This window comes from Oryx dammah, unplaced genomic scaffold (assembly GCF_014754425.2).
Source record: "Oryx dammah isolate SB20612 unplaced genomic scaffold, SCBI_Odam_1.1 HiC_scaffold_2, whole genome shotgun sequence".
NCBI classification, from domain to species: Eukaryota; Metazoa; Chordata; class Mammalia; order Artiodactyla; family Bovidae; genus Oryx; species Oryx dammah.
This window is the reverse complement of record NW_024070186.1, coordinates 79,860,142-80,148,499: the sequence shown is the minus strand read 5'-3', so window position 1 is coordinate 80,148,499 and position 288,358 is coordinate 79,860,142. Positions and strand designations below refer to the sequence as shown.

General features: G+C 38.2%; 1 protein-coding gene and 1 long non-coding RNA gene across 3 annotated transcripts in view; one reads left to right on the top strand and one right to left on the bottom strand.

Annotated features, from left to right (window-relative positions):
• Window positions 1-4,819, top strand: part of LOC120872707 — an 82,676-nt gene extending 77,857 nt beyond the window's left edge. Inside the window, exons 3-5 of the long non-coding RNA XR_005723314.1 lie at window positions 2,652-2,815; window positions 4,151-4,220; window positions 4,787-4,819. This is a non-coding gene — a long non-coding RNA (uncharacterized LOC120872707). The remainder of the gene's footprint in view (window positions 1-2,651; window positions 2,816-4,150; window positions 4,221-4,786) is intronic.
• Window positions 4,820-75,657: 70,838 nt separating this feature from the next.
• LOC120872697 (interleukin 1 receptor accessory protein) lies at window positions 75,658-226,658 on the bottom strand. Of its 2 annotated transcripts, none has more exons than XM_040253252.1 (11): window positions 226,495-226,658; window positions 172,551-172,615; window positions 126,922-127,207; window positions 122,352-122,538; window positions 109,550-109,715; window positions 109,000-109,071; window positions 106,892-107,018; window positions 104,232-104,380; window positions 89,290-89,433; window positions 87,826-87,969; window positions 75,658-76,964 (listed from the first exon to the last, which is right to left on the bottom strand). In XM_040253252.1, the coding sequence occupies exons 2-11, from the start codon at window positions 172,612-172,614 to the stop codon at window positions 76,246-76,248; spliced, it is 2,058 nt and encodes a 685-aa protein (XP_040109186.1). In that variant the 5' UTR covers window position 172,615; window positions 226,495-226,658; the 3' UTR covers window positions 75,658-76,245. The 2 variants fall into 2 exon arrangements, with proteins under 2 accessions (XP_040109186.1, XP_040109194.1); XM_040253260.1 differs by lacking the exon at window positions 75,658-76,964 and adding an exon at window positions 83,216-85,102.
• Between the last annotated feature and the right edge of the window lie 61,700 nt (window positions 226,659-288,358).

The window sequence follows — 288,358 nt, the reverse complement described above, 5'->3', positions numbered from 1 at the left end:
AAGATCCTCTAGAACAGGAAATGGCAACCCACTCCAGTATTCTTGCCTGGAAAATTCTATGGATAGAGGAATCTGTAGAACTATAGTCCAAGGGGTTTCAAAGAAACAGATACAACTAAGTGACTGAGTGAGTGAACTGAACTGAACTGAAGCTCACTAACTAGTAGTAACTAAATAATCCTTTAGATCTTTATTTATGATATATTACGGTTAAAAGAGTCTTCATATCTTCTTCATTTCATTTTACCGAAGAAGATTCATTTCATCTGAAATATGCATTTTCATGTTATTGTTTTACTCCTCTTTTGTGACACTCTTGTCTCATAGTTCTGGAAAGAACATCTTTGCTCTCCTTTCTGAAGGTATTCAATATGATGGTTTCTCCTCAGCCCTACACAGATGAATACTGCTTGATATTAGGTTTGGTGGTCTTTATCACTCAGGCATTGTTGATCCCTGAGATTCCTTAAATGGAGAAAATAAGGAGGAAAGAGAACACTAAAGAATCTCAGCATGCTACTAACTTGTGAATTACAAGGGTAATTTCTTTGATCTCTGGTGTGTTTATCACCCTGTCATGAGATACAGCTCTGACTATGTTTGCATACATCTTGGCTGTTGGAAGAATGTTGTTTGGGAAAGCTACTGCATTTCTTTTACTAATGTTTGGTCATCCGAGTCCCTTTGTTATAAGACACAGTAGACATTCCTGAGCTATTTACACCACATTTCCATCACAGATGTTAAGAAGTTATAGGTTAGGAGGCAGGGAGAAAACACTGATATCTCCAGGGTCAATTTGCAAGATTATGTTGAAATAATCATTTGAACCATTTAGTACCAGCCATATTACCAAGAGATGCCAAGAAAGGACACACAGTTCCTCTTTTAATGTGTCATCTTGGGATACATGGGGATCCCTGACTGTGGTTCATAGTGGCTGTTTGAGATTAATATTTTGGTGCCTTAATTTCCCACAGTCACCTTAGGGAAGGAATGTAAGTTTCCATTCTGCTTGTGATATTTATTACAATTCTGGGATTGAATCTATTCAATTCTTCCACCTGAACATTTGATGTTGGAATGTGACCAGCTAACTAAGAAAAACCCTGTTTGTATTCCTGGAGAAGTACCACCATTTGATTCCTTCATTTAAGAAGCTTGTCTCACTTTGGCTTCTACCATGAAATGAAAGGGGAATTAGATGCTTTAGTCAGTAATTGAATTCATGTGCATATATGCTCAGTCACTTAGTTGTATCTGTTTCTTTGAAACCCCTTGGACTATAGTTCTACAGATTCCTCTATCCATAGAATTTTCCAGGCAAGAATACTGGAGTGGGTTGCCATTTCCTGTTCTAGAGGATCTTCTTGATCTAGGGATTGAACCCAAGTTTCTTATGTCTCCTGTATTGGTGTGCAGATTCTTTACCACTGCACGACCTGGGAAACCCTAATTGAATTCATAGTCTCATTTAAATTAATCATGGTTCACATATTGTTGAAGCTTGGCTTGGAGAATTTTGAGCATCACTTTACTAGCATATGAAATGAGTGCAATTGTGCAGTAGTTTTAGCATTCTTTAGCATTGCCTTTCTTTGGGATTGGAATGAAAACTGACCTTTTCCAGTCCTGTGGCCACTACTGAGTTTTCCAAATTTGCTGGCATATTGAGTGCAGCACTTTCACAGCATCATCTTTCAGAATTTGAAAGAGCTCAACTGGAATTCCATCACCTCCACTAGCTTTGTTCATTGTGATGCTTTCTAAGGCCCACTTGACTTCACATTCCAGAATGTCTGGCTCTAGGTGAATAATTACACCATCATGATTATCTTGGTCATGAAGATCTTTTTTGTACAGTTCTTCCGTGTATTCTTGCCACCTCTTCTTAATGTCTTGTGCTTCTGTTAGGTCCATACCATTTCTGTCCTTTATCGAGCCCATCTTTGCATGAGATGTTCCCTTGGTATCTCTAATTTTCTTGAAGAGATCTCTAGTCTTTCCCATTCTGTTGTTTTCCTCTATTTCTTTGCAGTGATCTCTGAGGAAGGCTTTCTTATCTCTCCTTGCTATTCTTTTGAATTCTGCATTCAAATGGGTATATCTTTCACCTGAGGTCAGGGGCAGCAGCCTATAGGAGCTACCCGAGGTCCAAGGTACGGAGCAGCGGCTGTGCTTTGCTGGAGCAGCTGTGAAGAGATACCCCACATCCAAGGTTAGTGAGCTTAGTTATTGCTATTTAGAAGGATCCTTATGGAATTTTTCTATACCGAATATTTTGAGAGAAGGAATTATTTTCATAGTCATGTATGAATTCTCACAACAGACCTGGTACATGGTTAATGTTCAGCAAATATTTTGGATTAAATAATGTTGCTCATCTTGGTGTTCTATCCTTTAATACAATATCTGACCATAATAAGTACTCAGTTACTTAGTTTTTTGTGAATAAGTTATGACAACATAAACAACTATTGCCTTTCAATTCCATGTGCACCTATTGTACATTCTCTCTCGTATATTATTATCGGCCTTGGGTACAAGTGAGACAAAATGAATTTCAGAGGTAGAATAGAGCCTCCTTGATTGTGAAAATCTGTGCATGCTTTGTTCCTGAGACATAACTGTTTCAGTCTTACCCTTTCCAGTCATTGAAATACGACAGAACTCTATCAGAAGAAAGCCTCAACCATTTAAGGTGGGAAAAAAGCAGCAAATAATGGAGACTAGACCTAGCATTCCATCTTATACAGCTTGGGTTAGAGAAATGCAAGACAATAAATGAAGACCAAGTGTCTACGGATACTCTAAGGTAAGTAAAATAGCATGCTTGACTCACTCTGAGAGGAGAGCAAACACCAGAGCTTATGCTTGACTTCTCAAGCATGACTGGGTGTTCTTTCATGGGTATGTTGTCTTTCTAGCTGACAGTGCAGAAGAGCAGAAGTTCCAGGGGACAACATGACCTCCTTACTATAGGCCCCTTTAGTGAAGGGGCTTCTCTGCTGAGGGAGGCCAAGAAGACAGTCAAGGAAAGACCTTGTTGGGCAGTATTTTTACCTTAGTCCAACAGGATGCCTCAGCTATGGAAAAATGTTTCTTTAAGAAAAGACCAAACTACTTCACTGAGACATATTCATGAAAATTATGTATCTTAATTGGCCTAATATGCAGCAGCAGCTATTATATACTGGACATGATGCTTCTAATTGTGTATACCATATCCCTCTTAATCCAAGCAGCAATCCTATATGACACAGATGAAGAAAAGGAGGCTTAGAAAGGAGAGTAATTTGTCCTATATCATATACCTAGTCAGTGGTAGATATGCTTTCCATTTTAACAGAACTATTGAAATAGTCTCTCTGAGCTGGTGAAAATTCTCCCCACTTTGTACTCTAGTTCTCTCTTCCAACACACACACAGGATTTTTCTTTCACTATTATCAAAATTTTCATGCTAAGGCAAAGATTTAGCTATGCCTTCCTGATTGTTGAAAAACAAAACTAAACCTTTTTCGTGACCCATGCTGTCACCTCCCTGCTGAATAATCTTCAGTGGCTTCCTATTGCTCATGGAAAAAGCACTCTTAGCCTCAAGTGCTATGTAATTGAGCCCAGACCCAGAAACTTCCCATTCCATGTCTTTTATGTGCTAACCAAATCCATTCCTCCAATATATCTTCAGCAGTCTCTTGCCTAAGGACTTTGCTCACATGGTTTCTTCCATTTGAAACACTTTTCATCCAATTCTGCAACTAGCATACATACCCATTTATCTTTTAAGACAAGTCTAATTTCTCTTCATTTAAGATGTAAAAGGACTGAGGGAAGATGCAAATACCTCTTTATTAAGCACTAAAAGACAAAGATAAAACCACAAGTTGAACACAGTAGTTAGTGGAGGTGGTCACTGTAGACAAAAAAACAATTAAAAAGCTAGATTATATATAGTGTACAGACTGTAATAGCTAAGAAATTAACAGTAAATCCTGATTTGAGGCTGTTCTCTATCCATGTGAAACATATATGTCATCTATCCATTCTTATGACATATCATAAGAGTGTTCAATTAAGGTATGAGTTCTTTGCAAAGTTCCATCTCTACGGATTTTTATTGACTATTTCTCTTCCTTTCTCCTCCTCAGCAGTTCATCTATAGTTCACTAAAGGCCAAAAAACGGAAAATTTAGGTCTTGTTTTCTTTACATCAAATAGGTAAGGTACATTCACTGGAGCTGTTTTTAGATATTTTAAATTGTATTACAGTTCTTGCCTACATGTCATATATTTTTGTGTGAATCAAATTAATTTTTTCAAAACATCTTTATAGCATATTTATATATCTCAAGCATCATGCTATGAAAAAATATAATTGAGATATTTTTTACATTGTTTAATGTCTTATATTTAACAGTATATGTGAAAGCCTTTTGAAAACACTAAAATGCTTGTAAGGAATTATTATCAATAAAAGTATTTAAGGAATACTTACGATATACACGTTAACCTTTGAAGTTAATGGCATAACAACTCCTTATGTTTTCTAGCAGCTTGTCCTTTAAACAAGCTTTTGTAAATAAAAACTTCTGCAGAACAAGACCAATTGCTTATTGTTATTCATGTGGTATGACTTTCTTAAGTCCTTATAAATTTGCTTAGTCCTAGTTTCAATAATGAGGTTTCAACAAATGCTATAATTAGTAACTATCACTAGTAGTCAACATCTAGATATTTTTGGTTTTATGAAATGCTAAAATCAGTATCAATAACCTCTTATGCAGATGACACCACCTTTATGGCAGAAAATGAAGAAGAACTAAAGAGCCTTGATGAAAGTGCAAGAGAAGAGTGAAAAAGTTGGCTTAAAGCTCAACATTCAGAAAACTAAGGTCATGGCATCTGGTCCCATCACTTCATGGCAAATAGATGGGGAAACAGTGGAAACAGCGTCAGACTTTATTTTTCTGGGCTCCAAAATCACTGCAAATGGTGATTGCAGCCATGAAATTAAAAGACGCTGACTCCTTGGAAGGAATGTTATGACCAACCTAGACAGCATATTAAAAAGCAGAGACATTACTTTGTCCACAAAGGTCCTTCTAGTCAAGGCTATGGCTTTTCCAGTGGTCACGTATGGATGTGAGAGTTGGACTATAAAGAAAGCTAAGCACAGAAGAATTGATGCTTTTGAACTGTGATGTTGGAAAAGACTTGTGACAGTCCTTTGGACTGCAAGGAGATCCAACCAGTCCATCCTAAAGGAGATCAGTCCTGAGTGTTCATTGGAAGGACTGATGTTGAAGCTGACACTTCAACACTTTCTACCTGATGCGAAGAGCTGAGTCATTGGAAAAGACCCTGATGCTGGGAAAGATTGAAGGCAGGAGGAGAAGTGGACGACAGAGGATGATATGGTTGGATGGCATCACCAACTCAATGGACAAGGATTTGGGTGGACCCTGGGAGTTGGTGAAGGACAGGGAGGCCTGGTGTGCTGCAGTTCACGGGGTCGCAAAGAATTGGAGATGACTGAGCGTTGAACTGAACTGAACTGAAAATCAGTATTATTGTTTTTATAGTTTTTCAAAGAACTTTCTGGAGTCATAGTTCAAATGTGATGCATCTGGATCCATTAGTGACTTCATTTGAGCACAGCTTCCTATGGTGGTTTTATAAGAAGTAAGAAGTCTTTAATAGATTATAATTATTATTATTATAATAGATTATTATTATAATCTTTAATAGATTGTAATAGATTATAATCTGACTGCCCATAAAACTGTCAATCACTGTAAAGTAAAACCTAAACATTCTTCACCAGTGTCTTCATTCACATTGAAGTGTCTATATCATAGATAAGATAATAGGGTAATCAATAGTTTTCCTTCCAGTCATTAATTTAATATTAGTTTGGAGTCTGTCTCTACACACAGTTACTGGCAATTGCATGCTTAGAAAGTACATATTATTCTCAGTTTGGAGGATGTTGCATTTTCAAGTCCTTCACAGTAACTATTACTTGATCATACAATGGACATTTAATGACCATATTTTCTTTTTCTGTTCTTTGCTTCTTATGATAATTTTAGACCACTGCTTCTCTCACGGTAAGTGGTATTTACTCAGAAACAGTTTTTAATTTCATTGTTGTATTGAAAGCAAAACAAAAAATATGAAAGAAAATCTGAGCCCACTGAAGGAATTTCATCTTATCAAAAATAAAAATTAAAAAAATACATGTTTTAGTTTTACTTTAAAATTCTGAATAAATTTATGATGATTTCTGTCAATGTTTAAAAATCAACATAAACCTCAATTTTAGAATGGTGGGTCATAGAAAATTAAGCAAGAAAGACCTATACAAATTGTTCCAGTTCAATCCGTGTACCTCAGAAATAGCTAACATTCATTCTTTTTCTATCTGACATAACCAAGGTAACTCATCAGCTTGGTGCAGAGCCCAGGAATCCTGATACTGTCGAAATTCACTTCATTGTCTCATATCAACTGGGTTTTTAAAACCTCATTTTGTGAATTCGTAAGAACACATTCTCATCTGATAGTGAAAGTGAAAGTCACTCAGTCATGTCTGATTCTTCGTGACCCATAGTCCATGGACTTCTCCAGGCCAGAATACTGGAGTGGGTAGCTTTTCCTTCTCCAGGGGATCTTCCCAAACCAGGAATTGAACCAAGGTCTCCCTCATTGCAGGCAGACTCTTTACCAACTGAGCTATCAGGAAGCCCTCTCATCTGATAATATGCTCCTAAATGTTGTGGCAGGCATTAAATGCAAATACACACAATGAAAGGAATGAATTTTCATTCTCCAGGTTATTTTTCTATTTACCTGAAATATTACGTGTTTAATCTAAAACATTGTAAGTGTAAAAGGATTACCTGACATGTGGGGTATAGACTTTACCAGACCTCTCGAGGAAACAATTCAAGCTGAGTACTGAGGGATGATTCTGAGGGAGCCACAGTTGATGTTAATCGGAAGAATATTCTAGGATATTCTAGGATATAAAAGAAGAGGATAAATAAAATACCTAAAGTAGAAACTATGTTGAAACTTTCAATGATTTGAAATAAAACCATTATGGCTGAAGCCTAATGAGTAAAATGAAAGCAAAGGTTGGAAAAACAGGTGGAAATCATCCTATGCCTGCCTAGCAGACCATGTTAAGGGTTCGTATTCTACTTTTTGTTGTTACGGAAAATCTTTACAACATTTAAGCAGGAAAGAGCATAATACATTAAAAAAAATATTCTTGTAGGTTCTATATGTATGATATTCAAAAAGTAGACAAGAAGGATGCGAAGTCATCAGGTAGAAAGCTTAAGCTGTGTCAACTTAAGAGTACATGAGTGTTTGCAGGGTATGAAGATAGCAAGGAGTTGGAAAGAAATGCACAAACTTGAATTTTAGTTTAGAGAAAGAATAGACTTAGAATGCACTTCTTTTGTTAAACGATTGGAAATGTCTCATTAAAGTTATGTATTTAAGTAATAATATTTCTAACACCAAAGTGCCTTATATTTTGATACTTTATTCATCCATGTATATAGGAAATTGAGAGATTTTCATAAAGTATCAAAGAAACTATTTTCTGAGCTACAAATCTCTAGCCAGTATGAATGAAATAAGCTTCCTTTATGTTCAAATCTTGACTTATTCACTCAATATTTATGAGAATATGGATAACTCATATAACCACATAAACCTCACTTCCACGAGAATAAGATTAACACTCTACACTCACATAAGCCTATCTTAGTTTTCTGCAAGGTAATGAAGGCACTCCACTTAGAAAAAAAAATTTTGATCACATCCCTCAGTTCAGTTCAGTTCAGTTCAGTTCAGTTCAGTCGCTCAGTCGTGTCCGACTCTTTGTGACCCCATGAATCGCAGCCCGCCCAGCCTCCCTGTTCATCACCATCTCCCGGAGTTCACTCAGACTCACATCCATCAAGTCAGTGATGCCATCCAGCCATCTCATCCTCGGTCGTCCCCTTCTCCTCCTGCCCCCAAATCCCTCCCAGCATCAGAGTCTTTTCCAATGAGTCAACTCTTCACATGAGGTGGCCAAAGTACTGGAGTTTCAGCTTCAGCATCATTCCTTCCAAAGAAATCCCAGGGCTGATCTCCTTCAGAAAGGACTGGTTGGATCTCCTTGCAGTGCAAGGGATTCTCAAGAGTCTTCTCCAACACCACAGTTCAAAAGCATCAATTCTTCGGCGCTCAGCATTCTTCACAGTCCAACTCTCACATCCATACATGACCACAGGAAAAACCATAGCCTTGACTAGACGGACCTTAGTCAGCAAAGTAATGTCTCTGCTTTTGAATATACTATCTAGGTTGGTCATAACTTTTCTTCCAAGGAGTAAGCGTCTTCTAATTTCATGGCTGCAGTCACCATCTTTAAAATGCACCAAAATATGTTTTAATGCTCTAAAATTAAACAGAGAATGACAATATTAAAGTGTCTTTTTTTCCCCCCAATTTAACCAGCACAAGGAAAAAAACTGATAACATGCCAAAAGTCCTGGCAGACTCGCAGATAATAAGATCCGTACAAGCTCTCAGAGAGTCCAGTCCACTTTAGGGTCCCTTATTTTTAATATGAACAGGTAACAGCCAAGGGTGAAAGAAAGTAAATCCAAATTGAAAAATATAAGAACTCAGGATAGAAAAATAAAAATCTTACAAGCTTCTAGAGAGGAGAAAAATATAACTATATATTGTGCCTATGATTGGTATTCAGAATGACAGGACTTCTCAACAAACAATACTGGCAGCAAGAAAAAATTATCGATGCCTTCAAAAGTCCTAGTTCAATAATACAAAATCTGAAATTTTAACCTGAATTGAAAATTAAATCTGAAGATGAGATAAAAATATTTTAGTTCACACAAATTTTGACTAAACTGAAAATTAAATCTGAAGATGAGATAAAAATATTTTAGTTCACAAAATTTTGTTAGCTAAATGGAAAATTAATTGAATTGAAAATTTAATCTGGAGATATATTAATTTGCAAAAAATTTTCATGAATCATTCTCAGAAAGCTTCTGATTTTTGTCTTCTACTTCAATACAGGATTCAAGTGATCCAGTACAGGAGACAGGTAAGGACAAACCAGGATGACAACTGTACAGGAGACATAAAGAGTAACCAGTCCAAATCTAAGCCATGAAACTGGCTGTCATCACAAAGCTTCCTTCTGCTCTGGTGACCGTGGTTCAGGCTCATGTGCTTATGAAGTTCCCACTTTCATTTCCTGTCTCTGTTGTCAACTGTCAGTTCAGCCCACTGTACTGAAACTTTCTGAGAACTGGAGTTGGCTATGGTGAGCTTAGAATTCTAGGGGAAAAAAAAATAATCAAGTTGTCTTACAACCACCACCCCCAACCACATCCAGTATCTGTCTCATTTTACAGACTTAACAAGTGCCAAATTGTGTACCTGTTTATATTTCCCAAGGTTCATTCACTGCTTTTACCACCAAATCCCCCTAAAGAAAATTTTTTCATCTCAAAAGGACTCTGAAAACCATGGTATGATCCAAATTCCAACTAAATTATGTTCAGCTATGATTCTTTTTCTTACGACAATATGGCTTTTCTTACAGAGTTACCTGTGTTTCCTAATAAATTTTATATGTATAAGACTTCATAGTTATTTAAAAAAAAATTTTAATTAGGAAATTTCATTTACAAAAAGATATGAGGTGTGAAGTGTTTAGCACAGTGACATATGTAGTAAACTCTCAATAAATCACAAATATACTTGTTATGATTTTATGTAGTTCTTTCATTCCTTGGTAATAGTTATTATTTTAAAACACAGTTTGGATGAAAAATCTTTTGAATAGTCATATAATGACTTGATTATGTAGTACATATGCCTAAAATGCCCTCTCCCTACCACCAAGAAACACTAGCAAATTCAAAATCTTTGAAATATTAATAATTAAAACCCAGAATTCTATTATTGTCCACAAATAAGTTATATATTCATTTTAATAAAAATATATGATGAATGACCTTTATAAACATTTTAGTCCATATTCAAATAATTATGTTCATGTAGCACATAAGCAACTATAAAGTAGACAGAAAACATAGTGGGGGGAAAAATAACTGCTCCAAAAATCAAGAGAACTTGAATCAAGTTCTGATTCTGTCACCACCTAATTCATCAGGCTTGGTAGGGTCAATTCCCCCAAGGCAGCAAATTTCTTTCCTGCAACATGGGAGGACTGGACATTGTGCTGCTTTGTGCTTTGTCAACTTGACTAAGATCACAACAAACTGTGGAAAATTCTTAAAGAGATGGGAATAGCAGACCACCTCACCTGCCTCCTGAGAAATCTGTATGCAGGTCAAGAAGCAACAGTTAGAACTGGACATGGAACAACAGACTGGTTCCAAATAGGGAAAGGAGTATGTCAAGATCGTATATTCTCACCCTGCTTATTTAACTTATATGCAGAGTACATCACACAAAATGCCAAGCTGGATGAAGCACAAGCTGGGATCAAGATTGCTGGGAGAAATATCAATAACCTCAGATATGCAGATGATACCAACCTTATGGCAGAAAGCAAAGAAGAAATAAAGAGCCTCTTGATGAAACTGAAAGGAGAGTGAAAATGTTGACTTGGAACTCAACATTCAGAAAACTAAGATCATAGCATCACTTCATGGCAAATAAATGGGGAAACAATGGAAACAGTGAGAGACTTTATTTGGAGGGGCTCCAAACTCACTGCATATGGTGACTGCAGCCATGAAATTAAAAGATGCTTGCTCCTTGGAAGAAAAGCTATGACCAATTTAGATAGCATATTAAAAAGCAGAGACATTACTTTGCCAGCAAAGGTCCGTCTAGTCAAAGCTATGGTTTTTCCAGTAGTCATGTATGGATGTGAGAGTTGGACTATAAAGAAAGCTGAGTACTGAGGAATTGATGCTTTTGAACTGTGGTGTTTGAGAAGACTCTTGAGAGTCCCTTGGACTGCAAGAAGAGCCAACCAGTTAATCCTAAAGGAAATCAGTCCTGAATATTCATTGGAAGGACAGATATTGAAGCTGAAACTCTAATACTTTGGGTACCCAATGCGAAGAACTGACTCATTAGAAAAGCCCCTGATGCTGGGAAAGATTGAAGACAGGAGGAGAAGGGGACAACAGAGGATGTCATCACTGACTTGATGCACATGAGTTTGAGCAAGCTTCAGGTGATGGACAGGGAAGCCTTGCGTGCTGCAGTCCATGGGGTTGCAAAGAGTCAGCCACGACTGAGCAACTGAACTGACTGAACTTGACTAAGGCTGGGGAATAAATTTCCCAGAATTCCTTTCTTTGTTATGATTTTAGACTAGAATTACTAGAAGAGCAACTTGCTTGAGATTTGGAAGGTCAGAGGAAATTAGGCCATTACTTTTGGGAGACTATCCTAGTCTGGCCTGGTGTTGAGCAGACATGTGTTTTCTGGTAGACCTCAGCTTATGTGCATTTCCCTCTACTTTGTTTACAGTTCACCTTCCCCACTGCCAGGCCCGCAGGCAGGGACTTGGCTGCAGAATCACAAAGGTGATAGCTACACAGAAACAGAACTTCCTGAGAGGCAGCTAATGCCATTCAACTCCCCTCCTGCTTTGCCCTATGTGGTCCCCATTCACAGCCTGAACAGGCTATTATCCTGGATTCCCTTGAAAGCTTCTATTTGTTCACTCACATCAGTGATTAAGGTGGACTGGTTAATGACCTTTTCTCAGATCTTCCAACTCCACTGTAGACTGTCACTTCTTCAAGTTCCTCCCATATTCTAATTCCTGTAATAAATTCTTTATTCACATTATACCTATAGTGGCTCTCTTTCCCTGATTTATGAAATGTGATGATGCACTCTAAAGCCTCTTCCAAATCTGATAGTCCAGATTTCTCAGAGTCCATTCAATACAATATCATGTGATGTATGCATAGCTCAATAAACAGCAGGAACAGGTTCAAGTCCATTCATCTATTTCTAGCAAGCAACAGGGAAGTTAAGCCATATTGTGAGTTTTCACGTGACTTCCCAGAACACCACGAGTACTGAGTTCTCCAATTTCAAATATATAACCAATAAAAGGATTTACAGTGACTGCATATGGATTAAGTAGACACTCAAGCTCACCTGCATAATGGTATATATTTAGAGCACAAGTGCTTAAATAGGAAATTAAATAAGAAATAACAAATACTTCTCTTCTTGCTTCTTAAGTATACAAAGATAAAGTGGAGACTAAAGATTTGTTCAGGGGCCAAGGCCATGGCTGAGCCCTCACCCCAACTCCCTCCCATTAGCCCTTTTGCAAAAGCATTTCACTTGTACCTAAAGGCGAACAATATCTTAGAAACTTTTCCAAGACAATAAATCAAGAAAGCTGGTTTGTTCACATTTTTTTCTTTTCTTTCCTTTCTTGAGGTGAACCTCCCACAGAGAGTTATACCATGCAAAGGATTCAACAAAATGAATGAAAATATATTTATATCACTCATGGATTACTTTTCTGTGGCACAGTTTCAGTCAACAGTCCTGAAGGAAAAAAACAATGTGTGTGTGTCTGCGTATTGTATAGTTCCTTAACTTTATAATTGCAGCTGTTCAAACATTTATTATTTCATACTACAAAATAAGAAATTCACTGAAGCACAGAGAAGCAGAGAATTCTTCCATCAGTTTAGCATTTGTTCCAGGATTTAAACAAAGTAAGAATGAATGTGGTTTTCACATGAAGTAGTTTGGCTTCTTCAAATCAATTCCAAACTTACCCCTTTTTTGCTATCTTCTTCGGCTGAAAGCATTACCAATTCATTTTTGCATGCCATGTTAATAATAAAAGTTAAGATTTGCATATTACTTTTATAGATTAGAAAAACATTTTTATGTACATAAGATAAACCAACAAGGTATAGTAGAAAAAGACACTGGCTTTGCAGTTCAAAGATCTTTGTCACCCGTGCAACAGAGTAAGTGGGACTGACATGGGGGATCACAGCTATCCTGAGCCTCAAATTTCTAACAGATTTTCTGTAAAACTCAGATAGATCATGTATGTAAAGATGATTTGTGAAAGGTCTGGAATGAGATAAATAAAGGTATTAAATCAATTTTTGTTTTACAGATGAGGAACAGCCATTAAATTATTCACCTAAAGTTAAATAGACTCATATTAGGACCAGAAATCCAATGTCTTGACTCTGAGGGTAATATTCTTTCCACTCCATACCACTGCCTCTCATTCATTACTTTTGTTTAAAAAGGAAAACTTTTTTTTTTTTTAGTGTGAGACATATTATTTTATGTAGAAATTCCAAAAGAAACAAGATATCTTAAAGATGAAAGGCTAAGAGAAAGAGATTAGATTCCAAACATTTTGAGTTTAAATCAGAGCTCTTGTCCTCACTAGCTTTTTGACTGAGTACATTAATTAACATTTCTGTGGTTCAGTTTCACTATCCTTAAAATCAAGATAGAATTAACATCAACATCATGGGGCAATTTGAAGATTACATAAGTAGACACATGTAAAGCACTGAGAATAGTCTTGATAGAGAAGAAGCATTAAATAATGTAAGCAATTATTATATAAGAATTATATAGGGCCATTATGTTAATGAGATTATTATAGTGGATATTATTATACTGAGCTTGCTGTCAATCATAAAATGATTGTTATCCTTAAGAACATTAGGGATGAAGTGAGGAAGACAAGTGCAGGATGATGCTGACTTCATTACCAAAACCTGAGCAGAGCTCCTTAGAAGGCAGCTCCGGATTCAAAATGAGCTATACCATTCATTGCTGAAAAGTCCAGAGCTCATGGCAAAAACATATTTAAATAAAGGTTTGCATTACTTATTTCCTTTTCAATAAAACTGTAGGATCTTTGAAAGGCTTAGAAATGACTAGAAAGTATGCCAGATGCGATGTTTTCTATACTTAGAGTTATTTAGAAGTTCAAGTAATAGAAGGATCATTTGATATGTCTAAATACTGTACACGAGAAATACAAATATTAGAATGTTAAATGTGGGAAAGGAATTTATAGCACATCTGGTCACACCAATCCCCATCCCCTCTAAAAACTAACTTTCCTCTTCAGCATCCCCTATAAGAAATCTTCTAATAATGAATGCTTTGAAGGACAGGAAAATTTTCACCTCCCAATGAAGTTCTCCTAACACTTGGCAACAACAGACTTTCAGAAAGGTTATTTTTTAATTTTGAATGTTACTTAGTTGCACATCAACTTCTATTATTAGGAGCTAATTCCAAGTCCAAAGAGAATAACAACATTTTATAAACAATAAAAGTTGTGTAAAGGTACTATGAAATTTAAGTTGTTGGACTAATAATCTTTACAAAGTAAGCTGTACTTGAGTATCTTGAGATGGTCTTGACCTTATGGGCCTAAAAAATAAACATCTGAAGCTTGATAGTCATTATCTTTTAATTTTCATAAAAGATATGTGCCATGCTTGCTTGATGTGTCCAACATACACTTTTCATAAATGAATTTTCAGTTTAGTTTATATAGATATTTATTTCCTCCCACTCAAAATCATTTGTTGATGATGTACCTCTATTTTACCTTACTCTGACCTACATTTTCATTACTTTTGGAGGAGGTCATCCAGAGGACATGACCACAGGTTGACCTGCAAACTGAGCCTGGACAATCCAAGGCTTCTCACCCATTCTCTTGCCTTTGCAGTGTACTCTCTGCCCACCATTCCCATAGCCAAAGCTATTTGAAGGATACAACCTGAGAGTTATGTGTCTTGAGACTATTTGGATGGTATATGTGACTCAACCCTGTTAAGACTTTTAAGATTCTGGTAGCCGAGTGTGAAGATTTACTTGTCCTGTGACTGCTCAAGACAAACCTCAAATGTAAGTTTCTACCAGTCTGAAGAGGTCTGCTTCTCCTTTCAGTCTCTCTTTGCCCTTTATGTGGGGGGCCGGGGAGGCCACTTTAAATTTCACCCAGGGAGCTTCTAAGGATCAAATCAGACAACTGGAGAGCCCCCCGGGAGACTGAAGAAACGGGTCTTGGGAAAGAGACACCTGTGGGGGAAAGCCTGGATTGGCCATTGGCTTCTATGTGGGGAGGGCTCTAGCTGTGTGGTTACCAGGATGCCCCCCCAAAGCTCCAGCTGGTATGATGCTTTTTTTTTTTTTCTGAGAAACTGTTCATAGCACACTGTGGCAAAGAATGGAAATGGATTATTGCCCTGATGGGCTGGCATCTAGAATGGGCGGTTCAGTTGACCACCAATGCCCAGCTAGAGGCTGAAGCTGCAGTTAGAAAGTTGGCAGATGTGCTCAGGTTAGAGAAGGATGTTTCGTTGTCCACTACTCTGCCAGCTTCTTGGTGAGCGGACAGGGTGGGAGCTCAGGATGATGACTTGGAGCACATAGTGCGCCATTTTGCAAAAGTTGTTATTCAGCTGCTCAGTCACATCCAACTCTTTGTGACCCCATGGACTGCAGCACACCTGTCCTTCACCAACTCCCAGGGCCTGCTCAAACTCATGTCCATTGAGTCCGTGATGACATCCAACCCTCTCATCCTCTGTGGTCCCCTTCTCCTCCTGTCTTCAATCTCTCCCAGCATCGGGGTCTTTTTCAATAAGTTCTTCGCATCGGATGGCCAAAATAATGGAGTTTTAGCTTCAGTATCAGTCCTTCCAATAAATATTCAGGACTGATTTTCTTTAGGATTGACTGGATTGATCTCCTTGTAGTTTAAGGGACTCACAAGAGTCTTCTTCAACACCGCCGTTCAAAAGCATCAATTTTTTGGCGCTCAGCCTTCTTTATGCTCCAATTCTCAGATCCATATAAGACTACTGGAAAAACCATAGCTTTGACTAGGTGGACCTTTGTTGGCAAAGTAGTGTCTCTGCTTTTTAATATGCTGTCTAGGTTGGTCATAGCTTTTCTTCCAAGGAGCAAGTATATTTTAATTTCATGGCTGTAGTCACTGTCTGCAGTGATTTTGGAGCCCATGAAAATAAAGTCCATCACTGTTTCCATTGTTTCCCCATCTACCTGCCACGTAGTGATGGGACTGGATGCCATGATTTTAGTTTTTTGAATGTTGAGCTTTAAGCCAGCTTTTTAGCCCTCCTCTCCCACCTTCATGAAGAAGCTCTTTAGTTCCTCTTCACTTTCTGCCTGAAGAGTGGTATCATCTGCATATCTGAGTTTATTGATATTTCTCCTGGAAATCTTGATTCCAACTCGTGCTTCTTTCAGCCTGGCATTTTTTGCATGTTATACTCTGCATATAAGTTAAATAAGCAGGATGACAATATATAGCCTTGATGTACACCTTTCCCAAATTTAAACCAGTCTGTTGTTCCATGTCTGGTTCTAACAGTTTCTTCTTGACCTGCACACAGGTTTCTCAGGAGGCAAGTCAGGTGGTCTGGTATTCCCATCTCTTGAAGAATTTTCCACAGTTTGTTGTGATCCACACAGTCAAAGGTTTGAGCATAGTCAATGTAGCAGAAATAGATGTTTTTCCTGGAATTCTCTTGCTTTTTCTATGATCTACTAGGTATTGGCAATTTGATCTCTGGTTCCTCTGCCTTTTGTAAATCCAGCTTAAACATCTGGACATTTTGTTGCAGATTAATAAAAGTCTAAGTGCTTGTGATAAAGCATGATTGAGACACCAAAAAATGAAACTCTGGAAAGGTAATGAAAGCAATGAGGAAGATGTTGTTGTGGTTGACAGTGAAGAGGGCAAAGAGGCCTTGCTAGCTGAAACCTAATTCAGAGGAAAAATTTTAAGTAACAATTACCCTATATTTGATAATAAAGAAATATACTAAATATACTCTAAAACTCCTAAAGGAAAAACTTAGCTTTCTTTCTATTTCTTGAAGTTTTAAATCTTATCATGTCATGGATAAAACAGGGGACAGGTTTTCAAATATATAGAATGCTACAGAAGCTCTCTTGCCCCAAAATCTAGCTTACACTCTTCATATCTTTATTCATCAAGGACTAATATAAATCTTAAAAGTCTTAAAAGTCTGTAAAGAAAATAGTGAAAAACTTTAGCTATGTGAGCAGTTAAACTTGACACAATTTGGATTCCATTATTGTTTATAAACTGGTGAACATTTTTCATTTTTGTACATGATACATGGGTAAAATTTTGGAATAAAAAATGTATCTCTGTGTTTGTTTTATATGTTTATATATGTCTAGGGTGTTTGCTATGTATACATGATATGCTTATACTTTTAAATGGTATTGCCAAAATCAATTTGTAAAAGAGTTCATTTAATTGACTTAGACTTATGTGAATTAAGTATTCCTAAAACTCTCCAAAATATAGAAATTAATGCAAATACTTTTGAAGTTCATTTGATCTGGATTAATCTTCAGTAAATAAAAGCTATTTTAAGCTGGTTGGCTTAATTAAAATAGATATGTCTTCAGTGTTATCAGCATTAAATTTAGCGCAAGCATATATTTTTTTATTCTGCCTGGGTTTACTAGTCAAATAAATCATATTGTCCCTAATACAAAATTTGTTGGCAAGAAAAATAATTTAAGATGATGGCTAGCTATTTAAAGTCTCATGAAATTTTCATGAGTGATCTAAACAAAATTGTTAAGAACAATCAAATTAAATACATGCAAATATATAGAGAGAGTTGGGAAGAGAGTGAAAATCTTACCTTGTATAATCTTACCTTGTGTAATTTTATTTTATTTTTTGTTTGTTTGTTTTTTCCTTTTTTTTAAATTTTGTAATTCTTTGAATTGGTTTTGCCATACATCAACATGTATCCACCACAGGTATACACGTGTTCCCCATCCTGAACACCCTTCCCTCCTCCCTCCCCATACCATCCCTCTGGGTCATCTCAGTGCACCAGCCCCAAGCATCCGGTATTATGCATTGAACCTGGGCTGGCGACTCATTTCATATATGATATTATACATGTTTCAATGCCATTTTCCCAAATCATCCCACCCTCTTCCTCTCCCACAGAGTCCAAAAGACTGTTCTATACATCTGTGTCTCTTTTGCTGTCTCGCATACAGGGTTATCGTTACCATCTTTCTAAATCCCATATATATGCGTTAGTATACTGTATTGGTGTTTTTCTTTCTGGCTTACTTCACTCTGTATAATAGGCACCAGTTTCATCCACCTCATTAGAACTGATTCAGATGTATTCTTCTCAATGGCTGAGTAATACTCCATTGTGTATATGTACCACCAGCTTTCTTATCCATTCATCTGCTGATGGACATCTAGGTTGCTTCCATGTCCTGGCTATTATAAACAGTGCTGCGATGAACATTGGGGTACACGTGTCTCTTTCAGTTCTGGTTTCCTCCATGTGTATGCCCAGCAGTGGGATTGCTGGGTCATAAGGCAGTTCTATTTCCAGTTTTTTAAGGAATCTCCACACTGTTCTCCATAGTGGCTGTACTAGTTTGCATTCCCACCAACAGTGTAAGAGGGTTCCCTTTTCTCCACACCCTCTCCAGCATTTATTGCTTGTAGACTTTTGGATTGCAGCCATTCTGACTGGCATGAAATGGTACCTCACTGTGGTTTTGATTTGCATTTCTCTAATAATGAGTGATACCTTGTATAATTTTAATTGGCTAAAATTGGATGTATTTGTTACAGGTTTTTGTTTTTTGTTTCTAAACTTTAATATCAATTGTGTACTTTGGTAATACTAAAACTTAATATTCTTTCATCTGCTGAAAGGCAAGTTTTCTGGAACTGTTGGTCAGCACCTGAAAAGAGATTACAAAAGGATTTTCTTCACCTTTTAATTAATCTTCCTAGAGGCAAAGATTTTGTATTTTATCAAAATAATTCCCTGTGCTTTATGTTGTCCTTGATTAGGAAACTGAATCATCTCAACATTAAAAAAGCTTTTTTGTTCACAGCTATGTGATCTCTGTACTTGCCTTTAAAATCTTTTATTGTCACTTTAGTTAGATTGATAATTAAGTATTGTTACATAAGAATCCATGTTCCTACTTAGTTAACTTTTGCCATTTCCTCAAAATCAAGTTCAAAATGAAGGCATTGACTCTCTTTAAGTGTGTCTTTTTCCTCTCTCTTCTCAAGTTGAAAGCATAGTTGATTTTTAAAATCATTTTTACTTCTGAATTAATCTATTTATAGCAAAATAATTTCCTCTAAATACTGTTTTGACTGCTTTCTACATATTTTCCTATGTGGTTCTATTGTATATTCAGTAAATAGGCAATAAGTTTCAGAGAGATGACCAGTATAGCTGTTATACAATGTTACTTGTAATTTTAGTTTTCAATTCTTGTTTAACCAAACTTTTGTTCTTTGGTTCCTTTTTTATATTTAATTTTTACTATTATAAAACTGTGGTCAACAAATCTGGTCTACATTATTTTTTACTGTTCTGAATTATTGAAATGCTATAAATACTCCAAGGAGTGGAAGAAATATGCACACATTTTGTTGGCTCTATCTTCTTGCTTAGATATTCAGTTTTCAATTCTATTTTAGCCTATCTATTTTTTGTTTCTGCAATCCTGTTTTATTTTTGAAATTGATTTTTTTTTTCAAAACAGCCTGTTCATTTTCATGAATGAGTATCCTCAAAAATTTCTTTAAGTATATTAATTATACTTAGCTCTCTTCTGACTCCTAAATTAATACCTTGGAGTTTAGTTACTTGATTTTTTTGATGTGCACATTTGAAATCCTGGTTAACAGATATTGGGAGCAGATGAAGGTTTTTTCACTCCACCACATATCTTTATTGCCATGAATGTAAAGCAGATCTGAAAGAAGGTTTACTGGGAGGCTTTTTTCTCTGAACATTGACACATCTTTACTTAAAGTCTGGAACCACTACAACTAATAATACCTTGTAACTATGACAGGAGAAGCTGTGGAAATAAAGCTAATGCATCAATGATGTCTGAGTGAAAAATTAAAAAGGCTCTAGTTCTTGATGTCATTGCTTTAGGTGAATAAACAATCCTGGAAAAGTCCTATGTGTGGATTTTTCATTTTGAATTAATATATTAAAAATTTTTTATATCCACTATGAATTAGGTTTTCTATATTTACAGCCACAATCATCCATCCAATTCAATACATCACTTTCTACAACCCATTTTCCAAAAATTAATCAGAGCATTCTTAAAAGCATACAGTACATTATGCTACTCATCTGTCTACAATTCTCCAATTGACTTTTTGTCCTATTTAGAATAAAATTCAAACTCCTCCCTGGCTTACAAAACCTTATATCATCTGACAAAACCTTATAACATCAGCTTCTTAAAGAGCCCTTCATAAGTATCCAAATTAGAGCAACTACTTAGTAATTCTTTCTATCACATTACTTATCTTATTTATATTACATTTATCACAACCTATTATATATGTATTTATATATATATATATATATTTAAATGCCTGATATCCCTTTTAATAGCATAAGTTCTTTAAAACAGATGTTTGACATCTTGTTCCTTGAGGCATTCCTATCACATAGAAGAGTGCCTAACATTTAAGTCCTCAACAAATAGTTGTTGAAAAAGTGAATGAATCTATTCTTCATCTTCCAGAAATAATCCATTTCTCTGGTCAGCTGGTGTTACTTTTCTCCAATGACTCATACTACTATGGATCTATTTTTATATCTGTTACATCAGTTCAGTAGGATTTGGGAGGGAAACATAAACAAATTCATACATTCAATAGCATTTTTATAGGAATTAGAGATAACATTTCTGGGTAAAACCATCATTGACTTTGAATTTTCTACTGATGTGTACAACAAGTTGGTTTTAACTAAGTAATATGAATTTTCTTACACTTCCCAAATCACTATAATTTCATTGTCTGTGTATAAACAATGAGCCAGAAAAGAACATCCTACATGAAACACATACAGAAGGTGTCCTTTTAGTTCTTCCCACCTTAGACTTTCTCATTTGCTTTAAATAAATATAAAAATAAGCAGTCTCGAAAGTCCAAGTATAGGCTAGAAGAATGCGTTAATGAACACCCAGGCTCAAGTTTTCTTATCTGAGATACAAGAGTGTAGATCAGTGATTCCAGGTTTTCCATATTGTAGATCATAATACTTTTCAAATAGCAATTAACTTTTTATTTTACCTGCTTAAGACATTTATGAATATTATGACCATTGTTATGAAATAAAGGACATCATGAATCAAATATTGTAAAGAATATATTTAAGGTTAAAGAACTCTTCTTTGAATGAAAAACTTAGGTCTGTAAAAATTTAATTCATTGTTATTATTCATCTCAATTTCCAGTGAGCTAGTGGAAAACTTACCAGTTTTCAGTAGGTTGAGAACCAAAAGAAATAATCATCCTTGAAGATATTTTGTAAGTTATAAATCTCTTTATAAATATAAATTACAGATTTGATGTAAGATATGAGTGAGAGGGCCAGAGTGACTGTTGTCTTTTTCACCTGAGGCAGCGTAAGTTGCTTTAAACTGAGATAGGAAAACTACATTTTGGACGAAAGATCAACAAATTCGTTTTGGATGTGTTAAGTCTGAGGTATCTATTAGACACTCCAGGGGATGTGTCTGGCAGGCATTTGGATGTAGGAATTTGGGGTAAATGGGAGAGACTCAGCCAGGAGACATAAATTTAGCAATTAATAGCTAGCCTACAGGTGGCTTTTAAAAGCCATGAATCTAGAGATCACCAAAGAAATGAGGCAGACACAGAAGAAAATCCATGTCTGTCCCCTGGGGCATACTGTGTTCTGACATCAGAGGGGAGAGGAAAGCAAAAGGCACTGAAGAGGTCTGATGTCAGAGACAACCCCAGGAGAGCAGAGTGCTGACAGTCAGGTGAAAATATTTTCCAGAAACATGAGGTTAGAGTATCTCCTTGATGCCCTTCAATGCATATAATGAGCAGGTAGAATGGAAAACAAGCAGGGTGCAGACTTTTACAGAGGCACAGCTTCAAGGTGCTCAGAGGAAGCACCAGGGGCCCCGAGAGCAGAATCTGTAGATGTGCTAAATCATAGCTTGGAGATCAGGAACTCTAATTTATGTTTTGCCAGTGGTCTAATTGGGCAGTATGTCATTCTACAGAATCAAGTTTCAGATAATGTAACTAAGTGTCAGTTTTTAAATCAACATTGTAAGGAATTCACAGGTGTGTTCAAATATTACAAATACGATTTTGCTTTCCTAAAGAAACCGTTCCCATTTTGGAAAGACTTGCTTATGCCATCTTCTACTGGTGAAATCACCTATCATTATTAAACTAAGTTTTAATTTTCAGAAATTAAATCTATATCAACCTTTTAGGTAACATACTAATGATATGACGATACATCACATGCAGCCCTAATACTATAGTCAATTACAGTATCAGTATTAACAGTGAGCCCACCAAGAAGAAAATCTAGGGTGAACACCCACTGAATTTTAACTGCTCTTTTTTAAACTTCAGTCTCAATTCCAGCAAAATCTTGCCTTGAGGCACTTAGTCCTAGCTTAGTTTGCCCTGGTGCTATCTGAACTTATTGCCACATCTCACCTTTGTTCCTTAAGTTTCCCCAAGGTAAGGGGTGCTGTTTACTGCCCTCAATGCTGACTGGCAATGCCCTCCAGTGGTCACTGTGGAAAAAGAGCCTTGAAAATAATATCCCAACTTGCCAATGAACCATAAGAATAAGAAGAGCTAACTGGTACCAAGAAACCATTGCCGGGGCATTAGCTTGTACAAATCTTTTATTTTTTTCTTTCACACTTTTAAATTTGGTTCTTCTGGCAACTTATTTTTCATGATATTCTTTCTAAACATTCTTTCTTTCTTGACATTATTTCTAAACACATAAATCTGTATCTTATTTAATATTTCAATGTGATTTTGATACAGATATATATATGCTTAGAATTTATGGCATATCAGGCAAGTGAAGGCAGAGAGTGCAAATGCTATTTTAAGCTTGGATGGATCCTAGAACAAAGAGAAAGATTATGAGAAGAAATTTTTATTCCTGGAAAATAAATGCAAACGCAGTATTCACATTCTTTTCCTAAAATATGTTGCCTAGAGACCAAATGGAATCAATTGTCAATTGATCTGGTGGGAATCTCAATAGATGGTCTGTTTGACTACTCTTTATGAGGAAAGATGAGGATGAGCCTGTGAAGCTCTGTGGCAAGAAGGAATTAGAGAGGGAGGAGTGGAACTAAAAGCAACAAGAATAGAAAGAGAGCAACAAAAAGTTCAGCTGAATTTAAAAGACAAGAAGGAATAAGAAAAAATACATAACAATACTCAAAGAATGTATGTATATTGTCAGACTTTATATATGCATATTGTCAAACTAAATATATATATGCAAAATGCATGTATATTTACATGTTTAATCTCTACAACAATCTTATGAAGAAACAAGTATTAATATCAATCTCCTTTTATATTTGAGAAAATGGGAAGAAAGTTAAGGAACTTGATCAAAGTAAAAGATAGAATCCATGTTGTTTATAAAGAACATTATGAAAAAAGATTTTTTTTTAAATGGAAAGATAATATAGAAGTTTGGAAATAAGTTGTCAGTTCAGTTCAATCTCTCAGTCGTGTCCGACCATTTGTGACCCCATGGACTGCAGCACACCAGGCCTCCCTGTCTATCACCAACTCCCGAAGTTTACTCAAACTCATGTCCACTGACTTGGAGATGCCATCCAACCATCCCCTTCTCCTCCCACCTTCAATCTTTTCCAGCATCTGAGTCTTTTCAAATGAGTCAGTTCTTCACATCAGGTGGCCAAAGTATTGGAGTTTCAGCTTCAGCATCAGTCCTTCCAATGAATATTCAGGATTGATTTTCTTTAGGATGGACTGGTTGATCTCCTTGCAGTCCAAGGGACTATCAGGAGTCTTCTCCAACACCACAGTTCAAACGCATCAATTTTTAGCGCTCAGTTTTCTTTACAGTCCAACTCTCACATCCATACATGACCACTGGAAAAACCATAGCCTTGACTAGATGGATCTTTGTTGGCAAAGTAATGTCTTTGTTTTTTAATATGCTGTCTAGGTTGGTCATAACTTTTCTTCCAAGGAGTAAGTGTCTTTTAGTTCATGGTTGCAATCACCATCTGCAGTGATTTTGGAGCCCCCCAAAATAAAGTCTGACACTGTTTCCTCATTTATTTGCCATGAAGTGATGGGACTGGATGCCATGATCTTAGTTTACTGAATGTGAGCTTTAAGCCAACTTTTTCACTCTCCTCTTTCACTTTCATCAAGAGGCTCTTCATTTCCTCTTCACTTTCTGCCATAAGGGTGGTGTCATTTGCATATCTGAGGTTATTGATATTTCACCCAGCAATCTTGATTCCAGCTTGTGCTTCATCCATCCTGGCATTTCACATGATGTATTCTGCATATAAGTTAAATAAGCAGGGTGACGATATACAGCCTTGATGTATTCCTTTTCCTATTTGGAACCAGTCTGTTGATCCATGTCCAGTTCTAACTGTTGCTTCCTGACTGCATACAGATTTCTCAAAAGGCAGGTCAGGTGGTCTGGTATTCCTGTCTCTTTCAGAATTTTCCACAGTTTGTGGTGGTCCATACAGTCAAAGGATTTGGCATAGTCAATAAAGCAGAAAAGTTGTAAGGACATTTAAAAACATTAATGTACCTATAAAATCACTGCAGATGGTGACTGCAGCCATGAAATTAAAAGACGCTTACTCCTTGGAAAGAAAGTTATGACCAACCTAGATAGCATATTCAAAAGCAGAGACATTACTTTGCCAACTAAGGTCCATCTAGTTAAAGCTATGGTTTTTCCAGTAGTCATGTATGAATGTGAGAGTTGGACTGTGAAGAAGGCTGAGCACCAAAGATTGATGCTTTTGAACTGTGGTGTTGGAGAAGACTCTTGAGAGTCCCTTGGACTACAAAGAGATCCAACCAGTCCATTCTGAAGGAGATCAGTCCTGGGTGTTCTTTGGAAGGAATGATGCTAAAGCTGAAACTCCAGTACTTTGGCCACCTCATGCGAAGAGCTGACTCATTTAAAAGACTCTGATACTGGGAGGGATTGGGGGCAGAAGAAGAGGGGAATGACCAGGGATGAGATGGCTGGATGGCATCACCAACTCGATGGATGGAGTTTGAGTGATCTCCGGGAGTTGGTGATGGACAGGGAGGCCTGGCATGCTCCAATTCATGGGGTCGCAAAAAGTCGACACAACTGAGCGACTGAACTGAACCTATATATATTAGTCAGCTCAGGCTGCCATAACAAAATACCATAGAGTGGGTGGCTTAGATAACAGAAATTTATTTTCTCACAGTTTTGAGGTTAGAAGTAGCAGATTAAGATGCTGATGGTTTCAGTTTCCTGTGAGAGCTCTCTTCCTAGCTCATAAATTCCATTTTCTCACTCTATGCTCACATGGCCTTTCTTCTCTGAGCATATGGAGAGAAAGACAGAAATATCTAGTGAAGCTCTTCCTCTTCTTATAAGAACACTGGTCCTCTGAGATGAGGCCCTACCATATGACCTCATTTAGCCATAATTACCTGCCTAAAGAGCTTTACTCCAAATACAGCCACATTGGAGGCTAAGTCTTTAATATGTGAATTATGGGATACACAATTCAGTAAATTGCAACATATTTTATCCTACGTAAATAAAATAAAAAACTAAAAGTGATATCAAAAATATTGGGGGTATCTACAATAATACTTATTGTAGCATAAGTCACAGCGTTTAAACAAAACAAGACAAAAGTGAAAAGCAAAATGAATGTTCCTTAATAAGGCAAGAGGTAAATCAATCATGATTGCATCTATGTTGTGGAATATTACACAGCCATTAGAAAGGGTGAATTAGAGCTACTTGATTTAAAGAATTAAGTAAAATATTCAAGAAAAAGAGAGGTATATATAACAAGTCCATGTTTTTATATAAAAACAATAATGAAATAATCCTATATATGTTTCCATTTTTTTTTGAGACTTAATTGACACATTATATTATTTTCAGGTGTAAAACATAATAATTCAACATATCTATACACTGCAAAATAATCATTACAATGCATCTAGTTTAACTTCCATTCACTAAAGAAAATATTCTTCAATTCAGTATGTACAATACAATTAAATGTCATCCAGAAAGGATGGCATAATTCAGAGCCAGGTGGTTTAGCATTAAATGAGAGAACACATTACTTTTCTAAAAGGAGCAATTCATGAAGAGAAGATGACCAGGCCTTAAACCAAAGCCTCAGAAATACATGCAGGCTTATGTTATAACCCCAACTGAGCTATCAGAGAAGTCCAGTATAACCCCAGGAAGGCCCTAAGAGCTAGATTAAACTGAAACATAATTGGAGTAGAATATCTTAGACTCACCTTTTCCAAAATTTGTACTCTTCATTCCCATCCCAACATAGATCACTTTCCAGGAAAGCTGCCCTTTGTTTCCCTCAAAACAGTGAGGCAAATATTCAAATGATCCTAGGCAACACAGAGACTTGGGGAAATAAAAAAATGGAATGGAAGGCTGCCAAAGAAAAGTGCATTATAAAGCCACTTACCATTAGTCAACTGAAGCTAAATCTCTCCCAGAAACTCTAAAACTCTAGTAGAACAGAATTTATAGGTCTATTTCTGAGGGAGAGGAAGCTGGAGTATTCCTATGTCAGCTCCTCATATATCATGGGCTGGGGGCAGTTGTTGTTGCTTCTGGGGCAGAACTGTGATACGTCCAGTTTCCTTTTGAGTGTAGAACCAGTATGTTTCCATAGTCAAGGAAAAAAAGTCCTCAGGCAAGCAGTAATATGTGTTCCCAATGGGTTTTGAGGTAAGGAAATCTTCCCTAAACTGTGGTCCATCACCATAGATATCTCTGATCTACTTCCAAGTTTATTCTTGCTTCTCCATCCATAACATCTCTTGAGTCCAGTCACACCTCAACATACACAGTCCCACCAGGCTAGCTCAGTCACCAGCTCCTGTCTCAGTGATTACGCACATTTCTAACAGAACTTCTTCCCTTTGATATGCTTTTCCAGATTGTGTTCATGCTATTTTTCCACTTAAACCAGTGTGATGTTTCCTCAATGCAATCTGAAAATAGTCTGAACATGTTAGCTTACTTTGGACTTAGCATGGTCAAGAATCTGTATTTCAAGTACCTACTTCCCCTAAATACATACTTACAGATTCACACCACTTGACATCAGTTCAGTTCAGTTCAGCTCAGTTATTCAGTCATGTCCGACTCCTCGTGACCCCATGAATCGCAGCAGGCCAAGCCTCCCTGTCCATCACTAACTCCTGGAGCCTACTCAGACTCATGTCCATCAAGTCAGTGAGGCCATCCAGTCATCTCATCCACTTTTCCTCCTGCCTTCAATCTTTCCCAGCATCAGAGTCTTTTCCAATGAATTAGTGCCAAATTCAGCATCATCCCTTCCAGTGAATAATCAGGACTGATTTCCTTTAGGATGGACTGGCTGTAGTCCATCTCCTTGAAGTCCAAGGGACTCTAAGGAGTCTTCTTCAACACTACAGTTCAAAAGAATCAATCCTTCAGCGCTCAGCTTTATTCACAGTCCAACTCTCACATCCATACATGACTACTGGAAAAACCATAGCTTTGACTAGACAGATGTTTGTCAGCCAAGTAATGTCTCGGTTTTTCAATATTCTGTCTAGGCTGGTCATAATTTTTCTTCCAAGGAGCAAGTGTCTTTTAATTTCATGGCTGCAATCACCATCTGCAGTGATTTTGGAGCCCCCCCAAATAAAGTCTGACACTGTTTCCATTGTTTCCCCATCTATTTGCCATAAAGTGTTGGGACCACATGCCATGATCTTAGTTTTCTGAATGTTGTTTTAAGCCAACTTTTTCACTCTCATCCTTCACTTTCATCAAGAGGCTCTTTAGTTCTTCTTCACTTTCTGCCATAAGGGTGGTGTCATCTGCATATCTGAGTTATTGATATTTCTTCCAGCAATCCTGATTCCAGCTTGTGCTTCATCCAGCCCGGCATTTCACATGATGTGCTCTGCATATGAGTTAAAGAAGGAGGGTGACGATATAGAGCCTTTGATGTACTCCTTTCCCAATTTGGAACCAGTCTGTTGTTCCAACATGGCTCCCCCTAAATTTGCATCACGGCTAGCAAATCTTTTCTTGGCTGAGGAAGTGGATTTCTGCGAACTTTTTCATGTATCTCGTCCCTCAGGGAAAATATATCAAGAAGGATAGGAGATATAGACACATTATTCCCCTAGACTACCTTTCCCTAAAGAGATATAAATAATCTCATCTTTCCAATCCCTTTGTATAGTCTCATTCAGTCAGTTCAGTCATTCAGTTGTGTCTGACTCATTAGTATCATTATTTCTTGTGAATGCTGGTGACCTAGTCCAAGCTTTCTCTGTTGCTTGCACTCCAGCCTATATATGATATTGTAATCCATCTCTTCTTTTATGTCTGATAGAAGAGTTTGCAGAAACTTCCCATTTTGAAAATCAGTCCCTGGTTTGGAAAAATATTCAAAACTAATTTACAGAAAAAAAAAATTCTAGTTGGAATTGAGAAAATTGTGGATTAGTCACATCTCAAAAAGAAAATATTGTGCTCTGATACTCTTTTCTGGCTGAACCTGCAATGCATAATGGGGCCTTATATATGGCTGAAGCATAGGATAATCCTGTTGTAGCAAAATGTTCTCTTTTATAAGGGACAAGTTGTTGAAGCTTTTGGTTTGAGGAAACACCAAAAGGTGAAAATTGACCCACATAAGCCAGTGACAACATAAGGTTATTATTTAAATGCTGAGACCCATGTCTTCAGTTCAGTTCAGTCGCTCAGTCGTGTCCGACTCTTTGCGACCCCATGAATCACAGCACGCCAGGCCTCCCTGTTCCTCACCAACTCCCGGAGTTCACCAAAACTCATGTGCATTGAGTCAGTGATGCCATCCTGCCATCTCATCCTCTGTCGTCCCCTTCTCCTCCTGCCCCCAATCCCTCCCAGCATCAGAGTCTTTTCCAATGAGTCAACTGTTTTCATGAGGTGGCCAAAGTACTGGAGTTTCAGCTTTAGCCTCATTCCTTCCAAAGAAATCCCAGGGCTGATCTCCTTCAGAATGGACTGGTTGGATCTCCTTGCAGTCCAAGGGACTCTCAAGAGTCTTCTCCAACACCACAGTTCAAACACATCAATTCTTCAGCACTCAGCCTTCTTCGCAGTCCACATCCATACATGACCACAGGAAAAACCATAGCCTTGACTAGACGGACCTTAGTCGGCAAAGTAATATCTCTGATTTTGAATATGCTATCTTGGTTGGTCATAAGTTTTCTTCCAAGGAGTAAGTGTCTTTTAATTTCATGGCTGCAGTCACCATCTGCAGTGATTTTGGAGCCCCCCAAAACAAAATCTGACACTGTTTCCACTGTTTCCCCCTCTATTTCCCATGAAGTGAGGGGACCAGATGTCATGATCTTCATTTTCTGAATGTTGAGCTTTAAGCCAACTTTTTCACTCTCCACTTTCACTTTCATCAAGAGGCTTTTTAGTTCCTCTTCACTTTCTGCCATAAGGGTGGTGTCATCTGCATATCTGAGGTTATTGATATTTCTCCCGGCAATCTTGAGTCCAGCTTGTGTTTCTTCCAGTCCAGCGTTTCTCATGATGTACTCTGCATATAAGTTAAATAAGCAGGGTGAAAATATACAGCCTTGACGTACTCCTTTTCCTATTTGGAATCAGTCTGTTGTTCCATGTCCAGTTCTAACTGTTGCTTCCTGACCTGCATACAGATTTACAATAAGATAAGAATTAGAGTAGAAGAATAAATTTCCTCCTTTATGAACTTTGAATAAATGCATATTAGGCATGATCTAGCCTCTGGTTATTTCTGAAAATTTCTCTCTTACCATGATCCTTTCTTCAAATTGACTTTTTCTTCTTTCTTTCTTTTTTTTTTAATGTTGTAGGCATACTAAACTACTTATAACACTCTAGGCCTTTTCACTGGTTCCTTCCTCTTTTGCCTAGAAGAATCCTCATTTATTATTTCATCAGAGTTGCTTACTTTTCTCAAAATTTTACTCTAGATATAACCATGTGAGGAGGCTTCCTGAACTTTCCAAGTTTATGTTTGCCTCTTTCTTTGTCCTCTCATGACACCATGCATAATTTCTTTCTTCCATTTTGTAAAAATTACACTTATCATGCTGTCTTAGAATCACCTTCTTAGTTGCTTGTTTCAACACCAGATACTATCAATAAAATTACTGATAGCAAAGATTTCCTCTTATTTTTTATTTAACTCTGAAGTGTCTTGCATAATGTCTAGTACAGAAGATGCTATAGAAACTATTATGCTATGAATGATATCATTAGTGAGTGAAGTAGATATATTAAGTGAATGAAGTAGAGTAGATTTGGCTGCTCATCTTTTTTCATACCAGGTACCAGCCTTGGTTTTATAGCTTGTCCTAAAATTTCGTTTTAGTCACTCTAAATGTCCTGGTTTCTCAGGGTAAATCATCAGGCAGACTCATCTATAAAGCTTACCTTCTTTCCTTCTGATCCATGTAAGATATGAATTCCAAGATGATTTCAAGAAAGAAATGTACAACTTCAGGAAGGTAGTGGCTAGTTTGAAATTTAATGGAAAATTCCTTGAATCCAAGGACCTGAAAGCTAGCAAACTCAACTATTTCCACTCTTTGTCAGTTACAGTTAACTCAATGATCAAACCTCGTCCATTCTAATTTAGAAATGTCACTAGAAACTGAGCTCTCACCATCTTTACTGCTTCAGCTCTAGTTCAAGTTGTTTTCTTATAATCTTTTACCTATAATACATTGGTCACAGATCCCTCCTGCCATCTAATCTCCTACACTTCCTTACTTCCATCTCTCATTGTCCACATTTTCCACACTGCAGCCTGATTTGTCAACTATAAACAAATATTATCAAGTTATTCCCTTGAAAATTTTGTATGTCATCATCCTTACTTATAGAAAAAAATTCATAAAAGGTATTTCAAAATTTGTCTCATGAAAATTCACTAGTGAATAACATTTATGGTTTTTAGTTATTTCTGTAGTGATAATTGCTGTTAATGCATCAATTTTCCTTTTTTGTTTTTACAGCAAGAATGACCTGAAAATTATTCTTGAAAAGTTTTGTTGTAATACATTTTACTCTGACACTGAGCACCTACATTATCTGCTATTTTGATAGGAGTATCCAATTGGAAAAGAACTGCAGTTCAATCTCAGAACTGTTTTTTGTTTAGTACATGCAAGGAGGTCCATGTGCGTGTGTGTGTGCGCATGTGTGTGTGCTCAGTCATGTCTGACTCTTTGCAACCCCATGGACTGTAGCCTGCCAGGCTCCTTTGTCCATGGAATTTCCCAGGTAAGAATACTGGAGTGGTTTGCCACTTCCTCCTCCAGGGGATCTTCCCAACCCAGAGATGGAACCACGTCTCATGTCTCCTGCCTTGGCAGGCAAGTTGCCTGGAAAATCCCATGGATGGGGGAGCCTGATGGGCTGCAGTCCATGGGGTCGCGAAGGGTTGGACGCGACTGAGCGACGTCCCTTTCACTTTTCACTTTCATGCATTGGAGAAGTAAATGGCAACCCACTCCAGTGTTCTTGCCTGGAGAATCCCAGGGACGGAGGAGCCTGGTGGACTGCCGTCCATGGGGTCACACGACTGAAGTGACTTAGCAGCAGCAGCAGCAGCGTCATGCATTGGCAGGCAAATTTTTTACTACTAAGCCACCTAGGAAGTCATAAGGAGGTCCACTGAACTGAACATAGTCTCACAGTCGGGTCCGACTCTTCACGATCTCATGGACTGTAGCCCGCCAGGTTCTTCTGTCCATAGAATTCGCCAGGCAAGAAGAGTACTAGAGTGGGTTGCCATTTCCTTCTCCAAGGAAGTCCACAGTTCTGTGAAAAAAAAGTAAATAAAAGTTAGGTAACAACTACTGGATGGTCATGTGTTTCAGTATCCACCACCAGGTGGAGCTAGATAAAACTTTTTAGAGATGTTTTCTACACAACCTTTATCAAAAAAGAAATAGATGATGTGTATGATGTGATTTTCCTGTTCTGAATTCTTCATTTTGGCTGTTTTCTTTGATAATTTTAGTAAATTCATCTCAGTAGAGATGGCAACCTGCCATATTTGAAGGATTCCTCAATTTTCCCCAAATCATCTTGCAACCAAGAAGGACTTCATGGAGCCTTCCCCCATCCTCTGCTTTACCTCCTCTCTGAAGTACTTAGATAATGCTATTTGATGCAAGTTTCCTAAATTGTTTTTCATATGTGAAAACCCCTCACCAAATGGAAGATACTAACTACTTTATGAGAACTTAGCCCTAGGTCTCCTGGAGCTAAAGGATTGATAAAGTTAACCCTTGTGACATCACCCTGCTCGTTCATCATCAGCTCCTCAGAGAATTGTGCACGAGAATCGTGCCTGATCTGATCCTGAGAGCACTTCTCTCACCTGGCTTTTATTTCTTTATTTGGAGGCTAATTACTTTACAATATTGTAGTGCTTTTGCCATACACTGACATGAATCAGCTGTGGATATACATGTGTCCCCCATCTTGAACCCTCTTCCCAACTCCCTCCACATCCCATCCCTCTGGGTTGTCCCAGTGCACCAGCTTTGAGTGCCCTGTTTCATGCATCAAACTTGGGACTGGTCATCTATTTCACATATGGTAATATACATGTTTCAATGCTATTCTCTCAAATCATCCCACCTTCGCTTTTTCCCACTGAGTCCCAAAGTCTGTTCTTTGTATCTGTGTCTCTTTTGCTGTCTTGCATATAGGGTCATCATTACCATCTTTCTAAATTCTATATATATGCGTTAATATACTGTATTGGTGTTTTTCTTTCTGACTTACTTCACTCTGTACAATAGGCTCCAGTTTCATCCACCTCATTAGAACTGATTCAAAGGCATTCTTTTTAATAGCTGAGTAATATTTCATTGTGTATATGTACCACAGCGTTCTTATCCATTCGCCTGCCGATGGACATCTAAGTTGCTTCCATGTCCTGGCTATTGTAAACAGTGCTGTGATGGACATTGGGGTACATGTGTCTCTTTCAATTCTGGTTTCCTCGATGTGTCTGCCCAGCAGTGGGATTGCTGGGTCGTATGGCAGTTCTATTTCCAGGTTTTTAGGGAATCTCCACGCTGTTCTCCATAGTGGCTGTAGTAGTTTGTATTCTCACCAACATTGTAAGAGGGTTCCCTTTTCTCCACATCCTCTCCAGCATTTATTGTTTATAGACTTTTTGATAGCAGCCATTCTGACTGGTGTGAGATGGTACCTCATTGTGGTTTTAATTTGCATTTCTCTGATAATGAGTGATGTTGAGCATCTTTTCATGTGTTTGTTAGCCATCCGTAAGTCTTCTTTGGAGGAATGTCTGTTTAGCTCTTTGGCCCATTTTTTGATTGGGTCATTTATTTTTCTGGTATTGAGCTGCCTGTATATTTTGGAGATCACCTGGCTTTTAAAAGTGCTTTGCCAAAACCCTTTGGGAATCTCCAGGAGCTTTTTAGAGCATGAGCCACCTCCTCTCTTTGCATGGCCTTGCAATCAACCTCTCTCTGCTCCAAACTCTGATGTTTCAGTTTGCTTGGCATCACTGTAGCACTCTTACAACTGAGAATGCCATAATTTGACATACATGTACGTACTACATGTGTCAAAAATTAAGTTAAGGCTTTCTTTCTTGTTAAGACAAAGAAAACAAAAAAACATGACTAAGAGAGGTAATTTCTTTGTCAAAGATTTTAGTCTAAAGTTTCCCTGCCTGAGAGCTAGGATAAGTCCAGCCATTCAAGTGACCATTCTAGTTAATGACTGAGACTGGTTCCCCAGGGGAAGAACTGGAAGGGCTTTTTAGCCCAGCCTAGTATCCAGGACCAGAGGAAAAGACTAGGCCTAAGTCCTGGGAACAATCTGAGGCTTATTTCCTCCTATAATTTCTACTTAAGAAAATTGAAGCAGGCCATATGCAGGATTTCAGTAGAGAAAACTGGATAATAGAGAGCATAGGTATACCATTACACAAAAAGGATCCCAGGAGACTGGGAAATTTGGCACTCGATGGGTTATGATATATACTATAAGCCTAGCCAGATAGACGCAAATCAGACTCACAAATACCAAAAACTGAAGTGATTTAGAAATCATATTGCAGTGATTTCAAAACAGAATACGAGATTATGGCTTCAAAGAGCTTACTCAGATAAGAAATATCATATTGCCTGCCATATCAGTAAACAAAGGATGTTCCCGTCTTCAGCAGTTGCAGCCACTTCCCAGGTGAGCCCTGAGGGAACTCAGGAAGATAAGAATACATGCCATCTAGCAGCCATCAGACTGCAGACACTCCCAATGGTGAACCCTGAGGAAACTCCGGATATGAAAATATAGGATCCTGACCCTGGATAGCTAAAGTGCATATCAAAGGAATGACTTCAATGAGCCTAGACTCTTGCATCTCTTCATACATAGAGCAGAGCTAAATTCCTTAACTCAAGATATGTAGTTTTCTTTAATTAATCATAATCTTTTGATGTTCAGACTATGCACCCTTTGTTGCAAAACTCCTATATAGCCTGGCTGCCCTCCTTACCTCCTTGGAGGAGTTCTTTCAGCATTATTTGAGATGTTGCCTCCTGGACTCAAAGTCTTAAAATTTTTTGCCAGATAAAACTCTCAACTTTTATGTTATGAATATTTTTTTAGTTGACACAGAGAAGTTAGGATAGTGGAGAGAGGGTTGACTGACTGGTAAGTTTCTCTAACTCAACTAAGGTAAATTTCCTTTTGGTTTTTTAATTGACTGTATTTAAGTTATTATATTTTCATAAAGGATTTCCTTGTACTTTGAATGTAATATCCAAAAAAATCACTGCCAAGATCAATATCAAGCTTATTCCTTATGTTTTATACCAGTAGTCTTATGGTTTCAGGTCTTACATTTAATAAGTATTTAATCCATTTTGTACAGTCCATTTTGCAATCAATTTGCATATAGTCTAAGAATGAAGGCTTCTGAGGTCTTCCTGATCTTTTTTATTCCACACAGAGTAGTCATGGCCAAAGGGACTCCTCTTGGTGCCAGGATGGCTTGTGAGGATTCTCACATTTGCATTGGCATCAGTGTATGATGTGTCGGAATCTATGAAGTGGCCGTGGAATTGAAGCCTGGAGTATAGGCATGAATGAGAAGACTGTGCCTCTAGGGTCTAGTGCATCGGGGGCACTAGAGCCCACCCAAGGTGCCTCCATCTTAGCATTGGTAGTGGTGTGAGAGGTGCAAACAGTTATGGAGTGGTCACATGAAGCTGAGGTGTAGAATATGAGTGTGAACAGATCCATAGCAGCTCTAGGGTCTGGGAGACAGACACTCCTTCTGCAGCCACGGCTCCAGTCACTGGGTGCAAGGCATGAAGAGTGGGCATGTGTGGAGCTACCACAGCTCCAGGTGCTGAAACATGGGAACTTCTGCTATAGTGGTGGCCCCAGTGTCTGAGGTTGAAGTCAGGGTCTGGCGCCCAGGTGTGTGAGAGCAACTGTGGTTCTGGAGCCAGGACCTGGAATGTGAGTGTACATAGAGTCCAGGATGTGTTGGGTTTGGGGTTGAAGGCGACTCAACACCATGGTGGGCTATGGTGGCTTCTTCTTGGGGGTTGTAGCATTATCCCTTCTCAGGGTGTTGTAGGCAGTGATGTTGTTGTTCTGTCACTAAGTATTATCTGACTCTTTGCAACCTCATGGACTGCAGCATGCCAGGCTCCTCTGTCCTCCCAGAGTTTGTTCAAACTCACATCCACTGAGTCTGTGATGCTATCTAACCATCTCATCCTCTGCCACCCCATTCTCCTTTTGCCTGCAATCTTTCCCAACTTCAGGGTCTTTTCCAGTGAGTCTCCTCTTTGTATCATGTGGCCAAAATATTGAAGCTTCAGCTTCAGGATCAGTCAGTCCTTCCAATGACTATCAGGGTTGATTTCCTTTGGGATTGACTGATTTGGTCTCCTTGCTGTCCAAGGAACTCTTGAAAGTCTTCTCCAGCAACACAGTTTGAAAACATCAATTCTTCAGCCTTCAGCCTTCTTTATAGTCCAGCTCTCATATCCATACATGACTACTGGTAAAACCATAGCTTTGACTAGACAGACCTTTGTTAACCAAGTGATGTCTCTGCTTTTTAATATGCTGCGTTGGTTTGTCATGTGTCTCCTTCCAAGGAGAAAGCATATTTTAATTTCATGGCTGTAGTCACTGTCTACAGTGATTTTGGAGCCCAAGAAAATAAAATCTGTCACTGCTTCCATTTTGGTCCAGTGGTGAAAGCTGCCACTTTTCTCCATGGAGAAAGTCACTAAAGTCTGTGCCAACAAACTCTACTGAGTCCTCCATGGAGAAGGCTGTAGGGAGTCCTTAGCTGTCAGAGCAGTTGTTGAGGTCCCCTATGGAAGAGACTGCTGGGGTTTTCTATAGAGCAGCGGGCCACAGTGGCACCACTGTAGAGCTGATACTGACAGCTTCCACTCCACTACGGCCCCTCTACAGCTGCTCTATAGTTGTCTTCACATGGCTTCACTATGCTGATCTCCCCAGTGATCCCTTCTGTGTGGGTATTTTATTTTCTGCCCTACTGAGTTGTTGTATGTTCTTATTGAGACTCTTGTGTCTTCCCAAGACTATTTTCATATGTTTAGCTATCTAATTGATTTTTGTGTGTGTGAACGGATGAAAGTTGGTAATCACCCCCTCTGCCATTTTGTTAAAATCACCACTCCTTACTCTATTTTTAGTTATCATGATTATTTGACTTGGTTTATCATCCTTACTATTTTATTTGTTCACTTTTATTTGTATATTTTCGGCTTATTCTTAACATGGCTCTTGGTTCATGGTAAATCTCATGAATATGTGTAGAATATGAAAAATCCAGTGCCTGACATATAGTAGACACTCAACAAATGTTTGTATATAATTTGTTTGAATGAAACATTATAATGTATGGCAATGGATGTCCTTCTGCCTTCAGCTTTAAGAGTCATTTCTTTTAATCTCCTAAAGCTGGCTCAGCTAATATACCTGTTCTAAATGTTCACTTGCATATAGAAATAGAGAGTCTATTCCTGGAGTAACTTCATAGGTTCATGAGGGCAATAGCTTTGCCTAGAGCACATCACTGACATTTATTCACAGAAGGAAACCACCCTAGCATTAGAATGAGCTGAGCAAGTCGTAGGTGTTGCAAATTAGGACTCCAGTTGGGAAACCCACACAACACACACCAACAAAAAACCCTGCAGCCAGTCTTAAGCTAAATGAACAGATGTGTGTGGGGAATTCCTTAAATAGCAAGGGTGGGTTGTAAGTTTAGACTGTGACATCTCGTCTGCGTGCTATGGAGGTGTGGATATGGAAAGAAAACTAAAGCATAAGTACAGGACATTTTACGTTGGCATATGATGGTAGGAAGAACCGGATATCCAACATTTAGAGAATATTATACTTCCCTTGGCAAAACACTTAGATAAACAGAAAAATAGGTGAATGAACATCACATACCCATACACACACAAACTAGACTTATATCATGCTTCTTTCCCTATTGTAAAACAAACAAACAAGCTGGACTTATTTGGATTACCAGTGCAAAATAAAAGGTAAGAAACTACAAAAGTACATACAATTGGAAGTTAAAAGAATGTAGTCTTTTTTTTTTTTTTTCCTTTCAGAGGAGAATTTGATGTATTGTGTTCTGAGAATCAAGATATGTGTATATCTTGGAATCAAGGAAAGAAAATAAGATCCTCAACTCTCTCCATTTCTCTCTATGTCCCAGATATATAATTGGTCCTGCTCATCACTGTACTGTTAAGCATCACCCAGTTAGAGTTCCCAGTTGCCCCAAAAGAAAACACTTTTACCTAGAGTCACAGTAAGGTTTCTCAAGAACTTGAACCTGAACCTACTACCTGATTTCTTTCATCTGCTTATGTCAATAGATCAAAAGGCAAAGTAAATAATTGATGTAATAAGGGTGCAATCAGCTCAGATTTGAAGAAGGCAATGGTAACCCACTCCAGTACTCTTGCCTGGAAAATCTCATGGATGGAGGAGCCTGGTGGGCTGCAGTCCATGGGGTCACGAAGAGTCAGACACGACTGAGTGACTTCAGTTTCACTTTTCACTTTCATGCATTGGAGAAGGAAATGGCAACCCACTCCAGTGTTCTTGCCTGGAGAATCCCAGGAACGGCAGAGCCTGGTGGGCTGCCATCTATGGGGTCACACAGATTCGGACACAACTGAAGCGACTTAGCAGCAGCAGCTCAGATTATCTGAAGTGATGGTTTCTGCTAGCTAATGCTTTCAATCCTAAAGGAAATCATTCCTGAATATTCACTGGAAGGACTGATGCTGAAGCTGAAGCTCCAATACTTTGGCCACTTGACACAAAGAGCTGACTCTTTGGAAAGGACCTTGATGCTGGGAAAGATTGAAGGCAGGAGGAGAAGGGGATGACAGAGAACAGGATGGGTGGATGGCATTACCAACTCAATGGACATGAGTTTGAGTGAGCTCCAAGAGATGGTGAAGGACAGTGAAGCCAGGCGTGCTACAGTCCATGGGGTTGCAAAGAGTCAGACGTGACTGAGCAACTGAACAACAACAGTGTAGGCAGGGAGGAGTATGTTTGGAACTGCTTTATTGCTTTCCTATCCAGTAATGGTAGTTATCAGACAACAGCAGCAACCACAGCCTGGAAAGACAACTAAGAAATTAGACCTTCAGGATTAGCAACTCACAATAGCCAAAATGCTGGCTGAAGATGAAGAAACACTATAATGAATAGATGGAGGGAAAGAAGATGATGACAAACACAGCCTCACTACTGCAGCAGGGACTGGAGTATATTTCAATAACTAACTTGCCGTAAATCTTAACATCTAAGTGTCACTATGCGGCCAACATCTAGAACGAGACTTGGTGCCAGATTGGAAAAAAAGAAAAGGCAAGCTGTTCTCACAAAAGTGAAAACTCCAGATTGTGGTATGGAGACCTGAGAGATGCACAGGGTGATTTCCATCAGATTTTATTTATTGTCCATTTCGTATCCTATCAACCTCATCTCTCTCCTGCTATGGTCATAACTGCATAGGTTTACAGCTTCACACAGGGGAAATTTAACAGTATCTTGTCTCATAACCACACTGTACTTTTCTTGCCTCTCATCTTGGAGTCTTTTTATCATGTTGGAAAAGAGAAGTTGTGGTACTCCCCTTAAGCCCACCAGAGGTGGGGGGAGTTTGACAATTTTGGAAAATACTTGTTCAATAGGAAAAGAGTTACTTAATGAGAAAAAAGCTTTTCTTTCTTTTTCTCCATGAAGCAGCTATTCTGATATGTAAAACTACATATCAAAACTAAAAATGCCTTCTCAGAGGATAGTCCCTAGGGGTTGACCAATCAGCCACATTTAGTGGTGAACCGCTTAATAATATACCCTTGCATCACCTCTCCCTCTTTTCTTTCTACCTTCCCTCCTTCTTGTCCATTGTCCCTTATTCTTATTACATAGGGTCCTTCCCCTAGTAAAGGAATAGCTAAAATCCTTTTAATATGTCTCACTTTCCTGAGGAACCCAAGCAATGACACATGGGCAGTGTTGTTAGCCACTTTCCACAAAGAGTAGCTGAAAAATGTTTTCATCTCACCTGGAGACAGAGAGATTTGGAGTCCTATCAAAGTCGACCCTTATTTTAAACTTTTCTTTTTTTTTTTTTTTTACTTTTGGTAAACTGAAGTCCATTATGGCATTACCAATAAAATGTTTTTTTTTCTCTTGAACTAATTTTAGGAAAATCTGCATTGAAATTACATCTGATACAATTCCCCCCAAATAAGTTCCTAACCTGGCTCTGCCATTTATTTTAGTTTAAGGTTGCTCCCACCCTTATATTAATGTGAAAAAGTAGATAGATTTACAAATGAGGCTTCAGAAGAAGGAGAAAGGTGAGAAGGAGGTAATTGTTAACTGAATAGTCCAAAGGATGTATAAAGCAGTGTAATCCCTTACTGTCAGAGCTATCTGGCTCTGCAAGTAACTGAACTAAATTAGGGAAGTCTCAGATGAGACAGTCATCATCACCACAATGATAAAGTCTATTAGGTGAGTGTAGCTAACAAATGAGATCTTCTAAGAGGAAGGGCTCTATGAAATTTAAATCTCTGTATAGTTTAAATCTGTTGCTACTATAACTATTCTCAGCCTAGAGATTCTTAGCTTCTCTCTGTGGGATCTACAGAGAGGCAATGTGTGATTACAGGGGAGGTGTAAATTTTGAGATTTGTGTCTTAATCTTCCTCTTTTACTTCCTGCTTGGTCTAAACCATATCTTTTCATTGCTCAGAGCCTCAGATTCTTCATGGGTAGAATGAGACTAATAGTAAAGTTACTCCCTACAGAGATGTTGTGAAAATCACTAAGAGAGTGTTTGTGAAAGCACTTTAATAACCAAGAGCAAGATAAATATTAGTTGCTATTAATATTCTCCCTTATCATCCTATTAAGGCATCTTCCTGGTTGAAGAGGTGATTATTCCACATTATACTTGACTAAAGCAAATTACAAATATGTAATTGTCCCCTTGAACTATCAGTGATAAGAGGAAGTGGAACGTTTATCTTCTTCAGATTGTAACACTGAAAAATCTCTCTCTTATCCCCATGGAAAATTAAGATCACTAAATCTCATGGGACATTTAGCCCATTGAGAACAGATGCACATAGACAATTATGAGCTATTTCTTCAAATACTAAATAATTTAATAATAATTTAAAAGTCCTTTAATTCAAACATAGAACACAGCTGATTTTGAGCTGAGAAAAATTTAAAATTAACTTATGAGCAAATAATTTTAGCTTCTCTGGGTTTAAGTCTTGATTAGCTTAAAAATCAAGACATCTTCATAAAGGGAGATATCTGTAGAAGCTGGGAGGAGAGAAGATAGAATGAAGACTGATTGAAAAAAGTGGATGGAAACAGTGAACTTTTCAGTGGCATTTTCCCCAAACACGAAAGTTTTTACAAGAAAGTAAATATCTTGTAAGTGCAAAGTACCTACCCTTCCAAAGGAATTTAAAACAAAATATAAATTTATCTAAAATGTATATTTAAATATCTTCACAAAAACTTAGCATACAACTTCTACATAAAAAGAGGTTACAAGTCACTATTCCATTCTAACACTAGGTGAGAAGCTGAACAGATTGAAAAAACCAAAAACTCTCTTTTGATCCATAATAAGAAAGAAGACAGGACAAACCACTGTCCCCAAAGACTGGAGAGAGTGATGGGTGTACACAGAGAGTCATAGCTTACAAAAAAAATCTTGTCAATGGAAGCCATTCTAAGAGCCAACTTCAGAGTGGGAAAACATGACTGTAACTGACAAATTGCTGGAGCTCTGACAACTTTTGAGTTGTCTCAGTGCAGAGAACAGTGGGAGCCAAAAACTCCAGGAGGATATAGTCCTGGTAGTGGGGGTGTAAGGGATTGTGAGATTTATCTGCAGGATCTCAACGATGTTATCATAGAAAATACAGGAGAAAAATCCCCTGGGGCCCTTGCCAAGGTAGGGGAAAGAAACCATTTTGAAATATAACAGAGCAATCTGTTCTTATCAACAAAACCTGCTCTCAGAGGGAATTAGTAAACCAGAGTAATCTGCTAGGGTAATTTTAGAGTCTAACTGACCTGGGCAAGGAAAATACCTAACTAGAGCCCATTCGAGCCATCCTGTCCCACCTAAGGGAGAGAAGAAAACTGATAAACACGTGTGAAGTTCAAAGTCTAGAAGTGTAGACTAACTAAAATCTGAAAGTTAACATTAGAGAACACTCCTACAGACCCCCACAACCCCAACACACCCCAATACCATATTAGCAATGACTAAAAAGCCTATTTATAGTAGTTCTGCTTACATGGCGCATCATGTCAAGCTACTAAGAAAAATGATAAGAAATACCCCAAAGCAAAAGACACAATTTGAAGACAAAAAGCCAGTATCAGAATCAGACATGATAGAGGTGTTGGAATTATCAGACTGGAAATTTAAAGTGAAAGTGAAAGTTGCTCAGTCGTGTCCAACTATTTGGGATCCCACGGACTCCACAGTCCATGGAATTCTCCAGGCCAGAATACTGGCGTGTGTAGCCTTTCCCTTCTCCAGGGGATCTTCCCAACCCAGGGATTGAACTCAGGTCTCCCGCATTGCAGGTAGATTCTTTAGCTGCTGGGCCACAAGGCAAGCCCAAGAATACTGGAGTGGATAGCCTATCCCTTCTCCAGCGGACGTTCCCAAACAAGGAATCGAACCAGGATCTCCTGCATTTCAGGAGGATTTTTTACCAACCAAGTTATGAGGGAAATTTAAAACAACTATAATTAAAATGCTAAAAGCTCTAAGAACAAATTACACAGTATATAAGAATACATCTAAAATGTATGCAGAGATGGAAATTCAAAGAAATAACCAAGAAGAAATGCTATAGTCTAAAAAAATAAAAATAAACCCAAAACAGTGTAGCTAAAACGAAGATGGGCCTATTAGTAGATTAGACATGGATGAGGAAGACTCTGAGATTGAAGAAACCAAAGCAGAGCATTCAATGACTGTGGGGCAAATCTGAAAGGCATAAGACATGCATAACAAGAATATAAAGAGTAGAAAGAGGAAAAATATTTGAAAAACTAATGACTGAGAACTTCCACATCAATGTCAACTATGAAACCAAGAAGACTGCAGACTATGCTTGATAAATCACGTATTAACATGTTACTTTCAAATTACTGAAAGTTGAAAATAAAAACTTGAAAAAAACTGGAGAGCCTATAGAGAAACAAAAATAAAAAATTACTTCTGACTTCTCAGAAATCATGTTACTAAGAAGTAAAGGGAAATATTTAAAGTGTTAAGAGGACAAAACCAGCAGTCTAGAAAAAAAAAAACTAGCAATAAGGCAAGAAAAGGAAATAACAAGTATACACATTGAGAAGAGAGACATAAAACTTTGTTTACAGATGACATTACTTTCTATGTGGAAAATCTGAAGGAACTGACCAAAAACTCCTGAAATTAACATTTATAACAAGCTTGCAGAGTATAAGGTTAGTGCAGAAAATTTCAAAATAGCTAAATAAATATAAACTACAAACATGGATGGGAAGACAGGATTTTGTTTGGATGTCAATTTTCACTAAATTGGCTTATATATTCATATAGTCTCACTCATCATAATAACAGACTTTATAAATTGATATTGACAAGGTAATTCTAAAATTTTTATGAAAATACAGAGGACTTAGAATAGCAAACCTAACTCTTAAAAAAAGACCAAAATTAAAGAACTTATACAACCTGATGTCAAGATTTACTACAAACCTACAATAATCAAGACAGTGTGGCATTAACATAAAAATAGACAAACTGGTCATTGGAACAAAAGGGTAAGCAAAGAAATAGATTCACAGTTACATGATTAAAATTCAATTAAAGCATTAAAATAATTCAATGGAGAAGCAATAATCTTTACAATAAATGATGTTGGAACTAGATACTCAAAAAAAGAGGAATGAATCTCAACCCCTGCCTAGAATGATATACAAACATTGGTTCAAATGAATAATAAAACTAAACCTAACAACAAGCTAAAAATACACACTTCTATAAGACAGGATAATAATTTTCTGATCTGGGGATAGGTAAATTTTCATAGGGAAGACACAGAAATGGATAGACATAAAAGAAAAAATATAAATTAGACTTAATTTAAACTTTCTGCTTATAAGAAGATTACATTAAAATTAATGGGCAATACACACACTTGCGAAAGTCTAAATGCATATATATGTATGCTGCTGCTGCTTTGCTAAGTCATTTCAGTCGTGTCTGACTCTGTGTGACCCCATAGATGGTAGCCCACCAGGCTCCTCTGTCCCTGGGATTCTCCAAGCAAGAATACCGGAGTGGTTTGCCATTTCCTTCTCCAATGCATGCATGCATGCTAAGTCGCTTTGGTCGTGTCCAACCCTCTGCAACCTATGGACAGCAGCCCACCAGGCTCCTCCATCAACAGGATTCTCTAGGCGAGAATACTGGAGTGGATTGCCATTTCCTTCTCCAGTATACGTCTGCATATATATATGTAAATGTATATATGCATATATATGACACGTATGTATCTAATTTATATCTAGACTATATCAAGAACTCCTATAACTCAATACTAAAAAGTTTTAGCAATACAATGGAGTGAGGGATGCAAAAATCTTGAAGATATATGCAAATTTCAATTCCAACAAGCATACGAAAAAAATTTTGATATCATTACATGTTAAGAGAACACAAATTAAATTCATAGTGTAATATCACTGCTCACCTGCTAGAATGGCTAAAATTAGCAAGCCTGACAAGACAAAATATTGTATGTGAAACAGTAAGAACTCTCATACATACATTTCTTGTGGGAATATAAAATACCACAATTACTTTTGGAAAAGGTTTAGCAGTTTCTTATATAATTTCAGGCATATACCTATCCTGTAACCATGTATTTATTTATGCAAGAAATGAGGGCATATTTTGTCCAAGAGGCTTGTACAGAATATTCACAGAAGATTTATTCTTAAAAATTTCAAACTGGAAACAACTTAAAAGTTCATGAAGTATACAATGATTTTTTAAAATTGTGGTTTATTATTACAACAAAGTATTATTTAATAACTGAAAAAGAACAAGCCACAGATGTATGCCACAGTGTAGGTTAGCCTCACTAAAAGATATTATACTAATCTAATGAAGACAGACACAAAAATCTATCTGTATGATTATTTATATTTTAGAGAAGGGAAATTTTATAATAATAAAAAAAGGTTGCCTCTGGCAGAGGAGGCAGGGAAGGAAATGAGAATTGATTGAAAAGGGGCACAAAGAAACTTTCTGGAATGACGGAAATATTTTATATCTTGACTAGAGTGGTGTTTATATATGTACATATGAAAGCGTGCTGCCTCTTCACTCACGTCCAACTCTGCAATCCCATGGACGAGAGCCTGCCAGGCTCCTCTGTCCATGGGATTCTCCAGGCAAGAATACTGGAGTGGGTGGCCATGCCCTTCTCCAGGAATCTTAAACCAGGGATTGAACCCACATCTCTTACATATCCTGCACTGGTAAGCTGGTTCTTTACCACTAGTACCACCTGGGCTATATATATATATATATATATATATATATGTGTGTGTGTGTGTGTGTGTGTGTGTGTGTGTGTGTATTCACATATGTAAGATGTTAATACATACACATAATGTGTAAATTTTAAATTTATGGAAATTATGTCAAATAAATTTGTTTTTAACACATACAATATTTTTAAAATTACTTTTTATACATACAATGCATATTTCATGTAGAATAACAGCAGTACAAATGACTGCTGACTTCTCACTAGAAGACTTTATGGTATTAAAGATGAACAAAACAAAACTGGCTATCTTGAATTCCATATTCAGTAAAAATATCCCTCAAGACTCATTTTCAGAGACAAAAAATCAGAGAATTTGTTTCCAGCTGACCTACACTATTAAAAACTTTCTAAAATGCTAACTGAAATTATTCAGGCTGAAAAGAAGTTACCAGATGGAACTCTGGATGAACAGGAAGAAATAAAGAACACAGAATAGATACATATCTGGGTAAATACAAAAATACTTTTTAAAAAGTGTCTTATTTTCACATGCAGTTTTAAATTTAAAATACTGTTTGTCTCTTGTTACCAGTGGGGGATTGATACTAGGACTGACCTCAGGTTCCCAAATCCACAGACGAAGTCCCACAGATCTCCCTCCTTCCTGTATATGATATTCCACATCTGTGGATTCAGCAAGATGTGGATCGTGTGGTACTGTAGTATTTACCTAAGAAAATCTGCCAGTAAGCAGACCCGTGCAAGTCAACCTGTGTTGTTCAAAGGTCAACTGTACTATTAACCATGTGAAATAATTGTATATTATAATGTATACTGTGTTTGTGTGCTCAGTCTTGTCCAACTCTTTGCAACACTATGGACTATGGCCCACCGGGCTCCTCTGTCCATGGGATTTTCCAAGCAAGAATACTGGAGTGAGTTGCCATTTCCTTCTTCAGGTCATCTTCCAGGCCCAGGGATTGAACCCATGTCTCCTGCATTGGCAGGCAGATTCTTTACCCTTGAGCCACCTGAGAAGCCTGATGAATACTGTATGTGGAAGCTAAGTATAAGACAATTTAGAGCATAAATGCTAGGAAAAGGTAAGATGAAATTATATTCAGATTACATAAAGTAATATTATGTAATATTATTTGAAGATAAACTGCAAATACTTAAAGAAATTTATTGCAACCTCTGGAGCAACAGCTTTAAAAAATACAAAATTATATAGCTAAAAAAACAATTCAGAGGATGAAAAAGAATGCTCATGCCCATCCCCACAAAAAGGTAGAAAAGAAAGACTAAAGGAACAAAGAATAAATAAGATAAATGGAAAGTTCAAATCATGTCTATAATTACATTAAATGATAATGAACTAAACACGTCAATTAAAAGGCAAAGATTAAAAAACTGAATTTAAAAAAGACCCAACCATATGCTGTTCACAAGAAACACACTTTAAATATAGAGCACAGATTGTTGACAATAATAAGATAAAAAAGATATATCATGCAACATTAAATGTGAGAAAGCTGGCATGGCTATAGTAATATCAAAGTAGGCTTTAAAATATAAAATATTTTTGGAGATAGAGGGATATTTTATAATGAAAAAAATCAGTCAGGAACACAGTAATCCCAAATATGTATTCGCTTATTAAGAAAAAAAGAGACAGAATCCTTGGATGTTCATGTGACTTGAGGCAATGTTGGAAATTTCTGTAGCTCTATATCAATAATGTAGTACTTCAGTCTCAGATTGAAAAGCAAAGACTTAGGACAGCAAAGTGAAGAGATAGTAGAAATCTATGCATCTACCCACTTGCTTATTCTATTCAACTATTTGTCCTATCTCACTGGGTCTTACTCTAAACTTCCAATTTTAAGGAAATCACTATTTTTAGTCTGAAGCATCCTACTTAAAACAGTGAAAAACAAATATACAATTTATAAGTTAAATTAATAAAATAAACATAGTCTTGCAAATAAATCAGAAAATTAGTCCTTATTAGCAGATTCTAAGGAATTTGGAAATGTCTGAGTCATCTGCTGCAGCAAACCTAATACTGAGGAAATATTAAACTTTTTCTAGGACCCTCATTGGAAGAATATAAAACTTATGGTCGTCAAAGATGATATTTTAGATTTTTCCTTTGGAATGTTTTTATTGTAGATAAACCAGTCTCAGAGATATCTTGAGTAAAACAGAGATACTTTATAAAAACTGAGTTTATTCTTTTTTTCACTATAAAAGATTTATTATGATTTTCTAAATAAAATCAGTGCATGGTATCACTTAAAAGTAATATCTTATTACATCTAAAATTAACAATTATTGAAACACTGAAGTAATGATTTATTAAAATAAACTACCATATTAATACATCTTGTATTCAAATTCCCAAATTGCCACATTATTGTTTCTTTACCCTTGTTGCCTTAGTTCAGGCTGCTACAACAAAGTACAATATACTGAATGACTTCTTAAAAAATCAGAAATTTATTTTTAATGGTTCTGGAGGCTGGAAAGTCCAAGTTCAAGACACTTGCAGATTTGGTGTCTGGTGAGGGTCAGAACCCACTTCATGGTTCATAAATGGCCGGCTGTCTTCTTGCTGTATCCTCACATGCCAGGAGGAGCGAGAGGGATGTCTGGAAAAACCTCAGTTTATTCTTTAAATGACTACTCTGATACCCTCGCCTCTAAGTACACCTCTCTTATCACATCCAGTTGCGAAAAACTCTTTCTTCATGCACCTTCTTTCTCTTTTATTCTTCCTTGTATCTGTTACTCTGTGTTGTAATTTTTTTTCTTTCTTCATTTATTAACTCAACCAATGATATGCTTCTTGACAATAAGTTTCATGCTTTACACATATTCATCATGTCTTGTTTAGTTCCTGCTTGAGTGAATGTTGAAATACATTGCTGTGCTTAATCACTCAGTCATGTCTGATCCTTTGCAACACCATAGACTGTAACCCACTACTCTCCTCTGTCCATGGAATTCTCCAGGAAGAATACTGGAGTGGGTTGCCATGCCCTCTTCCAGGGGATCTTCCCAACCCAGGGATTGAACCCAGGTCTCCCACATTGCAGGCTTGAATCAAATCAGATGAAATCTAATCAAATTTGTGACAATATTGATCTTTTTTCAAAGCAACTATTAGGGTGTATGCATATAGTTAAGTTTTTCAAATTCAAAGCAATAGAGACTGTCTTTAGCTCCTTTAAATACAGTGAGTTTATTTTATTTATTTTTTATTTGTTTAGTTTATTTTAGACTTATGAATTAGTATATGACAAAAGTTCTCAGATGAACCTGGAATAGTTGTTGCTCAGAAACTCTAGGTATGGAGTTACCTACTGACATCAGTAGGAGCAGGGGTTCATAACCTTTACCTTATGGATCTACTGTTAATATGTACATATAATATGGATCATATGTTAATATGAATTTAAGTTGGAGACATTAAAAAAATTAAAGCACTAACATGATTGAAAATACTCAAGCATTCACCACTCAGACTTCACAACTAATAGCATTGTCATATTTGTTTCAACCTCATTTTTTTGCTAGCAAAACATTACGGACAAAATAACACATTTTCAAGCATTCTCAATCCCATTTTTCTTCCTCTTTTCCATTAGCTAATCATTAATGTGGATTTAAAGTGTACCATTCTATATGTTTTTACTTATCTACATATAAATGCATATATTCATAATCTATATATATTTTTTACATTTTAGCTTTTTGGGGAGATTATGTTATGTTAATTACTAATGTATTTGAACTTGTTTTTTTACCACCTTAGTTGTTTTATCTCTGTGTGTGTTAGTCACTCAGTCCTGTCCTGCTCCTTGTGACCCTATGGACTGTAGCCCACCAGGCTTCTCTGTCCATGGAGTTCTCCAGGAAAGAATACTGAAGTAGGTTGCCATTTCCTTCTCCAGAGGATCTTCCTGAGCCAGGAGTCAAACCCAGGTCTCCTGCATCGCAGACAGATTCTTTATGGTCTGAGCCACAAGGGAAGACTTCCCTTGTGTAGGGGCCTCCCTGCTGACTCAGACAGTAAGCAATCTGCTTGCAATGTGGGAGGTCTGGGTTCAAGCCCTGGGCTTGGAAGATCACCTGAAGAAGGGAATGGCTGTCAACTCCAGTATTTTTGTCTGGAGAATTCCATGAGCAGAGGAGCCGAGCAGGCTAAAATCTGACTATGTGTTTTCTCTAGATCATGCTTTCTTCTCCCTCCTTCCTGCCTTCTATTGAACTGATAGAATTGTCTTTTCATCTGGACTATCAATATTTATCAATATACTATTTTAAAGTTAAATACTTATATCATTTTAGTGACATATACTACATTTTAATATACCTAAAATATTGTTTAATGTGTCTTTTTTCTAAATAAGGAAAAGATGTGTCCACTTTAACAAACTTTATTATTCTTCTCCAATCTTTTACATTGTTTACTATTTAATTCCACCTCATTTTTTACACGTGCAAAAATTGTTATTTAAAAATTTACATTTAATACTGTGCTTCTATATTAATATATTTATTTAATTCTTTGTTCATATTTGCTGCTTGCATATTACTGCTTATTTCTGGGTTTACTTTTTTCCCGATTAAGTATACTTCTATTTACAAATTCCATGGACAATGTTTTCACTTAGCTTTTTTTTGGTAGTGTCTTTATTTCATCCAGAAATTTGAATTATGGTTTAGCTGGATGACAGTTCACTTTTTCCTTCAGTGCTTTGATAATATTATTCCAAAAGTCACCTAGCTTCAATTTTTGGTGATAAGAAGTTCACTGGCAGTCATATTGTTCAGTTCTAAGTCATATCCAATTGCAACCCGTGGACTGCAGCATGCCAGTCTTCCCTGTCCACTACCTCCGGGAGTTTGCTCAGAGTCATGTCCATTGAGTTGGTGATGCTATCTATTATCTCATCTTCTGTCACTTTCTTCTTCTTTTGCCCTCAATCTTTCCCAACTTCAGGGTCTTTTCCCATGAGAGGCTGTTTGCATTAAGTGGCTGAAGTATTGGAGTTCCAACTTCAGTATTAGTCCTTCCAATGAATATTCAGGATTGATTTCCTTTAAGATTGATTGGTCATAAGTACTCATTTTTATATCATTATCTTGTTCTTTTTTTCTTTTTATAGGTTTTCTGAGCACTTAAAACCCATAAATATGCTTATTTTAAATTTTCTTTCCACTTTTTTTTTTCTTTTCTGTGATTCCAGATACATATTTTTTCCTATGTGTGAGTCTTGTCTGCTTTCTACTTTCATGTATGTAACCACATTTTCAGTGGTAAACTTCCTAGGGAGTCTTGTGCAAATTCCAACTATTGGACATTCCCCTATGGGACAGTTTTGTAGTCGCCTCTCTTAGGCCTCATGGGAAGGCTGGTCAACTTTTATATCAGTTCTAGCTGGAGTTCTTCCAAATACCTCAAGTGGTATATAATTGGGTTGCACACAAGTATAGGACTAAGATCTCAATCTCTTATGGGCCATAGGTCTTTTTGCCTATAAACTCAAGAGCCATTGCTCAATGAGAAGAGATTTCAGAGATTTTAAGATGCTACACAAATACAAAGAAACAATTATTTTGCTTCTAGTTTATACTAAGAGCTCAGATACAGTCTTCACTGTATGTGAGGACTGAAGTCTTGATCATTTTATTTTTTACTTGTTTTTATTGTAACATAATTGCTTTACCCATATTGTGCTGGTTTCTGCCATACATCAACATGAATCAGTCACAGGCATACACATGTCCCCTCCCTCTTGAACCTCCCTCCCATCTCTCACCCCATCCCACCCCTCCAGGCTGTCACAGAGCACAAGGTTGAGCTCCCCTTGTCATACTGCAAATTCCCACTGGCTATCTGTTTTACATAGGGTAATGTATGAGTTTCCATGCTATTCTCTCAATTCATCCCAAATTCTCCCTCCCATACTGTGTCCACAAGTCTATTCACTATGTCTGTGTATCCATTTTTGCCCTTCAAATAGGTTAATCAGTACCATCTTTTTAGATTCCATACACATGCATTAACATACAATATTTGTCTTTCTCTTTCTTACTCCACTCTGTACAATAAGCTCTAGGTTCATCCACCTCATTCAGTTCAGTTCAGTTGCTCAGTCGTGTCCGACTCTTTGCAACCCCATGAATCGCAGCACACCAGGCCTACCTGTCCATCGCCAACTCCCGGAGTTCACTCAGACTCACGTCCATCGAGTCAGTGATGCCATCCAGCCATCTCATCCTCGGTCATCCCCTTCTCCTCCTGCCCCCAATCCCTCCCAGCATCAGAGTCTTTTCCAATGAGTCAACTCTTCACATGAGATGGCCAAAGTACTGGAGTTTCAGCTTTAGCATCATTCCTTCCAAAGAACACCCAGGACGGATCTCCTTTAGAATGGACTGGTTGGATCTCCTTGAAGTCCAAGGGATTCTCAAGAGTCTTCTCCAACACCACAGTTCAAAAGCATCAATTCATTGGCACTCAGCTTTCTTCACAATCCAACTCTCACATCCATACATGACCACTGGAAAAACCATAGCCTTGACTAGACGGACCTTAGTCGGCAAAGTAATATCTCTGCTTTTGAATATGCTATCTAGGTTGGTCATAACTTTTCTTCCAAGGAGTAAGAGTCTTTTAATTTTATGGCTGCAGTCACCATCTGCAGTGATTAATGTGTTCTTTCTTAAAGCTAACATTCCATTGTATATTTGTACCATAGTTTCCATATCCATTCATCTGTCGATGGACATCTAGCCTGCTTCTGTGTCTTAGCTATAGTAAAAAATGTTGCAATGAACACTGGAGTACATGTGTCTCTTTCAGTTATAGTATTCTCTGGGTATATGCCCATTAGTGGGATTGCCAGGTCATATGGTAGTTCTACTCCTAGTTTTTTAAGGAATCTCCATACTGTTCTCTATAGTGATTGCATCAGTTTACATTCCCACCAACAGTGCAAAAGTGTTCCCTCTCCTCCACATTCTCTCCAGCATTTATTGTTTGTAGATTTTTTTAATGACAGACATTCTGACTGGTGTGAGGTGATACCTCATTGTAGTTTTGATTTGCATTTCTCTAATAATGAGTGATGTTGAGCATATTTTCATTTTGGCATGTTGCATTAAAAATTCAAGTCACTAAGGCACATAAGCTTATTCTCCCAGAAGCAACATGGTTCAACTCTTGCTAATAGCTATGGCTTTGGGATTATTATTAATGCCATTATTAGTTTTTATTTCTAGCATCTAGATATGTTCCTTTCTTGCTTTACAGCCTGCTTTTAATTATTTAAAATGCATTAGCCAGCATTACTATGTATTCAAAGTAAGAGCAAGAGCTTCTGCTCTATTAAATCTGTCCTTTAACCCAGCAGTCTGGCTCCTCTATTCCCTTAGCCTGCTTCTTTTCATTTATGCTGGACCACATCATATGCTAGCAAAGAGCTTATGGATTCGATGCTTTGGGGCCAGTCTGTGTTACTGAGCTGACTCAAAGAACAACCCAAATCGGCTTCTTTTAGTAGAGGTGCTAGGTTGGGAGGCCTGGTAGGTACTATTATTAACATATTTTGTATAGTCTGTGATGTAAAACTCTACTACGATCTACTACTTATTGTGAAATGAATAGTAGATTGGATATCACTTAAGAAATGAGTCTCACAGAATAGATGGGCTTAGTCACTCAGTCGTATCTGACTCTTTGAAACCCCATGGGCTGTAGCCCACCAGGCTCCTCTGTCCATGGGGATTCTCCAGACAAGAATACTGGAGTGGCTTGCCATGCCCTCCTCCAGGGGATCTTCCCTACCCAGAGATCAAACCCAGGTCTCCCACATTGCTGGTGGATTCTTTACCATCTGAGCCACCAGGGAAGCACCACATAATAGATATGCAATAGATATGATAGATATGAGTGAGTATGCAATAGACATGATAGAGTAAGTACATCAATGAATGAATGGTCTATGTTTTCATATAGGCTCTGTGGTATTTTGATTTAAGCAAGAACTTCTCTGTTCCTCAACTTTAAAATAGTGAAAATAAAATTGACTCTGCCAAATTCATGGGTTGTACAAGAGCAGAATCATAAGGAGGCAGAGTATGTTGAAATATATTGAAACTGTGAAATGCTATATAAATGTGATTTATTGCTACTGCTATTGTCATAATATAACAGAAAGTTGCATTTGGATTCATAAGGCCATTTATGTAGTCTTATTATAGTCTGTGATTTGTAATGACAAAATAATAAAGCTTATTAATCATCAAGCCATTCTTGATTGTATTTCATTAAAATAGTATGTCATTGGTGTCAAAAATAAAGAAACAACCATAAGAATCACATTGATTGAAATGTGAGGAGAGCGCCTGACATTTGTGAAGAAAACTTAGTCTTTGGAACCGGATTTCTTTGGTTTTCAAGTACTAGTTCTGCCATTCGATGGTTGCTGGATCTTGAGTAAGTTAGTTTTTCTAAATCTTGGTTATATAACTTTTGGAATGGGGATAATTATACAAGATTCTTATTGTCGTAGAAATGGCACAATGTAGGTCAGTGAGGGTAGATAGACCCCACTGCCCTTCATCTCCTCTCTCCAGCAAGTACCCTACTGTTCACCAATACAATCCTTAGGGCAAATTTTAAAGTTAGAGAGAATGAAAATGTCTACATTGTTGGAAGAAGATACTTTATTTTTTTAAGGGAAAACACCGTTCATAAGCATGACTAAAAGTACATAGATGTGACTTTTTTGGGTATAGTTTTATCAGTGTAAGCCATCATAACTGTGTTTCAAGAGAAATTATCCGCTGGTAATTATGATTTATGGCCAATCACTATGGTCTGTTTCATGCAATTAACGTAATTCTCTGAATAACTTTGGAGGCACGTATGTAGCCTAGGATTTTCCAGATGGGGGAATGTGCAACACAACACTGTAGTGTGTTATGGACATGACATTGACTATGATTCTGTTATGCTCCCAAGGAAAAACGCTATTTTTTTTAGATTTTCTCTCCTTTACTTCTTCAAAAGATAATATTTTTCACAAAAATAGTTAACGTGATATGTCTTTGATCTGCTCTTTAAAATTGGAAAGTAACTATACAATGTATTTGGAGAAGTTCTCTCTGTGCCTTTTATGTGTAATATTTCTCTGCTTTGTTTTGGGTTGTTGCTGAATTAGCAATAATTGATTAGTTAATTGTTTTATAGCTCTGAATAAAAAAATTGAAACTCCTGAATAAAGTATGTTAAAAACTGTTCTAAGCATAAGCAGGTTGATAAAATGCAATAGGAAGCAGACTTTTTTTAAAAACTTTGATTTTAAACTTTTCTTTGCTTCCCTCAAGGGCAGGTTTTGTCTCAGACTATGCGACTCATATTGAATACTGCCATAACTGAATGAACCTTTAATTGTAGACTTTAGGTGGCTTTCACAAGGAAGAAGAATTTCTCCTTAATTAAATATCTTTGGCTAATTATCTCTGCATTAATGGCCTGACTGCTATTATTCATCGAGTGGGAATCATAAGTAAAGGGTTAGAGCTGCAGAGAAGTCCTAGGCAAGGTCTTTTTCCCCCACTAAGACAGTCATTGTTTCTGTTGTGGGTCCTAGAAGGCCTTATAATTATTGGGAGCTTGAGCTTTGATGTCATGAACCTCATTCCATGATGAAAGTGAAAGAGGAGAGTGAAAAAGTTGGCTTAAAGCTAAACATTCAGAAAACGAAGGTCATGGCATCCGGTCCCATCACTTCATGGGAAATAGATGGGGAAACAGTGGAAACAGTGGCAGACTTTGTTTTTTTTGGGCTCCAAAATCACTGCAGATGGTGACTGCAGCCATGAAATTAAAAGACGTTTACTCCTTGGAAGAAAACGTATGACCAACCTAGATAGCATGTTCAAAAGCAGAGACATCACTTTGCCAACTAAGGTCCGTCTAGTCAAGGCTATGGTTTTTCCTGTGGTCATGTATGGATGTGAGAGTTGGACTGTGAAGAAAGCTGAGTGCCGAAGAATTTATGCTTTTGAACTGTGGTGTTGGAGAAGACTCTTGAGAGTCCCTTGGACTGCAAGGAGATCCAACCAGTCCATTCTGAAGGAGATCAGCCCTGGGATTTCTTTGGAAGGAATGATGCTAAAGCTGAAACTCCAGTACTTTGGCCACCTCATGCGAAGAGTTGACTCATTGGAAAAGACTTTATTGCTGGGAGGGATTGGGGGCAGGAGGAGAAGGGGACGACCGAGGATGAGATGGCTGGATGGCATCACGGACTCGATGGACGTGAGTCTGAGTGAACTCTGTGAATTGGTGATGGACAGGGAGGCCTGGTGTGCAAAGAGTCGGATACGACTGAGCGACTGAACTGAACTGAACTGAACTGAACTGAGCTTTGATTATTGGACATTGGACTTCTGACAAAACCGTGTTAAATCATGGCATTAGTCATGGTTCTTTTATTTACCTTAAGGAAAAAAAAAAAGAAAATTTATTGGTTCCCATGATTGAAAAATCCAGGGATTAAAAAAATACTTTAGATATTCCTGAATCCAGGGACTCAAAATAGCACTTCAGGAGTCATTCCCTCTCAATCTCTTGGCTCCTCTGTTGCTTTTATCCAAGTAATTTCTTCTTGCAAAGCAAGGAAGGTTGATCATAGCAGCTACTTTTCTCTCAGGAACCCCACCAGAAGATTATATTTCTTTCTGAAAATTCTAATGGTAAGCCCATTTTAATTTTTTTGGATTGATTTGGACCATGTGGCTTTTGTAAACTAATTATGGAGGTCAAGGATATATGACTGATTGAGTGGGTTTAAGTCATACCCTCTTCTGAATCTAATCCTAGCTATAAAACAAGGATTGAGAAAAGGAAATATTGAATACCCTAAAAAAATCAGAATTTTATTACTGTGAATTGGGAGAATGGATTTTGAGATGTAAAATTTTTTTTCTTCATTGTGCATTTGCCAAAAATGTGATATTTGTGTTGAGCCTGAAACAATGAATGAAGAAAATTCTGTAAGGTGAACAAATAGTTGTCAGGAGATAGAGTACTGGGCACTGGAGACAAAGGGGTCAGAAAGACATAGGGATAATTAAAGAATGTGGTAGTTTAGAGAAAAAAGAATAGGTTGCTGTTATGGCTAAATGTCATACTAATACTAACCATCTCCATGCAGTGTCAATTCTGAGAGGGACAGGGCATGTGAGACACTAGGCATCCTTAGGACAAAAAATTTAAAAATTATACTATACAAAGTTAGGTTGATGTATACAATATAATATTACTCAGCCATAAAAAGAATAAAATATTGCCATTTACAGCAACATGAATGAACCCAGAGATTGTCATACTGAATGAAGTCAAACAGAGGACAAGTATCATGAAATTGCTTATATGTGGAATCTTAAAAAATAATACAAATAAAAAAAAACAAATAAAAAAATAATACAAATAAATTTATTTATAAAACAGAAACAGATTCACAGATGTAGAAAACAATCTATGGTTACCAAGGGTAGATAGGAAGGAGGGATAAATTGAGACACTGGGATTGACATATTTATACTACTATACATAAAAAAAATAACTAATAAAGACCTACTGTATAGCATAGGGAACTCTACTCAGTACTCTGTAATGACCTAAATGGGAAAATAATTTTTAAAAAAGTGGATTTATGTATATGTGTAACTGATGCACTTTGTTGTACACATGAAACTAACACAACATTGCAAATCAACTATACTCCAATAAAAATTTCAAAAGAAAAATGTTCAGTTGAAATTGAAAAGTTAATGTTCAATAGTAACTGAGGGTGGCTTGATTATTACTTGACAATGGCTTATAAAGTGCCTATCATGTGGGACAGCTTGGAGATTATGGAGAAACTAGGCAAATGACAGTAATCATGCTTTCAAGTGAACTGTTACTAAGAAATGTTAGGAAATAATCCGAGGGCACTGTTGAATATGTAACAAATCATTACATACAAGACAGGAAGTAAAGGGCCTAGTTCTTATCTCTCACAGGAACATTAACACAGGTCAAGAGAGAGCCTCACTGGGACAACCTTGAGGGATGGGATGGGGAGGGAGGTGGGAGGGTCGTTCAGGATGGGGGACACATGTACACCCATGGCTGATTCATGTGAATGTATGGAAAAACCACTACAATATTGTAAAGTAACTAGCTCCAGTTAAAATAAATAAATAAATTTACAAAAAAAAAAAAAAAAAGAGAGAGAGAGAGAGAGCCTCAGAATTGTTCAGGTTCCTGACAAGAACTTTGAATCCTTCTCATCACCTTTTTGCCCTGAAAGTATTGGGACAAACCTCTTTATGTTCTGGTTCTGTTTGTATCACTTATGTCCACAAAAGACTCTCTGGTTATCTCAAGATTGCTAAACTTCCCTCTTCATAGGTTATTTTTATACTCTCTTCCCCACTCCCACCCCACAAACAACCTGGTCCCACCTCCATTCCATTAATCTGCTGGAATCCATCAGACCAAGCTAATCATAGGTGACACATGACTCTAAGGCTCCAAGATGACTTTCGTCTTCTGCATTATAATCCATACATGGTTCTGGTCTTCCCCATCTCTGACCTAGTTCTTTTCTTTTCTTCAAGCACTACATCACTGTCACCAAGGCCTCTGGAAGTGATGGTCAGTCATTGGCAGAATTTCTGGTAGCCTTTATCTCTTTTCTATAAATGACCTTCTCTTCGTACTCTAACAGAAGCTGGTTTCCTCAAAGACGCTGTTTCTTCTCTAGCCTTCTCAGGTAATGGTTATTGTCTTCCCATACCCCTTATACAACTAGACATGCAGTAAATCGTATCCTCCTTGCTCTTTGTGCTGCTTCTAGACCACTGTCCTCACTCCTCCATAAAATCATCCAGCTTTGAATTTCATGTTTACCACCCAGATTGCCTCATAAATATTTGCAATCATATATCAAACCCTGATCTCTCCCTCTTACATTGTAATTTTAACAGCTGAATCACTGTCGCTCTTTCAATAGTACTGCCTTAATTGTTGTGATTCAAATACTCACATAGAGTATATTTTCAACATTTTAGCCTCTCAATCCTTGATCTCCTCCCAACTAGTGGTCCTATATTCAACCTACTTCACTCCCTCACTGACACTAAATTACCTTTAATGTCATGAGGCTACATAATTTAAAATTCTCATACTTTCAGTTTTAAGCACCCACTCTCTGTAATTACTTATCTTTTTATGTCTCTTGCCCTAGTACTCTTATTTTAACAATTGTTTGAGCTTACCAAGATCTCCAATCTATTTATCTTATCACTTTTTCCTATCCCTAAACTCTCTCATGTCCTCACTGTAATTATTATATGGCTTAAATTCCCCAGTCAATTGACATAATTATGTCTTTGCTGGCTTTATCCACCCCCATTCTAGTCAAATCCATCTCTCCACCTACTTACCACCTGCATATTTATAGACAGATGTGGTAGAAATAAATGTACATTCATGCTGACTGATGCCATACCAATTTCATGACCATCATCCTCTAGTAGACTCTTATTGCTCCCCAGAAATAATAGTATATTGCCTAGGACTATTCACTTTTTATTTTCCATAATAACTATTTCATTTCTGGCCCACCTGTCCTAAATTTTTCTTCTCTTATTCTTACTCTAGACTGATTATCTTTATAATTTTTTCATTTAGAAAACAATAGAAGAGAGCCAGAAAAGACAATTCTCAAATTCCTGGCACTATATCTACCTACCTACCTACCAGCAACCTCCTATTACTCTGAATTTTATGCTATTTTTGGCACCCCACTCCAGTACTCTTGCCTGGAAAATCCATGGACGGAGGAGCCTGGTAGGCTGCAGTCCATGGGGTCACTAGGAGTCAGACATGACTGAGTGACTTCACTTTCACTTTTCACTTTCATGCATTGGAGAAGGAAATGGCAACCCATTCCAGTGTTCTTGCCTGGGGAATCCCAGGGACGGGGTAGCCTGGTGCGCTGCTGTCTATGGGGTCGCACAGAGTCGGACACGACTGAAGCAACTTAGCAGCAGCAGCCATTTGTGCACTGTTACCAATTTACACAGGTTTATTCATCCAACAATTTTCTCCTCTCTGTCTTTCATCTTTAATTATCCCCTTTCTGCTTATTTACCTGTCCATGTACAACTAAATATAGATGACGAAAAACACACAAGTATGCTTAATGGTCTCAGGTAAAAACCAGGACTACCATTATAAAGTGAGGCTTTATTATTTTAATCAGCATGGAGGAAACAGCAACAAAGCACTTCTTGATGCCACTTATACCTCAAAAAATTCCACTTCTCTGTCCTTAAAGTAAAATCCATTAAGAATTATTTCACTTTCTGTACCTAGTGCTGTTTCCTCTCTGTCTTGAACCCATTCAGAGCAGTTTTTTTCTCCCACTACTCCACAAAATGCTTCTTATCAAGCTCAACAACATTCTCTAGTTGCTAAATTTGATGGTCAATTCTCATCCTCATCTCACTTGATCCACCCTCAGCATTTGACTTACTAATTATTTCCTTCACTGTGAAGTACTTTCTTCATTCGATTTCCAGGGCTACATTTTATGTGTTTTTTTTTTTTTCTTTGCTTTTTCTTTACAAACTTCCTGCTGCTTACTTCTCATCATGATGAACTTCCATCACTGGGATTCCTTAGAAATCTTTTGGTTGGACCTTTTCTTTTTCTGGTACATCCACCTCCTTCTAATATATTCAAATTGAAATAATATTTGCATTTCAATATGAATATACCAATATGCATAGCAGAAAAGCAAAAGGAACTAAAAAGTCTCTTGATGAATGTGGAACAGGAGGGTGAAAAAACTGGCTTAAAAATCAACATTCAAAAAGCAAAGATCATGGCAAATAGATAGGGAAAAAAAATGGAAACAATGGCAGATTTTATTTTCTTGGGTTCCAAAATCACTGCAGATGGTGACTGCAGCCATGAAATTAAAAGACACTTGCTCCTTGGAAGGGAAGCTATGACAAACCTAGATAGCATATTAAAAAGTAGAGACATCACTTTACTGACAAAGGTCCATATAGTCAAAGCGACAGTTTTTCCATTAGTGATATACAGATATGAAAGCTGGACCATAAAGAAGGCTGAGCGCTAAGTAATTGATACTTTTGAACTGTGGTGTTGGAGAAGACTTTTGAGAGTCCCTTGGACAGCGAGATCAAACAAGTCAATCCTAAAGGAAATCAACATTGAATATTTATTGGAAGGACTGATGCTGAAGTTGAAGTTCCAATACTTTGGCCACTTGATTGGAGAAGACCATTCATTGGAAAAGACCCTGATGCTGGAAACGATTGAGGGCAGAAGGAGAAGGGGACTGCAGAGAATATGATGGTTGGATGTCGTCATCAACTCAGTGGACATGAGTTTGAGCACCCCTGGGAGATAGTGAGGGCAGGGAAGCCTGGTGTGTTGCAGTTCATGGGGTCACAAAGAATTAGACATGACTTAGAGACTGAACAACAACAACGAATACATCCTGTTTAGTCCTTTGTCTTGAATGGCAAGTTCCCAGCACTAAGCTGACTCCTAAGCATCATCACCTTGAAGTCTGAAGCATTTTGAATTTAAAACAAGCAAACAAACTGAATTTCCTATCTTCTCCCTCTGTCAAAGCTGCCACTCTATTTTTCAGTTGCTTCGGGCCAGAACTATGAATTTAAATTTAGTTCCATTCATAGTTTAATATCCCTCTTCTAATAGGTCAGAAAATTCTGTCAACTTAACTTTCAAATTGCAAACCTTGCAACCACTTCTCATTGCCTCCTTGCTAAAATACTGACCCAATTCTCATTATCTCTCACTTAGTGTATTGCCATTCTTGTTCCCCTTTGATTTATCCTTCACAAAATGTCCTGATAAGATGTAAAATAAATCATGTCACTCCTCTATTCTGATCCCTCCAAATGATTCCAGATCTGAATATCTTTGTGGGTTCCCTAGATCCTGTTTATGTTCAAAGTGGGATGAACTTATTAGATTTCATCTACAAGATTCTTTGATCTCTAGATTCTGGTTGGATCCAGCAATGAGAGGAACTAACTAGAAATTTGTGGGAAGAGGAGAGTGAGGTCTAGGTATTCCTCCGGTTTCTGTATGGTCCACAAATGTTGGCTGTTTCCCTCTACTGAAAAACACAGTTTCAGAGTAGCAGCCCACTCCTCACAGACACTCCTGGTGCCTTATGATTACTCTTTCTCTTTGTCATCTTAGCCTAGGGAAGTAATGCTGCTCATTGTTGCTAGTACTGTGGTAGTACTCTTATTAAGCTTAGTTAACCTTTTGCCTACATTTGTAAATTTAAAATTTATTAAAGTATATTTATTTTTCTCAATTTACATATGTCATCTCTTTCCTGTTGAGACTACAGAGAAAGCTTTTGCTGTTCTGCTTGGAATAAACTGATAGGAACTTACCATGATCTACAAAGACACACATTATTGTTAAATTACTCCAGTGCCCCTGACTTCATTCCCTGTTCTCCCAGGTAGTCCTCATACTCCATGTGCAAACCATAATACTTGTTCTTTTTTTTTTTTTTTGACATTTTATACCAGGAAAAATGTCAATAGTCTCAGATATGCAGATGATACTACTCTAATGGCACAAAGTGAAGACAAACTAAAAAACCTCTTGATGAGGGTGCAAGAGGAGAGTGAAAAAGCTGGTTTAAAACTCAAAATTAAAAAAACTAAGGTAATGGTATCCAGTCCTATTACTTCATGGCAAATAGGAGGGGAAAGAGTGGAAACAGAGACAGATTTCTATTTTCTTGGGCTCCAAAATCACTGCAGATGGTGACTATAGTCATGTAGTTAAAAGATACTTGCTCCTTTAAGGGAAAGTTGTGACAAACCTAGACAGTGTATTAAAAAACAGGGACATCACTTTACTAACAAAGGCCTGTATAGTCAAAGCTATGGTTTTTCCAGTAGTCATGTATAGATATGAGAGTTTGACCATAAAGAAAGCTGAGTGCTTTCAAATTTCAAATTGATTCTTACAAATTGTGGTGCTGGGGAACACTTTTGAGAGTTCAAAGGACTGAAAGGCAATCAAATCATTCAATCCTAAAGGAAATCAAGACTGAATACTCATTGGAAAGACTGATGCTGAAACTGAAGCTCCAATACTTTGGTCAGCTGATGCGAAGAGCCGACTTTTTAAAATTAATTAATTTTAATTGGAGGCTAATTACTTTACAATATTGTAGTGGTTTTTGCCATGCATTGACATGAATCAGCCATGGGTGTACATGTGTCCCCCATCTTGAACCCTCTTCCCAGCTCCCTTCACATCCCATCCCTCTGGGTTGTCCCAGTGCACCAGCTTTGGTTGCCCTGTTTCATGCATCGAACTTGGACTGGTCATCCATTTCACGTATGCTAATATACATGTTTCAAAGCTATTCTCTCAAATCATCCCACCTTCACCTTTTCCCACAGAGTCCCAAAGTCTGTTCTTTACATCTGTGTCTCTTTTGCCATCTCACATACAAGGTCATCATTACCATCTTTCTAAATTCCATATATATGCATTAATATTACTGTATTGGTGTTTTTCTTTCTAACTTACTTCACTCTGTATAACAGGCTCCAGTTTCATCCACCTCATTAAAACTGATTCATATGTGTTCTTAATAGCTGAGTAATATTCCATTGTGTGTAAGTAGCACAGCTGTCTTTTTTAAAAAAGAATACCCTGATGCTGGGAAAGATTGAGTGCAGGAGGAAAAGAGGGTAACAGAGGATGAGATGGTTGGATGGCATCACTGACTTAATGCACATGACTGAGCAAACTTCAGGTGACAGTGAAGGACAGGGAAGCCTGGCATGCTGAAGTCCATGGGGTTGCAAAGAGTTGGACTTGTCTTAGTGACTGAACAACAACAAAACATGGCTTTATACTTGCTAGTGGGTCCGTTCAATCCTCCACCTCTTTTATGTCTCCACTCGAAAGCCACCTTCTCCATGGGGCCTTTCTATGAGCACTATTTAAAATGAAAATCTCCCTCCCAGTACGTCTTGTCCCATGTGTTTGATTTATCTAAATCCATAGAACTTACTCTGTATCTTAATTATTATTAACACTTTACTTTTTTCCTGTCTCCTACCACTAGGATGTAAGCCTAAAAGAGAGAAATAATTTTGATCTGTTTTTTTCACTGATGTGTTTTGAGTTTTTACAAAAGTACTGGGCACAGAGTCAGTTCAGTTCAGTCGCTCAGTAGTGTCCAACTCTCTGCTACCCCATGAACTGCAGCATACCAGGCCTCCCTGTCCATCACCAACTCCTGAAGTTCACTCACATCCATGTCCATTGAGTCAGTGATGCCATCCAACCATTTCATCCTTTGTCATCCCCTTCTCCTCTTGCCCTCAATCTTTCCCAGCATCAGGGTCTTCTCAAATGAGTCAGCTCTTTGCATCAGGTGGCCAAAGTACTGGAGTTTCAGCTTCAACATCAATCCTTCCAATGAATACCAAGGACTGATCTCTTTTAGGGTGGACTGGTTGGATCTCCTTGCAGTCCAAGGGCTCTCAAGAGTATTCTCCAACTAGTTCAAGTAGATCCTCAATATTATTGAATGAGTAAATTAATGAAAACAAATGGGAGAAAATACAATGAGAGATTGAGATTTGATAGTAGAGAAAATATTTTCTGCTAATGGTATCAGAAAAATGATATTTGAACTGCAACCTTGAGAGTAGACATGGGAGATGAGTAGAAGGGTCTTTGGGAATTAACAATCTGAACAAAGTCACACTGATAGAAAACTATTCAAGAAACATTGTCTCTCAGTTGAACTGGAGTGTTGACTACATACACAAAAGCAGAAAAATGTAAGTTGCTGAAGATAAGCTCAGGATAGGGAATGGAGTATCCCAAGTGCAGAGCAAAGCAAACCAAAAGAAGTTTTATTTTGTGTAAAATGAGATGCAGATTCTTTGGGACTTGACATGTCATGGTCTAAGTTAGATCCTAGAAAGGCTGATTTGGTGGTGGTATCCACAAGAATTGAAATAGGGGGAACTAGAGTCATTGAAAGAAACTAGAAAAGTGATTATAAGAAGTGATGAGTCCTGAACCACAGTAGAGGTGATAAACACGGAAAGGAGTGTTGTAAGATGTATTAAGATTTTATTGACCCCTAGAGTAAACAAATACATTATACAGGGTGTTTGGAAGAAGTGATCTCTTAGTTACCAATTAACCCTGAATCAAATAATACTTTATTAATTTTTTTACAGTATCACCTGAATTTTGAAACAATAAGCAGGTTTAATTTTTTTGTTCTTGAATTCATTAGCAAAAATACTCTATAGTATGTAGGTAGTGATTATTTATCACAGCTTAATGTCCTGTCATTTTGGACTTATTTAATAGCAAGATCACAAATAGAACAGCTGCTGATGAGCACGATGCTGATTCCAGCATCAGCTGTGATTGCAGATAGTGTGAAACAGGGACAGGAGTCCTTAATGTAGGGGTGGCAACCAGGACAGGCATGGTGCAGCTGGGCCTCTTCCCACCCATACTAGGTCGTGGGTCATCTGTTGTCAAGCAATGACAAGGGCAAAATTTAATGAAGTTGGATGTGGTTTTGGGACCCCCAGGATTCCAATATTGAAATTCATCTTATACAGTGATGAACAAAATCCTAAAATGCTATATCTTTTATAGAACACTGCATCTGTAATGGAGTGGAGATGGAAGTAAGAAAGAGGCATGGCTCTATTACTTTGTACTCAATGATACTGGTCATAATTAATTAATTTATTTAACGAAACATCAATGGAAAAACGTTATGTTCTCATTTTCTTGTTAAATTAAATTAGAGATTCAATAGATAGTTTCTGTCCACAGACACTTAGAGGATAGTAGGTGAAAGAGAGATACAGTAAAGTATCATTCAGTAACAGAAGTCTTATGAAGAATACAGTCACAGAGCAGGAATATCCAACTCTATCTGGGAAATTTCATGTTTAAAAACATTTGAGCTGAAGTTGGAGCATTGCCAGAACTCTCTTACATGGGGGAGGAAAAGAGCAGACATTCCAACAGAAGTAACATTAGCAAAGGTATATAGAGCATGAAAATCCATGGCATGTTCAGAAAAGAGTGCTTGGTGTGTATGTACCTAAAATTCTTAGAATTCCTGGGGAAAACAGAAAATTTTTGAAAGATTTTTGGGAAATAGATGAAAAAGAGTTGATGAACAATAGATTCAGGTTGAGAGGGGAGGAGAGATCTCAGATCTGATTTCACCTTGTGCAACTCAACTAGCATTTAATGTACTTATGATGAATCAACTCCTTAGACATCTGACTTTGGATTACAGCTCAGAAGGAATCATGGATTATACCTTGATACAAAGAGAAAAGTCTTGCTTCATTATTATACCAGCTCCTAGAATATCTGAGTTAGAAAGGCACATCGTGATGCTTGAATTGTATTGATGGGGAAACTATGACACAGTTGGTGCTTTGCTTAGGGTCTCATAGCAAAAGAATTATAGCATGAATTAGAACTCAGATCTTCTAACTCCATAGATGTTACTATTTATACACTGTGTAGTTTCAGAAGTAGTCTCCATTTATTTTTTGGCATGGTGAAATAAATGAACATATATCACAATGAAAAGGTCATTTGGAGTTTGTTTCGGTAAAAGACAAGAACATAAAGCTGTTAGGAAGCAAGAAGGTAACTTTTTTGTTCAATCTAATTTACAAAGTGGTGACCTTGAAATTTGACATTAAAATTGGTTTAGAGAAATTGAAGGCATCAGAGTTGAACTATGAGGAAGCTCCATACAAACTTAATGTATCTTCTCAAAGCTACTGGCAACAGGCAGTGACAGAAAACAGATAAGGGAGGACAGAAAGAAGTAAGCTGTTTAGCTTTACAAGTGAAGAATGCATGTTACAGGAACTAGGTCTAAATAAAGCACTGTTCACGATTCCTTGAGAAGAAAACTTGTACCTTTTAAATATTCTTCCAGTTATAACTAGACTTGGATGCTGGTGTATATGTCTGTGAGAGAGGAGGGGGTTATTTAAGCATTACTAAATAAACCAAGGGCTTCTCAGTGACTCCGTGGTAAAGAATCCACCTGCAATGCAGGAGATGTGGGTTTGACCCCCTAGGTAGGGAAGATCCTCAGGAGAAGGAAATGGTAACCCACTCTAGTATTCTTGCCTGGGAAATTCCATTGACAGAGGAGTCTGGTGGGCTACACTCTATGGGGTTGCAAATAGTCAGGCACGATTTAGTGACTAAACAACAACAAAGTAAACCAAAGAAGTATAAAATTATAGCAACCTATAGAATGTCTCTGATGCTGGGAGGGATTGGGGGCAGGAGGAGAAGGGGACGACAGAGGATAAGATGGCTGGATGGCATCACTGACTCGATGGATGTGAGTCTGAGTGAACTCCAGGAGTTGGTGATGGACAGGGAGGCCTGGCGTGCTGCGATTCATGGGGTCGCAAAGAGTTGGACACGACTGAGTGACTGAACTGAACTGAACTGAACTGATAGAATGTCTAGTCCAACTCCATCCATTTATGGGGTTGGGGGGCTTAGAAGTCTGAGATACAGGGGATCAATGACTTGATTATTAATATACAATCATTTCAGTTCAGAGCTAAGACTAGAACCTGGGTTACTTCAAAGAGAGCAATTACCTACTCATCTTTCCTCTTGCAGCAGCCGCTTTTTGAAATAAACCATCACTTCCAATCTCCTTAGAAGCAAGCCCAGAATAAAAGTTCTATATTTGGTCTCAACTTCAGACCAAGAATATGGCTAACCAGTTCCACTTACCTCATCCATCTGCAGTTTTCAGAGCCTGCTTGCTTCTTTGTGGAGCAGAACAGAAAGAGGGCAGGGGAAGGAAAAGAGAGAAAGAAGAGAGAGACCGCAAGAAAGACAGAAATACCAGGACTACAGATGATATCATTCTTCTCCAGTCTATAATCTTTCACTAGACAGAAGAAATGTCCTAGCCAGAACAAGTTAGTTAGCTCTCATTTGAGTTGTGGTTAGCTTATTGGGTTAGGGATGAAGTTAGGAAGGCTAATGACCAATCACTTTCTTTTTCTGAACTTCAATTTATTCAACTGAAATTTTTTTTTTTCTGTTAGCTTATTGGGTTAGGGATGAAGTTAGGAAGGCTAATGACCAATCACTCTCTTTTTCTGAACTTCAATTTATTCAACTGAAAAATTTTTTTTTTTCTGTTAGCTTATTGGGTTAGGGATGAAGTTAGGAAGGCTAATGACCAATCACTTTCTTTTTCTGAACTTCAATTTATTCAACTGAAAATTTTTTTTTTCTGTGTTACAGTACTGGTTCTAAAATATGTTGACAGATTCTTTGATCCCGCCTTTAAGAGCTAAATTCCCCTCTTCTTGAGTCTGGGCTGGACGTTGGGACTCATTTCTAACCAATAGACTATTGCAGAGGTGGTGATGCATCACTTTCGAGACTGGGTCATAGATGCTAGAGACTCTCTTCCTCTGCCTCTCTCTTTGGAATCCCTTCCTTTGGTGTAAGCCAGCTGATGTGTCATATGGATACTAAGTAACCCTATGACCCTACAGGGTGGTCCATATGGCAAAGGACTGAGGCTTCCTACAAACACCCATGTGCCTGCACTTGGAAGTGGGTCCTTTATCCTCAGTGAAGCCTACAGATGACCACAGCCCTGGACACACTCTGACAGTAACCTTAGGAGTAACTCTGAGCAGGAACCACCCACCTAAGCCTCTCCCAAATCCCTAACCCACAGAGAATGTGATGTAATCAATAGGTGTTTCAAGCTGCTATGGGGAATTCATTATATGGCGATGCAAAACAAATAGAGTTATTTTTCTACTTCTTATTTTTTCAGAAACTGATTTTTTTTTGTAATCTTCAGTGTTTAGAGTCATATGAAATTGTATTGTCTATTCTCTAACTTTTAGGTATGAAAGATTACAATTACTCTATGTACTATGGGAAGTACCCCAGGATTTAGTAGACTAAGGAGCTTCATTTGGACCTCTTCATTTCCTCATCTTTCTTCTATAATATCATTATCATCTTCATCCCACTGTCAAATGCATGTGCTGTGCTTAGTCACTTCAGCCATGTCTGACTCTACGCAACCCTATGGACTGTGGCCCACCAAGGCTCCTCTGTTCATGGAATTTTCCGGGCAAGAATACTGGAATACGTTGCCATGCCCTCCTCCACGGAATCTTCCCAACCCAGGGCTTGAACCCACATCTCTTACTTCTCCTTCATTGGAGGAGGGGTTCTTTACCACTAACACCATCTGGGAAGCCCAAGTAAATAGTTTCCACATTTTACAGCTTCACATTTATTATATAAGTTTACCTTTACAACAATCCAATGAGGTAGATATTATATTACTCTTATTTTATATATGAGAAAATTCAAAACATGAGAGCAAAAGTGTTTGCTTGAAAATCACACAGTTTTTAGAAGAATTGTTACTCCAGTTCAGGTCTTCTGACTCCTATCTAGTATTTTTTCCACTATATCAAGAGCCCATATGATGGAAGTAACCATTCAACTTTATTCCTTAATACCTGACATCCACTCCACATTTTAGCTTTGAAGTATGATATTTGGGGAGTTTTATATATCATCCTTCCCTTTTTTATTACTGGGGTTTGTGAAAAAAATGAATGGGTTCATTTATTTATTTTTTTCTCCTGACACTTCTTAAAAGCCATCAAATTGTTTTGCTTATAGCCAAGTTACTACACCTTCAACACTTTCCTGTTCTAGGTGACAGATCACATGTTCTGGCCTTCTTTGACTATACACTTAAGTAATTACATTGGTGATTTTTATAATGCTATCATCTGCATTGGTTTTCCTCATAGATTATGTAATTTCATATTAAGATATAAAAATAAGACTCAAATCCTAGTATGTGGGAAAGAGTTTTAAGTTTTGCATTTTAAGGGGAAAAATTGTCTAGTGTATTAGGATTTTTTAAGCTCTTTATGACAAATTTGTAATATGTCATTATTGATTTTTCATTGAAATATTTGCAAATATTGTATGGACAACTTGAGGCAGTCATCCTTTATAAGATTATATATATATGTGTGTGTGTGTATAAATCATTTTGGTAGATGTATCAGTGTGGAGTAAGCTCAGTTTTTAAAAAGATGTTCAATTCTGGTTAAGAACCATTGTCCAAGGTATGTTTCAAAATATGACACCCTTACAAATTGTGCTTGGTGCCCAGTTGCTTCAGTTATATCCCGACTCTTGTGATCCCATGGACTGTAACACACTAGGCTCCTTTGTCCATGGGATTTCCCATGCAAGAATACTGGAGTGTGTTGCCATTTCCTTCTCCCGGGGATCTTCCTGACATGGGGATTCAAACCTATGTCTCCTGCATTGCAGGCAGATTCTTTACTGACTGAGTTACCAGGGAAGCCCAAATTACAAATTATTTGCAAGCATATGACACAGTTTTAGACAATAGAAAAGCAGTAAGTTGTTATGTATACCTTTGTGTCTTAAATGAAAAATACATCAAAGACTGTATCTTGAGGTTTTTGTTTTTTGTTTTTTTTTTCAATATGGCAATAGAGTGTTTATGGTCTCATTACCTGAAGTAGGATAAAAATAGCTCATGATCTGAGTTCAGTTTATTTTGAATCTTTTTGCTTCCTTTCCATGCACCCATTTCAAAGAGCATTCTTTCCATTTAAATATTTTTAAGTGTTTTTAAAATTGTCCCAAATAAAAAACTTGTAAATTATTCTCTGAAGATTTGGAATGTGTCAATAGTGTCCTCACCTCACTAGGGCATAAAACTTCTTCTTTGTTCAATATTATAATATATAACCAAATTATATATATGTATCTCCAGGAGTTGGTGATGGACAAGGAGGCCTGGTGTGCTGCGATTCATGGGGTCGCAAAGAGTTGGACACGACTGAGCGATTTAACTAAACTGAACTGATATATATACATATATATACATATATATGCACACACCCATACGTGTATAACAATCACTTCAGTGTACAGCAGAAATTAACACAACATTGTAAACCAAGTTTGGTGGTAGTGGTTTAGTCACTGATTCATGTCTGAGTCTTGTGATCCCATGGACTGTAGCCCACCAGACTACTCTGTCCATGGGATTTCCCAGGCCAGAATACTGGAGTGGGTTGTGATTTCCTTCTCCAAGGGATCTTCCTGACCCAGGAATTGAACCCACGGCTCCTGATTGCAGATGCTTCACCAGGGAGCCACCCAGGAAGCCTAAAACCAACTATGTTTAAATGTAGGAAAAAAGTTCTTAAGCATCGACCTTTACCACCCCCAAAATAGCATTTTTTTCTCATGATAAAATGCTATTTCACGATATTAGAAGAGTCATATAAACATTCAGATTTTAGTACAGAGAATCCAAATCATAGAGCAGATGCCTAGATAATAGTAGACTTCCTAAAGTACACATTAGCATTAGTCTCTTCCTTAATCTGAGCTTTAACATGTTCAGCTTGAATTCCCTATTTAGCTTTTCAGACTAATGAATAAGTGATGCTTTCTAATGACTGTGTTACATGCTCTGCTGTGTTCTAAATGTCTTTAATTCTTCTGAGGGTTCCTGAATATTCAAAAATGAAATGGCTCATTGGCAGATAGTTTGAGGGCCACATTCTTAGAGAACTAACTGAATAGAAATTAACCAAATACAGAAACTTAAAATTTTTCAATTTTTAGGAATGCTTCCCCTTACTTAGAAGCTATATTTATTGTGCATTTCTTCAGTGATTTTTCTTCAGGAAACATTTAAATACAAGGTCTACACTTTTCTGTACATTGTTTGTTTGTTTTTTTTCTCCCACAGCAATCTGACTTGACAGGTTGACAACCTGAGGTAGGGTGTTGGCAGCAAAGTCCTTCTGTTCCTTCATTACCAAAGTATGTGACATATCCCAGTTTGTAGGTCTCTTGGCTCTTCAGGCAATCTTAGTATCCCATTCTTAGACACAGATAATGTTATGTGTTTTCCAAGCTCTATTTCATTCTTCTTTCCAGGAACACAGGAAGACTGCATTTTCCAGCTTTCTCTATGACTAGATTAGTATGTGTAGCTAGTTCTGGCCAATGAAATAAGAAAGTACCAAGTATGATAATTAGTCTGAAATATAGAATAACACGATGCCACACATTTCAGGTTGCAAAAGAAAGTAAGCCTTTATGCCTGGACAAGTAGCATATATAAGAAATGTCTTGTTATATGAAGCTACTAAAATGTTGAGGTTATTTGTTACCACAGCATTGCTTATGTGATCCTGATAATTATATATTATAAGCTACAGCAATCCTATCAGATTCCAAATGTCAGTGTTTGATGTTTCATATATTAGAAATATATTCCATTAGCTCCAAGAGTTAAACTTGCCCTATATTTTCATCTATAGCCTGTAAACACCTATGGCTTGTTAAAAGGATGATTCGTAGTCCTCCTTGGCTGGAGAAAATCAGAGCCTACAAGGGTAAAAGAGGAGTTAAAGAGAGATAAAAATGACTGTTTTTTTAGCTTTTTTGTAAATCAGAATCACCTGGGCAGTTTATTCTGAGTGCAAATCTGCTCCACTCAAGAGATCCTCATATTGCCTAGGATCAAGAAATATGCATTTTAATATGAAACCAAAATTGGCTCTCATGTGGATGTATCTAGGAATACACTTTAAGGAGCTTTAGAGTAGACTCTAATAAAGGCTGTCTCCTCTTATAGCCTGAATAGTATAAAAATATGATGGGGTTTGAAACAATTATCATAGGTAGTTGTTTGTTTGATGCATGGAATAGTTTATTTGAATTATCAAGGGCCTGGACAATATCCAGTACTTAATAAATCAGTCTTTCTGGAGTAGGGGCTTCACCTGAGATCTTCACCTGTAAGATGGCCCCCCAAACAATTTTTAGACACAAAGGTTTGAAACGGTGCCATAGGGATTGTTTGTCCTTCTGTACACATCTTTATGATTAGTTCAATTTATTATTCATAACCTATTCAAAAACATTAGTTTAGGAACATTAGTTTACTAACCACCTCAGATCTTCACACAGGAAGTAAATATATTATTACCAGAGTTTTTACTAATTATAAGAAGAAGTAATTGTAACCCATGGTGTAAATGATAGTTCCTAAAATATTATATTTTATTTTCAAGATGAACGGTGAACATATTTTTATTTTCTATAAAGAAAAATACAAATTATCTATTTGGGGGGAAAATTATAATACGATCATTGATTCTAGAAGACAAAATGATTCTACTTTTTAAAACTTAAATGTTATAATACTTTAAAGTGAAATTATATAAACCATAATATGGCAAGTCAGTTGTCACATCACATACTTGATATGACATTTAATTTGCTGCATGTGGGTTAACATTAACTGCCTTTTTGATTGGAATGTATAACAGTTCAAATTAAATAGTTCTAATTAGGTGGCTTTGTAATAGGAATACTGCCACTTGAGTCTTACAAGAGTAGTTCTACAATCGGCATTGGGTCAGGGGTCAGAAGCCCAGATTAGAAGCCCAACCCTTGCTAATTGACTGAGTGTCATTAGGAAAGTCACTTAATCTGGATAATATGTTCCTGTTCTGTACTGCTTTTGTGTTAAAAAATGATGTAATAAAATCAATTTGTAAGCCATAAATAATTATGCAAATAGAGTGGTTTCACTATGGATATAAAATTGGCCAACAATTATTGAGCACTTACAATGTGCCAGACACTGTGATATGAACTTACATGAGTTATACAATTTAATACTCACAAAGTCCAATAAGTTTAATAATATTATCTCCATTTTAGCAAACAGGAGATGGAGACCCTTAGAGCCCATGGTAAAACACAGGAGAGAAGGAGGTTTCATATTTCTCTCTACTTAACTTGAAACTTATTCCTAAAAAGGCAATATTCCTAAAAAGGCAATATTCCTAAAAAGGCAATATTCCTAAAAAGGCAATATTCCTGTGTAAGTGATATCCATTTAACCTACAGCCATATCAATTGAGTTAGGAATCTGCATGACCCATGAGGAAATATTTTTCTCCTTATTCAACCCACTGAAATATATTGTACTGAACACTACATTTAAGTGTACCATGTTGGGTCAGGAAATACTCATATAACCTCCTTGCTTTTCTCCATACAGTACAAGTATGGTCTATCATCTGTCTGAACATCTTTTAGATTTTGGCTATATGCCAAAAATCATAACATTTTATTGGTTACATTGTGCTTATGTTGTCAATGGAAATTGATACTGACCAAAACTGAGCTTTTGAGAATACCACGATTATCCACCTACACATTCATAATAAAAGTTCATGTTTAATTTTCCATGCCTCTCCCACTAGTCTTTTCATTTATTTTCTTCACTTAGGAAATAATTTATAAATGACAAAAGTAATCTATCAGTTTTCCCAAACATATTTTATGATTTGAAACACTGTGCTAATAAGGAATAAGACTGATTACGGATAACAGCATTCTCTCCCTACTTTGGGTTTTGGAGCAAATTACATTAGCCACTATTTAACAGATTTAGAGAGAAACTACTCTCTGTCTTCCAAGTGAAGATTCCTGAACATACATCAAGTATCAATTAATCTCTTTAAGAAGGCCTGCAATGGAGAACATGAGTTGCACATTATCATTTACTGCTGGGTGTTCAGGTAGGGTGGCCGGTCCTTTCCTAATTACAAGTTTCTTGTTGAGTCCCATTTACTCTGGAGGGCCCTATTCCCTCATCTTATTTCTGCATGAAAAGGATCTAATCGCTTCTTGTTTCAACAGAGAGTTCTGTATTTCTTTCCAAGGGGAGGAGTGGGATGAAAACTCTGGTTTCTTTCTCCAGCCCTCATTCATTGTTAACAACTGAGAAAGGCCACAGCACATAAGGAGTCAAGTTTATGTGCTGAAGTGAGTGCTAAAGTCTGGTATCACCTTTGCCTCCTTTTACTTTGCTCCTGTTCATGAGCAGTAGATTGCGCTTCTAATTTTCTTACAGTAAAACCACCATTCAGGGACCCTTTATCAGACTAGATGGAAGACACGCTATTTCCAGCTTTTTCTCCTTAATGGAGTTTTGGGTCAGTTCAGCCCTATTCTGAGTGTCTGGATGTCTTCAGTCTGGGGAGGGAATAAATGTTTTCCATTATTTCCTTAGGGTCAGTCTGTGTTCTTCAGTCTCAATATCACCAGGGTTATTTGGATAACCATTCGACATATGCTTTTTGAGTGAATACTTTAGCTCTGAAATTACAAATTAGTGGCCCTTTGGGTGAATATGTACTCATGTGTTTAGGTTGTTTCTTTTTTTTCTAAGTCATTTCATAATCGACAGATTACTTAAAAATCTGGATTTTGAGATTCATTTGAAAAATGACACTTTTTCAACACTGGGGCTTCATCAATGACAGGAATCAAATGAAACAGAGTGAAGGATGCTCCCTTTTAAAGAAATATATACTTTACCTCCAGGCTTAATTATCTCTATTTTCTCCCTGACTTGGAAATCAAGTGCTATGTGCCTTTTATGATTGTATTAAAATATTTAAAGAGATATTTATCTCTATCTATGTCCATATACACATGAATACTAGATGAAGAGCATTGTATTATACTTATATGTGGCCCTCTTTTCTCCTTTTTCTTACTTTTTGATCCTTGTAGGCCCTTGAATGACTATCCTCAGAATTCCAAATGAGAAGAAGGGATTGATGGACCAAATTCTACCTTAACCCCTAACCATACTGGATTTTTCAGCTGTCATTTCTAAAATTATAATGATAGTTTCGTATAGCTCTTCATTTCCTTTGAGACATTTTCTCATTCTCTTTTGGCCCTTTCCTAGATCATTCCTAGAAAGAAACTAAAGATACACCTCAGCTTTCCTAGTACCTAAACCAAATCTCAATTTCCTTAAAAGAATAGTCTTCAGATATGCATTTAAAAGTCATAAAAAAGTAGAAGGGAAAGAGAGAGGTAAAAATTTGTTAGTACAAATGAAATCACATAAAAATATAACTTTATTGACGCTAACAACTTTAGGCAGTTTAGAGAACACTAATTTACAGTGAGACAGAACACTATGCATCCCTGGGTGGGAGTACTTGGTTCTTCCTGGGAAAATGTTCTGGAGGTTTCCCTTTGAGCCTGTTCCTACAGCTTCCACCAAAACTGAAACTGACTTCTTTCCATGATGCTCCCTCGAGATGCACACACCCTGTTAAGTGTCATAGCCCAAGTACACCTGACTGACTTATAGTATGAGGTTGGTCAACAAACTCAAAGGAAACACTGCAATTCTTTGCTGTTTAAAACCACGGGGTAAGAGAGAGGATCAGACTTTAGGCAACTTGCACATACTGACCTTCTAGGGCCCAAGAAGAGTGTGCTCTTCTGAGGCCGTTAGAGGCAATAAATCTGGATTCGGGTCCTTCAGGTCTTTTGTCTCCTAGAAATAAATAGTTTTTAAAAATCAATAAAGGGGACACAACCTGATAGTCCGTTAGATGATAAAAATGTCAATTATTCCCATAGGTTCATGACATATAACGGGCTGGTAGAAATAGCAGCCACCACCCACCACACAGTAATTATAGGATATAAAAGTCATTGTTATTGGATAAATCCGTGAAATGGTGAAGAGCAAGGGCTGAAATCTGGGGGGCAGGGGGTTCCAATCTGGTGCCATTTTGTATCCATTGAGTTTCTGACTCTTGGGGAACAGGCTTACAAAGGTGTGTCTCCCACTGGGGCTGGGTGTGGATCTCTGCCCGGCTCTTGCTCCTAAGCTGACTCTCTCCTTCACAGTAGGTGACACAGCACCGGCAGGCTGCAGAGGGCTTCCCTCTGTGCTTTGACATCGTGTCTGGGCCCGGAGAAGCGCCTGCAGCTCTCCCTGAGCTCTGGAGTTCTGGGGGCTCTTTCAAACGACTTTTCCTCCTTTGAATGTGGTCCAGACTGATGTCAGACTGGGAAGAGCAGCTCTCATTCCAGCCAGAGCTGGCACTCAGACTTCTCAGTGGAAGAGCCAGTCTCAAGGCCTTCCAGAATTTAGAGCCAGAATGTTTTGACTTTTCTCCCTTCCAGCTCACAAAAGATACAGACTCCTTCAGCTGTAGGATGCTTGGATGTGGCTGCTCAAGGGGTCGATACTCAACCACAATGAGCTTGGTGGCAATGGAGTTCTGGCACATGACACCCAGTTTGAACTCTAGCATGCTGATGCTCTTTTCTGTCACATAATCTGGGCTCAGCACAACAATCATCCTCCGGCTCCTTTGAATGAAGTCAAATACTGCTTCCACTGTATCTATAGGAAAATGAAAGACAGGACAATCCCTAGTGAAAACATACACGTTTCAGTTCATTGTTGATAGTCTTAGGGAGGACAGGCAACGAACACTTGAAAATACAAGATCGAAGTGTTAAATAATCTACCCAGGTAAGGAATCTCATCTACACTATTCTTATTGTTGCAGTGTCTGCTACCTTCAAGGATGAGGAAGTAACCACCTCTAAAAGCAGCTAATTTCAGTTCTACTTGTAAATAATTTCTTGTTTTGAAAAGTTGTTTCCTTGTACTTTAGTGGTCTTAGATCTGACATTTTAAAATACTTTTAGTATTTCATAATTATTGTGATCTCATTGTATTTTTTTCCTCATCTCTAGATTAAATAACTGCATGAATTTTAAATCTTATTCTCCATATGGATTGGTATCAAGTCTCTTCCCTACTTTTATTGATTTTTTTTCTTAATAACACTCAGTTTATATATATATATGTCACCTAAGAGTATTATCATGAACAGGACTGAACATAATGCTCCAGACACAGTCTTATCAGCAAAGATCTACAGGGCATTACTCGCTCCTAAGACCCACACAGTTATAGCTCTTGATACTTAAAATTTTTGGACATATCAGACAGTTCATAGTATTGACTGTGATGTCAACCAAAATTCCCTTTCTTTTTCTCTGTATGTCAAGAATTGGTTTGAATAACAATTAAAGAGGCAACAACAATGACAACAATAACTGGTAAAAATCAGCCAATTAGACTTCTCACCAAGCATTCAATTCTAATAGTTATTGCGGTGAATTTGGGCAAAACCTAAAAGAAGCTTCTTGAGATAAACTCCGTGCTAAACTCATTGTGAGATTTAGGAGATTAAACAGATTTTCTGAAGGAAATTCCAAACTTGTAAATTGAAGCTGTTGACAATTCTGAAAACACATACTGTGAACAGACCATGAGATTGAGCACCTATGCTTTACAGGCCAGGAGTGAAGCACTGAGGGAGAAACTTTTCAGTCTGTGAAGACAAGCTGAAAGTTTTCAGTGAATTGGATTATGAATTTGACAGGGAATGAAGGAGCTTTGCTCTCTACCATATTATTTCTTTCCAACTGCTGAGTTTAACATGAATTTAAAGGAAAACAAAAAGAGATGTGCTCAGTGTTTAAGAACTTGTGACTGGCTTTATCAAGAGCACAAAGTATTTTAGTGACTTTTTGCTTTAATCTTTTCTTTTTGCTTCAATCACTTATCTTCAAAGCCTGTGTGTGTGTGTGTGTGTGTATCTGTGTGTCTTGGTAACTCCTTTTTCTTTCTTATCTTATTCAGAATCTTATGTTTCTACCTTTCATAAAACCAAGGATGTGACTTTAGGAAGTCTACTGTTTCTCCTGTATCATGATGAATATGATATAACCCTAAGATAACATGCATAATTTTTCAACAAAAGGAACTTGTGCACTCAAATTGCGTGTAGGGAGGAGGTGTGTACCTGTGGGTATGGGTGGTTCATTTCTAAATAGTCACTTTAGGAAAATGTTTGTTCTCTCCAAAGGGGGTACCATTGTTGAAAATAAAGCATTGTCTTAGACCCTCTAAAAAAATTGTCTTTAAAGCTTATGGCTTTTTGTTTGTTTGTTTTTAATTTTGGTAATCCACTTGAAAGTGGAGGATTTGCCTTTTAGAGAGGGTAATGCAAAAAAATAAAATAAATAAATATGAATGGTGGAATTCCAGACCTTGAGGAATAGATTAGAACATGGTTTTCAAATAAGAGTTGGTCTATACCTTGGCATCTTCATATAATATTTTGAAAGAAACTGCTTCCTTTATGGCCTATTTTAATATCTTCCATACTGTTAAATTTCATCTTTGAGGATGTTAATTATTATATTTTTTAAATGATGACTATCATTTGGAGAGGGCATCTTAAATTTGGTTGTTTATTCTGTTTGGGTCAAAAAAAAAAAAAAAAGAAGAAAACCTGAGGTGTGGCTATAGATTGATAAGACCAGTTTTTTGTGTGTGTGGTCATAAATTGGGTTTGGAGTGACAGTTTCTGATCTATAACTCTTCACTACTCTAGAATAATCCTGCCTATAAAAGTTACAATATCCTAGGTATTAACTTGGGAGTAGAAAGAAAACTAAAAGAAAACTAGGACTGTAATTTTTTTTCTTTAGCTAGATTACTGGTATATGAGAGTGTATTAAACCTCTCTCTCTTTCTCTTAAAACTTGAAGTACAGATTTTAAAAAATAGGGGCATCTAATTTGAAAGACTAATCTGAATTCAAATACTGGTTTCTCCATTTATCTTAATAGTATAATCATTTATTTTAGTATCTTTAAAGTTTGAATTCATCCATCTGTAAAATACATATAATGAGAGCAAATTTGTAGGGTTGCTGGAAAATTTATCAATACCATTATGTCAACTGCATTTCTACTGCATGGTATGCTTTTGAATTAATCACCTTGATTAACTTATTATTATTCAATGTTTACCGAGCACAATATTAAAATAGTGGATAGACTAATATTGATTTCAAATCAATCCCAATAACCTCAGATATGCAGATGACACCACCCTTATGGCAGAAAGTGAAGACGAACTAAAAAGTCTCTTGATGAAAGTGAAAGTGGAGAGTGAAAAAGTTGGCTTAAAGCTCAACATTCAGAAAACGAAGATCATGGCATCCGGTCCCATCACTTCATGGAAAATAGATGGGGAAACAGTGGAAACAGTGTCAGACTTTATTTTTTTGGCCTCCAAAATCACTGCAGATGGTGACTGCAGCTATGAAATTAAAAGACGCTTACTCCTTGGAAGAAAAGTTATGACCAACCTAGATAGCATATTCAAAAGCAGAGACATCACTTTGCCGACTAAGGTCCATCTAGTCAAGGCTATGGTTTTTCCAGTGGTCATGTATGGATGTGAGAGTTGGACCGTGAAGAAGGCTGAGAGCCGAAGAATTGATGCTTTTGAACTGTGGTGTTGGAGAAGACTCTTGAGAGTCCCTTGGACTGCAAGATCCAACCAGTCCATTCTAAAGGAGATCAGCCCTGGGATTACGTTGGAAGGAATGATGCTAAAGCTGAAACTCCAGTACTTTGGCCACCTCATGCGAAGAGTTGACTCATTGGAAAAGACTCTGATGCTGGGACGGATTGGGGGCAGGAGGAGAAGGGGATGACAGAGGATGAGATGGCTGGATGGCATCACCGACTCGATGGACGTGAGTCTGAGTGAACTCTGGGAGTTGGTGATGGACAGGGAGGCCTGGCGTGCTGCGATTCATGGGGTCGCAAAGAGTTGGACACGACTGAGCAACTGAACTGAACTGAACTGAATTGAATGGGAACTTTAGAAGATTGACTTAAACTGTGGATTCAGTTTTAAAATTCTGTCTATTAGGGTTTAAAATAAAAGTGAACACTTAGTTAGCCCATTGCTAAGAATACCTCACATCCCTTGAGTAGAAACAGAGAAATAGTTGAGTTGCTGAATGCGTCTCCTGTTATATTTCATGTTTACTTGTGTCAAAGACCTAATAACCTCAGTTGTTCACTCAGTTGTGTCCAACTCTTTACAACACAATGTAGTCTGCCAGCCTCCTTTGTTCCTGAAATTTTCCAGGGAAAAATAGGCTGGAGTAGGTTGTCATTTCCTTCTCTAGGCAATCTTCCTGACCCAGGGATTGAACCTGCATCTCTTGCATTGGCAGGAGGATTCCTTACCACTGCATCACCTGGATGCTTATATCTCCAAGGATAGTGGTATACTTTATGTTCCAATTCTGCTTTAAAGTTGTTTCTTAAATGAGTAAAGATTGCTTTTTTGTAACTTCCACGCGTTGATCCTAAGTCTACTCTTTGGAGACTGGTTTGAAACCCGGAAATGTTTTGGAGGAAAATTTTTACTAAGCAAACCAGTTAAATTATAGAGGCCCAATAAATATTCCTGAAATAAATAAGATTTATTTTAAAAAGCAACAAAGCTCCCTTTTACCACAGACTTAATATTAACTCAAAAGAAAATGTCTTTTCAAATATTTATAACTGATTTGTTTGAAATAGAAAGGCATATCTGATTCAAATGATCACCTGTTAACTAAAGGCAAGGCATTGTTAGTTGATCTTTTTTAAGGCAACCGCTTTGGAGTTGAAAACTTATAAAAGGTAAGCTATTACTGTTAATAACTGACCAAGTTTCAAGCTGAACAAAAAGAAATAGGTTTGTGTCTCTATTTTAAAACTCTCTCCTCTCTCTCTGCCTTTCTTTATTCTCTCTTTGTCTCTATTCCTCATCTTTTTCTCCATCTCATTCTCTCTTTTGATTCTTTCTCTCCACACTCATTCACATGTGCACATGCACACACACAAACACATACAGATGTCTGGTATATTAGATCAATCCATTTTACTTAAGTAACTCTTTTACTCAGAGGTCAAGAAAATGTTGAGTTGAAGTTCCCAGTTTTTTTCAGATTTTTCTCAGAAAGAAAAAACTAATGTCCCTTAAAACATTTCTTTTTCTAAGTGTATCATTCTTTTTATTCTCATTTCTTATGCCCAAACATGAAAAATACATAAAACACATGCACAAAATAAAATTCAAAGGTGAAAATAAATGGTTTATTTTTAAAATAAACAAATTTACAAATCAAATGGAAAATGGAAAATACAAACATTTATGGATAAAATAAAAAAGATAGTCTTAAAATATGAAAAACCTATGGAAAGAAAATAGATAATTAACAAGTGGAGTGAAACTTGCTTTCCAATAAAATGGAGTACTTGTTTATTAGAATATTAGGGAATCATCTAAACTACAATGCAGAAAAAATTAAATTATTTTATATGGTTGTGTAATTGGACACTCTATATATCATGTCTTTTTTGTTTGTTTGTTTGTTTAATTGGGTGCAGAAGGTCTTTATACCATATGCCTAAAAGCTTTGAGATTTTTCTTCTTAACATTGGATACTTTTGTTTTTAATATTAGAGAGATTTCTCCTTGCTGTCCAATGCATGTTTCTCCTTCTCTCTCAAATATTCTGTACTGGGCATCTTCTGGATCATAAAACAGACAAACAAAAAAGAACTCTTGAAACAAAATTATTTTAGGATGAGATATCATTTCAATTTGAGTTGCTTTAGATTTTTAGCATTTGAAAACGTTCAGTAGCAAATACAGTAATATAAATAGGACAAAATTTATCTAGAAGTTTCTAGGGGTACCAAACATCGTTTAGCATAAATATGAAATCCAAAAGTGCAAAAAGATGCTGCATTGGCAAGAGAATGTCCCCTTGATAATGGGGCTGTCCCTCATCTACCTAAAGCTCACTCTTGAATTGAAATTCAATCTTATCTGGGGTCAGTTCTCCCCTGGTCTTGTGATGAAAGGGTTAATAGAAGGAGTAATTGTGCTTTGTAGTAATGAAAAGCATTAACAAAGCTAAAAACATTAGATCCAAGATGACCCCCATACCATAGTTTTATAGTCAATGATTCATGAAGCTTTTGTTTTATTTAAAATAATAACTCCTCCATAGAAAAATGATTTATTAAATAGACTTTAGTAATCAGAAGGACACAAATATAGGAGATAATTTTAGAATAGTTTATCAACATTCATACTACTAAGATAAGGATTTCCTTAAATTATGAATTATTATTTTTCATAGGATACCCAGGCTCATTTATAGGTATTTTTATTTTTTTTCCTTTATTACTTAAAAGTCCAAATAGAGACTTATCTCTCCAAGAGTTGAGCACTAAGATTAACATAATTTCTAAGTATGTGTGCTCAGAATACAGTAGATGTTCAATTAATGCCAGAGGGCTGGCTACTGCTTAGCAGTGACCACGGAAGCTCTGTGCAAAACAGAAGCCACTGCACCCAGATCAACTGTGGCAGTAGTAAGTTATTGTTATTAATTTAGGGAGGGCAGGAGTTAACAACAACTACTCTGGGAACTGTAAATTCACAAATATTATTAATGTGCAGAAAACAATGACATAAAATATTACAGTAAAAAACATAATTTAAAAACTGGATAAGAGTTCCAGTAATTTGTAATATTGTGCCAATGGCTATTTAAAGTCATATGTGGATATATATATACATATATGTGTATGTAGTGTGTGTGTATATATATACAACTCATGTATGTATGTATGTGTATATGTAATTCATGTGTATATATGCAATATATATATATAATTTTGTGTGTATATACATATATATTTTTAAAAAATCTATATGTAACATAGATATTCACCACTCTGTAAACCCTGGACTTAGTTTTCACTTTTCCAAGTCTTAAGAACAGTACAGTTTTACTTATACAAACTAAAACATGTTTAGTTGACAGTGACTTTTCCATCTAACTTGTTTGAAGTGAGTGTTATTAACTTATCAGTGAATAAAATATGAAAACTACTCAGGGTCCAGTTAATACTTTTGGAGTATTAATGCTAAAAGCACTCTCAAGGTCCCTAAGTCTAACTTTTAACACTTTACAATGGGGAGACAGAAACAAGTAAAGAAAAATTATTTTCATAATATTCACATTAGCAAAGCTAAGGTTAAGACAAATTGACAAACATCCTGTTCTGTGCTTTTCTTATAAGACAGAAAATGCCCTTGAAAGCTTTTTGCTCTTCTTTTACTCAATATTAGCACCAGTAATAGAAGCTTCCTCTCCAATGAATCAAGTGTGGAGCCACCTGCTTGCTCTGAATGACTGACCCAAAATGCAGGAGGAAGGGAGATGGAATGATGGATATGGGTCAACCTACAGATAATTGGGAGTTTACTGTAATAAAATACTATTACATAGTTTTCAAGGTGACAAATATGATACCAACTACCTGAGATAGAGTGCAGGGGGTGGTTGGGGGAGATGACAGCAGACAATGTGGGAAAGCCCTTTAAGCCAGTCGTAAGGAACGTTTACAGTCACCCTGCTTTATAACATCCTAAATGGTGTTGGTCTTGCTGTGAGGGTGTCTAGCATAGTAGGATGAGCAAAACAGTTTATTTTCCTTAGCAAAGATAAATTTAGGCCCTGATTATCTTTTAAGGGATGAATAAAAAGAAAAGAAAACTATACTTGAAACTCTTAATGACCTTGTTAACAGATGACTCATCTATAGTGATAGTGAAGTTGCTTAGTCGTGTCCGACTCTTTGTGACCCATGGACTGTAGCCTACCTGGCTCCTCTGTCCATGGGATTTTCAAGGCAATAGTACTGGAGTGGATTGCCATGTCCTTCTCCAGGGGATCTTCCCAACCCAGGATTCGAACCCAGGTGTCCCGCGGTGTCCCGCGGTCTCCCGCATTGTAGACAGATGCTTTACCGTCTGAGCCACCAGGGAAGTCCTGACTCATCTATAAGGGGTCTTTAAATCAATAACAAAGGCTTCCCTATAATATTAAGATTATTCCAAAAAAAAAAAAAGAGAGAGAGAGAGTGAATAGATATGAGTAGAAACAGGAATGGAGGATGCAGAAGTGGAATTTTGCATCACCAATTCTTGCAAAAAATGGAGTGACCTCAGGCACTGGTGACAAGTGGTGGCATGGTCATTCTAAGCCTTGGTATTTCCCGAGGAAGCAGAATAGTTCTACAGTAACCCTGAATTTATCTCTATGGAGAGGCTTCCATAGAATCTGTTTCTGTCCATGAACAACACACTGGGAATAAAGCAGGGGAATCTTTCCTTCTTGGAGTATCGCTGGATCTTTTCATCCATTATTCACTGGCTCTTTCATACATTTTTCAAGGATGAATAAGTGAGACCCTGCTCGCCACTTCTAGACCACTTGGGGCTTTTCTTCACTGGCATGGCCACCTGCAGCTGCTTCCAGAACCTGCCCTGTGGATACTTGGATTTCTCCCCTTTCCATTTAATGACCGTGAGCACCGTCTTAGCCCTCTTCAACTCTTTCACCTTCGTTTCCTTCACAGCTTTGTACTGTACTAAAATGACGTTGATGCTGCCTCGAGAGGCCATGTTTTCTAGGCCAGCCTTGAGCTCCAGGAGGGCTTGGGTTCCCTGGAGCACGTAGTTGGGGCTTAGGACAACCAGGAGGCGTCTGCTTTTCTGAATGAAGCTCAAGGTCTCATCTGTGACAACTGGGAAAGAAAACACCATGGGGATTAGTGATGGCCAAGAACTCCCTCAAAGTGTGGGGCTTGAGGGCCAAGTGAAAAGAAATTAGCATAATAGTTTGAGAATTGGGGTGAAACTTTGTTCAACAACACTTAATCCTTAGACCCAAGGATTCAGAAAATGTTCAGAAAATGTCACTCTTTTCAGGGAGAATAGAGACTGAATCCCCACATTCCAACCCTGAAGGAATTCCAAACAGGCATAAAGTCAAAATGTATTCCTATGACCTTGGTCTTCAGAAGCATCATTTGGGACATGAAGAATGTGTGGGTAGTACTGAAATCAATTTCTTCAAACTGTGTGGTATATTTTGGCCCAGCAAAATCAGGTCTTGACCCCTCTCTCCCCAAAGATAACCATGTATTAACTCTCTACTGCCAGTGAGTATTTAAAAATATACATTATAGTGCTAAAGCATAGAAATTCACTTTTCACTAACACAGAACAGCAAGAGTAAAACACTTCATTTTTTGGTAGTCCCTCTCTACTCTCAGGCACCTCCCAGACACAGACTATCCTATATCATTGGAATAGGAACTTAAGAAAATCTAGCCAATTGAATGGTATTTTGGCTGGAATCACATTCTCAGCTCAGCTTTCTATTCTGCTCTGCTCTGGAGCCTAAATTAGTCCCTGAATCTTTCTCCTTAAACTCCTGTCATTACTAAGAAGCCATGTGTTTCAGCAGCTGCTAGCTGATGCGTGTGCCTTCACTGGCAAGCAAATGGTTTCTTCAAGTCGAAAAAGAAGAAGCAGCAGGGGAAAATGGAAATGCTGTATAATTTTATTCTGTTGTCAAGGGTTCTGATTAGTTCCTGTCACTAAATTCTTGGGAATAATCCATCTCCTTGAGGTTGCTTATCAAGGACTGAATAATCCTTTTCCTGGGGTTCAGATAGAAGGCAACTCCAGGGAATACACCAGTGTTATGGAAACCATCTCAAGGTTTACCATACTCCCCACTCCCCTTAGCAGTCATTTTGCCCTTTAATCTTCACAGGTACAGAGGCAATGGGGAGAGAGTTGAAATTAAAATAGCATGTGCAGCCTAGAGGAGAATCCAGGAATAAGTAATTGTCCACTGCAAGCACTGTTGCTGATTGACTGTGTGTAAGCAGAGAAAGAGACCTAGAGGCAAAGAGGACTGAGTAAAAGCAGCAAGGGGAATGCAAAAGATCGCAAAGATCAGTCATCAACAGCAAAGTGCAAGAGTAATGATATAGAACTTGAATTCTTCAAAACTATCAATCCCTGCCGGAGTCTTACATTGTTGTTATACTGTATATCTTCACATAACTGTTCAGATAGTAGTAAATATCAGTTGAAAGACTTATGAATGAATAAGTAGATGAATAAATTATTTAAGATTTTAAGCTTCAAAATGAGTGGGATTTGTCCTTTATCTATATAGTCAAGTCAGCATTTTCTGGCAAAATTATGCTGAAAGAGATATCTCCTACAGAACAGAAGCATGATGGACTTTTGGATGATGATTTTGGACATAAAGTGATCCAGCTAATTCAAAATAAGAATAAATATTAATGTCCCTTCTCTCTCTCAAAGTATCAATATAACTAAAAAATATGCCAAGTGATTAATATAAACAGGATTTAGGGGAAGAAAATAAATTAGTTTGTTGTAAAGATTAGAGATATTAATTCATTTTAACAGTACAGAGTTTAACAGTGGGTTTATGAGTGCTATTATGCATTTATAAAAGAGACTGGAATGTAGCATCACTTTATGTGTTACTGTCTGGATATGAAAATTAGAGGTACATTTTATTTTAAATCATTTAGCATTTCAATCTTTTTATACCTATTAGGATATACTGGCCTTTGTAAAATGTTAAACTCATTTCGAATGTGTAATTTGATATGAAGGAAGAAACAGACACAAGGAAAGAGGGGATTCAAGCAGCATTGGTTTGCAAGAAAACAAGAATGAAAAAAAGGAAGGAAAATATTCTAATTTCTATCAGTAAGTAATATAATGGAGGATTCCAAGCACTGTCTTTTGCACCTCAGTTTTTGCAAAATAGAGTAAATCACATCTGTATACAAATGTTTTAAACTCACTCTATATGAAAAATTTCTAGGCAAATTAGTGCAAATTAGTTAAACCTTCTAAAAATCTAAATGTGAGTAAACAAAATGTTTAAAGCTGTGGCTCTTAGCAGAGCTCCAATGCACTCTGCATCTACACATTACTGACATTGTTTTTAAAGCTTACTGGGGAAATATTTTAAAACCATAAACTGCACTTGAGTAATCTATATCTTACAATGTAGAATTATTCCTGTTGTTGTCTTTTAGTTGCTAAGTCGTGTCTGACTCTTTGTGACCCATGGACTGTACCCTGCCAAGGCTTTTTGTCCGTGGGACTTCTCAGGTAAGAATACTGGAGTGGATTGGCATTTCCTTCCTTATGGCATCTTTCTGAGCCAGGGATAGAACCCACATCTCCTGTGTTTCTTGCGTTGGCAGGCCGATTCTTTACCACTGAGACATCTGGGAAGACCAGATTTATTCCTAGAGAGTCTCTATCTGTTACAAAATGAATTGGGCATTTAAATGTCCAAAGATGTCAACACAGAACTGTGCCATGACTCTTATGTGTGACCCGAAGCTAGAGGTCTACTGTGCCTTTCAGCATAGCATCACCTGTACTCATCTGAAATACCTACTTCCCCCAGGCAGACTGTCTCGGTCAAAGATGCACAGCTTGTATCCAAATTCATTCTCCAAGACTCCACGGAGGGTCAGTAATACAAATTCTTCTTCTTCAGCATTCCTTGCATAGGATACATAAATATCATATTCCTTTCCATCTAGCACAAATTTAATAAAAGACACAAAACACAGATCCAATATAAATTAGGAAAGTTTCTCAATAGTACTGTATTTTTTCTTAAATCAAACTTTTGGATATTAGACATTTTCATTTTTTACACGTGTGAATTAGCTGACAGATTTCAGTGTGATTTCCCACCTGTGACAGGGCTCCAGGCAAAATGACTATTTTGAGGTGTAATTGCAAAGTTTATCTGATGTGTCTTCTACTCTCATCTCAGTGAGTTCAGAGTTTGTAGTGGAGAGTGAGTGAGGTTCGGCTCATTCAACTATGAACTGATGGAATCAGGAAGCAAATAGTTACTCAGTCAGAGATGCTGGCAAAAATACCATGCAGAACATTTCTAATTCCTGCACTCGTATGTCACTCACTAATATATGAGAATAGTACATTGAGCAAAACCTTGAGAAATGTTTAAATCATGTATACCTGAAAATGCCTACAATTAAAATATGCTTAGATTTGATGAACCAATTTTTCTCCCAGTTGCCTAATTATAAAAATCATCTCTTGTTAAAAATACAGGTGCCTGTCTCTTCTACAAGCCACTCAACGAGATTCTTTATGGGATGGGTATTAGAATTGGTAATTAAATGTTTCATTCTTATCACCTGGCATAGAGGCACTAAAACAGTGTTTCTTAAACTATAATGTGTACACGAATCATTTTGGGATACTGTTGAAATGTAGATGCTGATACATAATAGGGGCTAGCCTTTAGATGCTCCTTTTAGTAAGCTCCCATGTGAATCTTCTGGTACACAGATAACCTGTGAGTACAAAATGTCGACATACACTGTCTAGTACAATAACCACAAGTCACAAGTGGCTATTAAGCACTGGAAATGTATCTGGTCTGAATGGAGGTATGCTGCAAGTGTAAAACACAATACATGCTGAACTTTTAAGATTTTTTAGTACCAAAAATAAGACTAAAATATCTCTATTAACATAATATTAAATTACAAGCTAAAATGATAGCCTTTTGAACATGTTAGATAACATAATTATTAAAATTATTTTCACTTTTATTTTCTTTTTCCTTATGTGACCACCAGAACAATATTAAATTACATATGTGGTTCATATTGTATTTCTATTCAGATAGTGCCAATCTAGACTAAATCATATATTGACCCAAGAAAGCAGACTAATATGCATTAGAAAGATTTTCAATAGTAAGGGCTGAAACCAAAGTTAGTCTGATTATGTCTTCCAACTAATCCAGGTGTTATCAAGCCAATATGTTTTCTCAAGATTGTAGTCAGGAGATATACATGAAATTCTCGTTACTCACCTAAAATGGTTTCATCTGTTCCAAAATGAGCCCGGTAAAATAAGACCATCTCCAGCCAGTAAACATGGTAAATAACAATGAGAATCACCACGAGGAGAACTGTGGCTCCCAAGCCACATGCCAGTTCCACTGTGTACCTTGGAGCTATCATTGGAGAGACCAACAAAGAAACAAATTGATTTGTGCGTGATAGTCATGGTGACCCATCATTCTGCAAATAGCTGGTTAGACCAAGCAGCTGAGTCATGAACCTGACCTATATCTGTGAACAAGCAGAGATCACACGGCGAAGGTTAAGCACTATGTTCTAATACCAGATTGTGACCTATTTATCTTTTTGTTCCCAGAAACTGACACAGAAGGTGCTTTTAAACAGCTATATGATTTGAATACACTTCGATGATATTACAAATTAAAACAGATCTTATCGGGAACAGTTTAAAAGGTCATCCAATCTGACTCACAAACTGACGACTAAATCTTCTCAAAAATATTTTTGTAAAGTGTAACTCCATCCTATGTCCAGCTCTTACTAGACCAGCCCATGCCACTGGTAGAATTGTAATTGTTGGAGCAGCTAACTGAGCAAAAATTTTATTGTGTTTATATCAGTCTTAGTTTCATCCTCTTGTCCAGTGCCGTATGGAAGAAATTTAATTCCTTTTTCTTTATATTTCACAATAGGTCTCAACAATTTTATTATCATTGAACAGAAAATGAGGGTATCCACCTAATGCTGAGTATGCTTGGCTCTGAAAGTATCTCTCAGGTGTACAGTTCTGGGATATACATTCTACAAGCCTGCTTCTCCACTCTTTCTCATTCACCATTAAACTGTACATTGTTACAGTCATCTAGGTAGAGACTGTGTCTTCTTCATCCATCCTATCTTGAGAACTCTGGGAAGTGAATGAACATTGCTGGATATAACATTTCCAACTTCTAAGTAGTGTTATTTAAAATAAGTCGAGTACTATGTGATATTTAAAATAAGTCTGAAAGTGAAAGTCACTCAGTTGTGCATCCAACTCTACTGGAGTGGGTACTCTTTCCCTTCTGCAGGGAATATTCCCAACTCAGGGATCAAACCCAGGCCTCCCACATTGCAGGCATATTCTTTATCAGATGAACCACAAGAAAAGCCTAATACTGGAGTGGGTAGCCTATCCTTTCTGGAGGAGATCTTCCTGACCCAGGAATCAAACCTGGGTCTCCTGCATCACAGGTGGATTCTTTAGCAACTGAGTTATCAGGGAAGTCCCCATATAAGTCTAGTACTATACTATGTATTTGTAACTTCATGTGGCTGCTTTATTAGCTTTACTAGTGCCAAAGAATGCTCAAACTACCGCACAATTGCATTCATCTCCCATGCTAGTAAAGTAATGCTAAAAATTCTCCAAGCCAGGCTTCAGCAATAAGTGAACCGTAAACTTCCTGATGTTCAAGCTGGTTTTAGAAAAGGCAGAGGAACTAGAGATCAAATTGCCAACATCCGCTGGATCATGGAAAAAGCAAGAGAGTTCCAGAAAAACATCTATTTCTACTTTATTGACTATGCCAAATCCTTTAACTGTGTGGATCACAATAAACTGTGGAAAATTCTGAGAGAGATGGGAATATCAGACCACCTGACCTGCCTCTTGAGAAATCTGTATGCAGGTCAGGAAGCAACAGTTAGAACTGGACATGGAACAACAGACTAGTTCCAAATAGGGAAAGGAGTACGTCAAGGCTGTATAGTTTCACCCTGATTATTTAACTTATATGCAGACTACATCATGAGAAACGCTGGACTGGAAGAAACACAAGCTGGAATCAAGATTGCTGGGAGAAATATCAATAACCTCAGATATGCAGATGACACCACCCTTATGGCAGAAGGTGAAGAGGAACTCAAAAGCCTCTTGATGAAAGTGAAAGTGGAGAGTGAAAAAGTTGGCTTAAAGCTCAACATTCAGAAAACAAAGATCATGGCATCCACCTCATGGGAAATAGATGGGGAAACAGTGGAAACAGTGTCAGACTTTATTTTTGGGGGCTCTAAAATCGCTGCAGATGGTGACTGCGGCCATGAAATTAAAAGACGCTTACTCCTTGGAAGAAAAGTTATGATCAACCTAGATAGCATATTCAAAAGCAGAGACATTACTTTGCCAACTAAGGTCCATCTAGTCAAGGCTATGGTTTTTCCTATGGTCATATATGGATGTGACAGTTGGACTGTGAAGAAAGCTGAGCACGAAAGAATTGATGCTTTTGAACTGTGGTGTTGGAGAAGACTCTTGAGAGTCCCTTGGACTGCAAGGAGATCCAATCAGTCCATTCTGAAGGAGATCAGCCCTGGGATTTCTTTGGAAGGAATGATGCTAAAGTTGAAACTCCAGTACTTTGGCCACCTCATGCGAAGAGTTGACTCATTGGAAAAGACTGTGATGCTGGGAGGGATTGGGGGCAGGAAGAGAAGGGGACGACCGAGGATGAGATGCCTGGATGGCATCACTGACTCGATGAACGTGAATCTGAGTGAACTCCGGGAGTTGGTTATGGACAGGTAGGCCTGGCATGCTGCAATTCATGGGGTCTCAAAGAATTGGACACGACTGAGCGACTGAACTGAACTGAACTGAGTGAAACTTAAGAGTTTGAGATGGAACAAAATATTTCTGGATCTGAAACAGAAGTGGCTTAAATTGTATATTAGCTGATTTGACAGTTACTTATTGGCATCTACTATTTGCTAGAAGCTGTTGAGGTTATAACAGTAGATAAAACAGGAAGGATCTCTGCCCTTTTAGGGCTAAGATTTTAATGCAGGGAAGTAAATAAGAAAATAAATAAGACAGTTACTGTTAGAGAGTGATCCATGCTATGAAGGAAATAAACCAGGGTAATATGAGGGAGGTAACTGAGGGGAGGAGTTGAGGCAGGAGAGGTATATTAGGTAGAGGTGAGAAAAAGCCTTTTTAAACACCTGAACATTGTGTGTATTAAGTGTTTGCCGGGACAAGGCACAGAAAAATGTTCTTCAATCTGGAACTGTTATCAAGCCTTCCTGACTTCAAAGTTCAGAGATCTTTGCACAACACTACCATGAGGTTCAATTATTGATCATGCCAGTGAAAAATCCCTTTTAAAACAGGTAGCTATTCTAAGGGGAAAATGGTGAGTAGCCTAGAGCAAAATCTGAAATTCTCTAATTAAAAGGAAAAATCATTGAGTTTTGCATTCATTATCCTAAACTCAGGGTACTAATCCTGCTACAGATATAGCCTGGTAGTCAGCTGTACAGAATTACCATGTACTCTAATACTCATGATTTCCAGGTGGCACAGTGGTAAAGAATCTTCCTCTCAAATGCAGGAGACCCGGGTTCAATCATTCCTTGGGTCTGGAAGATTCCCAGAAGTAGAAAATGGCAACCCACTCCAGTATTCTTGCCTGATAATCTCATGGACAGAGGAGTCTGGCGGGCTACAGTCCATGGGGTTGCAGAGTCAGATACAACTAAGCAACTGAGCATGCATGCACACAGGCTTGTACTCAACCCATGAACGATAGTGCTTTAAAATAAGATAATAAATGCCATAAAGCTATGTCAGTGCAGTTGAGAATTTATTAAGATCAGTTTGAGTAGCTGGCATGAAAATTGCTGTGTCCTTGGTATTTCTGAGTAGATGTTATGTTAACGACACACTGGGCTAATTCCCACTGTCATCCTCATTATTTGCTCAGCTATTTTGGCTGTCTCTGGATGTACATTTCACAAGAAGAAAAAATGAAAAAAGGTCAGTGGATCCACTTACTTGAAATGGATTTTTCTTAAAAAAGATCAATAGTTACCTTGTTTAGTGATCAAGGTATCAATTACACTCATGGCTTTCCCTCTGCCACATTCATTTTACTACTGCCTGTTTTATTTCTACTAGAGCTTTTTAATTTTGTGTCATACAATTACATGTGTCATATTTACAGACTGCATTTTGTTGGGCCACCTTGATGATTTCAAGAAGTTCTTAATGCTATTTAACTAATTGAACTCAAGATAAATAATCCACAAGCCGGATTTTCTAAATGGTTTGAGTCACATTTAGGAAGTGCTCTAAAAAGCTTTCAAATATAGCTTTGCTGGTTTGTTTGAAAGGCTGATCCTTAGTCCACATTTTCTGTCTGCCCCACCTCAAGTCTTTGATGTTTAGGGGGTGGAGATTTTACTCTGATGCAATCCCAAACCAAAGGGTTTCCAGTCAAAGGGGTGATATAGGACTCTCAAACTACTTCTATCTTTGTTCTCACTGATGATCTAAACAGGATAGAGACAAATTTAGTGACTTGCTCTACTGTTTCTTTCTGAATCAGAATTCCCTCTATCCTTTTTCCAGAGCCCAAATTTGCAGCTAACTACCCTTGGTTATGGAGAAGGCAATGGCACCCCACTCCAGTACTCTTGCCTGGAAAATCTCATGGATAGAGGAGCCTGGTGGGCTGCAGTCCATGGGGTCACGAAGAGTCGGACACGACTGAGCGACTTCATTTTCACTTTTCACTTTCATGCATTGGAGAAGGAAATGGCAACCCACTCCAGTATTCTTGCCTAGAGAATGCCAGGGATGGGGGAGCCTGGTGGGCTGCTGTCTATGGGGTCTCACAGAGTCGGACACGACTGAAGCGACTTAGCAGCAGCAGCACCCTTGGTTAAGCCAGTACGATAGCTCTAGTCTTTTTCCTTGTTTCAAGGTATCAGTCTACAATCTTGTTTCTCCTTGAAAACTTAAATTTATTTCCTTCATATTCATTATCATAGTAGGGGCCTTGTTATCCATTGAATCTCCCAACCAAATACCAGCTGCTTGAATTTTCAAGCATTCCCTGCCATGGAATATTTGTCTATTCTTTGCTAGATTGTTGTTACTACTTGACAATTTTTGGTTCTATAATAATAGTCACTTGCCTGAATAACAAAGAGAATGTGTGCATGTGCATGCATGTGCTAAGTCCCTTCAATTGCGTCCGACTCTGTGCGACCCTATGGGCTGTGGTCCACCAGGCTCCTCTGTCCATGGGATTCTCCAGGCAAGAATACTGGAGTGGGGTGCCATGCCCTTCTCCAGGGGATCTTCCCGACCCAGGAATTGAACTGAAGTGTCTTATATCTCTTGTATTGGTAGTCAGGTTCTTTACCACTAGTGTCACCTGGTAGTAAATCAAAGATTTATGACTGAATTAACCTTCAGACCTTATTTGTTTGGCTATTTTAGTTCAAACTTGTGCATTTTGAAAATCAGCTTCTGGTCTTAGAGAAGTGACAGGGGCAGCCTTCTCTCCATAACATCTAAAATATTATGATGACTTAGGGGTATGCAAAGATTTCTTAGAACAAAGAAAACAATAACCATTAAAGAAAACATTAATAAATTACACCTCATCACTAATATACCACTGAAGAAAGGAACTGGCAAGATACAGAGTGGGAGAAAGTATTTGCAAAATATCTATCCAAGAAGGAACTGGTATCTAGGGTAGAAAAGATAATTGCTCAGATCTGATAATGAAAATACAAACAACCTACTTATAAAATGGTATTTGAACACTCATAACACAAAAGAAGACCAATGACTGACAAGCATATGAAAAGGTGCTCAGTATCTTAATCATCAGTGAAACAAAAACTAGAAAATGAGGTACCACCACACACTCACTAAAATGGCTAAAACTAAGACTGTTGTTTGCTGTTGTTTTAGTCACTAAGTCGTGTTTGACTCTGTGACCCCATGGACTGTAACCCGACAGGCCCCTTTGTCCATGGTATTTCCCAGGCAAGAATACTGCAGTGGGTTGTCATTTCCTTCTCCTGGGGCTCCTCTTGACCCAGAATTGAACCCATGACTCCTTCATTGGCAAGTGGATTCTTCACGCTGAGCCACCAGGGAAGCCCAAAACTGAAGAGTAACAACATTGAATGACAAAGATGTGAATACACTGTTTCAGTGAGAGGGGAGAATGATCCTACCACTTGGGAAGAAGTTCTGAGAGTTTCCAATAAAACTAAGCTGGTAATTCTACTCATAGTAACTCACATCAGAGAAGTAAAAATAAAAGTCCATAAAGAGGCTTGGATAAGAATGTTAACAGAAGTTCTTCAAAACTGAACAACCCAGATGACCTCCACCCAGAGAAAGAATAACTAAGCTGCAATAAATTCTTAAAAAAAAAAGAAAACAAACAATAACAACAACAAAAAATTACTTGGCAAACAAAAGCAACTAATGACTGATACAAGAGCATGACTATTAAGATTATTTTCTGAGTGAAAGAAGCTTTATAAAAGAGTGCATTCTGTATAGGTCTAGGTATACAAAGTTCTAGAAGAGGAAAAAAATAGTACATTCTGATAAGGAAAATCAGAACAGTTGCTTTGACAGTGGTGGAGAAGGTAGGAGTAACAGGATTGATTGATAAGGGGAAGGAGTGGGAGGTTACTGTCTATGGTGATGATAATACTCTATACTTGATTTTAAGTTACACCATAAATATGTACACATTTTAAAAATATTATCAAAGTTCACATAACTGTGATTTGTAATTTGTCACTGTATACAAAATTTACCTAAAAAAAACCTAAGAGAACTATAAATAAATATTAAAATTTGGATAATATAAGATGCTTAAATGTTTAGGTGATAACTTTTATTCATGACTGTAACTACTTTAAAGGTATAAGTAATAAGATATATTAATGTATGCATAGTAGAATGGATTGATGGGTAGATATGTGATAAAGCAAAGATAGCAAAATGATAGAATCTACACAGGTTATATAATTGTTCACTTGATAATTCTTTCAACGTTTCCATGTATTTGAAAACTGTCAATTAAGTATCAAAATATAAAAATTAAGATGAAATAAACCTGCAGATTAAAACAAAGCTGAGAGAAGTATGCTACTAGAAATATTAAATGGTTTTCCAGCTAAAATCTTACCAAAATGAATAGTGTCAGAAATGGAAAATATGCAAATAAATATAACAATAATTTTTTCTCAGTTCTTAATGTATTTAAAGAATACTTATTTAAAGCAAAAATAATAGCAATGTATTGTGGCATTTAAATGCAAATTGAAATGCATTGTTACAATAAAACAAAGACAGGAGAGAAAAAAAATGGAACTTTACCACTTTAAGGTTCTTATAAAATATGTCAAGTGATTAATTCAAGGTAGATTGTGATAAGTTCAAGACAAATATTGTAAATACAATAGAAAAAGAATTTTTAAATAACATGGAATTACTCAATATGCCAGCATATTTGGAAAACTCAGCAGTGGCCACAGGACTGGAAAAGGTCAGTTTTCATTCCAATCCCAAAGAAAGGCAATGCCAAAGAATGCTCAAACTACAGCACAATCGCACTCATCTCCCATGCTAGTAAAGTGATGCTAAAATTCTCCAAGCCAGGCTTCAGCAGTACGTGAACTGTGAACTTCCAGATGTTCAAGCTGGTTTTAGAAAAGGCAGAGGAACCAGAAATCAAATTGCCAACATCGACCGGACCATCGAGAAAGCAAGAGAGTTCCAGAAAAACATCTATTTCTGCTTTATTGACTATGCCAAAGCCTTTGACTGTGTGGATCACAGTAAACTGTAGAAAATTCTGAGAGAGACGGGAATACCAGACCACCTGACCTGCCTCTTGAGAAACCTATATGCAGGTCAGGAAGCAACAGTTAGAACTGGACATGGAACAACAGATTGGTTTCAAAGAGGAAAAGGAGTATGTCAAGGCTGTATATTGTCACCCTGATTATTTAACTTCTATACAGTGTACATCATGAGAAACACTGGGCTGGAAGAAGCACAAGCTGGAATCAAGATTGCTGGGAGAAATATCAATAACCTCAGATATGCAGATGACACCACCCTTATGGCAGAAACTGAAGAGGAACTAAAAAGCCTCTTGATGAAAGTGAAAGTGGAGAGTGAAAAAGTTGGCCTAAAGCTCAACATTCAGAAAACGAAGATCGTGGCATCTGGTCCCATCACTTCATGGGAAATAGATGGGGAAACAGTGGAAACAGTGTCAGACTTTATTTTGGGGGGCTCCAAAATCACTGCAGATGGTGACTGCAGCCAGGAAATTAAAAGACACTTACTCCTTGGAAGGAAAGTTATGACCAACCTAGATAGCATATTCAAAAGCAGAGACTTTACTTGGCCAACAAAGGTCCGTCTAGTCAAGGCTATGGTTTTTCCAGTGGTCATGTATGGATGTGAGATTTGGACTGTGAAGAAAGCTGAGAGCCGAAGAATTGATGCTTTTGAACTGTGGTGTTGGAGAAGACTCTAGAGAGTCCCTTGGACTGCAAGGAGATCCAACCAGTCCATCCTAAAGGAGATCAGTCTTGGGTGTTCATTGGAAGGACTGATGCTGAAGCTGAAACTCCAATACCTTGGCCCCTCATGGGAAGAGTTGACTCATTGGAAAAGACCCTGATGCTAGGAGGGATTAGGGGCAGGAGGAGAAGGGGATGACAAAGGATGAGATGGCTGGATGGCATCACCGACTCAGTGGACATGAGTTTGAGGGAGGCCTGGCGTGCTGCGATTCATGGGGTCGCAAAGAGTCGGACACGACTGAGCCACTGAACTGAACTGAAAGTCAGTAGGCCAAAGAGGCCAAATAGAATGCCAAGAAATTATCAAATTAATCCATAAGAAGTCAGGAAAGGAGGCAAAAAGCAAAGAATAGGTGCAACTCCTGGATAATAAGTAGGAAGATGGTAGACCTGAAGCCAATAATGCTAGTAATTACATTAAAGATAAATGGATTAAACATATAAATGAAAATACAGAAATTATCATGTTATACTAAAAATCAAAAGCCAATAATATGCTATCTATGAGATGTATATTAAATATGAAGATATTGATAAAACAGAAGAATGAACAAAAGATATACCATACAAATACTAACTACAGGAAATCTGGAGTGGCTAAATTAATATCAACAAAATATTAACCAAAAAAAGACATGTCATAATTTAAAAGAGTCAATTCATCAAAAAGACATAATAGTCCCAAATGTGTGTGTATCTACAAACACAGTTCTAAAATATGTGAAGTGCATGGCAGAACTGAAGAGAGAAAAATACATAATTCTATGTAAAAATTTCAATACCGCTCTCTCAGAAGATGAGTTTAGCAGATTAAAAAAAAAATCAATAGGTACATTGAAGACTTGAACATCACTGACATCAATTGACTTAGCTGACATTTGTAGTACATCAAAACTGCAGAATATACACCCTTTTAAAGTGCATGTGAAACATTTACCAAGACAATCTGCTGTGACTTTTAAAGAAACACCAATAACCGTAAAAGAAATGAAATGATGCGGAGTATATCTTTTCTGGCCATAACAGAATTAAATTAGAATTTATAATCAACTGTGCTGCACCATGTTAAGTACTTGTTGCTTGTTCCCTCCAGTCTCACAGACATTCTGGGAGTTGAAATCGAAAGAATGACAAATGGAAAGCTTGAACCAGTTCATATATACAGTTTGTACCAGAACCACAACCTGAGCTGAAGCCTGTCTAGCACCAAATCCTATGTTCCTTCTACTTCACTCTACAGTCTTCCCAAGTAGTTGTAAGTCACAGGTACCCTTCCCCTGCCTTTTAATATTCATTGCTGAATTTTTAGATTACCTAGACTTAATGACAATATGAAATATCAAAAATTATGAAGATAAAGAGTGGAAACAGTCATTTCTAAAGTTCAATTACATTTTAGTACATAGCATGACCACAACTATAATCTGGAAAATTCCCAACCATGTATAAATTAAGTAACACATTTCTAAATAAATCATGGGTCAAAAAATAATTATAAAAAATTAGAAAAGAATTTGAATTGAATGGTAATTAAACTTCAACATTTCATCATTTGCTTGTTTAAGCTAAAGTGGCCTAATGAGGGAAATTTATAGCTCAATGCTTATACAGGAAAAAAAGAATTATTTAAAAATCAGTGATGTAGCTTTCAACTTCAAATGATAGAAAAGAAGAACATATTAAATGCAAAACAAGCAAACAGAAAAATACAGAGTAAAATGAATAAAATACAAAATAAAGAGAAATAAATGAAAACATTTTTGTTCATTGAAAAAAATCAGTAAAACTGGAAAACCTCTTTCTTGATTGATAAACAGATTGGATGAAAATATAAATCGCTACTATCAGGAATGAATGGAGGGAGAATGACTATAAATCTTGCATGCATTAAAAAAATAACAAAATGATGTAAAAACTTTTTATGCCAAAAATGTGACAATGTAGATAAAGCATGAAAAATTATTTGAGGAGACAAATTCCCCAAACTGACACATGAAGAAACAGAATATCCAAATAACTACTAAAGAAACTGAATTCATAATTAAAAGCTTTCCCATAAAGAAAATGGCAGGCCTAGACAGTTTCATGGGTAACGCTTTTAAATATTTGAGTAAGACGTAATATCGATTTTATGCATAAGCTCTCAGATAATAGCAAAGGAAGGGTCATCATCCCATTCATATTATAAGGCCAGTATGACATTGTTACTAGTCATATAATTGCAAGGAAAGAAAATCTCAGACTAATATCTCTCATGAACAAATATATGAGCAAATTCCCTAACATAGAAATCTTCTAAGATATCAGCAAATCAAATACATCTATATAGAAAGGGTAATAAATTCTGATGATGCTGGGGTTTACCTCAGAAATGAAAGGTTGTATCAACATTTTGAAATCAGTCAATGTAAAGTATAATATTAACAGAATAAAAGAGGAAAATAATATGATCATCTCAATGGATAAGAGTCTGAAAAATTTCAAGATACGTTCATTATAAAAATAAAACGAAACAAAACTCTCAGTAAACCAAAAAATATAAGCTTAATACTTCATGTAGATGAAAGTCATCTACAAAAACTTACAAGTAGCATCATAGTTATTATGAAAACTGAATGTTTGCCATCTAAGATAGGAAGCAATGCAAACATGGCTGTTCTCAATTTTTGCTGATCGTGCTACTGGAGGTCCTTAAGAGTGAAACAGTCAGGAAAAAGAAACCAAAAGCAGGAAGTTTGGAAAAGCAGTAATAGTCTATTTATTTGTGGGCTTTCCAGGCGGCACTAGTGGAAAGAACCTTCCTGCCAATATAGGAGACATAAGAGATGTGGGTTCCATCACTGGGTCAGAAAGAGCCCCTGGAGGAGAGCATGGCAGCCCACTCCAGTATTTTGCCTGGAAAATCCCAGGGACAGAGAAGCCTGGAAGGCTATAGTCCACGGAGTTGCAAAGAGTCAGACATGACTGAAGCAACTTAGCATGCACACCATGATCAAGTGTATAGAAAATGCTAATACATCAAAAAAAAAAAAACCAAACACAGAAACCCTATTTAATTAGTGAATTTGGAAAAGTCAAAGGGCCATAAAAGTTAATTCCATGTTTTTTTTTACAAATGTGCAATTTGAAATGAAAATATTTAAATATTATATATAATAGCATCAACAACATAATAGAGATAAATTTAACAATATGTGTGAAAGACTTGAAATCAAAAAATAAAGACAAGCATTGCTGAGGATATTCAATTAGTCCTAAATAAACTGAGATATAATGTTAATGAATTTAAAAACTCATACTGCTATAATTTCAGTTCCCATTGAATCAATTTATAAATTAGTTTGCAATTCCAATCAAATCACAGGAGCCTTTAATGTAGAAATAGACAAGCTGATAGTAAAATCTACATGAAAAATGTATGGTCCCCGAATCCATCTTGGAAAAGAAAATAAGGCGGAAAGGTCATAAAGTATATGAGCATATGATTTCATGACTTACTTTAAAGCTGTCGGTCAAGACTAAGTAATATTGGACTGCTGCTGCTGCTAAGTCGCTTCAGTCGTGTCTGACTCTGTGTGACCCCAGAGACGGCAGTCCACCAGGCTCCCCCGTCCCTGGGATTCTCCAGGCAAGAACACTGGAGTGGGTTGCCATTTCCTTCTCCAATGCATGAAAGTAAAAAGTGAAAGTGAAGTCGCTCAGTCATGTCTGACTCTTCAAGACCCCATGGACTGCAGCCCACCAGGCTCCTCCATCCATGGGGTTTTCCAGGCAAGAGTACTGGAGTGGGGTGCCGTAAATATTGGACTAAAGACAGACAAACAGATTAATAGAACATAATAGGGAATTCAGAAATAGACTAACATTAAGAGGGTCTTTTTTGGCCAAGTTGTAAAATCAATTCAATAAAAAAAGAAAAAGATCTTTCAATGTGGTTTCTGTATGGGGTAAAAAAAGACATGGGTCATAAGCTTAAATATAAAAGTCCTCATAAATGAAACATTGTTAATATAGGGTTTAAAAAAGTACCAACTATAACAGAAGAAACTATTAAATGGACTTTGTCAAGGAATTCAGAGGACCCCTACATATAGCATATGAACATGAACACAGATATCACCTATGAATCTCAGCATTAGCCAGCCTAGAATAGAATCCACATAAGCAACCACACAGCTCTTCTGGTACTACTAAGTGCACAAAGAACCAACCATGTTATATGTAATACTAATATAATTTCAGCAGAGATCATCTGGTCTAGTGGACACTCTGCTGCTGCTGCTGCTGCTAAATCGTGTCAGTCGTGTCAAACTCTGTGTGACCCCATAGACAGCAGCCCACTAGGCTCCGCGTCCCTGGGACTCTCCAGGCAAGAACACTGGAGTGAGTTGCCATTTCCTTCTCCAATGCATGAAAGTGGAAAGTGAAAGTGAAGTCGCTCAATCGTGTCCGACTCTTCACGACCCCATGGACTGCAGCCTACCAGGCTCCTCTGTCCATGGGATTTTCCAGGCAAAAGTACTGGAGTGGGGGAGCATTCCCTTCTCCAGTAGACACACTGCTGCTGCTGCTGCTGCTAATTCGCTTCAGTCGTGTCCGACTCTGTGCGACACTAGTCACTCCATATTCCTAAAGCCATTCATATCAAACCATTGGGAACACAGCCTTCTGTGAAAGAAGAGTTACTCAAAGCAGCTCTGGTGGACAGACTTCCATATCACTCTTAGATTCAACATGATTTCAACTGATTCTTTTGATTCTATCCATCTGACACTAAGTTATTAATTTATTATTCCTCCATAATTGTTTCCTGAAACACATGCCTTAGAAGATGAAACCCACAAAAATGTTCCATAGCTAAAGAATTTGGAATCAAGTCAATTTGAATCAATTCTACCTACTACATTTCAACTCTACTACATTCCAATTCGATATTCATATCAAGTATTAACATATGAAAAAACCACGAGGCTCTGAACTAAATTAACTTGATCCATTCTGCTTATCACAGACCTTAATTATACTTGAGTATAAAGGCCTTTGTCAAATAATACCTACAAAAATCTTGTGCAAGTATAATAAGATCTAACATTCATTGAGCATATAATATTTATATAGGTTTATATGTCAGTAACCGTGCTGAGTACTTTAAAACAACTTTGTGAGGGAGTGCTATTATTAATATTTTGCTTACTCTAAATAGAAACTGAAGTTCAGAGAGGTTAAGTGATTTTTTTCCAAGGTCACAGAATTGGACAGTATTCCAACACAGGCCATCTGTGTCTAGAGTACAAAAAATGAATTGCAGTACTATGAAGAAGCTTAGTATTCTTAGGAACTTACTTTGGGAAACACTATCTTACAACATGCAGTTCAGTCTTCTCTTTTTACACTGCCTTCTGAGGACCAGAAGCAATGAACTATTCAGAACCAATCCACTAAGTCTCCTTAAGAAGCATATATTTCAGGCTTTTGCTCTTTACTTCCTAAGTTGTAATAAAATGCTAAAGTGAAGCCTGTATTTTTTTTTAATCAGTTTTAAAAGAGGTTTAATCCTATTGCAAAATGCAGTAGTTTTAAATTAACATTTTTAATTTTTTTGTGTATATATTAAAGGCTCTAACTTTGAAATAGGTCCAAAATGATTCTGAATGGTTGACTTCATGTGTGATGAATCATCCTTATTATTATCCAGATCATTGAAAAACATTCATGAAAGAATTCATTATCTAGGGTTCTTTGTTAGGTGAGAGACCCAAATAAAATCTTAGATACAATATGTTTCAGGAGCAACAGCTTACACAAGAAAGCTTTATTATTTTTATTTATTGTAGGAAAATATAGTAATATCAACATAGAAATCATTTCACATCACTTTAATAGTTTTATTAATTTTCATTTTAGTAATTGTGGCTAGTGGTGTATTAAAAACCTGCTTGAAATATTGGCACAGAGGATTTAAAATTATCATTTTTAAATTATATTTTTGAGAATATTTTATATCTTAATGCAATTAGACGATTGCTATTTATAATGTTTCATTATTATAGATAATGCTTCTAAGAATATCAATAGGGACATAATTCTCTTTCTGTTAAGTTACTTGTTCAAGAAAAATTCCAAAAGTATTAAGTCATATGGTATGACCAGTATTTATGACTTCTGAATTCGGCCATCAATGATTTCTAAAATGGTCTTTACAATTCACCAATGATATGTGGTTCTACCAGTTTTGTTATATCTCTGAGAACAGGAAATATTCTTTAGTTTTCTTTTTTCTTTATAGATATGACACTGTGCCTTATTATCATAATCATATGAAATTTTTAAGTCACATATGGGAATTAAATACTAAAACCATACGACATCATATTTTCAGTATCATTATATAAATGGAAACTTGCAAGATTTTCCATTCAAGTTTAATTCATCACTACGTGTCAGAATGTGCTAAGTGATAGAGCTCTCGTTGTCAATTTCTCCTTTTCCTTTATTCACTGGAGGGCTGCATTTGGACTTCACACATTCATCTGCTGAGTGCATCCATTACCTTTCTGTTTCACATTGGCTGGTCTATCAACCTCCCCTTTGGCATTTCTGGCATGACAGACATAGTTGCGCTTGAGATCCTCAGCAGTAACTTTCTTGATGCTCAAAAGCTGAGTTCTTGTCTCGTCTTCTGTTACTTTCAGAATTACACTAGGAGGAGGAAAAAGAAAATCAAAGCATTAGTGAGATTCAAGGGCCAAAGGCTGTATGTAAATCAGACAAGTAGATAATCATAGATCTCCCAGGTGAGGACAGACAGAATGTCAATAAGCTGTGTGCTCATGATCCTGAAGATACAAAAGGAGACTAGCCTCTGGATTCTAATATCATTCTTTACCATCTATACTACACACAATCCCAATATCTAGATTCAACACCCAACATTAGCATCATACTACAGGTCACTCCGCAAAGCGAAGGGTCTCCTTTCCTCAAATATGTGAGGCAGGATGCAGCATTGATTCAGTGAGAGGCTTCTGAGGCCTGATCCCTTTGAATTTTGATCGAGGTTTTGCACTTACTGGTTATGTACTTTGAGCATGGTAAGTAATCTTTCCATGTCTTAGTTCCTCCTTTGAAAAGGAGGAAACTGGCATTGTTTAATGCATTATTAATGCACTATGTTTAATTAACTATTGTTAATAATGCATTGCATGTATTAACTTACTCAAGAATTCTGAAGATTGAGTATGTTAATTCATAAGTATTAGAACAATGCATGTGTACATTCTAAGTCACTTCAGTCATGTCTGACTCTTTGCAACCCTATGGACTTTAGCCCGCCAAGTTCCTCTGTCTATGGGACTCTTCAGGCAAGAATACTGGAGTGGGTTGCTATTCCCTTCTCCAGGGATCTTCCCACCCAGGGATTGAACCCATGTCTCTTATGACTCCTGCACTGGCAGGTGGGTTCTTTACCACTAGCACCACCTGGGAATCATTAGAACAATGCTTAATAAATATTCATATAACCTATTATTATTATCTCACAGTAATAGCTGATGCATTTCAGGGATTCCCAAAACTTGGATTTTGCACACAGATAGAACATTTTGGTCAAAATCCTGAAACCTCCTGGTTATATACTAAAGAAAGAAGAAACCACTCAGAGCAAGTAAACTTTGTGAAAATAAGTATATCCAATTCTCTGAAAGTCAGAGATCAAGTGCTTTGGGTCTAAGATCAAGACTGAAGATCTCTCTGAACTACTGTGCTCAAAAGGAAAAAAAAAAAATAAAAATTCTCTCTTACAGTTGACTGACATCCAGGTTCTTATGAGGTTTACTGTCAGTCATGAAAACTTGGTTAAGGACTGTGATGGAGTTAACCTAAGTTGAACTGCACTGCTCAACTATGAACAGTGACTTGTGTTTCAAGAGCAGCAAGAAGGAACAGTATGACTATCATTACTATTCATTCATTATTTTTATAAGGGTTGGAAGCGCAATGTTCAGAATTCCTGAAATGGTCAATAACTCTCCTTCTGTGCATTCAGTCACATCTTTCATCAATTTCTTCAGCAAAAATTGCTCCAATTTCAGGAAACTCCTTCTGTTTTATTAAATATGTTCTGTTTCCTGAAACTCTACACCTTTGTGCATGATGTGAAAAAAAATGATTTTTTTCTTTTTACCAGGAACATACTTTTATTTCTTTCTCCAGTTTATTTCTACTTATCCTTCAAATCTTTATTTAGGCCATATATCATCTGAGAAGTATTACCTAACTCCCTAAAGCTGACTGGAACTTACCAACTAAATCTTTCCAAATATCCAATACTTCCCTTTTACTGCATTTATCACATTGTACTGACATCTCTGTTGTATCATTGTTATATCTGTAAAATCTACTCAGTTAGGAACTAAGTATCTTGCATATTACCTGATGATACTTCATAATTTCTGTATAAAGTCTGAGTTTACTGCTAGGGAATAAATTTCTTTTAACTTCTTAAAGTTCAAGTAACCTAAGATCTATCAGCACATAGATGATAAGGTGTAAGTTTTCAGAACTACTCTGTCATGCAGTTAGCTGCTCATTTTTATTTATTGTTGCAGTCTTCCTTGCCAAATCAAGCCACTTCAAAAAATATCATGTTTATTTATGTCATGACCCAGCTTGTTATTTTAAAAGTGAGTTATATTACCACCTCATTCACTTAAAAAATAAAATTTAAAGAACATTAATGTTTTTAGCCAATATTAAAAATTATCACTTATAAATGTGATATATATGCTATGAAAATTAAAAAGGAGAGGAAGGAAATAGGAAATATATGCTTAATGGGAGATAAGGAACTAACACAACTATCTGAGGCACAAAAACATAGGCCCAGACTCCAGACTTGAGAGACAGAATAGGGCCATGCTGGCAGGCTTTCATCTGTCTATAACTCTAAGTCCTGGCCTTTCATTCATATAGGATATTCATTCCAACTACTTTCAAGAATGTCTCATAAAGATATAACCATCAGGTAGTATCTGGGGCTTGGATTCCAAGTCTGAGAATCCTGTTTTGGGAAATAGCCACTAAAGACTTGAACATTAGGCTGATTTTTGTTACTGACAGGCAAAAATTAGAATTTTCATCAATTAGCATAAACCAGAAGGCATTAGGTTGAGGAACAAGGGTTAGTCACCCCCTTGTCAGTGTCAATGATACCTTTCATTCACAGATACGTCAATAGAGGTGTCCTCTGGCTTTTTTCCATCAATGGTCCACCAAATCTCATTGCGAGAGTCCTTCAGGTAACTAAAATAGACTTTACAGGGAATGAGTAGCTCTTCTCCTAAAAAAAAACAAGTTAACTCATGAGTTTGTAACTGTTACATGGTTATATTTGTTGTATTTTGTGATTAATCAGAAGTTATAAAAGTTCTATGTATCTGTAAGCTTACTTCTGATTAATTTCAAGTGGACTACCATAAGATAATGTACCATACTTCATTGCAAAACAAACAAACCAGGAAAAGGACAGCAGCTTTTTATATAAAATTATTAGAATGCCCACCTTTTAATAAAGCTGATATATGTCCTAAAATGACAGTATTTGTTCAAAAGGCTCTGATAACGTTTCTTTTCTTAGCCCTAAACCTCCATGGATTGCTCTTCTCCTTTGTTACTTCCCTCACCAACAATGAGAGATTGAGGAATGGTTATCCAGATATTTGGTCCTTGGCCCAGAGAAGGTGAGGCAATGCCATCACTGAGAGGACTGACCAGGCAGGCTGCATCTTGAAATATTCAAGTTATCATGGTTTAGTCAATGAGCTTAAAGACAACTCACAAATAGGAATGCTATGCTATCCTTCTGAGATGGAACATGGTGAAGACAGGGGGAATCTGTAGGCAAAACATGGTAATAATAGTTGTAACAACAGCAGCAGACTCACTGAGGACTTTGAATGATTCCCTGTGCTAAATGTTTTAGCTACTTATCAAGAGATACATTTAATTTTAACAAGATATTATGAATTATTTTTTAAATTAATGTTTTACAGATGCAAAAATTGAAGCTTAAATGCTATCCCAAGGTCAAATTGCAAATAAGTGGCAGACCAGGATTTCACCCAGACTGACCTTCTGTTTTTGTTTGCCCAGAACAGTTCTGTTTTATGCTTGCTTTCCTAGTTAGTTATTAATATTGACTGCTTTCATTCTCAAAAGGTGTCCAGGTTGAGATGATAAATTATATTGTCATCCCAATTTGGACTCAGGTTTGTCTCACCGAGTGGTCATACCCTAGCCTCTCTTCCAATGCAAGGTTCTTATGCCATTCTCTAGACAGCTGCCTATAACAATATGTACAAAGATGAAGTGACCACGGATTCAAGCATCCTTTTGTAACCATAATATGACAGACAGAGGAAAGGCATTTCGATGATTAATATGGGTTTACCCTAATGCCAGAAAGAATGTTCATATTAATATACAAAACCACTACTGAGTTTAGAAAATCTGGTCCATCCAGGATTAGTAGACTCCCTCAGCGTGGTCTTGTTTTTTTCACAAGGCAGATCACTATTTGAAACTGTACCTTAATTTGAGGGGGTTATTGTTCTCCATCTGGATTGAGCACTGCTTCTATTATCTTTAGCACATTTTAAACAAATTTTCTTTTATATCTTTAATTGGGTTGGAATTGGATATATTGGGAAGGATACAATATCAAGGATGTTACAATTTTCTGTGGTTTTCAAGTTAATGAGAGGCTTTGTGTCAGAAGTACAACATATTATGCCTTAACTGGTCAGTTCCAAATAATTTTTACATAGAATGAAAAATACAAAAACTAAAAGGAGAGGAAGATAGCTGGTGTAAACATTTGACAGTGTTCAAACCAAGAAGTACTAGTCTTATTAGTTGTTACCTGTTGAATTCCCAGTTCTGCCTCCAGCCCCACTCCCCACTCCTTTGTAGTGGGGTAGAAGTTTAAGGAAGTCTTTTGCTCATGTTGAAGTCTCAGTAAACCAGAACCCTGCACAGGCTACAGTTTGCATCAAACAGAAGTCACTAATCAGGAGAGGAAAACTGCTCACAGAGGAAAAAGAGAGCATCTGCCCTGAGAGAAGCAGAGAATCCCTGAGCTGCCCAAGAGATCAAAGAAGGAGCTCATCCCCAGAGGTGATTTGGTTTCTGATAACATTTCTGTTTCAATTCATGTGTTTCTCTACAAGAGCTCTCTATGCTCTTGCATTAACTTAAGTGACATTTTTAGTCATTGTAATTAAGAGAGTCTAACTGCTATTCAGAGGCACAGCTGTAATTACCCGGTTCTTTCTCATAGACCACATGATCATCAGGTGAATAGATGTGAGGAGGCATTGCATCGTTTGGGGAGCCTGTGGTAGAGAGGAAGGAACCAAGGGAGATGATGTCAAATCACGGACCTTTAATTTCACATAACCTATTTCAAAAATCTGCTCTTCTGTGAAGATTGCCCAACTTCCTGGCACAATTTGTCCATTCTTGAAAGGACCCACAGTTCCATGTATAATCAATTACAACACTTCTTTCATTTAAAACAAGCAAACAAAGGGAAAAGAATACATTAAGTATCCTTCATGTTTCAAACAGAACTATTTTATCCAGTGTTTTTGCTTTCCAAAGCCTATAGGAGTTAGGTTTCTTTCTCATACTACTTAGCAATTAATTGATTTCAAGTCTTCCTCAATTGTTTCTTTTCTACATATTTACAGTAAACATAAAAGCTAAGCCACTTTTCTTTCAGAATTTACATACTTCTTTATAACAAAATATTAAGAGCTTGAACAAAATTATTGTACTTTGCTGTGTACACTTAATATAAATCATTCTTACCTACCACCTTTACAGTCTGAGTTCTTGTGAGAGTGAAGGTACGTCCATTTTCTGGATATGTGACCACACATGTGTAATCTCCATTATTTGAAACCATGGCTATGATAAAGCTCAAGTTCATGCCTTCAGGTAGTACATTATTAAAGTTATGTATTTTACGACAGCCCTAAGAAGAAGTAAAGGAAAATATGTTTATATGCAAACACATATAGTCACATCTAACTTTGCACAGAACACAGACATATCTATGCTGGCAACACTTTTTACAAAACTATTTTGGTCCTATATTTGATGATGTTTCTGCTAAGAGTACAGTAACTTTTATTATCCTTTCTATAAAATGGAAATTAACATTCTTAAACTGAAATATGAATTCAAAAGCACAAGGTTCCTGTCTCAAGACCTAGTATTCAAATTCTGGGAATTTCAAGTTAATAGTAAAGCAACGTCAAAGTTTCAAAAAAAAAAAAAAAAAGATGGTTAAGGAAGCTTAAGCAAATGCATACACTGCTACTTAAAAAACAACGATTTTTCAATATTTCTACACTGATTATGTTAACTCAGAGTACAGTCATGCTGACAAGCTAGGCTCTGCTTTAGATGTCTGGTTTTGGCATTGGCATCTGTTGAATCACCAGATCAGTTATTTCCAAACTTCTTTGTTTTTCTTGTTTATCCCATTTCTTAATTTGAATAGTATAGACTCCAGAATTTAAAAGTAAAATATATTTTATGAGTCTTGGCAAACGTTAAAAAGAGTTTATTTGTACTCTAATTCATATTTTCACATAACTCAGTTGCATTTTAAAATTTTGATGTTAAAATATCTCATTCAACATAACTAGAATCCTGTTTCAGATTGCTCAGGCCCACTAATTGGCTGTATTGTTTTACTGTTTTCCTTTAAAGAAAAGAACCAATACATCATATGTGACAAAAATATGCATTGAACATTTACTTTTAGAAAAATTTGTGTTTTCTTTTAAAAATCAATACTTTATTTATGACAAAAAGAACTGGGCATTCTTAAGGTACTCCAGATCTTTAAAAGTCTCAGGAGTCTATTACCAGCTTGTACTTTCAATTTCCTATGTTCATACATTTAACTTTAATTCTTGTATCGTCAAGGTTTTCTTACTTCAATTCCTGGCACATATGTTTTGAAATATGACAGTTCCACTAAGTGGCACATTTTGTAATTCTCTGTCACAAGAAATAACATCTTTTAAGAACAGTACTAAACTTCTGATTCATGGTAATGATCATCAAGAGGAAGATGACATATACTCAGTTATTTTCCTGGATATGAATACAATTTATCCTGTTTTGATAAGCAGTGCCTCTAGACAATTATCACCTCAGCACAGTATTTTAACACTCTAAATTATCACAAACTAGGCAACAAAACCCCATATGCTTATATTAAATTTATGTCACATTTGGTTTACATTGAGTTTATACTATCTATAGAACTATATAACTTTTCTAGCAACTTTTGGTTAAATAGTTCAAAGTTATTTTCCTCTTTCATGTGTTAGCTTAGCTGTCCATGTGAAGTAGACAAATCAGATTAAATATGCCTTAGTTTGGGTGGAAAACAACGAGATAGATAAAGAGATATTCTAGATTACACACTGCAGAGCTAAAACCCAGTTTTTATAGACAGCTGAGTAAAGGTCTTTCATTGGCTTCTTGATGAAGAATGAACATTAATCTTCATCCATTAGTTGAGGCTGAAAAAAATTATACTGAGACCTGTGCATTGGAAGGACTGATGCTGAAGCTGAAACTCCAATAATTTGGCCACCTGATGAAAAGAACTGACTCATTTGAAAAGAACCTGATGCTGGGAAAGACTGAAGGCAGGAGGAGAAGGGGATGACAGAGGATGAGATGGTTGGATGGCATCACTGACTCGATGGACATAAATCTGAGTGAACTCCGGGAGTTGGAGATAGGGAGGCCTGGCGTGCTGCAGTCCACGAGGTCGCCAAGAGTCAGACACGACTGAGAGACTGAACGGAACATTGTATCCTGTTCCAAATTTAGCAAGTCTAGAATGTTCTTATGCCCAGATGAAAATACAAAGGCCTATAAAGGTTAAGTGATTACCATTATCATGGAGCCAGGCAGTGTCAGAGCTGGAATTTAAACCTAGATCTACATGTTTTGAGAGACTTGCTCTTAATCCCACCAGACACTATCTCCCCACCCACAGTGGTTCTGACACACCTGGGACCAGTCCCAGTATTAATACTGTGATGTGGTTGTTATATGAGCTTAATTCTTAGAATTAGTGGTAATCTGGAAAAACATAGCTTTTGGTATGAGAAGTTAGCTACTAATACTAAACTTGTCAACAGCGCTCCTTAAAAAAATGTTAAAAAATATTTTTTACCCACTGTAGTATGTATATATATATATGTCAATAGCAGAAACTATAACACAATATTGTAAAGCAATTATACTCTAATAAAAGAAGATCCAAGACAGTCAAAAGGTTAAAAATATTTCATATTTTTCAAATCAGTAAACAAAAACACACATAATTTTTTTTAACTCACCACATATCATTTATGTAAAAATTATTTAAAACATATTGCTTTAGGAGATATAGTATGTGCTACAATTATAAAGAAAAGCTTCAGACTCGAAGTCTTCTCATTCATTCATTCACGCTTGAATATTAATCAATAAACTGCATGCCAGGCACTTTTCCAGATTCTGAGAGTACAGCACTGAATAGAACAAGAGTCAGGCCTCATGGACTTCTCATTAACAGAGAAATGGAATCTGACACATCTAAATTGTAAGGAAAATGTTACAAAACAAGTGTGTTGATCTCTTGCTAAAGTCTTCTTTCTCTTCACCTTATTCCAAACTCTTGAGGATGGACTTGAAATTTGGGCTGAATATGCCTATCTTTGGTTCGATGTGTCAGTGTTGTAAGTCAAGTTCTCTGGGATTTTCTCCTCTTTCCATAAGGTAATATAAAAATGTAGGCCAAGGACAGGTTTTCTTGGAGCTGATTTGATTGGAAAAATATTTCAAATTGAGGAACATTCCATACAAAAGAGTGAAAAACTTTGGAGTCTAATCTACCATTCAGGAAAATGTGATCATTCAAAATTAAATTAACAACAAAAACAATAAAAAGCTATTAGACTTATAACATGTTAGAAGAGGAAATGAACAAAATTTATACATTATAGGTTTTTATGTATGTAGTGGGAATAGCTTCAGGGCACTGTTGAACTAAAAACACCCATTTAGCCTGTAGTATCTGATGAACTCTGCTTTTTATAAGCATCTGCTTCTTGAGGCCCTTCATGGACCTAAGACATAAAGGGAATTTTTGAACATAATGAATTATTCTGGAAAATAAATCCTTCATATTTTTGGTGATTTCAAAATCATTCACTTGGAATCCAGAAAAAAAAGATATGAACAGAGATTTTGATACCCCCAAAATAATAAAAAGACATTTCCAAATATAAGAAATAGGTTAAAAACATGTGGATTCCACTATGAAGCAGACATCTGACTAGAAGACAAGTCATTCATTTAGTTGAGCCATCAGTTCCTCATTCTGAATTTGAAACAGAAGTTAAATAGGAGAGCAACTCTTCAACCACTTAATGGTAGCCTTGGCAACCTACCACAATATATAGGTAAAAATAAGCATAAGAAATGACTTTCAGATCCTTGAGAGGAAATAAGTCATGTGGTGAGGTATGGGGTGTGGGTGGGCAGATGGCTTGACTAAATAAGAACAAATATTTCCATTCAATAAGCCTACTGTTTTTAAAGAACTCTGTTAAGGAACAATGATGGAAAAGATGGTTCTATCCTGAAAGATGATGCTGTGAAAGTGCTGCACTCAATATGCCAGCAAATTTGGAAAACTCAGCAGTGGCCGCAGGACTGGAAAAGGTCAGTTTTCATTCCAATCCCAAAGAAAGGCAATGCCAAAGAATACTCAAACAACCACACACAATTGCACTCATCTAACATGCTAGTAAAGTAATGCTCAAAATACTCCAAGCCAGGCTGCAGCAATACCTGAAGCCCTGGGATTTCAGTGAACTGTGAATTTTCTGATCTCCGGGAGTTGGTGATGGACAGGGAGGCCTGGCGTGCTGCGATTCATGGGGTCACAGAGTCGGACACGACTCAGCAACTGAACTGAATCGAATCTACAGATGGATATATGCGGTCTAGTGGAAGACTGCAACAAATACTATGAAAGGCATACTGGGATGGGGAAGTGGAGGAAGAAGACCAAACAGAAAACATTTAGAAAATCTGTATGGAAAAAGAAGATCTGAACTGGATCTTAAAGGACAGGTAGATTATTAAGTCATGCAGGAAGAGGGGAGACATGGAGAGGTACCCTCCAAGGACAGAAAAAAAGTACAAACAACTTCCCTTCATTACTCTTATAACCTTTTGCTCTCCATGTTAGCACTTAACTAACTTCAACATAATCATCTCTTTTCATTTATCTTATCTCTTTCTCAGAAAATTTACTTCTACAGAGTAAAGTGGGAGTAGGCAGATTAGTACTTCATCTGCACAGCCAGCAACTGCTCAATGCTGGACACATGGTAAATGCTCAATCTATTGGTGTTGCATGATCAAAATTGTAAACTGAATCAGAGAAGCAAAGACATAATACATGGACCTGCAAGCTCACGTGGAATGCAAATGATAATAAGATAGTGAGTATACAGACTTATAAAGATACGGGATGGGTGAGCTGTAGGATGAATGGGGAAAGTAGAAGTAAGGATAAAAAGAGTTAAGCTAAGATACGAGGATAGAAGAGTCAAAAATATCTACTGACATTTTTGCTCCCAAAATTAAGTTGTTATAAAATACACCACACTTGTTCAAAAAGACTCACAAGAGTTTTATACACCAGTCACTTTAAGTGAGCAGAACTATGTCACGCAATATCTGTGCAATAAAAATTGACAAAATCCCCTCTAGGTGTCTGGAGAAGGAAATGGCAACCCACTCCAGTGTTCTTGCCTGGAGAATCCCAGGGACGGGGGAGCCTGGTGGGCTGCCGTCTACGGGGTCGCACAGAGTCGGACATGACTGAAGTGACTTAGTAGTAGTAGGTGTCAGGCATTGAGTTAGAAGCTAGGCATTCAGTAGCCAGTAAAAACAGAAATGGCCCTTATTCTCATGATATCTTCTAGTCCAAACTAATTTATTCCATTTTTAATCAATTCCTAAATATAAAATACATTGAATCAGTTTTGTGATATGTGCTTGATAATCAAGGGAAAGCAAAAGAGAGAAGACACTACTTCATACAGAAGAGAGCAATGCGATCATTACAGTAACAAAGTTGAAATATAAATTAAGTGCCATCAAAACATAGAGCGAGTAATTCATCCAGCCTAATTCTCCCAGAAGGAATCACAGATATTTGAACTGAGTTTAAGTTTAAAAGATGAACCTTTGGGTCCTCAGAAGCTCTAAAACTATATGCAAAATGCTCTGTGTAGACATGCATGTATGGAATTGTGTGTATGTGTGTGCTCAGTCATATAGTTGTGCCCAACTCTTTGAGATCCCATGCACTGTAGCCTGCTAGGTTCCTCTGCATGGAATTAAATAGGTATAATTTAGAAAGAGACTATGATACATGCTTTCTTTATATAATAGGCTAAGTGCTATACTATACTAAGTTGTGTCAGACTCTGCAACTGCATAGACGGTAGCCTACCAGGCTCCTCTCTCTATGGGATTCTCCAGGCAAGAATGCTGGAGTGGGTTGCCATTTCCTCTTTCAGAGGATCTTCCCGATACAGGGATCAAACCCACGTCTCCTGCATTTCCTGAACTGGCAGGTGGATTCTTTACCACTGAACGACCTGGGGAACCATACTTCCTTTATACCAAAAGTTAAATATCACTATATAGGGACAGTAGGGAAAGGAAAGAGATACCAACCAAAATACGTTGTCAGATCAAATGAGCACTTTAAAAATAACATCTATTACATAGACCTTGCACTAACTTCCTGATAATATGTGCTATGCCAACAAGAAGGTCAACCCTGGCAGTTTCAGAAATGTGCTTTACTGATGGTACTTTCCAAAGATTTTCCTATTCACTGACAGGTTTCTAGACAATATCCAACCAACTGTGATGAATTTCGTACTGAAAATTAAAGGTGGATATAAAATGCCAATTTTAATGATTATACTAAGGACACAGACAGACAACAAGCTTTTTTTTGAGAATTGATATCCAGAATGATATCTATACTGTTAAATACCAACTGAGAGCATTTCAGCAGCTGCTATAAATGTAATACCCAAAGCATTCAATAAAGTGGTCTCTCCAATCCTCAGGAAGAAAGGGAATACTGACTTTGTTTTCATAAAGTGTCTTTGGGGAAAAAAATTCAAATACCCAATTATAACAACGAGGAAGAGTAACCATCCATTATATGAATGTCAAAATGACTTGTCCTATTTTAAAGCTCATGTGTCCAAAACATTTAACAATAATAGTGACAATAACAAGATCATGCTTATTTGTGTCATGACCACTATATATCTGGTAGGCTCTGTGAATAAATAGGCAGCCTCCAATTTATATACATATTGTGTTTCAGAAGTTCTTTCAGAAGCTGGCTATTTGAAATTCAATAAATGACACAAACCAGTTTGCTTTTCCAAGTTAGTTACAAATACTGGCTTACTCAGCATTTACTGAACATCGATTTCACTCACAAGACTGTTGAACTAGGGAACTGTGAATTCTGGGCCCTGGATGAAGAAAACCATGCCATGCAGAAGACAAAGAGAGAAGGGAAGACATGTGGAGGAAGAAAGCAAAATCCTGCCCCATTTCCCTAAGACGCCAAGACAGAAATGTTGGATTTTCTATTCCCTCCAATCTCAGTTTTTCTGAACTCTTTCTGATTTTCCAGGGTCCTCTTCTCATAGGTTTCCTTATGTCTCACAGTCCAGTCTACAACCCAATCTGTGTTCAGAGATGGTCCTCCCCTTCAAAGTGCCCTTTGTCCCAGAAGTAAAGACTGGACCAACCTTCTCTGTGGCCTTTCTGGAGAGCACAGGGTTTGGAACCACGCAGAACTGATCTGCAATTCGAGATTCTCATCTTATCAGCTGGACTGCTTTGAGTAGATTATATAAGAGAATATGAAAAGTCTGGGCTCTTAATACAGATAGCATAGTGTTGAATATTGGACAAATCACTCAACCACTTCACACTTCAGTTTCCTTGACTATCAAATGGAGAAAATAGAGTCTACTTTGAGTTGAGATAACTGAGTGAAATTATTAAAGCATTTAGAATTCCTGTGCTCAATAAATGTTAGTGATTATTGTTTGTATCTCCAAACATCCGTTTCCTAATCTACATAAGGATAATATCTACCTTGAAGGATTGTGATGAGTATTATGTATGATGATATCTAAAGTACATAGCACAATGTATTGCCCTAGTGGAATGAAAGAAATATTCAGTTCAGTTCAGCTCAGTTCAATCTCTCAGTTGTGTCTGATTCTTTGTGACTCCACATACTACAGCATGCCAGGCTTCCCTGTCCAATACCAACTCCCAGAGCATGCTCAAACTCATGTCCATTGAGTCGGTGATGACATCCAACCATCTCATTCTCTGTCATCCCCTTCTTCTCCTGCCTTCAATCTTTCCCAGCATCAAGCTGTGTTCCAATGAGTCAATTCCTCACATCAGGTGGCCAAAGTATTGGAGTTTCAACTTCAGCATCAGTCCTTCCAATGAATAATCAGGACTGATTTCCTTTAGGATTGACTGGGTGGATCTCCTTGCAGTCCAAGGGACTCTCAAGAGTCTTCTCCAACACCACAGTTCAAAAGTATCAATTCTTGGGTGCTCAGCTTTATTTATGGTCCAGCTCTCACATTCATACATGAGTACTGGAAAAAACATAGCTTTGACTAGATGGACCTTTGTTGGCAAAGTAATGTCTCTGCTTTTGAATATGCTGTCTAGATTTGTCATAGCTTTTCTTCCAAGGAGCAAGCATCTTTTAATTTCATGGCTACAGTTACAATCTGCAGTGATTTTGAAGCCCAAGAAAATAAAGTCTCTCACTGTTTCCATTGTTTCCCCATCTGTTTGCCCTGAAATGATGGGACCAGATGCCATGATCTTAGTTTTTTGAATGTTGAGTAAAATGAGAGAAACATTAGTTTCCTTTTTTCATGTCATTAGCTTTCATCCTTCTGCTAACAGGGAAGCAAATTTGCTGGAATTGATTAATGTGTCTTTTAACTACTCTAGAGTTATTTGTATTACTAAAAGAGACAATTTCTATAATGTCAAGGTAAGGAATTCAGTTGGCAACAACAAAGAGGACTATTGTAGGAGGGCCAAGATACCTTGGTGGATGCAGAGAGTGACTATTGAAAGTAGAAAGCAAAATTAAAAAAAAAAAAAAAGTAGCAGCATTACTACACAGTGATTGGAGAATGCAGTTACCAAGAGACTTGATTTTATTCCCAGAATGGAAGCACTCAGGAGTAAAGCTGTAGATCAATTACCAAAATGTAAAGAAATAAAAGGCAGTGTAACACACATCAATAGCAGCTTTTTTCATAATCAGAGAATAGAAAAGATGGCTGGTTACTGGTTATCTTCTTTAGTCACCTGCACATTGTTGGGTATCTGCCATGGTCATGATTTTATAACCAGATTTTGTTTCTTGGTCTCCTTTCCAGGCTTTAAGGTTTCATTCACTTCATGAACATTCCCTCCAGATTTGTATCTTAGCCCTTTCCTCACTTTATTTTGTCTACTTAAGGGCTTCAACTATCACTTAAATGCATCTGGTTCTCTGCCTCCAGCTTTGAGTTCTTTTTAAATAAGCTTCAGACCCATACACATGTAGCCACTATTAGCCACTGCCATCTAGATGTCACACAGATAAGTCCAACTCATATCACAGGATCTAAATTCATTACTTGTCCCCCATATCTGTTCCTCTTCTGCTATTTCATATCTTGATTAATAGCAGCACGGATACTCATCTAATCAGGAAAGCCAGACATCTGGGAATTATTGGAGATACAGAGATGGATATGGCACAATTTTGCCCTCAAGAAACAGTCAAACTCATATAATGCCTATATGTAAACCTCTCTTTTTAAAACCAATAATAAATTCTCTTATAGAACTCATAATTCTACTTTTTGATAAGAATAGGAATTCTTATTTATAAACTTTCTTGAATTAAACTGAAATCATTTGAAACGATGCTGAGGAGGGCATATATCGCATTTTTTACTGTGTCCTCCCCAGACTGCTGACATATTGCATTGAATACAGCTTATGTTCAACAAGTAGCTGCTGAATATATGCATGAATAAGTGACTATAAAACAATAAAGGAAGCTAAAAGTAACACTGAAGTAGTCACAAATAAATAGCTATATAAGGATATGTGAGGGAAAAGCATTTCAACTGGAAAGAATAGGGGACCTTTTGTGAAGGTGTAGAATTTCATCTGCTCTAAAGGAGAAAAAGATGACATTCCAGGCAGAGGGATGTTCCAGGTGAGGAAAAAGAGGAGAAAATAATAGAACATGTATAAAAGTAAAACTTTTATTCAGACAATATTCAAAAAAATACAGAAAGTGAATAGGATCTCATTAGAAATGAGAGACCTTACTACAGATAAATAGATGAATATATTCTTTTAAACTGGAAGATATACTTATTAATGTAAAACTGTTAATATTATTCTTTTAATCCTTTTTACCATGGAAAAGTACAATCATAGAATATACAATGATCCTTTTACCTGTATGTAGTGTCAAAAGTACCAGTTCAAGCTATGTCTTGTTTCATCTATATCTACTCACTGCATCCCAATATTATTTCAAAACAGATCACAGACATTATACAATTTAATTCATAAATATTTCTGTGTGTACCTCTACATGACAAGATCCCTTCTGCAAACATAACTACATTACCATTATTGTAATTTAAAAAGTAATAGTAATTCATCGATGTCATCAGCATTCTGTCTGTGCTTATTTTTCCCTGATTTCTCCTAACTTGTTTTACAACTTTTTTTGAATAAATCATGATCCACTTAAGGTCCATACATTGAAATTGGTTGTTATGTATCTTAAATCAGTCTCCTCCACCTCCCCTTCCTTTCCTTTCCTGTCTCCTTTTCTTGTATTTATTACAGAATGAAGCATATATGAAATACACTCAAAATATATGTATGAGTTAATGAATTAGTATAAAGCAAATACTTTTATAATCACCACTCAGGTCCAAGAATAGAACATTGACAGTCAGTTTTGAAAGTGCTCACATGCTCCATGTCAATTGGACCTTCTTTACTACCTCCCAAAGTAGCAACTATCTGTTTTTGCACAGGGAAATCACTCCATTTTCATTTACAATTTTATTATTCATGTGTGTATTCTTAGATACTATAGTCTCAATCACTAAATCAATCTGTTCATTCTCACTCTATGCTTTTTTTTTTTTGGCAATTTATCTGTTGATGAACATAAAACATTTGGCCTATAGAGCTTCTCACTATTTAGATTTTGCTGACTGCAAACTCATGGTGCAGATCAATACATTCCTCTGTTCTCTATATTTCCTGAAAAATGGAAACAGGAGCCAAAGATTTTATCAGTCTCAGATTTAACCCATTTGGCACAAATACAGGTAATACTAAATTCTTTCATTAAAAGGAATATAGCTGTTTCCCTTCCTATGATAGTAGCACTCTTTGATATATAATGCTTAGATTTAGTAATTCATCAGGGTTTGCAAAGTGATTATATACTGTTATAAAAATATACTTCCCTGCATTATTTCATTACTCAGTGTACATTTCTTATAGAAAAAGCAGAATAAAATTTTGATTTTTTTTCCTGTTTATTTACCAGTTTTCAAGATAAATGTGTTTATTTCCTATTAACATCCAAATGCAGCCATATTTTGAAATATCACTATAAATTTATGGATTTCAAACTTAATTCATGAGATGCAACCTGTTAATAGCCTTACTAAAATTCAAATTATTCCATCTTTGGCCAGTGGAAAAGCTCTTAAAATCTCATAATAGCAATCATCTTACAGTTTACATGATATTGGTATATGCATTCTAACCTTTCTATTTTTATTAATCATTTTTTGATCAAAAATTTTCTATCTTCCATTTTTTTTAATCTTCAGGTATTATTTATGGTGTTCCTTTTCTGTTATGTTCCTTTTAGTTTAGCATTATTTTTGAAATTATCTTTTTCTAAAATTTTATTGAGTTATATAATTTCTGGAATTTTTTTATTCCTATTTGTTATTCTTTCTCATCTTGCATCACTTCTTAATGTCTTTTTGCCAGTTTTTGAAACAAGTTACAAATATGTCCTTGCATGCATTCATTTTTTTCTATAGAAATGTTATTCTGCTTCTTCTTCTTTTTTTCTTATAGCTTTGAATGGGATTTTACCTTGATTCTTCTTTTTGTAAAGACTTTTTTTATGTGGACCATGTTTAAAGTCTTTATTGAATTTGTTACAATATTGTTTCTGTTTTATGTTTTGATTTTTTTGGACATGAGCCCTGTGGGATCTTAGTTCCCCAACCAGGGATGGAACCTTTGCCTCTTGCTCTGGAAGGCAAAGTCAACCACTGAACTGCCAGAGCAGTTTCTTGCTCATTGTTATGTAAAACTAGTTTTTCCTGAGCTTTAGGATTTAATTGAAGTTTTCAACTTTACAGAGATCCTTCTTCAAAACTATGCTCTTGAGATTCCCTGATTCTGTTCTGCTCTTCCATTCTCAGCCACTTCTCTTTCCACCCTCTACATTGCCCTGACCCTGTTTATTTTGATCTTTATTTCAATCAGCAGTTTTTCCTCAGTGTGGTTGTTTTACAGAGTTCTGAAGCACAAAAACTATTTCAATTCCTTCATAATGTCTAGCTATAGGCTTTTCAGACCTACCCTCTATAGAGGGCAAAACCTCTCCCAATTTCAACTGCTATTCTCAGACTCATCCACTGGCCTTTTTGGGATTCTCATGTTCTAGAGCCTACCAGATACCATATTATTTCCATTTCCATCTGCTTCTTTCTCTATAGACACTGAATCTATATGGGTCATATTAGTGATTACATCACTTGCTTTACTGAAAGTGATTCTTATGGATAACTTGTCATTGAGTTTTGTTTTAAATGTTGTTCAGGGGTTTGGGGATTTGGCTCAGGCGGATATTTGAAGAGATAAGAAAACTATGCTGCTGCCACAAATCCATCTCCCAATACTTTCATTTTTGATTAAATAATTTCCTAAGGTTTCAGATGTCTTCAGATGTCAAATAGATCACAGATCAAATGTGCCCACAAAGGAGGGCAACCATGAAAACACGTACAAGTATTAAATACAGTACTGATTAACTAAAGAGTAGAAATTCACCAGAGGAATTTCTGGTGAAGCGTCTGACTTCACTCAGCAGTGAGTAGAAGTTGGCAATATTTCTCAAATTGAATTTCATAAGAAGTTAATAGAAATAAGATAGTTCTGGTAGCCCAGAGATTATAATTTAAGACATGATGAGTTGAGGTAAAGTCTCCACCACTTCCTTTAAAATGGTACAAAGTGAGGAAGCAGTAAAAGATTTGTGTAAAGTTATTAAGGAAGAAATTATGATGAGACAAATCTCAGTTTCTATATTAATTCAATTTAACAAATAGTCATTATTGTTTTAGAGAGGTTAAATGACCTCTAGTTTGCTTACCATATACCAAGTGATGTTTGGTTTGATATTAGGAGGAAAAAATCCATCTATGTTTGGACAAGAGATCTTCTGAACACCATATTCTAAATACAGTTTATGCACTGGAAGTTTCATGGGAGAATTGAAGCAGTTATCTTTTTGAACCACTTCCAGAGGAAATGCAACTTTGCTGCAATAGGTGGTATTCCTGAAAAGAAAAATGTTCAGTGAATGGGCAGTTTCATTTGTTTTCATGCTGCAAACACACTGAAATGAGCAAAGTGAAGTACTCCTATGTACTGAGACTTTATATATTAAGTTCATGTAACAATTAAAGGTGTTATGGAGATATTTCCTAGAACAATGGACATAACAAAATAAAGACAGACACAATTAACTACTATTGATAAACTACTTACATTTTTAGATATACTCTTAAATACACATATGTGTGTGTGTGTATATGTATTTATGGGCTTTCCTTGTGGCTCAGCTGGGAAGGAATCCACCTGCAATGCTGGAGACCTGGGTTCCATCCCTGGATTGGGAAGATCCCCTGAAGAAGGGAACGGCTACCCACTCCAGTATTCTAGGCTAGAGAATTCCATAAACTGTGTAGTCCAAGGGTCACAAAGAGTTGGACACGCCTGAGTACCTTTCACTTTCATATGTATTTATATATACATACACACACACACACACACATACACACATATATATCTGTTGTTCAGTTGCTCAGTCGTGTCCAACTTTTTGTGACCCCCATGGACTGGAGTGCTCCAGGTTTGCCTGTCTTTCACCGTCTCCCAGAGCTTGTTCAAACTCATGTCCATTGAGTCGGTGATGCCATCAAACCATCTTGTCCTCTGCCGTCCCTTTCTTCTCCTGCTTCCTGCCTTTAGGCTTTCATGCTCACTTGTGTCCAACTTTCTGTGGCCCCATGGATCACAGCTCACCAGGCTTCTTGGTCCACAGGATTTTTTGAGGCAAGAATACAGGTGTGGGTTGCTCCCCCTCCTCCAGGGGATTTTTCCCAACCCAAGGATCAAACCTGCATCTCCTGTGTTTCTTGCACTGGCAGGTGGATTCTTTACCACTGAGTCACCTGGCATATAAAATGTTTAATACCCTTAAAACACTCTTAATGACACTAGTACTGTAAAGGCAAAGGTAAGAACAGCATATTAACTCATGGTTGATAATGGTGTAAACAAGTTTTGGAAAAGAAATATTTCCAAAAGTATTTTTAAAAGCCTAACTTTTGCCCTAGTCACCCTGTTTCTGGAGATGTTTTCACATGACAGAAGTAGGAAAAGTGAGAATAGAGGGAGCACCTGATCAAAAAAGTCCATCCTTTGCTGTATCAGCAAGGAAGATATTGGAATCATTAGAAACACATATGAAAAGGAAGCCTGTAAAAATTCATGGTACAACCATCCAGAGTTGTACACACACACACACACACACACACACACACACACAAATCAACCACGAAGGGAAAAACTAACAAATGCATAGAATGTGTTAAGATGGCTGGGGAACTGTATTTATGTCTTTAATGTTTATATAAGTCATTTCATCTGCCTGGAGGGTTCTTCTTCTCCCATCATCCTACTTTTCACTTGGAGGTTTATGTCACCCTATATTTAAATTAAGACTTTCATCCTCTCAGCATGTCAGACAATTCCTTGGTTGAATTTATCACATGGCATAGCCATATGTGTTTTCTTTTATTTCTTGCATCTAGCAAAATACCTAAATTTTCAGTTGGAACTGAATAAATATTTGTTAGCTACATGGGATAGATGTAAAAATGTGTTACATATAGGAAAACAATGAAAAGAACATAGATAATAACAATAAGTGATTTTTTAGGGTGATATGTAAATGGGTCATTAATTGTTCACCCTCTTTTGTGATTCCTCTCAATATTTAAAACATCTTATATACTCAGTAACTCATGAACTAAGACTAAATCAAAAGGAAGGTGTGGGAGAATATATTACCCTTCCCAAGATGAGAGGAAAGCACATTTAAAGATGACTTATGACAATGGTAATAAGGTGGAAAGGGTGAGTGGCAAGCATGATCTTTGCCTATAAATAACAAAAGGTCTTCCAAGAAGAAAAAATGTCCCATAGGTGGACATTACAGAAGGTAAACTTCAGCTTAATAAGATACATTTTCTGACTATAAAAATAAAGTGATAAACAATAGTTAGACTAACTTCTCCAGTTTCATAGGTCAAATATGAATGTTATCTTAACAGAGGTATTGAAGCAAGAATACAAGCAGTAAAATCCTGGAGGATGAACCTGAGCTTTATGGTGTTAATGACATCAAGCCTATGATTTCACATGGTTCAGCTTAAGGTCATTCTCAGTTTAAGAATCACCACAGGATTACAGGAGGCTTCTGATGCCCCCACCAGATAAGTTCAATTCAAATTTTCTTTAGAGATGTAGAAGACAGGCAGAAGGTGAACTGAAGAGATGGCAATCTGGAAACTGACAACAGCAAAGATATACTCAGACCTTGAGGACATGAGCCCTGCTTCTATAATGAAAAGAAGGCTGAAATTGTTTGAGAGAGAGCTCTAGAGAAGCATTAGATTGGTAAGCAAAAAGAAATAGAGGTACTGAAACACTAGAATGCATAGCAGAGTCAAAGGTCAACCAGAAAGCTACTGACAACCTGTTCCCAGGTATTTGCTGAGGTCCATGTATGGAATGTTACTAGATTATTAATGGTCAAAGATAATAAGGGGCTCAAAGAGCATTTAGGCCAACTTTTTCATTTTGTAGGTTTAGATACCAAAGCTGTGTTAGAACATAAACAATGGACACATGAGCTCCTTGGAAGTCTAAACCTCAGTCTAGAGTTCAATCCAATAAAATGAAATAGAAGGGGTGAAAGCCTCAGTAGATTTAAGAGGTAACAAGAGACTTTCAAGGTCACGTTGATTAATACATGGGCTTTTTTTGTGATAAAGAAGTGCTTTTTCACAAAATCACAACATTGGCTAAATTTATCAAAATATAGTTATGGTTCTCCATCAGAGAACAGTTAATGTCCATTAGAGACACAAAACATTCAAAAGGTGTGGGATTACCTATTCTTCTGTTATTGTTATGTCATCTAGCTCTACTATTACGGGCTAGGTTGTGTCCTCCACTCCAAATTCATATGTTGAAGTTGAGTACTTCAGAATGAGACTGTATCTGGAGATGGGTCTTGAAATTAAGTCAAAGCAAGTTGATATGGGTGGACCCTAATCCAATAAAACTGACGCTCTTATTTATTTATTTTTTTTTTTAAAACTGACGCTCTTAAAAGAAGAGAAGACTGGGACACAGAAGACATGGGGGGGGGGGAGATGCTAAGACCTGAAGAGAAGGTGTCCCTCTACAAGCCAAGCGGAGATGAATGAAACAACCATGCTGGCACCTTGATCTGGGAATTCTAGCCTCTAGAAGAATAAGAAATCATATTTCCATTGTTTAAGCCACCAATCTGCAGTATTTTATAATGGAAGCCTAGAAAAACCAATGTACTTATTAAATGGTAGGAAACAATGTTTTAAAATATCCATAACCTACATGGGAGTTTAAAAAAGAAAGTAAAGCCTGAAAGCTGAAAGGGGACCTCAGGGAGTCAAAGAACTAAGCCTTAAAATGGTAAATTGTCAGAGGAACCTCAGTTTTTTCAAGATTTTTTTTCAGAGCAAAAACAATATTAATCTGTTGTAAAAGAAAAATTCATATACTATGAAGTAAAATGCAGAATCTACATGAAACTTCACAAGAAAAAAAATGTGGGTTTGTAATAAATTTTGCAGTAATGGTAGAACACTTTGGATTATATTCTTAGATTCCCAGAGATCTGGTGTTCATTTGCTTTATATGGAAATTTTGATGAAAAGTTTGAAAAGCATTGTTTTAAGTGCATTTGATGCTTCTCAAATATTCTTTCATCTATATGGCACGCTGAGGCTTTTGCTCAGTTTTGTCTGATTCTTTGTGACCCCATGGACTATATAGTCCATGGAATTCTCAAGGCCAGAATACTGGAGTGGGTAGCTGTTCCCTTCTCTAGGGGATCTTCCCAACCCAGAGCTCGAACCCAGGTCTCCCGCATTGCAGGCAGATTCTTTACCACTCAGCCACCAAAGAAGCTCTCATTCTGTGCTAGGCACTTAAAAAACTGCCAAGAATAACAGGCATGAATGGGTTCTACTGCCAGCCCTGTTCACTGTCTAAGGAAACAGATACATCTCCAAGTGACTCAAAAGTGGAGGTAGATTCCAGTGTCAAGGAAAAGGAACATATGAGTAAACCTCCATCTCTAGACAACTCTGATGTATGTCTGGTTTGAAAAGGAACCACCAATGGAGAATGTTCTCAGAAGCTCAACCTTTCTCTCTGCACATCTCTTTCAGCTAATCTCAGCTAAGCCAATGAGGTGAAGAGTAACTCTTTCTGGATGAATGCTTCCTTCTTCCCCTTCCCAGGAGTTTCTTCTACACCCATCATTTAGATAAGGGTTCAGGAACAGAAGCAAAAAGGGAAAGACACCACAAGGGTCAGCCTACCTTAGCATGCAGGTATAGTTTCCCGTGTCATTGAGAAGCGTGGGCCGGAACCAGAGCACATCTTTCTCCTTACTAATGCGGTTCTCAGGGAGGCGGAAGTTAATTGGCTCCTCCAGGTCCCGGTCCTGCCTTGTCCAATACCAGATGAGAGTAAGGCCTGCTGAATGGGCTGTGCTGTAGTTATATTTCAAGAAGTGTTCAAAGAGTGGGCACTTGATACGAGCTGGTTCATCTTCATACACTTGGATCTGCCTCATGGTATCTAGTCCCCAGTCATCACAGCGTTCTGGAATATCAAAAAGAAAGAAAAGGCAGCTGAATCATCTCACCTCCAAAGAACATATCTTCTCCTTAGGATACCTCCAACCTTTTTTGGGACCCTCTTCTCTGGCCATATTAATTAGCCTCTTTCTAATAAAAGCTTATAATAGACAGCTGTGCTGTGAAGAGATGACTTCCTCTCATTCCTTCATCATCTTTTGACTATCTCTTGGATAACAATGTGATCTGATAGTTTGATCCTGTTGAACCCAACAAGGTATGAGGGAGAATCTCACCTGGACAAGAAATCATGTGCTTTTTCACTCTTCTGGGGACAAAGGCAATTCTAAGGATAAGATCACAACTGAAAAGAGAAGCCTCCTAGTTCTCCCCTGGTCTCCAAATTTGGGGGCTAGATCTTAACTGTTCAATAGCAGTAAAATTCCTGCCACATATTTAAGTAAAATGCCTGCCACATCATTTTAGATGTCTTGATTGCCACATTAAAGAAATAAAAAGAAGCAGGTAAAATTAATTTTTATATTTTATTAAACTTGATACATCTAAAACATTGCAAATACTAATATTTTATACTGACATTCTTTTTATAATAAATCTTCAAAATTCAATATACTTTACACTTGTTGCACATATCAGACCGACTACAATACACAGGAAAGCTTTCTAGTAAAAAGGAGATACATAGGGTAGAGCTTAGGCACCCTGCTGGTAGCTACACCCTACAGAAGCAGAACTGTCAGACCTTTTCACAGCTGATCAAAGATGCAAGAGCAGGGCCAGCTTGCATCAGTAATAAATTAAAAGAGGTTTGTGATCATTTGTTAGGCAACATCTTGGGGGTAACAGATAGCTAATAAAACAACTAACAATGACTAATGTTGATAAAAGCAAAGAATTTGAAGATTTATGACTTGTAAAATGTTTTGTAAGTAAGTAATAAATCTCTAAATAAATAATAGATCTTCAGGAAATTTAACAAACTGACTTATCTAAGACTCAACAAATTAGTACTGTTTACAACTGTAATACTTCATTTAGAAACACTGTTTAAAATCCAATATACAAAAAAAAAAAAAAAACTGGAAAGACCAACATTTTGTTCACATTAAGACAAATTGATATTAAAATATTTTAATTAAACATATATCATAACGTTCTTTAAATATATTTTCACCCACATTGAAAAGTTGTAGAATTAGGTCATTTAGTTTATAGGAAATTTTAACCAGTTTTTTTTCTTTTTTTTTCAGATAAATAAGTCAGATTGAATACATGCATCTAATTTCATCCATTAATGAAACTTCACTAAAACTAATTTTTCAAGACATTATCCCAAGTAATAGCAATAATAAGAGAAAAGACAATAGCAATATCATAACGGACAAAATGGTGACCAGTTTGGCCCATTTAAATGAACAGTCCTAAATGAGGAGAGGAAAGCTGGAGAACAAACCAATCTGCAAAGTAGACTGCAAAAAACATCAGGAGGAGAAACTGTCAGCATCAAGATAAGTAATCACTACTACCTTAACACCCAATATTTCAGGGCTCTCTTCCTCGGCATATTGTAAGATTGTACTTTTATGTCCTTCTGAAATAAGAGGATGCCCTGTGACTCACTTTGGCCAAAATGATGTACCAAGTGTAACCTGTGCTGAGTGTTTTAAGAGCCAGAGTATGTTTCACTATGCTTCCTTTTCTTCTGCCTTAGCAAATAGGAAAACATAGACATTGAGACTCCTTTAGCTTATTTCCCTTGATATAGATGGCATACGGCAAAGCTTTACTATTTTAAGTCATAGAGAATTAGGATTACTTATCACCAATATGAATCATCTATATTATCCTGGCAAATGCAACCACATACCTTAAAAATAAGCACATATACGAAATAGTAAAATAAGGGGAAGTGGATGAAGGCTATATCAAAAAGTGCCATTTTTTGTTCCAAGCCCACCCTCCTAGCACTCAGTAACCTTTCTCACTGAGCTTCAAGGATTGGAACAGCCAGGAGACTGTAAACAGAATTTACACTCCAGGTGGGAGAATGAATTAATCTTCTCTAGGAAACCTGACTACTTTCAGAGGAAGGATCTAACAATCTTACTAAGACAGAATTTTTTTTAAACAACTTGTACAGCCATATCATTTAACATTAAAAGCTCAAGATTAACAAACCCCACACACACACTTAGAATTTCTAATCATCTTCCTAATTACTACTTTTTAAATACAAACAGCCCTAGGAGACATCTGAAAAAAAATCTCTACTATTAACAGCAACACCCAAAGAAACATTGTAAAAAAAATTTAATAAAACCAAAATTATTCAAGTAAAAGAAATCTTTGAAAACAAAACTATCATTAACATCCTCAGAGAGATAAGGAAACTTCTACATTCATCAAGCGAGAATAGGATGATACAACAGAGGAATATTCAGAGAAAAACAAAAAGCTCATTAAAAGTAAAAACATGATTGAAGAGAGGTAAATTTTAATAAATGGTTTATTTGGAAGTTGAAATTGAGAATTTTCTAAAGACTAGAATACAAAGAAAAATAAATTAAAAATAGACAAGAAAGTTAGAAGACTAGTCCAGGAGTCTTAAGATCTCCTTAATAGAATCCCCAAAAGAAAAAAGAGAGAGAGAGAGAGAGAGAGAAAACTCTCAGTTAAATAATTTAAAGCAAGAACAAATCTCAGAACCAAAGTACATAACCTTCTAAATTAAAAAGAGCTGTCAATTGCTCCTGCACTGTGGATGAAAACAGACTTGCACCAAAAAATATTTTTTTTAAACTGAAAAAAGAAAAGATTATATAAACTACTGGCAAGTAAGAAAGAGAAAAAAAAATAGTCATATACTAGGAAGACTAGGAATCAGAATGGCTTTGCAACTCTCAAAAACAAGACTGGAAACTAGAAGATAATGACTCAATGCATCTTACGGAAATGTTTTATCAAGGAACTTATGTACACCCGTGGTGGATTCATGTTGATGTATGACAAAACCAATACAGTATTGTAAAGTAAAAATAAATAAATAAATAAAATATATATGATTGCACAGCTGTAAAAAAAAAAAATCTTGAATCTTAAACCCAACTAAAAAATTACATGTGAAAGTGACATTTTCAGACACATAAAGACTCAGTAATTTTCATTCCTATACTATTTTTCAAGAAGCTTCTGGGGAATGTGTGTCCAAAAAAAGAGAGAGAGAAAAAAAAACAACTGAGGAAAAAATGAGAGCAAGGAGTAGGGGGATCCCACTAAAGAGAGAGGGTAAGGGACTCCCAGGATAACAATGCAGAACATCCTAGGAAAGCAGCTATACATTAGGGTCTGGTGGTAAATCAGTATAGAAAGAAGAAAAATGGAGATCCCCAATAAAGGAAAAAAAACTGTAACTGATGGATCATCTGAGTAGATTATCACAGTGAACAATTATGCTGAAGGGCAATTGAAAAGTATAAAAATAGTTACCAAAAGATACTAATTAGGGATTTCTCTGGCGGTCCAGTGGTTAAGACTCCCTATTTCCATTGCAGGGGTTGCAGGTTCAATCCCTGATCAGAGAACTAAGATCCCACAGGATGAACTAAGATCCCACATAATTTAAACTGATCCCACATCCTTTTTTAAATTGTTATTTTGGCTAGGGACTTTTGCTTTGTTTTGTTTTAATGTGGACATTTTAAAAGCCTTTATTGAACTTGTTACAATATTGCTTCTGTTTTATGTTTTGGATTTTTTGGCTGTGAGGCATGTGGGATCTTAGCCCCCACACCAGGGACCCAACCCACACCCAGTGCATTAGAAGGCAAAGTCTTAACCACTGGACTGCCACAGAAGTCCCAGCCCTAAGAAGTCTTTATGGCCCTGAACAATAATTAATAGTAAGACAGATAAGTGACAGGTGGATTTTTTTTTTAAATAAGAGAATGCTAATTGTGAAACGGAAATGGAAAAGGAGACATCAAAACCAGAAGCATGTACTCAGGCAGACAAATAGAGAACAAAGTTTAAAATGGAATTTTCGTGTTCACTGGGGCACACTATGGCAGAGACTGGGTAAATCTTCATTAGTTGTGTTTCTCTTCTTGGTCCATATGAAACCTGCACATCCGTGGCAATTGGGTTGGGACCATGTGACTTGGTTCTGGCCAGTGAGGGACCAGAAACACTGTACAGCTTGAAACTCCCAGCATAATCTTTGATGCTTTCTCTTTCCCTTCCATGGAGTCCTTGAATTTGTGAAAAGTGCAGCATGAAACATGGAAGGAGCCTGGATTCCTGCCATCAGTCAAAATAGAGCTTCTCAGGAAAGCTTTGAAAGCTTCTCACTTTCAAAGAATTAAACCAAATCTCTATCAATTAAGCCACTGAGATGTAAGACATTAATTTGTTATAGCAAATTGACTAATAAAGGAAGCCAGAATTTTCTTTCATAATATAATAATAAATCAAGAGCAAACAGACTTATTTTTAAAACAACATGTTAAAGGCCCTTACATACTAAACTTTAAACACAGGTTGACAAAAATTTCTGTTTTATTCACTGAATATCTTTTCAACCAAATTAAATGCAATACAGTGTCAAGGGGAAAAGACATCTTATATCTGCAATGTATCTCCCTTACAGAATATTTCATGGATCAAATGAGTATATCTATAGAGTGAATCAGACTCCTTTACAACAGGGACCAAAAAACACACATATTAGTATCTGTAAGCATTAGTAAAAATGATATTAGTATTGAGTTTTTTCTTTGGGTCATTTACCCATTTGAAATTAGTTCTGTGAGTTCTTTAACTTTCCCTAGCCAGCCACCTGAGGGAACTTTGTCAGAGATTTTTAAATTATTCAATGAACAAATAAAAATAAAATCTATGACAACAGGCTGGAGTGTCATGCAATACCAAATTAATTATATGATTCACTGCAGGCATCAGGCAAAGAAGATACTGGGGAAATGTCTGTTATGCAAATAGATGTACCTCTAATAACAGCAAAGGGAATTTAACAAATTACTGGCACAGAGAATTACTTTTTTTGTTTAAAATGTCCCTTCTTATCCAGTGTACTCCATAGTGGAAGTCCTCTTTAAGTTGGCCCCTTAACATGGGAGGACTATAAAGTCATCATTTCCCTCAGTCAAAGGATTTCTTAAAGCTGGGGCTTGGTGGCACAGAGGACTAATGGGAATGTGCAAAGCCAAGTCACTGGAAAATCAACCCACGCTCCTGACAGCAATTAGCATTTATATAGCAGGGTATACATTTTAACTAATTAATCTCACAACACCCTCTTGGGCTTTCATGCCCATTCCCACATTACATGCCAGGAAACGAAAGAAAGATTAATTGACTTACTTTTGCCTGAGTGGTAGCACAAATAAAAGCTGCCTGAACATAGCTCTGGGAGGCCTGTTCCAAAGCTATGTTCACACATACAAAGCAAGATATTTCCCACAGGAAAGCTACTCATATATTTGTATTTATTAAATATTTACTGGAAGCCTGCTGTGTTGGGTGCTACAGTAAAGAGAATGTAAATTTAAGAAATCAAGAAGCTCAAGTACAGGAGGAAAAAAGAAGGTGGGGGGAGTTTTAAATATTGGAAGAACTAAAGTGGAATTAATGTCTATATGTAATTATTTGCCCTGTGCCACTTACTTACAACCTTGGACAAAAGCTTCCCCCTCAGATCCGTGTGTCATATGCCTATTGTATAGTGCTGTATGGAATGCTGAGGTCTAGAGATATGTAAAGAGCTCAGTACATATTAGCTGGATCTGCATGATAAATCTGAGTGGGTATTTGTCCAGCAAGAGGTTAATAATCTTGGAAAGAGAAAGACATAGACACAAAATTAATTAAAAGAAAATACTTGGTAGAATGAATGAACCAACTGTTAAAACAGGCTTCTAAGCAGAACTCTTGAGAGTCCCTTGGACTGCAAGGAGATCCAACCAGTCCATTCTGAAGATCAACCCTGGGATATCTTTGGAAGGAATGATGCTAAAGCTGAAACTCAAGTACTTTGGCCACCTCATGCGAAGAGTTGACTCATTGGAAAAGACTCTGATGCCGGGAGGGATTGGGGGCAGGAGGAGAAGGGGATGACAGAGGATGAGATGGCTGGATGGCATCACCGACTCGATGGACATGAATTTGAGTGAACTCCGGGAGCTGGTGATGGACAGGGAGGCCTGGCGTGCTGCGATTCATGGGGTCACAAAGAGTCGGACACGACTGAGTGACTGAACTGAAGTGAACTGAACTGAAGCAGAACAGTAGTCATTATATTAGTATAGTATAGTAGTGTAGTGAAGTATAGTATCATATAGTGTAGTGTAGTATGGTATAGTATGATATAGTGTAGTATTGTAAAGTATAGTATAGTGTAGTATAGTATAGTATAGTATCGTATATACATGGTGCAGGTAGAAAGAACAATCCTGAGATTGAGTTTAGATGAGAACCAGGCCCTTTTAACATCCCATCTTGGAATGCGACATAGATGAAGTCACCTTAAAAACTCCGATAAGAGTTTTAGTAGCCCATTCTAGTAGTCCTCTGTCTGAGGGCAGAGACTCAGTCTAATGGAAGGTTGGTTTTACAACCATCTTGGTAATTTGAATAGTTTTGTTTTTCTAGTAGTAAACTTGTCTCCTCATGAAATATTACCCTGGTACTGTGATCCAGAGAGAATCTAAGGTGTGAGCAAGCTGGTTAGGCTGGGAAGCAACACTGAATGAGTGACATGAAGACAAGAAGTAAATCAACAAATTAAGTGTGGGCAAGTCTCTGAGGTAAGATAGAGAAGTGTCAGACACAAAACCCTTAGCAGGAGCCCTGAGACAGAAGACATGCACAGAGCATTAACACTGGGGTTAACAAACATGATTCAGAAGCAGGCTTTAATACCCACTGACTGTATTAATTCAATTAAAAATAACTACTGAGCAACCCATCCTGTGTGTGCGTGTGACTTCAGTCATGCCTGACTCTGTGACCGTATGTACTGTAGCCCGTCAGGCTCTGGATTCTCCAGGCAAGAATGCTGGAGTAGATTGTTATGCCCTCCTTCAGGGAATCTTCCTGACCCAAGCATGGAACTGGAGTCTCTTATGTCTCTTGCATTGGCAGGCAGCTTCTTTACCACTAGCACCACCTAAGCCAAGTACTGAAGCAGGTACTTAGAATTCATTGGTGAATGAAATAAAGGTCTCACAGAGTACACCTTCTCACATAGGGAGACTGACAATAAAAATGGTAAGTAAGAAAAGCATAGAGTACATTGGAAGGTAATAAGCCAATGAAACAAAGAAAAACACTGAATCTCCTAAGAGGGATCAAGAGTGAGGGAGTGGGGGAAAGGAGAGTCAGAAGTATGGAATTTTAAAAAAAAGATAGGCGGGGTAAGTCATTCAACTATAATGAACCTCAGTTTCCAAATCCAAAACATGAAGATTATAATAGTACTGAGCACTTAAGAAAGACAGAGTGAGGCGGGGATAAAAAGTACTATAGAAACTATAAAGCTCTATGCATGTACCAGCTGCAGTTCATATGTAGACTGCCATTCTCGATGTGACCTGTGGAAAATGATTCTCTCCAAGTCTGTGGTAGAAACTGTTAAACATGCCTCATTTACCATGTCCCTGCACCCTTCTTTTTTTTAGCGTTTGGGGATTTCCACTTTCGTGTACAGCCATCCAGAATAAAGGCTACCTTTTCCAGCTTCACTCTCACCTGGACAGTCAGGGGACTAAGTTCTGGCCAGTGGCATATGTGTGAAATCGTCATGTGGGAGATTTCAGAAAGTTGCCTTGAGAAACACTGACATACTGGATGTTCCCTGGGCTTTGCTACCGTCCTACTTCTTCCCTCTTGCTACTGGAAACATGAAAGTGACAGCTGACACTGCCTTATTGACCCTAAGAATAAAGGCCACGCCCTGAAGATGGAGGAAGGAAGGTAAAAGTGGGAGGAGATGGGGCCTGGAATGAAGTATGGAGCTGCTTTATCAAACCTGAATATTCTACCTCTAGATTTTACATAAGAAATATGTATCTTTTAATATTCTTGCTACTAAGTGTGGTCCATGACCACTATCTCATTAGCACCCCTTGGGAATTTGTCAGAATTACAGACTTCCAGGCCCCACTTACACTCACTATATCAGAATCTACAGTTTAGCAAGATCCCTAGGTGATTTCTATGGAAGTATTAATTTATTTTGAATCTTCTTATTCACAGCTAATCATTATCCTAATTGATAACAATGTCCTATTTCATCTCTTATAATAAGGAGGTTGTTGAACTATTTCTGAGGTTGTATCCACCCTGTGAGTCTATGACTCCGATTAACATTTACATTTAAAAATATATTCTCTTTTGTTCCTCAGTGGGGGGGAAAAATATTTAAACCATCTAGATTTTTTTTTAGCAGTGTTTTATTATAAACCACCAGTTTCCAAAAAATAAAATCTATAAACTACATTTCCTAGAGCATGAGTTAAGTGAAAAAAAAAGATGATTAAAACTTAGATAATTTTTATTCAGAGCAGAGCTACACAAAGGTCTAGAAAATGTTGCTGAAATTTAACCGTTGTCAACTAAGCCATCACAAGGAGAGAGACAAGTTCCTGATGGGGGAGGAAAGCTGGAGAGGCTGTGAGCATCCATCAGACATCTCAGGATGCTTGTACTGTTCAATAATATTCAGCTAATAACTGGCAGATGGATTTCCTGGACCAGATAATTAGACATACCTTACTCCCACCAAAGAAGGGAGTTTTCTTGATTGAGTAATTTGGGAAAAAAAAGAACTAGCTCCAAACGGATAAGATTTGCCAGATAAGAAAAGAATGCCAAATTCAGAAAGTGGGTTGGGGGAGGGTAAGGATCCACAAGTTATAGCTTCAGTTTTGCAATTTAGAGTTTGCTGCTAGAAAAAGTATTATTCCAGATAGTATATAACTCTTCCTTGGCACACTGAGCACTTATCTTTACACTGACCTAAAGGCTGCTATTTTATATCAATTAGAAGTGGTAGTCCTTACCATTAAAACAACAACAAAAAAGTAGAGAAAGTCATTACCAGGCAAACATGAAAATAAAAATAAGAAGTGAAAAAGGACAGTGAAATCTCACAATTGGTTGTTTTCAACCAAACCAGAGATGTTTAGATCTAAAACATACACCAAAATAGGTGATACTTACAGTTACAAAATCAAACCATCTGAAGGATCACAGAGTTACGATCTTTCTAAGTCTAATGATTGTTGCAGCACCAGCACTTAGGGTCTCTGAACAGTTTGGTTTTGATTCAATACCTGCCATGTGGCTGTTTCTCTCCCAGTCTGTGAACATGAGTGTCACTTTCTACAGAGCTTTCCTTGTGACAGAGGACTTGAGAAAAAACCCTGGGGCTCTAGAAATGTTTACAGTTCTCAGGTTTAGAGGATCCGCTGAAGGTCTCCAGGCTCATTCTTGGTCTCCATCAAGTCATCCCCCAACTGGTGTTTGGAGCATCAACAAAGAGACCCTTCATCATCATGAGTTAATGTCCAAGAAAGGCCCATGGCTGCCCTTCCTGCTGCTGTGTATAATAAGGAAGAATATGGAATAGCATTATCTAACAGCCGCCTAGAAAAGTCTCTGCTTCTCTCATCAAAGTGGCAGCAGGGGTGAGCAGAGGCTAAAGAATGGATTGTGGGTGTGCTGCCTCTTTACCATGGTTCCATTATTTTCTTTAAAAAAAAAAAAATCGCTGTAATGAGCATCCTCATGTGGCTGAAGGGAGTGATTTTCTTTGCAGGGCTGTTGTGACAATAAATAAACTGGCTTATGTCAAGTGTGACACAGAGCACTAGGGAAACTCTAAGCAGTCATTAGCTGGTTTTTATGTTTTTTCCTCAAGCAATTTTTTCTAATCCATGATTAAGATGTAAATATCCAATTACTATTCACATAAAATAAGCAGCCTTCGCTCTCTTTATTTTCATTATTACTCAATATTTGCTTGGATCCTATGAGTTCTAGGGGATATAAACAAAATGTAGCAAAAAGCAAAGTCTTTGCTTTCAAATTTCCATTCAAGAAGTAGGCCCTCAGTACTGGAAGTAAAGGCATTTTGGACATCATCATAGAATCCCAAAACACATGGGTCTTAGATTTGGTTGTAGCTTTCTATTCCAGTAGAATATCTGGTAATATCCTCATTTCACAGATGAGGTGAATGAAGCTAAGAGAAGATAAAAGACACACCTGAGAGATGGGCTAATTATATATAATAGAGGTCGGGAAGGAACAGACAGATCTCATATCCTGACACAGCTTTCCCTTAGAGCCTCTGCATGTGCTTTCTCAGTCATTTCTGACTCTGCAACACCATGGACTGTAGCCTGCCAGATTCCTCCATCCATGGCACTCTTCAGGCAAGAATCCTGGAGTGGGTTGCCATTTCCTTCTCCTGGGGATCTTTCTTACCCAGGGATTGAACTCAGTCTCCTGAATCTCGGGCATTGGTAGGTGAATCCTTCACCACTGAGCCACCTGTGGAGTCTCTGGAGCCTGTCGATTCCAGTTTGAATCCCTATTTTGCTACACGCTAGCCTCGGGGGCATGTGCAAGTCAAGTCAATATTCTTATGTGCCGAAGAAGGCTGGTTTTAAGACTAAACAGACAATCCTTTTTAATGTGTTCAACAGAGAGCTCTTCAGTAGTCCTCACTGTTCTTAATATTATATTCCTCTCTTTCTTGATTCCAAACAGAGTAGGGATAATTTCAAACTAAATATAGCCCGACAAATATTGTTAACATTTAACCTATGGGGACTTCCCTCTAACATGGTGTTTGAGAGTGTTAGACTACAAGGGAATTTTTGAAACATCTAGAACAGCCCTCCCATTTCACATATGAAGCAGCTAAGCCCAGAGAGCTAACCTGATGAATGCCTCAGAGCTCACGGGCAAGCACAGACACTTTTTTTTTCAAGGCAAGTGTCATGTTCTTTCTACTCCATCATTCTGGTGAAATACAGATCTGTGCAAACATTCCCAGTTGGTATTAACAACGTAAATAGTACAATAACGTATTCTCCTAGAAAACAGGTTGAAATGGGTAAGAAAGCCAATCCAGGAAGACTGAAACAGAAAAGAGTAATAGTGAAGCGTAGGAGGGAACTCTACATGTGTTCTGAATAATAAAGCCACCCAATTCCCCCTCTCGTTTTACAGGTGACATAGGGGTCTTATCGCTGAGGCTGATATTAAAACAAGTGACACCACTGCCCATAGGTGTGGCACTTGGAAAGAAAGATTTCCTACCACAGCTTCCTCATATGTAATAACACATGAAGCAAAATATGAAGCTAATGAAAGTTCCTACCTCGTGGACCAAATAAAAGTTCCTACCTCATGGAACTACTGACAGGGGTAAAAAAAGATCACATATGGAAATACCACATGCTTGGATGCCTGGTAACTCAACAAATTTTAGCTAAAATTATTTCACAGATGAGGGAAATAAAAACTGGAAAGATAGCAGGGAAAAATAACATGCATTTGTTTTCAAGCTTTTATTGCATTTTACCAGAGTCAGGACAGAAAATTCAAAATTAAGAGTTGAGTCTTAAAATGTAGAAAGCAGGCTAAGCATAAACCTACTCCTTAATTAACAATGATAGCCAAGTGATCAATTTTCCCTGTGATGGAAATGCAAACCCTCCATATACTCAATTGGTCTCTATAGCCTCCCTCCTCATGTCTTATATCCCAGTTGGAGGTTCAGGGAGGCGTGCTCAGTGCAAAGTATATCAGAGGCCTTCAATTTTTAATTAAAAGCTATATGATTCCCATGCCTCAAGATGGGCAATCATATTTTATAAACAACTACAAAGCTGAAGGGAAAAAAAGAGAGAGAGAGCATCTTGTGAGCTTTGCCAGCGATCTCCCCATAAATTCTCAGGAAATTGCCTGGAGTAAAAGGGGGTTTGAGATCTTCATCACCTGCCAGAGGAAGAGACATGGGTTACAGTCCTCCCAGTTTATTTAAGAGAGGTATCACCTATAAAATGCAAGTGCAGTCTCATTCAATTTTAATAATGTGTCAAGCATGTAGATTTTTCTTGAAAGCTTGTAGTGACAGGCAGAAAACAAAAGATTCTGAGAGAAAATCAGGTGAAGCAAACAACAAAGCTGAGCATTAAGGGTCAGGGAAATGTCTAGGTGTGAATGATGATGGAGGGTACAGGAAGAATTCATAAGGTACAGGTTCCCAGTGGCTGGGCTTCCAGTGGTTCCTCATCTAGAGAACACTGTCAGCTTCCAAAGGGAGGAGCAGGGTCTTGGAAAGATAAATGCCAAGACTAAATCACGGTCCAAGTTTCTGAATGTTTAAGACACTTCTAACTCACTGTGCTTTGAAGATTACAAATCATTCTGTTCCAGGACATGTCATACTGACTAGACTCTGGGACCAGAGGGGTGAAGGAATGCCTGAAAAAAAGACTGAGTTAGGAGCAGAGGCTAGATGGAATCTTCCAGATTCCTAGTTATCTGCCCTATGTCATGCATGACTTCTGCCTATAAAATCAATTACAAAAGATAATTTATACCACACTTCCATCAACTTTTGTGTTTCTTTACTCCTGGTATATCAAAGTTTGAACTTTTATGCTTATATTTATGCTCAGCTTCTTGACTCACTGAAGGGTTTAGAACATTTGTCTCATATATTCATTGCCAAAGAGAGAGCAGAAAACACAAACCGACTTTTCTAAACTCCAGAGCTCTTGAAACATAGGAAGCAAAACAGAAGAATAAACTTTTAATATAGGAAGCAAAAGCAAACACTCCAAAGAAACCAAATGCCGAACTTTTAAGCTAATAACCCTATTGTCAGCCCTCTTTCACACAGTACACACATTTTCCATTGACACTCATGAAGGGCTGTATGCCAGTGTTCTGCCACTGAAAAAAAGCAAATAATTATGATAAAGAATAAAAATGAAAACAAGAGAAATAGGTGCTAGATCAAGGAAAGGATCAGCAGTCATACCAAGAAGGCTTTCAGGAGCACACAGCTTTGACTGCCATTGTATATATATCTCTGTTTTGTGTTTCTGTGTGTCCACTCAAGGTATATATCCCAAGGCAAAACTATTAAGACGAGGACACTCTTTGGGTAATTTCCATCTCTCAATGCTGTGGCTCCTGGCCTTGTGGAGAAAGTGACAACAGAAGTGGTGGCTTAGAAACTCTATAATGACCTATATGGGAAAAGAATTTTAAAAAGAGTTCAGTTCAGTTCAGTTACTCAGTCGTGTCTGACTCTGCAACCCCATGGACTGTAGCACACCAGGCTTCCCTGTCCATCACCAACTCCTGGAGTTTGCTCAAACTCATGTCCATCGAGTCAGTGATGCCATCCAACCATCTCATCCTATGTAGTCCCCTTCTCCTCCCACCTTCAATCTTTCCCAGCATCAGGGTCTTTTCAAATGAGTCAGTTCTTCACATCAGGTGGCCAAAGTACTGGAGTTTTGGCTTCACCATCAGTCCTTCCAATGAATAATCAGGACTGATTTCCTTTAGGATTGACTAGTTTGATCTCCTTGCAGTCCAAGGGACTCTCAAGAGTCTTCTCCAACACCACGGCTCAAAAGCATCAGTTCTTTGGCACTCAGCTTTCTTTAATAGTCCAACTCTCACATCCATATATGACCACTGGAAAAACCATAGCTTTGACTAGATGGACCTTTGTTGGCAAAGTAATGTCTCTGCGTCTAGGTTTGTCATAGCTTTTCTTTCAAGGAGTAAGTGTCTTTTAATTTCATGGCTGCAGTCACCATCGCAGTGATTTTGGAGCCCCCCAAAATAAAGTCTCTCACTGTTTCCATTGTTCCCCCATCTATTTGTCATGAAGTGATGGGAGTAGATGCCATTATCTTAGTTTTCAGAATGTTGAGTTTTAAGTCAACTTTTCACTCTCTTCTTTCACTTTAATCAAGAGGCTCTTTAGTTCTTCTTCACTTTCTGCCATAAGGGTGATGTCATCTGCATTTCTGAGGTTATTCTCCCGGCAATCTTGATTCCAGCTTGTGCTTCATCCAGCCCACCATTTTGCATGATGTACTCTGAATATAAGTTAAATAAGCAGGGTGACAATATACAGTCTTGACATATTCCTTTCCTGATTTGGAACCAGTCTGTTGTTCTATATCCAGTTGTAACTGTTGCTTCTTAACCTGCATACAGACTTCTCAGGAGGCAGGTAAGGTGGTTTGGTATTCCCATCTCTTTCAGAATTTTCCACAGTTTGTTGAGCTCCACACAGTCAAAGGCTTTGGCATAGTCAATGAAGCAGAAGCAGATGTTTTATTTCTGCAACTCTCTTGCGTTTTTGATGACCCAGTGGATGTTGGCAATTTGATCTCTGGTTCCTCTGCCTTTTCTAAAACCAGCTTGAACATCTGGAAGTTCACGGTCCATGTGTTGTTGAAGCCTGGCTTGGAGGATTTTGAGCATTATTTTGATAGCGTCTGAGATGAGTGCAATTGTGTGTTAGTTTGAACATTCTTTGGTATTGTTTTTCTTTGGGATCTCCTGACTCAGGGATTGAACCCATGTCTCCCGAGTCTCCTGCATTATAGGCAGATTTTTACTGCTGAGCCACCAGGGAAGTCTTATAGTAAACTGCTGAGCCTTTTCTTTGAATATACAAATTCATTTTCAGACATATCTTTAAACTTCCTTGCCATTAAATATAGTGCCTGAGGTACATCTAATAGTATTCTTTATAGGGAATAACAATATAGGGTCAGCAGACCTGATTTCTTGCACTAACTCTAACAGTGACAACACCATTACTATAATAATTACCACTATGGCCACCTAGTATTGAATATTTTCTATATGCCAAGTATTAAGTGCTTTGCATTTATCTCTTTTAATTTTCATAACAACTCTTTCAGATGATTTTATTATTGTCCCTATTTAACAAGTGAGGAATGAGAGCCATAGTAAGTAAAAGAGTACTTGTAGGATTACATGGCATGAAATTAATTTAAAAAGGAGGCCATCAGACTGAGGTGGTTGTAATGTCTTGGAAGCCTACCTAATCAATACAAAACCTAAGCTTGGGATACTTCAAGGTAAAGAAAGTCAAAATCTAAGGACAATCAGTCACAAAGAGCCAACTGATCTTTTTCAACTAATGCAACCACTTAAGTTATGGCCAAGCAAATAAATTCCTTGTCTTGCTGCCACCTCTTCTCTATAGAAGTCTTGCCCCAGTTGCCCTCTGTGAAGTGCTCCTAACCACATCCAGTTTGGCACTGCCCAGTTTGAACTGATTTTTGTTCAAATAAACTCTTAAAAATTTTAATATGCCTGAATTTATCTTTTAACAATAGCAGGTAAGTGAGAGAAGAATTCTACCCTAGATCTGCCTTATTCCAGAGTCTAAAATTTAATCATGACTGTGGCCAAATAACGTCTCTTCTCTTGAATTTTGTTTTCTCATGGATACTACAAAGATGTAAAACCAGATGATCTCTAACCCTTTCCATCTCTGTAACGTGATGGGTTTATCGAGTGTTTTCTAGCTTGAATCTTAAAAATGTAAAATCAAGCCTGTTTTTCAGGGAGATGGGTGGGAGTGGGTGGGCACTTGTTAATAGAGAGCTGACCAAACTGAGTGAGTCTCTTTACTGAGGAGAATAAAATCGGTGATTAGCAGTTTCCAGTGTCAGAGGCACATGTCATAGCCCAGAGCAGTGGGGAGATCACACCTGTCTGAATCAGAGTGCCATCATGTAGTCTTGTTTCCAGTGGCCACTTCGAAGCTATCTTCATGCTCAACTTTCTCTCAAACACCCACTTCTAAAAAGCAGAGGAATCAGAAAAGTCAGCTCGTCCTCGAAGGCAGCTCCCTCGGGCACTGACTGCCTCTGTCTTATTAAGTATAGTCAGGCATGACTCAGGTCCTCCGTCAACTGTCTGGGAAGGAGAACATTTCATGCTGGTAGAAAATCACCTTAAGCAGAACAATGAAAGGCATTTAAGGTACACAGTTAAAACTGGGTTGCTTATTACTCAAAAGCAAATCATCCTTTTCTTATTCTAGACAGTAAAGCATAATCACAGCCAGTAGAGATACAGACTGCATTTTTGGATCATGCTGTCACCTCCAGTTACAACTACCAGCCACTCAAGCACCTCTTGTGTCTGGGTCACAAAGCAAAGGGAACTGTGGTTTATGCCATGTCTTTCAATCAATAAACCCTCAGTGAGAACCTACTACATACAATAGTTTCTAATCGGCTCTGATGGAGGGATAAAGACAAAGGGAAGATACAGTTTCTGCCCTCAAAGGTCTCACTGTATCAAGAAGGTAGACAGGCAAATAATTAATTTCAATACAAAGCAAAATAAAGTAAATGCTACAAAGAAAAAAGATGCACCACCTCATTAGAGGGCAGAAGGAGCTCTTAATTCCGACTGTAGGGGAGGATGGAGAGTTCAATGAAGCCTTCACAAAAGGGACAGCATCTGATTTAAGCCTGAAAAATGAATAAAATGTGCACTGACAGAAACAAAGGGAGGAGTCCAGGCTGGTGGAACATTGTAAGTAAAGGCAGAGAAGGCAAGGGAGACATGACTAGTCTATAAACCAGCTGGGACTGGATTATAGGGTGTGGGATGATTTAGTTAAGCATGAGGGTGGGAGATTAGGTTTATACAGGGTAAGAAACTGACTTAGGAGTGACACATATTAATTATGACTATGGTAGAGATGAAGACTGGATTGGGAAATACGTTTGCTCGCTGGGGTTGTTTCATGGCTCACACACATGTGCGTCTCCAGATATGTCAAGAACGGAATGTCTTTTGTTTTGTTTAGTCACTAAGTCATGTGCAACTCTTTGCAACCCTATGGCCTGTAGCCTGCCAGGCTCCTTTGTCTATGGGGCTTCTCAAACATGAATACTGGAGTGGGTTGCCATTCCCTTCTCCAGGGGATCTTCCCGATCTAGGGATCAAACCTGCATCTCCTGCATTGAAGGTGGATTCTTTACCACTGAGCCACCAGGGAAGTTATCCATTTGTTATTTCTGTATTTACTTACACAAACCACAAATAATGACAAAAGAAGCAGTTACAGTAACTGGTGGGCATGGTGGAGAGGTCTGACGCAATGTGGTCCACTGGAGAAGGGAATAGCAAACCACTTCAGTATTCTTGCCTTGAGAACCCCATGAACAGTATGAAAAGGCAAAATGATAGGATACTGAAAGAGGAACTCCCTAGGTCAGTAGGTGCCCAATATGCTACTGGAGATCAGTGGAGAAATAACTCCAGAAAGAATGAAGGGATGGAGCCAAAGCAAAAACAATACCCAGTTGTGGGTGTGACTGGTGATAGAAGCAAGATCCTATGCTGTAAAGAGCAATATGGGATAGGAACCTGGAATGTCAGGTCCATGAATCAAGGCAAATTGGAAGTGGTCAAACTGGAGATGGCAAGAGTGAATGGAGACATTCTAGGAATCAGCGAACTAAAATGGACTGGAATGGGTGAATTTAACTCAGATGACCATTATATCTACTACTGCAGGCAGGAATCCCTTAGAAGAAATGGAGTAGCCATCATGGTCAACAAAAGAGTCTGAAATGCAGTACTTGGATGCAATCTCAAAAACAGAAGAATGATCTCTGTTTGTTTCCAAGGCAAACCATTCAATATCACAGTAAACCAACTCTATGCCCTGACCAGTAATGCTGAACAAGCTGAAGTTGAACGGTTCTATGAAGAGCTACAAGACCTTTTAGAACTAACACCCGCCAAAGATGTCCTTTTCATTATAGGGGACTGGAATGCAAAAGTAGGAAGTCAAGAAACACCTGGAGTAACAGGCACATTTGGCCTTGGAGTACAGAATGAAGCAGGGCAAAGGCTAATAGAGTTTTGCCAAGAAAATGCACTGGTCATAGCAAACACCCTCTTCCAACAACACAAGAGAAAACTCTACACATGGACATCAACAGATGGTCAGCACCGAAATTAGATTGATTATATTCTTTGCAGCCAAAGATGGAGAATCTCTATACAGTCAACAAAAAAATAAGACCAGGAGCTGACTGTGGCTCAGATCATGAACTCCTTATTGCCAAATTCAGACTTAAATTGAAGAAAGTAGGGAAAACCACTAGACCATTCAGGTATGACCTAAATCAAATCCCTTATGATTATACAGTGGAAGTGAGAAATAGATTTAAGGGACTAGATCTGATAGATAGAGTGCCTGATGAACTATGGAATGAGGTTCGTGACTTGTACAGGAGACAGGGATCAAGACCATCCCCATGGAAAAGAAATGCAAAAAAGCAAAATGGCTGTCTGAGGAGCCCTTACAAATAGCTGTGAAAAGAAGAGAAGCGAAAAGCAAAGGAGAAAAGATATAAGCATCTGAATGCAGAGTTCCAAAGAATAGCAAGAAGAGATAAGAAAGCCTTCCTCAGAGATCAATGCAAATAAATAGAGGAAAACAACAGAATGGGAAAGACTAGAGATCTCTTTAAGAAAATTAGAGATACCAAGGGAACATTTCATGCAAAGATGGGCTCGATAAAGGACAGAAATGGTCTGGACCTAACAGAAGCAGTAGATATTAAGAAGAGGTGGCAAGAATACACAGAAGAACTATACAAAAAAGATCTTCATGACCAAGATAATCACGATGGTGATTATCACTCACCTAGAGCCAGACATCCTGGAATGTGAAGTCAAGTGGGCCTTAGAAAGCATCACTATGAACAAAGCTAGTGGAGGTGATGGAATTCCAGTTGAGCTATTTCAAATTCTGAAAGATGATGCTGTGAAAGTGCTGCCCTCAATATGCCAACAAATTTGGAAAACTCAGCAGTGGCCACAGGACTGGAAAAGGTCAGTTTTCATTTAAATCCCAAAGAAAGGCAATGCCAAAGAATGCTCAAACTACCACACAATTGCACTCATCTCACACACTAGTAAAGTAATGCTCAAAATTCTCCAAGCCAGGCTTCAGCAATACATGAACCGTGAACTCCCTGATGTTCCAGCTGATTTTAGAAAAGGCAGAGGAACCAGAGATCAAATTGCCAACATCTGCTGGATCATGGAAAAAGCAAGAGAGTTCCAGAAAAACATCTATTTCTGCTTTATTAACTATGTCAAAGCCTTTGACTGTGTGGATCACAATAAACTGTGGATAATTCTTCAAGAGATGGGAATATCAGACCACCTGACCTGCCTCTTGAGAAATCTGTATGCAGGTCAGGAAGCAACAGTTAGAACTGGACATGGAACAACAAGCTGGTTCCAAATAGGAAAAGGTGTACGTCAAGGCTTTATATTGTCACCCTGCTTATAATGGCACCCCACTCCAGTACTCCTGCCTGGGAAATCCCATGGGTGGAGGAGCCTGGTAGGCTGCAGTCCATGGGGTCTCGAAGAGTCGGACATGACTGAGTGACTTCACTTTCACTTTTCACTTTCATGCATTGGAGAAGGAAATGGCAACCCACTCCAGTGTTCTTGCCTGGAGAATCCCAGGGACAGGGGAGCCTGGTGGGCTACTGTCTATGGGGTCGCACAGAGTCGGACACGACTGAAGTGACTTAGCAGCAGCAGCAGAGTATATCATGAGAAACGCTGGGCTGGAAGAAGCACAAGCTATAGTCAAGATTGCCGGGAGAAATATCAATAACCTCAGATATGCAGATGACACCACCCTTATGGCAGAAACTGAAGAGGAACTAAAAAGCCTCTTGATGAAAGTGAAAAAGGAGAGTGAAAAAGTTGGCTTAAAGCTCAACACTCAGAAAACGAAGATCATGGCATCTGGTCCCATCACTTCATGGCAAATAGATGGGGAAACAGTGGAAACAGTGTCAGACTTTATTTTGGGGGGCTCCAAAATCACTGCAGATGGTGACTGCAGCCAGGAAATTAAAAGACACTTCTTGGAAGAAAAGTTATGACCAACCTAGATACCATATTCAAAAGCAGAGACATTTCTTTGCCAAGAAATGTCCGTCTAGTCAAGGCTATGGTTTTTCCTGTGGTCATGTATGGATGTGAGAGTTGGACTGTGAAGAAAGTTGAGCACTGAAGAACTGATGCTTTTGAACTGTGGTGTTGGAGAAGACTCTTGAGAGTCCCTTGGACTGCAAGGAGATCCAACCAGTCCATTCTGAAGGAGATCAGCCCTGGGATTTCTTTGGAGGGAATGATGGATGCTAAAGCTGAAACTCCAGGACTTTGGCCACCTCATGCGAAGAGTTGACTCATTGGAACAGACTCTGATGCTGGGAGGGATTGGGGGCAGTTGGAGAAAGGGACAACAGAGGATGAGATGGCTGGATGGCATCACGGACTCAATGGACGTGAGTCTGAGTGAACTCCGGGAGATCGTGATGGACAGAGAGGCCTGGCGCTGCGATTCATGGGGTAACAAAGAGTCGGACACGACTGAGCGACTGAACTGAACTGGGCTCAGGGACGGTGGACAATGAAGCTAGTCCCCTCTGAGGTGGTCCTCTTGCTCCACAATTGTTGGATTCGAGAACTATGATAAGAAAGACAAACTATGATTTGTCAAGATGAGAAAGACATTGCCCAGTGCCTGTTCTTTTTCCACCCCAACCCCTAATATTATCATCACTGATCATACATGAAGCAGCCACTTTACTATAATTTCTGGAGCTTAATTATCCAAGACCTATATTGCTTCTCTCTTATGGAGTCTATGCTCAAAATATTTTAATAAATAGAAACTTCAATGAATGACACTGCTCTATAGTATAGCACACATCCCCTATGGTACCCAGAACATCAGTCCATTGGTTATAGACCACTGAATATAGGGATTCTCTTTCCAATTACCAGTTTCCTTTTCACAGGACGACTGACCTTTTCAGCTTTACACCCCACGTTGTGCCTGAACAAGCCAAGAAGCTCTGTAAACATGCAGAGTGAAAAAGAATAGTGGTAGATTCAATGACAGGCCCACAGGAGTTGAAGATAACTGGAAAAATTCAAGGTTAGCAGAATACAAGTTACAGATGAGAAAAAAATTTTTAAAAATCACACATCTGATAAAGAATGTAAACAGATACGTAAAGAACTCTCAAAATTCAATGAGATAACAATTTAAAAGGGGATGAAAGATTTCAACAGACATTTTATCAAAGAAACTATATAAAGAGCAAATAAACATATGAAAAAAGTCCCAAATCATTAGTCATTAGATAAATGCCAATTAAAAATCACAAAGGATACTACACACCCCTATTACAATGGCTAATTTTTTTAAAGGGGAAAATACTAATTGTTAATATGACCAACCTAGATAGCATATTCAAAAGCAGAGACATTACTTCGCCAACAAAGGTCCGTCTAGTCAAGGCTATGGTTTTTCCAGTAGTCACGTATGGATGTGAGAGTTGGACTGTGAAGAAGGCTGAGTGCTGAAGAATTGATGCTTTTGAACTGTGGTGTTGGAGAAGACTCTTGAGAGTCCCTTGGACTGCAAGGAGATCCAACCAGTCCATTCTGAAGGAGATCAACCCTGGGATTTCTTTGGAAGGAATGATGCTAAAGCTGAAACTCAGTACTTTGGCCACCTCATGCGAGGAGTTGACTCATTGGAAAAGACTTTGATGCTGGGAGGTATTGGGGGCAGGATAAGAAGGGGACGACAGAGGATGATATGGCTGGATGGCATCACTGACTCGATAGACGCAAGTCTGAGTGAACTCCGGGAGTTGGTGATGGACAGGGAGGCCTGGCGTGGTGCGATTCATGGGGTCGCAAAGAGTCAGACATGACTGAGTGACTGAACTGAACTAAACTGACTAAGGAATGGCATGGAAAATATCAAGTGTTAACAAGGATAAGCCGAACTCCCATTCATTGCTGATGCAAAAGCAAAATGAAGTACAACCACTTAAGAAAACAGCTTGACATTTTCCTATTAAGTTAAATATATACTTACAATATCATCTAGCAATATTAGTTCTAGGTATTTAACAAAGATAAATGAAAACTCATTTATATACAGATGTTTATAGCAGACTTAATCATCATTGTCAAAACCTTGAAGCAGCCAAATGAACTTCAACTTGTTGATGAATAAACAAACTGTTGTATTATCTTTACAATGTAACACATCTCAACAATAAGGGATGAATTTTTGATATGCTTGACAATGTGAACGTATCTCAAATGCATTATGCTAAGTGAAGGAAGCCCAGTTTCATATGATTCCACCTGTATAAAATTCTGGAAAAGGCAGAATTATAGAAACAGAAAACAGATCGATGATTGTCTAGGGGCTTGGGGTGCAGGAAGGCATGAGAGAAATTTTGGAGGGTAGTGGGGCTTTTCTGTGTCTTAACTGTTGTGGTGGTTGTTACATGGCTGTATGTAGTTGCCAAAATTCATTTATTTCATGCACCCAAAACTGAATTTTATTATGTAAATGAAGTAAATTAATAAATTTTAAAAGGTCAAGAGTAACTATAAGAGAATAGAATATATTAATAAAAAGAGTGGATATATTTCATATGTGCAACTGAATCACTCTACTATACACCTGAAACTAACACAACATATAAATCAACTATATTTCAATAATTTATTTTTTTTTAATGGTTGAGTTGTTTAAAGTAAAAATTGACCCAAATAATTCCAGCCTGTTGATTAGAGATTTGGCTCTATCCGTAATGTCTGGCAGAGGGCAAGAGTTCAGTGATGGACCCACTCTGCAGGGCCTTTTTTTATCCATCTCCAAGTAGTCAAATCACAGGAATCCTAAAGTCCTAACCTGGACACAACTCCTCTAGGTACAACTGGCTACTCTCATTTTGAAGTCATTTCTCTCACTTCAAAATCACAATAGCAGTTTCTCTGGACCTCACTTATGACATCATCCAATGTAAAACCGTTAAGATTATGATAGAGCCCCTGCTAGATTGTAAACCCAATTGTGAGGGTTTAGATCCTTATCACCCCACACAGTGTCAGCACACTGCAAAAACAGAGATCAAGAACTGCATAGAGATAAAAAGCTATGCTTCCTCGGAACTTCTTAATATGCATAGCATGCTCTCCCACCCAAAATAATTCATAGCTGAGGTAAAGAATGAACTGTTAGGCATTTAGTACATCTGTTCATTCATTCACTGAGTATTTACTGAGCACCTAATAACTGCAAAGTCTTCTGCGAGGCACTAAAGATACAATGGTAAACAAAACTGTGTCTGTCCCCATGGAGATTTCCTTTGAGAAAAGGTGACAGATTTTAAATAACTAAATCACTAGATACTTAAACAAGTAATTATACAATTAATAATTTAGTTGCTGTATGAATGGATACCATGAAAAAAATGCAGGGTAATATGAAAAAGTATATGACAGGGATCTTAACTGAGCCTGAATGTTTGGAGGGGAGGGAAGGCTGTGTGCTGAAGACCTACCTGCCTTTTGAGCTGACTGGTGTAAAATGAAGGGGTGAGGGGTGAAGTTTAGAAGAGAGTGTGTCAAGCCTTAAGAAGAAAGGAAACATATCTAAAAGAATCTCAGGCAGCTTCATTGCCAGGATCAAGAAAGTCGAATACAACAAGATATAGGTAACAGGTAGACACGAGAACACTCAGGGGCAATATGTAAGGAGCTGAAAGTTTATATTAATAATAATAGAGAATACTTCCAGGATTTTCATCAGAGGAGAGGAGATACAGAGGAGACTTTCACTAGAGGAGATAGAGGATTTAATTTGCCATTTTAAATAGATAGCGCTGGTTGTCATGTGAAGAATGGACTGCAGGGAGTCAGAATGCAGGAGCAATAGTCAGTGACAAAGCTACTGTAGAAAAGGCCAAGTATGAAATAGTGTGCCTTGGACTGGAATGATAGTTAAGAGGAAGAGGAGTGGACAGAGCTGCATAAAAGAACTGAGATAGGCTAAAGAGAAGTGCAGAGTAAGAAAGGAAACTCAGTTCAGAGGCTCTTGGACCTCAACCTCACAGTTCCAATTATGGGATCCCAGAGAGCTGGAATCAGAAGCAACCCAACAGTTTTACAGATGATGAAACACAGATTTAGAAAAGTTAAGAAATTTGCCCACAGTCACCCAGGAAAGTAGCAATAGAGCTGAACCATAGTATCAAATCTTTTACATTTTTTTGCCCTTTTTGTCATTTATACATTTTAGAGTTTAAATTAAACTCTTTCTTTATTCTTCATTTTTAAAGCAAACACAGTAACATGTCATACATGGGTCATGGTGCATAAGAGAAACCCCAAAACACTTAGACATAAAACACAGGATACTGTAAGATAGCAATGAGATAAAAACAGGACCTATTTGTTCACCAGTTCAGTTCAGTTGTTCAGTTGCTCAGTCATGTCCGACTCTTTGTGACCCCATGAGCCACAGCACGCCAGGCCTCCCTGTCCATCATGAACTCCTGGAGTCCACCCAAACTCATGTTCATTGAGTCGGTGATGCCATTCAACCTCATCCTCTGTTGTCCCCTTCTCCTGCCCTCAATCTTTCCCAGCATCAGGGTCTGTTCAAATGATTCAGCTCCGCATATCAGGTGGCCAAATTATTGGAGTTTCAGCTTCAACATCAGTCTTTCCAATGAATACCCAGGACTGATCTCCTTCAGGATGGACTGGCTGGATCTCCTTGCAGTCCAAGGGACTCTCAAGAGTCTTCTCCAACACCACAGTTCAAAAGCATCAATTCTTCAGCTCTCAGCTTTCTTTATAGTCAAACTCTCACATCCATACATGACTACTGGAAATTTTGTTCACCACTGTATCCTAAAGCTTAGCAAATGCCAGGTTCATTAAATTGTCTTAATAAAATACTGCTTAATGAATGGATACACTTGCTTTTGCCACTATATTGAGAAATACAATTGAAAAATAATACAAATTAGAAATAGTTTACAGTCATCAAAGCCAAAGTAAATGGCCAAGAATCATAGGACCATAGGCTTGTTTTCAAGCAACATGTTTTGAAGAGTAGGCAACTACAGGAATTTTAACTTTTAGAAAATTTGTAAATAAACAAATATCTGGAGCAAATGAAATTCTTTCTTGACAAGAGTTTACCTGCATTTGAAAATGTGGATTCTTATGGGTAAACAGCCACCTTCAAGTGCAAAAATCTCGGTCCTACACTCATAATACATGAAGGGAAATCAGCAGTGTTTACCCACATGCCAAGTGCATGGTGTCAGTTTTCAAGTGTATTCAAGTGAGTATCCGCTTACATACTTGCTTTTGCTAATTACAAGAAAACTTTGAAGTGTGTTAACTCACTGAATCTCCAGAACAACTCTGCAAGGTAGGTAGGGCCAATATGATCATCTTCATTTTATAAAGACAGAGAGTCACATGGAGACAAGATGTAACTTGAGTCCAGGATACTTTTTCTCTGCATTACATACAGTGAGTTATTCAGGACTTTTTCCGAACCCCCATAGCACTAAGATTTAAGTTTACTACACTAATAAAAAATAAAATGCTTAAATGTTCCTCTCCTAGATCACAGATTAGGGGGGGTGTGTCTTGGGAAGACCTCTGAATTCACTGTGATCTCTTCTTTTTTGATGTGTTTTACTTTAAGGAACCATTCTAGAAAGTGCTATGGTATCTATCATACACAACCTGAAATTTATCTGCTACTGTATACTTCAAAAGACATTTACAATAGAACAGTGACTTTCAAAAGTAGTTTTGAAGTCTTTCAAAACTATACACATAGAGTTCCAATGAGTGAAAGTGAAAGTCACTCAGTTATGCCCAACTCTTTGCGACCTCGTGAACTGCAGTTCTCCAGGCTTATTTGTCCTGGGATCTCCCAGGCAAGAATACTGGGGCGGGTTGCCATTTCTTTCTCCCGGGGATCTTTCCAATCCAGGAATTGAACCTGGGTCTCCTGAATTGCAGAGTTCCCATATGACCCAGCAATTCCACTTCTATGCATATACCCAAGAGAAATGGAAAAAACATGTACATATAAAACGTGGACATAAATGTTCACGTAGAATTATTCATAATAGAGAAGCAATGAAAACAATCAAATGCCCATCAATGATGGATGGATAAACAAGGTGGCTATTCACCAAGAGAAGTTAGCAAAATACCCATAACATGCTGTAACATGGATGTACCTTGAACACATTAAGTGAAAACATTATTCTAAGCCAGTCATGAAAAACGTCATATGATTCCATTTATAGGAAATGTCCAGAACAGATAAATCTATGGCAAAAGGAAGTAGACTACTAATGGTGGTTTAGGAATGATGGAAAGGGGAAGAAGGGATGTGAACTGGCAGCTAATGAATAGAATTTTAATTTCAAGGGATGAATATGTTCTTAGATTTGGTGATGGATGCTAACATAATGAGTTGCTACTGCTTTCAACACATGGAGTCTTCAGAAAGAAAATATGAAATAAACAATATCCTCAGTAGAGAAAGGGTTAGAATTCCCTGGATATACCAGGAAAAAGAATAATCGGGTGGGAGTAAAACATAAGGGTTTGTGTTCTGTTTCCCTGGTTCATTTGTTTACTGTTTTATGACTATGGTTAAGTTGTCTAGTCTCTCTAAGTTTCTGTTTCCTTATCTGCAAAATAAGGATAATAATATAATTTATTGTTTTTCTGATGATCAAATAATACACATATTTTTAAATTTCTTACTTTATCTGTCAGCATTCCTTCATTTCTCTAACAATAAACATATACACTATTGGGCTTATAGAATGTGCCAGATACAGTTCATGCTACTAACATCATTATATCAACTAATTATTGGAGTGGGTGAACAACATCATATAGTGTAAGCAGATGTTGACTTCATTCTTTATTTCCAAAAATTTTTACACCTTATTTATAACTATAAATATAAGTAGATTATAATACACTCAGATTATAATACAAAATTATTTTAAAAGGGTAGAAACAAAGTCAAACATATTTTTGCTTTCATACAATAATCACTATTAAGATTTGGGTTCATTCTACCAAAAGTTTTCTGTATCTGTGCACAAATGTGTTTATATACACATGCACACAGTGGTGTATGGTAAACCAGTGATGGGGTTAGGATGGGGGCTGATTTGTAGCAATTTTTATTTTCCCCTTGGGTAAATACTCTCACCATAGCCAGTTTCAAACTACCAATAGTTTAATAGCTGGCTCACATAATTCCTGAAAATTGAATAAATAACTCTCAAAAGCCCTGCAATCTAAATGTCAGCAAACAACTGCCACTGTTTTAAAGATTTCAGATTTTGAAAACTTTATGCTGTATGGTACCTGTTTTTCCAGGGGTCATGTATGGATGTAAGAATTAGACTGTGAAGAAAGCTGAGCACTGAAGAATTGATGCTTTTGAACTGTGGTGTTGGAGAAGACTCTTGAGAGTCCCTTGGACTGCAAGGAGATCCAACCAGTGCATTCTAAAGGAGATCAGCCCTGGGTGTTCTTTGGAGGGAATGATGCTAAAGCTGAAACTCCAGTACTTTGGCCACCTCATGCGAAGAGTTGACTCATTGGAAAAGACTCTGATGCTGGGAGGGAAGGGGGGCAGGAGGAGAAGGGGACGACAGAGGATGAGATGGCTGAATGGCATCATTGACTTGATGGACGTGAGTCTGAGTGAACTCCGGGAGTTGGTGATGGACAGGGAGGCCTGGCGTGCTGCGATTCATGGGGCCCCAAAGAGTCGGACACAACTGAGCGACTGAACTGAACTGAACCTGTTTTTAAACAGAAATACCTATCATAAACTCATTTCCTTATTACTTCTCTGGTGGCTCAGTTGGTAAAGAATCCACCTGCAATGCAAGAGACCAAGGTTCGATCCCTGGGCGGGAAAGATCCCCTGGAGAAGGAAATGGCAATCCACTCCAATATTCTTGCCTGGAAAATCCCATGGACAGAGGAGCCTGGGAGGCTACAGTCAACAAACATGAAATTAATTTTTAAGACTCAACAGTATTCTCCATTTTTTTTTGAATCCTCTATCAATGGATGATTACATTGCTTTTTCAGCATTACCTATTTGAACAGAAGTGTGAAAAACAAAATTGTGAATACGTCTTTATGCATTTCTCTGATTATTTCCTCAGGATATATGTATGCAAAGCTCATTAAAAGGTCAAAGGGAGGCACTTTTGTGTCTTTGAAACAAACAGTCAAGGTATCCTCCACAGAACTATTCCAGGTACACTCCTACACACAGGGTACCAGAACACCACACCTGGGCATGAGATCACCATGTCCTATCCAGCACTAGACAGGACTGTTCCCCTTAATTCTTGCTAATCTAATGGGTGGAAAGTGACATCTCATTGTTGGTTTAATTTGTATCTATCTTACTCATGAATTTGAGCTTCTTTTTAGGATGAACTTGTTTCTCTTTTTGAACTGCCTGAACTTCTGGTTAAAAATCTTCATATTTTTGGAAGAATATATTTTATATTGAATGGATTTCTTTTGTGCACAAGAGCTCCTTGTGTTGTGATGGCACTAACCACTGCCATATACCTATATTTTCCCAAATTTTCGTTTGTCCTTTAACTTATAATATTGTGATGCTCCACCAATGTTGTCAATCTTTATGTAATCAAACATATCAAATTTTCTTTAATGGCCTCATCCTTGATGATTGATATATCTAGAAAGGCTTTTATTTCAACCTTGTGAAAACATTTGCATATATTTTCTTCTAGTACTTTTAGGGCTTAATTTATTTTTTAACATTTAAATATTTATTTCAACTGAGATTCGTTTGGAAGTAAGGAATGAGGTAAAAAAGTTAACTTTATTTTTATAGAAATTATCCAAATGTCCTAGCATTTAAATACATCTTTTCCACTGACTCTGGATGCTACCTTGGGCATCCGCCAGCTGCAGGGCTGGCTTCCTTTCTTTTCTGGATTTCTGTTTTCACTTCAATTTTGTCCTTGGAGAATTTCTTACCAACTCAGCAATTCATTTTAAAAGACATTTATTTTTAAATGCAGAATTTCTAGCTGCTTTACAGGAAAAGGGTTGTTTAGCGGACGTGGTCCACCATACTGAGAAAAACTGAAATCTTCTCCAATCTATTTCTGATGTGCTGGTTAGCATGAACATTCAATAAATAGATAATGTCAGGGATCTGCACAAGTCCTTCCAATAACCTTTTGTGATAGTAAAGACGATTGCAACATCCCTACTAGTCCCTGGACCCTGACTATCTCTTCCTCCTCATCTCAGGTCTCTTCCTCCAGAGTTCTTTTCTTTTTTATTTATTTTGTGTGAATTTAAAAATATTTTTATTGAGGTATAATATAACATTATGTTAGTTTCAGGCATACAGCATAATGATTTGATATTTGCATATATGGTGAAATGTTCACCACAGTAACTCTAGTTAACATTCATCACCATATATAGCTACTTTTTTTCCCCCTTGGGATGAAGAATTTTAAGATTTACTCACTTAGCAAATTTCAATGGATAAATAGATAAAGAAGATGTACTATTACTACAGTATTATTCAGTTAAAAAAAGGAACTCTTGCCATTTGTGATAACACGGATGGACCTTGAGACATTATGTTAAGTGATATACATCAAACACCATATTATCTCATATGTGGAATCTAAACAAATAAAATAAACAAAAACCTGAGTCCATAGGTACAGAGAACAGATTGGTAGTGGCCAGAGGTGAGAGATGGAAAGGTGGGTGAAACAAGTTACAGAATTACAGTTACAAAATGAGTCATGGGGATATAATGCATAGCAGGAGGACTATAGTTAATGATACTGAATCATGTGTTTGAAAGTTCCCCCCAGTCGTTGAAGTTCCAGCAACACTGGCATCATGCTCCTTGTGGCTCAGGCCTTCACACATGACATCCACTGCCTTCTCCTGGCTATCTTCTCAACTAGATCTTCCAACCATCTGACAATGAGAGTATTGTCCTATCACCTTTCATCAATATAATGTCCTATAAATTATCTTCGCAGAACTTTTAAAAAATGTATTTATTTACTTATTTTCTTCTGTCCTATACCTTTTGCAAGAATTAAGCTTCACAAGGGCAGATATCATTTGTGCTTTGTTTACCAACAAATACAGAAGCAGAGTGCCTAGCACATACTGCTATACTATGAATGGATGCGAAGTGTCTTAATTTTTTTTACATGCCCTGTGGTAAAGGGAACATTAACAGGTGCCCAGGGAACGTCTGCTGAGGTAGGTTCCACATCTAGTCATGAAGGACCAGTTCCCCTAGATGTGGGTATAATATAGATTTTTGACTTGTTTTTATAACATCACAGAGGTACTTTTTCAAAACAGGAGGGAAATACTTATCCTTCTGTGATTAAAAGTATAACATGATTTAAAATGATGGCTCAGCCGATAAAGAATCTATCTGCAATGCAGGAGACGTGTGTTTGATCCCTGGGTCAGGAAGGTCCCCTGGAGAAGGAAATGACAACCCACTCCAGTATTCTTGCCTGGGAAATCACATGGACAGAGGGGCCTGGTGGGCTCCAGTCCATGGGGTCACAAAGAGTCGGACATGACTGGGTGACTGAACACCTGTGACTGTTAGTATAACTGGCACCATCCTGGCCCTGACAGCTGCTCCTGTCCTTCACCGACCCTACCCAGGACGGTACTGGACAGTGTGTCACTTCTTTGTCATCAAGGGCTTTGTAGTTAATAGATACTGCTTAATAATTACTAGTGTCCAGTGGCCTCTATGCTCTGTTAGTCCCCACAAAATGATGAAAGCCTTTGCTGACATATTCCCAGCACCCACAAGACTGGTTACTCATTCATGAATTTTGACTTAGAGATGCATGTCCTGCTTCCAAGGTCTACCTTCCTATCCTCGGTTAACTATAAAATTGTCCCCATGGCCCCTTCTTGGTGCAGAGAGCAGCTACAAATGCTTCTGAATACTTGTCCACCCAATCCAGATCCAAGCCTGTAAGTTACCTATAAGAAACTGATCCATTGACTATAATGAGCTACCTGCCTTATTTTTCAGCCTCAAGATGCTTCTCAGTTCAGTGGGTGCATTTGCTCCCTCTGTCCTTCAATACACACACACACACACTCACTCACTCATTCACATACACACAAAGTAACAGTTTCCATAATGAAAAAAGATAAAATATTCCAGGCCCACCAGGAATAAAATGGAACTCAGAGTGAATCTACCACCAAATTTCAAAATTCATACCCAGATACCACTAAAAGCTAGCAGGAAAAAAAACTGGCATTATTAGACCAAAAACTATTTTCTAAGACTATACATTAAAATGTTTCCCAGGTGGCATAGTCGGTAAAGAATCCGCTTGCCAATTCAGAAGATATAAGAGACTCAGATTCAATATCTGGGTCAGGAAGATGATTTGGAATAGGGAATGGCAAGCCACTCCAATATTCTTGCCTGGGAAATCTCATCAACATAAGAGCCTGGTGAGCTATATAGTTCATGGAGTTGCAAAGAGTCAGACACAACTGAGCTAGTTTGTGGTGGTATATATCTAAAAAATGTCTGAGCCACATGAAAACATCATTTACCAAGTCCCTAAACACTTAAGAGGAGGGAAAGAGCCTGCCGTACTTGGGCCAGAAGGAAAAGACAACGAGTTTCAATTAACATTTCTGAGTTAGCCACATGGGAAGCCAAATGAATAATGCCAACATAACCTTGAATACCTTGATATTGAATCACTTGCCTTGGAAATGAACAGAGATCATTCTGTTGCAGTAATACATGAACTGTGAACTTCCAGATGTTCAAGCTGGTTTTAGAAAGGCAGAGGAACCAGAGATCAAATTGCCAACATCTGCTGGATCATGGAAAAAGCAAGAGACTTCCAGAAAAACATCTATTTGTGCTTTATTAACTATGCCAAAGCCTTTGACTGTGTGGATCACAATAAACTGTGGATAATTCTTCAAGAGATGGGAATACCAGACCACTTGACCTGCCTCTTGAGAAACCTGTATGCAGGTCAGGAAGCAACAGTTAGAACTGGACATGGAACAACAGACTGGTTCCAAATAGGAAAAGCAGTACATCAAGGCTGTATATGTCACCCTGCTTATTTAACTTAAATGCAGAGTACATCATGAGAAAAGCTGGGCTGAGGAAGCACAAGCTGGAATCAAGATTTCCAGGAAAAATATCAATAACCTTAGATATGCAGATGACACCACCCTTATGGCAGAAAGTAAAGAAGAACTAAAGAGCCTCTTGATGAAAATGAAAGAGAAGAATGAAAAAGTTGGCTTAAAGCTCAACATTCAGAAAACTAAGATCACAGCATCTGGTCCCATCACTTCATGGGAAATAGATGGGGAAACAGTGGAAACAGTGAGAGGCTTTATTTTGGGGGCTCCAAAATCACTGCAGATGGTGACTACAGCCATGAAATAAAAGATGCTTACTCCTTGGAAGTAAAGTTATGACCAACCTAGACGGCATATTCAAAAGCAGAGACATTACTTTGCCAACAAAGGTCCGTCTAGTCAAGGCTATGGTTTTTCCAGTGGTCATGTGTGGATGTGAGAGTTGGACTGTGAAGAAAGCTGAGCGCTGAAGAATTGATGCTTTTGAACTGTGGTGTTGGAGAAGACTCTTGAGAGTCCCTTGGACTGCAAGGAGATCCAATCAGTCCATCCTAAAGGAGATCAATCCTGGGTATTCATTGGAAGGACTGATGTTGAAGCTGAAATTTCAATACTTTGGCCACCTGATGCACAGAGCTGACTCATTTGAAAAAACCCTGATATTGGGAAAGATTGAGGGCAGGAGGAGAAGGGGATGACAGAGGATGAGGTTGAATGGCATCCCCGACTCAATGAACATGAGTTTGGGTGGACTCCAGGAGTTCGTGATGGACAGGGAGGCCTGGCGTGCTGTGGTTCATGGGGTCACAAAGAGTCGGACATGACTGAGCGACTGAACAACTGAACTGAACTTTGAATATTACAATTAACAGTTTCCCATTCCCCTCAAACCCACTACCTCCGCACTGAACCACTGTTCCAGCATGCATCTGCAATCTTGTTTAGAGCTGCTTTCCTTTAGGAAGTTTTGTATGACCTTGGAAAAATATGTTATCTGAATATATGCAATTGTACTGCACTGTGTACGCTTCAGGAAGCAACAAATCAATTTGGACATAGTATTTGCACCATGAAAAAATCACATCGTATGTTCTCTGTTTTTTTAATTGGCTGAATGTTTCCTTTTAAATGTGTGTGCTCTGTATCAGTTATTGACAGACAGTTTTGGTTGGCATATTTAGAAAATGAAGAGTTTTAATCATAAAGAATTAAGTGGTAGCATGGTACTGAGCAAACAGCATGCATTTTAAAGTCAATCGTGTAGACAAGTTTTACCACTGAGTAATAGTTATGTTGTTTAGTTGCTAAGTTGTGTCCGACTCTGCAACCCCATGGACTGTAGTCTGCCAGGCTCCTCCGTCCCTGGGATTTCCAAGCAAGAATACTGGAGTGGGTTGCCATTTCCTTCTCCAGGGGATCTCCCCAACCCAGGGATTGAACTCAAGTCTCCTGCATTGGCAGGTGGATTCTTCACCACTGAGCCACCTGGGAAGCCCTAATAATAGGGCTTTTCAGTTAATTGAACTTTTTAAATTCACTTTTCTGAATCTGGAGTTCCTCACTGGTAAAGACAGATGAAAACATTTATCTCTATCTTATGAGGTTATTTAGAAATTTACATACTATTTTGTGTTAATACATACATATACACAACTCCCTAATTCAATTAATGTTATCTCCCTCACCTTCCTTCTTTTTTATTAAACACACACACTCCACTATATAGTTATTACCAATTTACAGAGAATTAGAATAAAAGATATTTAAAACCATGCTTAGTTTAAGAAGATCTTCCTTTAGTGATTAAAAAAAATCAATATTACATAATGCTTCATGGCTATTTTTGCAGTCATAAATTATCATTGCATTGTAGATGAGAGGAAGGACATTTTTAATAATAGGATATTTAGAGTAATAAAGGTGAAATAGCTAAGAGCTTGCTTTAATAAGTAACCAGAAACAAAGACCCTGCCTTCACTTTCTTCCTGAAATCTCCCTTAGCATCTCACTAAGAATAGTGTATGCCATGGGAAGGACTCCTCCAACACTTCCATTTACTAACTGCTTTATTCACAATTTCCATTATTTCAACTATCCTCCAAACAAAGCAATACCTTTCTCTTAGACCTAAATACAAGCTGGGTTTCTATTGAGCCTCAAGCAATACACTGCTAATAGAAAAGACATTTTACAGCTCAGTGTCAATTGCAAACAGACTGTTTTACTGCCCTAGACCTTAGGTATGCAGAGTGCATAGGGAACACTCTTGCCTGCCATCTCCTCTTCCTCATTACCATGCCGGCAATGCACAGTTCCCTGCCTCCACCATCTCTGCCGTATTCTGCCTTCACAATACAAGTATCTTAAAGATGCTGATGGCACTCTTGGCTAGAAGAACACTAGATACAAGGAAACTCCTATAATATTTCAGGCTTCTATTTCATCTCATCATTTTAATATACTAAGAAGAAAGGAAAGAGAACATAGAGATAAACAACAGAAGCTGAGCTATTCTGAAATGACACCATTCAATGTAAAGTTCAGTTAGAAAGGGAGAGTATTTAAGTGTGGTATCTTTCAAAAAAATGTATGTTTTTTTTAATGACCTGAAAAAGTATATAACTGGGATTGCATCAAATGCAGCAATGTTCCTGTACAGAAAGACTCTGTAGCTCTTTGTCTTTGTATCTCTCTCTATGTGTCTCTGTCTCTATCACTATATCTTCTCTTTCTTTGTCTCTCCTTTTTCTTTCCTCTTCTCTCCTCACCCCACTCCTCTTTGTTTCCCTTTACCTTGAGTGGACAATAAAAAACTGCTGAAAAGATATTTAGAAGCAAGCCATGGATGTCAAAAAGTCCTGTAAAAGAGAAATTCAGTTTTCCCCAGGAGACTAGATAGATTTAAAAGTCCAAAGGAAATTAGAAAATATGAGGATAAAATTAAGGCTTTCTAAGTGAAAAGCAAAAATTAGTTCATTAAGAGTTCTGGGGCCATCTGATGTCCCAAAGATCTAGGGAAGGACAGAATTAACTCCGGTGCATCAATTTAATTTATTAAGTAAAAATGTTTGAACAGCAAAGTAGTCCACAATGAATGATTAGAGGTGTCTTCCAAAAGTGAAAAAGGGTAAACAAAGCTAGAGTAAATAATGGTCAACAATGGTTGAGAACTGCTTGAGAACAATAATTTGTATATCTGTGCTTGCCTTAACACTAATAGAGATCTATATTTCAACTAAGAATCAGATAAAAACCCACAATATTATATTAACAAAGAGCTATATTTATATAGAAAAAGCTACCAGTGACTGATGGATGACCTCTCTATTTTTTTCTTTTGAGTATCTACGTAAGTTCCTTGAAGGAAGCATAGTTGGCAAATACTCTTCAGTTCATCCCTCTCCCTGGTATGGAAAGCCCAAACTTTAAAGGGATCACAATGTTCTGTTATATAAGTTATGGGAAAAATGCAAACATCAGTAAAGTGGTGTATATATCAAAATGCACAGTAATGATCTATATGGGAAAAGAATCTAAGAAAGAGTGGATATATGTATATGTATAACTGACTCACTTTGCTGTACACAACACTATAAATCAACCATACTCCAATAATTTTTTTAAATGCATACTCCTGCCTAGCTTAAGGAGTACTTCAAAAAATATGAAAGTATCTTAGAATTAACAAAAAAAAAAAAACAATGATGTCAAGGAGCTTTAAACTATTATTACAGACCTTACAAACACTGTAGGAAAGGGTATTTATTTCCTAATAATGTAAAGTTATGCCAGGAGTTTTGATTCTGATGGCAGAAGGAGAAAAGAAATTCATGAAAATAACAGAACTCAGCCAAGTTTAGCTTATCAAGTGTGTGAGATTGTTTTGTCTCTTTTCTCTCATTTTCTCAACCATGTTGTAGTTTCATTGTTCCCACTGCCTCTAAAACAGAGAAAGACAAAAGAAGGCAATTCTGTATATTGCTTTTATAGGTTTGTATGGCAGGTACTTGAAATTATGACCAAGGTTCTCATATTATTTATAAAATTTACCCATTTTCTCCCTGTCTCTCAAAAATAAATGAACGATTGCAACACCCAGTGGATTTTAGAATAAAGCAAACTTTGTTTTTTTTTTTAATTGAGGATAGAAGTATATTTTATTTTCTAAAGAAATTCATCTATTAAATACAAAAGCTGTTTTAAAAATAGTGAAATAAAATGGGTTATGATTGGCCCAGTAGTGAGTCAGTGGTAATCAGATGGTGATTTGATTCTCTAAAGCTCATCTAAATATGGTAGAAACAAATGTTAAGGGGTGAGGGGTGGGATGGGCCTGCAGAAACAAAGGTGATTCAAAGGGCAGAAGAAAGTCTTATAAGCCAGACATTGTCACTGAGAACCATGTATACTCACGTATTCCCTACAAAAATAGTGTCCTCTTTTAATTCATACATGTGAAGGAAAAATCAGGTCATTTTTCTAAACATAGAATTATCACTGCATTACAAGAAGCCTTTCTAGAGAATTTGTAACTGCAAAGTCAGCATCACACCAATAAATTGTGGTACCCTAATATCTTTTCAATACCCACCCTTGGGAAGTACAAGTAACTAAACATAAACATCAGTCTTTCAAAGCATTAAAAAAAAAAAAAAGAAGAAAAGAAAACAAGAGTGAAGATAGCTGCTTCCAAGAAGAAACATTTAAAGGACATCGGGGTGAATGTTATAATTCCAATGACCTTTAGGTCTAAGAATAAAATGAAACTGTATTCTTCTCACATTCTCTAAATGTTTGGACTAAATTGCATAGAAACAAAATGTGTTCAGGATGACCAGCCATGAGCAACAGAGATATGACTGAATGTCACAAGTACACCCAAGTAAGGAGTTTTTCAAAAAGCTATTCAAATAATATGAGACCATGGGAGCTGGCAACAAATTGAATATTTGCCCCAAACTGAAGGAACCATTGCTTGGCACTAAAATACAATAGATCCTTGTAGAAGAAAAACAACAACAAAGAACTGCCCAAGTGTATCTAAAATACATTAAACAAAAATATTTCCTTCACCTGCAGGGATTTCTGTCCTCCACAATCTGTTCCCAACCTACCTTTCCAGCTTGGCTTCTAAACATCTTCACACTATCCCTTCAGCCAAACTGAACTATTCTGTTCCCAAATAAGAGATGTATTTTCTCCTAGAAAAGAACAGTTGTTCTTTGATTGAGGAATCTTCAATACTGCCCTACAGGATTAATAACTTTCTCTGCTGTCTCATGCAGTTTTGTTTGGTATTTTTTTTCTCTTCTTTCTCTCAGGCTTGACTGTAAGATTCTTACAATAAGAACTTTTCATTATTTACCCTGGATTCTAACAATATTAAATGGCCAAACACATATTTAGAATAAAGTGAAATCACTGTAAGATAAATATTTGTCATTAGAAATAATTAAATAATAGGAATGGTGTATCTTGGATATGTCCATGGTTTATTGTAAGACCCACAATGTTCTTTGGGTCAATAATGAAGAATTGGTTGAGATTTTGCTATTGTCAGTTGGTTTAGTTGGCTGGATGGTTAGGTTTGTTGTTGCTAATCTGTTGGTTGCTTTGGTTTATATGTAAGGACACAGAGAAACAGCATGATTAAATGACCTTAATGTCATTAAACAGCTCGTTAAGTTAAAACAGTCAGATCTTGAATCAATATCTTGATTCCTGCTAAGCCACAATGCTACATAGTGTAATTCATTTCCAATAAGTCACACTATTATTTCCACTCTCAGCAAATTTCTTAAAAATAATGATAAAAACATCAGGGAATCTTACCTCTGTTAGCATAAGAAAGCCCTAAGGTTAGGCAATGTGGTATAAAAGAAAGAGCTTGGCTTTTGGAGGAAAGATGGCCTTTGAAACCCTATCAGAAGTACTGCTAACTGAGGCCAACCCCACACTCCCCTCTCACCTTTCCCTCCCTACTCGCCCCCTACCCCGGCTCTATATTTCCTAATTTATAAGAGGGTTGTAAGAATTTCTACACCCCACCCCCATCACAGTGTTTTCTGTGAAGCTAATGATAATGTGTGAAAAATCTAGCCCTGCACCTGGCAAACAGTCAACAGTTTGTTGACTCTGAAATAAAAAGCTGTATTCAAAGATGTGAGTGAGTGTGTGTGTGTGTGTGTGTGCGCGCGCACGCGTGTGCATTTGGGGAAGAAAATTCATTGCTATCATTTTTCATATGGTCTGCAGCAAATAATTTTGAGATGGCAGCATTTTTCAAATTCATCAGATTAAACATGGTACCGTTCTAACTACCTCCCCAACTTGCAATCACAATTTCTGAATATTTATTTCCACTCTAAAGGTGGCTTTAACAGTTCAACTTTCTAACACGCTGCCAAAGAAACACACCAAAAGAGAAGTGTGTGACAAATCAGTTTGCTTTTAGAATCTTGCAAAGGAGAACTTCTTTGTATATAATATTGGAAATATTTAACTGTATGATAAGCAAAAATGAGAATATTGAGTCTTGAGCTTACATTACAGTGATTTTCTTCCTTGTGGGTAGAAAACATCTCAAATGAGGGGGAAGAGGGAGTAAAAATAATTCTCATGTATTAATTAAAAAACATAACAATCTATTACAGGGTGGTCATTTAACAATTAGCAAAACTTATGATCCCTGGGATCTTAATATATTTTTCTAAATTATTTATAAGCTAGTAGAGTCCAAGGGGAATGTATTTAGTAAAAATAATATCTATCTTGGGAACTGAAGAAATAGCTGCAGTCACAGTTTTGTTAAGTACTAGCTGTATGACTTTGGATAGCTCTCAGCCACTCTGATTCTAATTTTCTGACCCCTAAAAGGGAGTTAAAATACCTTGACTGCTGTGTTTTGGGTGTGAGAACTAAATGACAAAGAATATGTAAAATTCAAATCAAATTTTATTTCAGCAAAGGGAGCTTTATTATCACCTCTATAACTGTAACATTATAATTATATTATTACTACTAAAATCATTCAAGCTTTAATTCCTTAAAAGAGAGTAAACACTGATTTTTGATTATTTGCTTGTATTACTATCAGAAATGAAATGTTGATTCCACACTCCCCAGTGAAGATGGAAATCACAGTACTGCTATAGAAAGACTATGCTTTCTAGTCAGAATTGTGCAACTTAAAGTCCAGTTGACTGTATTTGAAATGCACCACATAGAAATAAAACTGTTGTGTGGTTGTGATTTCTTTTTAAAATTTGGGACTTTCCTTTAGAGAAGGGCTCACACGAAGGAGTCCAGAGGAACAAGATAAAACAAATATCACAAGCATGTACAGAGCTTTAGGCTTTTCAAGATATCTTTCTTTGTTCACATCAATCCTGTGGTTCCATTAACACGGGTACCTGAAGCACAGGAAGGGCCTTTGAAAGACTAACCAGTCTACCATCATCTACTCTGTTGTAAAAGGTATGATGCACGAGAGGTTGGTTCATCGGATCCCTTTTTCCCCTCTCATAGCTCAGAGCCGGTTCCCCTTTTATTTTTGTCAATAACACTTACTTTTTGTTCCTCTCCTTCCAACTAGGAAGTGCATCACTGACAGAGACACAATATACCTTTTCATAAGGAAGGCAAATGAATATGGGCCAGATGGGCCGAGGGCATTACAACATGTTTCCTGCTCCCATGGTGACTCAATGGGGCTGGTATGAGAACGTATTTTATTCAAGAAGTCAGCTTCCCTGGCAGAATTATGAGTCAGTTCCTGGGTAAAAAGCTCACTCTCCAACAACATCTGAGGGGGTGGGGGGGGGCTCCTTGGATGGATTACAGTAAAGGTCATTCAGAACAGCAAGTCTGCCAGGACCAGTGGGGAGGCACCAGCCCTAATGAGCCACTAACTCCTGAGAATTCACTGATCTCTAACAAGGTTAACAAGGTCATTTTTCCATTTCCCTTCAAGGTGAGGACATAAAACTACATTGATGAATTGCTAGTATGAATACAAACAAGTTCTATTGTAAACTTTATAACTGACCAATTATATAGTTGACCAACTTGGGCAAAAAAAAAATGTGAAGGGACAGTTTTTCATTCATTTTATATATATATTCCTACCTATACCTATCAATGCACTGGTTACAGCAAACAACCTCTTCCAACAACACAAGAGAAGACTCTACACATGGACATCAACAGATGGTCAGCACCGAAATCAGATTGATTATATTCTTTGCAGCCAAAGATGGAGAATCTCTATACAGTCAACAAAAAAAAAAGACCAGGAGCTGACTGTGGCTCAGACCATGAACTCCTTATTGCCAAATTCAGACTTAAATTGAAGAAAGTAGGGAAAACCACTAGACCATTCAGGTATGACCTAAATTAAATCTCTTATGATTATATAGTGTAAGTGAGAAATAGATTTAAGGGACTAGATCTGATAGACAGAGTGCCTGATGAACTATGGACGGAGGTTCGTGACATTGTACAGGAGACAGGGATCAAGACCATCCCCATGCAAAAGAAATGTAAAAAAGCAAAATGGCTGTCTGAGGAGCCCTTACAAATAGCTGTGAAAAGAAGAGAGGCAAAAAGCAAAGGAGAAAATGAAAGATATAAGCATCTGAATGCAGAGTTCCAAAGAATAGTAAGAAGAGATAAAAAAGCCTTCCTCAGCGACCAATGCAAATAAATAGAGGAAAACAACAGAATGAGAAAGACTAGAGATCTCTTGAAGAAAATTAGAGATACCAAGGGAACATTTCATGCAAAGATGGGCTCGAAAAAGGACAGAAATGGTCTGGACCTAACAGAAGCAGGAGATATTAAGAAGAGGTGGCAAGAATACACAGAAAAACTGTACAAAAAAGATCTTCACGACCCAGATAATCACAATGGTGTGATCACTCACCTAGAGCCAGACATCCTGGAATGTGAAGTCAAGTGAGCCTTAGAAAGCATCACTATGAACAAAGCTAGTGGAGGTGATGGAATTCCAGTTGAGCTGTTTCAAATTCTGAAAGATGATGCTGTGAAAGTGCTGCACTCAATATGCCAGCAAATTTGGAAAACTCAGCAGTGGCCACAGGACTGGAAAAGGTCAGTTTTCATTCCAATCCCAAAGGAAGGCAATGCCAAAAAATGCTCAAAGTACTGCACAATTGTACTCATCTCACACGCTAGTAAAGTAATGCTCAAAATTCTCCAAGTCAGGCTTCAGCAATACGTGAACTGTGAACTTTCAGATGTTCAAGCTGGTTTTAGAAAAGGCAGAGGAACCAGAGATCAAATTGCCAATATCCGCTGGATCATTGAAAAAGCAAGAGAGTTCCAGAAAAACATCTATTTGTGCTTTATTAACTATGCCAAAGCCTTTGACTGTGTGGATCACAATAAACTGTGGATAATTCTTCAAGAGATGGGAATACCAGACCACCTGACCTGCCTCTTGAGAAACCTGTATGCAGGTCAGGAAGCAACAGTTAGAACTGGACATGGAACAACAGACTGGTTCCAAATAGGAAAAGGAGTAAGTCAAGACTGTATATTTTCACCCTGATTATTTAACTTAAATGCAGAGTACATCATGAGAAACGCTGGGTGGGATGAAGCACAAGCTGGAATCAAGATTGCTGGGAGAAATATCAATAACCTCAGATATGCAGATGACACCACCTTTATGGCAGAAAGTGAAGAGGAATTCAAAAGCCTCTTGATGAAAGTGAAAGTGGAGAGTGAAAAAGTTGGCTTAAAGCTCAACATTCAGAAAACGAAGATCATGGCATCTGGTTCCATCACTTCATGGGAAATAGATGGGGAAACAATGGAAACAGTGTCAGACTTTATTTTGGGGGCTCCAAAATCACTGCAGATGATGACCGCAGCCATGAAATTAAAAGACACTTACTCCTTGGAAGAAAAGTTATGACCAACCTAGATAACATATTGAAAAGCAGAGACATTACTTTGCCAACAAAGGTCCGTCTAGTCAAGGCCATGGTTTTTCCAGTGGTCATGTATGGACATGAGAGTTGGACTGTGAAGAAAGCTGAGTGCCAAAGAATTGATGCTTTTGAACTGTGGTGTTGGAGAAGACTCTTGAGAGTCCCTTGGACTGCAAGGAGATCCAACCAGTCCATTCTGAAGGAGATCAGCTCTGGGATTTCTTTGGAAGGAATGATGCTAAAGCTGACACTCCAGTACTTTGGCCACCTCATGTGAAGAGTTGACTCATTGGGAAAGACTCTGATGCTGGGAGGGATTGGGGGCAGGAGGAGAAGGGGACGACAGAGGATGAGATGGCTGGATGGCATCACTGACTCGATGGACGTGAGTCTGAGTGAACTCTGGGAGTTGGTGATGGACAGGGAGGCCTGGCGTGCTGCGATTCTTGATGTCGCAAAGAGTCGGACGTGACTGAGCGACTGAACTGAACTGATACCTTTCATATATCTATCTGTATATATGTAAACATTGAGTTCCTACTATGCGTCTATGTGTCAATCTTTACTCTAACAGACAAAATGAACAAGTCCCTGTCCTTGGGGAGCTTAAAAGCAGAGAAATAGGCAGGAACACATTCAGAAAACAAAGATCATGGCATCCAGTCCCATCACTTCATGGGAAATAGATGGGGAAACAGTGGAAACAGTGTCAGACTTTATTTTGGGGGGCTCCAAAATCATTGCAGATGGTGACTGCAGCCATGAAATTAAAAGATGCTTACTCCTTGGAAGAAAAGTTATAACCAACCTAGATAGCATATTCAAAAGCAGAGATATTACTTTGCCGACTAAGGTCTGTCTAGTCAAGGCTATGGTTTTTCCAGTAGTCATGTATGGATGTGAGAGATGGATGGTGAAGAAGGCTAAGCACCGAAGAATTGATGCTTTTGATCTGTGGTGTTGGAGAAGACTCTTGAGAGTCCCTTGGACTGCAAGGAGATCCAACCAGTCCATTCTGAAGGAGATCAACTCTGGGATTTCTTTGGAAGGAATGATGCTAAAGCTGAAACTCCAGTACTTTGGCCATCTCATGTGATGAGTCAACTCATTGGAAAAGACTCTGATGCTGGGAGGGATTGGGGGCAGGAGGACAAGGGGATGACAGAGGATGAGATGGCTGGATGGCATCACTGACTCGATGGATGCGAGTCTGAGTGAACTCCGGGAGTTGGTGATGGACGGGGAGGCCTGGCGTGCTGTGATTCATGGGGTTGCAAAGAGTCGGACATGACTGAGCGACTGAACTGAACTGAACTGTGGAAGTGAAAGAGAGAAAGAAAGAAAGGATAGGAAAACAGGGATTGGAAAGGAAAAAGCACATGAAAAAGGAGGAGGAGGAGAAAAGGATGAGAACGATTGATAGAGTGACAAAAAATAATGAGTGTTATGAGGAAAACTAAAGAAGGATAGAGGACTGGAGTGATTGGCAGGCTATTTTAATTAAGATAGTTAAGGAAGGCCTCTGTAAGAAGATACCATTCAACACAGTACTAAATCAAATAAGAAACTACTATCAGGGGTTATACTCAACATATTTAAAATCAGGACATCAGGGAACTGGCCAGTCAAATGGGACACTCAGTTAAGCAGGGTAGATGCTGGTTTAAACAGGCAGTAGAGCTCTATACTGGTGAATCCCAGTTGAATATCAGTCCTGCTTATAATATATCCTCTCCTCTGTAAAGCCCCTAAGGGCCAACAAGGTTAGAAGTTATCTCTCCTTCTCTTGGCTTTGAGCTGTCCTCTGTCCAAGTTATACCCCTCCTTTAGTGCTATTTTTGGTTTCCAATGAAATGCCTTAAGTGGTATAGCAAAGCCAAAACACACACAGGAAAAATAATCAGGATGGTAGGAAGGCTCACATCCATGCCACATGAAGAAAAGTTGAAGGTATATATGGGAGAACATGGCCATGGTTTGGTGACCCCTGTTAAACATCTCTGTTGGCCTCTCACATAGAAGAAGAAGTAAAGCAATGATATTCAAAGTATGAATCCACGATCATCAGGGAAATTATACATGGGAACGTTTTTCTTTAAATGAAGATAACTCAGTTCCTTGAATTAAAACTAGAGACTCATGGGATGAAGCATTTTCCATTTAAATCAAGCAGTTGAACCAAAGAAATGTATGGGTGTGACAAAAGACAAATTTCAGTTATATGTAGTAATACAATTTTCTAATAATGTGATCAGTCCAAAGACACAATGGGCCAAAATGAGATGATCACTAGTTAGAGGTACCATCAAATAGTTCTGAGCAGTACTTCTACAGATGAGATGAGACCCACAAAGACAGACTTTCAAGTCCCGTGTAACTCTGATGTCATACGATCCATGTCCATGATAGCTGAGTTTGGTTACTTAAACTCAATAAATATTTTGGCTGCAACTTCTTATGCTCATGAAGCAACATCCAAAGAAGGAATGAGCCTAATGGGATAGGTTCTTTCTTTCCTATGTGTGCTCTCTGTGTGCATAGTTCCTCAGCCATGTCCAACTCTCTGTGACCCTTTGGACTGTAGGCCTCCAGGCTCCTCTGTCCATGGGACTTTTCAGGCAAGAATACTGAAATGGATTGTCATTTCCTTCTCCAGGGGATATTCCCAAATGAAGGACTGAACCTGTGTCTCTTGGGTCTCCTCCACTGCAGGAGTCATCAGAGCAAAACTCTGTCTTTATTTATTTGTGTTTATAAGATGTTAGTGGGCTGTTACCACCAAGGCTTTCTCCACCACTGGCTCAAGTTTGGAAATCAGAAGTCATGCACTATCACTGTCATTTCTTTTCCCATAGGACCTGGGGTAAGGGGAAGAAATATGATTCTAGTTGCCTTAGATGTGAAGGTGAAGATAAATTTCTATAATCAAACACACCAAACCAGTCCTCCCAGTGTACTTTGTCCCATAAAGACTAAAGATTTCAGTAGTTCTTGCCACCATCAAAACTATATGATTCTGTCAAATATAAGATGTATATTACCACAGAAGTCAATGAAAATAAGCAACATTATGGTGTCTTAACCCATTTTCAGACATACGACATTACTCTATGTGTTATCTGCATCTTAACAGATTGTTAAAAGACATTTACTTACCTGAGGCATCGCTTTGCAGGATCCCATAGAAGTACAGACTCATTACACACCACAGAAGTCCCATCCTGTCAATACAAATACAAAGGCAAGGAGAGTACTTATTACCCTCAAGTGCTCAAATAAGAGGAGTGCACATGTAGGCTGACTATTGACTAGAAACTGTTTTAAGACTTCTACAATATTAACACAAAAATATAATTATATTTATAATACATTTTTAATATTTATAAAAATAACACAATCAAAATTATAACAATTTTACAATGTTAATATTGTCAGAACCAACCAGGCAGATAGGCTTTTTTTATATCTCCATATTACAGGTAAGAAAACTGAGACAAGGGTAAATAACATGAAAGATCCTTTGGCTACAAAAGGGTAACTGGTGCATCTAGTGTGTGCATGCTCAGTCACGTCCAACTCTTTGCAACCCCATGGACTGTAGTCTGCCAGGCTCCTCTGTCCATGGAATTTTCCAGGCAAGAATACTGGAGTGGGTTGCCATTCCCTTCTCCAGGGGATCTTCCTGAAGACCCAGGGATCAAACCCTCGTCTCTTGAGTCTCCTGCATTAACAGGCAGATTCTTTACCACTTGCGGCAGCTGGGAAGCCCCAGAAAGTGGTAGGGTAATGATTAAATTACAACAGCCTGGCTCTAGAATGGTCTCTTAATCACTGAACTCTGCCTACTTAAAAATATTTTTTTTTAGATTTTTTTTTTTCATCAGAGTTGAATTTCTGGCAGATAAGTTTGTTCTTACCCTTCATCATATTGTCTTGGTTTATTTCCACTTGGAAATGTTTTATTATCTAGACACTTTTTCTTCTTAGTGAGGAACAGAAAGTCTAGAAATCCTAGATTCAGATTTGGTTTGCAGTCCAACATACTCTGAATTTATAGTAAAGGGAAATGTATAACCTTCATGTCTTACTGATGCTTTACTCTTCCTACTCAAGAGACAAATGATGCTGGATTCCAGTTTCTGTGATGTTTAGCCCTTCTGTTGGTAACCAGCTGAAACAGTTCACTAGCAAGAACGATGCCCTTTTATTTGGTTGTGTGGTCTTTAATGCAGAAGGGCTAGAGGTATAACAACTCTGTTGACTATTTCCTTCCCCACTACTCTAGACATATCTGGCCCTTGATAAAACCTCTGTGGGGTTATAAATACTGAAACCTGAATATTATTGAGAAATTCCATATCAAGGACCTCCATCTCTATTTGAACATAACAGCCATATGGGTGGGGGTAATTACAGAGGTCTTGGTAACTTGTCCAGATCATATTTCTACTAGGTGGCAGAGATGAGATTTATATCCACACCTGACAAATTACATCTATTATCCCAAATATTAGCCTATGTCACAAGTTTCACAGTAACACAGTCGTCTAAAAATCATAGAAGTATTTAATAAATAGGGTGACCTACTAACAGCATTTGAAATGGAACATTTATAAGAGTGCTACACTGAAACAAAAGGTATAAACCAGTACTGTTCAAGCCATCCAGAATGTGTGGTCATTTTAAAGGAGGATGCAAGTTTCATACACTTGTCACCTCTATTGGCCACACATCACCAAAAATCTCTATTGTGCTTCTTCCTTAGCATGATTGTACATGAGAGTCCCATGGAAAGCAAGGAGATCAAACCAGTCAATCTTAAAGGAAATCAACCCTGAATACTCTTTGGAAGGACTGATGCTGAAGCTGAAGCTTCAGTACTTTAGCCACCTGATACGAAGAGCCAACTCACTAGAAAAGATACTGATGCTGGGAAAGATCGACAGCAGGAGGAAAAGGGCACAACAGAGGATGAGATGGTTGGATGTCATCACCGATTCATTGGACATGAACTTGGGCAAACTACAGGAGATGGTGAGGGACAGGGAAGCTTGGCATACTGGACTTGTATAAGGTCCACGGAGTTGCAAAGAGTCAGACATGACTTGGCAACTGAACAACAGCAACACAAATCACAGGAGAGTTTATTATATCTTAAACAACATTTTATCTCAGAAATTAAATGTCTCTTTCTTAACCCCACCATTCCCTTCTAATTCTTATACCATTACCTTAGGGAGTTTTCCTTTTGGCATTCTTTAATTCAATAAAACATGTATTGAACACTTTCTGTTTACAAGTCACTAGCCTATAATTGCAGAGACCTCTCTCAAGCAAGATGTAGGGCTTTCTCTAAAGGCACTTATCCCCAGTAGAGGAAATAAACCACATGCAAACCACTTCAGCATCATCAACTTTGAACAACAGACATGCAGAGGCACTGCAGGATGTTCAAAGATTTATCAGACGGAAGTTTGAGCACTAAGCAGAGTCTAACAGAAACTTAAAGTGTGTGCAAGAAATAGCTACAATACAAAGTAAAGTGATAAAAATAGACAGGAGCTGATAAGCGTTATTGAAGATTAGTAAAAGAAAGAGATTACTCCAGCTAACGCAGTCAAAGAAGACTAAATAGAAGAGGTAGCTTTAAACTGAAAGAAGTGGTTTGGAAATTTAGAATTGAGGCAGAAGGAAAGTGTCAGGGAAAGAAACTCACTGGAGAATAATGCTCAGAGGAAAGCATAGAACATAAATCGGAAATCATCTATAAATAATTCAGTTTGAGTCAAGCACAGGGTATTAGGAAAAGAATTATAAAAGATTTTGGTGGAAAGCATAGGGTTTTAGGATCAGAATATTGCAAGGTCTTGAACAGTAGGCTAAGAACTTGGGATTAATTTAAACAGCAAGGAGGGAATCATTGAAATTTTCTGATCAGAGGAATGATATGGTGATCAAATTATGCTGTATGGAGGTCATTCCTCCAGGCACACATTGGATGGATTGCCACTAAATTCTGTCTTGAAATCAATTTGATTCCTCAGTCGATCATCACAATAATTGTTATGCTCCTAGTTTTGTGTCATCCATAAACTTGATGAACATTCCACCTATGTCCTCATCCAAGACATTAACAAAAGTAATTAATAATTCTGTTTAGTCCTTGTCAACAGAGAGCAAGTAGACATTTAATTGCTGATATAAGGCAAAGTAATCTCAGTTCCAGTCCTCAGCTATGCTAAAGGATTCCAACCTCCCAAATTGTTTTTGGCTATTTGAAAAAAAAAAGCCTGACACCTCTCTGCTTTCACAGTTTGCCTGTTTATAAACTGCTGAGTTCCCATGGCAACACTTTGAAGACATTCTAATTAGTGTGTGATTGAGAGCCTAAATTGATAATCTCAGGAGTACCTGGATTATGCTGGAGGCAACAAGGAGTCAGGTTACCAAGGTAAACTTAAAATAACGTGTGGAAATACAAATCCAGGGTCAGTCCTGCCTTGTAATGCATCAGAATAAATCACACTGAAAAGAAAATATGATTGTGCAGGCTGGTTTTAAAAGACTAAAGGTACCAATGATCTGAAATATTTCTGACAAGACTGATTCATTTAACACAGACTTGCATTCAGCCTCAGAAGTTTACTATTGTTACAAGTAATACAATTTTTTTTCTTTTTTTTTTGACTGCACTGCAGCATGCAGGACTTTCCAGACTAGAGATTGAACCTGCCGCACCGCCTGCAGTGGAAGCTTGGAATCTTAACCACTGGACCACCAGGGAAGTCCAGTAATATGTTTTTAATTCTCATTTCTTATGGAGAGTGGGACTGGGTATTTTTAGACCTGGAGAAACAATCAGAAAAGAAAAAGAATCTATCTAATAATGCAGAGTTTCTCATGGTCTGAAGTACAACCTAGCTTTACATTATTGTGATGGAGTTTAATAGCTTCTGCCTTTGCTTCAGATGACTAGAACCTAAATACAGTAAATTCCTAGTCATCCTTCCCCGCATTTTGTTTACTATATGATCATTCCACACTTCCCCTCTTAGATAGTACTTATCTTATATTCAATGCCATTGTTTCCTAGTATAATGTCTATATCACCTAGCAAGAAGTTTCAAATATGTACTTAGTTCTACCTAACTGACATGATAATAAAGACTGCTATTACATATTCAAGGCTGTATATTGTCACCCTGCTTATTTAACTTATATGCAGAGTACATCATGAGAAACACTGGACTGGAAGAAACGCAAGCTGAAATCAAGATTGCCAGGATTTCAAAATATCAATAACCTCAGATATGCAGATGACACCACCCTTATGGCAGAAAGTGAAGAGGAACTCAAAAGCCTCTTGATGAAAGTGAAAGAGGAGAGTGAAAAAGTTGGCTTAAAGCTCAACATTCAGAAAACGAAGATCATGGCATCCGGTCCCATCACTTCATGGGAAATAGATGGGGAAACAGTGGAAACAGTGTCAGACTTTATTTTGGGGGGCTCCAAAATCACCGCAGATGGTGACTGCAGCCACGAAATTAAAAGACGCCTACTCCTTGGAAGGAAAGTTATGACCAACCTAGATAGCATATTCAAAAGCAGAGATATTACTTTGCCGACTAAGGTCCGTCTAGTCAAGGCTATGGTTTTTCCAGTAGTCATGTATGGATGTGAGAGTTGGACTGTGAAGAAGGCTAAGCACCGAAGAATTGATGCTTTTGATCTGTGGTGTTGGAGAAGACTCTTGAGAGTCCCTTGGACTGCAAGGAGATCCAACCAGTCCATTCTGAAGGAGATCAACCCTGGGATTTCTTTGGAAGGAATGATGCTAAAGCTGAAACTCCAGTACTTTGGCCACCTCATGCGAAGAGTTGACTCATTGGAAAAGACTTTGATGCTGGGAGGGGTTGGGGGCAGGAGGAGATGGGGACGACAGAGGATGAGATGGCTGGATGGCATCACTGACTTGATGGACATGAATCTGAGTGAACTCTGGGAGTTGGTGATGGATGGGGAGGCCTGGCGTGCTGCGATTCATGGGGTCGCAAAGAGTCAGACACGACTGAGTGACTGAACTGAACTGAACTCAACTGATTACATATTCACTTTAAGATCTATCCATGCAAATTAATCTTTCCAGTGTCTGCCTTCTCTAGCGACATTAAGCTTCAAAATTTCCTTACCTCTGAGTTTGCCCTGATCACTGGATTTTCTCACTGACCAGGAGATAGGCTGAAACTAGGCTATCTACCCCTAGATAATAATTCAGATTATCTCTGAATCATCATTTGCTCAGTCTTCCTTCTATACAACAGTATTTCACAAGATTCATCCATCTGTTTCCTTAATTCCATATGCAGCTCCATAATCAGATCATAGCCACTCTCCGAATCTCAGCAACCTGGTTGGGACATGGTCCTTCAACTTAGTTCTTAGTAGCACTCTGTTCTAGGAGCCTGCATTTATTTTCCCTGTAATATCTTTCTCTAAGCTGGATAAACCTCATCTAACCATGAAGCTTTATCTGCTTCATTTGTGGTTGACAGATACCCTGCGCTTTGACTTGTCCACTGAATACTTGGACATTAACACCAAGTCACAGAACCTAGACGGTCATCCACATGCAGGATCAGCCCTGCAGCCCAATTACTTCCTTGAGCCTGAATTCCATCTAGATCTTTCTTTTTCTTTTTCTAATATACTGATAATGTTTGAGCAGGTTTTGCTTCAAAACCTTTCAGCAAAGTAACATAATAGGCTCTGAATCTGGGTATAATGAAGTAAGCATATTCCACTTTGTCTTTCTTAATGAATGTAGCTATAAACCTGGTGAGAGTACATGGAGCAACTTTTTGAAGACTCTAAATTGGAAGCAATAGCACATTCTATTCAAGTATGCATAACCATTCACCACAATTTCATGCACCATAAATCAAACTTAAACAAATTTAAAGGAATTCAAAGTATATCTCTAACCATAGAATTAAACTATAAATATAAATAAATAAATAACATGAAAAATCTCCAAAGATTTAGGAATTAAAATATATACTTCTAAATAATACATGGAACAAAGAGCAAGTCTTGAGGGTGTTATGCCCAAGTCGCGAAATCTCCCAATGACCACCAGGGAGCCGATATCCAATGCAAAAGCAAGAGAGTTTTTATTACCAAGCTCGAGCTGGGGCTCCCACCGATACTGACGCAGCAGCTGTACAGAGGAGCCCCGAGCTCTGGGTTTCATTGCTTATATAGGGTATTCTTGTGCGAAAAATTTGAAAACCGGGAGTTTCTGGATTGGGAGACGTCTAATTGGTTACCTTCTGTGGAAGGGTTAGGTGTTGGGTTCTGATTGGTTTTCATTCCCCAGGCTGGCCACGGGTTCTGATAGGTCCCAGGGTGGTGGGGTAGGTTAAGGGATTTCCAAAAAGCTCTTTTCTGGGAATTTTTTACAAAATGGAGTCTTCTTTAACAAAATGGAGTAGCTTAGGTCCTTCAAGGGCAATTAGAAAATATTTTGAACTGAACAAAAGTGAAAATCCAACATACCAAAATGCATGGGATACAATTAAATCGGTGCATAGAGAATAATTTTCTGTATTAAATGTTCACAATAAAAAAATAATAAAGATCCCAAGAAAATAATCTAATATTTTACCTTAAGAACCTACAAAAAAGAAGAGAAAACTAAACCAAGCAAGCAAAATGAGGGAAATAATAAAGAATAGAGATAAAGATTTCTATTGTTGTTCAGTCGCTAAGCTGTGTCAGACTCTTTGAGACCCCATGGACTGTAGTATGCCAGGCTTCCCTGTCCTTCACTATCTTTTGGAATTTGCTCAAACTCATGTTCATTGAGTTGGTGATGCCATCCAACCATCTCCTCCTTTGTTGCCTCCTTTTTCTCTTGCTCAAAGATTGTTAGACCAGAAATAATAATATGCATTGAAAAAATAACAAAGCCAAAAGCTGGTTCCTTGAAAAGAAAAATAAAATAGCTAAATCTTTAGCCAGGAGAATCAACAAGGAAAGTAAAACACATATCACTAATATTAGGAATAAAAGAAGGTATTTCACTACTGATTACACAGCATTAAAATTATAATAAGGCAATACTAAAAACTCTAGGCACACAAATGCCACAATTTAGATAAAATGGACCATCTCAAAAACCACAAGTTACCAAAGTTCACCCAAAATTAAATGGACAATCTGAATGGTCCTATAATTATTAAAAAGAAATTGCATGTGTAGGTAGAAATCTTCCAAAAAATAAATATTTAAGCATTGGTGGTTTCACTGGTGAATTCTACCAAACATTTAAAGAATTAATAACATCAATTCTACACAATTTCCTCTAGAAAATTAAAGAGGACAAAACTGTTCCAATTCGTTTAATGGCATCAATATTACTCTCATTACAAAACCTACCACAAATTTACAGATATTCTACAATCAAGCAGAGTTTATCCCAGGAATTCAAGATTGGTTTCAGTATTTTCATAAATTTAAAGAAGAAAAACCACATCATCATATCTATTGATGTAGGAACAGTACTTGACCAAATTCAATACCCATTCATGATACAAATTCTCAGGAACCTCAGTATAGGAGGGAACTTACTCAAATAGCAAAAGAGCATCTAATAAAAAACCTACAGCTAACATTACATCTAATGTTAAAAGACTGAATGCTTTAAAGAGCAAGGAAAGGATATTCCTAGTACTATTCAACATCATTCTAGAAGTCTTACCCATGCAATAAGGCTATACACAGATGACATGATTTTCAACATAGAAAGTCCTAAGGAATCTATTTATAAATAGAACTAAATATGGTTAGCAAGATTACAGAACGTGTAGTCAATGCACAAAAATTAAACATATTACTATAAACTAGCAATGAACAATTATAAAGATTTTTTTTAATATGGTTACAATAACTCAAAGAAAAACTAAAATGTTCAGCTAAAAAGCTTAATCAAACATATGTAAAATCTGTATGCTGAAATTTACAAAACATTGATAAGAAACCAAAGAAACTAAATACGTGGTTGTCAAGATGGCCTTCATGCCCTAATCTCTGGAACCCGTAATGTTACTTCACTTGGCAAAAGTAATTTTACAAATGTAATTAAGATTATAGAGTTTAAAATACAGAGATTATATTGGATTATTCACATGGGCTTGAACTAATCATTCAGTTCAGTTCAGTTCAGTTGCTCAGTCATGTCTGACTCTTTGTGACCCCATACACTGCAGCACTCCAGGCCTCCCTGTCCATCAGCAACGCCCAGAGTTCACCCAAACTAATGTACATGGAGTCAGTGATGCCATCCAACCATCTCATCCTCTCTTGTCCCCTCTTCTCCTGCCTTCAGTCTTTCCAAGAATCAAGGTCTTTTCAAATGAGTCAGTTCTTCGCAACAGGTGGCCAAAGTATTGGAGTTTCAGCTTCAACAACACTCCTTCCAATGAACACTCAAGACTGATCTCCTTTAGGATGGACTGGTTGGGTCTTCTCGCAGTCCAAGGGAGTATCAAGAGTCTTCTCCAACACCACAGTTCAAAAGCATCAATTCTTTGGTGCTCAGCTTTCTTTATAGTCCAACAATCACATCCATACATAACTACTGGAAAAACCATAGCCTTGACTAGAGGAACCTTTGTTGGCAAAGTAATGTCTCTGCTTTTGAAATATGCTATATAGGTTGGTCATAACTTTCCTTCCAAGGAGTAAGAGTCTTTTAATTTCATGGCTGCAATCACCATCTGCAGTGATTTTGGAGCCCCCCACCCCAAAATAAAAACAGCCACTCTTTCCACTGTTTCCCCATCTATTTCCCATGAAGTGATGGGACCAGAACCATGATCTTCATTTTCTGAATGTTGAGCTTTAAGCCAACTTTTTCATTCTCCTCTTTCACTTGCATCAAGAGACTCTTCAGTTCTTTTTCACTTTCTGCCATAAGGGTGGTGTCATCTGCATATCTGAGGTTATTGATATTTCTCCCAGCAATCTTAATTCCAGCTTGTGCTTCCTCCAGCCCAGCGTTTCTCATAATGTACTCTGCATATAAGTTAAATAGCAGGGTGACAATTTATAGCCTTGATGTGCTCCTTTTCCTATTTGGAACCAGTCTGTTGTTCCATGTCCAGTTCTAATTGTTGCTTCCTGACCTGCATACAGGTTTCTCAAGAGGCAGATCAGGTGATCTGGTATTCCCATCTCTTGAAGAATTTTCCACAGTTTATTGTGATCCACACAGCCAAAGGCTTTGACATTGTCAGTAAAGCAGAAATAGATGTCTTTCTGGAACTCTCTTGCTTTTTCCATGACCCAGCGGATGTTGGCAATTTGATCTCTGGTTCCTCTGCCTTTTCTAAAACCAGCTTGAACATCTGAAAGTTCACATTTCACGTATTGCTGAAGTCTGACTTGGAGAATTTTGAGCATTACTTTACTAGCACGTGAGATGAGTGCAATTGTGCGGTAGTTTGAGCATTCTTTGGCATTGCCTTTCTTTGGGATTGGAATGAAAACTGACCTTTTCCAGTCCTGTGGCCACTGCTGAGTTTTCCAAATTTGCTGGCTTATGAGTGCAGCACTTTCACAGCATCATCTTTTAGGATTTGAAATAGCTCAACTGGAATTCCATCACCTCCACTAGCTTTGTTCATAGTGATGCTTCCTAAGGACCACTTGACTTCACATTCCAGGATGTCTGGCTCTAGGTGAGTGATCACACCATCATGATTATCTTAGTCATGAAGATCTTTTTTTTTACATATCTTCTGTGTATTCTTGCCACTTCCTCTTAGTATCTTCTGCTTCTGTTAGGTCCATACTATTTCTGTCCTTTATTGAGCCCATCTTTGCATGAAATGTTCCCTTGGTATCTCTAATTTTCTTGAAGAGATCTCTAGTCTTTCCCATTCTATTGTTTTCCTCTATTTCTTTGCACTGATCACTGAGGAAGGCTTTCTCATCTCTCTTTGCTATTCTTTGGAACTCTGCATTATGAGCCCTTAAAAGCCAGACAACTTTCTCTGGCTAAAGTCAGAGAACTGTAGCAAAGGATGAGCCAAAGAAATGGAAAGTAAGAGAAGAACGCTATAGGTCTTTGATATTGAAAGATAAATATAGAAACATGCCATGGAATGCCAGTTGCATTAAAGAACTGGAGAAATCTTCAGCTGACAGTTCAGTTGCTCAGTGATGTCTGACTCTTTGCGACCCCATGGACTGCAGCACGTCAAGCTTCCCTGTCCATCACCAACTCCCAGAGCTTACTCAAACTCATGTCCATCGAGTCAGTGATGCCATACATCCTCTCATCCTCATCCTTTCTCCTCCTACCCTCAACCTTTCCCACCCTCAGGGTGTTTTCCAATGAGTCAGCCCTTCACATCAGGTGGCCAAAGTATTGGAGCTTCAGCTTCAGCATCAGTCTTTCCAATGAATATTCAGGAGTGATTTCCTTTAGGACTGACTGGTTTGATCTCTTGCAATTGAAGGGACTCTCAAAAGTCTTCTCCAACACCACGGTTCAAAGGCATTAGATATTCAGTGGTCAGCTTTCTTTATAGTCCAACTCTCAAATCAATACATGACTACTGGAAAAACCATAGCCTTGACTAGACAGACCTTAGTCAACAAAGTAATGTCTGTGCTTAATTTTAATACCGTGTCTAGATTTGTCATAGCTTTTCTTCCAAGGAGCAAGCATTGTTTAATTTCATGGCTGTAGTCACCATCTGCAGTGATTTTAGAGACTAAGAAAATGAAGTCTCACTGTTTCCATTGTTTCCCCAAATATTTTCCATGAAGTGATGGGACTGGATGCCATGATCTTAGTTTTTTGAATGTTGAGTTTTAAGTCAGCATTTTCTCTCTCTTCTTTCACTTTCATCAAGAGACTCTTTAAAGTTCTTCTTCACTTTCACCTGACAACCAGTAAGGAAATAAGAACCTCAGGCCTGTAGCTAGAGTGCATGGAATTTGGTCAACAACTTTGAAGAGTCATCTTTCTAAGCACCTCAAGAATTGAACACCACCTTGCTGACAACCTTGATCCCTTTGACTTAGCCATGTAAGGCCCTAAGCAGAGAACCAACTAAACCATACTAACCTGCACTTTTGACTCACAGAATCTCTGGTGTTAATAGATGATTTTTAATTAATTAATTAATTTTGGATGTTGCTTTAAGCCACTAAGTTTCTGGTATTTTCATATTGGTAACAGAAAATAATATAAGAGATATACCATGCTCATGGATTATAAGACTCCACATAAAAAAGATGCCAATTCCCCCCCCCCAAATTATTTGACAGACTTAATGAAATTCCAATCAAAACTTCTAGAAAGATATTTACATATATACACAAGTTGATTCTAAAATTTATATGGAAAGAGAAATACCTTAAATATAGGAAACCATTTTGACAAAGAAGAATAAAGTTATAGGAATCACACTACAACCAACCCAATTTTAAAATGTCAAAAGTCTTAAAGATGTATGTTATCAAAATTCAACATTATTAGCTATAAGGAAATGGAAATTAAAACCATAAAATGAGATACCACTAAACACCTTTCAGAAAAACTAAAGTAAAAAATACTGAAAGTAGGAACTTTCCTAGCAGTCTAGTGGTTAAGACTCTGCCTTCCAGCATAGAGCGTGCAGGTCTGATCCCTGGTGATGGAGCTAAGATCCCATATGCCTCTTGGCCAAAAAAAACCCAGTGCATAAAACAGAAGCAGTGTTGTAACAGATGCAATAAAGACTTTTTAAAAATGGTCCACATCAGAAAATAAAAATAATCTTAAAAAGAAAAAAGAAATACAATATTAAATACTGAAGAGAATACAAAACTGGAACTCTCCTACTGCTGAGACTGCAAAATGGTACAGCCTCTTAAGAAAACAACTTGTCAGTTTCTTATTCAGTTGTGTGTGCTTAGTCACTCAGTCATGTCCAACTCTTTGCGACTCCATAGATGGTAGCCCCTCCAGGGTTCTCTGTCCATGGGGATTCTCGAGGCAAGAATACTGGAGTGGGTTGCCGTGTCCTCCTCCATGGGATTTTCCCAACCCAGGGATCGAACCCAGGTCTCCGGCATTGCAGGCAGATTGCCATCTAAGCCATCAGGGAAGCCAGGTAAACGCACATATACCATAGAACCTAGCAATCCTACTCCTAGCTATTTATGCAAGAGAAATGGAAACCTATGTTCGGACAAAAACCTATACATGAATGATTATAGTGACTCCATTATTAATTGCCATAAACTAGAAACAACTCAAATGTCCCTCAGTTGGGAAACAGATAAACAAATCCTTTTATGCGTGTGTATGTGTGTTTGTGTCTGCTCAGTTACTCAGTTGTGTCCAACTCTTTGTGACCCCATGGACTATAGCCCACCAGGCTCCTGTGTCCATGGGACCTTCCAGGCAGGAGTACTGGAGTGGGTTGCCATTTCCTCCTCCAGGGGATCTTCCCGAACCAGGAACCTTCTATATTTCATGTATGAGCAGGCAGATTCTTTACCACTGAGCCACCTGAGAAATCCAAACAAACCCTGGTACAAGCCCAAAACGGACTCCTTGTCCTCAGTGTGTGACAATGAGCTGCTGATAACAACAGCTGAGTGTCAAAGGCATTATGCTGGGTGGGGAAAAAAAAAAAAAAAAAGGCCAGTTTCAATAGGTTATCCACCATCCAGATTTAAATGACATTTCCAAAAGACAAAACTAAAGTGACATAGAACAGATCAGTGGCTAGAGGCAGTAGCCCCTGCTACAGACACAACACAAGGGTGTTGTTTGGGACACAGAACAGTTCTATGTCCTGACTGGGGCAATGATTCAAGGAGTCTGTCCATAAAATTCATAGAATTGTACTTCCAAAAAAGCCAATTTTATTGCATATTAATTTGACAAGATTTGTGTAAGTCCCATGATTTTTATTTCTAAAAAGCTTCACAAATGATTCGTGAACCCCTTTAGACAATTTAAATAAATGAAAGCTGTTTTAACCCGAATTTGGTTTCTATTTTCAAATTTCACTTTGAAAGTAACACAATCCTATCGTTAAGTATGAAATGTTCCCAAAAAAGCCTAGCAGTAGAGGCACATGGAGAGATCAATGAAACTGTTCCAACTTTCAGCACATCAAGCCAGTGTTGGTAACCTCGATATAACAGCAGAGTCAAAGTTCAGAAAACATGAGCACACTCTTCTTAGATACTGCCTTCTTCTTTCTAACTAAATAGCTTCAAAGTGTTTGGAACTCTGAGAGGACATATATAACATAATATACCACCTGCCACCTTTAGAAGCTTGGAATAGAATTGTGAGCAGGTTGATTTCCTTTTGTTCTTTAATATTTTGAATAGCAACACGCTCCATGGGATGAGGCAAGAAATATCATCATTAAGTCTCATCTTTCACAAAAGAGAACTAGAACTAAGTTTTCAGTCAGAAGAAGGTGAAAGTGCACTGAACTTGGTGTACTAGGTCTCACTGTATGATCTTGGATGGCCTGGGACAAGAGAATTATTCACAGCAAACACTTAAAGTTATAACCTGGTCACTGTCTTAATGACTAATTTAACATCTGTGGACCCTTCTTAGGGCAGGAAGAGTATTCCCATGTACATTCTCCCCAGTAGGTGAACAATTTGATAGCTATTCTGTACTTATGGATACTGAGGCTTGAGTTTTACATGAGGTGAAAGAACTATTAATAATACCTACCTCATCAGTTTGTTGGGAATAGTGTACTTGATAACTCCTGTAGAGTACTTAGCACTGTCCAGGAACATAAATAACTCTAAACAAATTTCATTTATAATTAACTCTTATTAAATGAGGCAATATATGAAAAACACTTCAGAAATTGTGGCACAGGAGACAGATGAGCTATCTTTAGTAGCATTTACAAAGAACAGACTGAATTACTTGGTTCAGGTTGATCATTGACCATTAAGCAAAACATGCCATGTCCTACTTTTTGAACATACCAGCTGCAAGTTTAGTTTCCAAACTATTTCTGGAAAAACAGTCACGATTGTAAGTCGGGCCTCTGTAACTTACAGATAAGCCACGATTGTAATGATTCACTTTATAAAAAACTTGAACTTGGAAAAATCATAGTTCAGATGGTTACCTTCTCTAGACTTCTAATCTCTCATTTTCAAAATGAAATGAAAACCTCTGCCTTGGTATCTCATAGCATAGGGCAGCTGTAGAAGATCAAATGATGTGACAGGTGGAAAACTTTAATTGCAAAGTATTATACTATTATAAGGGGCTTCTGGGGTGGCTCTGACAGTAAAGAGTCCACCTGCAATGCAGGAGACCCAGGTTTGATCCCTGGGTCAGGAAGATTCCCTGGAGAAGGGAATGGCTACCCCCACTCTGGTATTCTTGCCTGGAGAATTCCATAGACAGAGGAGCCTGGGAGGCTATGGTCCTTGGGATTGCAAAGAGTTGGGCATGACTGAGTTATTTTCACTTTACTTCATACTATTATAAAAGTATATCAACATTGGGTTTTTGTTATGATAAGATGGGATTTTTGTTTTGTTTAGATTTTAAACATTTGAAGGAGTGGAGATCTTAAAGTCTAAAAGTCTATTAAATGACTTAATTCAAATCAGAATATGGATAGCCTTTGGCTGTATTAACAGGGAGGAAAAAGAGTGAGGCTTCCAAGGTCAGGTAATGTTTTATTCCTTAGTCAGGTGATGGTTACATGATGCTGTTGTTGTTTAGTCACTAAGTCATGTCCAGCTCTTTTGTGACCCCGTGGACTGTAGCCCACCAGTCTCCTTCATCCAAGGGATTTCCCAGGCAAGGATACTGGAGTGGGTTGCTATTTCCTCCTCCAGAGGATCTTCCTGACCCAGGGATTTAACTCATGTCTCTTGCACTGGCAGGCAGATTCTTTACCACTGAGCCACCAGGGAAGCCCAGTTACATGATGATGCATTTGTAAAAATTCAGCAATTTGCACATTTAATATTTATGTACTTTAGTGTTAGAGCTTCCCTGAGAGCTCACTTGGTAAAGAATCCACCAATTCTTGTGATCCCAATACAGGTGACCCCAGTTTGATTCCTGGGTCAGGAAGATCCACTGGAGAAGGGATAGGCTACCCACTCCAGTATTCTTGAGCTTCCCTTGTCGCTCAGCTGGTAAAGCATCCTCCTGCAATCTGGGAGACCTGGGTTCAGTCCCTAGGTTGGGAAGATTCTCTGGAGAAGGGGATTTGTAAAAATTCAGCAATTTGTACGTTTATTTATAAAAATTCAACAATTAGTACATTTAATATTTCTGTACTTTAGTGTTAATATATTATACATATGGAAAAAAATCTTTGCTTGATTGAAGTTAAAGGTGTGATTTATAACAACAGGGAGAGGTTAGAGAAAGGCATAGGATAACAATATAACTTTGTAAATCAACAAAGCAGCTTAAAATCCAACACAGAATATGACAGAGAGGCATCTCAGGGAACCTCAAACCTGTGGAGAGGAGAGAAATATTTATGATGAGCCTAACATTCGTGCTAATTCACTTGGCAAATATTTATCAAGCTCTGGACACAATCTGAAGGAGAAGAAAGAATGGAAATGTCCCCTGTGCTCATGTGGAGCCTGCAGTTCTAAGGCATAAAAACTATTAGAGTACAAGGCTACAGCAGAAGCATTTCATAGCATGTGAAAGCCTAGAGGAGGGAGCAGCTCACTGGGGAAAGGTGATGTTTTTGAAGTTCAAGTACAGAATTAGGTGAAATTTAAACCACCACTGACAAAAAACAGTCACATCACCTTATAGGCTAAGATCTATTCACCTCCAGGTTAGGAAATTCATTAATTTTTTCAGTGTAGAAAAAATTCTTAACTATCTGAGGTTTTTCTCCCCTTAAATTTCATTGCCACTAATAACCTCTCTAATTCAAAGGGGTGGTCTGAAGATCACGATCCAGTCTGGGAGGCTGTCTAGAGACAGACCTCATCTACACACTGTTAGAGAGGCCACAACGAACAAAACTGCAGCCAAGTTTTCATAGGTTTCTCCATAAAGACTGCAAGCTCCAGCTTCTGAGTATACAGAATTGAATTTTGTTCAAACCCAGAAGTGTTCATTGAACTCCCATTTCATACACTTTAATAAGAACTGTGCAGTATACAGAAATAAAACACACAGCTCTTATAATCATGGATCTCATAGTTTGAGAGCAAAGTCAGACTTCTAAACACAAAATAAACAGAAAGAAAAGTAAAGAAAAGAACAAGTAAGTGATCAAATACAATACAAGCACACCAAAATGCATGATAAAAACTATCATATCCTATGGTGAACATTCTGCCAAAGGATCATGTGACCATATGATTTTAAAAAGTAATATGTCATGTATCTCTTTCTTAGAGATTCATAGTATACATTAACATTTTAAAGGCTCAGGTCATTTACCAAGCAAATATTGTGGCTGAGTTGTTTTAACCCAGCATTAACTAAAGTTATCTCACCATGAACTCCTTTATGATGCATTAAAACTCTTAGGGCTCCACTAAAAATACTGAAATACATGGTGACAGTTCTAATTAGAAGAAGGAGAGCCCCAGCCTTAACTCCCATATTAATCTTCAGCCCACAAGATGCAATTGCGTTTCAGAATCACCTAACTCCACTTGAAACTAAACCAGGGAAAGAAATGAATCCTAGCTGTTCTAAAGCTCCACCTCATCTCTGTAGCCCTTCTGAGTTCTCTCTTTTCTTGCCACTGGTTGGAATTAAACTATGTATGCTTTCTCTGAAAACTCAGTTCAGATATCTATATCTCCCTTAGAGCTCTGAGAAATTTTTGTCCTAATCTGTTTTATTTAGGTTTTTCTCTTTTTACCTCTCTTTTGGGGCTAGGACTCCAAGTTTGTGTCCACTGTATAATAGTTCAATGCTGTTACATAATGAACATATAAAACCCTAAGGCAATTGCTAGGTGGTAGAAAGAGCATCTCCCAGGATACAGTCAACCTCTGTTCTAGTTTGCTGTTGGTCACTTTTTAACTGTGCTCCCATGGATACTTTACTTAATCCCTGTGGGCCCAGATATTCTTATTAATAAAATAACATAATAAATACTTCATAGGCTCTTATAAGGATCAAACTAGATAATGTTTATGAAAAGTTTTATGAATGGTGAGTGAAGTTAAAGTTACTCAGTCGTGTCTGACTCTTTGCAACCCCATGGACTATTTGGCCTCTGGAATTCTCCAGACCAGAATACTGGAGTGGGTAGCCTTTCCCTTCTCCAGGGAATCTTCCCAACCCAGGGATTGAACCCAGGTCTCCTGCATTGCAGGCAGATTCTTAAAAGCTGAGAAATAAGTGAAGTCCAAGAATACTGGAGTGGGAAACCTATTTCTTCTCCAGGGGATCTTCCCGACCCATGAACTGAACCAGGGTCTCCTGCACTGCAGACAGATTCTTCACCAACTGAGCTATCAGGGAAGCCATAATGGTGAATTATGATACAAATAAGAAGTGCTGATGTTTTATTTGTCACACATATTCACATGGATGTTGGGTTCTTCAGTAAGGCTAAAGGTCATGCAGAGAATGAAGTCTCCTCCAGGAGTGGGTATACATAGATGTCACTACGAGTTCTGTGACTCCTTATCAAGAAACACGTTTCAGTAATTAGACTTGAATGCGTCTAAGTGATCCCCCATCAAGTTACTCGTCCTTTCACAAGAGCTTGTCCCTATGTCATTCCCCTGCTCCATTAGAGAAATTAAAAAAAAAAAAAAGACTGGCTTCCTAGATCACGCATCAGAATGGAGCTTCACTTGTGTTCAGGGACCTGGATGTTTCAGTAGCTTCAGCTACTAAAACCAATCCTGCAGCACTTGGGGGCTCCTCATTCTCATTTACACAGAGATACAGGTGGGATAAGTCCCAAGTCCTGCTTTGTGTGACTTTGTCTATGCACTAAACTGTCCTGGTGCCTCAGTTTCCACAGCTGGCTTGGTTAAGAAGAGTTAAAATCAAAAGCTAAAGCAGAACATTCACAGAAGACTCCTCACATACCAGACTGACACTGTGCCAATTGTGAGAAAGCACAGGGGCTTCAGGATGCCTCTAGCTTCAAGCGTTCTGTCTACTGGGGCACACAGCCCACCAGGCATCCACCCCTTCCCCATCCTCAACCTTGTCCCTGAAACACAAAGATAACGTTCCAAGTCTTCCTGGGAACCCACTTAAGCCAAAATTAGAGAACACTGAAGAAAATCTTCTCACTCTGTATCTAAAGTGTTAAAGAAAATCCCCTTATGAACTAACACTGAGGAGGTCTGTGTGAGTCTGTGTCCCTGTTGAGAAAATTCTATGGCTTCTTTCACTGATTTTTGGACACCAGGATCATCCTGACAGATGGTAATGTGTACCCACCAGTTCCATAGTCTGGGATGTGACCTCATCAACCAGATCACTCTGGATGGAGGAAAAAGGTGCGGGAGTTCTGGCAATAATCCTTTATATGTGCATTTGACATTTGGTGACTTTATTGCAAATAGACTAAGACCACGCAATCCCCCTTTCATCAGAATGAGAGTAAGCTGGAATTTTATAGGGCTATTATGCACTGATCTATAAACCACTAAAGACTCAAGTGACCCTAATTTCAACAAGTATGCCTTATCTTCACTATACAGCTACTTAGGGAAAAAAAAAGTGTCCTCACAGAAAGGTGCTCAGGCAGTACTTAATACAAGATTTTAAAATGCTTTGACAAGAAAATAGAGCAGGGTGGCAGAACATATACTAAAAAAAATATTGACAGAGTACAAGAGGGGCGTTTCATGGCTGCACTATAAGCCTTTTAGGGGTGTTTTTTTTCCAATGCAAAGCTAATAAACAGTACCTGAATATTCACTATGTGGACCTTCTGTACTAAATGCTAAAGGATGAAACAGATTTTACTAATGATATATCTCAGACATCAGGAAAATCACAACCTAGCAGTGATCTCCAACATACACTTTGCTAATTTAACCTTGTAGCTAAAAGCTTACACTTTTAGTCAAAAGTTCCAATCCTTGGCTCTGCCATTTAGTAGTCATGGAATATTGGTCAAGTTACTTACTTAATCTGTCTGTGCCTTAGTTTTCTCAGCTGTAAAATGGGGAAAATAACAGCAGCTCAGTTGGTAAAGAATCTGTCTACAGTACAGGAGACCTGGGTTCGATCCCTGGGTCAAGATGATACCCTGGAGAAGGAAATGCCCGGAAAATCCTATGGACAGAGGAGTCTGGCAGGCTACAGTCCATGGGGTCACAAGAGTTGGACAAGACTTAGCTACTAAATCACCGTTATTTCTATAACTGTACAAAAGTTTAGCTGTGTATATCCATGCTACTATTTATCATGTAAGTCCAAAGAACGTGCTCTAAGGAAAGAATTACTTGATTCCTTGTGCTTTAATGTTGGGAGTAAGCTGGGTGGGAGTGGTTGAACTGGATGGCCTTACAGCTGGATTCTGAACACAGGTAATACTCTGAAATGCAACCAGGCATAGAAAGATGGACATTTAGGGCAAAATTAAAACAAAAATTACTTTTTATCACCGAGCATAGAACAGGAAGGAAAACTTGTTGAAAGATTCTAATTAGATGAGTATTATCTTGCAGTTATTAAGTCCCTAAAACCATGTACTAGAGAACAGTGACTCAGAATAAGAATTTTATTCTGCACATCATTTCAAGGCCATATACTCCTTGGAGCCACTAATTGTATCAAGGCATGGTTACCACATTCTGCCCTAGGTAGCAGTACTGGTGATAATAGAAGTTAATAGGACATTACCCAAGCACTGGGGCCATAAAACGCATGTTCAATTATGCCGACGCTGCCAGTTCAAGAATGGAAGCCTTTCTCATCAGCACAAAAAATATTTTTAAAACACTTTGCCATTCAAAAAGTTGTTTGTTTGTTTGTTTTTCCCCACACATATATTCATTTAAACCTCTGAAGGCTGTGTAGAGTATGGTATTTAATGTCAATCCCATTCTACAGAAGCAGTGATTTTTCCAAAGTTCCACTGATAATAAATGTGAAAGTGTTAGTCACTCAGCCATGTCCAACTTTGAGCAACCCCATGGACTATAGCTCGCCAGGCTCCCTTGTCCATGGAATTCTCCAGGCAAGAATACTGGTGTGGGTAGCCATTCCCTTCTCCAGGGCATCTTCCCCATCCAGGGACTGAACCCAGTCTTCCACATTCCAGGCACATACCTTACCGTCTGAACCACCAGGGAAGCTAATAAATGTGATCCCAGTATTCAAAGTAAGATACCATGATACCAAACCTCCTGATCTTTCCACTACATGCTCCCTCTCTGCTCTTGTCATTATTTTAAAAATTTGTGTTAGGGACACGGGGCCACAGAAGCACCATTTTCTACTATAGTCTGAATGTCTACCTTCTGCTTGGCAGAAAGTCTCAGCATTCTTCATGTCCTAAAGAAAATCCCATGTTGCTTCATGCCATTGATCTGTAACTGTCTCCAACAAAAGGATCTGAATGCCTGCTGTGGCCCTGAGAATTTTAAATAAGAAGTCAATGAGAGATGCTTGTTCTGTAACTGTCTAGGGGCGGATAAAACCTTGGTGGAATAATAATCATATCAATATGCTGGCTACATGAATGATCTTGCAGTGAATTACAACAGGGCACTTCAATTCCAAAGCCTAGGGGGCCACATCTGCATAATTAATCTCGCTCTGCAATAACCCGGCAGGGTCAGCAACATTGGCATTCTGCAGCCGAAATTAGTGTTTCATTATTTTAGTCCCTTTGGTGTTTCTTTGGATTCAGGAAAATAATATCAGATGCAGCATCTCTGTTGACACAGGGTTTTAAAAGATCACCAAATCATAAAAACAAAAACAAAAACAAAAAACCCTCACATAAATCCTGGTAGGTAAGACAGGATAAATTCAACACATGGTCCTAATACACCTACTAAATTCAAGGTTCTTGATACATATTTATATTTTCTTCTCAGATTAACTTGGAGCCTCTAAAGACCACATATTGATCCATATTGTCCAGCTTGGGCTTCTTCAAAGTGATTTCAAGAAATTACATTTTTGGTATTGTGCCCACATTTTAGAGAAACATGAGGTTGTTAAGATTAGGTAAAATACTAATTTTAAAAGTTATCTTTTTTCTACATGACTTCTCTGGGCCTTTAGAATGCACACTGTGAAACCAAATTACTTAGGAATCATTAACAGTGCTCCTCAAACTCGACTGACTTTAGGATCCTTGTTTAAAATATCTCTATAAGCAGGAGGATTCTGGGCACAGCTTATAAATGCTGACTGAAGTTCTTTCAGAAAAACAGGGGTTTCATCTGTATAAGGCATCCCAGTAAATAGAACAAGCTTTGAGAAATTCCTGCTAATTCTCCCAGGAGGTATGTTAGAGAAAACTCTTAGTAACGTAAGGGTCATGAATTCTTAACTGGAAAAAAAAAAGTGGGAAATTCAAATCAATTTTCTAATTTGGGAAGCCATCCCTGTGGCAAGCAAGAATTCAGAAACAGGAGCATAGTAACTAGCTAAAGTGAGACATAGGCCATGTTAGTGGATTTAAGTACAATAACACTATGCTCGGCCGGTATCGCTAATTAGAGTTGCTTATGATTTCATTTCTTCCAAATTTTTGATGCTGTTGCCAAATCAGAACATCAGATACCACAGAGAAAGTGTCAGAAAACAGAGGGGGGCTCTTATTTCTCCAGTTGTAAAAGGAGTGAGCATACATGAAGAGACCGGAAATATAACCCTTTCACCTCTGCAACCTTAAAATATGCTAGAAACATTAAAAGTGCTATTATTTTTAATTGGGCTGCCCTACTCTGAACAAGACGAGAGAATGTGTATTAATTAGGCTGACCTAAAAAACAGTGGCTTTTTGCATGTAAAATATTCTTTCTATCCACCGATGCTTAAAAAACATAACAGACTGAACTCTTGCTCTCCAAGTCAAAAGAAGAGATGTTTACCACATCACAAACAAGAAGGATATAAAAGCCTGAGGTAAGTTTTGGGTGCTATGAGGATGCCTGTAAAGGCTGACTAACGATAAGGACCAAATCAGTTTTCCCACATAACACATCTTAATTCTATTTCCCTGATGTCCTTCATATGACATTCTGGCTCCTCCAGGATCTGGCGGCAAAATGCTTTTCCACATCACTCTTCATACAACCCAGTCTCCGGCCACAGGTACACACATGGACAGGGATATAAATCAACCCTGCTCCTCTCTTCCCTTTTAATCATCCATTCTGCCTGGAATGCCCTGCCTTCCCCCCTTCACATCTACAAACGCTGCTCATCCTTCAAGATCTATTTCAAAAAACCTTTCCTTCATGAAACTCCCCCCTGCTTCCTTTAGCCAGACGTAATTTATTTCTTCTCCTTACAACTTTCCCATCTGGCTGCAGTGATGCAATCCTTTGCCTTGTACCATAGTTAAGTGTATATGTCTTCTCTCTTGAGAACAGGGTCTACCTCTGAACAATGTCTGTCTCACAGGGCCTCACAGGAAACCTAGCGCACGAAAGGGCTCTGACCTGCGGACTGAGCGATTGCCACCATCTGAACACAGTGATTTTACAAGCTGTTTCTCAGTCCAGGAAAATACCAAAACTCTTTTATTTGTTTTCCACAGCTCCGGCCTCTCAACAGTCATTTCCTTCTCCAGGTCATCTTTAGAGGGGCGTTTCCTTACTAAAATCCAGAGACGGTTTACATGAATACCTTGAGACTGTCTTCTGTCTCGTCAGGGTAAGACCTGGTTATGCCTTATAAGACACACAATTGCATTTATTCTGTGCATAATATACACTGAGAAAGACCCAGAGTGAGCTCCTGCCCATATGTCCATATAGGGAACTCCTGGGACTAACCCTGGAATACTGCTTAATTTGGATTTACAGTGTCTGGTTCAACGATACTACAGCTCATTATTTTTTGGCCAGGGTGAAACCCCTTGAGTGTGCTGGTGCTGGGCAAGAAGAATATTCCCTTCTTCCTAACTGTATGTGTTCCAGAGGATGAGTGTGTTTCTACCTGCCATTTCTAACACCTCAAAAGCTTTGAGGCAGTATCTAGACTTAGAAAGGATAAGCCGATGGAAGGATTAGCAAGCTTTCCTTGACCCCTTTGTACCACTCCCCAGATCTGGCACTCTGGAATTCTTAAAGTCTGAAGCACGATTTCTGCCAGGAGAGGGGCATGTGACTCTTACCAACCAGGGTGCTTGAACTTCCCCCAATCAACAGAAATTGACTAGAGGCCAGACAACAAATTCAGACATGGCTTCACCGGGGCCCCTGCTGCAGCATGAGAAAGTGAGAACAAACAACAGGTTCCCTTGCTTGCTTGCTCCCCAAGAAAGGTAAGCTTGTTCCTTATATGTGGTGAGGGTAGAGATGTGTCCAGGGGTCAGACCGAGGGAGTGACCGAGGTGTTTTGCACACCCCTTGGGCAGTGTTGTGTGGGACATGTGCACTACTCTGCTATTGCTCCAGGCATTTCAGAAGCTGCTATTGGGCTTTTTGGTCTCTTTGTAGCTTTCAGGTCCAATTTGCCCCAACAGTGCATGAAAACAGTTGTTTTTAGTCCCATACAGTTTCTTGGTATTTTGTTGCTTGAGGAGATGTGTGCCCAAGTGCAAGTATTGCAGTACTGCAGCCAAAGGTCCGAGGTCCCAGGCTTGTCTCATGATCAGGAACCAGAGGAAAGCAGAGTCGAGCAGCAATAAGCCAAGACTTCCCTGGTGGTTCATATGGTAAAGCGTCTGCCTACACTGCGGGAGACCCAGGTTCGATCCCTGGATGGGGAAGATCCTCTGGAGAAGGAAATGGCAACCCACTCCAGTACTCTCGCCTGGAAAACCCCATGGACTGAGGAGCCTGGGAGGCTACAGTCCATGGCGTTGCAAAGAGTCAGACACGACTGAATCACTTCACTTCACTTCACTTCAAAGCCAAGCCAAGAAAGAGTGCATGTAAAGAGAAGGTAAATCTAGAAAATTTAACTTTTTAATTTTTTTTTTAATTGCTAGATATTTGCTTTACAATATTGTGTTGGTCTCTGCCATGTTTCAACACAGTGGGGTGGGAGATGGGAGGGAGTTTCAAGAGGGAGGAAACTTAACTTTGAGAACAGTGTAACCTTTCATTCATTCAACAAATATCTTCCAAATCCTTATATATGCTAGGTACCTTACTCCACTGAAATAATCCATGCTTTGACAGTATAGACAACATTTTCTTTCCAGTCTTATTTTATTTGACATTTGCAACCCTTATTCAGAAAGGAATATAATTTTTCTGCTTTACAGCTGAAGAAATGAGGTGCAAAAAAGTGAAGTGTCTTACTCAAGATCTCAGCAACCAAATAGCAGAGTTTGGTTTTAAATAGGGACCTCAGATTGCAGCAGAGTATCTCTCCTGGTTCTTTTACATCATCCCCCTACCCAATGCCCATGTCAGGCTACAAATAAAAGAGACAAAGGAAGTAGTCAATATTTAGTTTGCTATATTTCACAAAAGAATCCAAAATATCAACTTAGAAAAGATAAAGATTCACTGGAGCAAAGGTTGTGAAAAATGCCAATCTATATTAGCAAAATCCTTGAGTTATAAGCAAAAAATATTTTCACTGGGAAAGTGATTTTTATTACTTTGAAAGTAATGGAGTGGCACAAATGAGATGTTTCTGAGAACTGCACAGACTTAGATTATTTGTAATTAGTGTAGCATCACTTGTATAAATGAGGGCCCCACATTCAAAGGTTTTAAAGTTGTTTTTCCTAGTCAGTTTCCCAAGGAAATACCTTTGTGTTTCAAATCCAGGCCAAAAAGAACTCCACTTATTGCCCAGGGGCAAGATATTAAAATTTCACGGGCAGTTTTTAATAGGTAGGTAAAAATGCTAATAATGGTGGTTGCCTGGGGCTAGAAGGGGAGGGAATAGGGAGTCACTGTTTAAAGGGTACGATTTATGTTGAGGAAGATGAAAAAGTTCTGGAGATGGATAGTGGTGATGGCTACACAACAACGTAAATCTACTTAACATGTCACTTTCAAAATGTACGCTTTCAAAATGGTTAAAATGGTAAATTTTAAATTTTATGTGTATTTTACCATAATAGAAAAAATTTTTAAAGTTAAAAATGCTAACGAATTTTCAAATCAGATTCCATTGTGAAAGGATATAATTTGTTACACAAGGTTAAAGACAAACTTCAGCTCTCTAGTTGATCACAAACTCAGGAAAAAATGACTTTCATTCTAAACTGAATTAATGAAACATACTAACATATGTCCAAATTAAAGATAAGAGGCTTTATTCTCCTTGTTGAGAATAAGGAAGGAGATTTATTTCCTTTATTAATTTTAATTTTATATTGGGGCATATTTGATTAACAATGTTGTGCTAGTTTCAGGCGCACAGCAAAGCGATTCAGTTAATACATATAGCTATTCTTTTCCAAATTCTTTCCCCATTTAGGTTACTACAGAGTATTGAGAGCAGCCCTGTGCTATACAGTTGATCCTTGTTGATTATCTATTTCAAACATAGTAGTGTGTATATGCCAATCTCAAACTCCCAATTTATCCCTTCCTCTCCACCTTTCCGCTTTGGTAACCATAAGACTGTTTTCTAAGTCTGTGAGTCTGTTTCAATTTTATAAATGAGTTCATTTTTATCATTTTTTTAAAATTCTATGTATAAGTGATATATGATATTTGTCTTTGTCTGGCTTACTTAACTTGGTATGATAATCTCCAGACCCATCCATGTTGCTGCAAATGACATTATTTCATCCTTTTTAATGGATGAGTAATATTCCATTATGTATATGTAGCATTTCCCTTTTTATCCATTCCTCTGCTGATTGACATTCAGGTTGTCTCCATGCCTTAGCTATGGTAAACAGTGCTGCAATGAACATCAAGATGTATGTGTACTTTGAACCATGGTTTTATCAGAATATATGCCCAGGGGTGGGACTGCTGAATCATATGGTAGCTCTATTTTTTAGTCTTGTAAGGAACCTCCATACTGTTCTCCATAGCAGCTGTACCAGTTTACATTCCAACAGAGTGTAGAAGCGTTCCCTGTTCTCCACACCCTCTCTAGCATTTACTATTTGTAGACTTCGATGATGGCCATTCTGACTGGTATGTGGTGATACCTCATTGTAGGTTTCATTTGTCATTCTCTAATAATTAATGATGTTGAGAATCTTTTCATGTGTTCTTGGTCATCTTTATGTTTTCTTTGGAGAAATGTCTATTTAGGTCTTCTGCCCATTTTTTATTGGATTATTATTATTATTTTATTATACTACATAAGTTGTTTGTGGAGCTTCCCTGATGGCTCAGACTGTAAAGAATCTGCTTGCAATGCAGGAGACATGGGTTCTATCCCTAAGTCTGATCCCTGAGTCTGATCCCTGGGTCAGGAAGATCCCCTGGCAAAGGGAATGGCTGCCCACTCCAGTATTCTTGCTTGGAGAATTCCATGGACAGAGGAGCCTGGTGGACTAAAGTCCACGGCGCGGCAAAGAGTCAGACATAACTGAGCGACTAACACTATGGAAAGCTGTTTGTAGATTTGGAGATTAATCCCTTGACAGCTGCACTAGGGTTGCAAAACCACTCCTTGTCAGACCCAGCAATCCCATTTCTGGGTATTGATCCAAACAAATTAAAATCAGCTCACTCTCATACTCACTGCAACAGGATTCACAATAGCCACAATGTGGAAAAAAACTAAATGTCCATCTTCAGATGAATGGATAAAGAAAACTGTTGTATAAATACAAACAATGGAATCCTATTCAGCCTTAAAAAAGAAGACAATTCTGCAATAGACGATAACTTGGATGAACTTTGAGAACATTATGCTAAGTGAAATAACCCAGTCATAGAAAGACAAATACTGTATGACTCCACTTATGTGAGTTATCTAAAATAGTTAAATTCATACAACCAAAGAGTGGAATGGTAGTAGCCATGGCCTTAAGGGATGGGGAAATGAGAGTCCATAATCAATGGGCATACCGTTTCAATTAAGAGAGAGATGCATCGCTTCTAGAGACCGGCTGTATATTATTGACCTATAGTCAACAGTAATGTGTTGCAGACTTAAATTTTTGTCAGCGGTGTAGATCACATGTTAAGTCTTCTTACCACAATAAATAATAATTTAAAAATTAAAGATATGAGAATGTTTTCCTTTGAATAAAGCCAATTAACTAACAGTCAGTCCCATTACCAAGTAATGTCAGGATGAACTGTGTAACAAATGATACTATGAAGTCCTCTTACTTGAGAACAAGGTATTGTTTATCCTGAAAACATACACACAATAGGCCACTTGATTATATAAATGTTTGAGATTTCTTTCTGTTTTTGCAGTCTCTTAGTGGATAGCATGAGATTCATCTATTTTTAATGCTTATTCAGTCATAAGAGTGTTTTCTTTCTTTCTTACCTTTGTGGAAAGGATTTCTAAGTTGAGAGGCTTTGTTTTTAATTATATTCTCCCAACATCTCCGAAACCAATAACATAATTTTCACTAAAATAAGGAAGAAACCCTAAAAGATAGAGACATAAAACATAGAGACTAATTTTTATTATTACAAACTGGCAGGAAAACCTGAAGAAAGGGCCAGTTGGACTTCTGGAAGAAATGGCAAGCAGATTTCAAAATAACAAAAGAATATTCATATCTATGGGCTTTCCTGGTGGCTCAGGGAAGCCTGCAGTGCCAGAGCTCTGGGTTTGATCCCTGGGTCAAGAAGATCCCCTGGAGAAGGGAATGACAACCCACTCCAATATTCTTGCCTGGAGAATCTCATGGGCAGAGGAGCGTAACAGGCTCCTCAGTCCATGGGGTCACAGATTAACACACACACACATTCATATCTGTGAAAACAAATAAAAGATTAATTGCACACCCAAGATAGGTAGCAATGTCCTTGTAGACCAGCTCGTGAAAAAGGGTTCTGGAATGATTTCCAAAATAAGAATTCTGTGACTTTTGAGGCTTTCAACTTCATGACAGATATCATACAGACACTGGTCCACCAAAGACAAAAAACCGTAAAGACAAAAGTTAAGAAAGTTAAAAAGAGACCATAGGAAGGAAGGAAGAAGTAAGGGAGACCTGGAAGGAGACAGTGAGAGAGAAAGAAAAGAGAGAAAGAGAGAGAAAGAGGGAGAATGAGAATATGAATGTGAATAATAATTATAATTCATAGAAATTAGTCCCTCATTGGTCTAAAAAACCTTCTGCCATTTCCACATAACCAGCACCTTCTGGATTTCTCTAAATAAAAGTTCTATGATAATTTTGTTAAACATTTGTTAATATCTATCTTATTGCACATGGTATTATGGCCATTCTTAAACACTTCTCACTTCTTCTATTTATGAGCACTTTAAAGACTTGAAGGAAAAGCAAATTTTGCTTTCTCTTTTATAATTCATTTTTCATTAATTACAATGCTATATAGACAGCACAGACCTAGGAAACATCCCCTAAATAAATTAATGACTATAAGTCAAAAGAAGTGTTCAAACAATTTCATAATAATAATATAAAAAATGGATTTAACAAGCATGACATATTCAAGATTATTTTTTAATAGCAGGAGAAAAAATGCAAATTTTCACTGGGTTTGTTCTTACATGAGTCAAAAAAATGTACTATTTAGTAATTTATTTTATTTTTACTTTATCTTATTTAAATTATAGTAATATGATTTATATTTATATTATTTGGACTTATTTTATTATGCTATTTTATTTAATTTTGTTATTACATAATTAATATTTTTATTTGGTTTACTTTTTCATATTTTTATAGTTTTATTAATTACATTTTTGTGAAGGACCAGAAACTTCATCAGAGTTATACAATTCAGAAGTTTTCAGTATTGGAATAATGAGCAGAATGAATGAGAGAACCACAAAACAAATCCATCATGACTACAAGAGCAGACAGAAGTGACAGACAAGAAGAAAAATAGTAACTCTAGGCAAAGTGCGAAGGGTGGCGACGGTGGGAGAAAAATCTGCAGAGAGTCTATAACAGGAGGTATAAAAGGCCCTTGTGAAATTATGAAGCTTCTCCTTTTCTAAATTTTCATAAAGCAAGTCTAATCAATTGACACATTATTTTCCTGAGACCAGATACACCAAAATCTGATTCTGCACCTTACTCTAGCTTGTGATCAGGCTTCCAATTCTTGACACAAATACACAATTACGTCAGTTGTACAGATACAACTCTATTAAGAAAATACAGATACAAAGTGTTTCTCTGTGCCTTAATAGCAATTCCTTGAACGGTAAATTCCCATGAGCTTCTGAAAGCTCCAATACCCCATGTCACTGTGGCAGTTCTGAAAGAAGTGAAAGGAGGAAACAGGTTTGATAACGGGGTAACCCCCTTTGGACCAAGGGTTATAAAACCCAACCATGGCAGTGACAAGAATGAGACAGTTTGAAAGATATCTCACTGTACAAGATTTGTGAAAATACCCTTCATTCACATACATATTTCCCTCACATACCCTCCTCATTGAAATAACAGGCTTTCATTCAACAATCCATGCTGAAGGGGCACTCCTGCATGCAAAGCCATTCCTCATGCCCTGCAGATGAAAGAGGAGGAAGACACAGTCCCTGATCCCAAGACTCAATCTATCAGAATCCACGACTTGAAAGCAATCAAGTGAAAAGCAAAGCTGGATATACATTCGGAGACACTATTTCTCAAATGGTAATGTGTATAAAGATGATCTGCAGATCTTGGTAAATTAGAGACTCTGAATCAGCAAAGAGAAGAGAAGAGAAGACAGAAGTGACAGACGAGAAGAAAGGACCCCAAATTCTATCTTTCTAATTCACCCCCAGAGGTTGCTGATGCTGTTGCTCCCTGGACCACATGTAGATTGAGAAGCAACAGCCTAAGGCATAAAATGTAATTGTAAATAAAGAACTACGTGAACCTGAAGTTAGATGTGATTCCTTCTAGCTCATAGGTTTAGAGAAGTTTCATATAGAAGACCCTGTACTGAAACAGGTGGAGAGGCAGAGGGAACAGATGTGTCTTTGTAGGTGATGGGACCAGAGAGATCACACAGAGGAGAGTGGGGGAGTGGAGAGGAAGGGACAGAAGGAAAGAGGAGAAGGAATTGTAAAAGGAGAAAATAAGTTGGGCAAAGTTCTGAAAGCAAAAAAGTGCATGAGTTATTTAGAAGAATACAAGATATCTATAAGACTAGAGGGTAATCTGAAGGGGAGCAGACAAGGAATTATGGGAAGTGGGCCATTTATGACAAGCCAGGGAAAAATGATGGAGTTCTTATAGGGATTTGACCCCCTTTGGGATGTTTTTTCTTGTTTAGTCGGTAGGTCGTATCTGACTCTTTTGAGACCCCATGGATGGTAGCCTGCCAGGCTCCTCTGTCCATAACATTTTCCAGGCAAGAATATTAGAGCAAGTTGCCATTTCCTTCTCCACAGGATCCTCCTGACCCAGGGATTTAACCTTGTACAGGGATTTAATCTCCAGCACTGTAGGCAGATTCTTTAACACTGAGTCACCAGGGAAGCCCATTTTTTAGGTAGGGTGCATTCATTTAATCACCAATAAGGCAAATTCTACCTGTTAAAATAAAACATGCAGAATGAACATTCTAGAAGTTAGGTCGTCTAATGTTGTTCATATTCCATATTTTTATATTTATAACTAAGTACCTAAATCATTATTGTTTTTTAATGTAACTGCCTTCCGAAAATCATAGCCCATCAGCAGCTGAATACCCTTTCATCAAATGAGCTTGTGTAGAACCAAAACTAAATGTGATCTGCCCCAAGCTTCTCAAGGGACAGGAATTCAGAACTATAAAATTAAGCAGTGGTTCAGTGGAATCACAAATAATTTGTACTTATTTTTTTTTTAACTGACAATTTTCAGAAGTATTTCTTAATATAATGTGCTGGAAAAAGAAACTAAATGGGGCTAGAAGAATGTGTAGGGTTTGGAAAGATGCCTACATGGAAAGGCACAGCACAGAGTCAATGCACAGTCACTCAGGTCAAGGGAATCCACAGGATGCCTAGGATGCTCAAGCAAGTTGCCTAACCCAAATGGGCGAATTCCTTGCCTCCTCTGCCAACATTATTACTAATAAAAAAAGGAAGATAAAGGTACCTAAGGTAAGGGTGTCTAATAAATTCTCTATCAGTATTTGTTTCTGTGTCTGTCCAAATCAGTAAAATCTGTGAATATGGCATTATGGCTCTGTGGGATAGAATATGAAGCTCATTTAGTAAGAGGTCAACTCGTTAAATAAGTCTGAACATCCTGGAACACATAAATATTACCCATATATACATATAAATGGATGTGTGTTTTTGCTCAGTTGCTCAATTGTGTCCGACTCTCTGAAACCACATAGGCTGTAACCCACCAGGCTCCTCTGTCCATGGGATTTCCCAGACAAGAATACTGGAGTGGGTTGCCATTTCCTTCTCCAGGGGATCTTCCTGACCCAGGGATCAAAGTCAGGTCTCCTGCACTGTAGGCAGACGCTTTTACTTTCTGAGCCACCAGAGAAGTCCTTATTCATTTCAGTTCAGTTCAGTCGCTCAGTCGTATCCAACTCTTTAAGACCCCATGAACCACAGCACGCCAGGCCTCCCTGTCCATCATCAACTCCCGGAGTCCACCCAAACCCATGTCCACTGAGTCGGTGATGCCATCCAACCATCTCATTCTCTCTTGTCCCCTTCTCCTCCTGTCCTCAATCTTTCCCAGCATCAGGGTCTTTTCAAATGAGTCAGCTCTTCACATCAGGTGGCCAAAGTACTGGAGTTTCAGCTTCAACATCAGTCCTTCCAATGAGCACCCAGGACTGATCTCCTTTAGGATGGACTAGTTGGATCTATTTGCAGTCCAAGGGACTCTCAAAAGTCTTCTCCAACACCACAGTTCAAAAGCATCAATTCTTCTGTGCTCAGCTTTCTTTATAGTCCAACTCTCACATCCATACATGACCACTGGAGAAACCATACCCTTGACTAGACGGACTTTTGTTGGCAAATTAATGTCTCTGCTTTTTAATATGCTGTCTAGGTAGGTCATAATTTTCATTATAACCTTTTAAAAAATTATATTGGATAGGAAGAAAAACATTATGTCCCCTTCTCTTTTCTTTTCAGCCTTAATTAAACCCACTGCCATTCATTTGTAACTCTTAGATTCAGATTTTTCCATTTTTTCATACACAACTTTTTTCTTTTTTTACAGAAACAAAATCTTGTGGGTCCACAAATTGCTTTTTTATTTAACAATATATCATTCCATTTTTCCACACCAGTTTATAAAATTATACTTTATTCCTTTTAATAGCTAGATACAATTCTATTAACCAGTTATATACTAGGGGTTATTTAACCATTTTCCTATTGATGACATTTTGATTATTTTTTAAAAATTTGCTCTTCTCATACCATACTTAGGCTTATGGTGATTTTAGTATTAATTAAAAAAAAAAAGTCCATAAGGTCTCTAGCATCTACTCAGAAGATCACAGTAAAAACCTGAAGTGATTCCAGTGGCTAAGAAACATAACCTCTAAAAGAGGAGGAAAGCAAAACACACAGGATCAAAGGCATATAGTTATGCCTCAACAGTTGGTAACTCAGTTACTATACAGTGTCAGCCACCAAGTAAACACTCCAGAGCCAGTAATGGTGCTCTAGACAGCAACCAGAAACAGTTCTGCATCAACCAAAAAAAAAATCAGTCAATTTGCTTATAGCACATTCCTCTTATCTTCACTCTAACAACTTGGTTATCTGAGTCTTTAGGCCAAAGCACAGAAGAGTAGTAAATTTGGATGGAAGGCAAATCTTTTTATAAGCAGGCATGTTAATGGCAGTGGGAAACTTGAGGTATTAAAAACAAAGGAGGAATTCCCTGGCCGTCCTGGTTAAGACTCCGACCTTTCACTGCTGAGGGAGTGCACGTTCAATCCCGGGCTAAGGAACTGAAATCCTGCAAGCCAGAATGTGCAGCCAAAATAAATACAGTTTTCCTTCAAAATGTTACCATTAAATTATCAAAGGATTACAAAAAATGCAAACAAGAGAACTAAAAAGCAAAAAGAAATATAAAAAACAGTGTTATAAAAGTCTGAGGCCACATAGTGTTAGAACCTTAAATATTTCAGTAGGTGCTGGGGACATCATTATGCATGGCAAAAAATAATTGATGTTCAAATGATGGCTTTGACTTATTAATTAGAAGTGTAATTTCTCAGGATACTCACTATAAGACAGCTAGCTGTGTCATATGGAATACACTTTAGAAAAACATACTATTAATATTAAAAGTTATAAGATCATTGATCCTAGAAGACCTGTGGAAGACCTTGGGACAACCACCTCATCTGACAGGCAGAAAAACAAAAATACAAAGATAACATGACTGATCCAAGGTCAGCTTGTTGTTAAATAATCAGATCTATAATCCAGAATGTGTGTGTGTTCAGTTGCTAAGTTGCGTCCAACTCTTTGCAACCCCATGGACTGCAGCAAGGCTGGCTTCCCTGTCCTTCACTATCTCCCAGAGTTTGCTCAAACCCACTCCAGTATTCGTGTCTGGAGAATCCCCATGGACAGAGGAGCCTGGTAGGCTACTCTCCATGGGGTCACAAAGAGTTAGATACGACTGAGTGACTAAGCACACTCTCACACATGTCCACTGAGTCAGTGATGCTGTCTAACCATCTCATCCTCTGCCATTCCCTTCTCCATTTACCTTCAATCTTTCCCAGCATCAGAGTCTTTTCCAAAGAGTCACTCTTTGCATCAGGTGACCAACGTAATCCAGCATAGATTAAATCTTATCCCATGTTTGTGGCTATCTCATGATTAAAAAATTAGTAATTAGGACTTGAAAACTTAACTTTTCATAATATTCCACATCCTAGAAAAAAATGAGTTTTTTCAGAGAGCTGAGGTTTTACCTTAAGAAACACTATAATCAGAATTGTCAAGGTGAATGGCCCTCATAAGGAATCAAAGATGAGTTATGAGGTAGTTTTACAGGGAAAAGAGACTTTTAAACCTAAGAGAAAGAAAGGTGTGATATGTCAGCCAGAAGAGAGTTGCATAAAAGGGAACTTAGGTACAAGATGTTTATCATGGGAGAAATAAGTCATACACATAAATCAAATCTCCTTGTCAGCATGTTCTTCCAGTCACCAAACTATTGTTTGGAAGAAATCAACTTTGAGAATTTGGCCTGATTCTTTTTCTAAAGACTCATCATTGCTAAATAAACTGAATAGGCAATGCATTTGAAAGGGCATTGCCCAAGAAGGCAGTAGTTCAGGTCTCCCTGTAACTCTGGATAAGGGCCTTAGGGTTATTTACGTGTAAAGCGAATGACTTAAACTTGATGATTTCTAAGCTTTCCTGTGGCTATGATTCATATTTCTAGTCAGGTCTTAGCAAAGGGGAAATCAGAATATCCTGTATTATCCAATACCTGTACAGATGAAGTTTCATGTATTTGCAGTAAATGCTTGTTGCAACAAAGAGTTCCTCTATTTCAAATAGAAGACAGATTTTCCTAATCCTTGCTGCTGCTGCTACTGCTGCTAAGTCACTTCAGTTGTGTCCAACTCTGTGCGACCCCATAGATGGCAGCCCACCAGGCTCCCCCGTCCCTGGGATTCTCCAACAAGAACACTGGAGTGGGCTGCCATTTCCTTCCATGCCTTACCCTATTCTTAATTGTTTCTTTTTTTAATTACCCCCCTCCTTATCTATCTTCTTATCAAGGTGACCTCTAGAAAGTTAGAAAGGGCCTTGGAAGTCAAATAATTTTATTTGGGATACTATTCAGGAAACAGAAGCCCAGAAAGGAGAGGTGACTTTCCTGGGGTCAATAGTTCACTTGTGAAATGTGAAAAAAATCAAAATGCTTTTGATTCACAGTTCAAGCTTTTCTCTGTTGAAGCCACGCTGCCTTCCAACTTTGAAAAATTACTAAGAAACATAACCATCCCATAAAATAATATCCCATTTATATCCCAGCAAAGTGTCATTTCTAGTCAAGCAATTGTCCTCTGTCAAAGGATGACAGCTACTTGGGCCCAGGAGCCATAAGCCTGCTGCCAGGGGAGCTGAAGTTGTGTTTTTGTCCCACAACTTTGTAAAGATGTATGGTGTATGTATGAATCTTGGCCAAGCTACCCCCAGGCAGTGTTGGAACAAATCCCAAGATACTCTTGGAGCTATGATGTTTTCAATGTGTTTATTTCCTAAGGACAGTGGGGTTGGCCTGACCAGACAGCTGTGAGTTCCTGAAGCCTCCCTTTAAGGGATATGACTTCATAGTTTGAGATACCCAATTAGAATAGATTTCAGCAAAGCATACTTGAAAACAGTGTTATTCTCTAAGCTGTGTCCGACTCTTTGTGACCCAATGGACTGTAGCTCGCCAGGCTCCTCTGTCCTTGGAATTCTCCAGGCAAAAATACTGGAGTGGGTAGCCATGCCCTTCTCCAGGGGATCCTCCTGACCTAGGGATTGAACTGGGTTTCCTGCATTGCAGGTGTATTCTTTACCATCTGAGCCACCAGGGAAGCTCAAAGCATACTTAGCTATATAGTATTTCTTTGAGGAAAAAAAAAAGCTGAACTGGGTTGGACATTGGTAAACTCTCTTTAAGTCCTGAGGGGAAAAGATCATCTCATTTAATTGAAGAGCATTGTCCATTTTTACACGAAGTATCCGTCTGAATGACCCACTGTCAGTTTTGGAAACTCTCTTCCTATTCTTTCAAATTCAATCTGTTAATCAACCCCTGGACACTTTCTATCATTCTAACACTCCTTCTTTCAAGAACAGAGATACTATCTCAATTCTGATATTAAATCAATTATCAATTCTGAACAGCACAACTTTCAGATTAGTAGTAAGCCAATTAAAAAAATTAAAAGAAAAGAAAATGGGGGTGGGGGCAGGAGCCTTGCACTCCTGTCATCCTGGGCTGCAAGCGGCTCTCCTTTGAAATGGCAAGAAGAAAAGGCTCTCAAAGACACTTTCTCACATGCTGCCAACTGCAGAGGTATTCTTTTGCAGGGGAAACTTGTCTGATCTGATTCAGACTTGTTTCAAGGTGTGTCTCAGTTCTTCCAAGAGGTCTGCCCTAGGCAAGACCGCATTCATTAGTAACTGAAAAACAAAAATCCAGAGCTGGCAGCCAGGGGGAGATTTTTCTACACGGAAGTGCACCTCCCACGTGTTCTGGTCACAGACACGACCGGGCTGGTAAGAGGGCCCCACGGATCCGTGCCAGGCACAGACACAAGCTTCCATTCTGACACGAAGTGCTGCCAAGCGGGAGGAAACCACATCCTTCCTCATCCTGAGTCCCCTTCTTAAATCGAGTAGTTGTTCAGACGGGGGAAACACAGTGGGGAGGGAGGGGGCGATATCACTAGATGGTGTTCATTATAACAAGGACAAACCTTTATTCCCAAGATAAAGTTTCTAAGTGAATTCAAGACAGAATCTCAAAGCCGGAAAGGCCCTCAAAAGTCATTTCAATTCAAACTTCTTTTTCCGATATTCAATTCTCCCTGTAATATCCTTGCCAAGTGGATGTGGGGGTGGGGGTGGGGGTGGGGGTTAAATATCTCTAGGGATGGTGAAATCATTACCAGTTCACTTTTTATGTGACCTGAATGGTACACGCATCTCGTTATGTCAAGCAAGACTCTGATCCCCTGCAATTTGTGCCTACCTTCCTGGTTGAGGTCTCTGGAGCCATGTCAGGAACATGACTCTCTCTTCCACAGAAACCTTTGGACATTTAACCCAGTAGTTCCAGTATCTGAAAGCATCATTTTCAAGTCTCCACAGAGCTCCCAAAGGTGGGAGACTAGGGCTTTCAGAAAGTTCTTATTCCTCTACTCACCTCTCCAAACCTCAAAGTGAGAAAAGCATACTGAGGAAATGAAAATGCCATTAAGACAGGAAGAAGTGGCATCAACTCATTAAGGCACCTTCTATGCTACCTGGACTTGAAAAGAAATTGAAAAAGGAGAATGGAAAGCAATAAGAGGCCAGAAATGACCAGTGAACTAGCTCACCCAAGCTGGATATCTAGGAAATTGTCAGACTGATCAGTGTAGCAATTAAACATCATTTACAAGACACTCATGTGTGTGTAGCAATGTGATGAGGTCCCAGGATAGAGGGGACACTGCATCACAGTGGGACAAAGCATCTGGCTTCAGCATGGGCTTTGGAATCCCAGAGACCAGGCCTCCAATCCCCAACGGCTGTATAAGATTCTTAGCCAGGCTGAGTCTCCTTATCTGTGGGTGGGGTGAGTGAGACATCTCATGGCATTAGAGGTATGAGGATCATGTGAGATAATTTTATAAGGCACCCAACACATAGTAAGCATTCCAATTCCTTAGCTATAATTATTTTTTCTCATTACTAGGAGTCTAGCTTTCAATTCTCCTAAATGTTCCCCTACATACTGTAGCAAATTCAGGAAGCAGAAAACCTACCTGTTGGGTAGAAAGAAATGAGGGCAATGCTCATGTGGGAGAACCAAAGTAGGAGAAGCCATATATTAGAGCAGAAAGTACACTGGACTAGAACTTGGAAGGCCAGGTATAGACAGGTTTGACAGACTCTAAACCAGGGATATCCTTTTCCAGTCTATTTGCAAAGTCAAAGGTTTAGTCTCTCTGACTCTACAATTCAGTTTTCTCAGAGAACTCCTGCAAGTATTCCTTGAAGCTTGATTTCTAGACACCTCCTCCTGCTCCCTTGTGCCATGCATTAATAACAGCAACAACCCTAGATGACCTCAAGTATAGGACCGGAAGTTGTCATCCTAACTTGCTATGCCATAGGGACCCCTCGAGGAGAACAAACCACTGCAGAGGTGTGCTGAATGGAGGTTATAGCTGTTGTATGCACTTGCTGTTCACTGTTGAAATCTCAGTCATACAGTACTGAGTGTAAGTGTGTGTTTTAAACGTCAAGATAAGTGACTGAGTTCTGCTCTGTTTTGACAAGTAAAAAGCCAGGAGATATGATTGTTAAACATGCAGGAATATGTGCTTGGAACCACTGTTAGGGAAGATTTATGGAATGGCCTAATTCAGATTGTGTGCATCTCCTCAGGATGCTAAGGTACCTGCTCAGGTATATTTTTGTAAAGGAGGCTTTCCTCTTTGCCCTATGTTTGGTGTTCTGTGCTTTGAGGGGAAGACAGTAAAAATCCTGCAGGAGGGTGAGGTGTCAGACAGCTGGAACTGCAACACCTGGATTACAAGGAGCCTGCTCTCCAGATGGAAACAGACCTTGAAGGCAATGAAGTGCAAAAACTATGGACAGGTTTAGAACAGAGACAGAGTCAAACCAGAGATGTGTCCCAAGAAGATCAGCAGGCAGTGGTGCACAGAGTGAAATGAAAGGCTGAGCGACAGAAAGGTGTCCATTGAATCCATGGGACTGCAGTGAGTGTTCTTGAATCATCAAGGGCTAAGAGGTCACTCGATGGTCACCGCCACCTCTGAGCTTCGGTTTTCTCACTTATACTAATTCAGACCAAATTGACCTTGCAGAGTTGTTGTCAAATCAAATGAGATAATGGACATGTAAGTGGTTTGCAAATTGTTAGGCACTGGACCGACATATGGGAACACTCCTATTACCGCTCAGTAAAACCGAAAAGCATTATTTTACTAAGTGAAAATAAATAAATTATAGCATCTTCCTCTCAAAATGATACTGATGCGGTTGCATAAGCTGATTTCATTTCCAACTACATACACACGTTCTCTTGTTCTTCACACACCGCAGCAGAAGCATTAGGGAGTTATAAAGGACAGTTATCTTGTATGCCACAAGGACATTACAGTTAACAATATTAGCCATAGATCAAACCAGCTTGGCTTGCAATGTACACAAAGACTTTTTATTCTCAGGATGGTCCTGAGCAACCTCTTATGATGACTCTGAGTCACCTCCTTCGGTGAGAACAGAAGAGAGCTCTGGAAATGTAAATTTTCTTGCTTGGATTATTATAATAGAATGATCATTCATTGCCCCACCTATTCCCTTTCTAAGGTCCAATGCTTTGACACTAATTGCCAGACCAATCTAAAACACAGGTCTGATTATTTCCCTCTCTTGCTCAAGAATATTCAGTGCGTCTCCCTGCCTCATAGGATTAAACACAGATTCCTCAACTGAGTATGTAAAGTCCTCAAAACATAGCCTCTACTCACCTTTTTAAGTCCGATCTCCAGTGACCCCAAAGCGCAGGTACCCATCTCCTGGTCAAACTGGGCTCTGACCAGTAAGGCACCCGATTCCCTCCTTTGCTTTCTGTTTTCATCATGTTTCCTTTATCTGTAGTATCATTTGTGGTCTTTAATTTCATAAGATTAGTTCAACTGGAATTAAGTTTTCCAGAATCATCTTCTCTGTATGGATGTGAGTTCAGTTCAGTTCAGTTCAGTCGCTCAGTTGTGTCCGACTCTTTGCGGCCAAAAGGAAATGTGCGTGGGATTTGCAGGGGAGAAATAAAGCAGCAGAAGTTGCTTTGGGAGGATCTGTCTAGGTACCTGGGTACTACTGCGTCCAACGCACGTTACTGCTCATCTGGTGGCTCACCTCCTAGGTGGGCGCTGCAGATAGGTCCACTGCTCCCTCAGCTCGTGCCAGATCCCTCCTTCAATTTCTTCCTGCCCAAGGCCAGGTATTTATGAAGCTCCATGGAGAAGAGTATCAGGTCCGTTTGCAGGACACTCACACAATATAGTTAAACACGCAGCAAGATAGTTAAGGGGTGAAGTGTAGTTTTTCCCGCAGGCTCCAGGTGGCTTTTTTCCATTTCACAGCATTTCTTCCTGACTGCCCGCCTATCACAGGCAGAGGCAACAGATTTCTTTACTGGTTCCTTCTCAGCGTTCCTAGTGACCCCCCAACCATCTTCTTTGGGGCCTTTCTTTGCCCTGCTTCTCCCACCATTGTGAGGCTAATCCTTACGATAAATCCACGTTCCATACCATTCATCCATATCATTTCTGCTTCCCTGGTCAGTCCCTAATGCGTATGTCATTCATCATTCCTCCTCACCAATCTCTCTGTGTCCAAAACCTGCCTGTCCATCTCTTCAAGATTCACTTCAAATACCACTTCTCATAAACCCCTTCCTGAGTGACACAGCTGCTTCTTCCTTCAAAACATCAAAATATTTTGCCACATATCTTTTAAAAGTTACATTATAGACTCTTAGGCTAAACTATTATACAAGTTACATTATCAATACAACCGCTGGTGCATCTTTCTTTCATAATGATCTATAAATTCTTATTCTTCTGGAGTTGTGCTTATGTAGTTGCAATTGAATCTCCAAATTTCATCAGGGTTTTAACTACAGAAGGATCTCAAAAACTGCTTGGTATTCAAAAGAGTAAATGAATTCTCCATACCACCAATCCCTTTTTAATAACATGGGCAAGGAAGAACTAATGCTACTGTGTATGGCATTCTCTCACTTATATGGAGATTATTTCTAAGCTACCTTACCTTTCCTTTCTTTTCCCTTAAAGAAGAGCCTCTCCAGTCTGAATCCAACACTATTTATTCTTATCTTATACATGGTTCTAGTAAAACTCATTAGTTGGCTCCCTAACCTATAGAAAAACAGGAAGAGCTAACTGTACAGAGCATAGTGAGATAACTGGTAGAGTAAAACATGTTAAAAGCAAAAAATAATAGCAGACAATGAAAGAGAAAATGTATGAAAATCAGATTACACAAATTTAAAGGATACCAGTTTGAGGTCATTTAGTATACAGGTAAATGATCTCACCTCAATAAATTCTAAAGGAATTATAGTCCATCCAATAAACTGTCCTGAATCACCAATATTAAGTGTTACATGTTTTAGAATAATCTTCTTTTGAAATTACTTTTAAAACAAAAACAAAAAATGTAAAAGCTATTGAGATTTCATCATTTAAAAATCCCATAGTAACACCCATTCTCAGAAAAAAAGGGACTTTTTGTTTTGATTTTGTCATGCATTTATTCAACAAATGTGTAATGAGTGTCAACCATGATTCAGGTATTCTTCTCTAGGGTTTGTGTACCTTTGCTCCAAGGAAATCATCAGATTTGGGAGAAGTGGGACCATAAAAAATTACACCTTTTAAAATATCTCATAAAGAAAGCAGAAAAGAAAGTCATTATAAATCAGCACCACATTGGTTTCCTACCAAGAAGCAAGTAAAGGCAGCCAACAAAATAGGATGGAGTTCATTGTTGCCAGCTTCTTCCAGGACAAAATAAACTGTCAACTAGAATGAAGCTTCTCGCCTTCCCCCACAACCGTTGCCTCATTTCTCTGCCAAACACCTCTTCACTGCAGGGAAGGTCCCAGGAGACTCTAAAGGTGTTACAACCCTGCTCAGTTTGCCTTGGAAGAAAAATGTGGCAAAAAAACATTAGTAAGAAATATTTGTTTTTTTATCATCACAGCTCCCAATACACACAAGGAGGCAACTGTGGCACTTTAACATTTTTTCCCATAGTTCACAACTAATATTTAAAACTCACATGCGTTTGAGAAAGGATTGAATGAGATCATGGAAATAAAGCACTTAGCACAGCTCCTGGCACACAAGAAGCATTGGATCAATATTAGTGATAATGATTAGCAAGAGGTCCTAAAAGCCTGGCAAGTTGTATAAATTAGCCTCATTAAGTGTTATCTGGGGCAAAAATTTGAGTCTTTGGCTGTTTTTCCTTAGTCACCCAGAATGCTCTGGGGCCATCACTGGAAGATAAAATAATTTTATATCAAGCCAGGTTTGGCTGGAGATGGGCAGGATTAGAAATGCTGCCTGCGGGGATGTTTGGAGGATAGAATCAAGGGAGATCTACAGAACCTTTACTCCATCTTGTTCCCCATGACTGGCCCTTCTACCTACTGATGTGTCCTGTTGAGGGCAAAGTACCAGAACGGGTCCTGGAAGAAAATTATACACTGATTATATGATTGGATTTGGGGCTTTGCTTTTTAAAGGACATTAATAAAACTAGTGTAACTGAAAAACTAAATGGTATGTGTAAGCATGTTTGGAGAGGTTGTTTTAGTTCAAAAAATAATAAAAGAAGCTTAAGTGAACTAAGTACTAATTATGTTGCAGGTACTCTGCTAAGCACTTTATAAAAGTATTTAATTCTAAAAAAGTTCTACATCCTTATGCCAATAGCACGGAAACAGGGTTAGAGATGTGAAGTAATTTTACCATATCTCAGAAAGATTAAGTACATTACCCTGCCCAGTTGTTGCAGTCTAAAACCCACATGTTTATTACTCTATGCTAATAAAATAATACAGTTTAAAAGGTCACACATTTGTTCACTGATTCAATACATTTATTGAACTATTCCTTCATAGGAAGCACCGTGAAATGGAACACACAAAGATAAATAAACTATTGAAGGTCACTTCTTACAATCAAGGGCAAGCAATATGGAACAATGGTTAAGCTTGCCCAAGCTCAAACTTGACTCTACAGTTGACTAACTCTGTGACCTTGGCCTCAGTTTTCTCTTCTGTAAAATGGTGACAGCACCTACCTCTTAAACTTATTCTGAGGCTTTGATAAGTTAATACTTGTAAAGTTTACATTATCAGGAGGCATGTATGAGCCTACCTATGCATGTGTCAGTAAAGACTTCATGGAGAAATTCTACTTTTTGAAAGAAGAGTTAGGTGCCATTTAGACTTTTAGACCAGCAAGAAGAAATTGAGCTCAGGTAGAATTAAATTTGCCTTTTACATGCTCACCCTTTAGGAGAGCAGATTTCAGAAAATGGTACCTAAAATCTCATAAAGAAAGAGCTCTAGGTGCAATGTCTTGGGGGATTGATTACATAAAACACCTACACAAGAACTGTAAAATTTCCAGCTGAATTGAATTGAGCAACAGTGCATACATATCCATTGATTACTTAGTGTATTTGGAAAAAATAATGATATTGTTTGAGAAAAGAAAAGGAAACTGGTTTTGCCTATTTAACCTGCTTCTTTTGTTGTTTTGCTAGACATTACAATGGGAAACAAAGGCTATAAATGACTCATCAATGAAACTAAATTGTATCCTCGTTTGTTCTAGGAACCTACATGAGATCAGAACAATTTGTTTCTTCACCTTAGAAATAAATTCTTCCATTTTCCTTCACTCTCTGTTTGAGGTTTTAAATATGTCAGACCTGGTCATCATTCTACCTTAGCCCTTTCAGTAACTTCCTGCTGCACTTGGCATACAGTCCAAACCCCTTACCTCAGCTTCAAAGGCCACTCTGATCTCGTCCCTGCTTATCTTAGGACCTCCTTCCCCAGGCCTTCTTTCCCTCTCACCAGAGCCCTGCCACTTCAACCATGACCAGAATGATCCTGGCTCCTTCTCAGTCTTTTTTCTAGCTCAAACATCACTTTCTCAGAGATGTTACCCCCTGACTATTCTACTTAAAACTGCCCCTCTCCAATAGCCTCCAACATTGTTGTTGTCATTATTTTCATTTCAGCCCCTCTTTCCCCTTATTTCTTATCCTGAAATTATTTGTATTTTTTCTGTTTACTTATTTGTCATCTGTTTATGTGTATACATATATATATATACACACACACATATACATATACATATATATATTTCCTTTGGTATCTTTCTCAAACTATTCATAGTAACACTAACATCAAGGAATCACCTCAATCACATCTGCTTTCCAAGGCACTTTTGGATAATTTATAAATGTATGTATATACACACTTATATATACGCACATATTTTGCACACATATAAATTTAATTTCAATATTCTAAATATATAGTCAATATCCTAATATACATGTACACATACATAGGCATGTATGTATGTGTATAAGTGTATGTATATATAATGAATTGGTTATTTCATTATTTTATATTTGTTCTATTGTTGTTCAGTCACTCAGTCATAGCAGACTCTTTACGACCACATGGACTGTAATCTGCTAGACTTCTCTGTCCAAGGGGCTTTTCAGGCAAGAATACTGGAGTGAGTTGCCATTTTCTTCTCCAGGTGTCCTTGGAGATTCAACCTGAGTTTGTAATTCATTTACTTACCCATTTCCATATATTTCTTTTTACTCTATGTGGATAAATAATACTAACATCTTTACATTTATTCATTCATCATTTACTCATGATGCTATTTGCCTCATTTAGGCAGATGCTATTTGCTAGGTACCCAGGATACAGCAGTGAGAAAAATAAAGGTCCCTGCCCTTGTGGATTTTACTCTAGTGGAAGTAAACTAATCACTAAACAATAGACAATATATTAAATAGCATGTGGAAGCCAACAAGGTGATAACTATTATGGACTAAAGAAAAAGTTGAGCAGGGTAAGTAAGGAATGCCAGGAGTGTGGACAGGAAGCAGGATGAGGGGCAATTTTATAATGATATAAAAGCAGTCAATGAATTTCCCTAATGGTCTAGTGGCTAGGACTCCCAATACATGGGGCCTGGGTTCAGTCCCTGATCAGGGAACTAGATCCCACATGACACAACTATGAGTTCGAGTGCTGCAACTAAGGCCCAGAGCAGCCAAATAAATAAATAAGATAAATATTTTAAAAATAAAAAATAAAACAGTCAAAATATCCTTCACTGACCAGATACTGAGCAAAGGCTTCAAGGAGATGAAGGAGCTAGCCATGTAGTTATCTGGGACCCTGAGTCAGAGAGGAAACAGAATGGAAATCATAGGAGGCCTTGCAAGGTATCTTAAAGACTGGCTTATACACTGAGAAAAATAAAGGGTGGTTACTTATGCTGGTCTGTCTTATGGGTACTTTTTAGATATTAACTTATTTAGTTTTCATAACAACCCAATGAGTAATCTACTTTGTTTATCTCATTTTATATGGAGAAGTTATATAGCTTGTCCTGTATTACACAGAAAGAGCCAGAATTTGAACCTATGTAAAATGACTGTAGAATACACTGCTTCTCAGTATAGAAAATTTTAATCTAGCAATCCCCAGACTTCAGTCAGAGGCCCTAGGTACCTGCTACTTTAACAAACTATCCAGATGATTCAGATGTAGATGGTCCACGCTCCACAATTTATCACTGGGTTAATTCCTCAAGCATCTGAAAACTTTCTAAATGTTTTAAAGTAAATTATCACATTTATTTCCTGGCGTTTACCAGGCATTTATCTCCAGTGATGGCCAAATTGGGAAAGATTTTCTCAGACCGGCTGAAGTGCCTACTTGGTATATTCCCACTTTTTATCTGGTTTTATCCGTTGTTGTTGTTGTTGTTGTTGTTGTTCAGTTGCTCAGTTGTGTCCGACTCTTTGTGACCCCATGGATTGCAGCACGCCAGGCTTTCCTGTCCTTCACTGTCTCCCGGAGTTTGTTCAAACTCATGTCCATTGAGTCAGTAATGCCATCCAACCATCTCGTCCTCTGTTGTCCCCTTCTCCTTCTAGCTTCAATCTTCCCCAGCATCATGGTCTTTTCCAATAAGTGAGCTCTTCACATCACATGGCCAAAGTATTGGAGCTTCAGCTTCAGCATGGTTTTATCTGAGTTTCATCAAAGGGGAGAGGCTGGGACTTCCCTTGTGATCCGTTGATTAAGACTTCACTTTCCAACCCAGGGTGTGCAGCTTTGATCCCTGGTATGGGAGCTAAAAATCTCACATGTCTCCCAGCCAAAAAATCAAAACACAAAACAGAAACAATATTGCAGCAAATTCAATACAGACTTTTAAAAAAGATGGGGGAAAGGTTTTGGAGTAACAGTAGTGCTGAGTTAAGAGGGAGGAGTAGATAAAGAAGGCCTTTTAGGAGCCAGATATTAAGAGCCATGGACTTAATATATTTAATCTTACTTTAACCTCTATAAGTAAATATATATATATAAGTGTAGATATAAATATAGATGTCTGTCTAACCAGGAGATGGCTAGAACGGACTTTTTTACCATTTCACAGATGACAAAACTAAGTCTGGGCAGGCTAAACAATCAGTATTTAGGATTCAAATCCAACTCTGACTTCAAAGCCAGCCAGCTTTTCATTACTCACTTTATCCATTCAGAGCCCAATCCTATCATTGTCTTACACTGAAATTGGAAAATGGAAGTATAATCTTCCAGAAAAGTGCTCTTTAGTATGTATTACACTCACAAGTGTCCATCATTTCTATAAGCTGAATGAAATCCTATATCTATTTCAGTGACAGCCAAGGTTCTTCAATGGGCACTAAATTAACTCAAAAGAAGAAAGCAGAAAATATGCACTCATAATACGACAATCCAAATTCAAGCTACATATTTTATTCCTTTATTTCTTTGTAGAAGATTATGGTGGTTAATAGGGACTTCCCTGTGGCTCAGATGGTAGAGAATCTGCCTGCAATGCAGGAGACCAGGGTTTGGTCCCTAGGTCGGGAAGATCCTCTGTAGAAGGGAATGGCTACCCACTCCAGTATTTTTGTCTGGAGAATCCCATGGACAGAGGAGTCTGGCAGGCTAGTTCATGGGGTCACCAAGAGTCAGACACAACTGAGCAACTAACACATTACTACTATGGTGATTAATGGTGCTACAGAGCTTCCTTTAGGAAGAGCTTCCTTCCTTTATATATATTTTATATATATATATAATCTCTTTTCATTTACCAGACAATAAATGTCAATATGCCTAATCCAAGTGTCTATTTACTCCTCCCACCCCAAAACCTGGATCCAGAAGGGGAAAACAGTTGCAGGTTGTGAAAACATGGCAAAGTCACATCCATAAGGACACAGAAGGTGTCTTTATGGATCTGCCTCCTAGTCCTGTGCTCACTTGTGATTCTCACTGAGGTCAAAAGGCTGCCAGGTATCTGGATTTTATGACATTCCTCGTGCCATGACATATGTACGGATGCCTCCATGGAACTAAGAGTACGGTTCTACTCTTAGCTTCCCATGGTGCCTCTAAGTCAACACTCTACAGGCACAGACTCATAGCACACCATGCCTTGGAGAGCACCCCATCCAACTTCCTCATTCTGAAGGTGAGAAAAAGGACTCTCAGAGAAGGAAAAGCCACTGACCAGTACCAGGGTTGGTGGACTGAATGATCAAGGGGGAAAAAACACAACCTTGGAGTTAGAAAGCTAGAGTCCAAGTCCCAGCTCCACTATTCACTGGCTGTGTGACCGCAAATATCCAGCCTCTCAAACTCAGGATGTTAAATAATGCTGAAAACATTTACTTTGGTTACATCAGATTATTGTAAGAAAGGAAAAAAAAAAATTTGTCTGCATTGTATATAATAACAAGCATTTTAAGGGCCAAAAACTTAATTCCAACCTAGGCCTTCTAGTTTCTAATACAGTATAAATTTGGGCATGCATGTGAATATCATTGCAGTTGTTAATTCTAATAAAGGTTAAAATTCCTACATACCATGATCTTGACAAATGTTTTGGCATCTGACTGACAGTAACCAAAAGCTAGATGAAATGTGTTTATTATCCCTTTCACAGGTGATAAGAATAAAGTAGAGACAGACCACATAAGTTGTTCAAGGTCAAACCCAGGGAAGATGGTCTGATGGTAAAGCCCACAATCTTACACAACCATAATTTTAGGTCACCATAGCATCTAACCCTAACTGACTTAAAGAAGGGACTGTGTTATCTATGAAAAGAACATTTTCAGCTATCAGAGTTTATAAAATGACTGGTTCTCTTTTCTGTTGCTTTTAGCATTGATTGGGAAAAGAAGAAGCCTGTGTAATCATAAGAGCTTACATGCTGGACAGGAAAAAACCGCAGGCATCTCCTACATATAAACTAGTCAAAAAAGGTCATCCAATTATATCAAGTAAGAGCTGGACTTTTTCACTGCTCTTAGAAATCAAGATCAAAGTTCACTGCAGCTGCCCACTTCCCTGGAAACTTCCTACTTTCTTGCAGGTAATTCATTTATGTCATCTGACACTGGCCTTGCTGTCAATATATGTAAGCATGAACTTCAGTGTCATCGTTCACTGTGTTTGCAGCAAAATGCCCTGTATTATTAGGATTAAAATGTCTTTTTCCATGATTTAGCCAGTGATATTCAACCTTATTAAAATTTGTGACTCCTCATCCTTAGTGTGATTTTGTGACTACAAAATTTAAAAAAATAATAATAAAGTTACTTTATTAGTTTATAGAGACAGGCTTTGCAATAATGCATGATATGATAAAGTATGGGCTTCCCTGGTGTGGCTCAGCAGTAAAGAATCTGCCTGCAATGCAGGAAACCGGGGAGACGCAGGTTCAGTCCCTGGGTTGGGCAGAACCCCTGGAGGAGGAAATGGCAGCCGACTCCAGTTTTCTTGCCTGGGACATGCCATGGACAGAGGACCCTGGCAGGCTACAGTGCATGGGGTCTCAAAGAGTCAGACATGACTGAGTGACTGAACACATGTGATAAAGTATGAGAAAACTAGAAAGCCCATGCTACAGTACATGGCATAGCATGAACCCATCATTCCTTAAACTCTGCACATTTTGAGTACAGGACCTTGCACTAGGAATGGGGCAGGGTAACATGTCCTCAGTTGTTTAGGTATTCATCAGGGACTTGTACAAGAATACTAAGGGACAAGTTACTGGCCAACAGTAATAAAAAGAAATTTTTTAAAAATCATAATTATCATAGAGACAGAAAGAATGTTACAAGCATTTTAAAGGATCTCCAAAACTTGGAGAAATCAAGAAAAATTTGAGTAGCAGGTTTGGAAAGAAAAGTAGGAGAAAGGAGATAGTAGTTTAAGGTGGTGTGGTGTGAACATACAGGAGGAGACATTGATAAATCTAGCTATGTGAGTCCTCAGGTCTTATGGTATAGTGTCTAATAAACACTGGAGAGTTGACCGAAGAGCTGTGTGCTCAGGCACACAGGTTCTAATCCTCACTAATTGGATAACTGTGGGCAATTCTCTAAGTTTCTCAGAGCCTCAGTTCTTTCATCTGTAAAAGCCAGACAACAATATAGATCTGAGAGTTATTTTATGCTTAAATGAAATGACAGAAGTACATGCACTGATGAATGCTGATTTCCTTTGCCCTCCTCTGTTTAACCAGAAAATAGGTTTCTTGGCATAAAACAATCAGGGCATTTTCTCTTCATTTCCTTTCAATCTTTAGCCTTGAATTTTACAAAGAGATGTGGTGATAGAATTTCAGAGTTGAAAGGAATCTTAGAGAAAAATAACAATGCATTGCAGCAGAAGAGCCTTAAAGATTCACTAAACCAGCTCTTTCACACTTTAGGCCCAAAGGTAATGCGGCTTCCCCCAGCACAGGCAAGATAATACCAGGATCAGAAGATGGAATGGGGAGGGGTGGGTCATGGGTCTCAATTCAGGTCCTCAGTTCTAGTTCAGAGGCTGCAGAATTTCAGGTCTTTCTTAGCTCTAAAGTGAAAGGCAAAGATGCGTCTCAGCAGTGGGGCCTGCTTTGTGCTACATGACACATAGCTATATAACCTCTCTGAGTCTCAGTTGTCTCAAAAGTACACAGGATGACTATAAGGACTGAATGATATGATGCTGCTAAACCACTTAGGACAAGCCATATGCTGCTGCTGCTAAGTCACTTCAGTCGTGTCCTACTCTGTGCGACCCCATAGACGGCAGCCCACCAGGCTCCCCCATCCCTGGGATTCTCCAGGCAAGAACACTGGAGTAGGTTGCCACTTTCTTCTCCAATGCATGAAAGTGAAAAGAGAAAGTGAAGTCGCTCAGTGGTATCTGACCCTCATGGGGATCACTAAAAACAGATCACTGAATGATTTAATCAAAAATCATTAAATTTTGATTTTCACAACTGAGCAGATTAACAAATTAAAAGAACTGATGGCAGAAGAAAGAATTAATGTATAGTAAATACCTCTCATGAATGAGGTGCTGAGCATAATATCTCGCCTCAGGAATCTTCCAGACGCTAAGACTCCACACTGCCACAGCTGCTAGAGCTAGTCAGAACATGGTCGGACCAGAAGGAGGTCCCCTAACAACCTTTCCAATGTAAGCCATGAATGCTCACTTTCAATAGAAAAAGAGGAAATGAGTAGCTAACCTGATTTAATCCCCCCAAATACCAGATACTAAATGTTCTGTAACCTTCCTGTTCTTTGGGGTTTCTATTTCTCCCACAGAACAATTTCCAAAATGGGTAGAGAGCACAGTAGGTGGCTCTCTTTAATATTTCACAGGGAAGGCAATAGTGACTCACCAGATTCTACATCTGTGTCACCAGCAAAAGCCTGACAAAGTTGAGCAACAAATGAAACTGTGTGTGTGTCAGAGATAACCTTTAGCTGTTTCTTCTGCTTCTTCCTCTGATTTTCTCCAGCTCCTTTCTGCTTTTCTAACCGTGCCAGGTAAGATGACGCTGACCGCCTACCTTTTGGCAAAAGCAAACATATGCCTCCAGATGCCAAAAGCAAGAAGCACAGTGTTTCTCCCCTAAATGTATTTGCCAGCCGGTCTGCTTGCTGCAAAGCAAAGAAACCAGAAGGCCTGTGGGGGGTCTCAACAGATAAATGGCCCCACTGTCTGGACCAGAAACAGATCTGTTCCTTTTCCTACATAAGCCTGCAGCCATCAGTTTCCACCGGGAAGACTGAAACCCCAGACCAGGGATCAGCATCGCCAGCCGGCAGTGGTCTTTCCTATAAATGCTGCCTCTGCACACTGTTCACTATATCCCACCCTTTCCATCCTTCGAATTGGACAAAAGAAGAGAAAAATGCAGTGGTCACTCATGGCATTTGTTCCTCAATCTTCTTAAGACCCTGAGTGTTAGCACAAGGATGGCAGAAAGAAGAAACCACCCAGAACAGGAAGAAAGGCATGACGTAACTCTGCACTTTATGTCTTCATGGTACTCTTCTGCCTAGGAACCGAAGGTGTACTGCATGAAACACATGTGAACAGACAGGCTGCCCTAGAGATTCATCACTCTGAAACTTCTTCTCCTGACAGCTGCCCCACCAACCTCTACAGAGCATAGTTCTCTCAGAAAAGAACTGTCCTCTTCAGGACAAAATGGATACCCTGAAATCACCAAATAAGTAAGGTCACCCTAACAACTGAAGTAAATGGCTAATGATGTCATTGGAGAGATGACAGGAAGTGATGGGAAAGGCCTTCCACTAGAAGTCAAAAGATGTGAACTGTATTTCTAAGACTGAAATTTACTAACCACCTGACCCTTGACAACTTCTCCTTTCTCTGACTCTCATTCAATTTTCTTCTCAACAAACTGAGATCAGCTAAGAAGAGATATCATTTAATGAGCACCTACTCACTACACTCATTTTACATTATTTGACTTAATTTACTCTTTATATGAATCCTTGGGGTAAGCATTTTTTCCACTTTAGAGTGAGATGAATTGCTTAGTATTACCCAGCTACGTATGAATTAGAAACCGAATTTTAATTTGATCGGAAAACCAGCTTTTTTCATACTTTATCATATCATCCTATTATCCTTCCACTGTTACTACACCCATTATGTCCTTCTCTCAAGGCTATTGTAAGTAGCAATGAAGATAATACATATGGAATACACTAGAAATTGTAAAGGCATACATATATGTGTGTGTGTGTGTGTGTGTGTGTGTGTGTGTGTAACAGTCTAGATAAGGATAAAAGGTATTACTGAATAACCTTTCTTTGAAATACCAGAACTAAAAGGAGTCAGCTTTCAATCTCCCATCCCCTTGTTCTGACCTTATTTTGAACATTTTCCTTTTCCCTACAAGTCCCCGGTCTCTCAGGCACGCGTTCAGATGTATCCTGGCCAGCTCATCACAATGCATGCACACGGAACAGGCTGACAGAAGCAAGCATTCCCATCCTCTGCAAATTCCTGGTGTGGGAGCTACCTAAGGCGTACCACCAAACTCTGTCCTTTCCTCCAGGTGTATCACACCCCCACCCTGCATACTTCAGTACTACAGGCATATGCAATGGACCGTGAAGCAGGCAGCCAACTAAATACTGGATGCTCAGTTCAGGGACTTATAGCACAGCCAGGAGATAATAGTATATAACCGTATGAAGTCAATCAGAATAAAATCAATTGTTACATTCCAGATGGGGGTATATAAGGGACACTACTTCATTTTAAAATACCAATAATGCCAATAATAAAGGATGACTAGAGGGGGCGGGCACATGTGGATGTTTGTGTTTACATTAGATGTTTGTGTCCAGAGGGACTGAATTTAGGAGCACCACTGTATAATCCAAAAGAAATGCATGTAAATCTTCTTGTTTTCCTACCCTAGCTGAAAAGTATAAAGCTGCTTGCCTGACCTGAGACAGCAGGAATAAAAGCCTTAGAATAGTCTGCAACGTAGATGAAACTTGTAACTTCTCCTCTTGTCTTTCTACCTCTCATCAAATTCAAGACCCTCTTTGCCAATAAAGGCAGCCTCAGATCAAAGTTTCACAGAACTGAGGTTTGACCTAAAAACTAGCAGGGAATCGGCATCACTGAGAAACATTTTCTATTCCAAGTCAAGCATCTACGATCAAAGTCACATGTAGAGGGCATTCAGAAAACACTATAAAAGAGCTGTTCAAACTCCAAAGAAGGAAACACCAGGACATCCAGATTAAAAAAAAAAAAAAGTCACTCTATCTGAAAAATCAGCTCTAAAAAACCCACTGTCTCCAAGGTTAACATGTAACAATATTTACAATTGCTGCCATCGATGTCAAATTGACCGGGTGCCAAGTCAGGCACTGTGATAACCATGCTGTCTGAATTACCCCGTTTCATCCTCCCAAGTGACCTAAGGACTCTTTGTGACCACTAAAATCTCCATTTTATGGCTGGACCAAAAACACAGGCACACACAAAACAAAAAACAGAACTGAGTATCAAAAAGACTGGATAACTTGCCCAAGTTCACACAATTAAAACGTGGCAGAGCTGGAGAGAAAGCCAGGTAAATCCTCCTCCTCAGCTGGTAGCTAACCTGAGATTCCCGGAGCAGAGCAGTGTTTCAGGATTTCACAACGAGGGGGTGGAGGCAAGACAGGCTGGGGACTGACTGACTCTTAAAGGAAACGGCAGAAGTTTGCTTTTGTGTTTGTGATTTTTCTGTGCAACTCAGCTGCCTCCCTCCTGCCCAGGACTTAGCAGTGAGAGTGGCTATGGTTCTGTGCAGTCAGCTAATCCTATATGAGAAGCATCGTATTTCCCACAGGACCACTGGCCCCGCTCCCCCTGTGGCTGAAAAGAGCAGGGTACCAAACGGGGTGACTGGTGCTGGGATGTCCCTCACCTCTCCACTGACCCCACCAGGAGTCTGACAGACCCCCCTCGGCGGGGCATGTTTCTGAGAAAACAGGTCGGGAAAGAGGGAGAGAAGCTGTAAGCAGCCTTTACCCAGGCTGTCACAGGTCCAAGCTGGAAGAGACGTGATACCCAGTGGCAACGCTGGGATACACTGCCCCCATCTATCCTCATGGTTCACAGCAGCACTTCGGAGAAATCAAGGCGAGGGTATACCAGGGTAGATCCTTCAGAAGAGCTGGGAGAAGGGTGCAGCGACGCGCAGCCCTCCCATAACTGCGTTACTTAAATGTTTACAAAGCAAGGATGGGACTCGGGACAGTGGGTTCGAGTCCTGACCACAGCACTAACTAGCTGTGCGACTTCTCCCAGCCGCTGCCGCGCTCTATGCCTCAGTTTGCCCTTTTGTAAAACAGGATTGAAGGAGAAGATCTGTCAGAATCCGTCTACCCTGAGATTCGGTAGGTCGGTGATCCCACAAGCCCTCCTCACCGCACCGGACTCACCTTTCTTGGGAGGAAGAGCGGACGTGGTGAAGGCGGCGGGAATGAGTGCAGGATCGCCCAGCACCGAATCTTTCGGTGCGCTTGGCCAAAGCCCAGCCCCGGGGACCCCGATCCGGCCAGTCTTCCCGCAATGAGCCTCTTACTTTCCGCCGCACTTTCTTTTTTCCCCCTTTGGGGCTCCTCCCCTGCCGCTGCGCGATTGGCCGCCGCCGCGCGGCTCCGGCTCCACCCGCCGCCTCGGCTCGCTAGCCACCCGCGCTCTGGGCTTCCAAGAGCCGAGGCCGCGGGGCGGCACCGAGGGCAGCCCCGCCCGCGGCGAGGAGGAGCGGCGCCGGGCCCGCGGCCCGCCAACCCGAGGCTGCGCTAGGCCCTTCGGCGCCCCGCCACCTCCTGGGCAGACTGGAGCGCGCAGAGGAGAGCGTGGGTCCCGCAGCTTGGCACGACGCCAGGCGCTTCGGGTAGATGTGCCTCTGCTCCACACAGAGACGTACACTTGGGCTCATTGCAAGATCCTGGTCTCATGGTCGAGAACGCTGTCACACTGCCTCTTCCTGGCTCTGTGTATTTAACTCTCTGCTGCACCAAAGCCATGAATCTGTGCAGAATTTGCGCCCCCATCGTGTGCCAAACCCAGAGCGCCACAGGAAGAAACATACTCGACCTTGGTGGTCCGGAGCCCCGCTCCGCCGCAAGTAACACTCATGGGAACAAACTATTGCTCATGACAACAAAATGTAATCTGTATTTTCCACTGGCGTGTACTGGTGTGCCTAGCAAGGTGCCTGGCGCAAAGTTGGCACTCAGTAAGTACATGTATACTGAATTAGTGAATGAATTAAATAATCGATATAGAACCAAGCGATCTCAAAAGAATCACTCCTTTTCATTCACTCCCTTTTCTCCAGATTTCTGAAAGAGCTCTCAGCCAACTTCTCCCACTCTAGATGGTAGTCTATGTAGTCATCCGGAGCTTTACAATGACTGTCGACTTCTTTGTTCAAGAACCTTCTGTTGTTCTCTATTGATAGTCCATCACCATTCCTTCCTGGCTGGCAAGGCCGTTCAACACCTTTCCTAATATCTGAGACTCCCAACAAAAGCCAAGTAGACTTGTCTCTTCACACATGCTTTACTGTACCACGTTTCTGACTTACCTTCTGTTCTTAGGACGTCCCTGGTGGCTCAGACAGTAAAGCATCTGCCTACAATGCGGGAGACCCAGGTTCAATCCCTGGGTCAGGAAGATCTTCTGGAGAAGGAAATGGCAACCCACTCCAGTATTCTCACCTGGAAAATCCCATGGATGGAGGAGCCTGGTAGGCTATAGTCCATGGGGTGGCAAAGAGTCAGACACAACTGAGTGACTTCACTTTCACTTTTCTTTCTGTTCTTAAGAGTTACCTAATTGAATCTTGTTTATTTATTTATCCATGAAATTGAGATCCAAAGAAAGAAATTAAAGAAAAGGAGAAAAAAGACGTGAAGGAAAAAGATCCTCATGAATTAGTAAGTGGAACTAGGAGGTGCCAGTCTCTAGGTATCAGCTGGAGATGAACAGCAATGCAAAACTCAGACACTGCTGCCTCAAATGGTTGAACTTCCTAAGGTAAAACAACAATATTACTAAAGCTGTAGTCATGTTCATGTTGTTTCACTTATTTCTATCGTTTATGGAAATCAATCCTGAGAAAGCATTTGTCTCTGGATACCTGGCACACAGTACCTGTTCACAACATTGTACCAAAAAGGAAACAACCTAAAATTTTAAAAGTTTATTTTATGAAGTAGAAGCAAAACTGGTCTTTGATTTATTATTCACTCATGAAATATATTTCAGGACATCAAATATTTTTTCTTATATAATACACTCATTGAACACTTTTATAATACATGCTTACAATGTAGCAGGCACTTGGTATATATCAGTTAATTTAATTGCACAGTCGTCTAAGTTACTGTTGTTATCTCCAATATGAAGACTTGACAGAGAAGTCATATCTTGCCCAAGGCCACAAGCCTACAAGATAAGACTGCAAAATGAAAACTGAGGCAGTCTTCTTGCTCTTAACCACCTCACTAGATAGTCTCATGTGCTTTCGAGAAGTCCTGACTCTGCCAGGCACATGTTGGTGATTCAGAATTTAACCAGATGTACTCTTGGACTTTGAGGAGATATTCCTAGTTTGATGAGGATGATATCATATAGACAAATCATCACAATGTTAATATTGTAATTTTAAGACAAACAAGTGACTGAGAATGAAAATGGTTAAATAACCAGTGCTGTATACTCACACAATAAAGTATTTGCTGTCATAATTAATGGATCATGAAACTATGTCTACAAACAAAAAGACATAATTAAAAAGATTGTGTAAAAGGTATGAAAACACGGACAGTGATTTAAAGGACTGTGGAAAATGTTCATGTGTCAGAATTATGGAAGTATTTTTCTTTTTAAATTTGCTTAATGGCAAAATATTACTGTACAATTAGAAAATGTTTGAAAACCTCACTTACTAGGCATTCAGTGAACAACTGTGGATGAATGAATGAGGTTGCAAACTCACTGATGTCAGTGCCTAACAGTGTTGGGTGCATTAGAAATGCTCAGCAAAATATTTTGAAATTGACTGGCTATTGGAAAAGCATCATTACTTGCTTCTTCCCTCTGCTGCTAGCCTTTAATTCTTTTTTCAAGTTATTTTAAATTATTTTGCAAATAGTTGTAAGGGGGCCTCAGAATTTGCTTTTCTCTAGAACCCAGTCCAATCTGACTTTGTCCCTAACACTTCATAGGCAATGTATCTAATGACTTTCACTTTACCAACTTCAACGGTCAATTCATGACCTTCTTACTTTAACTGTTTAGAAGCATCAGATACAGTTGTTTCTTCTTCATACTCTTTTTTACTTGACTCCTTGTTTTCCATCCAGTCTTTGGCATGCGTATAGTCCCTCCCTAGAACATCTCATCTCAGGAGTTTATGTGATAAAATCTTTCACATTTGAATATACCATAGGAATCACAGACTCTGTTTCCCCTATTGCCTCCTTCTTATCTCTTCTTAGATGTGTCATACCCATTTGAAACTTCACATGTTCAAAACAAGCTCTTTATGTATGCCTCCTCCTCCAGTTTTTCTAGAATCGTAGGAAAAGTAAAAAAATTGAAAGTGTTAGTTTTTAAGTTGTGTCCAACTATTTGCAAACCCATGGACTATAGTCCACCAGGCCCTTCTGTTCATGGAATTCTCTAGACAAGAATACAGGAGTGGGTAGCCATTTCTTTCTGCAGGGGATCTTCCTGACCCAGGGATTAAACTTGGGTCTCCTTCATTGCAGGCGGATTCTTTACCATCTGAGCCACCAAGGAAGCCCAGTTTTGTAAAAAACACTACTTTTGCCCAGTTGCTTAAGCCAAAAAGTTGGATTCATCATTGATCCCTCTCTTTCTTTTAGAGCTCATATAGAATCTATCAACAAATCTGTTTCTCTGCCCTCAAAATACATCTTAAATCTGATCGCTATTTCTCTCCTCACCGCAACCACCAGAGTCCAAGTCATTCTTTTCACTCTTCAATGCCCCCCCTGCTTAAACTCTTGCCCTCCAAAAGTCTTTCCTCATACTTCACAGTGATCTTTATAAATGGAAATCAGAATAAATACAGGCTAGTGGTTGAGGTCAGAGCCAGATTGCTGGGTTCAAATTCAAATTCTATAACATAGTCACATAAAACATTCATGTTAGTTAACATTTTTTGCTTCAGTTTCATTATCTGTAAAATAATAAAGATGATAATAATATCTACAATATAGGGTTGCAAAGTTAAATGAGTTAATAAGAGTGAAATGCTTCTCCGGTGGCTCAGATGTAAACAATCTGCCTGCAATGTGGGAGACCTGGGTTCTATCCCTGGGTTGGGAAGATCCCTGGAGGAGGGCATGGCAACCCACTGCAGTATTCATGCCTGGAGAATCCCTATGGACAGAGGAGCCTGGTGGACTACTGTCCATGGGGTCACAAAGAGTCGGACACAACTGAGAGATTAAGCACAGCACATGAGTGAAACACTGGGAACAGAGATTGGCGCATGTGAAATGCAAATGAAGTGCTATGCAAATATTAGTTGTTATTTTTACTGGTAATATTAAATCATACTCTGCTCTCAAATAGTTAATGACTTGTCATCATGATTAGAAAATTTTCCAGACAGGGCCATACATGACTTGACACTGAGTTACTTCCTCAAATCTCTCACCGTGTGCTCCTTACTGTTGCCCCGAGCACACTAACATGGTCCCATCATGGAGCCTTTGCACTTTCTGTTCCCTATTCCTGGGATGCTCTTGCCCATGGCTTGCTCCCTAGCTTCATTTATATCCCTGCTCAACTGTTACCTTCTCATCAAAGCCTTTGCTGACAATCATATCAAATATATTTTAAATTCTCTATCTTATAATGTCACTCTTTAATTTATTTGTTTACTGACTATTTATTTCAGTAGAGTGTAAGCTCCAAGAGGATAAAATGATGTTTCCCTAGTAAATAAGTAGTATTTGCATACAGTATTCATTTAATAAACAATTGCTGAACTATGAATCTAGTTCAAAACTCTCACTGCTAAGCTGAGACCCAAAGATATGAAGTCACAAATTTCTTGCCCCCAATTTTGATTCTTTTTTTTTTTTTTTGCCAGGCCAGAATAATTGGAAGAGAGGAAGAAAAACAATAAATACCTTTTCTTGGCTGGGAGCAGGGTAAAGAAAGTACTGTACAGAGATATTTTACTTTAAGTTTTTGGAAGGAAGGTGAAGAGCCAGAAAGAACTGAGCCAAAAAGAAAAATGTGAAAAGGGAAAAAAAGTAATTATGTCACCTTCCATATCCTTTTAAATTCTCAATTTTTTTAATACTTCTCTGCCCAATTTACTTTCATCCAAATCCAATTCCTATAGGCGTTCTCTAGCTGTCCACAGCCCTCTTATAGGACTCAATTATGCCTTTCCTCACTCCCCAAGTTCCCTGTGTTTACATGTAACCTCTGTCTCTTCTTCCTTATTGCCTCTGTTCCCTCAGTTTGGTTCACTGGGTATAGGAAAAAAAGTAGATGTAACCAAGTCATCAAGGTGGAGATTCCTAACTGCTCAGCCTTGTCTTATCAGAGGTCCATGCTCGTGTGCCAAAACACACATATCAAGCTATTGAAGCTCAAGTATTTTGGAAGAGGAAATCGGTCTATGCAGTGGGGAACTTTCTTCATTCATATCTTCAACCTAGCAGGCTATGTTAACTACAGCCATGAAAGAAAGGTGAAAGGTAAACTCTAGATCCCCTCCAGAACTCTCTTTGCACAGAGGTGAACCCCATAAATGGGGGCTCTTCCATATGGAGATGTCAAAGATAAACACAGTTCACATTAGTTAAACCAATGGAAATAGATTAGATTCAGGAACTCCTGACAGGAAGGGAAAGGCCTGAGCTCCATTCCAATCTGTGCAGAGGAGATCTGGGTATTGTAAAGAGAGAAAGAAGGTGGGGAAAGGGTAGAGGCTCAATAGAGTCAGAGAAGTGAAAAATTACAGGAGGGTGATCAATGTAAATCCAATTAGGCCAGCTGTCGCTGGTGACTGGAAGTTATTGAAGTTAGGATTTGGTCTTCCCACAGAGACCTGGGATCAGAGGCCCTATTTTTCCTGATGCCTACATTTCAAAGAAGTAGCTCTCAAGTCCTACAGAAAGACGCTTTTGAATTGTAACAGATACATAGTCAATCACTGTAAATGCTTTAAGAAAGAGAAGTCAGAGATCCATCATCAAATGTTGGATGGAACAAATAGTAAAATTTCCTGGCAGCTTTGAGTTTTCTCAGGCAGATATTTTAATGGAAGGCTGCGGTCATCACAGGAGCTCACACAGCTAGAAGCCATGCTGGAGACTGGTCAAGTCAGTGCAGGGGTTTGGATGGAGTTGTTACCTGCTAAGAGTTCTGCAGTTAGAGGTCTGTTGTTCCCCTCATGGGATAGCCCTAATGAATCAGCACCCCAACCTCCCCATTGCTTCTCCTAAGACTGGCTCCTCCTCCCTTAGAATGCTGTCTTCATGGTGGTGCTCCATCAGTACCTCCAAGGGAACTGATCTAGATGAGTGACAGGGTGACAGGCAAAGACATGTTTTCCAGGAGACAGCCTGAGTCTTCTTGGCCTATGGCCTAAAGCTCCTGGAGACTGTTAGAAAAGACCTAATTTTCTCTCCTTGCTTTTCTCCTTCCAAACAGAAGCTTTAAAGCAAAGGTCAGGATTTTAATAAAGTCTTGGAGGATGGTTATTATGCAATGTTGACACTTCACTACAGCAGGAAATTTAAAGACAAGAGCTTTGCATGCAAACATGGGAAACTTACTTTTATGGCTCTAACTTAGCCTTGTAAGTAGTTAACAGCACATTTGCCAGCTTCCAGCCTCCAAAAATCTAATCAAAGTGGAAGACACGCTCTTCGCATAGATACCATCACCTGTATTATCCCATAAGTCAAAACTCTGCAATATTCTTTAGGGCAGACTCAATCTAAATTGGTCACCATCTGGTGAATAACATCCAGTTGGTGCCAGTTAAAATCATGCTAACATTGCTTGTTCTTACAGCAATATGAAAGGGCTATGCCATTCACCTCTTTTGTGCATGTGTGTGTGTGTGTGTGCAGCAATAGGAAGCCTGAATGATCCCCTAGCAGGCAGACACTTGTTATATTATCCATCTCCAGAGAGAGATTTTTAACTAGTTATCTGGTATTTGGGAACTGTGTATGGGTTTCTTTCTCTACCACTAGCATTGGGGAATTTGTTTTATCTTTTATTCATTCATTTATTCAAACATGTGTTGAACATTTGCTCTTTACGAGCACTGTGAACAGTGCTGAAATAGGGTTAATGTTGATTTTTCGTTATAGAAAAAGACACAATGTCTACATAGGTTATGCAAAACAAGGTTGAAATAATATCTCCTTTCCAATGAACAACTGTTCTGTGGCATGTCCTTTGAACTGCATCATTTTCAAACTTTACAACAACCTTCAGAGGTAGGCATAGTTTTCCCCACTTTTACTGGTGAGACAATAGAGCCAGAGAAGCTTACTTACCTAAGAACACACAGTCAGTTAAGGCTGAACCCAGTAGCAAACCACAGGATTAACAGATTGTGAAAGTCACAGTTTCCCATACTACACTGAGATTTCCCAAAAAGTTCAAATAAAATTATCATTGGAGTAGTGAGAAAGGAACATTCCTTCTGTTTGTAGCGGATCAAGGGACGAAACAGTGTGACAGGGATTGGAAGGAGAGGTGAAATTAAGATGTATGGTAATAAGGAAGGAAGAATAAGATACTACAGGACAAAGGAAATGCATTCATTCATCCATCCATCCATCTAACTGTTGTTTATATATAAATCAAATAACTACAGCATGATGGGGTACACGCCTTTGGAAAGAGAGTACAGTCTGCCATGCGAGCCCATAGGAAGGTGTTTACACGTGGCCCCTGAGAGGTGGGAAAAGGGAATAAAAATGGGTAAACTATTACTGAAATTACTCATCAGAGAGCAAGAACTATGACTTACTGGCTTTTATATCCCAGAATGGTTCTTGACATAAAAAGTGTTTGAACAAATGAATGAGTTACTGACATCTGCTGATGGCCAGGCATTCTGTAAGCTTGTTGCTTCTTACAAATATTATATTATCATCACAGCATCTCCACAAGATAGGCAAGTATTTTTCTTATTTAAGAGATATGGCAAAATCTGAGTCTCAGGGAGGTAAAGACTTGCCAAATATCACAGAGCTAGGAATATATAAAGCTGTGTTTTACTTTGACTCTAGAACTTGCAGTTTTTCTCATTCTCTGCTCTGCTCTAACTGCCTGGCTAGGGCAGTGCTATTTTATTAGTATTGTTATTATTATTTATGATAAACACTTTATGGAAGCATAACACGAATACATAAATTTGCACTAATCATATGTGTATAGCATGATCAATTTTTACAAAGTAAACACAACCAAGAAAATCACATTACCACAGGCGATAGAGTTTGACTTAATATGGTGTCAATTTCTTCATTGCTGTTGGGGTAAAATACTTCCTTTGTAGTTTTATTCAGGCACACACTCTTCATGGGAGCTCAAGCGCTACAGAGTCATAACCTGCCTGGAGAATAAGTTAAGCAGTAAATGATAGCTTCTCTTTGGAGAGCATGTTGGTTCCCTCAAGTCAGAGGTTATCACCATTAAGCAGTAGTACTAGAGGCATTGTCGGACCTGGGACAAATCTGACTGGCTCTGCATCCCAAGCAGCAGAAAGAAGCGATAGTGAGACTTCTGAATCAGGGTTTGAAAATGAGCAGTGATTAACATGCTGGTCTGTTGTATTCCTATAATTGTAACCTGTAAAATCTAGTCAGAGAGTTAGCTTGGATACAGAAAATCCCAAAAAAGAAAAGGAACAGTGAATTTGTCAGAGAGTAAAGAGGCAGAATCGTGCATCTGACTGATGCTGGGTGGCCTGAACTCCAGCCTAGATGTGGCTTCTTATTTTCTGTGTTATCTGGACACAGTATCTTTTTTTTTTTTTCTGTCTCAATCCTTTCCTTTAAGATGGCCATGGGCTTGGCAATATTGTTCTAGAACCATCATGATTAGCCCTTATCACTAAGCAGGTGAATCACCTGGGGCTTTTTTACTTTGTTTTATAATTTTCTGAATGTTTTTGCAAATAATTAGAGATGCTCAGTTCTTACGCTAACCTATGGGTGGTGGTCATTGTGTGAGATGAATCGCCTTACTCCAGAAGGGACTCTAAAAATTAAAATTTGATATAGAGAACAACTAGGTATAATGATTCCTTAGTGATTATCTTCAAGAGCTACATTTCCAAGATTATCAATTCAGTTCAGTTGCTCAGTCGTGTCCGACTCTTTGTGACTCCATGAATCGCAGCACGCCAAGCCTCCCTGTCCATCACCAACTCCTGGAGTCCACCCAAACCCATGTCCATTGTGTCAGTGATGCCATCCAACCATCTCATCCTCTGTCGTCCCCTTCTCCTCCTGCCCTAAATCTTTCCCAGCATCAGGGTCTTTTCAAATGACTCAGTTCTCCGCATCACGTGGCCAAAGTATAGGAGTTTCAGCTTCAACATCAGTCCCTCCAATGAACACCTAGGACTGATCTTCCTTAGGATGGACTGGTTGGATCTCCTTGCAGTCCAAGGGACTCTCAAGAGTCCTCTCCAACACCACAGTTCAAAAGCATCAATTCTTTGGCGCTCAGCCTTCTTTATCGTCCAACTCTCACATCCATACATGACTATTAGAAAAACCATAGCCTTGACTAGATGGACCTTTGTTGGCAAAGTAACGTCTCTGCTTTTTAATATGCTATCTAGGTTGGTCATAACTTTCCTTCCAAGGAGTAAGTGTCTTTTAATTTCATGGCTGCAATTACCATCTGCAGTGATTTTGGAGCCCAGAAAAATACATTAGTCCAAATATTAATTTGAAAAAAATTCATAGATGTTCACTTAACCTGACTCCAAAAGAACAACATTAAAAAACCTTAGATTTAAATTGTATTTATCTGAGAGAATGACACCACAATTTTTACCACAAGAAGTAATTAAATTTAAAATACGTTTGGAAAAATTTGCACATTTGTAGTCATTAACCGTAACATGAAGTCCACAGGAAAAGAGAACAAATTAAGAGATTATTTGGTTGTGTATGCTTATTAACCTGAAATAAACTATAATATTGTTTTCTCATTTGAGACTTGCTTTGTTATTCAGAAAGGTTATCATATGAAAAGAAAGGTTTAAACGGTTCAGAGATTTTAAACAATTAGTAAATGTAAAACCCAATATTGTGTTCCACAGTAAGTATACAGTACTTAGATAATATTTAAATTCTTCCTGAATGATGGCTGTGTGTGTGTGTGTGTGTGTGTGTGTGTGCCCACTCAGTCATGTCTGACTCTCTGCAACCCCATGGATGAAGCCTGCCAGGCTCTTTTGCCCATGGAAATTTCCAGGCAAGAATACTGGAGTGAGTTGCCATTTCCTATTCCAGATGACCTTTCTTTTTTTTTTTTTTTTCCAGATGACCTTTCTGACCCCGGGATCAAACCCGAGTCTCCTACATCTCTTGCATTGGCAGGTGGATTCTTCACCACAGCACTACTTGGGAAGCCAAAAGATGGATAAGATTTGTCAAGACAAGAGAAGGTTGGGGCCATTTAGGCAAGAGAAACAGCAAAGGCCAAGGCCTAGTGACATGAATGTGCACAGAAAGGATAAAAGAAATGGCCCAGTTTCCCTATCTATAATCTCCATCACTAGAAGTAAGAGCTACGGTAGGAGAGGCTAGTTAGAGACTAGTCATGGCAGGCCTGGCCACGTTCAGGCATTGTTTTCTGCAAACTTGGGGAAGTTGATGAGTTAGGGAGTAAGTTGCCTGAGGTCAAACATGTAATAAGAGCAGAGGAGTTAAACTGGAATTCAAACTGTCAGATCTGAAGTCTCAAGATCTTTTTGACTGACTCCATCTATTGAAATGGATTGTTAGGGTCATAGGAGAATACCCATGCCAAAAACATCACACTTAAAGACCTCCAGATTTTTCTATAACAGCCTAAATGTTTGGAAGTGTACGTCTTCAGAAGTAAAAGACTAGACTGATATGTTTAATGACTGCTTCCCTGGTGGCTTCAAGGCCTTCTCCAGGACGGAGGGTGCCAGTTACTCACCCATGCTGAGCAGCAGCGTGCAGTGTTTAGCGCCAGGAAGCCCAGAAGGACATTGCATTAGAAAGTGCTGAGGGAAATTAAAACTGAGTGAATACAATTACCCAAGTTGGAATTTAGCCAAGGTCTCAAAATTTAATATTGCTACTCATCCTAGATCTTTGAAAGACCCTCTGTGGTCAGAGCCTTAATTTTATTGTTCCTGTAAAATTCATTGGACACTATTTCTCAGCCTTCTCCCCTCACCCAGACAAGGACTCTTCATTTTCTTTTCTTGGCCACAGTGCTTCCGATATGGCTTTGATTGCTGCTATTGACACCAAGACACTTTCATTGCCCCTGAAGGCCATTTTATTTATTGGTGCTATGTTTCCAAAAGATGCATTTCCTTCCACAAATATGTTCAGCTGGCCACATGGCAGCATAGCCTGACATTTTGGTCACCACTCAGGAGAGCAGCAGATTGTGTAAATTCCACAGCTCTAGTCTGTCAATTGTGAGATACCTTGAAAAAAAAAAATGTACAGGTTGACCTTGTTTTAAAGAAAGAATCATAGAAAATATACAGTCAAAAATACAGCAAGAAGTAGAATCTAGTATCATATTTCAAAGCTCAGAAAGATTTAGTTAACTATTATGCATACACATAACTTTTTAATAATGAAAACTAAAGCATGACTAAAATTAAAAAAATGTACCTAGAGACAATATTGCAGAATATTTGAAAAGTCATGAGATGAACGTCAAAATTCCAATAGTTAAATCAGCAAATATGTGATCGAACTATTAATTAACAAGGGAATGTAAAATATGGAACAGTATTCAACTTTACTAATAATCAAAGAAATGCAAATGTAGACAATGAGGAACATTTTTACACTTACTATTGAAAAAAGCTAATTTTGTTAAGAAATGTTGGCATTACTGGTGGAGTGCTGAATTTCCATGATTCTAAGCTTAATAAGCATAACTCTTTGAAGAAGTAATTTGGCAATTAAAGTCAAGATCCTAAAAATGTTATATTCTTCCAGACAAAACTTTAATCCTGAAAATTTACCTAAAAAATAGTTTAATGAAAGAGAAAAATACATCCACTATAGGTTACCTGAAGTTAACATTCAGAAATAAGGAATTCCTATGACTCAGGAACAAAAACAAATAGTCCAATTAAGAAATAGGCAAAAACCTTGAATAGACATTTGTGCAAAGAAGATATATAGGCCAATAAGCACATGGCAAGATGCTAACAATCGCTAATTACCAGAGAAATGTCAATCAAAACCACCGTAAGATACCACCTTGTTTCCATTAAGACGGCTACTATGAGAACAAAGAAAAGCCCCCCAAACCTCAGAAATGAAGAAGTGTGGGTGAGGATATGTAGAATTTGGGAAACATACACTTTTAGTAGAATGTAAATGGCGCAGCCTCTTTGGAAAATGGTATGATAATTGCTCAAAAACTTAAAAATATAATTCCATATGATCCATCAATTCTACTTTTTCATTTTATACACAAAATAACTAAAAGCAGGATCTTGAACACACATTTGAACACCCATGTTCATAGCAGCATTATTTACAGCAGTCAAAATGTAGAAGTGACACATGCTCACTGACTGACGGATGGACAAACAAATGTGGTATACTTATACAATGAAATATTATTCAGCCTTAAACATTAAGAACATCCTGGTACATGATGCAATGTGAGTGAACATTCCAGATGTTATGCTAAGTGAAATAAGCTAGTCACAAGAAACCAAATGCTGTAATTCCATTTATATGTGGTACCTAGGGGAATCAAATTCACAGAGACAATCAGGAGGATGGTGGTTAGCAGAGGATGGGGGTATGTGAGAAAGAGTAGTTGTTTAATGGGTACAGAATTTCTATTCTGCAAGAGATAAGAGTTCTGGAGATTGGATGCACAAGAATACAAATATACTTAACAGTTCCAAACTGTGAAGTTAAAAATGCTTAAGATGATAAATTTTATGCTGCATGTATTCTTACCACAATTTTAAAAAATGATAACTTTGCTTTGTTAAAAAAAATTAGGAAAATGACTTAGTCAATTTTAAACTGTCATGTGATAAAGTATTATGTATTCATTAGACATTATAATTACACACAGTATAAAAATTCTCATGATACTTAAATTTTAAAACACAGAATTTGAAATTCATATTTATAGGCTTGTAGCCTAATCTAATGACAGAGCATGCATACAGTCTAATATAAATATTAAAAGAATTGGAAATTTTAAGATGATAGAATTGTATTTAAGCTTCATGATGGTCTATTTAAATTATTCTACAATGTTATTTGTGAAAGAAATAAAATTGGTACTACTCTAAAAAGGGAGTGTAATATATTTTCCTTTAGGAAAACAATTAAAAATAAATGTTCTTTCTCCCAAGAAAGAAGTTAACAAATAAGTAATTTGGACATAGAGAAACCTCTTTGGAAAGAAAAATCAAAACACAGTATTCAATTTGGGATAAAAACAAAAAAGAGAAAACAAACGAATCCCTGAAATTTAAATCATGAACTACAGAAAATTCCAAAGATACAAGTAAATTGAGAATATTATTTAACATTTTAGGTTTTAGATATCTAACTTGTGATTAATTTTGGTTATTATTATTATTTTACTTAAAAGGTTTTTTTTTTACTTTAGATAGATAGTTTTATGAGTTTAGTAATTTTTCTTTGTATTTGTTCATGCCTGATGCTGGGGGCAAGAGGAGAAGGGGGTGGCAGAGGATGAGATAGTTGGATGGCATCACTGACTCAATGGACATGAGTTTGAGGAAGCTCCTGGACGGGGATAGACCGGAAAACCTCGCGTGCTGCAATCCATGAGGCCACAAAGAGCTGGACATGACTTAGGGACTGACTAGCAACAATGCGGCAAAAAAGTATGATTTGGTATATATTCTTTGTAGTAAATAATATTTAGAGATAACAATACTAGCTTTAAGTTTTATTCATTCAGTAAGTGCACACTTGTTCTTTTCTTCACCAAATTATTTGTGATAACTGATATTTAAGTCAGATACTTACAAAACATGTCGGATGTTTCTGAGATGTTATTTAATTTTCCTGCCTTAGAAATGAGGTCAGAAACCTCATCTCTTTGTAATAATCAAATATTTTGTGAAGATAAATGACATTGTATAAAATCATTAACATTTAAATAAAGAGTTCATTGTGGAGCGGACTCCTGGAGAGAAAAAGAGAGTGTGAGAGCTAGAGAAATGTAAGCTTTCCAAAAGTTATGACCACATGGAAGTAGAATCACAGAAAACAAGAGAGGCAAAGACACTCCCATCAGGCCCTGCCATTCTTGGCCAAGATTTCCTGTTATTTGCCCTGGCCCCAGTTTGGGTGGAATTTCCAACTTTCTGACTGACTGATAGCAGATTCTTATCTGACATAAAGTCATAAAGCCTCAGTGTTTACACATAAAAAAATGCAGATTGGAAATCCCTATACCTCAAAAGGTAAATAAGGATAAGGATTAAATGTGGCAATGCTTTTAAAGCGTCTACCACAGAGGCTGGTGCATTGTGGTGCATAGAAAATGGGAGTTCTTGCCCCACTGCTTGTTAAAATGAATTAATAAATTGTCTCCTGTTTCTTAGAAACCACATGTATCTTAAGGAAACCATAGCTGACACTAATTCTTATTCTCCCCAAAGTCTAATACAATTCCTTACATGTGATAAGTACTTGATATATATTTATTGATTAACACAAACATTCAATAAACACTTTTTGCTCAATCAACACTGCAGCAAGAGATATGTTTTTAAAATGCTTTCCTGATATATTGTGAGAATTCAGAGCTACCAAATGGAGAGTAGCTGGAGAACCACCTCCTACTTAATTTAAGAGAGAGAGGCCCTTCCCTGGAATTGTAATAATTATAATTCTTCATGTTTATGTACTTTATATACCTCACAAGGAATGATCATCTGTCACCTGATCCACAAAATGATTACGTAAGAAAGTTAAGAAGCAGGAATTGGTATTCCCATCTTAACAAGAGGCTCAGATTGGTTGATGTGATTGTAAATATGTAGTAAATGTCAGCAAAGGGACCTGAATTTAGGTTTGCCGCCATGTCTTCTTTATGATGCTTCTTTGGGACAGTCTCACTCAATCACAAGCCCCCAAACAGACTTAAAGTCCTGGCTTTATTATTTGTCTATGCCCATGGGACACAGGACTAGTCGGTCTCTTCATCACTAGGATTCAGTGTTAACTCTGAGACTCTAGTACTGACAATCTAGTACTGTACTGTGGTTTGACTTTCCCATGAGAAAGACACAAGAAGACAATTTCATTAAAATTATGGTACTCATCATTATTGTTTCATATGGTCTACTTAGTAAATGCTTTTCATACTCCATTCACATTCAATAATCATCATGCCTTGGAGTTCTTTACCTTGGAAAATGAAAAACTCAAAGCTGAGATTTTTGAAAAGAACTTCAGTGTAAAATTAGCAGGTAAAATTGCATAGTCTGCAAACTAATTAAATGAAGTTGGCATCTCAAGAGGGAGACTGCCAACATCTTTCCCAGGCATTTGACAGCAGCTGCCTGACATGACCACAGATGCCAGGTGATTTGGTTTCATCCAGTCAGCCCTCCTGATTTAACAAGACAATGTCTTATCACATAAGAAGCCCTAATGCATTAGCCAATATTGAATCATTTCCATTTCTCATTCCATTGGCATGTCTTATTCTAAGGTATAGGGAGCAAAAATGGTTCTCTGAAACTGATTGATGACACAATTCAGGGATACAGAAACCACACCCTTTAATCTACATCACCTTAATATTATCCTTGGATTTCTTCTCATGCCTGCTGCCTGCAGCCTATCAGTCATTGTTTGCCATGCACCTACTATGTACAAAGCACCTTGAAAGACATTATGGAGAAGGATTTTCTGAATCAGACCCATTTTCTGCCTTCAACAAAACTTTGGAATCTCAGAGAATGTGGGTGTATGCATGTTTAGCTGCTAAGCTGTAACTGATTCTTTGAGACCCCATGGACTATAGCCCACCAGGCTCCTGGTCCATGGGATTATCCTGGCCAGAATATGGAGTGGATGGTTACCATGTCCTCCTCCAGGGAATCTTCCTGCCCCAGGGATTGAACTTGAGTCTCTTGCAGCCCCTGCATTGGCAAGTGGATTCTTTACTCCTGAGCCACCTAGGAAGCCCCTCAGAGGAGGTAAGAGTACACAAATAAATATCACAGAAGGAAGATGAGATGAGAACTATACACAATTATAGAGTACAAAGGAGTTCAGAGAAGTTTAAAAAAAAAATCCCTCCAATAGGTTCTATCTGGAAAATAATCTCCTTCATGTGTATTCTTTGGTTTTAAACAATTAACCTAACATCTCACACTCTCACTTTATATTCTATGCCAGGTCTTCTTAAATTAATCACCGTAAATAATTAAAGATCACTTCTTGCCTCTCCTATTCCCAATCCTGGCTTTAGTTTGGGTTCTGCTCATTAATTGGTTTTAAATATTATGTTTTATTTTCTGCTGATGGAAGTCTTGACATTCATATAGCTAAACTTTCAAAGGAGACAGACGAAGAGGATTTCCCCAATTGTCTGTACTCAAGCTCATGACTTCTGACTTAGGACCATCTCTTGCAAAGGGCAATGGAGGAGAGACAACATCTGACAGGCAAAACGTGCAGCCCATTACTGAGAGTTTTAAAGGTCAGACTGCAAGTGACCTGCTCTTATATGTGGATTTCACAATGACTAAAGAACAAATGTTCTGAAGAGATTAGCTGGATAAAATGACTATTATAAACTCACCGTTTATATATGCCAGGACAAATGGAGCAGCAGAGGAGCCTTTTTTTCTGAATTTCTTTGAGGTATGACAGAGAAAATTAATTTGAGACTAGAGAATAGAAAAGGAGAGTTATAAATTTGGAATTTGACAAATATGGCATGCTTATACAATGTGCCAAGTCTGAAATAAAAAATGAACTTATTAGAAAAATCCCCAGTCCTTGTAGTTTCTTTTCTTAAAAAATTTTTGCCAGTCAGAGCTTTTTTCTATTTTTTCTTTGATGTTGTTATTCCTGTTTTTATTGTGTTTCCAAATGCTGAGCCATGATTACATCATCACCACTATCATCACCATGAAAAAAATACATATGAAGTGGATCTGAATTTTATCTAGGTTATGTACAAACTAGCAAATAAACACCTTAAACTGTACTTTAAGCCCTAGGAAGGTAGAATAAAGAACCTACTGAAACTAAACTGTAGCATTTTTGCATCTACTTACATATATATGATATGTATATAGGGCAAGTATAAACTTATGGTGCTGATTTTTCATATGCATATATGCCCAAAGACACACACACACACATCCCACACACACCAGGCAGTACCCTTGCTATATATGTATGTGTACACACAAACACACATGTGCAGTACTTAATTTAGTACTTTGTCCATCTGTTTGAGGAATTTCAATATAGTCTTTTCAATTGCAGTTAAGTATGAGCATGTGTTTCCTATTTAGGATCAGGTGAATCCATCTTTTTATTTGTCCTGAACATGGTATATAGTGCCCAGAACACAGAATACACTTAGTAAATATTGTTTGAACTAAATTAGACTGAATGGTAAACACTACAAATAATCAATTAAATCAGTACAACTTTAATATGATATATATAACATAGGCATAATGAGATTGTGGCTCAATCTCAAGTCTTGTAGCTCAAGTCTTGGAGTTCTGAAGTATGATGTAGAAAAAGGGCATATCCAGACACAGGAGTTACAGGACCCAGGTGTGAATTTCAGCTCTGTTATTAATAGCTGTGTGACTGGAGGTAATATATTTAATATCTCATAACAGTACTGACCTTGGTGTTTGAAGCATCAAACCAAATAATCTGTATAGGCAATTTTTACATGGTAAGTACTCAATATATATTGCTTCCTTTCTCCTTTTCTATTTTGACCATATTTTAGCTGTTTAATATTTAGAAAAAATAACTTTGTCTTTTGTAGGTTTTAAATGTGCACTCTTTTTCCCGCTTTCGAGATTATTAAATGAGCAAAAATGTTAGACCTTTGAATTAGTTCAGTTACATTATCTGTTGCTTTATTGGCAGATACGTATCTTCTAGTGTAGTAAAGAACTGAAGGATACACTTGTATGCAGATAACAATATTGGTGGAGACCTCTTGCTAGAGCAATAATAAGGCTACCATGGTGGTTTGGAGACTGAGATCCATATATCAAACCTATGTGACCATGGAAAAATCATTTCTCCATTCTCTGGGTTGTAGTTTCCTTAGCTTTAAAATAAGGAAGGTATACTATATCTGAGGGTTATCCTAAGAGTTCTGTGATTCTTCATGCATAAAAAGATTCTTGATTACTGGAATTTATGGGAAATGACAGAGATAAAAGGGGAAAAAGACAATTATTTAGCCTTTCGAAGAGTCGATACATTCTTTTGAATTTTCCTCTGTCCTGTAAGTGTTCAAAACTGAAGTATACCCTTTTGTAAACAATTGTCCCACTGCTAAAATACTTTGATTATGCTTGCTTTGTAATTTGAATTGCTATTCAACAATGATGGTTAACTTATTCTCATATTCTGTCTTTGTGCAACACATCCACTCTAACCACTTTTCAGTGTGTCAGCTTGGTACTATATGCACTGCACAGAATAAGACACGGTTCCTGTCATCAAGCTGTTCACAGCCCAGGGAATGACTGCAAGTGAGACAAGACAATTGAGGAAGATAAAGTCTGTTCTCTAATTAGGGCATGAGAAGGCGGCAGCATTGAGGGGTGGGTATTTAATTCTGACTGAAGGAAGCAATGCTTAGTAATTTAAAGTAATAAATTGCATGTTTCCAGACGTTTCTCTCAGGATGCCTGTTTTCTTAAAAAATTTTCCTTAAAAATTTTGAGAAGAGAGCAAATCTAGATTCTGCAATTCTGCTAAAGAAGGTTTTATGCCAAAGTGTTTAGATCCCAATGGACTTGATGATACAAGAGTCTGATGTGGTGAAGGGATTCTGACTATAACTGCCCTATCCCTTAATCCTGATTTCAGTTCATTCATTCATTTGCTCAACAAATATGGAGCAATTCCTCTGTGCTAGTTACTGTTCTGGGTGCTGGGGATATAGAAACAACTGAATTGACAAAGATTCACCTTCATTCCTTGAAAAAAATGGCTGATTCTAAGACAGAAACAGGGACTATACAGATAATCCTGGACCATCTCGTAATGCCAGAAATTAAGAAAGTGATAAAAACAGTTGATGGGAATATGTCAAATGGGTGTAAGAGCAACAGAAAGCACTTCAAATGACCAAACATGGGGCAACTGGAGGAACAAAATAAGGCAGTACTGGACTGTAACTCAAAACAAAATAAAATCAATATACATTTATACTGATAAAGCTAATTGATTGAATAAATTAATAAATGAGGGAGAAGAAACAAATCTCTCGTGCACAGAAATTCCAAATAATTTGCATAGATACTCTGCCCTCAAGGAGTTGGACTGCGTGGACTCACTGTGTACTGTGTACAATGATTCACTGAGGACTGCATAATGACTTCCTTCCAAAGATTACAATATGGAAATTGTGGGGGGGAAGGTAGGAGTATAGTAGAGAAACCTTGATCAGCCAGGTGATCAAAGTCAACTTCATCAGTCATAAGTCACGTAGATAGTGTGCACTCTTGATATGATGTGATGAAAATGGTAACTTACCTCTGTGATATTCCTCTCCAAAAGCCATAACCTCAGTGTAATCATGAGAAAAAATAAGAAATTTTCCAATATAGGGACATCCTGAAGTATATCAGACCATTACTCTTCAAAACTATCAAAAATATCAAAAACAAGGCAAGCCTCAATAACAGCCTAAGGAAACAATATAATATAGTATACAAGATAGAATTCGGGACTAGATAAGGGACATTAAAGAAAAACTAAGGAAACTGAAATGAAACTATGGACTTCAGTTAATAATTTTCCAATATCCATTCATTAATGTGACAAATGTACTATACTAAACTAAGATGTTGATAATAAGAGAAATTGATGATGGCTAAAGTCACTAAAGTCGTGTCCGACTCTTTTGTGATCCCACAGAGTTGTAGCCCTTAAGCTTCCTCTGTCCATGAGATTTTCGAGGCAAGAATACTGGAGTGGTTTGCGATTTCCTTCTCCAATAAGATAAACCAGGTACTAGATATACAGGAACTTTCTATACTATCTTCTGTTTTTTTTTTTTTCTGAAAATAAAAAGCTGTTCTAAAAATTAAAATCAGTTTTAAAATTTCACCACTTAATGTGATGTAATCATTTATGCAAATAAAAATAATTGTAAAATGCATAGTATGAGAGATGAAATAAATGCCATGGAAAAGATTAGAGCAAGAAAAGAGTAGTGAGTACTAGATATAATGTCATTTTATCTGTAGCAGCTAGAGAAAGTCTACTTGAAAAGGTGGCATTTGAACAATGACTTAAAAGGTAAGATAGTAAATCACATAGCTTACAGGGGAAAGATTCTAAGAAGATGAAATAGCAAGTGTAAAGGCCTTGAGGTGGGAGAAATCTTACCATGTTTGAGGAGTAGCAAAGATACCAGTATAGCTGTAGTGGAGTATAAGGTAAGAAAGAGATATAATGTTTGGCCAAATAATGTAGGAACTTTTAACTATTGTAAGGCATTTTTCTCTTTTTCAAAGTGAGATGTGAAGTGGTAGATTTTGAGCAGAGAATTAACATGACCTGATCAAATTTTTAATGGGATATCTGAGATCTGGGGAACCATAGGCTGCACGAGGAAAGGTAGAAAAGCAGGAGAGGCTATTGCAATAATTCAAGTGAGAGATGATGGTACCTTTGGCTAGATATTTAGAGATAAAGTTGGTGACGACGGCTGATTCTGGATACATTTTCAATGTAGAGCCAACAGATTGCTGAGTGTTTGAAGAGTGCGAAGGATAAATTTCAAAGGACAATAGAAAGGATGGAGTGGCCATCAGTGAAATTTGGGAAGATTGTAAAAGAAGCAAGTTTATGGCAGAAGCCCAGAAGTTCATCACCAAGTTTCTTTCCTTCTACTTTCCAAATATACTTCAGATTTGCCTTTATGCTACCTCCACTGCCTCTCATCAATTATCTATCATTCTTTTTCCTGGACCTTTTCCATAGCCTCCTAAATGGACTCTCTGTTTCATTCTTGTCCCCTTACTACCAGTTGCTCTCCAGAAAATGAATACAATCTTGTAAAAATGTAAATGCATCAAATCATTCACTGCATAAAGTCCTCTCAATGGTTTTCATTTACTTGGTGAAGCTAAGATGCATCCCTCTCTATAACATCAGCCTCATCTCCTTACTTACTAACCGCCAGTTGCAGTGGTCTTCTCTCAGTTCCTCATGGCTAGTTCATTCCTTCCCTACCCCATCGTACACTTCTTATCCCACCTCCCATCCTGACACTGCCTCTCCCAGGACATATGCACAAGCTGTTCCTTCTTTCTGGAAAACCTTTCACATGTTAGATGCCTTCTTAGTCTTTGCATCACAGTCTCAGAAATCTCTCTTCTTTGTTCTCTGTTTAAACAAACTCCCCTTCTCCTTGTTATCCTGTCTCATCAGCATGTTTATTTCTTATCATAACTTGTCATTTGGTATTTTTGTTTGCCTGCCTCTTTTTAAAATTTAATATATAGAGTCTAATCAGGGGCCAAATCTGTTTAATTTCATAATTTCCCTCTCCCCCATGCATAATACAGAATCATCAACTGTATTAGGAGCTCAATAAATACTTGAAGTATTGAGATATTTTGAGTTTTTCCAATTATTTTAAGATCATGTTACCAGTACAGGTCCTTGGATTCAGTTTTACACTTTTCATCCTGGATGCTAAGCTATGGAGTGTATAGTTTCATAGAAAAACACCAGTGAACGCTTAACCTACAAAAGCTGCTTAGTAGCTAGCCTCAGTGATAGAATCTCATCGAGTGGGCCTCTATTCTGTTCAAGTGGAGTAAAAATAGGCACTGCTTAGCAACAAGCGTTTTGTATTGAGCTCTCTCCTTCAAGGAAGGCAGAGCGATGCTAGGGCTAAAACACTGAGGAGATTCAGGAACTGGTAAGTACACAAAATAGCTAGGAAGGAAGGCTTTTGAGAAAAAGCTTCAAACAATTGTTCTTGAAAGAGCATGCTCTTGAACGTGACTTGCTAATGATGAAAGGACCACCACCCCCCCCCCACTTCACCTGTTTTAATAGGAAAACTTTGCATCTGCTAAATTCTCTGGTCAGATTACAGAGGTTCCTCACATACACCAAAACAGACACACTGACAAAATTCTTCCCTCCCCATCCTGTTTAACTGCATTCATTGCTCTTATTACCACACTCACCGGAAATAACATTAAAACCAAATTAAAATCTGGGTTTTGTTTTTTAGTTTGGAGCTTTGGTTTGGGTTTTGATTTTTAATTTCAAGATGCAGGTGGTATGTAAAAGCCTCAGCTTTATTTCTGCCATCCATCTTTGTACAAACTTAGGCAAGTCCCCTTTGCTTCCTGAGACTCTTTCACAACTGTCAAAGGAGATGATTCATTGACCTCTGAAGCCTCTTTTTTACTTAAAAATAAAAGATGGAATTATCTTATTTTTGTTAACAATCTAGTTTCCAGATGCAACTATTCGCATGTGATTTATGAACAATGTAATGATTTCAAGAGACAGACTAAATAAAATACACTTAGATTTTCAATATGAAGAATTCTCATTTATTATATCTCATTTAATTCTCTCAAAAATCTTCTGAGGAAGTTTCTATGAATATCTTATGGACAAGAACCTTAAAACTCAAGAATGCAAAATGTATAGCCTAAAACCACATAGAGGCAACTAAGTAATACTAGTAAGTAACATTCTTATTTTAATCCTGATTGTCTAATTCTTAAGTATAGAGAATTTTCCAACATATTAGAGCTGAGTTAGGGTAAAATTACACTAGTACATTAACAACTATTGTCAGATTTCCCTGGTGGTCCAGTGGTTAAGAATTCACTTGCCAATGAAGGGGACACGGGTTCAATCCCTGTTCTGAGGAGATCCCACATGTCCCAGAGCAACAAAGTCTGTGCGCTGCAACTACTGAGCATGTTCTCTAGAGTCCTCAAGCAACAACTACTGGTCCTGTCTGCTGCAACTACTGAAGACCTCATGCTCTGGAGCTGAGGCTCTGCAACGAGAGAAACTGGGGCTCAAGTGGCTCAGTAGAAAAGAATCTTTTTGCCGATGCAGGAGATGCCAGAGCCTCAGGTTTGATCCTGTGTTGGAAAGATTCCCTGAAGTAGGAAATGGCTACCCACTCCAGTATTCTTGCCTGGAAAATTCCATGGACAGAGGAGCCTGGTGGGCTATAGTCCATAGGGTTGCAAAGAGTGAGTGATTGAGCACAGACACACAGACACATATATACACACACAAAAGAAGCCACCACGATGAGAAGCCTGTGCCCCACAACTAGAGTAGCCCCTTGCTTGCTACAACTAGAGATAGCTTGTGCCCAGAAAGACCCAGCAGAGCCCAAAATAAATGAATAAATAAATAATAAATAGTTTTCTTTAAAAAGTATTTTCTTTCAGATTCAAATGCTTTCTTCAATGCACACTTGGTAATCAACAATGGAATTCCTACAATCATTTCTCCTTTGAAGTGAGCACCAAGCTTTCTCATTAGAGGTTACTGAAGGGACTCTGTAGAAGGAAGAAGCTTCCTCTGAGGACTACGGGTCAACAATGTGGGTGTGAGGACATCTGGTGGAACCTGCTCCAACCATGGTCTCAGAATCTCTCTAGGATCATTCCATCTCTGTGTGGTGATAATCTTCCCCGAACCACACAGACTCTCTGGGTGATCCCCAAGCCCCTGTGGTCCAGAGGGTCACAAACCTGCCGTGGTTTCATCTGCAGGCCTCTGCCATCCCCCAGCATGGTCTGTCTCCTCTTGAAGCCCTTCTGCCCTGTCAAGGCCAGCTGTCCCACTGCACTACGGCACTAGTCTGCTGAGCCCCTGCAGCTCATTTGCAATCAAAGGGTTGCCTATTGTTTTCCCAGAGGCTCCAGACCTGTCCCAGCGACCTCTGCTATCCTGTGGCCACTTCTGCAGTGAAGTCTGAACCACTTTCAAGTTTGTACTTTCTTAGACAATCCATCAGCCCTAGGGTTGTTTCCTTATATCTTACAGTTATTCTCTTATCATGGCTGATAGTTCTTTATGCTTAACTTCATTAGGTTAATCTGAGTGGTTTCTATTTATCTCTTAACTGGGTCTGGACTGTTACATCAATTGAATTAAATTTGTGGCACATTTTGACAGAATGTTATATTTATTAGAGAGAAGGTAAAGCTCTTATTCTTCGAAAAGAATAATACTTTCAATAAACATTGATTTCAGGGTATCCTAATTGACTTAGTGGAGCAAAAAGAGAGAACTGGTAGAGACAGATCTACAGACAAATCTTAAAGGAAGACTGGGGAGAAATTTGGGTCCTTAAAAAATGCACATTCAATTTTTATTCTAAATATCTGTCCTTTCTTCCCCTATTTTTGATATTGTAAAGCCATTTTGAAATTAAAAGAGAAAGGTAGGAAATTACAGTAACAATCGGGAGCAAAAGGAACCTCTCACAATAGCTAGGAAGTTTTTGTCTGGACAGTTCCTTCATTTAGGAGCTTGCAGGGTATCCATCTCAACTTAGAGGGAACATTCTAATGGAATGACACAGGAATCCATCTTGTGTCTAATTTGGTTCAGAGTTTCTGCTACTGGATAAAAACAGAGTAGAGAGATTCATTAAACTTTCAAATAACAGATGCTAGGAGGAATAACAAATATATACGTATAGGCTAAATAACCACAAAGATCCATATAGAGCTGAGGCTAAACACTCTATAATTCAACAAAGCTGAGTCTTCAGTAGATTTATATTTTAAGACAGTTCCTAAAATTTTACAGCTCTCCCCGAAGGAAAGAAAGTTTACTGTTTTCGCAATGAGAAATTATGGGCATTGCCTGTCTCTGCTGATTTCTGTTAGTGAAAGTGAAACCCTTGATTAATTTTCAGAAAGATTCATAAATATAATGAATTCATTCTTTTGATCTTGTTTTTTTCTTAACAGTGCCTCACTAAGGATCAGACACGATCTATGCCTACACAAAATCATAAATCTGGACAATTCAGGTTTGAAAAGAAAAGCAAGTCAAATGACTGAGAAATAAATCAAGGAAATGTCAGCTGCAAAACAACTCCTTACATGACTTAGTTTTTCAGTTCCATGTCCATATGAGCATCTTATGTATTACATAACCATTGGTAATTCAAGGTGGATTTATGGAAGCTATAAGCAGACATATTATCCCATGACCAAAAATGAGCTGCCCTATATATTTGCCTTAGATAAAGTCAACCTAAAGGATTATAATAATCAAAAATAGTATAATAATAAAATATCTTATAATTATTGAGAGCATCCTATTTTCCCAGGTACTGTGATAAGCACTTTACTTGTCTTACAGATTAAGTAGCTTGATAAATTCATATAGCTGGAAAAATAGAGACGTCAGGTTTGAATCCCGCTGTGCTAATTCTAAAGCCACTTTTATGTACTTACAGAGTTTAAAGGCAGAGAAGGCAATGGCACCCCACTCCAGTACTCTTGCCTGGAAAATCCCATGGATGGAGGAGCCTGGTGGGCTGCAGTCCATTGGGTCACTGAGGGTGAGACACGACTGAGCGAGTTCACTTTCACTTTTCACTTTCATCCATTGGAGAAGGAAATGGCAACCCACTCCAATGTTCTTGCCTGGAGAATCCCAGGGACGGGGGAGCCTGGTGGGCTGCCGTCTGTGGGGTCGCACAGAGTCAGACACGACTGAAGTGACTTAGCAGCAGCAGCAGAGTCTAAAGGAGCACGTTTAGTGCAAGTTCTATTTCATAAGAGAAAGAAGTCTGAGAAACAGCATATATGTACTATGGACCAGAATCAGAATTCAGACCTATGCCTCCTTCTCTCTTATATTTTCTATCACACAAAGTGTGTAAAGGACATTAGATTCTCTCTGGTGATACAGAATATGTTTCTGAGTCTCTCTGTAAAAAGAGTAGAGTACAGTGAAGGCAAGGTTGGGAGAGTGTGGGACAATAATTGAATGCATTAAATCAGAATGTATGGAGTGGCAATGTTCAGATATGGATATTCAGTTCAATAAACATTTTTAATGCTTACTATGGGGCAGTTAGTGTACCATATTCTATGAGAGACTAATAAATCAATCAGATAATAATCTTCCATTCAAAAGAATAATAGTATAGTAAAGGAAAACTGTATGTCTATAAACTAATTTAATGAGAAACAGCCCTGTTTAAGTCCATAAGAGGTTTTTTTGTGTTTTTTTTTTTTTTCTAGAAGAGTATCAGCTTGGGTAATTTACTAGTGCCTTCACCGTATTGTAAATTCCACTGAATAGTGTTTAAAAACTCAGTCATTGGATTATACTGCTCTCTGAGTTTAAATCTTAGATATCAAACTAGTCAGAGGAAATCAGGAAGAAAAGAGGAAGGAGGAAAGAGGAGGGGATGGTAGGGATAAAGGATCCAAAACACTATAGGGTATGGAAGAGTTGCCGATCAATTTCATTGCATGAGGTAGTCCTCGCTGTCTCTGAAAGACATGGAAGGTATCTGAGCTAAGTTTAGAGGACTTCATGGTGTTTTAACATGCATAATAAAGTAATCTTCAAATTCTGTGTTATTTTCAGAGTTGTAAGAAAATTATAAAAATGAAAAGCCAATTAAAAAATCCTCTGTTTTCATCATTCTAAGTAGATGGGGAAGAATTTGGATCCTAATATCTAAGACAAAGGTTATCAACTCTCAGCCTGTGGGCTGAATTTGGCCACAAATATCTTTTGACTGGTTCATGAAGGATTTTTAGGGATGCAAAATTGTTTGCCAACTTTTAAAAATCAAGAAAATTTGCATAAAAATGGAATTTTCTGTATATTTAGCCCTGGCAGAAACAACTATGAATGGCTAAGTTCCAAAAAACTATTTTCTAAGTTTTCTGGACTCTATAAGCCCTCCAGATTCATACATAATTTTGAGGGAGAGAGGAGACCCCTCTGCCCTCCTAAAAATAATGATTGCAGTAAATTTCCTGCCAATATTTTTGGGTAGAAGAAAATCCAGATATATTTGATTTAGGATAATAAGTAAATGTGAGGTATTTGGCACATGAGCAAAAATTTATCTTTTCACCAGTAGAGATTAAAGTAGGAAGGGAACATCTAGGTTGAGAGAAAGGCAACTCAAGTGTGTTCAGGGAAGATAAGTAGGTGAAGGAATAGTTTTGTGGGGTAGGATGAGATGATGGTAAAGGAGGAAAAAAGTAAGAGATGTGGAAAGTGGGTATTTTGTGTCACAACATAGAAATTCTTGAATTAATGTCATACTAAGGCTCTTTCCCCCTCCTTATTCTTTTTTAGAAAAGGTTTCAACATGTATTAAACACATATAACAATCTAAACAAAAGTGAAAATTAAAGAAAAAATACAACTCCATTCAATGAGAATGACTTTTCCCCCTATTTTCCCCTTAAGTTCTTATCCATCACTTATTATAGTCCTGAAATAGTTTTAAAAACATATCTGTAAGAGGGATGCAGCATGGAGAAGTCATTTGTTCCTATAATTACCACTCGGTCAAATAGCACTTTAGTGCTTAACTTTACCGAGTGCTTCTGTACATACTATTATTCAAATCATAATAATCTCTCAGATGGGTGAAATTATATTTTCTACCAAATGAAACTAAATCCCATGTTTTGTGTCCCCAGTCCCAATCTACTTGCAATATCCCCCGATCATCACTTCAGTGCATTTGCTCTTGGTACTTTGGATCCTTTGAGCACAAAAGGGTATACTTTATAGTATAGGGCTAGTGAGGACAGGCTGACCTAGAACTGGTATGTTAACCAAGATGAATCAGGTGTTAATGAGGGTAGTGGGGCTAAGGCATGACCATCTTCCAAGTGTAAACCTTGTATTTTAAGAGGGGGATATAGAACATTCATGAGATTCTTGAGTGCCAGCAGGCAGGCAGAGAGGCACCTCTGTGGTGGGTTTCAGGTTACAGAGCAGGACCATAATCTATACAGGAAGACTCTGCAAAGAATAAGGAAGAGTCTACACCCACAGCTTCCTGGCCATGTTAGGAAGACAGAAGTCAGAAATTATAATGAGGATTCCAAGAGAAAGCCAGAGCACTATAAATAGCAATGCTTCTCAAACTTTCAGGAGGACTTGAATCACCGAGGGGTCTTCTAAAAATTCAGTTTCTGATTGAGTGGGCCTTGGGTAGGACCTGCGATTCTGCATCTCTAAAAAGTCTTCAGGTGTTGCGGTTGCTGATGGTCTTCTCCTGAGTAGTAAAGTGCTGTGCTACATTCAGTCACTTCAGTCTCGTCCAACTCTTTGCAACTCCATGGACTATTGCTCACCAGGCTCCTCTGTCCATGGGATTTTCAGGCAAAAATACTGGAGTGGTTTGTGACGCCCTCTTCCAGGGACTGTTCCTGACCAGGAATTGAACCTGTGTCTTCTGTGTCTCCTGCATTGCAGGTGTATACTTTACCACTAAGTCCCTGGGGAAATCCCTGAGTAGCAATGCTCTATAGCAGAGTCACAACAGATTAGCTTCCAGAGGCCCTAGCACTGCCTTAGGTGAGGATTCATCCTGAAGACACCAAGTCTGAACTAGCAGATGGGGATCACTCTACCTTTAGAATGTAGAGTGAGAGGGTGAAAGATCTAAGCTTGACCGACCTCTCCAGACACTGGTAGATGACAGTTGGCATGGAGGAAGACTCTCAATTCAGCTAGTAAGAATTCCTCCAAGATCCACAAGCCATACAGGGCCATTCTCAAGCAATCAATTGATATATAGATACTTTAAAAATGAACTTTCAAGGCTTTGCAGAAGAATCAGAGTCAGTTCTTTTAGACCCTAGCCTAAGTCAGTGGGAAATAATAAGTACTAGATTTTTAGTGCTTTAAAACTGGCAGTAAATCTGGGAGCATGGATCAGCTTCTGTAGCTTGCCCAAAGGAGCTGAAAATAGGACTCATTGGCAGAGAATGTCATCTGCTGTGTTTGAGATTAAAACAAAAGCCAGATGGGCCCCAAAGACAGCAGAAGAGGTGGGGCAGATGGAAAATGCCCACCATGGGCTATATAAAACACAGGATGAGAAACTTGCTTGTATTTTACCCTTTTGAACCAAACAGATGTTAGGGAAGTACTCACCTTGAAATGAGGAGGGCAGTTGTCTAATGTCAAAGATAAAGCTGGACACTAGTTTAAGTGGTTGGGACAGATTTTAATCAGTAATATACTGTCACAATAGGGAAAACAGTCAGCACGAGCCAAATTCAATTTAGACTTATACAGAAGTGACTGGGCATTTAAAAGGAGAATGGACAAATAAGGAAGGAAGTGAACAAGGGCTCAGTAGAGTCAAGGAAGTGAGAAATTACAGAAAGTAGCAAGGGGGAGTTTCTTGTGAAACCCATCTGTGTTTGCTAAGTGGCTCTTATCAAAGTTAGGCTCCAGGTCTCTCGCTGAGACTGGAATACAGGCACCCTATCTTTAGGGGTTGGCTGGAATGAACAAAACATTCTCTTGGCAGCCTTGAGTTTCTCAGACAGGTGTTTTCAGAGTCATCCTAGGGAAACACTTAAGCTGTTAGAAATGATGTTAGTGTTTTGTTCAAGTGTTTATATGCTAACAGTAAAGCCTAGTCAAGCAGAAGCCCAAAGAAGAAAATATTTGTCACTAAGTAATGTGACATTGAAGGTGCTCAGAAGTTTCTAGATGGCTTCACCTTTAGGAAATTCTAGAATTTCTGAAAAGTGTGCCCATGAATTCAGCCTTTTGATATGATGCCATCAAAACACAAGGCTATCATTTGAAAAATTATCAGCTATATTAATAATAACAAAGCAAATCCATAAAAGATTAATTTAAGAAGGGCTTAAAGAGTTTATCTAGACAGTCCCATCCTTACCATTCTCATTTCTGGTCCATTTCATAAATGTGGATAGAATAATTCAACAAAAGTATCTTTCCCAAGACCCCGTTAGGGAAAGAATCAGATATATATTTCAGGAAAGCAACAAAAGAAGTTGCTGAAGCAATGTGGGGAATTTAAATTCACAAATACTGGGCTATTCCTCTTCTAAATGGAGTTTGCAATGCTTCCCCGACTCTCCCCACACCCACATCCATACCCGACTTTCCGCAGTATCCACAGCCTCAGGTGTAGTGGGAGGCGGTAAGTCCCGATGCCATCTGTGCTGCTAGGATGCCCTGGTATTTCCACCCTCCACCCCCTCTGTCTCATCTCCACCCCTATCTTTTTTTCTTTAGAAAAATCTGCACTGGAAGCAAAGAACTGTTTGATCTCATTCCTCTCCCCCTTACCACTCCCACCAACACACATAAACACACATTTCTCCCTTGAGTCAGGTTGTCAGACCTTTTGTTATTTACCCTTTAGCGTCACAAATAAGTCTGGTCTTGCCAATATGAGCCACATTTCAGTATTATTTATACAGCAGCAATTGCTTCCTGCATCTGTGATTATAACCTAGGGGAAAGAACTAGAGCACTGGCTGGTCTTTTAAGTGTTTTCTTTTTGCTTAAGTCATTAATGTTCCAACATTCAGTGCAGATTTTCTGCCATGCCTTTTAGCCACTAAACTAATGTTACATTAAAGTGATAAATGATGCTATAAAAATGAGGAACCCCAGCTGAGGGATTAATGTGAGGTGCCCTTTGAAAAGGATTTAGATTGTGTGTTTTGAATGTATTTGTCATGAGATTCTTTGAACACTTTAGTAATACACTAGCTTTAAATCCTTGCATTCTGATGTTGTCTGTTTAAACAATGTCAGATCAACTCTCGCTTCATAGACACCAAAGATAAATCTTCTCATTAAGTGAAGCCCTTTTGATCCTATCCAGATAGAAGCCCGTGGTAGAAAAATGATTAAGGAGCTCCTCTGAACTCATTACCATTCATTCATTCAACTGCTGTTCTCTTCCTGATCTTTTCCTTTTTCTTTCCCTCAACAAGAGTCATCCTGTTTTTCCCCACCAAATGGGTGAAGCCCTGCTCTGACAGCCTCCCACACAAAGGTGGTTTGCCAGAGGACAAAAATCTTCATCACAGAACTCTACTATTGAATTTTCCTCTTGAAACAGGGCTGTTTTATAAGATCATTAATTTGTTCCAGACCACTTTGTTGTTCTTTAGTCACTAAGTTGCGTCTGACTCTTTTGCAACCCCAGGGACTGTAGCCCTCCAGGCTCCTCTGTCCGTGGGGTTTCCCAGGCAACAATACTGGGGTGGGTAGCCATTTCCTTCTCCAGGGGATCTTCCTGACCCAGGGATAGAACCCATGTCTTGTGCATTGGCAGGCAGGTTCTTTACTATTGAGCCACGAAGGAAGGCCCTTCAGACTACTTAGCGGTTAAAGAAAAGCTTAAACATTTCCCCAGTTTTATCATATGTAGATTTATTGTATTTTATGTTTTACATTTGCGAGAAACTTTTAAACTCTTTTTTGATCCTTCCCTCAAGTACCAGCTCTTAAAGTCATTGCATCATAAGATATATGTGCTAATATTTGCTATGAAGATAATTATGTTTCCATTAAGTAGAATACTGACGTTAAATTATTTCTTAATGTCACCTTGAATGAGTAGATCTTTTTTCTCTCATGTCTTTAATCTTATGTCACTATTCTCTTGTTTTACTAACGCTCAAAAGCACTTGTGATAAAGAATGACGTAGGTACAAGAGGTGTCATAGCAACCAGCATAAGCTGTAATTATTCTGCAGTGCTATCAATTTGGTTTTGTAAGGAGTTATGTTCTTTAAAAGTATACTTCCTTTTTAAGTTAAGGCAATTAGAAGCCTATGCAGATTGGCTATTTCAAGGAACCTTCAAAAGAACATCTGAGCCTAGTTACTCAGTTTCTTATTTACAACACTGAAGATGTAGACTGATGGAAATAAAAGTAGGGAATTCAGGAAATCATATTGCTAATTTAAGCCAAAAAGGCTGTGGGGGATCCTTATGTGTCTTCTATTTTACCATTAAATTCCTAATTACAGAACATAAAGTCTTCTCAAAAGTATCAAGTCTTTTCCTTTTCCTCTAGTTTCCTTTCTTTCCTTTTGGATTAGAAATGATTTGCAACCTGGTAGTTAAGGTATCTTTGGGCACATTCAGAGACAGAGTAAACTACTTGAGTTCTTAAAAATTAAATCCCCAAAGTAATGCAAAATGATAATTCAAAAATCACTTTCTGTCAGTTCAGTTCAGTACAGTTCAGTTACTCAGTCGTGTCCAACTCTTTGCAACCCCATGAACCACAGCGACCAAGAGCTCCCTGTCCATCAACAACTCCTGGAGTTCACCCAAACTCATGTCTATTGAATGGGCAATGCCATCCAACCGTCTCATCCTCTGGCGTCCTCTTTACCTCTTGCCCTCAATCTCTCCCAGCATGAGGGTCTTTTCAGATGAGTCAGCTCTGTGCATCAGGTAGCCAAAGTATTGGAGTCGCAGTATCAACATCAGTCCTTCCGATGAATAATCATGACTGATCTCCTTTAGAATGGACTGGTTGGCTCTCCTTGCAGTCCAAGGGACTCTCAAGAGACTTCTCCAACACCACAGTTCAAAAGCATCAATTCTTCAGCGTTCAGCTATCTGTATAGTCCAACTCTCACATCCATACATGACCACTGGAAAAACCATAGCCTCGACTAGACAGACCTTTGTTGACAAAGTATGTCTCTGCTTTTTAATATGCTGTCTAGGTTGGTCATAACTTTCCTTCCAAGGATTAAGCGTCTTTTAACTTCATGGCTGCAGTCACCATCTGCAGTGATTTTGGAGCCCCCCAAAAAACAGTCAGCCACTCTTTCCACTGTTTCCTCATCTATTTGCCATGAAGTGATGGGACCAGTTGCCACGATCTTAGTTTTCTGAATGTTGAGCTTAAGCCAGCTTTTTCTCTCTCCTGTTTATTTCACTTTCATCAAGAGATTCTTTAGTTCTTCACTTTCTGCCATAAGGGTGGTGTCATCTGCATATCTGAGGTTATTGATATTTCTCCCAGCAATCTTGATTCCAGCTTGTGCTTCTTCCAGCCCAGTGTTTCTCATGATGGACTCTGCATAGAAGTTAAATAAGCAGGATGACAATATACAGCCTTGACATACTCCTTTTCCTATTTGGAACCAGTCTGTTGTTCCAGTTCCAGTTCTAACTGTTGCTTTCTGATCTGCATACAGGTTTCTCAAGAGGCAGGTCAGGTGGTTTGGTATTCCCATCTCTTTCAGAATTTTCCACAGTTTATTGTGTCCACACAGTCAAAGGCTTTAGCATAGTCAATAAAGCAGAAATAGATGTTTTTCTGGAACTCTCTTGCTTTTTCCATGATCCAGCGGATGTTGGTAATTTGATCTCTGGTTCCTCTGCCTTTTCTAAAACCAGCTTGGACATCTGGAAGTTCACGGTTCACATATTGCTGAAGCCTTGCTTGAAGAATTTTGAGCATTACTTTACTAGCCTGTGAAATGAGTGCAATTGTGCGGTAATTTGAGCATTCTTTGACATTGCCTTTCTTTGGGATTGGAATGAAAACTGACCTTTTCCAGTCCTGTGGTCACTGCTGAGTTTTCCAAATTTGCTGGCATATTGAGTGCTTTTGCTTTAGTTTACTGTTATATAAAACTAAAAATATCAATCTCTCTCTACTAAGAAAAGCTGTAATACACAGTTACCTGTGCCTAGATTTTATCTCTCTTATTTTAGATTTTCCCCTCCTTTTCCATTCTCTACCTTAAGACTTAAGAATTCCTTAATTATGTAAATGACTTCTCAGCAGTAAGATGTTGTCCTGTATACTATGAGATCTTACTCATTCTGTCTAAACCTCCTCCAATTTTCTTAGCAATCTCCTGAGCTAGTTTTGGAGAAGGCAATGGCACTCCACTCCAGTACTCTTGCCTGGAGAGTCCCATGGATGGAGGAGCCTGGTAGGCTGCACTCCATGGGGTTGCTGAGAGTCGGACACAACTGAGTGACTTCACTTTCACTTTTCACTTTCATGCATTGGAGAAGGAAGTGGCAACCCACTCCAGTGTTCTTGCCTGGAGAATCCCAGGGATGGGGCAGCCTGGTTGGCTGCCGTCTATGTGGTTGCATAGAGTCGGACATGACTGAAGCGTCTTAGCAGCAGCAGCATCAGCAGAGCTAGTTTTAGTTAGATCACTAGATCCTGATATCAGATGTACTAATTCTCACATCAGTCTATAGAATTATGCTCAATTCCCCTGGAATATATAAGACAGAGGCAGAAAATAATGGAAGAAGCCAAAGGAAACATATGAGAAACTGAGATAGTATAATAGTTCTAAATTACAATTGAGAAACCTATGAAAGATTATTTTATCAATAGCCACAATGCTTATTTCCAATCTAGAATATTCAATAACTCACTTCCTGGTCTCACTCCTTTGCATGTGTCCCACAGATTAAAATATAAATTATTATGGGAATTCCTTACTTTATAAATGTATATATATGTCAGAGTTTTTCACATTGTGATCCATAAACACTGATTCAGAATCCCTATGGGAATTTGCTTAAAAAGGTAGATTCCTCCATCTAGTGAGTCAGAACTTGAGTACCTTTCTAACAAATCTTCTTGGTAAATCTCAAACCAGAAACTATTAATATATACAGTACAGTCTAAAATACTCAGCTTGCCATAAGAGGTACTCTAAAATGTGCCCCAATTCGACATTAGTTTTCTTAGTTTCCAGATTAGCCAATTTCTTTTGGTTTGAGAAACCAAACTCCTTCTAGGTTTGGTTTATAAGAAGGACCTGTCAAAGAAGGGTTAAGGCTGGGGACAAACCACTCTCTGACTCTCCTAAGAACTTCGTGGGTTCTCTTCACAGAGCCCCTCACAATTAGAATTTGTTATAGTCCTGATTCTATCTTAAGTTCTTCTTTCTATAACTTCTCTTCCAGAATATATTCAGAATATATTCTATATCTTTACCTTACATTGAAAATCTATGTTCTTAAATTAATCAAAGATGGCACTTGATTGGCCTCATTCATCTTTTTGGTCAAGTCGGTGTATAGGTTTTTGATGAGCTGGTGAAGCAGTTTAGCTCTAATTCATCAAGGGGCATTTAGAGACGCGGTCACATGGTAATGATCATGTCACTTAAGAGAAAGTTCTCAGTGATGTTTGGGTACTTGAGTGGCCTCGAAGAACAGCTGTGTCTGGGCAAGAATTGCAATCAATAAGCCCACTGCACTTTCTTTCTCCTATCCTAAGTACACATAGCCAATATACTTGTCTGTCCTAAAAAGCACATTAGAATTTCATATCTCTTTGCCTTTGTGTGTATATTTCTTTTGATTTGAAATGACCGTCTTTCTCCATCTGTGTCCACTGAAGTCATATCATTCTTTCAAGATCTGTTCTCAAATTAACTTCTTGAAGATATCCCAAACTCTAAATAGAAATAAATTCTCCTTGACCTTTTCTGCCAATACCTCCCTTTAAAATGTATAGGCAAAATTTTTTTTGCCTATAAATTTTGTATGTTTTCCTGTAATTAATCTCATTTGCATAACTGTAAACTATTGGAGGAAAAGAACCCTGTTGAATTGATTGATGACTTCTCTGAAGAGTTAATAGTACCTGTAAAAATTAAGCATCAAGTGCATCAGTGTCTTTGTATTTTATTTAAGAATGTGGCTACTGGAAAATGATAAAGCTCACCTCATTATATTAGGCTTTGGTTTTGACTTAGGACCGTACTGCATTCCCTTTCTTCCCAATCCAGAGATCAAATCTGTGTCGCCTGTGTCTCCTGCATTTCAGGCTCATTCTTTACCACTGAGCCCCTGGGGAAGCCCTCTATCAGTTTACAAAATGTTAAAATATTTAAATATTGTTATGAGAAAAGAAAGTGTAACAAAAGCATTAACTATAATTAATATGTGCTCCTTTTAAGAAAATGGAGATTCCAAAAGGTATTATGTATCTTTTATAGTTTTTCAGATGATAAATAAAGTAACAGCATTATAAACATCATGTCTTTTTATTTTATCTACTCTGGGCCTTAATTCTTCCATTGAAAAAAGTAAAGTGGTTGGTTTGAGTGGTCTGGATGGTCTGTAAAATACATTCTAGTTCTGACATCTGGTAATCTAAGGAGCTTCATGTGCCATGACGAATACCACTCATACTCCCTGTCATTCCTTTTTCTTATTTCCTCATCCATTAAATTGTGGGGATTTTGGCACTATTTCTACTTCTTCATCACAAAAGATATAATTTATGCCTCCAAATTCACTGCATTTGCATTAATCAGACTCTACTTGCTCTCCACCTTTCTTGAGTTTTAACAGGACTTTCACATGGATCCTCTTCTCTCTCATTTCAAGCTACACTGAAAGAAATGTTTCACATTTCGATCTTTTTTAGTTTAGTTTCCTTCAAACTAGCTTAATGAAGATGATTAGAATATTTTGTCTGGGTACGCAGTCTAACTGTCACGACAAAATGCACAGGGACTTCCAGGGAATTTGTTGGCACACATGCATTGGGAATTCTCTCCCCTCCTGCCCCTCGTCAGTAAGCCCCAGCTGGTTAGTCAGGGCTGTGCTGGCAGAACCCTTGAAAGATCTTGGAAAATAAAATTCTTCAGAAGGGCAGATTATTCTTCTTGGTGGAAAATGCCAGGTTGTAAAAACAGAGGCTGAATGACTGAATTTAAGCTGCAATTATCTCAGAATGATAATTAACTATCTTCAAGTTTTAAAAGATTTAAATGCCTTCTACTTTGCTGTATCTGTTTTAGTCTCAGTGTGTTTTAATTTTCTGTTTAGAGTCCAGAGAATGATTTAAAACTGTTTTTTCTTTTTCTTCCTAGAATTTTTATCCTCATTCCCCACTTGGACTCACAATCTTTGATGGGAATTCCTTCTGTGTATTTTGTTGTTGTTCAGTTGCTCAGCCATGTCCAACCCTGCGACTCCGTGGGTTGCAGCACACCAGGCTTTCCTGTCCTTCACTGTCTCCAGAGTTCCCTCAAACTCATGTCCATCGAGTCAGTGATGCAATCCAACCATCTCATCCTCTAGAGCCCCCTTCTCCTCCTGCCCTTAAACTTTCCTAGTATCAGGGTTTTTTTTCCAATGAGTTGGCTCTTTGCATCAGGTGGCCAAAGTATTGAAGCTTCAACTTCAGCATCAGTCCTTCCAATGAATATTCAGGACTGATTTCATTTAGGACTGACTGGTTTGATCTCCTTGCAGTCCAAGGGACTCTCAAGAATCTTTTCCAGCAGCACAGTTTGAAAGCATCAATTCTTCAGCGCTCAGCCGTCTTTATGGTCCAACTCTCACCCATATGTGTACTGAAAAAAACCATAGCTTTGACTAGATGGACCTTTGTTGGCAAAGTGATGTCTCTGGTTTTTAGTATGCTGTCTAGGTTTATTATAGTTTTTCTTCCAAGGAGCAAGCATCTTTTAATTTCATTCATGGTGGCAGTCATCGTCTGTAGTGATTTTGGAGACCCCCCAAAAAAACAAAGTCTGTCACTGTTTCCATTGTTTTCCCATCTTTTGCCGTGAAGTAATGGGACCAGATTCAATGATCTTCGGTTTTTGAATGTTGAGTTTTAAGCCAGCTTTTTCACTCTTTTCTTTCACTTTCATGAGGAGGCTCTTTAGTTCTCCTTCACTTTATGTCTTAAGGGTGATATCATCTGCATATCTGAGATTATTGATAGTTCTCCCAGCAATCTTAATTCCAGCTTGTGCTTCATCCAGTCTGGCATTTCACATGATGTACTCTGCATATAAGTTAAATAAGCAGAGTGACAACATACAGCCTTGACCTACTCCTTTCTCAATTTGGAACCAGTCCATTGCTCTATGTCCAATTCTAACTGTTGCTTCTTGACTTGCATTCAAGTTTCTCAGGAGGCAGATATGGTGGTCTGGTATTTCCATCTCTTTATGAATTGTCCACAGTTGTCTGTGATCCATACAGTAAAAGGCTCTAGGATAGCCAAGAAGTAGAAGTAGATGTAGATGTTTTTCTTGAATTCTCTTGCTATTTGCTATGATCCAACGTATGCTGGCAATTTGATCTCTGGTTTCTCTGCCTTTTCTAAATCCAGTTTTCATATCTGGAGTCTTGGTTCATGGACTGTTGAAGCCTAACTTACTAGTTTGTTTTTTTTTTTTTTCCCAATTTAAATGACCATGAGTGAGTATATCACTAGACCTTAATACCAACATAATTCTTTAACATGCTATATCAGGTAGGATGTGAGCTTTTATCTATCAGATGGATTTGGGTCTAATTTGGTCTTAATCTCACAGTGGTATACAATGGTGATGTGGTGAGAGGGGTCTACCTCAAGTATAGCAATAAGAAGATGCATTGTTGATAGAGGATTTGCAAACCATAGTAAAACTGACTAAAATTCTTAATTTTATTAGCATCATGTGCAGGCACTTCTAACAAATTTCAATAATAAAATAATCCTCCTGAAAAAATTAGTTTGGGGCTCCAGTTCTAAATCAGTGGTTCTCAGAGTATGCTTTGAGATAAGACTACTGAGAATACTACAGACCCTTTCAGGGAGGCAGTAGGGTTAAAACTATTTTCATAATCAGACTAAAAGTTAATTTTTTTTTCTCTCATATTCTTGCTAGTGTGCAATGAAGTTTCCAGAAGCTGTAATGTGATAGTACAGCACATTGGATGCTAAAGTAGGTAAGAGTGTTTTACATTAGCTAAAACATAAAACAATGCACATTCATGCTAATTTTTAATGTAGTTTCTTTTAAATGTTAACATGGAATATGTTTATCATTGTTATTTTTAAATGAGCCTTGTATACATACTTAATTTTTCCCATTCTTAATTCTAATATGGTAAATATCACTAAATATAACCTACAAAAAGTATTTGATATCTTAAAATTATCTTAATAGTTTATGGAATCCTGAGACCAATAAGTTTGGAAACCAGTGTTTTAGTGATTGCTAGGCTTAATTTTCTTTTTTGATAGATGCAGAGTATTCCTCTGAAAAGATGGAATATATGTTTAATTAGTAATATATATATGTATATATGTACATGTATTAAACAAGTAATCAATTGATGGACATTATTTCCTACCTTGGTTATTATAAGCATATCCACAATTAATATCCTTATCTATAATTACTTTCACACTTAACTATAAGGTATCTATATGTCATCCAAATTGGGTCATCTTTGAGACTAAAAGGACAGGGGTATTACTATTTATACCAGGACAAGGCGAGTGTAAACCAGGGCTGTATCCCAGGCAAACTGAGATGCATGATCACTCTACTTACATTGTACTTATTATGTGCCAAACATTTCATTATTAAATATTTAATAATCATGGCAACCCTGTGAGATACTTGCTATTATTATCCCCAGTCTACAAATCCAAAAACTCTGAAATAAGAGATTTGAAATTAGTTGTCCAAGGCCACACAACTAGTAAATGCAAAATCAGGATTCAAACCCAAACAGTGTGGCTCCAGCATCCATGCTCTTAATTATTGCATTATATTGTCTCTCTTTGAGAGACACGGATGATTGCTGAAGGATAAATTCCTAGAATTATAACTGAAAGTAAAACGGTATGTGAATTTTTATGTTGATGTGCTGTGCTGTGCTTAGTCGTTCAGTCATGTCCAACTCTTTGCAACCCCATGGGGCTATAGCCCACCAGGCTCCTCTTGTCCATGAGGATTCTTCAGGTAATACTACTGGAGTGGGTTGGCATGCCCTCTTCCTTCCTGACCCAGGAATCAAACCCAGGTCTCCCGCATTGTGGGCAGATTCTTTTCCATCTGAGCTACCAGAGAAGCCAAAAAATACTGGAGTGGGTAGCCTAACCCTTCTCCAGGGGAACTTCCTGACCCAGGAACAGAAGCAGGGTCTCCTGCTTTGCAGGCAGATTCTCAACCACTGAGCTACAAGGGAAGCCCTTTATGTTGGTGAAAGTGAAAGTGAATTAGCTCAGTCAGGTCCGACTCTTTGTGACCCCATGGTCTGTAGCTCACCAGGCTCCTCCATCCATGGGATTTTCCAAGGAAGAATATTGGAGTGGGTTGCCATTTCCTTCTCCTGGGGATCTTCCTGACCCAGGAATTGAACCCGGATCTCCCACATTGTAGGCAGATGCTTTATAGTCTGATCCACCAGGGAAGTTTTTATGTTGGTAGATATTGCCAAATACTTATCCATAAAGTTATATTAATATCTTCTAATCAAGATTACATCAGATTATCTATTTCCCCATATTCTTGTCCATGTGGTGTATTATTGATATTTAAAGGAAATAATTGCCATTCTGATGGGTGAAAAAATATATTTCAACATATTTGCAATTCTCTCATTCTGATGGTAGTTAAGCATGTTTTCAAGTGGTCAAGAGCCTTATTTTGTGATAGTTAATTTTAGGTGTCAACTTGACTAGACTAAGGGATGCGCAGGTAGTTGATAGAACATTAGATACTGTGTAGTAATCATTAGGTTCAGTTGGCCTGCTCCGTTAGCCCCCAGACAATGATGAAAACCTCCCTTACCCATTCCAGGTGCCCATGAAAATAGTTACTCATTCATGAATTTTGTGGAGAAGGCAATGGCCACCCACTCCAGTACTCTTGCCTGGAAAATCCCAAGGGTGGAGGAGCCTGGTAGGCTGCAGTCCATGGGGTCGCTAAGAGTCGGACACAACTGAGTGACTTCACTTTCACTCTTCACCTTCATGCATTGGGGAAGGACATGGCAACCCACTCCAGTGTTCTTGCCTGGAGAATCCCAGGGACGGAGAAGCCTGGTGTTGTGCCGTCTATGGGGTCACACAGAGTCGGACACGACTGAAGTGACTTAGCAGCAGCAGCAGCATGAATTTTGACTTAGGAATGCACATTCCACTTCTAAGCCCCTACCCCAGACCCTAGGTTAACTTTAAAATTGCCCAAATGACCCCTTTTGGTGAACAGTGTGGTTGCAACCACAAATACTTACAGATCATTTTCTGCCCAATCCTGCCCTTATAAATTTCCCCAATAATAAACTGATCCATTGATTTTATGGAGCTGTCTGTCTCACTTTTTGGTCTCAAGATGTCTCCTCTGTTTGGTGGGTAATTTTCATTCCCTCCATCCTCCAACAAAAACAACACTCCAATCAGAGGCTTCAGAGAGATTAGAGAAAATGTTTCATGAATAAAACAAAAATAGAATGCAAAGGAAAAAGCAAAAGTGAGTACAAGGAGAAGATCTTGGAATTTAGAATAATTACTCAGATAAACAATTCAAGAGAAATGCTGAAAGAGACATTCAAGGGAAGCTCTCACTATTATACAAAACTAGTAAAATTCTCAATTTTGGTAGAAAACAATTTTGTTAGTGTTACATCTTTATATCTTTCATGTTTTTCCTAATTCTAGTTTCCCTAGCTAAAATAGTCAACACAACTGTCTAGCACTGCAAATAGGCTGTGGTTTATTTTGATTTACCATATGAAATCCTTAGTTCTTCTGCTGCTGCCACTGCTGCTGCTGCTAAGTCGCTTCAGTCGTGTCCGACTCTGTGCGACCCCATAGACTGCAGCCCACTAGGCTCCTCTGTCCTGGGGATTCTCCAGGCAAGAATACTGGAGTGGGTTGCCGTTTCCTTCTCCAATGCATGAAAGTGAAAAGTGAAAGTGAAGTTGCTCAAGTCGTGCCCGACTTTTAGCGACCCTTTGGACTGCAGCCTACCAGGCTCTTCTGTCCATGGTGTTTTCCAGGCAAGAGTACTGGAGTGGGTTGCCATTGCCTTAGTTCTTCTAGGTTGAATAAAACAAAATCCTCCAAAACACTTTGTAGTGTGTTGGTAGAGAGTATCAGTTATTTGTTTGTTACTCATTGTGATAGTTAATTTTATATGTCATCCTAATGGAGCCACATGGTATCCAGACATTTGATTAAACATTATTCTGGGTGTCTCTCTGAGGAAGCTTCTGGATGAAATTAACTTTTAAATCCAGAGACTGAGTAAAGCAAATTGCCCTCATTAATGAAAGTGGCTCTCATCCAATCAATTGAAGACCTAAACAAACAATATTTTTAATAAGAATGAATTCCTGTACCTTCTGCTAAGCTGGGACATCAATTTTTTGGTTATTTTCCTGCCTTCAGACTCAAAATGACAAATATGCTCTTTCCAATATCTATAAAACTGGGAGGTTCTATAGACAAACTCTATAATCATTCCCTGCTTTCAATTTTATGACTTTTAAAAACAATTAATTAATTGGTTTTCTTATTAAACTCTTATCAAAGTGCTAGAATAAACTCATTTACTCATCTCCCATCACAAGATGTCTCCTCTATTTTTTTTCAAATTCTTTTCTTTGTTCAAACCATTACTCACTGGTCTTGTTTAACTAAAGCTTCTCCTCTAAGAATTAACTTCAGCTTATTTTCATTCCCCACTGCAAGTTTTCCCTCATATATTTGTTGAAGTACATAGTGTATTGTAAATTATCGATTTACATATCTCTTTCACTATTAAGTTCAGAATTCCTACATGATAAAGACTACCTACTTAGACTCTTTCACACAAACTTTGAAGAGAGCATCCAAGACATAATAAACACTAAAGATTGCTGTTGAATAAAAAATTCAGTTGATCAAGTGTCCACTTCCAATGTTCACTTCCCATGTAGCAGACATGAAAACTACATGTTATATGGAATCCAAGTAGGTAAGACACCCTATCCACCATACTAATCAGGAAACTGAAAGTAGAGAAGATAAAAAGTCAAATGGATATACTGTAAATTAAAACTGGGTTTCTTATTGTCAAACTCAGCAATGCTGATGGTTTGGGCCAAATAATTGCCTACTGGGGGGAACTGTTCTGTGTACTGTTGGATTTTAGCATCATTATTGGCCTCTACCCACCATAAGACCCTCTGAGTTATGACAACCAAAACTGTCCCTGGACACTGCCAAATGTTGGACACGACTGAATGACTGAACAAGCATGCAATTACATTTACTGCCCAACATCAGTGTAAAGATTAAATGAGAAAACACATCTAATATGCTTATGTGTATCAGGCGTGTCTGACTCTTAGCGACCCCATGGACTATAACCCACCAGGCTCCTCTGTCCATGGAATTCTCTAGGCTAGAATACTGAAATGCATAGCCATTTCCTTCTTTAGGGGATCGTCCCAACCCAGGGATCTAAGCCAGCTCTCCTGCATTGCAGGCAGACCCTTATAGCCTGAGCCACAAGAGAAGCCCAACATGCTTATAATACTATCTATTATTACTGTATGCATTCAACTTTTATTTGAATATACAATTTTAGGCTTCCCATATCATGCTTTCTTCTTTGCTCTTTTCCCTGTTCTTCCATTGGATTTCTCTTCCATCACTAAGTTCTCTCCAGCTCTTTGTGACCCCATGGACTCCAGCATGCCAGGTTTCCCTGTCCTTCACTATCTCCTGGAGCTTGGTCAAACTCATGTCCATTGAGTTGGTGAAGCTATCCAATCATCTCATCCTCTGTCACCCACCTTGTCCTTTTGCCCTCAATCTTTCCCAACATCATCTTTTCCAATGAGTTCCAATCAGGTGGCCAAAGTATTGGAGCTTCTTAGTGTAATATTTATTTCCTTTTTTGGTTACTACTAGTTTTCAAGTTTTACATTTTCATTTGTATTCTTTCTGTGGTTACTCTTAATTTCTGTATTTGACTTTAAGTTTAATTAATAGCTTTACTTTCTATACTAACAACTCAAAGATTATAAGAATATATTAACTCACATATTTCTCAGTATTTTGCTCCCCATTGATTCTTGTATCCACATTTTTCCAGGATTTAAAACCCTTTTTCCTGAAGGATGAGTCTGTCAGGGGCTCTCAGTCTTTCAGTTCATTTCAGTCACTCAGTTGTGTCCAACTCTCTGCGACCCCATGGACTGCAGCATACAAGGCTTCCCTATCCATCACCAACTTCCAGAGTCTTTATTTATTTGAAATTCATTTCATATGATCCTTATTCTTGATAAATTAACTAGGCAGAGAATTGGAGATTGACAGTCATTTTTGTTCTACATTGTGAAGATATTATTTCATAATTTGACTCCTGTAGTTTTTGCTGAGCTATCTATAGTCATTCTAATTATAACTCTTGTGTGTGTAATCTATCTTTTCTATTTAGTTGGGTTTTACATATTCTCTTTGATTTCATATTCTTAAATTTCATTAAAATACATCTAACTGTAGAATTATTTATTTTTTATAGAATTTACACTTCTTGAAAATGAAGAATTTTAATCCTGAAAATTCTCAACCATGTTGTCTTCAAATATAAAGGTACCCCTTTTCTGGATTTTCTTATTCTGGAACTCCTATCAAACATAATTGGACATTCTTATTCTTTCTCCTTATCTCTGAGCCTATCTTTCCATATTTTTATCTCATTATCTTTGTGTTGCATTACAGATGATATTGTCCAGTTTATCTTACAACTCTATAATTAGCTTTTCAGTTCTTATAACTACTTATAAACTACTTTTATGGGACTCCCAGGAGGCTCAGTGATAAAGAACCTGGCTGCCAGTGAAGAAGCCATAGGAAACAATCATTCCATCCCTGGGTCGGGAAGACCCCCTGGAGGAGAAAATGACAACTCATGCCAGTATTCTCGTCAGGAAAATACCATGGACAGAGAAGCCTAGAGAGCCACAGTCCATGGGATTACAAAGAATCAGACACAGCTGGTCATACACAAAAATATTTTTATTGTGATATCATTTAAGGAGGTCTTCTGTGAGATTTTCTTTCGACCTGGATTGTGGAATGTAACTTTAGACTGGTTTCCTTTCTCCTTTGTTAGGAACAGTTAGAACTGGACATGGAACAACAGACTGGTTCCAAATAGGAAAAGGAGTATATCAAGGATGTACATTGTCACCCTGCTTATTTAACTTATATGCAGAGTACATCATGAGAAATGCTGGGCTGGATGAAGCACAAGCTGGTATCAAGATTGCCTGGAGAAATATCAATAGCCTCAGAAATGCAGATGACAACACACTTATGGCAGAAAGTGAAGAAGAACTAAAGAGTCTCTTGATGAAAGTGAAAGAGGAGAGTGAAAAATTTGGCTTAAAGCTCAACATTCCCAGAAAACTAAGATCATGGCGTCCGGCCCCATCACTTCATGGCAAATAGATGAGGAAACAGTGGAAACAGTGGCAGACTTTTTTGGGGCTCCAAAATCATTGCAGATGGTGATTGCAGCCATGAAATTAAGAGACGCTTACTCCTTGGAAGGAAAGTTATGACCAACCTAGATAGCATATTAAAAAGCAGAGACGTTACTTTGCCAACAAAGGTCCGTCTAGTCAAGGCTATGGTTTTTCCAGTGGTCATGTATGGATGCGAGAGTTGGACTATAAAGAAAGCTGAGCACTGAAGAATTGATGCTTTTGAACTGTGTTGTTGGAGAAGACTCTTGAGAGTCCCTTGGACTGCAAGGAGATCCAGCCAGTCCATCCTAAAGGAAATCAGTTATGAATGTTCATTGGAAGGACTGATGTTGAAGCTGAAACTCCAATACTTTGGCCACCTGACTCATTTGAAAAGACCCTGATGCTGAGAAAGATTGAAGGCAGGAGAAGAAGGGGACGGCAGAGGATGAAATGATTGGATGACATCACTGACTCAATGGACATGAGTTTTTTGAGTAAAGTCCAGAAGTTGGTGATGTACAAAGATCCCTGGTGTGTTGTAGTCCATGGGGTAGCAAAAAGTCAGACATAACTGAGTGACTGAACTGAACTGAGGAACACACTGGTGTGAGACCAATGTCTATCTTAATTATTGACATGTAGGTTCCTACCTCTTGAAGTTTTTAGATTCCAAAATTCAAAAACTTGAGTTCAAGTTTACAAATTACCCCTTGTTTTTCAACCCAGAAGCTAGGCAGAGATAAGATTCATTGTTGTCTATCTGCTTCCTATGTCAGCAAATAGATTTTATTTTGGTAAAGCCCTTTTATAGAGGTTTCAATTCTCTGAAAGTCCCAGGTACAGGCATCAGTCCCTTTGCAGCTTCTTACTGAAGTGAGGTTATTAAAATACAAGCATTAGGCATATCAAGTCTGAAACTCAATACTTCTATCTGTCATGCCCAATGGCTTCCAGAGATCTAGCCAATGAACTTTTCAGTCTTAATTTCTATCACCTGGGGATTCTCATTAGCGTTTGCACATGGGATCTTCACTGATTCATGTGTAATCTTTTAGGTGCAGCATGCAGGGTAGTTATGGCATGTGGGATCTGGTTCCCTGACCAGAGGCTGAACCCTGGCACCCTGCATTGGGAATGAAAGTCTTAGTCACTGGGCCACCAGGGGAATTGCCAATTTTATACCATTTTAGCCTACCAATTTATCAGAATCAGATGGACTAGCACTTTGCTCATTATCAACACTTTATATTGGAAGCTTACCATGCACAGGACATCTTAGGAGAACAAGACAACAAAGAGCTTTTAATTCAAGCCTCTGTTACAGTGATGGCAATAGGATTTCTCCATTTGCAAGTGGTAGAAAGCCAGAAGGATAGTTTAATCAAAAAATTGCTTAGTAAAACTTAGAATCACCCAGAAACTTCTTCTGGTATCATTTCAAGGATCTTCTTATATATCACACAATTTCAAAGAGCACAAATGAATATCTAAGTCATAATAATATAAACATGCACTGTGGTTCCAGGGATGTTACTAAGAAAAATGAGTGAAAAATAAAGATGGTGGAATTACATTAAAGTGAGAATTTTGGATAAGTTCTTTGAAAATCTGAAATAATAAATTATTCACAGTCACTGAAATTCAGAGGCTCTCAACAATACTTTTTGGAAATTATCATGCTCCATTCATATGTGCCACCCAAATGTGAAGTTTCAAACACAGTATGCATGAATTAGATGATAAAATAACTTAAGGCAGAATGTATTTCAGTATTTATTGCTAAATGATTTTGCCAAGGAAATTGACTTGATAATGTTTTATGAAAAGTGTTAGCTATTATGATGTAATTTCAAAGTCCAGTCTTAAATGCTATCAGTATTTCAAAAAATATATAACATTTATATTTTAAAAGTCACTGTTTCCATTCTGACTTTTTTTTTTTTTGGCCAGGATGAAGTAAAATTTATGGCTTGAAATCCCAAATAAATTATTTTAGTCATAGCTTTTTATCTATACACCAGTTTTAAGTAATATCTGGATACAAATTCTAATGAACAAATGGATATGTAGTGAGGAGGTAGAAATAAAAGTAACTGCATGAAGGGGCAAATGTAATTTAAAAATTACTCCTCATTCATTTATTGAACAGCAAAAAGCTTATTAAAGTGAAAACTATAGTCACAGTATTTTATTCTATAGCTATTCTTCTAAGTGATGAGGACCGTAAAGAGATTCCAGACAGCCTCTCTTACTGTGGCACACCATATTCTTAATTGCTTTCTCTATAAATGAAACTGATCTATAAGTTAATAAACACATAGGATAATTTCTAATTTAGATCTCCAATTCAAAGCCTGCCTGAAAACTAGGCAAAGAAAAATATGCTTAGAAGCAGCAGATGATTATTTCAGGCTCAACTAACAAGGGTGACAGCAACGTAGATTAAGTCACAGATCAAAACCCAATCTCTGCACACTTTTTAGGTTTCTCTTTTACTTTGACAAGGTGGGTGCATTAATGCTAAAATGCTTTATGCTAACCAAAAATAATAAATAAAATTACCTGTAAAATAACTGTGTCAAAATTTTAATATAACAACTCCTATTTTCCATTGAAATATAGAGTTTTTAAAGAAATTCTATACCAAGGTCTGGTAATATATTGTAAGTAAATTGAAGCTCTAAGGAGCAAAGCAACTTTTTCAAGCAGGAACAACCAATTAATTTCAAATAGAAAAAAAAAAAAAAAAAAACCAGAAATTCCTTCCTCTAAAGCATGAGCTTCCTTATACTTACACTGAAGGTGTAGGATAAATAATTGAACGTGGCTTCTTTTGTAACAAACTTTTTTTCTCCCCTATGTTCTAAAGTATAATTCTTTTGGAATTTATGACAAAAAAAGGAAGAGAACTTAACAACAACAACAAAAAAAAAGTGTGAGTTCTAGTTTTTGTTTGGTTATGTGAGTCCCTAGTAACCCAACTCTCCTGCTGACAACAGCTACAAGTTTTACAAGATACAAAAAATACAACTACGTTTTGTTTACTAAGGGGAGTAAATAAATGTAAATAGCTATGAAGAGGAGTCACAATATGGAAGAGGAATAATGTAAGAGTGAATTTTCAGGATTCTTTTTCATTTGGCGGTATTGAAAGTCAACCTCAGCTGCAGAGTGATGGAGTGATGCAGTAATGTTCCAACAACTCAGCTTTTTTCAGGCCATAGGGAGCAACAAAAGGAGCAGAAATGGGCTAGGTGTTGGGAGGGGATAGAAGAAAACTAAGGAAAGAAGCTTTAATTCTGGGAATGAATCTTACACAAGTCTCAGCCTAACTGCATGGACAGGACTGACGGAAACAATGAAGTTTTAAAAAACTAAACTGAGACTTGAGCCACCATCCTCAGAAGGTGAGCTAGAACTTGCAATCAAAATATAACTGGATTGACTGACCACAGAAGAAGAGTAAGAATGTTTTCCAGAGAATTATAGCAGAATAATACACAAACAAAAACAATATTCACAATTTGCTTGACATGATCCAAAATTAACTGGTGCAAAAGGAATTAGGAAAGATAATCCATTCTAAGAATAAAGACAATCAAGATGCCAAACCAAGATGATGCAGATGTTTATATGATCAGTTAGGACTTTAAAGCAGATATTATACTCTGCTTTCCCAGCTTTGCAGGATGCTCCCCAAGAGGCCCAGCCCGTTTTTGACTCACTCATCAGAACTTTGAGAAGACTGTCAGAGCTGTAGTCTGGGGATGGCTAACAGCAGAAAAGGAGGGTAAGAACTCGTAGTAAATGGCCTGATGATCTGAACAATTGACTACAGGTTCTATCGATGGCCTCAGGGGCTCCACCAAGAGCCCAGACCACGGATCGTGAGGAACACCCCATCTACAAATCCACATACCTAGCTCCCAACACTATGCTTTTGGCTTCTCCCTTTTGGCTGGTACCCTACATACTCCCATAGACAGAACACATGAGCCCTCACAAATGGCACACAGATATTTTATATGCTTTGTAATAGACCTTTGCCTCATTTTTGTGAAAACATGTTCTTATCTTCTATTCTAGGTATTTTGTACTTCGGGCTCTTTTATTTAGGTCCACAATTGCACTCATCTCACTCACTAGCAAAGTAATGCTCAAAATTCTCCAAGCCAGGCTTCAGCAATACGTGAACCGTGAACTTCCAGATGTCCAAGCTGGTTTTAGAAAAGGCACAGGAACCAGAGATCAAATTGCCAACATCCGCTGGGTATCAAAAAAGCAAGAGAGTTCCAGAAAAACATCTATTTCTGCTTTAGAGACTATGCCAAAGCCTTTGACTGTGTGGATCACAATAAACTGTGGATAATTCTGAAAGAGATGGGAATACCAGACCACCTGACCTGCCTCTTGAGAAACCTATATGCAGGTCAGGAATTAACAGTTAGAACTGGACGTGGAATAACAGACTGGTTCCAAATAGGAAAAGGAGTACATCAAGGCTGTATATTGTCACCCTGCTTATTTAACTTATATGTAGAGTATATCATGAGAAATGCTGGGCTGGATGAAGCACAAGCTGGAATCAAGATTGCTGGGAAAAATATCAATAACTTCAGATATGCAGATGACACCACCCTTATGGCAGAAAGTGAAGAAGAACTAAAGAGTCTCTTGATGAAAGTGAAAGAGGAGAGTGAAAAAGTTGGCTTAAAGCTCAACATTCAGAAAACGAAGATCATGGCATCTGGTCCCATCACTTCATGGGAAATAGATGGGGAAACAGTGGAAACAGTGTCAGTCTTTATTTTGGGGGCTCCAAAATCACTGCAGTTGGTGACCGCAGCCATGAAATTAAAAGACACTTACTCCTTGGAAGAAAAGTTATGACCAACCTAGACAACATGTTAAAAAGTAGAGACATTATTTTGCCAACAAAGATCCGTCTTGTCAAGGCTATGGTTTTTTCCATTGGTCATGTATGGATATGAGAGTTGGACTGTGAAGAAAGCTGAGAGCCAAAAAATTGATGCTTTTGAACTGTGGTGTTGGAGAAGACTCTTGAGAGTCCCTTGGACTGCAAGGAGATCCAACCAGTCCATCCTAAAGGATATCAGTCCTGGGTGTTCATTGGAAGGACTGATGCTAAAGCTGAAACTCCAATACTTTGGCCACCTCATGCAAAGAGTTGACTCATTGGAAAAGACCCTGATGCTGGGAGGGACTGGGGGCAGGAGGAGAAGGGAATAACAGGATAAGATGGCTGGATGGCATCAATGACTCTGTGGATATGAGTTTGGGTAGACTCTGAGAGTTGGTGATGGACAGGGAGGTCTGGCGTGCTGCAATTCATGGGGTCACAAAGAGTCAGACACGACTGAGCAACTGAACTGAACTGATAATTCACTGAATAATTTCTGGGTATATGGTAAGGAAAAAGTCGATGTTTATTCTTTTCTATGTGCTTCCCAGGTGCCGGTAGTGGTAAAGAATTGGCCTGCAATGAAGGAGATGCAGGAGACTTGGGTTTAATCCCTGGGTCAGGAATATTCCCTGGAGGGTGGCATGGCAACATACAAGTATTCTAGCCTGGAGAATCCCATGGACAGAGGAACCTGACTGGCTCTATCCATAGGGTTGCAAACAGTCGGACATGACCGGTGACTGAGCATATACACATGCATGCATTCTTTTCTATAAAGACATTTGATTTTTCAGCACAATTTGTTGAAAAAATTTTCCTTTCCCCATTGAGTTGTGTTAGTACTTCTGTCGAGAATCAGTATTAAAGTTTGTCAAAAGCTTTTTCTGCATCTAACTACTGAAATGATTATATGGCTTTTATCCTTTATTCTGTTATATAGTAAATTATATTTGCTTTTTTAAAAACCACATTATTGAAGCAATATTGACAGGTGAAAAGCTGTACATATTTGATTCAATGAGGTTGAGGGTAAGTATATACCACTGAAACCACTACCACCACCAAGGCCATAGATACATCCATTGCCAGTTAAAGTCTCCTTCCACCTCCATTGTTATTATTACTACTTATGTGTAGTAAGTAAAATTAACATAAGAGTTACTCTCAGCATATTTTAAGAATGTCATACAGTATTGCTAACTATAAATACTTTATTTGCTGCCCCCTTTCTGCTCTTCAGTTCAGTTCAGTTCAGCCACTCAGTCGTGTCCAACTCTTTGTGATCCCATGAATCGCAACACGCCAGGCCTCCCTGTCCATCACCAACTCCCGGAGTTCACTCAGACTCACGTCCATCAAGTTGGTGATGCCATCCAGCCATCTCATCCTCTGTCATCCCCTTCTCCTCCTGCCCCCAATCCCTCTCAGCATCAGTCTTTTCCAATGAGTCAACTCTTCACATGAGGTGGCCAAAGTACTGGAGTTTCAACTTTAGCATCATTCCTTCCAAAGAAATCCGAGGGTTGATCTCCTTCAGAATGGACTGGTTAGATCTCCTTGCAGTCCAAGGGACTCTCAAGAGTCTTCTCCAACACCACTGTTCAAAATATTCGGCCCTCAGCCTTCTTCACAGTCCAACTCTCACATCCAGACATGACCACTGGAAAAACCATAGCCTTTACTAGACAGACCTTTGTTGGCAAAGTAATGTCTCTGCTTTTCAACATGCTATCTAGGTTGGTCATAACTTTTCTTCCAAGGAGTAAGTGTCTTTTAATTTCATGGCTGCAGTCATCTGCAGTGACTTTGGAGCCCCCCAAAATAAAGTCTGACACTGTTTCCACTGTTTCCCCATCTATTTCCCATGAAGTGATGGGACCAGATGCCATGATCTTCGTTTTCTGAATATTGAGCTTTAAGCCAACTTTTTCACTCTCCTCTTTCACTTTCATCAAGAGGCTTTATAGTTCCTCCTCACTTTCTGCCATAGGGTGGTGTCATCTGCATATCTGAAGTTATTGATATTTTTCCCGGCAATCTTGATTCCAGCTTGTGCTTCTTCCAGCCCAGCGTTTCTCATGATATACTCTGCATATAAGGTAAATATGCAGGGTGACAATATACAGCCTTGATGTACTCCTTTTCCTATTGGAACCAGTCTGTTGTTCCACGTCCAGTTCTAACAGTTGCTTCCTGACCTGCATATAGGTTTCTCAAGAGGCAGGTCAGGTGGTCTGGTATTCCCATCTCTTTCAGAATTTTCCACAGTTTATTGTGATCCACACAGTCAAAGGTTTTAGCATAGTCAATAAAGCAGAAATAGATGTTTTTCTGGAACTCTTTTGCTTTTTTGATACCCAGCAGATGTTGGAAATTTGATCTCTGGTTCCTGTGCCTTTTCTAAAACCAGCTTGAACATCAGGAAGTTCACAGTTCATGTATTATTGAAGCCTGGCTTGGAGAATTTTGAGCATCACTTTACTAGCATGTGAGATGAGTGCAATTGTGCTGTAGTCTGGGCATTCTTTGGCATTGCCTTTCTTTGGGATTGGAATGAAAACTGACCTTTTCCAGTCTTGTGGCCACTGCTGAGTTTTCCAAATTTGGTGGCATATTCAGTGCAGCACTTTCAGAGCATCATCTTTCAGGATTTGAAATAGCTCAACTGGAATTCCATCACCTCCACTAGCTTTGTTCATAGTGATGCTTTCTAAGGCCCACTTAACTTCACATTCCAGGATGTCTGGCTCTAGGTGAGTGATCACACCATTGTGATTATCTGGGTCGTGAAGATCTTTTTTGTACAGTTCTTCTGTGTATTCTTGCCACTTCTTCTTAGTATCTTCTGCTTCTGTTAGGTCCATCAATTTCTGTCCTTTATTGAGCCCATCTTTGCATGAAATGTTCCCTTGGTATGTCTAATTTTCTTGAAGAGATCTCTAGTCTTTCCCATTCTGTTGTTTTCCTCTATTTCTTTGCATTGATCCCTGGGGAAGGTGTTCTTATCTCTTCTTGCTACTCTTTGGAACTCTGCATTCAGATGCTTATATTTTTCCTTTTCTCCTTTGCTTTTCACTTCTCTTCTTTTCACAGCTATTTGTAAGGCCTCCCCAGACAGCCATTTTGCTTTTTTGCATTTCTTTTCCATGGGGATGGTCTTGATCCCTGTCTCCTGTACAGTGTCACGAACCTCCATCCCTAATTCATCATGCTATCTATCTATCAGATCTAGTCCCTTAAATCTATTTCTCACGTCCACTGTATAATCATAAAGGATTTGATTATTATATATATTATATCTGCTCTTACCCCTCCCCAAACTACAGCCATGCCAGTCTTCTCAACCTTCTGATGGGTGAGTCAGAAGGTGGGCCTCCTGGGCAGCATCTTGGAAAGCATAGTATCAATATAGTAAGTCTAAAATTTTTTTTAAAATAAAACAGTGAAATGAGGTGAATCGTTCATTAAAGAGGAAGTTCTTTCCAAGCTACTTAGTGTTTCAGACAACTGTGCATGGATATGAGATCTGGCAATACTATGTTTATTGTTGTTTACTCGCTAAGTTGTGTCAGTCTCTTTGTCACCCCATGCTCTGTAGCCTGCCAGGCTCCTCTGTCTATGGGGTTTCCCAGCCACGAATACTGGAATAGGTTGCCATTTCTTTTGCCAAGGTTTTATTTATTTGGCTGCATTGGGTCTTAGCTGTGGCACGTGGGAACCTTAGCTGCAGCATGTGACTCTTAGTTGCAGCACTTGGGATCTAGTTGCCCAACCAGAGATCAAACCCTGGCCTCCTGCATTGGGAGCTTGGAGTCTTAGCCATTGGACCACCAACCAAGTCCCTGCAATACAATAGTCTTAGTGAATCAGGACACACAAAAATTTTCTCATAATCTTTTAGGTAAAGTAAGAAAATATATTAAAATATATTAAAATATATTCCCTGGTGGCTCAGATGGTAAAGAATCTGCCTGCAATGCAGGAGCCCTGGGCTTGATCCCTGGGTTTGGAAGATCCCCTGGAGAAAGGAATGGCAACCCACTCCAGTATTCTTGCCTGGAGAATCCCAAGGACAGAGGAGCCTGGCAGGCTATAGTCCATGGAGTTGAAAAAATAGGACATGACTGAGCAAATAACACTATTTTCAAATATGTGCTTATTTTCCACTTTAAAGAATGGTGCCAAATGGTCTTTTAAGGTAGTTGCACAAATTTTCTCCTAAGCTAACATTATCTGAGGACTCTTATTGCTCCAGTCTCTCCAGTGCAGTTGGGCGTGGCCATCTTTTTAGTTTTAGTCTCTCAGCTTGGTGTTTAGTGGTATCTTATTGTGTTTTTATTTTGGAAACTGTTAGATTTATAGAATGGTTTCAAAGACAAGATGGAGAGTTATATATGCTCTTCATTGGTATTATATTTTCATAATCACTTCATGGCAAATAGATGGGGAAACAATGGAAATAGTGACAGACTTTCTTTTCTTGGGCTCCAAAATCACTGCAGATGGTGAATGCAGCATGAAATGAAAAGACATTTGTTCCTTGGAAGGAAAGCAGTGACCAACCTAGACAGCACATAGAGGGCTTTCCTGACAGCTCAGTTGGTAAAGAATTTGCCTGCAACGTGGCAATTTGATTCCTGGTTCAGGAAGATCTGCTGGAGAAGGGAAGGGCTACCCACTCCAGTATTCTTGGGCTTCCTTTGTGGCTGAGCTAGTAAAGAATCTGCCTAGAAAGTGGGAGACCTAGATTCCATGCCTGGGTTGGGAAGATTCCCTGGAGAAGGAAAGGCTACCCATTTTAGTATTCTGGCCAGGAGAATTCCATGGACTGTATAGTTCATGGGGTCACAAAGAGTCAGACACGACTGAGCAACTTACACTTTCTTTTCGGACAGCATATTAAAAAGCAGAGACATTACTTTGCCTGCAAAGATCTGTCTAGTCAAAGCTGTGGTTTTTCCAGTAGTCATGTATGGTTTGGAGAGTTGGATAACAAAGAAGGCTGAGTGCTGAAAAATTGATGCTTTTGAACTGTGGTGTAGGAGAAGACTCTTGAGAGTCCCTTGGACTGTAAGGAGATCAAATCAGTCAATCCTAAAGGAAATCAGTCCTAAATATTCATTGGAAGGTCTTATGCTGAAGCAGAAACTGCAATACTTTGGCCACCTGATGTGAAGAACTGACTCATTGGAAAAGATCTTAATGCTGGGAAAGATTGAAGGCAGGAGGAGAAGGGGATGACGGAGGATGAGATGGTTGGATGGCATCACCGACTTGATGAACATGAGTTTGAGCAAGCTCTGGGAGTTGTTGCACTTGTTGCCTGGTGTGTTGCAGTCCATGGGGTTGCAAAGATTCGGACATGACTAAGCGAATGAACTGAACTGAACTGAATTATGACATGGGCTACCATGGTGGTTCAGACAGTAAAGAATCTACTGCAGTGCAGGAGACATAGGAGATATCGGTTTGATTCTTGGGTTGGGAAGATGCCCTAGAGAAGAGAATGGCTACTCACTTCAGTATTCTTGCCTGGAGAATTTCATGGACAAAGGAGCCTGGCAGGCTATAGTTTATGAAGTCACAAATTAAGAAATTAATATTGCTACATTACTATGAGCTAAACTCTAGTAAAAATTTTACTAATGCAGTTCATTTGCTCTAGGATCCTGTCTATGATACCACATTGCATTTTATTACCATAGTCCCTTTGTCTCCTTTGATCTTTGATATATAGTTTCTTAATTTTCCTTATTTTTCATGTAAATAGCTGATATGTAATATATCACTTGCCTAATTTTATAAAATAATGATAAATTGGAAAGTAAAAGTTAATAAGAGAAAAAAGTACACTCCATCCAGCAAACATTTTGTCCCAGGCAAAATGGAAATCTATTCAGATTGGTCAGATTTCAAGGCAATAATGGTTCTGTGGGAAGGAGATCACTGGACAGGTTAAGAATAAAAATAGCCATTTACTTCTGTCATTAAAATTTTTTCTAAGTATTTAGATAGGTGAGTTGGCATGTGATGAGTTACATGTCAGAGGCCAGAGGTCCATGAGTAGAAGACTCCAGATATCTATCACCATCATCTAGAATAATTTAATAAATAGTAGGCTGGCAGGTTGAATAAAATGTAATTGCCAAAATTTAGCCACTTTTTTTTGTTTGTACCTGTGGCATGTAGCACTTCCCTGACTGAGATCAAACCCCTGCCTCCTACACTGTAAGCATGGAGTCTTAACCACTGGATGATCAGGGAAGTCCTAGCCACTTTTAACAAATGAAAATAATTTTATGTAGTTTGATTTAATATTTACTGAATGAAAAAACAAATAAATAAATAATGAATAATTGAATACTGGACTAGGAAGTTCTTTTGATTTTCAGTGAATAAAAATAGACTTTTTATTAAAAAGAGAATTCTTCAAACACTAATGGAAATAAAAAAAAACAAATTAATTATAAATTATGCCAGAAGGTCATATTTTTTTCTACCTTCAGGAAGAAATTTTTGAAGGGGTCCAAAAGCAATATCTCAGATAAATATTATACATATATATATATATATGAATACATTTACTCAGAGATATTGAGTTGAAAAACCACAGTAAGTTTTATAAGGTAAAAGGCAAAATTATATATTTTACTGTTAGTAACACAAATCATGAAATTAAAAGACACTTACTCCTTGGAGAAAAGCTATGACAAACCTAGACAGCGTATTAAAAAACCCAGACATTACCTTGCCAACAAAGTTCCATCTAGTCAAAGCTATGGTTTTTCCAGTAGTCATGTATGGATGTGAGAGCTGGAAAATAAAAAAGGCTGAGTGCCAAAGAATTGATGCCTTTGAAAGGTAGTGCTGGGAAAGACTCTTGAGAGTCCCTTGGACAGCAAGGAGATCAAACCAGTTAATCCTGAAAGAAATCAACCCTGAATACTCATTGGAATGGGCTGATATTAAAGCTGAAGCTCCAATACTCTGGCCACCTAAATGCGAAGAGCTGACTCATTGGAAAAGACCCTGATGCTGGGAAAGAGTGAAGGTAGGGAAAGGGGACAATTAAGGACAAGATGGTTGGATGGCATCACCAACTCAATGGCCATGAGTTTGAGCAAACTCCAGGAGATGGTGAAGGACTAGGAAGCTTAGTATGCTGCAGTTCATGGGGCAGCAAAGAGTCAGACATGACCGAGTGACTGAACAACAACAATTAACAGCACAAATGAAAAAATGCTACCTAGTAAGTTTACCTTTGAGATAAGAGATGCAGTAGCAAAATACTTATATCTTTTATTTAAAAGGAAACAAAATCTTTTTTACCAATTCTTATATGATTCAACTTGCATTGTCTTTTGTCATCCATTTATAAGAATGGATGAAAGTTGAGCTACTCCAAAGGAGAGAAATTGCTTGCTGTTGATTTTTTTTAATGATTTCAAGTTACTATGTGTATAATTTCCTAATGCTGTCGCCTGGGAGTCATAAATGTCACCACAAGTGCAATTTTTTGTTCTTATTTTGATTTCTATTGACTAAGCCTTTCCCTTTTCAGCCACTTAGTGTCACCCTATCAGAACACAAATTATAGTCTAAATTACAAAGACAAAGTGTTCCTTTCCTCAGCCACAGTGGAATGCAAACTCCATGGAGCATAAATTTTTCCTGAGGGCAAGCAGTAGCCAATCTTTTATTTTGTTTCACATTCTTCATTTAAGAGAATTTCTGGCAAATTTATGTGACAGGAAAATAAATATTTTGTTTATTAGACACTTTGGTATATTTACAATCAATTATTTTCATCATTCTATTAGAAATGTGGTTAATTATTACAGTGTCTAATATCTGAATAAAAACCAAGTAAACACATGCTTACTTATTAATAACATGCTGAAGTACATGTAGTCATTTTTAAGGATTCAGATGTTAATGACTGCAAATATTTCACTTGACATTTCCTCTAGCCAGTCTCATCTCCAGATTAGATACTAATCAAATCTGCTAATCATTTGTATTTCCTAAAAGGAAAGGCTTATCCAGACTCTATTCTGATATTTTAAGTCTCCATGATCTAGTCCTACATTTCTCATCCTAGCTCCATTGGAGCCCCTGGTTGCCATTCCCCACCTGTATCTTACACAGTCTTGACTCCCTCTATACCTTTGCCAACTCTGATATTTCCCCCTGAGATGCCACTGTACTCTAGTTTATCTCTATACATCTTTTACAATGCATCTTAGATCTATCTTTTATATCATCTCCCATGAAACCAGCTATGGAACAGAAATGTTATTTTAAATACAAAACATCTAAAGTCAGAATTTTTTTTTTTATCATTCTTTGCTTAATATTCCATTAGTGTGGAGAAATGTTTCCTATAATCAGTGTCCCTATAGCATATTTATCTCATCTCATTGTCTATAACTGGGTCACATATCATGCTTACACCAATTATTAACAAGATGAATGAATGGACAACACAAATATATGAGCCATCCATGGGGTTCAGAGAAGAGTAAATGGCTCAATAAAGCCAGTACTGTATAGAAGGCAGAGCAGAGTTTGGATAGACAGTCATCACTGTTTTCAGCTCTTTCCAATGAAAAAATAATTGCTAACTCTGTAAATTCCAATTGATTTTTCTTTACACAGTTATCAAAGCAACTTACTCCAGTAGGTCTTTGATAGGCATGAAGAACAGCCTCAAAATTCTACCTATTTATCCCAGTGTCTAGCACACTTTGAATACAAAGGTCTGTGGGAGCAAATCTCATTGAGTGACCATTGCTTATATTCTTCAGTCACAGAGCGGTGACTCTACTCCTGTCTAGAAGGCAACAAATGGAAGTTAATGGAAGAAGAACATGTGTGTGTTCATAGGATGGTCACAATCATCTATTTCAGTTCTATCTCTGTTACTTCCTAGCTGTGTGAACTTTGGCAAGTAACCTAAGTCCCATAGCTTTACTTTCTCTATATGTACATAGGATGACTTTACATGAAAACAAAGAATTGCAACAGGCTCAAGTAAATCAATGCAAATTACTTAGCTTGGGGAAGGAGACTTAGTAATTAGCTACAATTGGTGGAGTCTCTTTGGATCAGAAAGTCATAGCTATTTTGTCAGTACAAGTTATGGAAATATAAACCTCTTGGAATATGTATTCTTTGTACAAACAAAACTGAGCCAATTTTCATATGGATAGTTGGGCCAAGCAAGACATATTTGCCGTTTACTGTCATGACAGCTTTGTTAGCAAAATTGGTAAACTGAGTTCTCCCATTACCTTTTCTGGATTTAAAACAACAAAACAGTTCAAAATTCTTTTTTGATCATTCTTTTGAAAGAAACATTAACTCTATTTTTATATGTAAGGGAGAAAATCAGTCACTCTAAAAGGAAAGTAGGGAGGGAAGGAATGTGAGATATAAAAGAAAGCTAAGAATATTTATCCCTCGCATTCACAGAGATTTGAGTAATGTTTTATAAAATCAAAATTGGAAGCTGGAGTCCTAAACTTTTAACACTTGATAAGAAAAAATTCCACTGAAATTTGTGAAAGGAATTAAGGTTGACTTTAGTATCTCTCACATTATATTTAACAGAGCGATAAACTCAGCTATTTACTAACTGCAATGTTAATCAAATGGTTTTTAAAACACAACCAAATTTGCAGTTTTAAGGAATTCAATAATGTTGCCAGTTAGTAAAACAACTCTTACTCACATCTAACCTAAGCATGGTTTGTCAATTATTACCATAAACAGTGGCATTTACAGCAAATGTTTAACTCTAAGTTATGTCAAGGCACTTTTCAGAGTGATATAATTTGTGTTAAATCTGCAGAGGACTACATTTAATGGTCCATTTCAGACATGGCCTCTTAGTTGCTGGTACAATCTAGTAATGAGTGTAGAACAAACCAATGTCAAGTTTTTCCATTCAAAAAGTTGCAGAGACTCTCTCTAAACTGATCTGAGATTCATCTGACTACTGTGCCTCTTAATCAATTCTTACGCTCTTCCTCTATCTGTATTTTTCTTCCCGGCTGACACCCTCTTATATTCATGTAACAGTAGCGTGGTCAGTAAAATCCCATCAAAACTGACATTAAATTTGTGCTTACTTTTTCCTTCTTATACAATCTGGAAACCATCTTCACTATAAAAGAATGCCTGGACTCCTGCTCCCAGAAGCAGCTTGTTCTCTATAGAACAGGGTAACATGTTTGAGATGCTCATTAGCCAGACTCTAAGCCAGCTCATTCATTCATACCTTAATTAATCAATTAGTTCATTTAGTCAGCAAATTTTTAGTGAGTGCTTGATATATGAAAAGCACTGTTTTAAGTATTGGTGATACGCAGTGAACAAAATAGACAAAACTTCTTTTCCTCAAAATGTTTTTATTCCAGAAAAGGGAGAAAATGATAAATAAATGTCAAATGTAGTATGACAAATAGGCATTTCACAGATTTTTTTTTTTTTTTTTTTGATACACAAAGAGGATAGGGAGGGTTGGCTTAGAAGGAGGTTTTTATAATACCAAGTATAAAGGTTAAAGAAAGCCTCACTGAAAATGTGGCAGTTGATCAAAGAGCTGAAGAAGGTAAAGAAGTCATATTAATAAATGGGAAGTGCCTTTGCAGGCTTAGGGAAGAGTAAATGTGGAGGCCCTAAAGTAGAAGAATGCCTAGGAAGTTCAAGGAAAAGCAAGGCCATCTGTGTGCTGGGTACAGAGTAGGTCAAAGAGACAGTACATATGAGGCCAGAAAGGGAAGAGAGAACAGACTTTGAGAGGCTTTGTAACCCATTGCAAGGATTTCCCTTCACTTTGAGGGACATTCAAACCAATTGAGAGTTTTGTGCAGAAAAATGACAGGATCTAACTCATAGTTAAGAGCATTACAGTGGTCGCTGAATTGAAAGATGATTGTGGGTAGGCAAGTGTAAAAACAGGAGGGCCTACAAAGAACCTATTGAAATAATTCAGGCAACAGATGATGATGACTGGTAAGTAATTCAGGTGAAAATTTGCTGACAGAGGTTATGAAAAGTGTTGGGCTCTGCATTTATCTTAAAAGTAGAGACTATAGTGTTTACTGGTTGACTGGGCATTTGATGTGAAAGACAGAACTCAAAAATGTTTACAAGTCTCTTTGGACTGAACAATATAAAGAAAATAATTGTAATGCACTGATATCACCCATGGAAGATTGGTGGGAATAAGGGTAGAGGGAAGATGGGAAATGAGAAACTAGGTTTATAGCAATTTTATTTGCAGAAGTCTAGTAAACGTCAAACGGCGACATGAAGTTGGCTATTGGTTATGAGTTCAGGGAAGAGATCTGGATTGGATACCTGAGTTTTGGAGATACCAGTTTATGAATGATAGTCAATGAGAGTGAATGAAATTTCCAAAAGTGTGAATATTTATAGAAAAGTAAAAGATCTGAGGTTCAAGCTTAGGATATCCCTAGCACTCCAAGTCTGGGGAAATGTGGGGAAATCAGCAAATAAGATGGAGAAAAGCGGTCCCTGGAGTGGGCAGCCAATCAGGAAATGTATTGTTTTGGA

Coding starts and splice junctions, on each gene's coding strand:
- LOC120872697 (XM_040253252.1), bottom strand. CDS start 172,614: ATGGGACTTCTGTGGTGTGTAATGAGTCTGTACTTCTATGGGATCCTG. Junction 104,381..106,891: donor GACGTATCTGTGAATGAAAG/GTATCATTGACA, acceptor TCCTCCTCCTAG/TGTAATTCTGAAAGTAACAG. Junction 87,970..89,289: donor AACAGATGAAACCATTTTAG/GTGAGTAACGAG, acceptor AATTTGTGCTAG/ATGGAAAGGAATATGATATT.